General features: G+C 40.3%; 1 protein-coding gene across 2 annotated transcripts; it reads left to right on the top strand.

Annotated features, from left to right (window-relative positions):
* The first annotated feature begins 49,430 nt into the window (after positions 1–49,430).
* On the top strand, positions 49,431–275,700 carry LOC126299570 (dynamin-binding protein-like). 2 transcript variants are annotated; one of them, XM_049991569.1, is made up of 23 exons: positions 49,431–49,911; positions 58,073–58,250; positions 58,733–58,851; positions 65,254–65,390; positions 75,530–76,803; positions 79,414–79,446; positions 81,483–81,617; positions 100,561–100,616; positions 102,832–102,979; positions 103,092–103,242; positions 109,943–110,111; positions 120,327–120,497; positions 157,331–157,480; positions 158,268–158,373; positions 165,327–165,457; positions 180,285–180,515; positions 191,547–191,699; positions 197,575–197,757; positions 198,810–199,001; positions 225,068–225,263; positions 225,482–225,753; positions 239,401–239,454; positions 273,067–275,700. In XM_049991569.1, exons 1-23 carry the CDS (start codon positions 49,822–49,824, stop codon positions 273,259–273,261), a joined length of 4,524 nt encoding a protein of 1,507 aa, XP_049847526.1. In that variant the 5' UTR covers positions 49,431–49,821; the 3' UTR covers positions 273,262–275,700. The 2 variants fall into 2 exon arrangements, with proteins under 2 accessions (XP_049847526.1, XP_049847527.1); XM_049991570.1 differs by lacking the exon at positions 79,414–79,446 and having other exon boundaries at positions 49,432–49,911.
* The last annotated feature ends 12,658 nt before the right edge of the window (positions 275,701–288,358 follow it).

Genomic DNA, 288,358 nt, shown 5'->3' with positions numbered 1-288,358 from the left:
TTTTTGTATATATATATATATATATATATATATATATATATATATATATATATATATATATATATATATATATTAGTGTACAATTAGCTCAAATAAAAATTATTTTCATACAAACTTCGATTATTTCAATGCTTGGTCGTTACCAAGTACTACGATCAGCAAGTCCAAGTAGTTGCAGCCAGATATAAGTTTTTTGCAGAGAAGCTGGCACAGACGTACAGTCAGTGGTACACAGAACTAACGGGCATGACTAGGAAGTGTAAATTGAAGTGTATTTGAGGCAACTTTTACAGTGATTTAATGATTAGGGATGCAATAACATTTAATGTCACAGCATACAAGAACAGCTCTTAAAGTACTCGAATCCATCAATTCCCCAAGTATTGCAAATCTTTCAGCAATATGATTGGGATGCAATAGTGGCAGATAGGTTTGACCCTGCCCGATTTGTCGGGTCGAGTCGCCCCAAGCTGCCACAACAACGAGCGCGTACACAGCCTCGCGGACAGCGACGTAGACATGTAAACGGCTCTGTGAACTTCGTGAAGTCCTGCCCTAGATGTTCTGCTCGCCATAAAAGACAGGATTGCACAACACGTAACGCAACGATTTCGCGTGTGGAAAGGGAGGCCATGTCCAAGCAGTTCGTTCGCAACTGCACAAAAACGCAAATTGTGCCAGATCCCAGAAAAAAACAGGCTCTTGCACATGAAGTATGTTTCCCAAACGTACAACAGGTTCTGGCAAAAGTAACGTTAAGATTGTGACTCATTCTCGCCCTAATGCTGTGCAACGCCGTTCTAACAAACTATTTGACTCATTACAAATTGCTAGCCATCGTGCCAACATTCAGTTAGACACAGCTGCCTCAGTAGGTTTACTTAACCGTACCATGTACGAACAGTTAGGCTCACCACGCCTTACTAAATCTAGCAAGCACCTCACTGCTTACAACGGACTTGAAATTCCAGTGCTTGGACAGTGTAGTTCCCATGCCACTTACAGATCTCAAACTAGGACAGTGAATTTTACTGTGTTGAAATCAAGAAACAGTGAGAACATATTCTGTTTAGATACCTTTGATTTGTTTGGGCTTGGCATCCACGACATTGTACTTTCAATGTCTGTTTTTGCACCAAAAGAGAGTGTTGCTAGCTTGTTCAAAGAATTTCCTGCATTCTTTTCAGAAGGAATAAGACAAGCTAATAACTTTGTAGCGCATGTTACATTCAAAGACAATGCACAGCCTAAGTTTTTCCAGCCCCCCCCCCAGTCCAATTACTTACTTTAAGAGATAAAGTAGCCAGTGAATTGAAAGAATGGTGTAATTGCTCCAATTCAAGCTAGTCAATGGGCAAGTCTTCTTGTTTTGTTGCCTAAGCTTTATGGCTGCATTCTCATTTGTGTTTACTTCAAGTCTACAGTAAATCCACAGACAATAGTTGGCACTTATCCGTTACCTCGCCCTGAGAAACTCATAGACTTTTGTAAGATAGGATTTCGCGTGATGCCTACTTGCAAATTCCATTGGATGAATAGTCTAGAGAGCGTTTGTTGTAAATACACACCTAGCAGGACTGTTCAAGTATTTGCATTTCCGCATTCGCCATTTTTCAACGTTACTTGGAAGAGCTGACCGTAAAAGTACCATTTTGTTTAAACTCCTTGACGATATTGTCGTCTCAGGTTGTACACAGAGGAACACATTGCTAGTTTGTGTATTCTTTTTCGAGTGTTGTCATAATCAGGACTCAAGTGTAGTCTCGAAAAGTGTGAGTTTTTTCAAACTTAGGTCATGTGAGTGTGCACCCCCCCCCCCCCCCCCCAGTCTCATTTGCCTGCAATCCGTGACTTGCCTCTTCCTCGCAATGTGTCTCAACTGCAGTCAGTACTAGGCAAGCTGACATACTACATTCGGTTCATACCGAATGCCGCTCAGGTCGCGTCTCCATTGCATCGCTTGCGTCGGAAAAATGAGCCTTTCGTGTGGACTGAAGCGTATCAAGACGCTGTGCAGAGACTCAAAAATGCTTTACTTAGTGACAAATGTTTAGCGCATTTTGACTGTGCCAAGCCAGTAGTTTTGCAAATCGACGCTTCTTCTCACGGAATCTGCGCTGTGCTTTCGCACAGACATATCCATGGCACTTGCCTCAAAGTTGTTAACTCAAACTCAGTGCAATTATTCTCAAATTGAAAAAGGAGCTCTTTCTATTGCGTATGGCGTGACCAAATTCCATCACTATTTGTACTGTCGCAAATTCTAGTTAGTGACAGATCGCAAGCCTTTGCAGTCCTTGTTTCATCCATCACTACCGGTTCCTGCACGTATTGCTGAAAATTGCAACGATGGGCTTCGTTTTTTTCGCAGTATGATTATGAAATTTTGTACAGACCTATGACAAAGCATGGCAATGTAGACGTCCTATCTCGCCTTCCGATTGGCCCAGACTATGATTTTGATGCATCTGCTGCATATCGTTGCCAAATGGATGCTCAAGACTTTGAATTGCTGCAATATTTTCCCTTGCACTACAGAAAACTTGCACAGGCCACGGAAGCAGGCCCATATCTCAAGACTTTGTTTCATTACATTCGCAAGTCTTGGTCTCGTTCATTGAACAGTATATAGAACTGAGTTGTGAGCCGATATTTTGCTCGTCAGCATAACTTTCAGTTCAACAGGGTGTGATTCTAGTTCAAAATGACAGTGGACGATCGCGTGTATTTATTTCCAAAGTGTTACACAAGGATGTGTTGTGATTGCTCCACCAAGGACATTGGGAAATTGTTCGCATTAAACATTTAGCGTAATGTTACTTTACTTGGTAGTTTATGGACGCCTACATTGAACAGATGACATCATAGTGCCGCGCATGCGCGGAAAACCTGCCTGCTCCGCCACAGACATTTTCAGCTTGGTATAAGACTCAGTCCCCTTGGCAACGAGTGCCCATGGACTTTGCAGGACCATTATGGAACACTCGTTGCCTCATACTAGTACACTCTCTTAGCAAGTTCCCATTTGCAGTGTGTATGGCTCCTATCACATCACATAGCACCATTCAAACGCTGTCCTCCATATTTTGCATAGAAGGTTTGCCAGAACTACTTGTTTCTCACAGCGGATCTCAGCTAGTTTTGTGTCAAACCAAGGGTCTCAGTTAATTTCATATGATTTTAACCAGTTTTGTGAACGAAATGGCATTCGTCGTCTAATAAGTGATCTGTTTCACCCCTTGTCCAACAAAGAAACAGAACGCTTTGTACCCACTTTTAAACAATAGATGGCTAAGCTTCGCACCACGCACACACGGGAACAGGCGGTACAACTCTTTCTCGCCTCTTATCGCTCCCACCCACGAGACGGACCGTCACCGGCAGAACTTAAGTATGGTCGCCGACATCGGACGCTGCTACATCCACCGCAGAATCTGGTCTGCCAATGGTCCGCAAGTGTCGCATTGCGCCGTGTGATCTTTTTCATTTCAGGGTTTATGGCAACCGTGGGCGCTGGGAAAAAGGCGTGAACCAGGAACGCATTGGCTCTTTTATGTACTTGATTGTAGGTCCCGATGGTTTGCAGTGCCGTCATCAGAACCAAATTCGTGCGTGCCATTTGCCCTGTGATTCTGTTGCTGTTCTTCCCCCAGATTCACTGCGTCATGGGACCACGCGGCCTTCATTACCGCCTGCTCGTACCACCAGGGCAGCCCAGCAGGAGTCGATGGACGATGTGTCCTCGCCCCTCCGACCTGATGGACATGGACCCGTCGTCGCCGTCGCTGCCATCGGCCCAGAACACGCTCCCAGGCCTGGATATGTGCACCTGCAGCAGTTTTCTGAAGTATGTTCTTGTTGCCTCGCAAGCCAAATGGCGGAGTTCTGTCGGGAGTATAACGTCCTACACAGTCATGTCTCCCATCTCATCCCTAGAAATGTGCTGGCATAAGCTATCGCCAGCACAACAGTAGGTAAACATGAAGCGAAGATCGATTAGTAGGCGATGGATTAAGCACGCCTGTCATAAGAGATGCCAGAGACACACTGACAAGCAACACATTGCCATCGCCCTCTTGACAGCACGTATTTAGATCACTGCCACTGACTGGAGGGACTCACACACTCAATCGCTCTGCCTCCACTCTATTTGCAGAGTAGGCTTGTTTCACATCACAGCTTACTACAGTACATAGCGACCAGATTTGTGACCATAGCAGGACTTGTACTTCACCAGAAGTGAGACTAAAGATTGTAATAGCAAGATTATCGATATTGTCTGAAAGAGGACTATTACTAATGAGATAGTACCACAACACATGGACTCTATTCAAGGTAAGTTTCCAATTCATGTAAATAAAGAACTGTATTAGTCCATGTGTGCATTTGTGTTGTAGAAAGAGGATTCCAGCCACCTGTAACGAGATCTTCTCCCTTGCTTCCTTGAGGTACAAGATTCTACAGAAACAGTCACACAAGGTGTACTCCGTAGCCCAGTTTTGAACCTTTTCCTCTACCTTGAGTAGATAAATGACTTACTGGGTGCCCTTCTTAGAGTCATCAGGTGCAATTTCTTTCTTCTTTCGGCAGATATCTGCAATTTCGTTCTCGCATTGTATAGCAGTAATCAGTCCAGCTCATTACGACTTTCATGCAACGTCCAGTGTCATCATTAAGCGTTGATTTGTTTCCTATAACAAAGAAATTATTTTTAAATTGGAATTTTACATTCCCATTCAGCATAGTGCTCCCAAATTACATTAGTCCGATATTCGTTTTATCGATATGCATTAACGGGGTCAGTAAAACATGAATAATATATAGCAATCCAACAGCAACGCTGTAACAGTGCATGCATGACAGTAGCAATCAGCAGAGATGGCAGTGCTACTGCTGCTGGGGTACTGTTTGTTCTTCGAGTTTTGCTGCCCCTGTTAACATTTATCGATAAAATAAAAATCGCACTAGATTAATCTGGAACGAGTCTCTGAAATGAACACATAAAATTTCACTTGAAAAACCACTTTGTTTGTAACAGGAAACAAACCGACACCTTCTGACGACACTATGCATCACATGGAAGACATGTTGAGTACTATTTGTTTGGGCTGGCGCCAGCTACACAATGCAAAAACGAAATTGCAAGCATTTGCTGAAAAACCAAAGAAAATATGTCTGATGACTCTTACGAGAGACACTGTGTTGAGCCAACACCCATCTTGCAGTGGATAACCTTTACAGATGATACCTCACTGTTATCTGTTGCCAAACAAAATGATGAATTAACACTGGTTGCAGCTGAGGGCCTATGTCAAGTAACTTCTTATTTGCAGGATAGAGGTTTGAAGGTAAATATCAGCAAATCATGGTTACTGCCATTTAAACTTGCAAATTCACTCCAAACTTCTGTTAGTAATCTAGCTGGAACTGAAGCAGTACACACAGAAGACTGTAGATTTCTCGGTATTTACCTATATGAAAATCTACAATAGGTAAACCATATCGGTTTTATTTCATATTATTTATTATGTATTTCGTTACATTTAATTACCCAGGTATCAAAAGTCATTTCCAATCAGACATTAAACGCATTAGCACAGATTGATTATGGGCTAGAGATATGAGGCTGTGCTGCTGACATACATATGAACAGAATATTAACACAGCAATAAAGAGCAATCAGGATTATCCATGTAACAGGTTACAGAGATTCCTTCACAGAAATCTTAGTACACCTTAAATACATCACTGTCTACTCACTGTATCTTTACAAATTAATTACATTTTTGTGACACATCAAAACAAATCAACAAAGTTCTCTGCTACACGTCTGTAATAGAAAAAAGAAATACTGCTACTATACAGGGTCAAAAGTATTTAAACCGACAAACTCTAGGAGGTTGTAGGGGACATCAAAACAAATAATTTTCTCTAATGTAATTTTTTCCTATGAGGAGTATTTAAATCGGTAGAGGAAGATTTCTCTGGCGGCAAATTAATTAAACCGACAACCATTTTTCATTTTTTATGGTCAAAACACAACACATTAACAAACCCAATTTCATTTACAGTATATTTTCAAAAAGGCCTCCATTGATACTTAAACAAACTTTACACTGTCGGATCATGTTCTGTCTGACACGGGCAAAAACCCCAGGAGTATCCTGAATTGTTCCAGCTGCTGCTATTATCCAGGCAACCAGATCCTCTTCTGATGCTACAGGAGGTTGCGCATCTCTCCCCTCACAAAAAAGTCCAGAGAGGACATATCTGGAGATCGAGCAGGCAATGGTACAGAACCACCTCTGCCAATCCACGTTTCTGGGAACCGTCGGTCCAGGAATCGCCGCACACGACGACTGAAATATGCTGATGCCCCGTCATGTTGGAACCACATGCGTTGTCTTGTAGGGAGTGGGACGTCTTCCAGCAATTCTGGCAATACTCTGGCGAGAAAATTGTAATAGTGCCTGCCACTCAATGGCCTAGGTAGCAGATACAACCCAATTAAACAGTCCCCAAATCGTTCAAATGGCTCTGAGCACTATGGGACGTAACTGCTGTGGTCATCAGTCCCCTAGAACTTAGAACTACTTAAATCTAACTAACCTAATGACATCACACACATCCATGCCCGAGGCAGGATTCGAACCTGCGACCGTAGCGGTCTTGCGGTTCCAGACTGTAGCACCTAGAACTGCTCAGCCACTCCAGCCAGCAACAGTCCCCAACAACACCGCACTTCATGAGCGCTAGTAACTGTGGCATGTGGGTTATCCTCACTCCAAACATGCAAACTGTGCATGTTGAAGACTCAACCACGCCCGAACGTTGCTTGACTGGTAAACAACCAACAAAGAGGATGGAAATGTAGGATGCATTTCACACTGTTCCAGGTACCACTGCGAAAACTGTGCTCTGGGTGGATAATCCACTGATTCCAGGTTGTAGACACGCAGTAAGTGAAATGAACGTAACAATTGCTCTCGAAGGCCTGTTGTTACATTTGTCTGATTTGTCTCCATGTTATGTGCAGTTGCATGAGTGCTGATTGAAGGATCCCGCTTCACAAATGCAGCAACATAGCTCCCTCAAATTGCAGCGTTCTTGGCGTGTGATGGCGTCCCTGTCAAGGTAATTTGCTAAATGACCCGGTCTCACACAGACATTAGTACACAGCAACAAAGTTGATATGGCGATATGGCGATTAGGATAATGTTGTTGATAAACCCGTTGTGCAGGTCGTCCGTTGTGGAGCGCTACATAGTATGCACCAGCCATATCAGTGTACTCTCTCTAGGTCTATCGCTCCATTAGTAAACAGAGACAATGCAATACTACACTGGTGGACAGCATTTGCCTACAGCTGAAGAGTGTAATACGCCCTCTAACCACTGAAGATCGTAATACGGCCTCGTAACAACTGAAGAGTGTAATACAGCCTCCACAGGTTTAAATAATCCTCATAGGAAAAAATGATATTAGGGAAAAATATTTGTTTTGATGTCCCCTACAACCTCCCAGAGTTTGTCAGTTTAAATACTTTTCACCCTGTATAGAGAGAACTAAAATAAAAACAATGGACATTAGTCCATTCACTGATGACCAGATAAACTGCTGAATTCTATAAGGAATAACAAAGGGAACGTATCCAAAGCAAAACTTAAATCCTTTTTTGATTAATATGTGTTTATAATCTTTGCATGAATCTTAATACTAAACTAAACTGAAGTCTTAGCATATTATCATATTATAACCTGATTATTTCTAATAATTATGATGTGACATCCAGTTGCGTTGTCTTGCTAAGAACACTGATATTTGTAACATGTGGATGTCATGACATATGCATACATAAAATGTAACTGCTCTCTGTGTGTAGAAAACCAGACATTCTGTTGTCTTACTAAGTACACTCATCTTTGTTTAATGTATACTCATAAATAATCACTTCTCTATACATAAAAAGCATCTACTCTGTTCCTACAAAATTTATAAAAAATTGTTATGACGTTTGTAAAAGTCATTATTTGGTGACACCAAGCAAAAGAATCTGATAAGTAAACAAATATTTCCTCTACTTGAACAAAGACATCATTACTACAAATTTGTGTCATCTCTAACCATTCACATGTGGATACCTGCGTCATCCTTACACACACTCTACTGCAACAACCACTTGTCTCACCTCTTCACATTTACTTAAAAAACCTCTAAAATATTTGCAGTATCTGTGCAAATAAATTATAAACATAACGAGTAGATGATATTTGGAGGTAGTGTCCTACTTTTTATCATAGATTTTTACTGATCATGATAAAGTGGGGTGACCCCAAGTATTGCCAGCTACCAGAAAAAATTTAACCGATTCCATGAACAAACCTGATGAAAAAAATCTGTTAAATTACGAATTTAACTAAATACAATATGATTTGAAAAACAGTTAATTATAAATTTTAACCAAATTTGAAAATTATATGTTTTTAAAATGTTATAAATTAGTTCCCCAAATCCAAATATTCACAACATACATGATAAATATAAACATGTTTTTTTCATTTTAGGAATGTAATAAACTACTTATCTTATACGTTAGAACAAAAAAACATGGCTGTAGGGTGGGAAGAATTTAAATCTGACAAAAATGTTTTTGTTGAATGAAAAATACATATTTTCAAATATTATATTAAACCAACTTTAATTCTAGAACATTTGAGCAGTTTAAAACATAAAAATGGTACTGATTATTTTAAATATCATCAATATTTATATTAATTTCAATATCTTTATAAGTAATATTCAAATTATTTATACTAGTCTCATTTACTGGAAAAAAATAGAATTTATAGCTCTCAAACTCGTTCAGTTATAATGATTAAAATTTATGAAAATTAAGATAATTAATTCTAAATTATCTGCTATATCAGCACCATTAATACCTAACAAATTATAAATTAAGTTTAAAAGAAGTAACAATATTAGTTTCTTGATGAAAATATTTATCTATTCCTACAAAAACATCCCATCGTCTGAATTAAAATTTATTATTAATGCAAGTGGTATTGTTTGTGGCATATTATTATTAACAGATTTTTCCTTAGCTTCTCCAATACAGTCTTTTATATGCATTTTCCAAGTAGAGGTATTAGATATAATTATTTGATAAGAGAAATTTTTGATGTCTATTTCCCAAAATTATCAACAGATTCACACTCATGTATAGATGAAAATACTGGTCAAAGCAAAACAAATTAAATTCAGAAAAACCAACTGAATGTACACTGAGGATCCAAAGAAACTAGTTCACCTGTGTAATATCGTGTAGAGGCCCAGCGAGCATGCTGAAGTGCCACAACACAATGTGCCATGCACTCGACTAATGCCTGAAGTGGTGCTTTAAGGAATTAATACCATGAATCCCGTAGGGCTGTTCATAAATTCGTAAGAGTATGAGGGGGTAGAGCTTTCCTCTGAGTAGCACTCTACTAGCTATCACAGATACGCTCAATAATGTTCATGACTGTGGAGTTTGTTGGTCAGCAGAACTGTTTAAACTCAGAAGAGTGTTCCTGGAGTCACTCTGTAGCAATTCTGGATGTGTGGAGTGTCGCATTGTCCTGTCAGAGTTGCCCAAGTCCACTGGAATGCACAATGGACATGAATGGATGCAGATGATTAGACAGGATGCTTACATATGTGTCACCTGTCAGAGTTGTACCTAAACGTATCAGGGGTCCCATATCACTCCATCTGCACAAGCCCCACACCATTACAGAGCCTCCACCAGCTTGAAGAGTCCCCTGCTGACGTGTAGGCCCATGGAATCATGAGGTTGTCTCCATACCCATACTCATCCATCACCTTGATAAAATTTGAAACAAGATTTTTCAAACCAGGCAACACATTTCCAGTCATGAACAGTCCAATGTTGGTGTCGTAGGCCCAGGCAAGGTATAAGGCTTTGTCTCATGGAATCATCAAGGGTACACGAGTGGCCCTTCAGCTCACAACGAACATATCGGTGATGTTTCGTTGAATGGTAGCATGCTGGCACTTGTTGATGGCCCAACATTGAAATCTCTGGCAATTTGCGGAAGGGTTGCACTTCTGACATGCTGAACGATTCTCTTCAGTTTTTTTTTGGTCCCATTCTTGCAGGTTCTTTTTCCAGCCTCAGAAATGTCGAAGATTTGAGGTTTTAGCAGATTCCTGATATTCACTGTACACACGTGAATTTGTCGTATGGGAAAATTCGCGCTTTTTTGGTATCTTGGAGTTGCTGCAGCATCAGTAGCCGCCACTTGGTGTCTTATACAGGCGTGCCTGGCAGTACTCTGCCTGTTGAAATATGTCTGTATTTGGATACATATGTCTGTACATCTGTTTTTCACGCTTCATTGTATATGAATGAATGAAGCTAAAATTTTGATTGATATATTAACTATTGTTCATTGAGAAAATTAGCTAAAAATAAAAATTATTGTAATGAAAAAGTTGAAATAACTGAAGTGTTAACAAAAAATTTAATGATTTTTATTATTAATAATTCAAAAGGTATAACTTTTTAATAATTTACCTCAGATATGGAAATCAGAAAAACACATAAAAGGAATAGCAACATATTAATAGTTATTCTGCTCTAAGAACAAAAATAGAAAGCAGATGGGCTAGAGATGATCAAGGAATAAATAAATTAGGTGAAGCTTGTACATACTTGATGTCCTTATAGGGATAATAAAGACTTAAACAACGATATGATGCAGATAAAGAACGTCAAAAAATCGCAAAAAGGAATTATCTATTCTAAACATTCGCCATGAGATGAAAAATTAGCGCAGGCTGTGTGGCCGTGCGGTTCTAGGCATTTCAGTCTGGAACAGCACGACTGCTATGGTCGCAGGTTCGAATCCTGCCTTAGGCATGGATGTGTGTGATGACCTTAGGTTAGTTAGGTTTAAGTAATTCTAAGTTCTAGGGGACTGATGACCTCAGATGTTAAGTCCCATAGTGCTCAGAGTCATTTGAACCATTTGAAAAATTAGCAGAAAAAACGTTATAGGGCTAATGTTTGTTAATAGGAAATTATGTGTGGACCTCAATGAAAATGGTTGGTGGTTAAAATTACTTTATAATTTTTTTACAATTTTCATTAATATTCATTTTATTAAATCATTATAAATATTTAATCTACATAAATACATAACATTAGTAGCAAATATTCTTTGCTGCAAAAACTAAATCTAAAGCAACTCTTCAGGCTTTCCCGGCGATCTAATGACATCTTGGGTTGTCGGGTGTTCTGCTGGATATCAGCGTCGTACTTGCACGATATTTCGGTCACGTAGCTCGTAACCTTCATCAGGTGCGACCTGAGACTGCTCCTCGATTGGACCTGGTCCAGTATTTATGCCTATGGCCTTCCCCCTCCACCAACGGCTGCAGGCGCTTCCTCTGTTGTCCGTGCCCATTCCCTCCGACCTGCTGGAGCGTTGCTGCTCCGTTTTCCGTCCGCTGCGGTTCTAGGTGTTCCCTCTGCGGTCCGCGCCCATCAAACCCGCTCCTGGGGGTTTCATCTACGGAAGCGCCTGCAGCCGTTGGTGGAGGGGGAAGGCCATAGGCATAAATACTGGACCAGGTCCAATCGAGGAGCAGTCTCAGGTCGCACCTGATGAAGGTTACGAGCTACGTGACCGAAATATCGTGCAAGTACGATGCTGATATCTGGCAGAACAGCCGACAACCCAAGATGTAAATCTAAAGCAATTAAAATTAAACTAAGTGATGAGCAATTAAATACTAATGATAATTTTTAACAGATGCTCAGAAGGAAAAATTGGCTGAAATTTTCTTATGACAATAAGTATACCTGTTGTAAAAGAAATTATTGAACATTTACCAAAAATAATCATGAAGGACGATTTTTTCGTTGGCTGCATTAAGATACTTAGCTGCTGCTGGTTATTAGCTGACAGAGCAGCTGCTGTTGAAAATACAATAATAAATAAGAAACAAAGCTGATACAGCATTGGAAGGAAAAAATACATAATTTAGCATTACAGAAGAAAGGATCTCCAGTAAAAAAAATGTGAACAATAAATTTCCAAAAAATAATAAAAAACATAGTAGGCCTTTATCAGACTTTAATATCGGATATCTTGCTAAGCAGAATACAAATTAAACATTTTACATGGTTTTTATTATTGACAAATTACCTAATAAATAAAAAATTGAATGTGGCACAATTAATTTATACATTTCTTATACATAGATTTGTTATACAATTTCCTAATTGCAAAATTAAAAGATAAAGATAAAACAGTTCCAGTAGATGCAAAATAAATTTATCTGGTGAAATTTAATCTTATATGAATGAATAACCCTAACCATATCAAGTGTTTGAAATGAAAAAAAATTTACTGACTCACATTAGAGAACAACACAAAAAATTGGAAGACAAGGAACAGAAGGTATTTGCACATTTTGTAAAGGTAAAAAAAGTAAATTTCTGAAAACCATTTGTACCTGCTGGGGTGGAGCCTGATAATAACTATCACGAAATAGTTAACAAATTATATAAAACCGAAGAGAGTAATTTTTAAAAGAAGAAATATTTTTCTTTTGGTAGAGATGATTTCTAGCAAGCAGATTTAGAACAAATGGAATCTGGGAATAAGTAATTTTTGAGAACATTTCTCTTCGAAAACAGTGGTTTTATTATCATTTTAAAAATGAACATGAACAGTCACAATAGCAAGAAACTTCTTTTTTATTTACTGTAGATGTTCCCATCTGTTTGAGTCATCATCAAACCTCACACAATGATGGCAGATGGTGGCTGTCAACAGAGCAGGCACTACGAATCCATGAATGCTAATTGCAGCTGAAGATGGTCTAAAACAGACCCAAATCTGTAACCTCATAAAAAAAAGAAGTTTGTTGTGGTTGAGGCAGTTCACATTCATTTCTATTGATTCTGGGAACTTGATAGTTATCTCAAAAATAAATGAGGGATATAAATATTTATTAATTATAATTGATGTTTTTTTAAATTTACTTGAGCTCTCCTAGTTAGACATAAAACTGGTAAAAATATTTCATAAGCATTTTAAAACTAATATACCGAACAAATTTATAAACAGATAATGATAAAGAATTTTATAATATAGATTTTCAAGACTCATTAAAAAATCTTAACTATTTCATTACTAAACTGGTTTTAGAATTAAAGGCTTCAGTTGTTGGAAGTTTTAATAGAACATTTAAAGAAATTATTTGAAAAACTTGATCTTCAAGGTAATTATAAATGGGTTACTTTAGGTAAAAAAACTAGTTGATGGATATAATTGTTGTGTCTAGGAATCCTGCATACTCGTTTTGCTAGACAAACAGTCAAAAAACTCGTATTAATGAGTTTTATTGCAATAAGACAAGATTACTTAACTGTGATAGATGTGTTGCAAGCAAAGGCCAACAAAGAAAGTAATCAGTCTTTGTCAGAATAGACAAACACAAGCCCTTTCTACATAGAGGAGATTGCTAAGTGGTTATCGAAGTGGACTGCTACCAGTTGGGCACATCGCTTACGTCGTCTTCACTTAGGGATCGCTGCTTTCGCGTTGTCTTCCTGGAGGGAAGTCGGTCAGCATGCAAGATCTCTTCTCACAGCCATCTCTTCTCTATTGCTCCTGACTGGCGAGTCGGCCATGTCTTTACGCCATCACATCCCCCCCCCCCCCAGCGACAGATCATTGTTGTACATGGAGCACGACAATAGGTGGTAGTGGGGGGGGGCGGGGGGAGGCAGGATCATGAACGCTCTGATAGACCAGAAGCTGTGGCTGCATGGAACGCCAGACTTCCAGTCGTACCCCATGATCCGACCATCCCGCAGGTGGAATCGTTCCCTGGAAAACACCAGAAGGGTATGCATCCACTGTCTGACGCCCATACCGAGATGTAGATGGTGTCGGCAGCTGCGGCGTGGGCAGGTACATCTCCATCGTTAGAACGAGAGGAGGCGGAGGAGGTGAAGGCTCCTTCTCCATAGGGTCGACTCACTGTGTGGTGATGACGCCCTCCGGCACCTGCTGTGGCCATGCTGACCTTGGGATCTGTGAATCTGGGGGAAGAGATACAGAAGGATCATCGTGCATATGACAGTGGTGAATTTGATAGTGACGTCGACACCGCAATCCGTCTGGACCTGAAATGAGATACATGCATGCGCCAAGTCGACGAAATATCTCGCCTCACGACTGCCATCTGCTGACACTAAAAACCCCGAAAAACACAATATCAACAAGCGCGAAGCCATACTTAATGTCTTTGTTTGGCGCCAGGTGCTGAGGAGGGTGGAGCAGTGTTCAATGGCAGCAACCGTGAAGCAACTCCGAGGGCAATGGTAGATCTCGTGGATGCGAATGATAGGAAGTGAGAAACAATTGCAATGCTTGATCTCTGGTGTGTGCATTGCGAAGTTTGTACATGCTGCTTGAAGGTTCTGACAAAACGTTTCTCAGACCACAGAAAAGACGAGTTTCGATTCCAAAGAAATGTAGGAACACGTCAGCCAATACTAACCCTATGAGTTATCTTATAAAATAGGTTACATTTATAGCATTTGTAGAGTTAGAGAAAGCTTTTGACAGTCTTGAATGATGTACTCTCTTTGAACATCTGAAAGTAGCAGGGGTAAAATACAAGGAGCAAAAGGTTGTTTACAATTTGTACAGAAACCAGACAGCAGTAATAAGAGTTGAAGGGCATGAAAGGGAACCAGTGGTTGAGAAGGGAATGAGACAGGATTGTAACCTATCCACAACGTTATTCAATTTGCACATTGAACAAGCACTAAAGGAAACCAAAGAATAATTTGGAGTAGAGAGAAGAAATAAAAATTTAGATGTTTGCTTTAATTCTGTCAGAGACAGCAAATGACTTGGAAGACCAGTTGAATGGAATGGAAAGTATTCTGAAAACAGGATATAAGATGAACATCAACAAAATCAAACAAGGATAATGGAATGTAGTCGAATTAAGTCAAGTGATGCTAATGGAATGAGATTAGGAAACAACATATTTAAAGTACTAAATGAGTTTTTCTATTTGGGCAGGAAACAACTAATTTTGGCCAAAGTAGAGATGATATAAAATGTAGACTGCCAATGGCAAGAAAAGGATTTCTGAAAAAGAGAAATCTGCTAGAGTCGAATGTAGACTTAAGTGTTAGGAAGTCCTTTTTAAAGGTGTTTCTCTGGAGTGCAGCCATGTATGGAAGCGACACATTGACAATTAACAGTTTAGATAAAAAAGAATAGAAGCTTTCAAAATGTCATGCTTCAGAAGAATGCTGAAGATTAGAAGGGTCTATCATGTAACTAATCAGGAAGTACTGAATAGAATTTGGGAGACAAGGAATTTGTGGCACAACTTGACGAAAAGAAGGGATTTGTTAACAGGACACATTCCGAGACATCAAGGAACCACAATTTTATCAGTTGAGGGAAGTGTCGGGGATAAAAGTCATAGAGGGAGGCCAAAAGATGAATGCAGAAACAAGATACAGAAATATGTAGGTTACAGTAGTTATTCGGAGATAAAGAAGCTTGCACAGAATAGAGTAGCATGGAGAGCTGAATCAAACAGTCTTCAGACTGAAGGCACAACAATGACAAACTTATCAGATAGTCAGGAATTGTCTTAATTTATCATTTGTTCCTTTTTTCATTTGAAGAATGTTTATCTAGGCTTGACACCACACATTTTAATTTAACAATAAATTTTATTTTCAGATTTTCTGTTTTTTTCCTAGAACTAATATATCTATTTTGATTTTTTGCTATTAAGTTCATCTCTTTTTCTCATAATACACTTCTTTTACAAATAAATGGGACTCATATCCTGTTAGGTTTTGTTAAGAAAGTGGCACAAAAGTTAGTTTTTTTTAATTGCAAATTACAATCATTACAAAAGTGGATATATAATTTTTTCTGTTAAATGGTCATGATGAAGATCTTTTTTTATTATTTTTTGTATAATGTTTTCTACACGAAGGACAAATTTTATATGTATTATCTCTTGACTGTCCTTCAGAGTTAAAGGGTTCAGCTCTTTCTTTCGAATAAATGTTTCCTATTTCTTCAACTTCTTCATTCACACATTCTACAATTTTTCTGGCAATTTGATCCTATATACACCACAGGATTTTCTGTAGTTGAAAATTTATATATTTTATGTAGTTACAAACATTGCTTTATTCATGTTTTCGATATTTTATAGTGCAAGGTTGGTTATTAATTTTTAATTCAGTTTGATTTATTAGCTCATTGTTAAGTTTATATAAAGTTTTGTCCATAGATACCATTAATATGTTAATATAAGATATTTGTAAAAATCTTTTATTAACAAACTTTAAAAATCTGCATAAATAAATCTATGAACCTTTTGAGTACACTTGCATTTTTTAAAACTTATATGTGAGCCTTTCTTTGGTAATCTACTTTTAATGATTTACTAATTAAACAACTTTTTATGTGATTGTTCAATTTTTCTTTATTATTGAAAAGCAATAAACACAAATCACAAATACATTTTCCTTGCTCATGTTTTCTTATCTGAGTTGCAGCAAGTCTAGAAATATTTTATCCAACAGTAGTGTGAGTTATTTTCTACTTTAAAATACAGTAAGTTAATATGTTTTCTCTTTTAGATTTTGTTATTTTAAATGGGTATACATGATATTTTTGATTAACATTAATAGGTGTATTATTTTCAGTCTGATTTTTTTAATATCATCAATTGAAACAGGAAAAGAAATTTTAGATATTTTTTGTCCAATCTCTATATCAATTTCTTTATAATTACTTGTTCTATCTAGACTTTCAAATTTTTTTCTCTACTGGATTTAAAGCTGAAGCTGTAGACCACAGAAATCATGTTCGATTGTTATTTTTTAAACCAATACAAGCTTCTATTAATTGTTCACTGTATTCCAATAATTCTACTTAATCTTCATCACAGTCCACATATTTGAAAATTAGACACTTATGTTAAAATTTTTTGTTTCCTTTTCTTAAATTTTTAGATAAATATTTTTCTGTAGTAATCCTATAATTTTGAGTTCTATGCCCAGTTTCCACAATTTTGTTACTGGCGTGCATTCTGTACTCACAAAAACATAAAACTTTATTTTTATTAAATCATTACAGAATTTTAAATTGTCTTTCACTATTTTAATAACTTTTGGTTTTGATGCATTTAAGAAATGATTAGACACAACTACGTTTATATTATTTTACAAAGTTATAGTTTGTAATCTCTTTCTATATGCTTCAGTAACTAAATAATGATCAACTGTTTTTCAATATTTTTGTTTTCCAAAATATATATCAGTAGAAAAAGGAAGTATTTGTATTAACTGACAAGTTTTATCATTTTCAAATATTTCATATTTATTTGCAATATTAAAATAAGTTAATTTTTTCCAATATTTTCTTTTGTTTATTTTCTGATTGATGATGATATGTTTAATCGTAAAATTAATTAATTCATCTCTTCTTAATTAATAATATTCCCTTAAAATTATTTCTTTGATGATTGTCACAAAACTGATCCCCTGTGAAGTTGTTTAGTGCCTGATTCATTTATAAGGAAAAATTAGTAGATTTTAAAAATGAAAAGTAACAAATTTAACAGATTTTAAAAATGTAAAATAAAAAATTTAATACACCTTTAAAAATTTAAAAATTAGTTTAATTTTTATATTAGTTGTGTATGTTTGAATACTAAATTTGGGCAGCTAATTTATGAGATAAAAATTTTTGTGGATTTTTAGAAATGAAAAATAAGAAATTTGCTATATTTTTTTAAAAAAGGAAACACGAGTTTACATTTTTTTAATATTGGTTTTGAAAATCTGAATACTATATTTGGTGTGCTAATTTATAAGATAAAACTTTATTAGATTTTTAAACTAATGAAAAACTGAGTTTCCAGTTTACTTTGTAGATTGTGGATACTTGGATGTTAGATTTGGTAATCTCAAAAACAAAAAAAAATATTAGATTTATTAAAAATAAGAAAAATTAGTATGTATTTAATCAGGTTTATATTATTAAAATTTGTATTTTAAAATTTTTTCACTTGCAAGATTTTTTTTATTCAGTTAAAAATTTATAAAATTGATTTCAATCATTTCCATATTCAGTTAAAAGTTATAATTAACTGATTTTCAAATCATTTCATGCTCAGTTCAATTTATAATCAGTTAAAATCTTAAATTTTAACTGATTATGATTAGAAGTGGAGCTGTGTTGCCAAATACCACCTACTATAATGGTAATTATTATAACCAGTGGCAGATCATGGTCCTAAATTATGTGGAAGTCGCGTAACATATTGGAAAATCCTCTTTCCTTCCATTTTAACATATGCATACCTACTGTTCCTAACGATCACACCCACCACCTGCCCCACTACCACCACCACTACTATTACTATTACTACTACAGCAATGATGATGTTTACCACCGCCACCACTACCATTGCTGCTACTGCTTCTACTACTGCCACTGCTAATAATTATTAGTAAGGGCACTGACTTTTATTTACAAACGTACAGATAGAGTGAACATTTAGATGTTTTTACTTGTTAAACAAATTATCTCCATGACACATGTTCTTCACGACTCTTTCGATGACATAGTCAAGTATTTACAGTACTAGTTTCTCAGTTGAGGTACAAGAAAGAGCAGATAAGCGATCCTGAGCCATACTGTCCCTAAAATACGTTTTTACTCGTTTTAAACAAGAAAAACTCCTTTAAGCTGAATTACTTGTTGCAGGAATGGTATCAGTTGTGCAAAATCGTTTGAACCCATCTGGGAGAATAGGGTCTGTTTCATTTGTAATCATTCTGTTGATGTTTCCCAAAATGGCAGTGATATGTTTGTTTATGCTGGGAAGAAAGTACAGTCTCAATGTCCACACGAAATGGCGAGCGACTGAAGGATGCACCATACATTTGTAACAATGAATCGTCTCCATCTATAGCGAAATGCTGACTATAACAATCCAACTGAGTAGTATCATTTAATTTAAGGAATTTGAAAATCATGTTTTCAATTGTGTTACAATATTATCTGAAGTACATCTGTTTCTATGTTAACTTCAATGGCTTGCCAATGTATTCATATGTCATTTCAACTCTATTCATGGAAACTTCAGCTTGCGAATTTGTTGAGTGTTTCATGAAATTTACAAAGTCGACAAGTTTATCTTCATTTTTTAAGATTTTCATGTAAGGCATGCATTCTGAGCCAGCACTTTTGCAAAGCTGCCCATCATTGGTTTTTTCTAAAGAATACTGAAAAGTAGTTCAGTCTTTAAAAATGTAGTTTGAAAACTAGAGAGAAGAAAAACGAGTCAAAGTCTAGGAGGTTATTTTGGAAACCACAAGCTTCTCTTGTACTCATTGCACTAGAGCCAGTGTTTGACATCCTTTTTCAAAATTTCATGTCTTTCTGTTTCACATCTCCCTGAAAACACAATTCCTGCAAGGAAGTAATGATTTCCTCACTCGAAAGCGTTACATCAGTACTTGTACTAGGTTGGGCTTCATCCATATACAGTACATTGCACAGGAGACATCTAACGTAAGAGAAACCTACAGTTACTGGCCTCCTTTGCCACCAAAGCACATGGCAACACGACTACCACACCCTGTACTCCCTCTTCTGCTATTAGTAGTTATTTCATGGTTACCACAGTAACCGAGCGTCCATAAGCGGCCTGGCATGTGACTGGCCTACTCATCCGGCCTCCACTTGGCAGCCCACACTCCGTCAGAGTACGCAGGTAGTGTCTTCCAAGCAGTCGCCGTTGCCCACATACAGTCAAACGGGACGGCGAGCAAGTTCTTCCAGGCTGACGACCTGTGAGGACCTGAGTGTGGGGGCTGTCTTGCTGACGAAACGCTGTTATCACGCAGCATTATAAACGCGCAGTGAGCCAACTCTCTATGAACAAAAACTCACAGTGCTGAATACACATGAGAGGGAGGGGCGTGTACCTTGGCAATGTGTGATCTAAGGTGCTCAAGCAGAGTGGGAAGCTCATTTGGGTGTGTAAGTGCGGAATTCTAGGAATTCCGCAAGGACCACAATGTGTTCGCTGTAAATCACCTCTGTGAGTGAAGGCTTTAAATCTTCTTTGAATGTTAAACGAATACTGAGCAAAACCAAGGGTAACGCCTTGGTCCAGGATGTCTCAAGGTGCAAGAAGGCTGCTTTGCATTTGAGTTGTTAACGTCCGACTAAGACGTAGCTCTGGTCGTGGTAAGCGATGGTGCATAACTTGTCAATACAGCACAGGGTGAACAGTTTCGAAAAAACTGTGACTCAAATTGACAGCTATAGTCAGTCATAAGCAAAGAGGAGCAGCCGAATCGTGCAATACACGTGCGCCGTATCGGCAGTAATGTCCGTGCATGATACAGTTTCAATCCATCTAGCCACTTTATCTAAAGTCAAAAGTATGTAGTGGTATCCCTCAGACGATAGGAGAGGGCTGGCCAGTGTGGTCGAGCGGTTCTAGGCGCTTCAGTCTGGAACTACAGGACCGCTATGGTCACAGGTTCAAATCCTGCCTCGGGCATGGATGTGTGTGCTGTCGTTAGGCTCTGAGTACTAAGGGACTTAACATCTGAGGTCATCAGTTCCCTAGAACTTAGAACTACTTAAACCTCACTAACCTAAGGACAGCACTCACATCCATGCCCGAGGCAGGATTAGAACCTGCGACCGTAGCAGTCGCGCGGTTCCAGACTGAAGTGCCTAGAACCGCTCGGCCACACTGCCGGCTGTCCTTAGGTTAGTTAGGTTTAAGTAGTTCTTAGTTCTAGGGGACTGATGACCTCAGATATTAAGTCCCATAGTGCTCAGAGCCATTTGAACCATTTTTGATAGGAGAGGTCCGTGGACGTGACGCGGTTGCCCTTTTGATACCTCAAACTTGTCTCTTTTTGGATGGATATGTATGGCCGAAAACACCTTTCACCAAGGGACAGCCAGTAAAATCGGTGGCAGGCAACCCACATGGAGATGACACACATGGTCAGGGTAGTCGAGCCTGGTAGATGATGAGGAACCACTGTAAAGTTCATAGACATATCCTGTTGCAGTGCCTGTATTCCTGCGTCCTCTGCCTGCAGTCAATCTAACTCTTCGAAGTCCAAAGGAGAAGTAATCGCTGCCACTCTGGACAGGTACTCCACGATTGCATTGTCCACTCTCCTAATGTGTCATAAGTGCAAGACTGCTAATCGCGTTCACCAGGGGTTTATGGTCATTAAATATGGTGACTTCAGGACCCTTGATATCATCATAGAAGTATTTAACTGCCTCATAAACTGTGAGCAGTTCGCAATCGATGTAGATCACTATCACTGCAAACCTGACAGTTTTTTGGAAAAGAATTGTAATGGCAGATTGGAATCACCTACATGTTGTTGCAGTACTGCACCTATCAAAGAATCGCTCACATCCTTCGTGATGGAGATATATGCACCCAGAATTGGGTGTTTGAATGTAACAGTGTTAGCTAAGGCAACTTTCAATGCCTCTAATGACAGGATCATGCTGTCTGATCTCTGCACCTGACATTTACCAGATGATTCCTTCCCAGCCAATGCATCTGTGAGGGGTGCCTGGATGAGGGCGGCCTTGGGAAGAAGTTGCCGATAGAAATTAATAGTGCCGAGGAATCAGCATAATTCCAAAAAAAGTGGACCGACTAGTGAGGTTGCAAATAAAGTACACCTGATCTCCTGGTTGTTGAATGCCATTTACGTCCACTGTATGTCCGAGAAAACTGATGGACTCAGTTCAGTTGAGATTCGTCATGGTTGACCTACATGCCATTGTTTAGTAAAGCCATGCTGACTTGTTGCAGGTAGATTTCATGTTCCTTGACCAGAGAGGAAGAACAGTCTTAATCGCATTTACTATTGTAATAATATCGCCAACCAGTTTCAACCCGACGTAGGGGCCATCTTCTGGGCATTTACACCATTGGTCGAATGCTGGTGGTGTCATTCCTGTCTACATAACGGCAGGAAACTATAGTATTATTACAACAATAAAAATGCGATTAAGACTGTTCTTGAATTATTGATTAATCATACTAGTCACTGCTTCTCTCCACAACCATGTTGTCAAAACAAAGGAAGATATTAAATTATCGTCTAAGCATAGCAATTCGGCATCTTGAATAAGACTGAGTCGATGAGTTGTTGCCTTGTCTGAGCCGCATTTTTTAGGTCATAGGGAGTGGAACAAAACTAAAACAGGTCAAACAGAGTAATGAGTGCAGTCTTGCAATGTCATCCGAGAACATAGGGATCTGCAGACATGCTGTATGGTAATCAAGGATCCTGAAAACATGTGCACCATTAAGAAGTTGTTCAAAATCATGAATGTGGGGGATTGGGCAGTTGTCAACGATAGTGTGAGCGTTTAGGCACCTGCAGTCACATCACAGCAAAAAATCACTGTCTTCCTTAAATATCAAGTGTATTGGGAAGACGAGTCAGAAGAGCACACGATGCCATCCTGAAAGAGTTCTTGGACCACAGTTTTCAGATGATGAAGGGCTTATGGGGTTGCAGACAATGTGCCTTGTGACACTGTGGGGTGGTCTGTAATACTGATCCTATGGCACCTTCCATTCGTTAATGTGTCTACTTTATCATCACATAAGAGTAGGGGTGGGAGATGGGGTAGCTTCCTGAAGATAATGCCGTCACTAGGCACTAACCTGAGATACTGAAAGCTGCAGGCCGGGCTAATGTGGAACAGTTGCCAAGGTAAGTTCCACATTGGATGATGGCTGTGAATATTTGAGGTGATGGAGTAGGCATTACTTGTGTACCAGTTCTTCTGAAGCAGCATCTATTAAGCGTTGTCTCTCCATTCCACACATGGTGGGTATCAACCTAGGAGTGTTCAGCAGTGAGGTCGACACACGAGGAGGCCACGTATGCGAATACAGAGGTTCACTTGGAGACAGCCGATCGGTGTAGCCAGCAAATGCAAGTCAAGTGTTCGTGTTATGATGAAGTAAAGACATTGTTCACAGTTTGGGGTAGAGGCTCAAAAATCATAGGAAGTTAGTACCGAGGACAGGGTCATCAATGTCGATAACGTGTGAGATCCATTTAAAACACTCAAGGAACCAGTTTGATCGGTTGTTCGACTGTGTCATGTATCGGGATGTTAGTCTTGTTCACTGCACATAAAGGCGAGTTTTGCTGGCAAAGTGTATGCGGTGGTGACGGACATTGGTATGATGCTTGTGTACGCACCTGTGCCCACTAAAACCTGGTGCTGAGATGAGGTGTCCTTTACAAATAGTCATCCAAGTGAGAATGTAGAGCATTGTGTGGCGCCAATCCTTGTCTTGTACCTAAACCGGCCCGCGTGAGTCATTTGGGTATGTGGAGGGTGGTCTGCAGTTCCTCAGCACGTATCTAGATGTGCTGTGAAACCAGCAAGGCGGGTTAGCTGGGTGTGGCGTGCGTTGAGTGCTGGCTACACCAGCTGCTGTAGCACAGAACGGTCTAGTGATGCATCAGAAGAAGGCAGAAGGGCTTGGGGAGTGGGTAGAGAGAGATTTTGGCATTCCCCACGAGGTGACTGCAGGTCACCTCTGCCACTGAGTGGTGGAAGAAAGAAATCACTGTTGCCCCCCTGAGAATCTTCGGCGCATTCATTGCTGAAATCATATGATGATGTAAGATAATATTGTATACCTCGTCAGCCAGCCATAATTTAACGTTCAAGGCGTCAGCTGCATGTGATAAAAGTTCTGATTGTAGGTCCTGTAGCAGCTTCACCGACCAAAGTGTGTAAAGGCGAGGTCCAGGACGTATTCGGGTCCCACCAGTGCACACAGAAGACACCACAGTTTTAATGGAGATCTGTTTTTCAAATGTTCATCAAGGATTATGTACTGAATGGCATCAACAATCTGCAAGGGGGAGGGGGCAGCAGAGACGTTCAATTATGGTGGCTTTGGCAGTGTTGTATTTACAAAATGTTGGTGGACTCAGGAGAAGATCACTAATTAAGGTCTGTGTAGTCCTGTAAGTGACTAATCAGGCATATGAATTGCACGTCATCAACTGTGATTCCAAGGACATCCAGAAGGCTGTTCACAAGTACAAATCATGTTGTCGTCCTATCTTTCTATAGCAGGGCAATGTTGGGAACTGGCCAGCTCGTTTATGTTGTGGGATGATAGGTAGAAGTGGAGAATGGGACGATGTGAGACAAGGAGAAGGGGCTTCCAATGCAGTGAAGACGAAATTTCGATTGAAATAGCTCGATGTAGTGCTGTCCTGCTGTGGAACGTTGTCATAGTTTCGTGTAGAGGCAACGAAACGATCCCACGACACGTTATCTGTGTGTGGGAGGTTGGCACAGTAGGTACGACCGTGGTCACTGAGACACGATGCGGAACTTGTTTGAGAAACGAAAAGTACTGTTGAGAAACCCCATGTGGCACTAACAGGGGTACATTTTCAGTTTGATACTGGTAGTATGGATCCGCCGTGTTAGTGTGACAAACATTCATGAAACGTTGAGGTGAACGCTCGAATTTTGTGAACGGAATGCCGTTGTTTGGAGCAGCTGGCTTGGTTCTATACACGGTGTGCTTGGGTATGCTCGTATGTGTCGTCTTGTATGGTTCCCACCACTTCGGCCATGGGAGGTTCTGTCGACTGCATGATGTACACAACTGGCCGGACGAACTGAATCACTTGCGAAAGTGTCATTAGACGTAATCAGCTGTTGTCCTCGCAATCGAAACGTTTGGAGGGTAATGAAAACACTGGGTTGAGTGCACAAAATGCTGACTGTCCACGGTCAGTGTTGACCTACTGTGGTATCGATAGCTACGATGCCACGGCGTAAATACGACAGACACCGACGACAGCGCACTCTAGCCGGAGCTGGAGAGCTCTACGAGGTCCGCTCCACATTCTGCCCATTTGATCAAGGGCAGACGGCTGGGATACTTCGCTTCAGCTTCGCACCTACGCACTAAGTTATGTATGCTTCTGAAAATATTCATGCACCAGTAAACCACTTTTACTCACTCGCAGTACCGACGTGTATTACCCTTTCCTGCTCCTACTCCCTTCCTTCATTCGGGCAACCTTTCAGTTTTCAGGGGCAGACCCACGCGTCGCCTTCCAGGCGGGATACAAAAAGTGGCGACGATCAGGGATTAAATTTTTTTACGCTTCGCTGTCCCTTCTTGTACGTTTACAGGCTCAGCAAATGACGCAGCTGCTTGGTGCCATAAATGGACTGATCACACTACAAACTGCAGCTACTTTGGCGCCTCCGACGCCACCGCCTGTACCGACGCCATTTCGTTCCTTCAATCCTGACGTTGAACGCTGGCCAGAATACATCGCCCAGCTCGAGGCACACTTCGCATCATACAACATACCAGGTACAGTGCGGCTTGCCTTTTTCATTGCCAAATGGCTCTGAGCACTATGGGACTCAACTGCTGTGGTCATCAGTCCCCTAGAACTTAGAACTATTTAAACCTAACTAACCTAAGGACATCACACACATCCACGCCCGAGGCAGGATTCGAACCTGCGACCGTAGCTTTTCATTGCCAACGTGGGTGTTGTGTTGTACCGTGTGCTTGTAAAGTTGTTTCCCACCACCCGCCCAGAAACTAAAACTAACGACGAACTGATTGATGCATTGAACTCCCAGTTCCGTGACAGTGTAAATGTGGTAGCTGCACGCTACAGATTCTTTCGCCTCCGGCGTGGCCGTACTCAGTCGAATTAATCTTGGTTACCGGACCTTCGACTCACTTCTGATTGTGACTTTAATTGCTCGTGTGGACGCTCGTATGCGGGTATAATGATTAGAGACGCTATTGCGCAGAATGTGGCCGAGCACTGCATCCGCGAGCATATCCTCAGATTTAAAAAGCCATCTTTGCAGGAAGTAGTAGACTTGCTAGACAGACAAGATACGTTAGACATGGCTACTTCAGCGTTCGACGTGACCCCGGCTGTGTGTGCTGTTAGTGCGGCACAACACGTGCCCTGCAGCCCGGTCCCAGCACGGCCAGCCACGCCGCTCAAGCCAAGCACCTACTCACAAACTGAAATCATGTCTGAACTGCTTTCGTGCCCACCCACGGGACAGTTGCTCATCCCGTCAAGCACAGTGTTATTTTTGCAATAAGAAAGGACATGTGCAAGCTGTGTGTAGTAAGCGAAACTCTAATTCACAACATGTCTCCCGTTCGCGTGACTCGCGTGGGCGTCACCACAACGGCGACCGCCATGCTCATGTTTCACATCAGCCTATGGACGTTAATGCCATTTATTCAAAGCCTTCTGCTTCACATGCTTCTACAGCTCGTCGTGTGCATCGCGTTTTGCCAGACATTCCCTCTCGCATTCAGCACGATGCGAGGAAACTTTTTGTGACTTGGCACATTTGTGGACGTTCGGTTCGCATGCAGCTGGACACTGGTGCGTCTGTTTCTTTACTGAACAAACCAACGTATGACTTGCTTGGTTCGCCCCCGCTTCATCGTTCACATTCCACACTGACTGCATTTGCTGGACAGGAAATCTCAGTGCTTGGCATGTGCAGTTTGCAGGCCACGTATGGTGCAACGACCCTTACAGTGTCTTTCCATGTGCTCCGCTCTAGTGATGCTACGAACATTTTTGGCATGGACGCATTTGAACTTTTTGGCCTCGCAATTCTGGACAATGTACTTTGCATCAACGCTAGTGACCGTGCAGACAGTGTTGTCGCACTATGCGGTGATTTTGCTGAACTCTTATCTGATGGCCTTGGTTGTGCCACAGACTTTGCAGCGCATGTTGTAGTTAAAGACAATGCCACGCCTATTTTCCGTCGCACACGCCCGGTACCGCACGCACTGCGCAACGCCATAGATGCTGAACTTGACGCATTTGCAAGACAGTGGTGTCATTGACCCTGTTTCTGCTTCGCCATGGGCTTCGTCTATAGTGTGTGTGAAGAAACCAAACGTCGTCTCCGTATTTGTGCTGACTTTAAGTCTACAGTAAATTCCCAGTCAGTCGTAGCTACATTTCCCTTACCGCGTCCTGAAGACATTTTTGATAAGCGTAGTGCGGGAAAATTCTTTTCGACGATTGACTTGACACATACTTTCAGATTCCGCTCGACGAACAGTCGCAGCGCTATTTTGCGATAAACACCCACCTTGGATTGTTCAAGTTTCGCCGCCTTCCGTTCGGTTGTGCTCCGGATCCTGCTATTTTTCAATCTTATTTGTAGCAGTTGTGTGCCACTGTCCCTAGCTGTTCCAATTATGTGGACGATATAGTTGTATCAAGTTGCACACCTGACGAACATTTGCAAAATTGGCGTGCTTTATTTACTGTACTTTTGCAGGCAGGACTAAACTTGAACAGAGACAAGTGCAAATTATTTCAAACTGAGATTCAGTATTTAGGACATATGATTAACGGACAGGGTATCCACACCTCGCCGTAACATCCCAGTGTGATTAGAGACTTGCCAGCCCCCAGGAACGTGAAACAACTTCAGTTAGTGTTGGGAAAAATCACTTATTATATTCGGTTTATAACAAATGCAGTGCAGATTGCAGCGCCTTTGCATCTTCTTCAGCGTAAGAACATTCTTTTTGTTTGGTCATTGGAATGTGACGTTACTTTCCACAAGCTCAAATCTGCTTTGTTGAGTGATCGCTGTTTGATTCCTTTTGATCCCTCCAAACCAGTTGTTTTGGTTGTCGATGCATCTTCTCACGGCATCGGAGTGGTTCTCTCGCACCGCGTTAATTCTGTCGATCGCCCGATCGCTTTTGCGTCTAAGTTGCTCAGTTCTGCCAAGCAAAACTAGCCTCAAATCGAGAAACAAGCTTTAGCTATTGTCTACGGAGTGACAAAGTTTCATGATTTTTTGTACGGTCGCAAGTCCTCTTTGGTCACCAACTATAAGCCTTTCACGTCGTCGTTCCACCCGTCAAAGCCAGTTCCGGCCCACACTGCACAAAAGTTGCTACGTTGGTCTTTGTTTTTATCTAACTACAATTACGAAATCTTGTTCCGGCCTATGACCCAGCATGGCAATACTGATACTTTATCTCGGCTGCCTATCGGTCCTGATGAAATGTTTGATTCTTCCGAATTGTTACGCATTTTCATTGATTCGTAGGATAAGGAATTAGCTGATGGTTTTCCAGTGGATTTTCGTCGCATTGCTTCCGCGATAGCCGCCAATTCTTCTTTGCAGATTCTTTTGCGGTATCTTCGTACTTAATGGCCTCAATCTGCTACTTAGATTCGTGATCCACTTGTTCGACGTTTCTTTGCGCAATATCGCAACTTGTCTGTACAGCACGGTGTTATCTTGTTACGAACTGACAATGATCAGTCTCGTGTGGCTGTACCTCGTTCGTTGCAGTCGGAAATCCTCCAATTACTGCATGCTGGTCATTGGGGTTTAGTGCGGAAGAAGCAATTAGCGCGTCGTCACTACACTTGGGTTGGCATCGATAAACATATTCAGAATTTGCTTGCACCAATCTGCTCCCCGCCAATGCTTCTTTGTGTGGCCAACCCCTATTGTGCATTGGCAGGGCGTTCATATTGATTTTGCGGGTCCTTTCTGGGACACCCGCTGGTTGATAGTTATTGATGCGTACAGCAACTTCCCTTTTGTTGTTCCTATGTGTTCTACTACATCCACCAGCACCATTCGGGCTTTGACATCTATTTTTTGCATTGAGGGCCTTCGTGAAGTTATTGTCTCCGACAATGGCCCCCAACTCGTGTCCTCAGAGTTTGCAGCGGTCTGTGCTGCTACTGGCATTCGCCATCTGACCTCAGGCCGAACGCTTTGTGCGTACGTTTAAGTGGCAGATGAGCAAGTTGCGCGCCACGTACTCTCACGAGCGCGCGCTCTGGACTTCCCTTGCTTCATATCGCTCCCACCCGTCCCCCAGCGGAACTGGTACACGGCCGCGCCCACCGGTCGCCCCGGCAGCTTTTGCACCCGCCGCCGCGCGCTCCCACTGCTTCGCGTCGTTCTGCCTCGGCGCCGCACGATTTGGTGTTCTATCGCGTTTTCTCTGGCGGGCAGCGCTGGGAGCAGGGGCCCATTGACACCGGAACTAGATCAGTTTGCGCCGTCCTCGGTTTTCCGGCAGAATTGGAGGCCTCGCGGCTTCCGTCGCCTCAGCCCACGACTCCACCGACGGCGACCCGCCGAGAGAGCGCCTGCCGTCGTCGCCGCCGCCGGTCCAGTCCCCTGCACCTGACGGACGCCTCTCGCCGCCGCCACAGCCCCACCTACGGCCGCTGCTTTTCAGCGTTCCTCCGCGCTGACGGAACCGGTGGACGCTGAGGCTGCCTGCTCGCCGCTGCCGCGCCCATCGCCCATGAAGATCGTTGGTCCGCCTCCTCATCCGAGCATACCCAGTGGCGGTCCGCGGCTTGGGCAGGTTTTCCACGGGGCGTTTCCCTCGCAGCTCGCGAGCAGTTCAGGGTCGCGGGTGGACAGCGCGCCCTGGCAGTTCCGCTGTCCACCCCCTCAGCTGCGCCGCCCCCGATTCCCTCCACCCGCCGTCGGAAGCCGTACTCGACGACGGTGCTTCGATTCGGGGGGGAGGGATGTGGTATCGATAGCTACGATGCCACGGCGTAAATATAAGTTCTAAAGTTGGCACTAGGACGGACGACGACGACGACAGCGCACTCTAGCCGGAGTGGGAGAGCTCTACGAGCTCCGCTCCAGATTCTGCCCATTTGATCGAGGCCAGACGGCCGGGATACTTTGCTTCAGCTTCGCACCTGCGTACTAAGTTATGTATGCCTCTGTAAATACTCGTGCACCTATAAACCACTTTTACTCACTTGCAGTACCGACGTGTATTACCTTTTCCTGCTCCTACGCACTTCCTTCGTTCGGCCAACCTTTCAGTTTTCAGGAGCAAACCCACGCACCGCCTTCCAGGTGGGATACAAAGCCTATGTTGCACTATAACCACACACAGTGTAAATACGTGCAATAAACTTCACTCAGAGTCTTGACTGTGGAAATTCACTATCCTAACAGTAAAAGAACAAACAGGAATACTCCAACACTTGATTACAACCGACTTTATTCACCGAACTACAGGGTGTACATAAAGTCCAGGACACTTACAATTACTTGTTGCACAAGAACTACACGTTGTACAGATGTCATACATATTGCATTTTGAAGAGAAACTCTGAAAGTTTTTTTTTACAAACATTCGATATGCGAACCATGAGTGACCTAGCAGACGTAAATATGATAATCGAATTCTTGCCATACCCATCCCAGCATGGCATTGTCTCCTCTGGCACTCGTTTCCTGTATTCTCTCTCGGAGCTGTGCTACATCATGTTGTAGAGGCGGTACATACACCAGATCTTTAATGTGTCCCCACAGAAAAATGTCACACGGAGTGAGATCTGGTGATTGGGGAGGCCATTTCATGAAACAACTGTCCCCTTCTGTAGCATGGCCGATCAATCGATGCGGCAGCTCCGTGTTCAGGTACCCATGAACTTCATGGTGAAAATGGGGTGGAGCCCATCCTGCTGAATGGTAAATGGAGAGTCCTATTGCATTTGAGGCATCAGCCATTGCTGCAACATGCCCAAGTAGGAATATCCAGTGACAGTGCTCTCGGCGAAGTGCTCTCGCACCTGAACTCTCCATGTTTGCGACTACTGATGACTGTTGGCAGATTAACAAACTATGCTGTCGCGGTATACATGAAAAACTCTTTCAGGGTTTCTCTTCAAAATGACATATGTATGATATCTGTAAAATGTTTGGGTCTTGTGCAATAAATAATTGAAAGTGTTCCCGTACTTTATGTACACCCTGTATGTCGTTAACACAAACAATAACAAGCATGCATACCATCCACCCAGGAAACATCAGGCACATTGTTCATGTAGACTAGAGCAACACAATTCACCAATCGACCATGACTTCGTTGCTATCGATAGTAGCCACAAGTGCTTGGTAACCATGGCTTCATACTAAGCTAAAGTATATCCTCATATTCTAGCTAACCTGCTAAACTCCAGCAGCTATTGGAGCTATAACGAAAATTTGAGTGCCATTTATGGTTAAGACAGGGAGCACGATTACAGTATTTGAAACTGTAATTATAGTATCTAAAATACTGCGATTGCGCTGCATTCTGGTTAAATCATACATTAATCTACATTAAACTACATTTAACAGGGAAGGACAACATTATCAAAAAAACAGTGACCTCCTCAAATGCTAGCTATTGTACCAACTAGCACGAGCTTGTATTAAATTGAATCACATTCAGAGACGTACATTCAAAATGGGAAGAACAAATGCAATCAATTCCTTGACAACAGAAAATTTAATTTAAAACATAGATCTAAAATTAACAAAATATCAGTTTGCCAGTACAGTAGGCAGAAACATGGCATTAAGTTCGTAGACATGTTAGGCTTATCAGAAATCGTCTTGCCAGGTGTCCTTACCATCAGAAGAGCTAAAATATTCAGCAACTTCTTGTGCAATTCCTATACATTTCTTGGAAGATTTTCGTGGCCCAGCCCTCAAAGGCAAAAATGATGACGTGTTCTGGTTGCCTTGCTGCCAGTATCAGAAACCAAATTTCCATGTTCATTCTCTTCATGCAGTGTTTCCCTTGTGTGTACAGGTATCTCAAACATTTGCTTCGATGTAGTAAATTGTACAGATAGCTACGATGCCACAGCATAAATACAAATTATAAAGTTGCACAACAACTACACATTTGTCAACATTATGTAACGTTGGCTTTCGTGATCTCCCAGTTGGTGCACATCGACAGCGCAGAAAGATACGTATATAGCTTCTTTGCTGTGTTTACTTCGTAGATTCTTACTTAAATTGCGTGTGAGTCTCGCATAGGAGGTGTAATTTCGAGTTTCAGTTACTGTAATCGTAAATTCAGGCAGGTTATAGCGCAGTCGTTAGGCATTTGTTTTGTTTTGGTACGTCAGTGGCACTTGTCTGTCTAGTAGGCTCTCAGAGACCAGTGTGGCCTGAGCTCCTAGTTGGTGCACATCGACAATGCAGAAAGATACGTATATAGCTTCTTTTCTGTGTTTATTTCGTAGATTCTTACTGAAATTGCGTGTGAGTTTCGTATAGGAGGTGTAATTTCGAGTTTTAGTTACTGTAATCGTATTTTCAGGCAGATTGTAGCTCAGTCGTTAGGCATTTGTACAGGTTAGTTCATACACTCTTTGCGTGTTTTCCTTGTGTTATCTAGGGACGGACTCGTGTTTCAGTAACTGTTGTTCAACATCGATTAGAATGTACAGGGACTGTGATTGCTGTGTTCGGATGAGGGCTGAGTTGGCATCCCTTCGCTCACAGCTGCAGGCGGCGCTGACTTCGGTCCAGCAACTTGAGGCTGTTGCCAATGGGCACCACTGTGGGGAGCCGGACTTGGGTATCACGGGGATGTCTACCTCGTCCCATCTGTCCCCAGATCGGTCTGCCGTTGTGGTTGCCCCAGTTGCTGCCTACAGTGGGGCTGAGCCCTGTCCTGTGGTTGATTGGGAGGTCATTCCAAGGCGTGGCAGGCAGCGAAAGACGTCCCCGGAGGCTGATCAGAAACCCTCCCCAGCGCGTCTGACAAACAGGTTTCAGGTACTGTCTCTGGCTGAGCCAGATGCAGCTGCCTGCCCTGTTTCAGAAGATGATTCTCAGCCTTCAAGGACTGGGCAATCGGAGAGGGTGGGCTTATTGATAGTTGGGAGCTCCAATGTTAGGCGTGTAATGGAGCCCCTTAGCGACATGGCGGCTAAGGAGGGGAAGAAATCCAGTGTGCACTCCATGTGCATTCAGGGTGGAGTCATTCCTGATGTGGAAAGGGTCCTTCCAGATGCCATGAAGAGCACAGGGTGCAGCCAGCTGTAGGTGGTGGCACATGTCGGCAATAATGACGTGTGTCGCTTTGGATCTGAGGAAATTCTCTCTGGATTCCAGCAGCTATCTGATTTGGTGAAGGCTGCCGGTCTTGCTTACGAGATGAAGGCAGAGCTCACCATCTGCAGCATCGTTGACAGAACCGACTGCGGAACTTTGGTGCAGAGCCGGGTGGAGGGTCTGAATCAGAGGCTCAGACGGTTTTACGACCGTGTTGGCTGCAGATTCCTTGACTTGCGCCATTAGGTGGTGTAGTTTCGGGTTCCGCTGAATAGGTCAGGAGCTCACTACACTCAGCTGGCGACTATACGGGTAGCGAAGGCTGTGTGGCGTGGACTGGGAGATTTTTTAGGTTAGAAGGCCTAGGGAAAGTACGGGATGGGCTGCAATCTCAAAGGGTGCATGGCAAATACAGGACGTGCTTGGATCAAGGAATAGTCGGAATTGTAGTTTTAAATTGTTGTAGTTGTGCAGGGAAAGTCCCTGAGCTTCAAGCGCTAATAGAAAGCACAGATGCTGAAATCGTTATAGGTTCAGAAAACTGGCTAAAGCCTGAAATAAGTTCTGCAGAAATTTTTACGAAGCCTCAGACGGTGTTCAGGAAAGATAGATTAGGCAGAATTGGTGGTGGAGTGTTTGTGTCTGTCGGTACTGGTTTATCTGGTAGTGAAGTCGAAGTAGATACTCCGTGCGAATTGGTATGGGTGGAGGTTATACTTAACAGCCGAATTAAGTTAATAATTGGCTCCTTCTACCGACCCCCAGACTCCGATGATATAGTTGCTGAACAGTTCAGAGAAAATTTGAGTCTCGTAACAAATAAATACCCCACTCATACGGTTATAGTGGGTGGGGACTTCAACCTTCCCCCGACATGTTGGCAAAAATACTTGCTCAAAACCGGTGGTAGGCAGGAAACATCTTCCGATATTGTCCTGAATGCTTTCTCCGAAAATTATTTCGAGCAGTTAGTCCACGAACCGACGCGAATTGTAAATGGTTGCGAAAATACATTTGACCTCTTAGCCACAAACAATCCAGAGCTAATAGAGAGCACCATGAATGATACAGGGATTAGTGATCACAAGGTCCTTGTAGCTAGGCTCAATACCGTTTCTTCCAAATTCACCAGAAACAAACGCAAAATAATTTTATTTAAGAAAACGGATAAAGTGACACTAGAAGCCTTCCTAAGAGACAATCTCCATTCCTTCCGAATTGACTATGCAAATGTAGACGAGATGTGGCTCAAATTCAGAGATATAGTAGCAACAGCAATTGAGAGATTCATACCTCATGAATTGGTAAGAGATGGAACTGATCCACCATGGTACACAAAACAGGTACGAACACTGTTGCAGAGGCAACGGAAAAAGCATGCGAAGTTCAGAAGAACGCAAAATCCCGAAGATTGGCTAAAATTTACAGACGCGCGAAATTTGGCACGGACTTCAATGCGAGTTGCCTTTAATAGGTTCCACAAAGAAACATTGTCTCGAAATTTGGTAGAAAACGCGAAGAAATTCTGGTCGTATGTAAAGTACACAAGCGCCAAGACGCAGTCAATATTTTCGCTGCACAGTGCCGATGGTACTGTTACCGACGACTGTGCCGCTAAAGCGGAGTTATTGAACGCAGTTTTTCGAAATTCCTTCACCAGGGAAGACGAATGAAATATACCAGAATTTGAAACACGAACAGCTGCCAGCATGACTTTCATAGAAGTAGATACCTTAGGGGTTGCGAAGCAACTCAAATCGCTTGATACAGGCAAGTCTTCAGGTCCAGATTGTATACCGATTAGGTTCCTTTCTGATTACGCTGACACAATAGCTCCCTACTTAGCAATCATATAAAACCGCTCGCTCACCGATAGATCTGTACCTACAGATTGGAAAGTTGCGCAGGTCGCACCAGTGTTTAAGAAGGGTAGTAGGAGTAATCCATCGAACTACACACCTATATCATTGATGTCGGTTTGCAGTAGAGTTTTGGAGCATATACTGTATTCAAACATTATGAATCACTTCGAAGGGAACGATCTATTGATACGTAATCAGCACGGTTTCAGAAAACATCGTTCTTGTGCAACGCAGCTAGCTCTTTATTCGCACGAAGTAATGGCCGCTATCGACAGGGGATCTCAAGTTGATTCCGTATTTCTAGATTTCCGAAAAGCTTTTGACACCGTTCCACACAAGCGACTTCTAATCAAGCTGTGGGCCTATGGGGTATCATCTCAGTTGTGCGACTGGATTCGTGATTTCCTGTCAGGAAGTTCGCAGTTCGTAGTAATAGACGGCATATCATCGAGTAAAACTGAAGTGATATCAGGTGTTCCCAAAGGAAGCGTCCTGGGACTTCTGCTGTTCCTGATCTATATAAATAACCTGGGTGACAATCTGAGCAGTTCTCTTAGGTTGTTCACAGATGATGCTGTAATTTACCGTCTAGTAAGGTCATCCGAAGACGAGTATCAGTTGCAACGCGATTTAGAACAGATTGCTGTATGGTGTGGCAGATGGCAGTTGACGCTAAATAACGAAAAGTGTGAGGTGATCCACGTGAGTTTCAAAAGAGAACCGTTGGAATTCGATTACTCGATAAATAGCACAATTCTCAAGGCTGTCAATTCAACTAAGTACCTGGGTGTTAAAATTACGAACAACTTCAGTTGGAAAGACCACATAGATAATATTGCGGGGAAGGCAAGCCAAAGGTTGCGTTTCATTGGCAGGACACTTAGAAGATACAACAAGTCCACTAAAGAGACAGATTACACTACACTCGTTCGTCCCCTGTTAAAATATTGCTGCGCGGTGTGGGATCCTTACCAGGTGGGATTGACGGAGGACATCGAAAGGGTGCAAAAAAGGGCAGCTCGTTTTGTATTATCACGTAATAGGGGAGAGAGTGTGGCAGATATGACACGTGAGTTGGGATGGAAGTCATTAAAGCAAAGACATTCTTCGTCGCGGCGGCTGTTCTGGAGAGCAATGGTAGAGAGATAGTATGATTGTGGTTCGATGAATCCTCTGCCAAACACTTAAATGTGAATTGCAGAGTAATCATGTAGATGTAGATGTAGAAGACGTGATGCCAAATGTATTCACGGCTACTGCCCTCCCTCTGCTCAGCCTGCAGTTGAATATGCGTTCATTCCAACACTGTGCAGGGTCACAGGACAAAAGAATTATCCAATCTGACATGTCGAAACCTGTCTTTAAATTTTTATATGGGATGAATCCATTGAAAGAAACATAATACAAAAAATTTAGCTTCTACGACTCAATGCAAATATTTTTTTTAAATGTTGAAAATTGCCAAATTCGTAGCTCGACAGGTAGCTAGGAAAATGTATACTCTGGCCGCAGCTGCGGACAGTCAGTGTACGAGTATGCACATTACGGCAGGTGCATAGCCTTGCCTGACAGAAAATTAATAAACAGATAAAACGCCACTACAGGGTCGTAATTTGTAAAGCAAATTTTAGTTTCTGTTGATAGTTTCTCTGACACAGTCTTTCGCAGTTACTTTTCGCTTAAATGTTCAACTTATTTAATATCCAGTACCACTTGCAGTTGCCTTTGCGGTACAGCTAAGTGTTAAAATGGAGATAAAACTGAATTAATTTTCTTTGTGTTCTTTTCGTGTATGCTGGCTAAGAGCATTTGCCTATGCGCAGATTCCGCAGTTTCGCCCAGTTCATGTTTTCAACCTTCCAAAGATGGAACATCAAGAAAGCGGTAAGCAGTCGAAATCATCTTTTTCTTCTGAAGACCTACATATGCATTATTTATTAGTTAATTTCTTGGATGTTCATTCTAATGTTGACATTTCGTTAGATGTTGTGGAAACATTAGAAGGAATAGGAAGTAACTGACGATTCTGTGACTTGTTGTTCGAACGATGATTGTTGTGCTAATTAAATTCCCGAACGAAAACACAATACCTTCCTAGCCTGAAGAATATTTGTACGGTAATAATTTTCAGTGTCGAAGAAAAACAAGTTAATTTTTTGGTTAAATGAAGGAGGGAGGAAGCGCTTGAGGTTAAGCAATGTGCAAAGCCGATTCCATTTCTTAAACTCTAAGATTGAATTTATAAATGGAACAAAGATTTACACAAAGTACGAAACACATGATAAAATGAAACTCGCAAAACTGTGAAAGAAAAACTGCTCGAAAGCCTTAGGACTGGTCGTGAGAGTCAGTGCATCGTTACCCATGGAGATCTATGTGGCTGTGCCCTCTGAATTGCAAGTGAGATTAACATTACAGATTTCCACGTTTATTCGACCTACACTCCTGGAAATGGAAAAAAGAACACATTGACACCGGTGTGTCAGACCCACCATACTTGCTCCGGACACTGCGAGAGGGCTGTACAAGCAATGATCACACGCACGGCACAGTGGACACACCAGGAACCGCGGTGTTGGCCGTCGAATGGGGCTAGCTGCGCAGCATTTGTGCACCGCCGCCGTCAGTGTCAGCCAGTTTGCCGTGGCATACGGAGCTCCATCGCAGTCTTTAACACTGGTAGCATGCCGCGACAGCGTGGACGTGAACCGTATGTGCAGTTGACGGACTTTGAGCGAGGGCGTATACTGGGCATGCGGGAGGCCGGGTGTACGAACCGCCGAATTGCTCAACACGTGGGGCGTGAGGTCTCCACAGTACATCGATGTTGTCGCCAGTGGTCGGCGGAAGTTGTAGGTGCCCGTCGACCTGCGACCGGACCGCAGCGACTCACGGATGCACGCCAAGACCGTAGGATCCTACGCAGTGCCGTAGGGGACCGCACCGCCACTTCCCAGCAAATTAGGGACACTGTTGCTCGTGGGGTATCGGCGAGGACCATTCGCAACCGTCTCCATGAAGCTGGGCTACCGTCCCGCACACCGTTAGGCCGTCTTCCACTCACGCCCCAACATCGTGCAGCCCGCCTCCAGTAGTGTCGCGACAGGCGTGAATGGAGGGACGAATGGAGACGTGTCGTCTTCAGCGAAGAGAGTCGCTTCTGCCTTGGTGCCGATGATGGTCGTATGCGTGTTTGGCGCCGTGCAGGTGAGCGCCACAATCAGGACTGCATACGACCGAGGCACACAGGCCCAACACCCGGCATCATGGTGTGGGGAGCGATCTCCTACACTGGCCGTACACCTCTGGTGATCGTCGAGGTGACACTGAATAGTGCATGGTACATCCAAACCGTCATCGAACCCATCGTTCTACCATTCCTAGACCGGCAAGGGAACTTGCTGTTCCAACAGGACAATGCACGTCCGCATGTATCCTGTGCCACCCAACGTGCTCTAGAAGGTGTAAGTCAACTACCCTGGCCAGCAAGATCTCCGGATCTGTCCCCCATTGAGCATGTTTGGGACTGGATGAAGCGTCGTCTCACGCGGTCTGCACGTCCAGCACGAACGCTGGTCCAACTGAGGCGCCAGGTGGAAATGGCATGGCAAGCCGTTCCACAGGACTACATCCAGCATCTCTACGATCGTCTCCATGGGAGAATAGCAGCCTGCATTGCTGCGAAATGTGGATATACACTGTACTAGTGCCGACATTGTGCATGCTCTGTTGCCTGTGTCTATGTGCCTGTGGTTCTGTCAGTGTGATCATGTGATGTATCTGACCCCAGGAATGTGTCAATAAAGTTTCCCCTTCCTGGGACAATGAATTCACGGTGTTCTTATTTCAATTTCCAGGAGTGTAGTTAAACAGATTCGGGAAATTACACAGAAAAGTAAGTCGAAAAATAACGGAGTTTACTTCAAGTAAACTTGTAAATGAGAGGTTGTTAATATCTAATACTACAGAAAAATCCGTAGCTGTGGTGACCACGAAGGTTCTTGTTATCCCTTAAACTGTCGTGTATGAAGCCAATAAGTCAGGTTTCGTGCAAGAACTGCATGCAAAGCGCTTTTTATCATTTTGGGCAAAAAGAAAGACAAAGCCCTTTGTGCAGTTGGTAAATACCAGGACATATTTGTATATGACAATACTAGTGAGAAGTATTAGTGGATTACTGTTTCCTCAGCACTATACCTGTCTTCAGGGACCTCAAAGGAATTTAGAACCAAAAATGAAACTAAGGACTGTTTAGTTGCAAAATCTTGTAATCGACGTAGCAAAACCTGGGAAAATGCGAGAGAATAATTTGCAATATTACATCCGAAATGTCTTCTCATCTGTTACAGCAAATAATTCACTTCATTTGTTGGACTCTTGGCCTGGGCTTAACATCATGTCTGTTTTTAGGACGACGAGGAAAAGGTACAGCCTCTCGATGAAGAAATTTTTCGACACTATGAAACATTTTTCAGGAAATTGTTGGAGAATATGATTTCTGGTAGCTCTTTGTCGTTTCAGGTTTACCACCGAAATTGTATTGTTAAACTTCAGTCGTTTGTGCAATGTCAGTTTGCATCACCATATTTTACGAAATTGATCTTATATGCTACGTGCAGAACCACAGCCACAGTCATTTCTTACTCCATCCCAATTCTGTCTAAATAAAACTATTACTTATTGGGGCGTGCCTAAACGCTAAAAGTTTTATCACCTGTGCTGGTTTAAACAAAATGTTTGTTTTCGTCATTCACAGACATTCGCATTTTGTTAATGACTACTGGAAATAATCAAGGAACTGTTTCATTGTTAGTAAGATATGCATTATACAAAAATTATCATAAGAAGTGTGATACAGAAATTATAATAAAATATTTCACATCAACATATTATGGTGGAAGTCCTCTGTATTGTAGGATCATATGCTGCCTTGCTTTTCTTTCCTCTGCTCGTCACTTGTGTAACAGTTACATCTGCAACAGTTTATCTGACAATATGAACTGCAAGATGTTAAAAAACTAAGAGGCTGAGACATTTTTGATGTGGTTTAAGTGCTTAAAGTTCGCGTGTGTGCACCTTAGACTTCCCGCAACGGGGCGCTAGGATTTCTGATTATTCGCGGTTCTTCGTGTGGCAAAAAAAAGAGTATCTTTAACATTAAAAAAATACTTGTAGAACGCCTTGACAGCTAAAATGTTGACAGTGCAATACTTTCGGTGTATTCTTATCGCATAAAAAATTTCAGGTTACATTTCGACATGTCGAATTGGACCATACCCTTGTTACTCCAGCCACATTAACACTTAGAATCGTTGCAAACCTGAGGGAGAGACAAATCAAGAAGTTAACATATTTTGTATATTTTCAATCAATAATCTCATATAGGATGATGTTCACAGGTAATCACCTTCAAGAAAGAAAGACTTCATTGCTCAAACATGTTCTGCAGCAATAATATGTGGTACTCACCCACGATCATTGCTTTACAGAATACTTATTCCCTCATGAATTTTGTTGAAAATAATCCACACCAGTTCAAAAGGAACAATGATGTACACAATTACAATACCAGAGGGTAAAAAGGCATTCATTATTCCATATTAATGTTGCCTTTAGCACAAAAAGGGGTATTGTATGGAACTGGGGAACTAGAAATGACGGAGAGGTTTCGTCCCCGCCGTAGCCTACAGTGGTTCACAACCCTACAACAGGCTACGGCAGTCCACTCACCACACCGCCGCCCCACACCGAAACCAGGGTTATTGTGCGGTTCGGCCCCCAGTGGCCCCCCCGGGAACGTCTCACATCAGCCGAGTGTAACCCAATGTTTGCGTGGTAGAGTAGTTTGCACAGCAATCGCCAACATAGTGTAACTGAGGCGGAATAAGGGGAATCAGCCCGCATTCGGCGAGGTTGATGGAAAACCGCCTTAAAACCTGTACTCAGACTGGCTGGCACACCGGACCACGACACTAATCCACCGGGCACATTCGTGCCAGATACTGGCACGCCTTCCCACTCAGAAAGCAGTGTGTTAGATCGCACGGCTAACCAGACAGGCTGAACAGGAGTTACTGACTCACATCTGTGTATTTAACATAAAAAAACTGATAAACGTTCAGCATGTAGCCATATTTGCAAATAAATTTGGAATGTGAATGTAAAATGATTTATCGTGTAAATGATCCATGGAATTTGAAACTAAGTAACCTTCAGACGTGGCTGAGTACTGCTTTACCATTCATTTACAACACGTGTGGCAGGACAGTCTTGTAGTTGCCCCGGCCTGACTTGCTTCTTGTGACGTAGCTGGGTTGGCGGAGTGAGGACTTGCCTTCTCGCTCTTCAGTTAACCAATAGTTGTCAGACAGTGTGGTCGAAAACAGTCTGAAAAGCTTGTTTATTTGTTTATTTTTTCCATAAAGTCAACAAAAATGATGACTATTGCAAACGTCTGTGTTGTTTACATAATTATGAAGATGTTAAAATACAAAGAAAGCAAATAGTTGACATAAATTAGAAAGACTATAAAACAAGTACAAAAAGGGAATGTGGTGTCACAGAAGTAGGTATTCAACTAAAATATTTCTAATTTCTAATACAAACTATAAGATCACGTGTTTTCAACTTAGAATTCAGACAGAGAGTGTGTTTTCCATAATACAGCAGTTAATGAGATTGGTAATAGGTTCAACTAATTCTTTGTGGCACTTTTTAATTAGGGCACTAGATATCTCATCCCATCCAGCTGAATGCTTGGTCTGTAATGTGCAGATTATTCGATTTATTTCTTGTTCACTCACAATTTTGGTCAACACGTTGAGTTGGAATGCTGCATGGAGTGATGAAATATTTATTAAAAATGTCACAGGTTGTTCTTGGATCTTCTGTTAATTTCCCCTCATGCAAAAGCTTGTTTCTTTTGTATTCACATTTGATGTTGCTTCCTGGTATTGACTGATGAGCTTACAAGATGCTTTATGCACATTGTCAGAGTTAATGATTGTATCACTGTGCACCTTTCTCCTGAAATTCGAAAGCTCTGCCTTAAACATTTTCTTGGCTTTACATTACTTTTCCTTAAGGATGATATCCTCTTTTGATTTATAAAGAAAGAAGAGGTCATGAACATCCTGCTTGAGTTTAATCAAAATACTTGGTAGTTTCAGCTTTGGTTTCTTTCTATGTATTAGAGTCCTTTTTACATCATTAAATGAGCAACAATGATTAACATGTCTCAAAATTGTTTTATAGAATTGATCCCATTTCTTGTTTGAGCCTTTTACCTTATTAACACAGTTTCATTCCTCCTGGGCTAGTTTATGTTTAAGGCGATTTGTATTGTGATTGTTCAAGATTCGTTCCTGTTTAGTGACAATTGTTGCTTCTACTGCTTCTACACCCGTGTACTCAACAGACTGACAATAGTGGTCCGACTAGTGAAATTCTATATCTCTATGACTAACACTGTTAGTAGCAAGTTTACTGATTATCACATACTCTATTCTGCTGGAAGTGTAGTTTGTCAGTCTTGTATCAGTGTCTATTATGTTTACAAGGTTATATAAATTCAGTATGTCTGTTAGCCTCAAGCTAGGCATGTCGTGAGAGTTTGCATTAATATTCAAATCCCCAAGTATAGTAAGATTACAAGGGCCACTTAAACTAATTACTGGTCTGAAACTATTAAAAAAGTGAGACACGTCTGCATTTGGCGGATGATACATTCCTACTACTTTGCGCTTTGTATAATTCCTACCCTCTCCCTTCAATTTAAGAGTAAGTCCAGTAATTTCTGGATTTATTTCACTACTGTGTTTATCCAGGAATTACATTTTACTCGTAATTAGTGTTTCTTGGACAAAAATAGCCATCCCACCACCTTTATGTAGCTGTCTACAGTAGCTGTTAGCGAGAATATAACCCTGTAATTTACAAAATATTAATTCCTCAGCTTTAAGATCATGATCAGTAATCACAATGGCATGGGGGCCATGTTCTCTCACAAAAACTTGTAGAACGTCTAGTTTATTTCTGAGGTACTGAATTGTTATGTGTATTAGTTTCAGGGCGTTTCCTATCTGCTACACTACTATATTGTACCGACCAGCTTGGCTCTCGCGAAAAACCTTGTGTTCAGTAACAAGCACATTATTCCTTCCGTTCCATACTAGTTCTTTGGCTGGGGTGAGAGACTGAGGGCTAATTTGTTCATTTACTAGGTGTGCTAATTTGGATCTTCCCTTTTTGTCCATGTGAAGACCGTGGGTTGTAAAACATGACCTATCAAACATGCTTACAGCAACTAATTTAACATCAGAGAAATTTGAACAAAAACTTTTTAAATCGTGTCACTTGCTATAATTAATTACAATAACATTTGTGCTGATTAGAAGAAGTAATACTCTTACATAATTCTTTAACATTGTGACTGCATTATTGCAGTATATGTCGTTAGATCCAGCACAAATCACAACTGAATCATTTCTAACATGTTTATTACTTACGACAGGTTCAGTAAAAAAAAAAAAAAAATGTTGTGTGACGACGGCCTCCCGTCGGGTAGATCGTTCGCTTGGTGCAAGTCTTTCGATTTGACGCCACTTCGGCGACTTGCGCGTCGATGGGGATGAAATGATTATGATTAGAACAATACAATACCCAGTCCCTGAGCGGAGAAAATCTTCGACCCAGCCGGGAATCGAAACCGGGCCTTTAGGATGGACAGTCCGTCGCACTGACCACGCAGCTACCGGGGCGGACGACAGGTTCAGTAACGTCCTTGAAATGTGCACCAGGTTTTACGATGCCCATGCTGCACTAGTGTCAGTCGAGGGAAAGGGAAATTTTATCAAAATTCAATGAAGGCGCGGTTGGGCGATGAAATCTGGGTCGCTGGCAGAGAGCGTAACAGTCGACAGCAAGCGGGCCATGCAAGGTAAACGTGGCACTCGCGGGCTCCGAGCACTATGGGACTTAACATCTGAGGTCATCAGTATCCCCCAGAACTTAGAACTACTTAAACCTAACTAACTTAAGGACGTCACACACATCCATGCCCGAGGCAGGATTCAAACCTGCGACCGCAGCCGTCGCGCGGTTCCAGACTGTAGTGCCTAGAACCGCTCGGCCACAACGACCGGCGACACACCTGTGCTGGTTTATGCTTAAAGGGGCCAGTCTGGCAGCAATGTTATAATTATTCTGCATAAACTTGTACTTTGTTTCTGTGTACTTGTTTGGGCTATATTCCACCTCCAGGGACACAACACCGGGGCAGGACGGAATGGCAGCCTGGAACTTGGAGATTGCATCGGATGCCTGAAGGAGGGCAGTGACAGCGGTCTACAGCGGGTCCAGCAGGGGCTCGGTTCCACTCGAGTCTACGGGCCACGTTCGCTTTCCACCTGGCGTACTGGGCTATGGGCGAGGGGTACCCTGCGAGAGGCGCAGCAGCGCTGTGACAGTGACAGAGATGGTGGCGGGTGTAGCCATCTGGCAAGCACCACTATCGGCAATTTCCGGCACCGCGTCCAGGAAGGTGCGGGTTCGAGTCCTGTCCTATCCTAGGAGCAGTGGCGGCTCGAACCCACTGGTGACCAGTACACCCACCTTCGTCCCATAATTGGGCAGAGCAGGCTAAACGGGGTGGAGGGTGGCGTTGTCGAGGGACTTTAGCAGTCTTCAGAATCGCGGGCAGCTGAGCGGCGCCAGTTGCAACGCCCGGCGACCAGGAGAGGGCGGCCGACGTCCATTGGCGGGCGACGTTGATGATGGCGGCAGCAGCGTTGGCATACCAGAGTTTGATGAGCCGGCTGGACTCGCGGGACAGCAAGCTGTATCACTCTACACTACCCCTCGATGCTCTTGAACTCCTGACAAAATACGGCGCGTTGGGTCCGGGCTTCAGCTCTTCCAACCGGAGTCTCGGGTTCGACTCACTGACCCCGCAACACCCATTACATTGTGTGTCGGATTTGTCGGATTTATTTTCAATAATTCTTGGGCCAGTCCCTTGCTGTGGCTATTACCAAAGATTTCTATTTTCCTTCTGATCACTTTATTTAGTTTACAATCACTGATTACACTAGGCACTTCACTTACGTTTATTAAACGAGAATGTGCATATGGCTTGGAATCAATTTGGTTATTTGAAAAGTGAGTTTGTTTGCCATTTTGGGCGTAGTTATTAGATAGGTCGGCGAATTTGTTCATGTGCACTGGTATTGAGGAGGAAGCACCGGTTTTCACATCTTTGCACATTGTCTTATCCCGCCATTGCTGTGCAGACCAATCAGAAGTACCGGTACTGTTAGAGACAACTAAATTTTCTGCTTTCACAATACAAGAATAACTGGTGTCCGACTTACACGGATTTATTTCGTATTTCGCTTGCAGTTTTTTCACTTCATTCTGCAAGAGTCCAATAATTGCAACACACGAAAGGTTTTCCTTTTTGATACCTCGATCGTCCTTGATGCCTCACAAGTACACGTTTCTTGAGCATTAACGGATGCTGCTTTCTGTTTACAGTCTACACAGTTCCACGTGGTCGCGTAGTTATCGTCATTTCTCACTGAGGGGTCGATCTTTCCGCAGCGGAAATGAAATTTTAATTACACTGAAGACCGACGAAGCCACTTTTCACAATTTTCGCGCACTTTTTGCAATACTGACACGTCATAACACTATTTTCGAGGACCTCTACATTCAAAACTTCCGCAGCTGACGTCATCTTGAATGGGTGCTTGGTTACCCAAAGCTGAACAGGATAGCGATACACAAATTTGGCGTGGTCGGCAATAAGGATCGAACCCGAACCAAAAGCTGAGTAGTTTCGTGCTCTGACATTCACGCTGAGACAACAACTTATACTAATTACATCTACCTGGCCGCTTGAATTTGCACGCTTGTCTGACTTCAATGCTACACTACTGGCCATTAAAATTGCTACACCAAGAAGAAATGGAGATGATGAACGGGTATTCATTGGACAAATATATTATACTAGAACTGACATGTCATTACATTTTCACGCAATTTGCGTGCATAGATCCTGAGAAATCAGTACTCAGAACAACCGACTCTGGCCGTAATAATGGCCTTGATACGCCTGCGCATTGAGTCAAACAGAGCTTGGATAACGTGTGCAGGTACAGCTGCCCATGCACCTTCAACGCAATACCACAGTTCATCAAGAGTAGTGACCGGCGTATTGTCACGAGCCAGTTGCTCGGCCACCATTGACCAAACGTTTTCAATTGGTGACAGATCTGGAGACTGTGCTGGCCAGGGCAGCAGTCGAACATTTTCTGTATCCAGAAAGGCCCGTACAGGACCTGCAACATGCGGTCGTGCATTATCCTGCTGAACTGTAGGGTTTCGTAGGGATCGAATGGAACGTAGAGCCACGGGTCGTAACACATCTGAAATGTAACGTCCACTGTTCAACGTGTCGTCAATGCGAACAAGAGGTGGCCGAGACGTGTAACCAATGGCATCCCATACCATAACGCCGGGTGATACCCCAGTATGACGATACGAATACACGCTTCCAATGTGCGTTCACCGCGATGTCGCAAAACACGGATGCGACCACCATGATGCTGTAAACAGAACCTGTATTCATCCGAAAAAATGACGTTTTGCCATTCGTGCACCCAGGTTCGTCGTTGAGTACACCATCGCAGGCGCTCCTGTCTGTGATGCAGCGTCAAGGGTAACCGCAGCCATGGTCTCCGAGCTGATGGCCCATGCTGCTGCAAACGTCGTCGAACTGTTCGTGCAGGTGGTTGTTGTCTGCGGACGTCCCCATGGATTAACTCAGGGATCGAGACGTGGCTGCACGGTCCGTTACAGCCATGCGGATAAGATGCCTGTCATCTCGACTGCCAGTGATACGAAGCCGTTGGGATCCAACACGGCGTTCCGAATTACCCTCCTGAACCCACCGATTTCATATTCTGCTAACAGTCATTGGATCTCTACCAACGCGAGCAGCAATGTCGCGATACGTTAAACCGCAATCGCTATAGGCTACAATCCGACCTTTATCAAAGTCGGAAACGTGGTGGTACGCATTTCTCCTCCTTACATGAGGCATCACAACAACGTTTCACCAGGCAACGCCGGTCAACTGCTGTTTGTGTATGAGAAATCGGTTGGAAACTTTCCTCATGTCAGCACCTAATCATTTGCATATCACAGCATCTTCTCCCTGTCGGCTAAATTTCGCGTCTGTAGCAGGTCATCTTCGTGGTGTAGCAATTTTAATGGCCAGCAGTGAATTAACTCGGAAGCTACGCAGCGTGTCGAATTTTTTTCGTGACAATTACTTTGCAGCACAACCTAACCTGCAACACTCTTACAAGCCTTTCAGATTGTTTTTGAGCACCATGTGTAGTTCCGGCCACGATACAAAACTTTGATGTTCAGAAAGGATTCTTTTACATGGCGAGCGTGCCGTTTTTGGCGAAGTAAGCAAAATGGAATAGGAAAGGGAGAATTTGAATGTCCCAACTTGTACTTAAACGTGAAAGTAGTGCACTTAATACTGAATTACAGCTCCAGCTTTCCTTGCAGCATTAGTCCAAAACTTTTCGTTGGCTTCTATTTTAATTAAAAAGAAAATTTAAATGGAGAACATTATGTACTGATGACCTACATAATCTGAAGAAAGGTTAGTATTTACATTGTAGTTATTAGCAACCGGAGATTTTGTATTTACTTTTGTGATTATTTCGCGTTTCAGCAGCTGCTATATATCAGACAGAACTTTACTGATATCTGTAGTGATATATGCTAAGCTCTTCAAGAATTTTGTTTAAGTATATAAAGGAAGATGTCAATAAAATATTATTAGTGAAATACATTCGACATGTCAAATAGACTACTTGTTAAAATCTGCTATATAGTTCATTATAGGAGAGATAGCGCGATCCCAAGCCATTCTTGTTTATTATAGAAAATCTCTGACAACAGTGGTACATCGGCCATCTAATTGCAGATATCATGTACGTAAGCAACGATAATGATGAAGTCTTTCGTATATATTTTAATTTTAATGAGCGTAATGAATACATATTCACACTTGTATACTTTCAAGAAAATTAACTGTGCTGTTCTTTTTTAACAAAAAAATTACAAAGCTTGTGTTTATTCACTTCGCTCTCACCTGCCGCAAGCATCTAATAAATTTATTGTCTTCCTCGCGCGCCCAGTACGACCTTCGATTGCTACGGCAGTTTTATAATAATCATATTTCTTTTCGTTTGGCATTTGTGCTGTGGGTCATGTGAATCCCAGAAGGATATATGGTGTCTATAATACCGCACGTCTCTTCGGACCACTCCGCCGCTCACGCAAATCGTGTCACCGACGAACGTAGATAAAACAGTAAACGAAAGCCTTCCGTTCTACGCGCAGAGAACGCGAGTTTCCTTTCGTGGTTCGCTAAACTCACACGTATCAGTCATTTTAGAATTCGGTGTGCACGTAAAGACGTCAAATACTACACTGAACAGATTGCGTGAGTCAGAGTTGTAATGATTTTCAGTCTACACGCTACGAATTGTCTGTGTCCACAGATTCGAACAACGTTGCTCAAACCACTAGTTCCAACTTGCACGTTTGCGCACATCTTCTATCTACCCAAATTTCCGGTCCAGTTGCAAGTTAGTCCACATGCTACAATCTGTGTAGATGTAATGTGCTCAGACAGATTGTTACATATGGATCGGTCTTAAATCAGGCCATGCACGTGAACTACAATAAATCAACAAACACTATATATTTACTTTAAGTAAAAAAAATATTGTCCTAGAAAAATTATTTTTTCAGTCTAATAACGCTTCATAAGGAGAAGAGTCGGATCGTTAAACTGATTATGTGAGGCAGGCACTACGTCGAATCTTCGAAGGGATTGTGTAGGGCACTACACTACAAAAGAATTTTTTCTGTATTTCCTTCGTATCTGCGAGGAGGCTACTATACATTGAACATAGCCTTCAACTGTGCTAGTAGAAAATCTATCGTTATAGTTAATAACAATGTTTTCGAACATGTAAAACATTAAGGAAACTGCAGTAAGCAATTAAACGTTTCTCATTCGGTACGGAGTAATTCAGCAAAGATGCAGTCAAGAACAAGTATGTTATAAAATAAAAATTTGCAACAACAATTCTTAATGTAACCTGCAAATATGGAATATAATCTCTTAACATCATAGTAGAATGCACGCTATAGGGAGAAGTTAAAATTCGTATTCCATTTGTAGTTAGCGCGCTGTGTTCAGGAGTTTGCGCTATTTAATCACTACCCATAAAATGCGCAGAATGGTCCTAGCTTCAATGTACACAATTATCAACTATCGTGAATGTTCACTAGAGCATAAAGAGATATCTATCTCTCTTTGTTAGTGCTGTTAAAAGTTGAATTCTGTGACTGCATGTTCTAGACGGGAGACAGGTGCCTGCCTCAAGCAAGGTTCTTTACATCCGAGATCACTGGTTACATACTGCTATTAAAACTGATGAACTCGAAGCCAGAAAATATATAAAAAGCTTGTTTCAATCTATAGCAGGAGAAAATAAAGTAGAAATATTTTTTCGATTTTATAGGAATATAAAGCATCATACCACTGTTTTCGTGTTGCAATAAACGTCAATTTTTGACAATTTTGCTCATCGTCGTAATGTTGGCATTATGACAGTCCTAAATAGCAAATGAAAACAACAAGCAATGGTAGAGGTGTGAGGTTATGCAATGTGATTATATACTTCGCGTGACGGTAGTGTTGATGGATAGTTTTGACAGAATTGTCAGATCCCAAAGTTTATAGGGATTTGTTGTCTACGTTAGCAGAGTGGCATACTGTTTTGAAATGAGCTGACAACATGGAAAAGGGGACAGTCGCAAAGGTGATAAATGACTTTCTCACGACGACTGCAGGAGAACTTTCACTGTGTAAAGGAGACATTGTGCAGGTAATTATAGGTCACAGACAGATGTACTTTACGAACTTCGTCACTTTTAGCAGAGGCGACTGCTTTGCCAGATCAAAAGTGTTCTTAATGATAGATTGTTTCTGAATGTTAATAATGTTTTTCGTTTAAAGTTCACCATGGAAGACTATAGTGAGACAGAACAGCATGCACTGGCTTCATTTATGGCCTGTGTTAGACTTTTACAAACAAATGATTTCATTCACAGATGCATATTATTAACTTTTGTACATATGACAGAGGCATAAAAGCCTCATGCTGGGAACAGGGAAACTGAGATCCTTTATTGATTAAAAAATATATATAGTATATGAATGCAATATTGTAATTTGAACTGTCATACTAAAATTAATACTGTAAAACAAAATAATACGAGGGTCAGTATTAGAACAAATTGCTATTAATAAGTCAACATTGTTCACTGGCCATGGTCAGACAGATTGCATCACATCGTAGCGACTATATATCAAAACCACTTCTAAAACTAAGATAACAGACAAGAGGCATTACACAGCACTGATGTTCTAAACAGTGGTTATAAACAATTTTTAAATGATGGGAGCGGCAATGACCATGCAAGCTCGCTTGGTCATTGCCGCTCCCATCATTTAAAATTTTTATTACAGAAGATTTTTAAATTTCAGCTCTCACCAGATGACGATGTATTGGATGTGAATGGTGGGGAGTGGCTACAGGGCAATGTTCAATGTTACAATGTTGTAAATTGCGTGTATTGCCTGTGGATGCACCGATAAGTGGTGCGGAACCGGTCTGAGATTTAATAAAAATCATTGATACAGCCAGTGTAGAATTTTCTTAGGAAAAACTATTAATTTGGTTTTTATTTGATGCTGTTGACAGAACAAATGGAAGTCATCGCTTAAAAATGTATCAACTGCATTGTGTGGTCATGATTGGTAGAGCAGGCATGTTTGCTTTGCGCCTGTAGGCCTTTTTTTGCAGGCAGACGTGGTAAAATCTTGTATCCACCACTGTGGTTCATAGTGATTGGTTGTTTAACAATTTCATTCACCTGTCATTCTGTACTCTTGATTGTAAGTGGCTTCTTAACGAGCATGCAGACCTTTGGGAACTGTATGGCCTTGCCACTTTAATTTTGACATTTATAACCCACTAATTTGTACAGTATTTGAATCATATGTGATACATTTGCTGTCTTAGGTACATATTAAAATATCTTCCCCTTACTGTCCCACCATGTCATGCTATGAACATCACTGCTATGAGTGGTATTGAGAATCATGCTTTATTATGACTGTGACTCCCCACTGACTTGTTGATATTGTCTAGTAAAAAGTAAAGTTGAAATTAGGCTTGTTTGTTGTAGTCCCCCACGCCGCATAAAATCTCAGTTATGGTGACAGACTGATCTGTAGAATAGCACAATGTCTAGGATAGATTGGAAGGTAACAGTTTAGTAGTAAGTTGTGATAGCCAACAAATGTGGGCATTACAGAAGTGTTGTATTCCACTCATCTGCTTTGACCCATGACGTCATCTAGATGACGGACACCACTACTTCCAGCATGTACAATATGGTGACCATTATGTCACTACATGCACAGGCAAACAAATATAAAAATGATGCCAGAATATTTCACTGCAGCAATAAAATGAAACTAATGGGACAACTGCGGGAAGTAGGGACTTTAAGATGGGGGCAGGCTATACATGTGACAATATGAAAAACAGCACCATCCCAAAACAAATATTTCCCACAAAACACACACACAAAATTCTCAACATATGACATATCACAACAAACATGGAAAAACACAGCAATTTTACATTTCACGTGACCTATATAGCTCAAACAGAACCTTTGATATCAAGAAACCAACACATGCAAGTCCAATATGTGGTATTGCAAAATTCTCATAATCTATATAGCTCAAACAAAGCCAACATCCAAACAACCCCAACCTCTTAACACCGCTTTTAACCAACCCCAACCCACCTAATACCACTCCTAAACACAACACGCACAAAGAAATTAAAAGAAAGAAAAAAAAAAGAAAATGAATCCTCAAAGATGTAAAGATGAACAATAACAAGAATAATATGTAAGTAAAACAATCTTCCCAAGCTCTCTTGAACAAGGTCCCTGTTGAATAGATCACTAAATATTTTCATGGCTACACAGCCACATATACAGGTCCCCGGTCCAAGAAGATGGGACTAATCAACTTCATGCTTTCATTACATGGGACACCTCACATAATTGGTAATCAAGCCGAACTACTGTAAAAACTTTATGGTTGTTGTCATGTCATTGCCCATCACAACCCGGAATGAATAACTGTTAAATTTTTCTATCATATCGATCTCTAACAAAAAAAAAAAAAAACAAGAAAAAACTATTACATTTTGGTCTGTAAAAAACGTACAGCACTAATCATACTGTCACAAATACGTATGCACAAACCCCCATAACAGTAGGCCTAAATCATTGTAACTCATTAGTGAAACAGCTGACTTTTCCAACTACGGAAATACGGAAGCGTCTGATCCCACCCATCTGCTTTGACCCATGACGTCATAATTATTGCGGAAACGACCATAAACTAAGATTCCAATATGGCACATATAAAGTCGTTACATACACATTGAGGACGAAAATACATTGGAAACAAACACACACACATTCCACAAAAAGCCTAATGACGCTAACGGGTCAAGCACGGGAAATAGGGGGTTTTTGGGTGGGGACAAACTAAATATAAACAAATTTAGGCACCCACCCCCATACAAAACCACACAAAATGACGAAAAAAACAGACATTACAAAACTCCCCAAATACCACTTAACACAATATCATCTGGAATCTGACACTTCCTTTGGCCTATATAGCTCAACAGCAGCTCCTGATCCCATAAATTGGGATCGAACACTTCCCTTGACCGTGCCGTCGTGACGTCACACACCACAACCACATTACGTCACAGGTCAAAGCCAACGGGTGTGATCAGGCACTTCGGTCAACCCCCAACTACTTCACAGAATGATTACACAAAGTCAAATGTCCCAACAGCTCAACAGCAGCTCCCGATCTCATAAATTGGGATCGAACACTTCCCTTGACCTGTTATCCTTACGACAACTCCACATACAGCCGTCCCTGGTCCGAGACGCCGGAACATTAAGTAAGCCTCATTTCTTCACGACATACTGAACAGTTCACGACTTCATCCAAAAATCCGAGTAGTTGAAGAAATTTTACTAGAGACAATACACTGTCCCCCATCATAGACGACAACCGAAAACTGTTGACCCTGTGAGTCATATCCATACCTACCAAAGACATAAAAAAAAAGCAATTTACCAAAATTCACACACGATGCCACACTCGCAAACTAAACCAAAAACATCACCTAACACACTACCAGAGAGCACCACCGATCACATCAAAACGACACCTAGAAACACGCCTCTCTCACAAACTAAATTCCACGCCGCCGTGACGTCACACACCACAACAGCCTTACGTCACGGATCAAAGCCAACGGGTGGGATCGGACGCTTCGGTTGACCCCCAACTACTTCACAGAATGATTACACAAAGTCAAATGACCCAATACCACACATAACGCAAACATCTTCAAATGTGAACATCCACCATGAGGCCACACCACCAAATACAACAACGCTACATCTGAAAATGTGACCCGACTTGGAAACAGTGTGCCACAGTGACATCGCACAACACAACACTCTTACGTCAGGGGTCCGAGCAAATGGGTGAATCTGATGCTTCCTTTGACCCGATATGCTAATGTGGAATAAGGGTTTTAACTGATGGACCTATGAAGATATGCATTCACTCTGTATTTAATGTGGTTTTTTGTATGAATAACAAACTGGAAGATAATTTCAGAAAAGCTGTATTATACAGCAAACAAATATTATATGAGTAATTTGGTGTATATAATGTAAACATATCAACTACAAAGTACGCAGAGTGTGGGGCAGTGTGTAGCTCTTATCAAAAATTATAATCAATAGAGCACCTCAGCCTCTCTTTTGCCGCCTCCTGTCACACACTGATGCCCAGTGAGCTATTGTCCCATCTGATGTTGATAATATTTGTCAACCTGATAATGATTTAAGATCAGAACTATTTAAAAATAATAAAAATTATTAATATAACTGCTTTTAGGGGTCTTTAGACATCTTTTCTGAACCCATTTTGTAAAATGAAGAAATCACATGACATTTCCTTAATCCACAATCTTTTATTTTGTACATGATTGGTTTCAGAACACTTAAAATTCCATTATCTGGTACATAAAATAAAATCACTTGACCATCTGAGGTCAGCATCACCCCATTATTGTCATAGAACAAAGAAACCATGTCAAAAGGACCACAGATTACTTAAAAATGTTTCCCCCGTCCTGTGCTGTGCAACCAGGAACACAAACATAACACTGTGTAATGATTATGTAGTTTTCCTGTTAGTGTTCCTGGTTGCACAGCACGGTAGAATAGTTTTTATGGAATTTGTGATCCTTTCATCCCATTGATGAAGAATCTTTGTTCCATGTCAACAGCAGGGTGAGGATGACCACAGATGGTTAAGTGATTTCATTTTTGACACAAGATGGTGGAATCTTAAATTTCCAATACTGGTTGTGTACACAATAAAAAATTGTGGATTAAGCACCTGATGCGCAGGTTCACCATATTACAAAATGGACTTATGCAGCTGTTGCTGCCCCATAAGAACAACTTTTTTCTGAATCATTTAAGAGCTCTGGAACACTGCCTGCAGAAAATGTTTTGAGCACTTTCTTTTTATTATTAAACTAAAATTTGATGTAGAAAATTAATTTTAGAGTAAGTTGATGTAAGTTTGTTGCCAGCTGGAGGCAACCATCAAGTTCAGTTAGATGCCATATGAGCAACAACTTGTAATTTTCAGCTTTTATAAAAGCAATATCTTACACTGTAGAGCCTGTGAAAACAGTAAGACAAAACAAAAAGTTCCTCCTGTCCCCGTTCTTGTAATGCCTACATATGAACAGCAACACATTCCCTGCAAACATCTAGTTGTATGTATTGGTATGAATCTCCCCCCCCCCCCCCCCCCCCCCTCCTCTCTCTCTCTCTCTCTCTCTCTCTCTCTCTCTCTCTCTCTCTCTCTCTCTCTCTCTCCTGCAGGCCTTATATGTATACAAAATATTTGTGACTCAGTATCAATGAAGCTTCTCCTCCTCAACATAATTCACAATAAACATTTAAGAATACTTTCCTGGTGCAATTGCATGAATATAATCCAAAGAAATCCTGATCATTTGTAAAGGTGTAGTGGCACAAAGTTAGAGTCCAGTCACTAATGGATGAGTCAGGAATTGAAACTGAGACTAGCAAACCTAAAGCAGAAATGCTTAACTCTATTTTCAAATGTTCCTTTACTGGGGAAAATCCAGGAGTATTGCCACAATTTAATTCTTGTAGCACTGAAAAGATGAGTGAAATAGATATTAGTGTCAATGGAATTGAGAACAGGTGAAATTGTTAAAATTGAACAAAGTCCCAGGGCATCATGCAATCTCTATAAGACTCTATACTGAATTCGTGGCTGAGTTAGCCCCTCTGCTAACTATAATGTATTCTAGATCCCTCAAACATAAAAACTGTGCCTAGTAGCTGGAAGAAAGCAAAGGTTACACCTGTCTACAAGAAGGGAAACAGAAGTGTCCACATAACTATTGTCCAGTATCCTTGGTACTGTCTGCAGCTCGTGGTCTTGCGGTAGCCTTCTCGCTTTCCGTGCATGGGGTCCTGGGTTCGATTCCCAGTGGGGTCAGAAATTTTTTGTGCCTAGAGATGACTGGGTGTTGTTGTGTTGTCTTCATCATCATCATTGATCCCCGTTATGATCGGAGGAAGGCAATGGCAAACCACCTCCACTAGGACCTTGCCTAGTACAGTTGTGTGGGTCTCCTGCATCGTCCCCTACACTCCTTGGAGTATGGGACCTCATCATCATCATCATCATCATCATCATCATCATCCTCTTGGTATTGATTTGTTGTAGAGAACATTTTTGTAGCTCAAACATAATAAGGTATCTTGAACACTAAGACCTCCTCCATGCCAACCAGCATGAATTTCAAAAACGTAGATAATTTGAAACCCATCTCACACTGTTCTCACATGACATTCTGAAAGCCATGGATCAAGGCTATTAGGAAGATGCAGTATTTCTTGATGTGTGAAAAGCATTTGAGTCATTAGCACACTTACGCTTATTATCGAAAGTATGATCATATAGTATAAGACACAATATCTGAATGGATTGAGAATTTCGTGGTAGGGAGGATGCAGCATGTTATCTCAGATGATGAGTCATCGGCAGATGTGGAAGTAACTTCAGGTGTGCCCCAGTGAAGTATGTTGGGTCCATTGCTGTTGTATATTAATGATATTGCAGACAATATTAATAGTAACCTCAGACTTTTCAGAGATGATGCAGTTATCTACAAAGAAGTATAGCCTGAACGATCTTGATAAGATTTCAAAGCTGTGCAATGATTGGCAACTTGCTTCAAATGATCAAAAACATAAAATTGTGCACTTCGCAAAAAAAAGTGTAGCATCCTATGAATATAAAATTAGTCAGTCACAATTGAGATCTGTAAACTCTCACAAATACTTGGGTGTAACGCTTAGTGGCGATGAAGAGGAATGATCACATAGGCTCAGTCATGGGTAAAGCAAGAAGCAGACTTTAGTTTCCTTGTAGAATACTAGGGAAATGCAATCAATTTACAAAGGAGATTGCTTATAAATCACTCATGTGACTCATCCTAGAATATTGCTCAAGTACTTGGGACCCATGCCAAGTAGGATTAGCAGGGGTATTGAACCATATACAGAGAAGGGCAGCATGAATGGTCACAGGTTTGTTTGACCTGTGGAAGAGTGTCACTGAGATGTTGAAAGAACTGAACTGGCAGACTCTTGACGATAGAAGAAAACTATCCCAAGAAAGTACTGCTGACAAAATTTCAAGAACCATCCTCAAATGATGACTCTAAGAATGTAATGCAACCCCATACATGTCGCTCCCACAGGACTCGTGAGAATAAGATCATATTAATTACAGCACACACAGAGGCACTTAAACAATCATTTTTCCCATGCTCCATACATGAATAGAACGCGGAAAGCTCCAATGACTGGTACAGTGGAACGTACCCTCTGTCAAGCACTTCACAGGCGTAGCTGGAGATATATGAAAGCCAGAAAAACAAAGGAGAGGCCTTTGTCTTGAGAAACCAAAGCATGTACTGTAAACAATTGAAGATGTTACTTAGGTGGAGAGAATTCTGAGCAGTATAATCTTGAGCTCAAATGAAATATATTTCTAAAAGTATGTTCCATCTCTAATTCCTTTTTATTTCTGTAAGTTTCTGGTGGCCCGTCTAATTTTTTGATGAGTATCCACTATTCATTGGTTTAACTCGTATAGAGTTTGTCCAGGAAATAAATCATCCACATCTACAGTTAATTTATGTATTCTGTCGTAACTGGGTTTGAGGTTGAAGCCTCATTATGAATATGGGGCAACATATGGTATGATTTCAATAAAAATATGTAATTTTGGCCTTCCTTTCCAATTTTTGTGGACTGTTTACAATTGTTAAAGCTATGTTATTATTATTATTATTATTATTATTATTATTATTATTATTATTATTATTATTATTCTGAGGAGGCCATAGCTTTGAAGTTCAATATGACAGAATAAATGAATAAAGAATTTAACTGTGGCTGTGGACGCTTTGTTTCGTGAAATAATATAATCAGCGGCAAAGATGTCTGCAGTCTGAAGAACCTGAGCTTGTGTTTAGCTGCCATTTGACAGTGAAATCTTCAACTTTTTTCCCCCAGATAGCAGTGGAACTGTTACTTTAGTGGCTATGAATCTTCACATAAAATACGCCACCTAAAATAATGGAGATCATGAAAAATTCAATCTGATTGTGTGAGATCATTATATTTCTTTGTTGTTCTGTTATGTAGTCCCCCTCCCCCCTCTCCATCACGTTTGTGTTTTGGTATACACTTCAATGTGCAATAAACGCATTTGAATGTAGCTTATGTAATTTCCAGATTCTGGAGAAAATAGATCGTCACTGGTGTAATGGTATTGTTAATGGTACATGTGGAAAAGTACCATTGAACTACTTGATAGAAGTGGACCCACCTGATCTGCAAAATGATTATGAACTCTTTGCCACAATTGCTGATTTTCCTGGACAACAACCTGGTGATCTTTCATTCAGGAAAGGTTGGTTCATTTTCATTCTAGAGAAAGTGATTTATATTTTCTATGTATGTGTGTCACATTCTGAGTAATATAAAAACAAATCACTTTGTGTTGAATCTGTGTTTAATTTATGTAATAAACTAATGCTAAATAATCTTTTCTCTCTCTCTCTCTCTCTCTCTCTCTCTCTCTCTCTCTCTCTCTCTCTCTCCTTTTTTTTAAAAAATCGGTATCCAGTCCACCTATATGCAATAATGTAAATCTTTCATTCAATTCAGAATGTGTTGACTGACAATGGAAAAAAAACAATAGATTGATACTAATATCAGTTTTACTTGTTGAATTCTGTTCTGTTCCTGGTCTTAATATTTTTGAAGGTAACTTTGTTACGATTTTTGTGAAATAATTGTGTCTAAGATTTTAATAACACACTTAGCATATTCAATGGATATTGTAAACAAAGAGGGAAAATTGAGGAGAAATGTGTTTCTTTAATTTTTCAGGTGAGCTGATTATTGGCATAAAAAAGATTGATGATAATTGGTGGGAGGGAAGTATTGGAAGTAGGAAGGGTATGTTCCCTACAACATACACATGGAAGCTGGACTCATCGTACATAAAGGTATTTCTACTATTGATTCAACACAGAATTTAATTAAAATACTACTTACTTAGTTTACAGGTATTAGTTTACCCTTAAAAGTATGGTATATTGTTGGGGAAAGAGAGAAAAAAGTAGCGGATGTGAAAGATATTATGTTCCTTTATCACTGGAGTCATGAAAGATGGCGGTAGAGTTTAGGCTTGTTCTGCACACCTATATATCACACATTCTCCAACACCCAATGAATGTTCAGCAGTGCTCTGAGTTCTCTGCTGTGAATATTGTAGCCAATGTGAGCATTAAACATAATCATAACAAATTATTTAGTGAATTTTTATTCCGTTTGTTGAGAGTTGTCACCTCTGAATGTGTTGGTACGCAACACATTCCATTTCTTCAAGCACAAAGCACGTGTATGTGTGTACTGCAACTGTCACTTGCAGGAACTCTGCAGTACCCATCCGTGCTTCGACCTGAAAGAACTGCCATCGTTCGTGAATCGGACTATGATAGTGCTACTTTGATTTTTAGACTTTTGCTTAGGTGAATGATATCGTAATTTTCAATACTTCTAGCCCATATGTATTACGTTTCACTGAAATTAACTAGGTCTCTGAGGCAAACAATTTTAGCATTCTGGCTGGAGTGAAATTTTGAATTTAATTAGTTAAGATATTTTTATTTCTGTATCAGTATTAAATTAATGCTAATGTTTATTTTATATGAGTTCTTCATAAGACCTGACTTAGGTTTGAAACTTACATCCTTCCAGAGGACAAAGTCAGAATTGGCATGAGGAATCCAGAATTCAGGATTGGGGATTATAATGGCCACCAGTGCCCCATTACTGTAGAACCTGTGTTCACTACAGTAACCACCATTAAGTGTGATACATTAAAAATATGGTAGTCCTCGTTTAACCCTGTGCATTGTGGATGGACCACTTTTATAAACTAAGACCTATATGAACAAGATAGTGTAGGTGGCAAGTCTTCCTTGTGAAGTTTCATCTAAACAGAAATTGTAAGCAGTATCTACACCTATGTACACTATCTTATCAAAAGTATCTAGACACCTATTAGTGAACATTAATATGGGGTGTGTCCACCCTTCACCCTTATGACAGCTTGAACTCTGCTGAGGACACTTCCAGTGAGGTGTCTGAATATCTGTGGATGAATGGCAGCCCATTCTTTCTCAAGAGCCAAAAAAAGACAGTACTGGTTTTTGATGTTGGAGTCTGGAGCAGAGTTTGTTGTAACTCAGCCCAAAGGTGCTCCAGTGGGTGTAGGTTGAGACTCTGAGCAGGCCAGTCCATTTCAGGAATGTTGTATACCACAAATCATTGTTTCATAGGTGCTGCTTTATGACAAAGTGCATTGTCATGCTTATAAGTCAGTCATCATCTCTAAACTGTACCTCTACTGTATGCAGTATGCATTGCTATAAAATGTGTTCAAATCCTTCAAACCTTAGAGTTTTCTTAAGCGCATTAAGGGGACCACAACCTAACCACTAAAAACACCCTAATACCATAACACCACCTCCTGCGTACTTCATTGTTGACACCACACATGATGGCAGGTAACATTTTCCAGGCATTCGCCAAACCTAGACTCTAACATCAGATAGTCACATGGTGGTGTGTGATTAATCACTCGAAATTACTCGTTTGTCATCCACTGTCCAGTGGGGTCGCTCTTTATGCCATCTTGTAGGATTGACTACAGAAATGTTTGGCGTGTGAGGAGCTGCTTTACCATTCAATACTCCATGCCTTCTTTCATACTGATGGATTTGCCTGTCATGATACTTAGTGCTCAGTTCTGCATTACGTAGGGGCACCGCGATGCTTTTGATCAGATAGTGTATACACTCCAAAAACCACTGTAAAGAGCATAGCAGAGGGTACATTGTACCGTTGTTATCAGTTCCCCCCCCCCCCCTCCCCCCTTTTTCTGATTGCATAATGAGCAAAAGAAAATGACTGTCTATATTCTTCTGGATGCACTGTGATTTCTCTTATGTTATTCCTATCAAGTTCACTAAATTTACTCAACAAGGATTCATGAGACCTAAGTAGTCTTCCTTCCAAAGTTCCCATTTAACATCAATGGCTCTGAGCACTATGGGACTTAACTGCTGTGGTCATCAGTCCATTTCACATCCTTGGACATTTTTGTTGCAACTGAAGTATACTGTACAGACCTGGCACAGTACTAATCTCTGAATTTTCTCAATGTGTGTTGCACTTCCTACTTGACAAGGATTCCAAACAGTGGCACAGTACTATAGATTTGGCCACACTAACTGTGTTTACAATTCCTCCTTCACATAAAATTTCGTTTTTCCAATACCATTTGAACAAATATAAGCCTTCCAGTTGCCTTCCCTAATACTTATTTTACATGATTGTGCCATTTCATATCACTTCTTGGTATTGACCCTACAATTAGTATTTATCCCAAAATTAGTGGTGAACATCTGGAGTATGTCACATTTATGAGTACAATACAGTGTGACATACTCGATATGTTCGCCCCTAATTTAATAATCTAATACTACGGATTTCATTCTCTGTGTTATAGGCATTGTCTTACATTTAGCCAAATTTAATGAGAGGTATCATTCATTACACCAAATGGAAATTTTGTACAAGCCTTCCCCTACATTCATCCAGTGACAGCAGTCTCCTTTAGACAACAGCATCAACAGTGAACAATACCGTTTATATATGGTAATAACATTGGAGACCCTACTACTCTTCCTTGGGGTCCACATGGTGATACTTCTGTTTCAGTGCAGCATTTCCTCTATAGTGTACTGGGTTATATTAGTCAAATATTGATCTATCCTATTATGCGCAAAGATACTCTTTATGATCATATCTTGGTTTGTAGATAACAGTGTAGTAGAGTGTCAAAAGATAGTCAGAAATCTGGGAAGGTGGAATCAACCTGTTCACCTTCGTCTCGTTTTTGCAATCTGTCATGTATCAGTAAAGCAAGTTGTGGTTTTTCCTGAATCCATCTTGATTTTTTAAGGGAATTTTATTTTTGCTCCAAGAATGCAAAAATGTTTGAGCTCTAGGATCCTTCATGATTGGTATTGGTCTTTTTTAAATTTGACCCCATCTGGAACCTATAAGTGCTCAGTGACCCTACATATTTAAATTGGTGAAAGAGGCCACAGCATTTAGTTGCAGTGTGTATGTATTGTAACAGATCTAGATTTTGATCCCCGAGTTACTGTCTTCAATGCAGCAGATAAAGTTAATATACACTCCTGGAAATGGAAAAAAGAACACATTGACACCGGTGTGTCAGACCCACCATACTTGCTCCGGACACTGCGAGAGGGCTGTACAAGCAATGATCACACGCACGGCACAGCGGACACACCAGGAACCGCGGTGTTGGGCGTCGAATGGCGCTAGCTGCGCAGCATTTGTGCACCGCCGCCGTCAGTGTCAGCCAGTTTGCCGTGGCATACGGAGCTCCATCGCAGTCTTTAACACTGGTAGCATGCCGCGACAGCGTGGACGTGAACCGTATGTGCAGTTGACAGACTTTGAGCGAGGGCGTATAGTGGGCATGCGGGAGGCCGGGTGGACGTACCGCTGAATTGCTCAACACGTGGGGCGTGAGGTCTCCACAGTACATCGAAGTTGTCGCTAGTGGTCAGCGGAAGGTGCACGTGCCCGTCGACCTGGGACCAGACAGCAGCGACGCACGGATGCACGCCAAGACCGTAGGATCCTACGCAGTGCCGTAGGGGACCGCACCGCCACTTCCCAGCAAATTAGGGACACTGTTGCTCCTGGGGTATCGGCAAGGACCATTCACAACCGTCTCCATGAAGCTGGGCTACGGTTCCGCACACCGTTTGGCCGTCTTCCGCTCACGCCCCAACATCGTGCATCCCGCCTCCAGTGGTGTCGCGACAGGCGTGAATGGAGGGACGAATGGAGACGTGTCGTCTTCAGCGATGAGAGTCGCTTCTGCCTTGGTGTCAATGATGGTCGTATGCGTGTTTGGCGCCGTGCAGGTGAGCGCCACAATCAGGACTGCATACGACCGAGGCACACAGGGCCAACACCCGGCATCATGGTGTGTGGAGCGATCTCCTACACTGGCCGTACACCTCTGATGATCGTCGAGGGGACACTGAATAGTGCACGGTACATCCAAACCGTCATCGAACCCATCGTTCTACCATTCCTAGACCGGCAAGGGAACTTGCTGTTCCAACAGGACAATGCACGTCCGCATGTATCCCGTGCCACCCAACGTGCTCTAGAAGGTGTAAGTCAACTACCCTGGCCAGCAAGATCTTCGGATCTGTCCCCCATTGAGCATGTTTGGGACTGGATGAAGCGTCGTCTCACACGGTCTGCACGTCCAGCACGAACGCTGGTCCAACTGAGGCCCCAGGTGGAAATGGCATGGCAAGCCGTTCCACAGGACTACATCCAGCATCTCTACGATCGTCTCCAAGGGAGAATAGCAGCCTGCATTGTTGCGAAAGGTGGATATACACTGTACTAGTGCCGACATTGTGCATGCTCTGTTGCCTGTGTCTATGTGCCTGTGGTTCTGTCAGTGTGATCATGTGATGTATCTGACCCCAGGAATGTGTCAATAAAGTTTCCCCTTCCTGGGACAATGAATTCACGGTGTTCTTATTTCAATTTCCAGGAGTGTATTTCAGCTGTTATTTGGCATAGTCCTTCTTCTGCTATACATGTCAAGAATTCAGTCAGTCAGTTTATCTGCTGCATTGAAGGTGGCCACTCAGTGATTGAAATCTAGATCTGCTACAAAAAATGTAAGAGGTGACTGACTGCTGTGCCTTCTTTCATCAGTCAATATTGGCCTAAAATTCTGTGCCTGTGATCTTCCACCCTTTTTGTAAATGACAGTGACCTGCACTCTTTTTCCAGTCACACAGGAATATTTGCAGCACAACAGAGTCCCAATAAATATGAGCAATGAAGAAGTCAGTTACGCAGCTTGTTCTGAAAAATCTATGTTAAGCTTGTTCTGGAAAATCTAATTGGAATTCAGTCAAGGCCTTGTTTGGTTCGAGTAGGCTTAATTATTTTTCAGTAGTGGGGGTGATAACATCAGTCTGTCTCATTTGTGGCTATTTTGGTGGACAAATGTCGGTATGGTAGTATCCTCTTGCATGAACACATTTTCAAATTCAAAATTCATATTTGTGCTTCTGTCTGGTGTCTTTAGTTTAAACACTACAAGCGGTTAACTGGGAGATTTGGACAGATTCATTGACTTTACGTATGACCAGAACTTCTTAGAATTTTCAGATAGATCTGTTACCAGGCTAAAAAATTATTGTTGACTTTATACAGTGCCTGTCTTACAGATACGAATTGTTGTTAACTTTTTTTCTATAGATTCCCTGGAGTTGCTGTAGTAGCTAGAGTATAGACACCTCTTTTTTTAGTAAACTTTCTTTTTTTCTGAATGGTATTGATAGTGACTATCAGTTTGACCAAATACTAATACTCTCCTAGCTTTATTGATGATTCCTTTGATGATGACCACTGTTCTTGTAATAGCATCATGGTCTCTGATGCCTCTCTCATTGGTGACATTCTCGAAGATATCGGGTCTGATTTGAGGTAGAAGATCTAGAATTTGTCTTTTGTGCATAGATTGTCAGACTAATTGTTCAAGGCAACATTTTTCAGTATTAACTTGTAAGACTTTCTTAACTTCAGATAATGTTTGCATAGTTTTCCTAGTTGATAGTGGGCAACTTAGTCACCACCTACTTCTACCATGTGCTTGTTTGTTGTATTTCTGTGCTATTTAGTTTAGGCTATCTTTGAATAACTCTTGTAACTGATATGTCTGAATCTCGTGGTCAACAGAAGCATCCAGTTATTAACAAAAGCCTGGTGATCTTGCCTAATTTTGTCCCTGTCAGTTTGCAGTCAGATTAATTCTGGACCATGCTAGACCTAATGCTTCTGCTCATCACTATAAACTCTCCTTCTCCTGAAAGTCAGACCTGTCTTTCTGATATATGTTCCACATTTGCTTTCTAGGAGAGACTTGAGCTCTGTGACTGTACTGCAAATAACAGGTAACAATTCATGTATGAAAATGTGTCCTGGTTATCAGATGGCAGGAAGGTAGATCTGAAGATTTTCCTTCTATTGTATTTAAAAACCTTTAGAACAAATTGTTGGATTTACAAAAACCCATAAATCTCTATGAAATGTCACATTTTTGGAGGAAAAATTACAATTTACCAAGTAGGTATTACTCTGTGTGTGTGTGTGTGTGTGTGTGTGTGTGTGTGTGTGTGTGTGTGTGTGTGTGTGTGCATACCCATATTTTATGTAAGTTGTTGTTGTTATGAATATTTCAGAAGCTGTCACTTTTTTTCTAGGTGAAATGTAAACCTAAAGTTTTAAATATGACAGCAAAAGTGAAGATGAGTATGAAAGCTCAGCTAGAGGAGGAGATAGATTTGTACGAAGGAGAAATATTGACTGTTACTGAAGTTATTGATAAGGATTGGTATAGGTAAGTATAAAATTAAAATACTCGGCAATTCTCAGATGAGAATACATTACACTGTTTAGTGTAATTATGGTAGAAATGAGAATATGGAGCCATGTTCTTGGTTTTCCATGATGTGTCCAAATCTCTAAAGGGAAAATGTTAATATACCTTTACAGCTAAGCTGGTACATAGTCATTTGGCAACCTTTCCACCTCTTTGCCAAGGTATTATTTTCTTGAAGACTCGATTCAAAACTGAACACACTTGGAGGGAAATAAAATAATTTAGATTAGAAAAGAGTGATTGAATATATTTATGGCATAGATAAATCATATGTTTTGTAGATCAAAATGTAACAGCATAGAAATATTCATCTTTACAATATTGAGACTTAACAAATTAGTGGGACTAGAAAACCCTTGTGGAACTGTAGCATCCAGAGAGATCTATGTCTGGGACAGGTGCTGCCAAAGGATAACCTGTAAGAGTTCACAACTGTTGTAAACAGGTGCTGCAGCAGTTACCACCCTACCTTCAGTTTTTATAGTTGGGGATGTGGCTGTGAGCACTCACTGGTGTGCTGACATGACAGCAACTGTTTCTTTTGCCATATCAGTTGATTTCCCACAGCCTTGACCATGAGGAATTTCTGATCTGGCCTTTGCTTCCAAAGCTGGGATACTGGATGTCCATAATTTTGTCCCTGAAACATGGCTACATGTGTGACGGACCTAAGTGTGACTTGTTGATAACCACACTGCAATGACTATAAATACATTTTTGTTAGGGCTCTGATTACAGTTGTGGCTGTTGTTAATACCATGTAGACCACAAAAAGGAAATTACATAAGACATCTACAACTGTAAGCCAGTTATTTCCCAGAAATGATCTAGTGGTGCCACTAACCTGCCTGGATAGTTATGTTAGCATACTGCTTTTGGGATTCAGGGAGACACACTAGCTCCTGATCGAATTTGCCCAGCAGATTAACAGTGAGGGCTGGTGTCCTGGCCGGCCTATATTTGGTTTTTAGGCAGTTTCCCACATCTGACTAGATGAAGACAGGGCTGGTATTCACGTCCCACCTTAGTTATACAATTCATAGACGTTTAGCAAACATAATCACAATTTAGTAGTGGATAACATTAGATACAGACACATGGGGTTAAAAATTTCTGTCCCATGGAGGGGGGAGGAGAAGGGGAAGGGGTGGAGGAAGGAAGGAAGGAAGGAAGGAAGGAAGGAAGGAAGGACAGACGGACGGACATCCGGCCACCCTCTACCAGTAACATTGGCAAATCCAAAGATAACATGCCAAACCCCTTGAGGGCATGGGACAAGGCCAGGAAGGAGGAGGAGGAGAAGGTGTAATGGCATAACTCTGTAGCTGGTCCAATGCTTGTTGCTGCTTCATTCTAGAGGAAAATAATTGGAGTGGGGCTTCAACAGTAAATGTAAGATGATCTCTCTGCTAATCTATTACACAATATGAAAGCTTTGACCTCAGCAGCAAGATTTTCATGTGCGAATGTAAGGTGACACTGTATATTTTGAATGAGGAATTTGGGGAAAAATCTCATCTTTTTATCAGGTAAATTGGTGTGTTGCCCATTATGTGTGATGCTAATACTAGTAAAGTTATAATGTTCCTCACTTCCATTTATATTGCTGTTAGGACTACATACCTGGGAATTTCTTGTTGGCACAATTAACTACCTTCTATGAGCTGGAAGCATAGGTGGAGAGTCTAGTTGAAAATACTTTCCGATGTTGCTGAGAGAAACTGATGCACCAGTAACCAGATTAAAACTTACTGAGGTATATGATATTACTAAAGAATAAACTGCAACCAGCCACAATTTCTGAATGAATGATTTATTTCATTGCTCTAATTTTGGCTGTACCAAAACATTAGATGGTACACTAGTGGTATATTTCTACAGCTATGATATATGTACTGCTGGTTTTTGTGCGTACGTCAGGTTTGAAATTCTTAAACGCCACATGATTATTAACAACAATATGATAATAATTTAAACCCTCCAATCCCCCGTAAGCAGCCTTCCAACCAAAATAAATATTCATGCAAAGTGTGATTCATGTCCAGCTGGTATGGTGGCTTGAGTCTCACAATTTACTAGCCACTGCACAGTGTGGATTTCAAATGCGCTGTTCTGCAGTTGGCCAGCTCATAACTTCGTCCACCCGTGTCATGAATGATTTGCTGTGGAAATACCAGACTGTGGCCATGTTTTTTGATTTGGAGGAAGCCTACGACACATGCTGGAGGACTAGTATCCTCTGTACTCTCTACATGTGGGGCTTCCGTGGCTGCATGCCCAATTTCCTTCAGGAATTTTTAAAAGACCGAGTTTTCAAGGTACATGTGGGTTCTGCCTTGTCGGACACTTTTATTCAGGAAAATGGCGAGCCTCAGGGTTCTGCCGTGAGCGTCGTCCTATTTGTTATCACCATTAACCCTATAATGGCCTGTATCTCACCAGGCCTCTCCGGCTCCCTTTTTGTTAACGATTTTGCAATCTATTGCAGTTGTTCATAGATTTGTCTCCTTCAGCAGCATCTTTAGCAATGCCTCGTCCATTTTTACTCAAGGAGCATTGACAATGGCTTTCGCTTTCCCACTGACAAAACCATTTGTATGAATTTCTGGTGGTGCAATTCGTTTCTTCTGCCATGTTTACATCTTGGGCCTACTGCTCTTCTGTCTGTTGAAACTACACAATTCCTGTGGCTCATACTCAATTTGAAACTTTCTTGGTCTTCCCATGTGCCTTACCTGGCCGCCCACTGTAAGCGGTCCCTCAGTGGTACTTCCTGGGTAGCAGATCGAACCACACTTCTCCATTTGTATCAGTCCCTTGTCCATTCAAAACCCGACTGAGGATGTTCCGTTTATGCATCTGTATCTCCGCCCCTCTTATGCCATCTCAATGCTATCCTCTATTGTGGCTTCTGTTTGGCCACTGGCACCTTTTACACTAGCCCAGTTGATAGTCTGTATGCAGAACCTGCCGAATTATCACTGTGACTTTCTCCTCAGCAAATACATATGCCATTTGTCCGCTATGCCTGGCCACTCATCCTACACCTCCTTCTTCGATGACTCATTTGATCACCAGTATGGGGCACATCTCTCCTTTGTTACCTCCTGAAGTTTGTTTTCGGCTCTTGCTCTGGTGGCTGAACTTCATGTTGCCTGCCTTTTCCTACATCTACATAGATACTCCACGAGCCACCAAAAGGTGTGTGGCGGAGGGTACCCTGTATCACTACTTGTAATTTCCCCTCCTGTTCCACCTGCAAATAGAGCGAGGGAAAAACAATTGTCTCTAGGCCTCTATGAGCCGTAATTTCTTGTATCTTATCTTCATGGTCCTTAAGAGTGATGTATGTTGGCAGCAGTAGAATCGTTCAACAGTCAGTTTCAAATGCCAGTTTTCTAAATTTTCTTAATAGTCTTTTCGAAAAAGAACACTGCCTTCCCTCCAGGAATTCCCATTTGAGTTCCCAAAGCATCTCCATAGCACATACATGTTGTTCGAACCTACCAGTAACAAATCTAACGGACCGCCTCTGAATTGCTTTGATGTCTTCCTTCAATCCCACCTGTTACTGGTCCCCAACACTCGAGCAGTACTCAAGAATAGATCGCTCCAGCATCCTGTATGCAGTCTCCTTCATAGGTGAACCACTCTTTCCTAAAATTCTACCAATAAACCAGAGTTGACATTTTCCTTCCCTACAACAGTTTTCACATGCTCACTTCACCTCATATCGCTGTGCAGCGTTATGCCTAGGTATGTAAATGACTTGGCTGTGTCTAGCTGGACACTAGTAATACTGTATCGGAACATTACAGGTTTGTTATTCCTACTCATCTGCATTAACGTACATTTTTTCCACATTTAGGGCTAGCTGCCATTCATCACACCAACTGGAAATTTTGTCGGAGTTGTCATGTATCTTCCTACATTACTCAACTTCGACATCTTACTGTACACCATGTCATCATCAGCAAACAACCCCAGATTGCTGCCCACCCTGTCTGCCAAATCATTCGTGTATATAGAGAACAACAATGGTCCAATCACACCTCCCTGGTTCACACCTGATGATACCCTTGTCTGATGAACTCTTGCTGTTGAGGACACCACACTGGGTTTTATTATTTAAGAAGTGTTCGAGCCACTTACATAGCTGAGGACTTATTTCATATGCTTGTATCTTTGTCAACAGCCTGCAAGTGGTCACCATGTTACATGCTTTCCAGAAATCTGGAAATATGGGATATGCCTGTTGCCCTGCACCCATAGTTCTCAGTGTATATGTGGGAAAAGGGCAAGCTGAGTTTCATATGAACAATGCTTTCTAAAACCATGCTGATTCATGGACAGAAGCTGCTTAGCCTCAAGAAAGTTTATTATATTTGAATTGAGAATGTGTTCAATGATTCTGCAGCAAACAAAAGTTACGGATATTGGTCTGTAATTTTGTGTGTCCATTTTTTTACCTTTCTTGTATACTGGAGTCACCTGCACTTTTTTCCAGTCACTTGACACTTTACACTGGGTGAGAGATTCATGATAAATGTAAGGTAGGTAAAGGGCCAATGCTGTAGAGTACTCTTTGTAAAATCAAACTGGGATTCCATCCGGACCTGTTGATTTATTTGTTTTCAAAGCTCTAAATTGCTTTTCTGTGCCAGATAGGTTTATTTCTATGTCGTCCATATGGGGGTCTGTCCAATGGTCAAATGGCAGTATGTTTGTATGTTTCTCCTGTGTGAACGATTTCTTGAATGTGAAATTTAAAACTTAGTTTTTTCATTTTGCTATCTTCAACTGCCACACCAGACTAGTCAGCAAGGAACTGAATGGAAGCCTTTGACCCGCTTAGCAATTTTACATATGACCAGAATTGTCTTGCATTCTCTGCCAGATCTTTTGCTAAGGTGTGACGGTGGTAATTGCTGCATGCTTCACGTGTAGATGTTTTCACAGATGCATGAATCTCTGTTTGCTTGTCATCATTTGTGCATCCCCTTTTGATCTTAGAGCGCAACAGCCTCTGCTTTCTCAGCATATTACAAATTTCGTTATTAAACCATGGTAGGTCTTTCCTATCCTCTATCCACTAACTAGGCACGTAACTCTCCAGACCATGATTTACTGTCTCCTTAAACTTTGCCCATAATTCCTCTACATCCATCTTACTGGTACTAAGTGATGCCAATTCACTGTCTAAGTAAGATATTGATAACTGCTTATCTGCTCTGTCTAGCAGAAACAGTCTCCTAGCCTTCTTGAGTGATTTATTAAGTTTCATAATCGTAGTTGCTATGATGACACCATGATCGCTAATCGCCATTTCTACACTGACGTTGTCGATAAGGTCCAACCTATTTGGAGCTACAAGGTCTAAGATATTTCAACTGCGTGTGGGCTGCCGAGCTAGCAGATGAAGGCAGTTTTCAGAAGACATTTTCAAAAGTATCTTGCATGACTGTCTGTCTGTCTGTACCCCCTTGCAATGAACCCATAGACGTCCCAGTCTATACTTGGTAGGTTGAAGTTGCCTCCAACTTATATTGCATGATCTGAGTATTTATACACTATTTACCATAGACTTTCTTTGAATGACTCTAGAACTGCCACAGCGAAATTGGTTGGCTGGTAAAAACATCCAGCAATTAACTTAGTTTCACGTACACCTGTTATATGCGATCAGACGACTTCACTATTACACTCAACTTCGACCTAAGTAGAGAGAATATTTTTGTCAACTGCAATGAACACTCCCCCTCCTATGGCCTCTAATCTGTCTTTCCGATATACGCTCCATGGCTTGCTAAATATCTCGGAGCTTTCCACATTGGGTTTTAGCCAGCTATCAGTCCCAAAGATAATTTGAGTGTGAGAATTTTCCAGGAGGGCTGCAAATTCGGCAACTTTATTACGAATACTTGGACAGTTTACTTATAAAATTGTGACAGTTGAAGTGTGTTTATTTTGAATGCTGTTTGACTTCCCTTGCTGTGAATTGACTGGCAAGTGTTCAACAGAGCACCTCAAACTACTGCCTAGCCTAAAAAACCCTCATGTGCACTCCACAAGTACTTTGCTACCCGAGTAGCTGCTTCCTTTGTGTAGTGCAACCCTGACCTAGCAAGGTAAGTTCTGCAAACTTCCACATGATAAAGTAGGTCAGAAACCTGCAGCCAAGACCATCACAGAGTTGGTGAAGCCTTTGGTTGAAACCCTCCACTCGGCTCCAAACCAAAAGACCTGATCAACTCTGGGAATGATGATGCAGATTGCGAACTTTGCTTGTATCCTGCGGGTGAGGCCAGCAGTCTTCACTACCACCTCCACCAGCCACCTGTAAGAACTGAGGATTGCCTCAGAACCCATGCAACAGGCATCATTGGTGCTGACATGAGCCACAACTTGCAGACGATTGCATCCTGCACACTTGATAGCTGCTGGCAAGGCCACCTTCACATCTCGGATGAGGCCCCTTGATAGACATACCTAATGCACTTTGGCTTTCTTTCCAGCCCTGAATGCTACCTGCCTAAGGGGCTCCATAATGCGCCTAACATTGGAGCTCCCAACAACCATTAAACCCCTTGCCCTCTGGGCCTGCTAGTACCCTGCTGAAGGAACGGCCACCTGTCCACTCATCCACTCACAAGGTGGATGGGCGAGCCCAGGTGGGCAGTCTCCACCATTGGCCCTCCACCTCGAGCGACATGAAAACGTTAATATGCTTCACTCACTTTGCTGTGAGAGCAGATCCACCGCATCAGCTGCACTAGGAGGTGCCTCAAAAGCAGAGCCTGTGGGCAAAACATGTGGCACCTGAGGTGTGTCCCATGTGACGCACCAGGTTCGCCACCACTGCTACACGCTGAGGCAGCAGCCTGAAGGTGACTGACTATAGCCACCAGTACAGTCAGCTGTTCATGAACTGCAGCCAGCTCCTCCTGCATCCGCACACAGCATGTTCATGTACTACCCAACCTAGCCAGACTAACTGAAAAAGTGAACTATAAAAGCAGACAATCCTTGCGACTTGCTACTCTCCTGACGTGTCACCAATGGATGCTGATGCATTAAAGAGCTATGTCACTGGCTGTTCAGTGAGCAGCAATTGCGCTAAAGACTGAATGAATATTTACATTTACAAAAACACAAGATTAACACTCTTAAACAGAGAAACACACACAAAATTTAAGAAATATACTATGTGGAAAACATAGAAAAGGAAAAAAACTTAACCTGCCACTCTGTAGATGCACTTGTATCACAGCCAAGTACTGGAGCTTCCAGATGGGTATGAACCCTTCACCATCTTGGTTTTGTGCAGTGGCCTGTGTTCACGTTGACCTTCATTTGCTTTCCAAGCACACTACCCCATCCTCTCTGTCCATAGTGTCCGGAGCACCTTCGTCATTGGCACTGACGTTTTTCAGCATCAGCTTTTGGAACACTGCTCAGTATTTGCAGCAGGCCTTTTCACCCTGTCAGGCCACGCATTACATCTGACAACACAGGCTTTTCAATTGCGTCATCTGCTCTGACACTCTGTGCCCTTCAGAGCCTCCGTGTACTGTACACCATCCATCCCTTAGTGCAACGGGTCCAGGAAAGCTGTCACTTGCTCACTCTTGTTGGAGCCACTGTGATGTTTACATGGGTTCCTGGTCACATCAGTCTGACAGGAAATGAGGCCATTGATGATGATGATGATGATGATGCTGCCAAGGCTGCAGTCCTTGTACTTCAGCCCGCTAGTTCTTCCATTCCCTCCGATGATCTCTGTGTTGCCGTCTGTCAACAGGTGTTCTCACTTTGGCATCACCACTGGTCCTCCGTTCATGGGAACAAGCTCTGTGTTATTAAGCCTCTCCCAGTGGCTTGGACAACCTCCCCTCGGCCCTCTCACCATGAGATCATTTTAGTTAGGTTGCTTATCAGACACTGTCTTTTTAGCCATCATCGTTTGTTAAGTGGTGCTCCCTCACCACTTTGTGCTCATTGTGGTCAACCTTTGATGGTCTGCCATTTCCTGATGGAATTCCCTTTTTTTTAACCACTTACATTCCTGTTTGTATTTGCTGTCCAAGTTATCAGCGTTTTAGTGAACGACGTGCGGGCTGTCAACCACGTTTTACTTTTGATCCATAGTAGCAATATGATGAAGGACATTTAATCCTTAGTTCAGGACCTCCATTTCTCTGTTGTGTATTTTATGGACCTTTCTTCAAGTCCTTGTTTTTAGCTGTCTCTCCTTCCATTGGTCAGGCTTAACATGTACTAATTTTTAACTACTTTTTTTCCTTCATGTTCTAAGGTTCTGACATGGGCATGTATGACGCTAGTTGTTCTTGCATCCTAAAAACCAAAACAGACCGAAAGAATGAATGTTTTTTCTCTCCTCTATGTATTCTTTAATAATGCCTGATGGAAGGGCAACATCCCTTTCCACCTTGAGTTTTAACACCATGGCCCCTTGACTGTTACCAGAAACAACAAAAGCAAAAATCCGAACCCAACTGCAAGTTTACCAGCATGATATTTAGTCTGATCAAAACAAGACTAATCAACTTCTGCAATCCCCCACCCCACAATTGTGCACCTATTATTACTGCAATTACAGCACTGCAAACCTCCACACAAAAAGAAAACCAGTCACTTGCAGACTTGGTACTGACGCTCACATCATGAGATGTAAACAATAAACTCTGCAGTAAACAAAATGAATAACACAAATATAAAATTTTATCAAACAATGTACATTTTCTAATTGATCATTACAAGTGATTGCACTGGCAATGCCACGTAAAAAACTTTGTGTTCTGCCTTGCGGCAGGTCCTGTCATGAGAGAAGCCTCGTCAGAGAGGTCCACCACGTGACCTTCTAGGGAAGTTATTCTAGCGGTGGTTTCCCGTTTCCTTCCACTTGTGATAATGAAATGATAATGAGAACAACACGACACCCAGTCCCTGAGCGGAGAAAATCTCTGATCCAACGGGGAATTGAACCCGGGCCCCTTGGTGTGACAGACCACTGTGCTGACCATTCAGCTATCGGGGCGGACAATGCCACATAAACACATCCCTAGTTATAGTGGTGGTCACAGGTGATAGTCCATTAAATAGCTACATTTATCTTGCCTCGCCTTTCCCCAATGAGCCTTTGTCATTTCAAAAGACAATATTAATTGTCTTTTGTCACTACATAAATTCAACAGAGAAACAATATTAATTGAGATTGGAACTCAACAATTTCCTCTTTCTCTGAATGTGTTTATGAGGAAGGGGAACAGGCATGATAAACTCCACCAATACTAGGAACAGTCTCCACAATGACAGTAATTCCTAACAAATACCATATGCCAATATATACAAAACTAACACATATGACAAATCAGATATCAACCAACCACAAAAATCAAACACCTCCACTGTGGCACGTACTAGAACTAGATATAATGTAAACGAACACCACAATGGCAGTTATAACTGAAAGAAACAAACAGAAACATCATGCATGCTGTCTGTGAGACATATGGTGTCACACTTGAGATAATGTACTAATTTCTCCTGACATTTAGTAGACCAAAATTTTGAAACGCTGTAGCACAAACAAAATAAACAAAAGCTTCTCATCAAAAAGAAGAGGTCACTAATAACACATGAATTGAAACACTTAATCATGAGTAATCAGTATGACATATTTCTTCTTTGTGTTTAATACAAAAGAAACTTCAGAGGGAAAAAGAACAAGTAATTCATAACTATCAGTCTGGGATTGAAACACTGAGCGGATTGGAAACAAAAATGTAAATGGGGTACGGTGTATAATTACATCTTGCTATTCTGTCTTTTTGCATTTAGTTGAATTAAGTTTCTCTCAATTATTGTAGTGCAAACCCTCATCTTTCCTTTTATTGTCTATGAGCTTTTATAAAAGTAATGTTTGGTTCTGACAGATAAGCATTCATTTTTTATTAGTAAATGTTTGTTATCCTATTACAGTTTTCTGATGATACTGTTGTCATTTTACCTGTAATATTTGCAGTCTCAAAGAGTTTATTCATTCATACTATGTATTTTTTTAAATTTCATTTTAGGGGTTGCTGCGGGGACAGAATTGGAATTTTTCCCGCAGCTTACGTCACTTTACTAAAAGATGCCACTGATGTGATGGATGGTGAACATACAAATATTCAGAACCAATCCCTTATTGTTAATAGTGCCACATTTAATTGCACGGATATTAGAAAACCAGCTGTTAACACTCTTGGAGCGCAATCGTCAAATGAAGGATCACAGAATGAATATGTAACTAGCACAGAACGTGTCAAAGCAGACCTAGACAACTTGGATGTGATGAACATTTTAGATGACGATTATTTTAGGAAAAATATGCCATCTGTATTTACCAGCAACAGTGCTCCAGTTACTCATACGTATAGTTCAGAAGTGTCATCGACTCGTGATGTTCAACACATGGAAGTTGATATTTGTCCTTATGGTGTAACACTGTACCCCTTTTATGCCCAATTTGACAATGAACTAAGTTTTCATGAAGGTGAAATAGTGAGTCTTGTCAGACATGTGAGCAAAGATTGGATAGAAGGAAAAATTGATGGTAGAAAGGGGATATTTCCATCCAGTTATGTGAATATCATTGTAGATTGTCAGCCCCAGTCTGAATTTTCAGTGAGTAATGACAGAACTGTACTTCATGAAGTTGAAAATGTGGAAATGAGGAAGAAACATGACATACTTCCACCAAATTCATTTGCTGTGGTATTGTTTAATTTTGATGCACAGATGGATAGTGATCTGACTGTAAAGCAAGGTGAAGTTGTTTGTGTTCTTCAGCAACCTAATCAAGACTGGTGTGAAGTAAAAAATTGTTATGGAAGTTCAGGCCTTTGCCCACGTACTTATTTAGCATCATACACAGTGCCAAATAAATTCACAGAAGGCAGTAATCGTAGACTGTCAGTTGCAGGTGACGCTGGCTTCAGAAAAAACTTAACTGATGTGCCATTTCCTGACAAAACAGACTTAAATAAGAGAAGAACTCTTGAAAGTTTTGGTTATCATGATAAGTGGAAGAATAACAGCATTGATGATCTAATTTCCAAAAATCTGGAAACTCTTCAAAATTCATACACATGGAGTTCAAAAATGAATTATAGTAATAGAAGTGTTGCAGATTCTGAGTGCCCGATAACTGAGAATATTGCAGTAGCTCAGGATGAGGCCATAAGGCACAGTCCAGTGTATTTAGCTGAAGAACCATCAGAAACGCAAACTACCATGCTCCAAGAACAAAGTGATTCTCGATTTGATGCGAGAAGAAGAGAAGTTACTTGGAACACGTACAATGATGGTGAGTTCTGATAATGTTTGTTACATTATTTATATTTACTGGTTGTGGCATTATGCAGTACTAACATAATTTATGTGAAAAAGTTGCACAAAATTGCCCTTTAAAACGATCTTGGAGTGTTACTCAAATTGGCTTTTCCCTGAATTTAACTAGATGCAATGAGAATGTCTTTATGAATATTATGTTTTTAGACAAATGATTTATTATGAAACATTCAGAAACCTTTGCCTACAGTGTGCTTACTAATATTCTGCAGTCAGTCCATCGAGCTGCACAAAAATTTAATGATGCTTATCTAGACAGAATGTGTTGATGTAGACATGAAATACTAATGCTCCATTCTTTCAAAATACAAGCAGAGTTGTCAATGTGGGCAGAACAGATGGCCGACATTTAAGGTGTAATATGTTTGAGGGACAAACTATGCATACAGATCAGGCCATTGCATACAGATTTATTGAGAAGTGATAACATGACAATCATCTTTGTGTAGGATGTTGAACTGCATGTGTACATAAAGGTTCCAAATAATAATCTGCTCTTGTTGATATACAAGTCTTGTTACTGATAAAGCTCCATTGAGTATTGACAGAAGGATTTATATACTCCTTTTTCTTCACTAAGATTATTGACAATAGCACAGGATTTAAAATACATCAAAAACAATGTGTCTTCTTTACTGACTGGCAACATTGAAGGAATGGTAAGTTTGGTTGTGTAGAATCTTGCCCAGTATGTATTTAATTTAACACTATGTGATGATGCAACTGTAGTTAATGATAGAGTCAAATAATGATGTATAAATAGTATAATCACGACTGGTTTTAAACGGTTATAAGCCCATCTCCAGGTGTACAAGAATAGTGAAACATGTGGCGACTGCACAGTTTGAACAATAGGCTGGGGGCAGGTGACCGCTGCACATGAAGGCAAGATACAGAATTCATGTATCTCTGCTTTATGTGTGCTGCCTGCAGCCTAGTGTTATCAGTGTGTGGCAGCCACACACCTCATGGTTCTTGTACATCTGAAGATGAGTGTACAATTGCCTGAAACCTCTTGTGACTCTGAACCAGTGAAACTATTTACAACTGAATCGGTTGGTGAAGTTCAGTTGTGGCTTTCCTCCTAACCAAAGCTTATACACTATGTGATCAAAGGTATCTGGACACCCCCCAAAACATACATTTTTCATATTAGGTGTATTGTGCTGCCACCTACTGCCAGGTACTCAATATCAGCAACCTCAGTAGTCATTAGACATTGTGAGAGAGCAGAATGGGGTGCTCTGCGGAACTCGTGAACTTCGAACGTGATTTGGTAATTGGGTGTCAGATGTTTGTACATGAGATTTACACACTCCTAAACATTCCTAGGTCCATTGTTTCCAATGTGACAGTGAAGTGGAAACTTGAAGGGACACATACAGCACAAAATTGTGTGGGCTGACCTTGTCTGTTGACTGACAGAGAACGCTGACAGTTGAAGAGGGTCGTAATGTGTAACAGGCAGACATCTATACAGACCATCACACAGGAATTCCAAAATGCATCAGGATCCACTGCAAGTACTATGACAGTTAATGGGATGTAAGAAAACTTGGATTTCATGGTCGAGCGGCTGCTCATAAGCCACACGTCACGCTGGCAAATGCCAAACAACACCTCTCTTTGTGTTAGGAGCGTAAAGATTTGATGATTGAACAGTGGAAAAATGTTGTGTGGAGTGACGAATCACGGTACACCATGTGGCGATCCGATGGCAGGGTGTGGGTATGGTGAATGCTCGGTGAACGTCATCTGCCAGCGTATGTAGTGCCAACTGTAAAATTCGGAGGTTGTGGTGTTATGGTGAGTTCATGTTTTTCATGAAGGGGGCTTGCACCCCTTGTTGTTTTGCATGTCACTATCACAGCACCAGCCTATATTGATGTTTAAAGCTGCTCCTTGCATCCCACTGTTGAAGAGGAATTTGGGGATGGTGATTGCATCTTTTAACACGATCAAGCACCTGTTCATAATGTACGGCCTGTGGCAGAGTGGTTACATGACAATAGCATCCCTGTAATGGACTGGCCTGCACAGTGTCAGGATCTGAATCCTGTAGAACACCTTTGGGATGTTTTGGAATGCTGACTTCGTGCCAGGCCTCACCGACCAACATTGATACCTCTCCTCAGTGCAGCACTCCATGAAGAATGGGCTGCCATTCCCCAAGAAACCTTCCAGCACCTGATTGAACATATGCCTGCAAGAGTGGAAGCTGTCATCAAGGCTAAAGATGGGCCAACACTATATTGAATTCCAGCATTACCAGTGGAGGGTGTCACATACTTGTAAGTCATTTTCAGCCAGGTGTCTGGACAATTTTGATCACATGGTGTATAATTAATGTGTTCCATGAATGCAAGTACTGAGCCAAGTGAACTCGTGTGTACTCTCTGAAAACTTAATTGTGATTGATAGCAGTGGTGATATATCTAAGAAGTTCTTATTAATTGATAATCTTAGTAAGAGGAGTACACAATACAAAAGTATAGATGTTTGTAGCAGAAATACCAACCAATTCTGCATTTAATAACATTTTGTTTATCTCTTTCATTCTTTTTAGTTTTCAAAGGAGGACATTTCAGTACAAAATGTGGTGAGTTAAAAAAAAGGTGTAGCCTTTCTTTTTATTCTTGGTGTATCATGGTGTCAATTTCGGTTTTATTTTTGTTCATAATTTTACAGTTGCACCAGTATGGTTTCTCTTTATTTTTCACTGGTTCTTAATTCACTTCATTTGCTAATGCTGCTCTTTAATACATCTTTTTTATTCCCTTTTACTTTCTGGGGTGTTTTTTTTTTCCTTCATAAAACCTTTTATAGTTTCTCACATTTCTGTCTTTATTTTTTAATTGCTCCCCCCATGTTTCTTGTTTTTTGCAGTCCAGTTTGGTGTAAATTTTTTTCACTTTGTTTTCAGTTTTACTTGTTTGTTAATTTCATTTTATTAATCAAAATTCCAATCTTCTTCTTCTTCTTCTTCTTTTTCTTCAGTGCTTTAGTGTTTAATTTGCGTAGCATATTGTGCGATCTGTTTTATCTCTGTTTGAACTGAACTACCTGGGCCAGTCCTCAGATCTCATGTTATTTTGCAGTACCACATGCTGTTTAGAATTTTATTGTCTTATGTTTCATATCCAAGTCTTAATACCAATTACTGTTATCTGAAAGATATAAACAAGTCATGTACAATACTGGCCCTGCACTGTCTTAGAAAGGTGCACATTTGTAAACATCACTCCCCTGCAGTAGAAGGGCCTCACAACAGTCCTAAGATTGAAGCATTGATTTCATGACTCTTATTTTTATATTATTCATGAAATTTGAGTATGTGTTATTCTTTTTCTTGTGTTTCTTTCTGTTTATGGCCAAATGCAGCAATAATGACGTCTCTAATTTTGTGTGAGAGTTTCTCAAATCAGTACTCTAACTTTCACCCCTTATTTCACATCAAAATTTTTGATGGATTCTCTGATGTGGAAGCAGTGGTAACAAAGCATTTATTGTGTATAGTTTTCAGTCTAGATTGCAAGCAATTAATATTTTACAACCCCAGGGATCAGGTGTCAGGGTGACCAACTTACTGTTTTCACTGTACTGTACGTAGGCCACACGACCACTATGAGAAATATGATCTTGTATCAGTTGGGCAGGTTGCCATTTGGATGTGTGGAAAATGGTGAGGTGTTTACAATATTAAATCACCTGTTCTTATGGTCATTTTGTTTTCGTTTAGCTATTTTTTCTGTATAGGTATGGAACTTCGTTTGAACCTGGGGTGGAGGTAGAGCTTTCTTTGGTTTCCTAACAGAAATTTTTGTGAATGCCAAGAGAACAATGTTGTTTTCAGCAGCTTATAAGATGTTGAAGTTGATAAGTTTTTGACCAGCTTTTCTACCTGAAGGCTTCTGCTCTTATTACCTTATCAACTAAGCACCATTTTGTGCTTAGTTGAGGAGGCAAATTATTATTTATTTATTTATTTACTTCTGCAAGACAATGTTAATTTTAGAGTTTGTTACCAACTTTCTTACATGACAATGTGATTTTCTTCAGGAAAAATATTTATTCATCTCACTACACAAAATATTTAAAATGGATATAAAATCTCAACATAGTTAAAGGGTGACCATAAATCAAATAAGACACTAGTCTGTAACTTGAAGTATTTTTCTGTTGTACCACGTAAGGTTGACACTTTATTTGATGTAATCTGTTGTAGACGAAACTGCAGTATCCAGAAGGAGCTGTCACTTTGCAGCAGTGTGTGCACTGATTTGAAACTTCCTGGTAGATTAAAACTGTGCCAGATCAGGACTCAAACCTGGGACCTTTGCCTTTTATTGGCAAGTGCTCTGTGGACTGAGCTATCAGTGTGTGACTCGTGACCCAGCGATTTGTGGTTTGTGCTCAGATAGCTAAGTCTGTAAATCACTTACCCACAAAAGGCAAAGGTTCCAGGTTCGAGTACTGGTCTGGCAAACAGTTTTAATTTTACAGGAAGTTTTAAAACTACAGTCCTTTGTAATGTGAATATAATTTTGCATGTTTTTTCATTAGGACAGTATCTTTTTTTTGTTCCTTACTGATTTCTAAATCTAGATTCTAATATTTGCTATTTGTATTAAACAGTGAACAATCAGTGCCGTGTATCACCTGTTCTGAAGAGGCAAGCTTCTGACAGAGTGCCCCACAGGCCAGCTCCACCAGTGCCATTGCCTGGCCACAAACCTGTCCATCGTTCAATAAGAAAACCAAACAAGAAAAGTAAGACACCTTTTCAATATCGTATTTAATTTCTTTGACTGGAAGTTCACTATTAACAGAAATGTGCAGCGACTTGGTTATATGCTGCCTGACAAACAAGTGAAGTACTCTCAAGAATTGATTGGATGTCAGTATGGCTTTGTGTGTGTGCGCGCGCGCGCGCGCACACACACACACACACACACACACACACACACACACACACACACACACACACACACACACACACACCATTGGAGGGTATGTAAATAATTGGAGGTTAAATTTTCTGTTACAGACAGAATGGTCACCAGAGGGCATTAATGTTGTGTCTTTAGTGTCATTACCAGTCCTGATAGGGTATATAAGGGGGCGTGAACAGCATCAGATGTTGAGTGATCACTGTGAAGGATATGGAGATGCCATGTACTCATGTGAGATGGCATTACCAGCACTTGACAAAGTTTGAATGGAGCATCAATATATGTCACCATTTACTCAGCTGGTAGAATTGTGCAATATCCAGATTTGTGATGGATTTGGACATGAGAGTGGCCCAGTGTTGGACTGCATGGGAGTGTGATGGCAGGCATACTCGTCATCCAGGTCCCAGTCAACCGTGTCTGACCGCCACTAGGAAAGAACACCGTATTGTGCACCGAGAACGTTGTAAACTCTTCACATCTGTGCCTTCCATATGTTACCTCAAACTGTTGATTGGAGACTAGCAGCAGCCGGACTATGGAATTATTGCCCTGTGTGTAGGCTACCATTAACTTAAATGCCTGTGTTTGGAGTGGTGCCATGACTGGGTAGCATATACTAATGAGTGGTATTGTGTTCAGCACTGGATTGTGGATCTATATTACCCTGGGCGAGCATCATTGGTGAGAATGGCAGTGACCCGGAGAGAGATCCCGTGCTTCCAATGTTTTGTAGACACAATGTGAGGAACCATTGGGTATGACTTCAGGTTGTGGCTGGTGGTGATTGAAGGAACTCTGATGGCACAACAGTACATCATGGACATCTTGTGTCCTTGTGTGTTACCTCTGTGGCTAGCAAGATGCCCAGAACTGTTTCCAGTAGACGATACATGGGATCAGCTGGATGTCAACTCTGTCCCAGTGCCAGTATCCAGGATATTGAGGACCAGTTGCAACAGTTGTTGACCAACCTGCCTCAGGAAGGCTACAACAGCATTATGACACCCTTCCCAAATGAATAATTGCATGCATCCAGGCCAGAGGGCATGCAACATCATATTGATATATCTGGTCACACTGCCAACGTCTTTGTAAATTTGACTCAGTTTTGTAATAAGTGAAATAACATTACATACTCTCTCAAACCATTCCATGAAATTTCATTTCTTACTTGCCTTCTGGGTGCTTCACATTTTTGTCAGGCAGTTCATAACATCTCGATATTGATTGCTTTTGTTCAAGATGACAATTTTTGAACTATATAAAGAAAATGTAAATTAGTTACAAACTATCATGTGAACACACTTTATTCAACATGTTAACATCACTACAGATATTCTGGTTTAGGTATGACATGTTCAATATGTCTGCCATTATTGGCGATGATGTAGTGCAGACAAATAGCGAAATTCTGCATGACGGGCTGAATGTCAGAACACAGATGCTGTCAATATCTTCACGAATGGCTGTTTTCAGCTCAGTGATGGTTTTGCCATTATTGCTGTAGACCTTGTCGTTAACATAGCCCCCTAAAAAGGAGTTGCGTGTGTTCAGATCCGGAGAATATGATGGCTAATCGAGGCCTATGCTCGTGGCCTCTTGGTACCCCAGAGCCAGAATGGGGCCCCAAAAGTGCTCCTCCAGGACGTCAAACATTCTCCTGCTTTGATGGGATCAAGCTCCGTCTTGCATAACCACATCTTGTCGAAATTAGTGTCACTTTGGATAATGGGAATGAAATCATCTTCCAAAACCTTTACGTACCATTTGGTAGTCACCGTGCCATCAAGAAATATCATGCCAATTATTCCGTGAGTGGACATTGCACACCACACAGTCACCCATTGAGGGTGAAGAGAATTCTCAATGACGCAATGTGGATTTTCAGTCCCCCAAATGTGCCAGTTTTGCTTATTGACAAAACCCATCCAAATGAAAGTGGGCTTCGTTGCTAAACCAAACCGTACATGCACATACTAATTCCCATCATGCCCCATGGCCAACCGTGCAGTTTGAATGTTCTAACTAAAACTGTTCAGAAGCTATGATTTTATTTCATATTGTTCAATAATTGTCATCCTGTATGAATACCTGTAATTATCACAGTATACTATGAAAAAAAGTCCCTTATTTGAGTCATTACTTATAAATTTGGTCTGTGCAGTTTGTTCCCTTCAATTTTTTGTAAATTACTCATTGTAGTCTCAGGTTGCCTCCTTGTAATGAAACTGAATTTTGTAAGTTATATTTTAGTCTAATGTAGCTATTGTACAAATGTGTTATCAGAATGGAATTTGTTCTATATGGAGTGTACACTGTTATGAAAATTATTGACAATTTAAACTGTGTGCTTTTGTGAAGTTTGTAAGATCAGAGAAAAGTTCTGTCACATAGAAACTGAGAGACAGATCACAATTTGCTTCTGGATTGCTCATTTGGTAAGAATGTTGTCTGCAAATAGGCAAGGATACAGTTTAAAGTCCAAAACAGGCACTCAATTTTGAATTCCAAACATTTGTTGTTGCATGACAAAAGTGCTTGTGTTGTTGTACCTAATTGTTGTAACACAGACTAGGAGCTTGAGAGGTATTCTGTTTATAAAAAAATTTGTCACCAACTAGATTCATCTCTGATGTTCTCAGATTGTTTTTAATATTTCATAGATGGTATTTTCATAATACACTTTTTGTAGAGCTGCAGATTTATATGGCTGAAAAGTATATTGTGTGGTATGGAAGAGCACATTTATTGCTCAAGGTAGAAATGAATGTCGACTCCAAATACAGGAGAAAATAGGAACCACACATATACTAGATAAATCTAGGAGAAACACACAACTGAGTGATTTGATCAGGTGAATATGCTGTAGATCATCCAGAAATTTGTCTCTCTTGACTATCAAAAAGTCGTTAGGTAGGTTTCAGAACAGTCAGCATTGTAAAAAAAGCAAATTTTATTATGCTGGTGTAAGCAAATAACTTTCTCTCACCTGCAAATGGTGGTGAACTGAGCGAAAAAAATTGCCTGGGTGGTATTAAATACTGAACATCTCAGGGATCTGTCTTCACTGGCTGAGTTTGGTGAATCCGAGATTCCCAATCTGAGGAATGGGTAGAGCCACCTGTCCTCTATAACTGTAAACCATGGAATTCTTTCAGTGACTGTTCAAATGTCGTGTGTTACAGAAAATTTAGAATCTTAAATTAACTTTCCAGATCACAAAGATTATTCAAACTCCATAAAAACAAAACAAAAAAAGGCTTCATTACTGTAAGATATACTATATTGCTGAGGGAGTGGATGTTGGTTGTGGAAAACAGTTTGTATGAGTTGCCAGAGAAGACCACCACTCACAAAGTTAAGAGGACTGGATCTAGCTTTAAAGTCTCTAAAAGAAAACTTGAATAACAGAACACATGGTGTGATACAGAATATGTTCATCCTCATAAACAGAGTGGAAGACAGTTTGAGGATTTGTCCATTTTATATGTGACACAATTTTAAACGTTACATGTCGTGACACACAGGAAGTTTGCATTATTGTGTTAAAAGAAGAATGGCATGATGAAAATGTGATCAATGTACGTGACATAATCAAGCTTGTGAATGTCATACTAGAGAAGATTGCTTTATTTTTTTGTGTTGTGCAGTGTACCCCTTGATAACGTCCACATGCATGAAACTGCAATAGTGAGTTATACAAATAAAATAATTTACAGTGAAAGGCAACTGTGATATCTTTTTGCAAAATTTTACATAACTATGAACCTCATGTACGGAAAGTTAATGCAATTTTACAGTTTCAGTTATCAAAGGACTTAGTCATTTCATAATTGAATGCATTGCTTTCATAATTGAATGCATTGCTTCATCATTAGCTGTTTTAAGCACTGATTAAAACTGTATTTTATTGCCATGTGTTTTGCTGTAAGTAATGCTCTAACTTACTCTCCCCTTTAGTTCAAATAATAATCATAAATGATTATTCATATAGAAAGGAGACGTGCATCTTGTAGGATTAGTAGCATGCATGCACTCTGTCCTGTCCATTAGACTACAGAATCACCCTAATTTTTCCTGTATCTGACAGTGTGTGTTGTCTGCTCATACTGGGGCAGGGCCAGAAGGATATGGTGTGGCAGTCTTTGTAACTAATAGAAACGGCCCTTCTGGTGCTCCTTTGTTACAGATCTCGAAGCAGTTGTTCCTACAGTCCACAGTCCATACAGGAAAATTGTATTCTCTTTCTGTGTACAGTACCACTGCAAGAGACTTTATACTATTTATCCCATATTGCTATTATAACACTTGCTCTGTCCATTCCTCTTCCTTGATGATGCAGATGTACACAGTGTGCTATGAGGTTCATCATTGACCTACTCCAGGGGTCATGCAGTAGAGAAACTTATGATGATTCAGGAGCCGTGTCCCTCAACACTGAGTCACATCCATCTCAGTATTGTTACAGGGTCATCCTCAACCATAGACTCCAGACTTTGCCATTCTGCTTGGTTGTAAGTTGCTGAGGATCTTCATTCCAGTGATCACTTCCTGTCCTATATCCCTCTACCAGACGGAGTAGTATTTGAAAGAAAGCCACTAAGATTGACAATCAGGAAAGTGGTCTAGACTTTGTATTGCCAGCTTGCTGTTCTTGAACATACAGATAACTTCCAGGACTGGGTGGACACATCGAAGTGTGATGCACCATGCTGCAGATTGATTCATCTCGGAGTCCTCAGGTCACTTACGAGGCAGCATATTCCTTGGTAGAACTAAGAGTGCTGCTCCACAACCTAGTTCAGGTGTGTGACTCGGAGACAGTTTACATGCTGACCCATTGAAGGAAACCTTGCAACCTTTTGAACTGTGAAGGCAAAAAGCACAGTGAATGATCAAAGAGAGCAGCAAAATGTTCTGTTGAGTGTTCCTTGATTCTATCAGCTGTTCAATTTATTTTTTTACAAGTATAAAAAAAACCATCAAGTGAATTTCTGGTAAATATAGTCAGCCATGTATAACAGCCGTACTGATAGATTGGTATCTCCAAACATCATCTGGAGAAAGGTAAGTTACATTTAAGACCCAACAATGCGAGTCCTACAACTGCCCCTTCTCCTAGTGGGCACTGGATTCAGCAACATCTAGGGCTTGTGATACTGCATCTATACCTCAAACCATGGAAGAATCAAACAAGCCCTAGTAGTTTCAGAACGATGATCTTAACAAGCTGTGTAGAAAAAAACATGAATGGTCCACCACCTACTGTGGTTATTATAGACAAGGAAACTTCCCAGGCGATCTCAGTGCAGGTTCTCTAGGTAGTGATACGCTGTTGACAATCTGATGCTGCTCAGGGCCCTATACAAGAGGCTCTCCCACAGAAATTACATTATATATAAAAAGGCCTGTGATGCTACTGGGGTCCACAGTGTTCTAGGACTTGTGAAGGCACTGCTAATTGTAAGTGTTATTTTTTTCTCTTCTTTTCACTTTATACATATCTTTTTTATTGTTTTGGGTATGCTATAATTTTAATTTTATGAAAAACTGTGTATTTAAAAATGTAATGTGTAAAAGGAAACAGCAATAAGAACAGGGAGATTGAGAGCCATATCAGTAGAGAGACTTCAATAGTGAAAGACAGTGCGGGTGTGTGTGCTCATGTGTGCAGTAACAGGTCAGGTTCCTATTGGATAGAAACATATGCCAGATACTGCTAAACATTTATGTTCTAAAAATGGCATGGTCATAATATTGACATAGGCATTGTGAAAAGAAAGTGTTAAACTGTTTTGTATAGTACGAATCTTGTGCAGTACTGTAAACTGAATTGACAATGCAACATTTGAGTGAGCAGTAATTTTTGTCTGTTGGACTGAATTGGTGTCTGTGGTGTGACTTGCAGAAACTAATGTGTTCAAAGATTTTTTGTTTGCAGCTTAATGAGGTTTCACACACATTAAATCATTAACAGTTCCTATAAAAACAGCTAAGAATGTCCAACTGTAACTAGGTGATCTGTGAGCTGAGCTCAATATTGCACTCTTTCAAAACCAATGTATTTAACTGTAAAAATGTATATTTACATATAAAACCTTCAATTTACATAGTAACATTTGCTTGTGACCAGCCTGTCCCCAAATGAATGTGACAGAGGAATAATATAACTGCCAAGTGGATCATGCGCCAGATGAGAGACTGTAAGAGTTGCATTTTACCACAGATGGGCCTACTATGATTTTGTTGCTGGCACCGCCTAGCTACTGACAACATTGCACTTTACTTCTCTCACACATATAAGCAACATACACTGCCAAAAACATCTCTCTCCATAAATACTTGAAAAGCAGTGTAATCATCTTAATGTAATTTCATTTATGATGAACTTCATGAAATGAGTGTTTCTTGAGTAGACATAGTTTTATAGTGTGTGGATTCAGAGTTTCATGTTGTCATTTGCTGCCATACTATTATTTCCCTACCACTACTGTTTGCTTACTTTGTTTCTTTCTTTATATTTTGGTTGCTATGGTATGTGTCTTCACATTTATCTTTTGGGGGATGTGCTTAGATGTATGTGTGGGTGAGCTGTGACTTTTTTATGTTGTATTTGGTAAAATGTGTTAGCTGTCGCATCTACCATTAGTTTACAACCTCCAACCAGTCAGAATAAGGCTGATTATATCTCATTGAGCAAGCTATAAAGACAGTGGAAATTTGAAATTTTGCAGCTGTACAATGACAGGAATGTATGTTTACATTCTGGAACTCTGAGTTTGGTTTACTAAATTCTTCCAGGTCTAAAATCATTAAATTTTATTTCTTTACATTTGTGAGAGAGATATTTAGGCACATTTGTGGTCAAAATTTGATAGTTAAATCTTTTCAGAGTTGGCTCTGTTAAATACGGCGACTATAAAACGAAAGTAGTCTATTCAGTGCTGGCTTGTTGAAATCTTGCATTGTTTTGGGTCTAATTTTGAACTTTAGTGGGTGGTATACTTTATTTTTGTCTGTTTTGGATCAGAAATATCACAACTATAGAGGATGAACATGTGGCAAGTTTCCAAAAATGGGGAAGCGAAGAAGTGGGAGAAAAAGAAATGGACCCTATTGAGAGAACTATGGAAAAAGGGCTAGTTATTAAATCAGAACTAGGTATTAAAAAAGAAATAATCCAAAAAGGGGAGCAGAAGGTATGTTTGAATTACTATTAATGAAATCGAGTGAGGGGAGAAGAAAGCAGCAAAAACTGTTAGAGAATCACAAAAAGAAGTGGGCAGAAAGATAGAACAAAAATGGAAAGAATTTAAACAGGACTGGGAAACTGAGTTAGAAAAATATCTGAGATGAAGTTGGAGGTAAATAAAGATTTTTGGAAATTAAAAAATAAAGTTTCACAAATAGTCAAAAAAGTTAAACTTGAAATACCCGTAAAACAAGGAAAATTATATAAATGCTATAAATAAAAAGGTAGGGTGCTTGGATAAGAACTTTGAAGCCCAAGCTGTTGAGTGTAAACAGGGGAAAGCTGAAATAAACAGTTATTGTGCTCAGTTTTTCCAGGAATGAAGTTTCAAGAATGAGGCAGAAGTGGAAGAAATTAAAGAAACCACTTCTGAGACTGTGAAAAGGATGAATGACTTAGAAAAGACAATTCAACATAAAAATTTTATACAGCACCACCCTTGTTAGTTCATGTAAGAGATGCTGTAGCTTTAGTAATATACATTGCCAGAAAAAATGCAATTGTAAGATAGATCAAAATCATGGAACAGAATTTTAAAACACAACAGTTTGTTTTAACTGTATTCAGGGATGGTGGAAGCATTGTAAGTAAAATTTATTTCGAGTTCATTGCCACCACTGGTTATTTCCTCTGAGCGATGTTGTAACTATGTAACTGACTAAAGAAAAGTTGTAAAACTGAAAATATATTAATAAGCAGAAGACACCAAATCAACCACTTTCTGAGCATCCACTAGAATAACATATGAAATTAAATAGCTTCAACTAACAAAAGTATAAAATTACAACAGCAATGCATGATGCTTCTCATTGCATTTGCATGTCTTATAAATAAATAATAAATCATTTGCAATAAACACCTCAAGGGTGATTCCTTGAACCCAAATTTATGTGATTGAAAAACCAAGATAATTAAGTTCAGTAAAACTCGACAGAAAGATTGTAAAAATAAGTCATGACAATAAAACAGTATCAAATGAACAAATAAAATCAACAGTTAATGGTAATCACAGTAACGAAAGTAAGCTTTTCAATAGGCAAATGCAAAATAGTAGTTTAATTAAAGAAAGCAGTCAATGACTGCAGAGAAATAGAAGTCATTAACTTTTACACTTCACATCACAATCCACTGTAACTTGACCAAGGCACGCGATCAGCTGGGATGGCTGTACACATCCTACTACATAACTTGTGTGTGAAACAGCTGAATATAGTCTAGCTCTAGTATCAGAACAGCAAGCAGTGCGGAAGTCACTTCGGGAACAATTATGTTAAGTAAAAGAGTGGGCCAGTGGAATGCTGTAAAATAGGTGGCAACGCTGTCTAGTAGTATGTTGGTGCTCCTGTGTCATAACCTAATCTGAGAACTTGAACAATTCATTGTTGTTACTATCAGGAAGAACTGGTAAGGTAGGATGTATACTGAGAGGGAACTTAAATTGTGGACTCAATAACAGGAATGGTTCAATAGTAGCATTCAGAGTTTCTTTCAGTTGCATGTAGAACCAAAATTCAGGTCCCAGGGTGTCGCAATGGGATGTATTGAATAGAAGTCTGCTATTAGGTTGGGGTATAATTTTGTAGCATTTTTTCGCAAGTTTAATAAACACAACATATGCATGTAACAGAGACTTTAGTCATCAATAATATATTCTCCTTCACTATTTGCAGCAGTCTGCCAATGCTGGGGTAACTTTACTGTTATGCGGCTGTAGAAATCGTGTTGTTCTGAGGCAAAAAGTCTTGAGCCATGTTTGGAGCACATTTTCATCTGAAAAGAAACTTCTTGGAAGATTAGCTAGAGAGTTGAAAAGATGAAAATTGTGGGTGGAAGATTAGGTGAATCAGGTGGGTGTGGAATGACTTCTCAATCCCACTCCTGCATAGAGTTTTCTGTCAGTCTAGTAGAATGGCGGCGGACATTATTGTGAAGTAGCATCACTTCATGCAGTCTTCCCAGTCATTCATGGATTGCGTCTGCAAGATGTCTCAGGTGTTAACATTAAATGTCAGCAGTGATGGTTACACCGCAGGGAAGCAATTCATACTACGCCACACCATGCTGTTCAACCAGATGCATAACATTATCTGTTGTGGAAGTGCACAGGGTCTTTGTACAGGGAGTTGCTGCATTGTTTTGGCTCAATCATCCCTTTCTTTTCCTTATGTTAGCATAAAGACACCATTCCTTATCACCAGTGTGGTGTTCGTGAGCCAATTGATGACCACCAAGAGAGTTCATCACATTTACCAGTTCTCAATTACACTGGTATGGATCATTGTGGATTAATGCATTTGAACGATCTTCATTAAATCTCAAAGGTCTTCCAGAACATGAAGAGTCACTAATGTCAAAATGTTCCTCCTTAACACGCGAAAAGCATTTTCTTCTTGTGCTCTGCTCAATGTCATTATCCCCATACATGACACAAATGTTTTTGGCTGCCTTCACAGCTGCCAATGGCTCAAAATAATGGCTCAAAATACAACTAACAGCGACGTTGCTAGCATCACACAACAAAAACAAGATAAAAGTTAGTGCAAAATCCAGATAAGCAAAGACTGATAAACTTGTAAGAATTTTTTCAGTTTTAACTTGTCACTCTCCCAGTTTTCTGTCCAGACGAGAGGAGTTCCCTTCTTCTGTAATTTTGTGAAAGGTTTTAGGGCGGCTGCATAGTTCTCTATGAAACAATGATAGTAATTTCTTAAACTGGGAAATGATCTGCAATTTTTAATGTTCCTCAGTGCTGGAAAATTGTACTCGGTGTCCTGTAATCACGAGTCTGGTCTTACACCATCTGCCAAAATTATGTAGCCTAGATAGTGCACCTGCAGTTGCGCTATACTGCAAATTTCTAATTTAGATTAGCACCACTAACACAAGTTAGTATGTTTCTTAGTCATGTTGCATACTTTCTCATCATACTTGCAAAGATAATTATGTCACCCTGGTGTACTAGACACATGTTTGGCTTTAAACTTTGTAAAAGTAAATCCGAAAACGTTGAAATGTAGCAGGAGTGTTCCAGAGGTCAAAGGGCATACTTAGGCATGTATAATGCCCAGAGGGCTGTCTTTTCGTGATCTTTGCTAACGATAAGAATTTGATATCAGCTGAAAAGAATATCTTAAGATGGTGATGAATTTGCAGTTGCCAAGGTGATCCAAAGTGTCATCAATCCTTTGAAGGGGATAAGTACCTGTTTCTGAGACCTTATTTACTGCTCTCATATTTACACAATTGTGATAAGCCTTTTTTTCCTTTACTGGTTTTCTTGGGGACTAACATTGTGGGTGAAGCCCAGGGACTGAAAGAATATTGAATAACAAAAAACAGAACATATGCAAGTACACAGAACTAAAATGCACAATAGCACTTAAGTTTACAGAGACAAGTTGAAGCCTGATGATTAGTTCTGGTAACTGGGATGGCTGTACAGTTGTAATCAAATACCTGTGGATGTAAATGAAAGAATATCTGGTGGCTCCAGATGTGTATATACCCTCAGAGAGATGTTTTCTAAAACCAAGTCACATTCTGCAAATATGTCGATTGTTATACACCTCATTGTCCTCTACAGTTCAGAAAGCTGGACACGCGCTAAAAGGAAGGCACAAAAGTACCTAACATTTGAACAGTGAGAAGATAATATTTTTGAAAACATTGTTAGCAATCTAAAAATTTATTAAAATTAAAATTTAAAACAGTCTTGATTGCAATCGTGTTAAAATATTTTTTTATTGGAGTGAGTGACTGCTGTTGTCTCTTTCATAGTCATCTTCAGACTCTGCAAAGATATATTGGCAAAGTAGTGTAGACATTACAATAAGTACATAAAAATATATATCAAATATATAAAAATAAGCTAAATAGTAACAAATTATACCCAGTGCGGTGGATGAACACTGCCAGACGAATTTCGTCGATGCTTGTGTAACTGCTGACTGTGCATGGAGGGAACGGGTATTAATAGGGCTGGACACACCTACCGTTCTGAGTATGACATCATAAGTAGCCAATCAGAAAACACGTTCATGATTAGATAACTTAATACATAACTATGAAGGAACAGTTACAGTTGGAATACATCATATTGTCAATTATTGATCATTAATCATCAGTGAATACAAATTATACTATTAAAATGGTTCATTGGTATGAAATAGGGCTTAGAGTATGCTACCCTCTAAACTCACAACTACAGTCTGCACCAAAGATTGGCATTGCCCGAGCGTTTACATGGATAATTGAGGGTTATGATGGAAATGGTGTCCTGTTCTGCTGTGGACGTTAGTGGTGCTGTCAAAGATGGTACTAGAGAGAGATACGTCGTATGTTACGGTTATGTGCCACAGAAATTCAGTTAATTTTGCTCTCTTCTGATGTCAGCGCAATGAAAATAACTGTACTATTGTGGAACCACACTAATATTTCTGTAATAGCAGCAGAACGATGTTAAAAAGTGCATCGATAGTTGCCGTAGAAACGGCATCCTAGACCGGTGAGGCAGGCATCAGATGATCAGAGATTATTGTGCACTGCGAAAGATATCTCGAGGGTTGACATTTCAACCACGAAAACAATGTTTGCATAAATATATCAGCAGTTGTTATAGAAATAGCATCTTATTCTCACTGCGACAATCTACAGTTTTACACCACCATAGATTGTTGCAGTGAGAATAACCGTAACATACGATGTATCTCCCCATAGTACAATCTTTGACAGCACCACTAATGTCCACAGTGGAACAGGACGCCATTTCCATGGTAACCCTAGTTTATTCACGTAAATGCTGGGGCAATGACAGTCTTTGGTGCAGACTGTAGTTGTGAGTTTAGAGGGCAGCATACTCTAAGCCCTATTTCATACCAATGAACCATTTTAATAGAATAATTTGTATTCATTGATGAATAATGATCAATAATTGACATTATGATGTATTCCAACTGTAACTGCTCCTTCATAGTTATGTATTAAGTTATCTAATCATGAACATGTTTTCTGATTGGCTACTTATGATGTCATACACAGAACGGTGGGTGTGTCCAGCCCTATTAATACCCGTTCCCTCCATGCACAGTCAGCGGTTACACGAGCGTCGACGAAACTCATCTGGCAGTGTCCATCCACCGCTCTGGGTATAATTTGTTACTATTTAGCTTATTTTTATAAATTTGATGTATATTTTTATATGCTTATTATAATGTCTACACTACTTTGGCAATATATCTTTGCAGAGTCTGAAGATGACTCTATGAAAGGGTCAACAGCAGTCACTCACTCCAATAAAAAAAAAAAAAATATTTTAACAAGATTGCAATGAAGACTGTTTTAAATTTTAATTTTAAGAGTGAGAAGAATCTGGGGCCTGGTAAGAGAAGGAAAGCAAGAGAGAATAATGAAATTTATGAGAGATCATGAACCAGCCCAACATTTTACAATATCAAATGAGCAAACGACACCAATGAGCAGCTTATTTAATCGATATGCCAGAGACCTGACTTTCTCAGCAAGCTGGCATTGCCTGCATTACAACAAAAATACTCCTGGACAGGCCAAGAAACAATGGCAAGGTGATGTAATGAGAGATGCAGAAGCTATGAATGTATACAATTTGGAGAAAACAGCAAAAGACAGAATGCAGTGCAGACCATGTGTTGATGCAGCACATGGTCTACAGGGCTGGTGACCACTGGATTAGTAAGAAAGATTGTCTGCCTTCGATTTTATCTTGTGAAGCTACATTTACCACTTGAGAGAGTCCTACCCGTCCTCCTGGATTTGCTTCTCAGAAAGGGAGTGAGGGCAGGTTTCCCGTATTCGTATTCTTTCACACACCTTGGTAACCTATTTGATTAGCCAAGCGATGCCGTAAAGATGGAAAATTAGTGCTCTCATGTCTAATCTTTTGAAGTAGGCATGTGCAGGTGCCAAATACTCAGAGGCATTGTGACATGGACATTTCCAGCAAATGCAGTGCTCTTTGGCAATGGCTGCACACCTATTGGAGTTTACTCTGGTGGAAGACTGGATGAATGCATGGCCTCTCTTAATGTGGTTTGCAAAGCCCACTTCCCCTAAGCACCCACCTCTGGTGGATCAATCCTGTGAACAAATATACACAGGGAGCTTCTCCTTCTCTGATTAGTTCTTCATTCCTTACATTCCACCGAGCGAGGTGGCGCAGTGGTTAGCCCACTGGGCACGCATTTGGGAGGACGACAGTTCAATCCCGCGTCCGGCCATACCGACTTAGGTTTTCCATGATTTTCCTAGATCACTTTAGGCAAATGCTGGGATGGTTCCTTTGAAAAGGTATGGCCAATTTCCTTCCCTCATCCGAGCTTTTGTTCCATGTCTAATGACCTCGTAGTTGATGGGACGTTAAACACTAATCTCCTCCTCCTCACATTACTTCCCCTAGTACATGTGTAAGACATGACACAGTTCTTATTCAATCAGTAAAGTGCTCTAAATCCTCTCTGCAATTTTGGCATATGGTGAAAAGTTTGTCCCTATAGTAGCTAATGCTATGCTTTATCTCCAGATCTATCCACTATCCTTTTTGCAAGGATGTCAAATGCCTTGGTATTTCTCAGCCCTTCCACAGAATTTACATAAGCACAAGCCTTTCCTTGCAACTTCAGGTTGGCAACTTCTGTCAAATCTTCATCACCCAATGTGGACAGTTTCCTTCCTCCCATTAAATTTTGAATGTAAGTGTGGACTTTTCATGTGTTTTATCCACAAAAGTGGGAACCAGTGAATCCATTAGAACATCAATCACAGGTATGGACAGAATTGTGTATGGAAATCCCAGAAATATGGAAGCAAATCTAACTGCAGGTAGAGTGCTGTTTTGCGGTTGCATTTGCAAATGCCTGTTTATGGCATCTTCAGAGGTCTTCATACTCTACCTGGAGCTGCTCCAGCCTTGTTTCCATTTCTCAATCCATCTCCAGATTTTCCTGTGACCTGGTGGTTGGTATCCCTTTAAGGTACACACATCGAAAGAAACAAAAAGTCTTCAGCAGCAGCTCTCAGTGACATCTCTACCAGCATCAAACTCCAGCGGTGTCTTCTCCAAACAACCAAACTGACATCTTGCATCTGTCAGTTGACGAACAGCATGGAACTGTCGAGCTGTGGTGTGGTGGCACACAGTGTCAGGATGACAGTGAGTTATTGTACCCACGAGCTGGCTTGTGCAGAGGCAGTAGAGGAGATGGTAGAGGTCACAAGATGTCGCGCAGCAGCAGCACCGATGGCTCCAGCTCTGGGTAGACTGCAGTGGGCAGCTCGGATGGACTGTGCTAAGCACTTGGCCATTACGTCACAGTACAAAGCTGAACGATAGTTTCACACATTCCCTCATGGCTTAGTAATTTGTATGTGGCATGTCAAACTAAAAACAAAACAAATTCAGCATCCCAATTCTGAAACCAGTTTGTACTCTCCTTCAGGGATGTAGCCAGGAATGGAAAGCAGTGTGGGCTTGTAATTAATGTGAGGTACTCAAGTTTACTCATGAGGAATACATGGTGGGGGTTGCTAGGGGGACAAGAAGGTAACTCCAATAACCCTAGACACACCTCGGAGGATGAGGGAAAATGTAAAGGTAAAGAAACTAAGCCATTTAGTGTCTGCTGTAGGAGGCAACTGGAAACAGAAGAGAGAGACGTTTTTCAGCTGTGGCTCCAAGAGCGCTCAGTGTGTCAGTCAGGTGATCCTGCAGTGTGGTTTGATTGACTGGGCAGCTTTGGTGATGACGATTTGCCCTGTTCTGGTGTGAGCTTGTTGATTGTTGTCGTATCAGCTGGAAGGTGATGGATGAAAAGGCAACCTCTTTGTAAAGTTTAAATAATAAAGATTACTCATGTCTGGGAGCTGGTTGTACCTCCAAGGTACAGTGTCTAATATGTACAAATTTTGATATGCTAAATTTTCATTGATTGTACTTTATACTTAGGAAAGAGAACAGACGCTAGTTCACCTCCTGATCTGCCCTCAATTGTAGCACACAATTAAACAAATGTTGTACAATTATTAAGAATCTGTGAAATGTCCGAGCAGCTCCCTAAATTATAAGGAAGGAGTTTTTAATGTCTGGTGAAGGTTGCTGGCTCATATGGCTGTAAGTGACCAAGCAGCCAAACGTTCTTAAGTCATTTTAGCATTAATTCTTCTTTCTGTCCTGATTTTAGAATAATGACTGCTTGTGAGACCTGAGACCTGGCATCATATGTTGAAGGAGATGAAGTAATCTAGATTTTTTTCCCTCTAAAGCCAACAAAGTTATCATTCATTTTTGTGTGCCTGCCAGTGACTTAACATTTCTACTGTTTGGTGAGTGGTCTTCATTGCTTATAAAGTACTTACATTCTGCCAGAAATTTCCGTACTACAGTTTATAATGTAAGTGTACTTACATTCTGCCAGAAATTTCCATACCACAGTGTGTAAAGTAAGCTGCAATGACTATGACTGGTATTACATTAGCCAGAAGGGATGCTCTTTTTTAACACAATTTAGGGAGCACACATCTTCCCAGAATAAGACAGCTTTGGGGGTGCATGTCACTGCAGAAAAGCATTCTGTAAAACAGATAAACAACAATATGGAAGTATTGCACACCACACTGAAGAATAGGTTGCCTGATGAATTCTCCCAAGCTAATACTCAAAGAGAGTTCAAGCAGAACTGTTACTGTAGTATGTTTGATCTGCTTTAAGTAGTGCAAATTTAGTGTTTTAAAATCATTAACATGCCAATAGATGATAAAATCCCTATCTTGAAACTCTACATGGAAGACAGTCAACACAGACTGACCATCTTCTTTCCCCATACCCTATTGCAAATGTGCTTCATTGTCAGCTGTGCTAAGCACAGCTGCATACATGTGGTGCCTTAGCCATGGTGGATGACTTTTGGCAGTTATCACTAATTTTAATGTTAGATTCAGGCACTGTCCCTATCAGTTTACATTTATACAAAATATAGATATTGCATTTCTAGATTTACCCTTTGTTTTAAATAGCTACAGCTTGATAACGAGTTCTGTTCTTATGTAATCTTGACACAGGTTTTGTGAATTTTATATTTATATTGGGATTACCAGCTTTATGTATGTTTTTATACTGGTTTTCATAACTTTTTAAGTGTCATCAAAATGTTAGTTCCTTCTGTCTCTGTTTCTCAGAATTGTAACTATGTGGTGGTGTGTAAGAACACACAGTGATTAAACTCCTACGGGTTTTATATGCCAATATTCATGCTTGGGAATTGACAAGTTACTCCAAGTAACAACGTTATGGTGGTTAACACTTTATTTAGGTACCAGTTACAGTGTAAGCAAGGTAGGTTTTTACTGTTTTCAATGTTTTAATGCATTATAAAAATTACATTTTTTTAAAGTTGAAAGGAGTTTTACACATTAACTGAAAGTCTATTTTTTTTTGTTTGTTTCTATAGACCTGATGAGGGATGTTAACCAATTATTATCTAGTTATTATTGTTTTATATTGTGATCAAGACCAATAAAATTTATAATAAATAGTCAACAATGTAGGAAAAGACAGACTGATACTTACCATAAAGGAGACACATCAATTTGCAGACTGCCACAATTAAAGACACTTACATAAAGCTTTCGGCCACCGCTTTCAGCAGTAAAAGAGAGACACACCATTCACACACACAAGAAAGCACACCTCGTGCACACACAACCACCAACTCCAGCATCTCGAGCCCAGGTATCCTAGTCCCTGCACATTCCACCAGACAGCGTTCATCTCCCTCTCCACCCATACACCACCCCTTCCCCTTCCTCGCCCCCTACAAATTGTTGCTTGCATCCCATGTGATGTCACATTCTGGCCCAAGATGCTGGAATTGGCAGCTGTGTGTGCGTGAGGTGTGCTTGCTGTGTGTGTGAATGGTGCGTGTCTCTCTTTTACTGCTGAAGGTGGTGGTCAAAAGCTTTATGTAAGTGTCTTTTAATTGTACCTGTCTAAAACTTGATGTGTCTCCCTTATGGTAAGTGGCAATCTGTCTTTTCCTACATTGTTGAGATATTCCCACTGCAGTTTCCATTGTTTGATGATAAATAGTCGCTGTGTTTAAAATTTCTATAGCTTACAGAATAGTGCGAATTCGCAACACAGAGAGAGAGAGAGAGAGAGAGAGAGAGAGAGAGAGAGAGAGAGGGAGAGAGAGATCTGCACCTGCACCTGCTGGAGATGCAACACATTATTGAAATGAATGAGACTAATCATAGGGCATAATTACATGTCTCGGAAAATTCTCAAACTGGAATAGTTACATTTAGTTGGACTGGGATTCAAACCTGGAATCTTTGCCTTTGGTAAGCTCTAGCAACTGAGCTCTCCAAGCATGACTCCCGACCCTCCCTCACAGCTTTACTTCCATCAGTACCTCATCTCCTACCTTCCAAGGCAAAGGTCCCAGGTTTGAGTTTTCCTTGAGGCTTGATTATTCTTATATCATCTATTCCTTCCCTATAATTTGTCAGATAAAAGAGCCCCTTGATTAAAAACCTTCCTTCAGCTTTAGTTTGTGTGTACTAATGTGCTACTAACAGTTTGAAATTGGAATGTAGGTACATTCCAAAATTTAGGCCCAATGTCTAATTACTGTGACTCCTTGCTTAGAATTTGTGAGTCTGGTGAACTGATTGATTAATGTCACTTGTATCTTTATGTTGTCTTTTCCTACCAGATTTTGATGCTTCTTAATTCTCCGTGTTATTGTAAACATAAGCACACTGACCATTCAGTGGTCTTGCTTTGTCAGGGGTAAAATGTTTTTCTTCTTTTCTCAGTCTTGATTTGTGGTTGGTTTTTTCAGCACTTTGTGGTGTGTTTCTGTTGCTACTGACATAACATGATCCAATCACATTGTATTTGTTTATTGCTCTTCACCGTATTTCGTTAAATACTTGGTCGTATTTCGTTTTACATCTACCACTTCCTCAGTTGTGAGAATCAATTTGCCTTTTATGCAAATCCTGTTTCGGTGATGAATAAGATAGCTATGTTAGCCACATGTTTTACATAATGTATTTTATGCATAATCAGCATTAACTTTGTGTGACCCTTTGACATGCCTGTGCTGCATTGAATTCTTTTTATATAGTACAGGCTGTTTTTGGTGAATTTACATTCACATTTTAATTTTACAGCTGTATCTGTTGTACGAGTGCTCCAACAACAGCCTACGGGATAATAAACCAGGAACAGATCCAATGCAACACAGTTGTGAGAGAAGTTCACAAAAAAAAAAAAAAAAAATGCCATTGAGAATCCTTCGGGTCTTTGGGGTGAGGGGTGGGGGGTCTCTAGCTAAATTTAAGTCTTTTATATAAATCATAGAGATGGACAGTACATAGAAGTAAAAGCTCAGTCAGTGATATCCAGAACATATGAGAACAGTGTAATATTTCTTGCAAATATCTTTTAAATGCATATTTATTTGTTTTTCAGGTGTCCATCTTGGTAAACTGGGATCTCTCATCAGTGCAAAAGAAAAACAATTACATGTAAGGATAAACTATACTGTATCAGTAAATGCAAAAGTTTTTCATAGATTTCAATTTGTTGCTTTCATGAAGGTGTGCGCCATTGATATTTTCTATGTATTTTTACATGGTTCATATAATGCCTATTGCTGACATAGTGATTTTGAGTTTAATGTATGATTTAAAAGGATGATAAGTGTAAATAATTTAAGTAACTGAGTCACAGAATTGTCATTAATTGTACCTGTGTTAATTGAATTGTTTTGTGGTGTAAGATTAACTCTATTATGCTGTCTGGTTTAGTGTCCTCATCATGGCATTTAATTATAGTGATGGTGGTGTGTTTGCACATACACAGATCATGCAGGTTTGCAGTGTATGAAGCACCTTTTGATGCTCATTTTGTTGATATGTGGTCTAATACAAAGTCCACTTCCTTTCAATGAGTCTAACTTACTGGGCAACGGGAAAAGCCAAAGTAGAATGCCAAGAATTGATATAGGGCACAAGAGATGTGTGAGGCTGGTGATTCCAATTGATGATACCACTGTTGAGTCATGGACACTGTTAACAGCCTGTAGATTCTGATGTGGACTCTAAATGTAATATCAAAGGGAGCAGCTTTGTCGTGTATACATGCATTTGGTGACAGTGGCAGTGCTGCTTCTGTCACTTGTGTTAATGAGAATCAGAGTTTCCACAGCTCACATCAGTTTGTTATATTTCTGGATGTCAAGCTAACTGAATTTTCTGGAAGAACTTCATTAAAGATGATTGTCCTGGGTATCATTAGAGGATACCTAAAAGCACATGTTGTCACTATAGTGATTGGAAGATGAAGTAGTGGGAAATATATCATTCATGTTAAAGACAATATGGCACCTAGCTCTTGTTTCCATTCACAGTCAAGGGCAAAATGTCTTTTTTGTTTCGTATCTACAGATGAAACTACATTCTGTCTACCAGTTTTTATTGCAGGTGCAGCTCATATTTTACACTTTTTGTAAAAAAAAAAAAAAAAATTATAAGTTTTCTAAGACTAGCCTCTGCTTTGTTTCCATTCTGTATAAAAATGAAATTGTGAAAACTGGACTCAGTAGGATAAGGGAAGGAGTGCCCTTGCGCCCTCAAAATTGGCAAATCCATAAAAATAAACCATCAACTTTGCAAAATATTACTTCTGCATGACAAATACACTCATTACCAAATGTACGCAGTTCTTTTACTTCAGTCTCCTTAACTGAATGCATTCCCATGTAGCAGATCAGTAGGGTGACATTACAGATCGTGATCCCGAGGTAGGTGGAGAGGGGCATAGTGAGCTGAGCTGTTCCCTTTTAGAACACAAGATGGACCACCCTGATAGTCTCATTTTTATGAGAAGTTAAGTTGTAGCCAGGAAAGGCATTCATCATCAGCTTGTTTATGGAAGAAATTTATTGACTCTGGTATCACTCCCGTGAACCAACTGGAAGCAAACTGCACTGTACAAAATAAACATTACAGGCTTTCTTCTACAATTTGTGGGTGTGTAAATTGTTTGACAAAGTGCCACACTATCTGCACAAAAAGTAACAATTTATTTGGAAAAAGCATGAGGTCCGACACAATAGCTGGGAAACTGCCTACCAAAATTAGAAGTTTCATGTCAGCAATGAAGGTAACTACAAGAACACACTCTACTACTTCTTGCCCATCCTGTAATCAAGATGGAAAAATAAAAAGTTCAACCAGCCTATTTGCTGCATTCCTCACTTGCTCATGTCTTCATTTGCTAACTGAGTGCTTAGTAATTTGTATCTAATCTTCTACAGACAGAAAATTTGGCCTAATAAGCCAAAATTGTGTTGATTGAATTGATTTTTGTATGTCAACTGGCAGATTCAAACATCATTGAGTGAGGTATAAATTTATCCATCATGTATGTAAGCCAGGTCTTCAAAAGAAGGGTAACTGCCTTTGTTGCAGTTTACATGTTTATAAATGGAATTTTCATAAATTATTGAATATGTTAGCTGATTCATTTTTTTTATGTACTTTGTGGGAGGTTTCAGATGAAGTATATTATTAAATGTGGATTAATGATGTTATGTTAGGTTGAGTAACATTTTAGGCAGCAAGTTGTTTGCTGCCACTTTATCATATTTTAGTGTAGTATTGTATTTTACTGTGTTTTCAGTTTACTTAGGAGTCACAGAAGTCTTACATTGAGCAATTTGATCTTTCTTCTTCTTAGGAAATAAAGAAAGAAAAAAAGGAAATTGAAAACAAGCTCAGCAACAATCCACACGAGAATGAAGACAGTGTGCAAGAAATGAAATACAGGATAAGAGAGTGTGAAGAAAAGATTCTCTTCATTGAAGCTGATTTAAATCGTATACAAGGTGAAGTAGTTACTGTGTGGTGGTGCGAAACTTATAAATGCTCTTTGCATAAACTTCCATACACTATTGAGAGTAAAACAGCACAATATTTCTGTATTTCTATTTTTTGCAGGAAATGTGTCACAAAATAGTGTGGATGATTTGAGCAAACAAGACTGTGTGCTGCAGCAGAAACCACCTAGTGATGTAAACTCCAGTGGCCAGGAAATTAATACTAACCTTGAAGTTATGCAGACTACTTCTGTTACAGAAGAGGACCTAAGGTTACATTCAGAAACTTTTGTTTTTTTTAAGTAGTTGTTCTGATTGACAGTTTACTGCCCAGTGTAAAAGGAGTATTGCTAATACAGTTTGACATTTCTCATACAACATTGTATTTCATTTAAGGGGGTCAGGTACCTTCACGAAATTGCTTTTTCAAAATTATTTTTTTCTTATGCTCCAAATGATAGAAATATTTTGCTCAAAAAATTATTGCAATAGCTCTAATAGTTTCCGAATTATCAATTAAATACTAAACCAATACCCTCTGATCTGTTCCTTGACAGCCATGCTCCCTGAGAGTAACTTTTAATTTTCCTTGAGCCTAATGTAGCATTTTGCAAAATTTATCATATTGTTTATATAAAGTTTCAAAATTAAATTTGTCATGCTTGTAATGATCAGTCCAGAAGTTAAATTTCTCCTGCTTGCAGTCATCTTTTGTGAAGTAAATTAAACATTTGATTATGATTTTTAAACAGATCATGTGTTAACTTTATTCTAAGCATTTTATGAATGATCATGGGGAAGAAGAAAGTATGCTATAAGGTGAAGAAATTGCCTTTAAATGGGAATCAATATAAGAATATACACTCTGCCAAAGAAATCTATGAAAATAATAACAATGTAAGTGTTTCAAAACAAATCATTTCTTCAACAAGTGACAGTTCTAACAGACATGCATCAGACATTACTGGTGCTCCAGGTAATGTTATTGTGTGCATAAACATAATGTCTGCTGAAATTACAGATGCCTCCACTGCATATTTGGTGGACATACAAATTTTACTATAAACAATGTGTCAGGGCTAGGTTGCAAAATTTTTATAACATGTGCTAACTGTGCAATGTAAGCTCATTTTATAACTGCCCAATGTCAGAGAAAACCATAAATGTCTACACTATTAATAGAAGGGCGGAGTATGGAATGAAACGTGTAGGACGGGTCTGACAAGTCTCAAAATATTTTGTGGTACAATGAATATGAGGCCCAAAGTTAGGAATACTACATATAACCTTATCAGCAGTTAAATCAACGTTGTGTCAAAAAGTATGAAGAAATTTTGTGCAAGTAAAGCTGCAGCAGAAGAAATTAGATTCTACAAAAGCACCAAGGTAGGTTTCATGTGGTGATACGTGGCTTACAAGGGGACATTCATCATTATATGGGGTATGCACAGTAGTAGCAAGGGAATCGTGGAATGTTTTGAATACCAAAGTGTCCATTTCTTATTGTAAGCATAGGAAAGGGTGGAAAGATAATAAAAAGAATATGACTCATTGACTCATGCAGAATGGATGGAAAGTTGTGATCCAAATGGTTCAGTTAATCATAGGAGTACAGCAGGTACTATGGGAATTGAAGGATGAAGAAAACTTTTCTGCAATCAGAGATTAGACTTGTATTGTATTGTATGGATCTGGGGACCTAGAGACGACAGAGAGGCTTCGTCGCCACCATAGCCCTCAGTGGTTCACAACCCCACAACGGGCTACAGTAGTATACTCATGCCACTGCCACGCCACACCGAACCCAGGGTTAGGACCTCCCTCCCCCCTCTGGGAACATCTCACTCCAGATGAGTGTATCCCCAAAAATTTGCATGGTAGAGTAATTATGGTGTAAGCGTGCGCGGAGACAGCATTTGCGCAGCAATCATCAACATAGTGTAACTGTGGCGGAATAAGGGGAACCAGCCTGCATTCACTGAGGCAGATGGAAAACCGCTCTAAAATCCATCCACAGACTGGCCGGCACACTGACCCTTGACACTAATTAGCCGGGTGCATTCGAGCCGGGGACCGACACACCTATCCGCTCGGAAAGCAGTGCGTTAGACCGCATGGCTAACCGGCAGGGTGAGATTAGACTTAGTGCACAGTATGTTAATTACATTGGTGATGGTGATACCAGATCCTTCAAGACTGTTTCAGAATTAAAGCCATATGAAATTAATAACCGTATCACTACATCTCTGTATGGTAAAAAGAGATTGACAAATGCTACCATAAATAAGGTAACCTCCTATTATGGAAATGCAATTGGAGAAAATTCTCTGTTATTAACATAACAGAAGCTATATGGTATCGCAAATGCTCTTCTGATTCCAACCTGATGCATAATTTTTGCCCCAAGGGAAATGAATCATGTTATCCATACCAATGTGCAGTCTCTGAAGAAACAGTTAATAGCTGTAGGCACAAAAAATACTTTACCATCTGTTTATAAACTTAGTTGCCAAAGAACTCTTAGAAAGATGTGTTGAATCTAATACATGAAGTATTAATGAATCAAGGAACAGCAAAACTTGGAAATTTTGTCACAATACTGGATTTTGCAGGAAAATTATTATTAAAATTGCAACAAATGATACAGTAATTACATTCAAAGAAGGCATGAAAGGTAGGCTGGAAGTAATTAAGCAATTAGGAATTGAGCCTAGAAATGGTTCAAATGGCTCTGAGCACTATGGGACTTAACATCTGAGGTCATCAGTCCCCTAGAACTTAGAACTACTTGAACCTAACTAACCTAAGGACATCACACACATCCATGCATGAGGCAGGATTCGAACCTGTGAATGTAGCAGAAGCGCCTAGAATGGCATGGCCACCGTGGCCGGCTGAGCCTAGAAAGTTTTATAAATTTGCACTGGATGATGTGGGTGTAGTGCAAATAAAGTCAGCAGAGAAAGCAAGCTAGAAACGAGAAAAGAAGCAGTAAAAAGAAAGAGCAACCTCAGATTAGAGAAGACAGTCCACCAGTCACCATTAGAAAACAAACATTTGAAAAATGCATTAGCAACGTTGAACACTCACTTCCCACATTTCATGTTTTCTTGATCATTTTCACTCATAACTCATAAACTAAATAACATAAAGCTTTGACTAAAGCTTTTTGACTATATGTAGCTATATAATATCGACATGATGAAGCAAAATTAGGTCAATGTATTGAATAGCTCCTCCATTAAACATATATTACTATGTTCAAAAAGTTTAAAAAAGTGAAGTCATAATTTGAAACCTAATTAAAACTGTTATTTATTGTGGTGTGTAACTAAAATATCTCTGTTTTGTAAATATGTATTTTGCCAATAAAGTAAACTAAACACAACATTAAAACACTTAAAACTACTCCAGATGTGAGGGAAATGCTGTAGTATTACTGTTGAACAGCTGCCATTTTGAAACAATTTAAAAGGTAGTAAAAATAGTTTCTTTATGATATATTATTTTTATTTTCATCCTGTGTAAAAAGACGAGTTGTTTGAGTGTGTCTACTTTTATTCTTGTAAGTTTACTGTTGTAGGAGAAGAAAATTGTTGAATGTTGTCAAATTTTTGCTCTTATAAGCTGTAGCTGCCCCCCTTATTATAGTTCTTGTGTTTTTCTCATATCTTTTGTGCTTCAATATTATGCGATGTTCAGGATTTTTTTGGGGGCTCTCTGTGGCTGTTTTTTCTTGTAAGGGAAGTATTGTGGCAGAGAGTACCAGAGTGACATAAACAATGTATAATGAAGAGAAATCAGAAAAGATTTGCAGAGAAAATGGGAAGAGACAAGTGAATAAAAACTAATAAGGAAAAGATCAAAAAACAAAATAACCTTGTATGAAAATCTGTGTGGTAACAAAGGCAGAGGAAGTTTTAAGGTGCTCTAATGTTGTTTCTTGGTGGAGGGGTGGGCAAGGTGGTCCCCTTAAGATTCTTATCTCATTTCCTGGCCATCTTCTAGACATGTCTTTCAATTTAATTTATTGTTAAGCTGTATGATGTTCAGTAGATCAGATATTATTGAGACTTTATGGGAAGACCACTGTGAAAGTCTTAAGAAAGTAATGCAAATTCTTTAAGTTATTAAAAATTATCTTTAAATCTTTTTCATGTGTGAAGCAATGCAGCCTCTCAAAGCTCTTTGTGAAAATTCCATGCTGTGGCTCTTGAAGATTTTTCATGAATACTTCTTATGAATACAGCTGCTAATAAGGACCCAGGATAATGCTTAGCGAAAGTCTCTTTCCAGTGCATTTAAGTTTCACATTAACCCAGATTTAGACTCAAGTATGAGTGAAAAAATATCTGGACTTTGGGCTCCTCGAGAAATGCTTGTATTCTGACTGAATAGTTGGTACAGTGGCACAAGAGTCCTTGCAGACTTTCCTGTGGTAATCTCATTTTGATGCTTTCAAGATGCAAAGGAAGGTGTGATGTAGCATAGCAGTCTGCAATCACTCATCTACCTTTTTTTAATCAAGTATGATTATTAATCTGTGCCCACAATGACTATTTATTCTAGTTCAGAATAAGTGCACAATTTGATTCATTTTTCAGTATTGTAGATGTGATCCTTATAAACCACTAAGTCCTTTGTGCTTACTCAGGACTGAAGTTTAAGTAGATACAGCCTTTTCTGGGGACTCAAATGATGATGCAGATAGTTTCATTTGCTTTAAAGAAATTGCATGGTTGCCCCATTTGGGTTAATTGAAGCACCAAGGTAATGGTAAATAATACACAAATGCTGAACTTAAATTTTTGTAGGTGCCAATTCACTCCAGAATTGACTTGTAAATTGTATATTATTATTAACAGGCATGAGGCACAGGGATAGAATGACCTATTATTATTTAAATGTTTTGGAGAAAGTGGTGCAAGAATGATGACAAAGTAAAAAAGTGGGGATAAATAAAATGAAACTTTGAAGAAAGAGAGAAAATCTTGAAACTGACTGCTTAGCTTTTGTTGTTTTAGCTGTCTTAGCAAAGAAACAGGAAGATGCATTGAAAAAGACAAAACTGTCTCGAAGCAGTAGCAAAAAAACTGAAATACAAATTTAGTATGAAAAAACTGTATAGATGACTAGTATTAAAGATGCCCCCAAATAGGTGGAATCACAATATGGAAAAATAAAGCAAATTTCAGAATTTAAATACTTGAGAGAAATAATCCAGGCAATGTTCTGGACAAAGCAACTAACATAAAGAGAGCCACAAAAAATCATAATGTTATTCCACTTAACAAAGAATGTATACAAAAAATTCTTATATATAAATACAAGATTGAGGCATTCCAATTTGGTGATTAAAACCAGGTATCTGTACACCCCAGGTTGCCTCACCATAAAGAGAGCCAAAAAGTTAAATAATGTAGAGAAGAAAGAGAAGAAAGAAGAACAGGTAGAAAAATTTTGGATTCCAGAGTCTATTGCTTTTCAATGTTGTGCCTGATCGTGACTGAATATTATGTGGAACATTATAACGGAAACCTTTTCAGCACTACCAGTACTTACCAATTCTCTGAAGCTGCAACATTTTTTTATATTTGAAAATGGTATTGCATATCTGTCTTGCAACAGAAATGGAAACTAGTGATTTTCAAAACTTTCCAAATGACTTGCATACAAGCCTTTACTGTATAACCTATGATTCACAGTAGATGAATTTAGGCAGAAGTAGACAGCATATATTTTAAGAGATTTTTTAAAATCATGATGCTCATTTAGTGGGCCCAAATCACATGCACGCATTTGAATTACAGGTGTGTTGTTTAAATTTGTCACTACACTGATTACTACAAAAGCTCCAGCTAAGGAAAAATGTTAAGCTAAGCTTGAAAAACAGTATATTGTAAGACTAAACAGCATTCAGATTATTTTTGAAATATTGCAAGAGAATTTAGAAGCAAGCACTGACGGACATTACTTGTGGGGTTACAAAACTAGAACAAATGCAGCTTACTAGCCTGCATGTTGAAATCAGGAGTTACAAAAGTACTGCTGACTGTTTACTTGACAAGATCTGCCATTGTTGAATTGGTATCAGAACTATAATGACAGATGAAGTTTGCTTATGTATTAGTGAATAGTTGTTTGGGAAACAGTGCCAGTCTGACTGGGCATGTCTTCTCTAGTTTCCTAAACATATTCTACAAATGAGAATGAACCACAAATTTGAGGTGCCATTCCATAAGAAAATGAGATTATGAATTTGCTGCTGGAAGTTACGACCGTTCAGAATGTACACATTCATGCTATCTATGTAAGGTTCACATGATCATACCTCATTCTAACTGGTTAAACACATCAGAAGCACAGTGCTTTTCATGTTGCCTGTTATTGTCAGAACCACACATGGAGGTTATTGAATATGATTAGTCACATATAAACCAGAAAGCATTATAAACTGTCTGTTACAGAAGTATGGACTAATTATTTGCAGGATTCTAAATGTTAAAAAAAGTTGTGAAACTTGACAATATTCTATTGTTTGTATCATTTAGTATTTTAGTGCTTGTAACTGTTACTGTTCTCTGCAGACTTGTATTTTTTATGTTAGGGGACATTAAAATTGAGCCTAGGTCAGTTGTGTATGTGGAGCAGTATTTCCTCTGTTACTATTGATAAATGAATAGTTTCTACTTGCCCTTTATTTAGCAGATGTCTCGTGTCTTTTGTTTATAAATGACCATTTCACTGCAGTTATATAGTATTATTTGTTGCAAGGTCACTTAACAAACTGATCCTACAAAAAGTAAAGTTAAAGATCTAAGAATTTTAATTGAAAATGCACAGTTCTACTGTAGTGTGAAAGTGAAAAAAAATTTAAACAGTCAGACTGCATGCCATGAACACTAACTATCTAATACAGCTTTAGGTCCTGCCTTGCATGTTCAATCAATGAAATTTAATTTTGAATTCTAGGAAGAAGAAACAGGAACAGAGACAAAATGTAATATCAGAACTTGTCTTCACAGAGAAAGAATTTGTCCGTGACCTGAAAATTACCTATGAAACTTTCAATCTGCACAACCCTGAATTTCTTGAGAACAGGGGCATTAATGTTGAAATTGTTTTTGGGAACATACTGGATGTAAGTAACTTCTCGGTTCTGTGTAACATAAAACCTACACTTTTATAAGTTGAATTTTGAATATTGCCAGCCATCTATTACTTAACCATGTGTGGCTATATTATATTTTGTTGTGCTCACATTGTATTGTGTTAGCTTTATATTATATATAATTCTAGAAAAGGCCAAAAATTAATTTAAAAATGAAAAAGAATTAAAAGTTCCCCAAACTACTTTTGTATTGAGCAAACCGTGGATAATTGTTTCTTGTGCACTCAATGGATAATCAAAAAACTGTGTTAAACAAATCAGCAAAACTGAGGACTCCTGTTAGCTGTAGGTAATGAATGGAATTGCTTTTGGTAAGATAAATAGTGTTAATCCTTCTAGATATATGCCACTGCTGATGATGGGGTTAATTCTTACAACAGTTGGTCAAGTTGACATAGTGTCTAAAATTGAGAAATGTAGAAAATCAGCAGATTCTAAAACTGCATTAAAGCTACATAGTTTGGGGGAAAAATATGCATATTTGTAGCAATGAGAGAGGATATGAAATGATTGTGGGGGGAAAATACCAAGCCAAAACGGTAGGGGAACCTAGCATGAGTAGGAGCTGATGAATTGAGAATGTCAGATGCAGACAGCTGTATTGGAGTGGAAGAGTAACTTGAAGCTCTGTCTCTAATCTGTCATTGAATTTAATGCAGTTAAAATGTGTGTAACTTTTTATCCTGTTGGTGGAACTCCATTAACAGAATGACTAAAATTGCTACTCTTATTTTTTTACTTTCATTATGGTTGACCAGATAACTTCATGCACGTAAAAGCCAGTTGTAACAAGACTGGGATAGCACTGAGACAGGTAGCACTTAATGCAGGCATGATAAATACTAAAAGCGCACCAAAAGTAATATTGTGGCTTGTAAAGGTGTTTAGAACATTATGTGCAGTTATGTAAAAGAGAAAATGTTTTAGGCAACTGAGAGAAAATAATGGTGAGAGTCAACTTTGATCTAATTATATTGCTTTGGTAATGCTCTTCTGGAGTTGTACTTTTAATTTTGTAAGCTTTTTTCAAATCATGTACTGAAACCACCATTTTCACCCACCAGTCCAGTAGTATGTACAAGGCGTATTTTTTTAATTACCGTTTTGAAATTAAAAAACGACGTGCTAAGATATCTCAATAATTTTATTTTTACATGAAAGCCTGTACCTTAATTATGAACTGATGTCATTACAGTCTGATTCTTCCTTGTTTATGTTGTGTACTGAGTGTTTAAGATGCCTCTGATAATCGTGAGTCCTGCCGTCTGTGAAGTACGGGATGTTATAAGATTTCATAGTGCTAAAGGACTAAAAGCGATTGATATTCATCATGAGATCTGTGCAGTTTACAAAGAAAACATTATGAGTGATGGAATGGTAAGAAAGTGGGTGAGATCATTTAAAGATGGCCACACAAATGTGCATGATGAACAAAGGAGTGGGCACCTTGGGTTGTTAATGAAAGTTTGGTGCAGAAAGTGGACAATAAGGTGAGAGAAAACAGATGCTTTACGATTTCCTCCTTGTGGGATGACTTTCCTAATGTTTCTCATAGTGTTTTGTATGGGGTTGTGACCGAGCACTTGAATTACCAAAAATTGTGCACAAGTTCGTAACTGAAAATGTTGACGGGTGTGCACAAAACCACACGTTTACAGTGCATCGACTTTCCTTGAGCAGTACCACAATGACGGTGATGATTTCTTAAGCCAAATTGTTATGAACAATGAAACATGGGTGGCCTACATCACACCAAAATCAAAGCAACAGTCCATGGAAGTTGAGCAAGGGCATTGTTTTGCTGCAAGACCATTCCCGTCCGCATGTGGCGAATCAGACCAAAGATCTCCACATCTCTTCAATCGGAAACTCTAGATCATCCTCCATACAGCCCTGATCTTGCACCCAGTGACTACAATCTGTGCCTGCACTTTAAGAAACACCTGGGCGGTCAGCATCTTCAAGACGATGACCAAGTCAAAACAGTGGTGATGCAGTGGTTAACAAGTCAGGCGGCAGAGTTCTATGAAGAGGATATTCAAAACCTGGTACAACATTATGACAAGTGCCTCAATATTGATGGAAATTATGTAGAAAAGTAGATTAAGATAGAGGCTTTCATGTTAAAATAAAATTATTGAAATATCTTAGCACATCTTTTTTTAATTTCAAAACTGTACTTACTTAAAAAACACGCCTCGGAAGATACTTGATGGCGTAATAGCTGTTGGGGTTACTAAAAGGAGCTTAGATCACTTGATGCACAAAATGTTGCATGGTATGTCAGTCGTGATGAACAGAAGTGGAGAGTGCCAGTGCCAAAGATACTTTTCTCATTTTATTTAGAATAATGAATTTGATTATGTGTGAAAATGTAATGAAAGATGGAGATAGTAAATGTTTTCCCTATGGTGTTATCAATTATATTCTGTTTTGTTGAATCATAATAAGCCTAATTATCGAAAATAATTTCATTCTAGATGTGTTACTGTTGTTGTTGAAGATTTTATCTCTTGTTGTTCAGGAGAGCATGTGGGTCAACAAGATTTTTAATAACCCACTTCAACATTTTTTCCCCATGAACAGCTAAACAATAAATACTGCCATAATTGAATTGGAAGTGGAGGTCATGTCCCATGGCCAGTGCCATTGCTGGATTTCACCCTGTGTATATTATCCTGTGCAATTATACGAAGTCAGTGGTGCCTGCCGTATAAGCTTGCTGATAGTGTCGTAGATGTCTGTCTCGTTGTAAAAAAGACAGCCGAGATATTTGAGAGAGTATTCATGTCCATTGTAATACTTGCATTGAGAATAACTACCATCACTTTGAACAGCTAATATAGGCTCAAGTTTTTGTACAAAAAAGGGAGCAGAGAGAGAGAGAGAGAGAGAGAGAGAGTTTTTTTTTATACAATGTTCTTTTACAGCCAAGTTGAAAAACCACCATGAAAAACTTCAGTGCCCTTTAGCTGACTTTATTACACAATGAAGACAATGCAGAAAGTGACCAAAAATGTGGACATACTGAAAACCCAACGCACTACCCTACGTAATGTGATATAGGAAAACTGTTGACATTCTCATCTTGGAATGGATAAGAGGGATAAGTACATATCCTGTTTGGTTTTCAGGGGAATTTTATTCCATTCTTCCTGCAAAATAGCGTCAAGTGGAGGCAGATAGTGATCATCCACCCTTCCTTCCAAAGTAGGCCACAAAGGCTCAATAATACTGAGATCTGGTGACTGTGGTGGCCAGGGGAGATGCAAAAATTTATCCCCGTGCTGACATGCTCATAAAACCAGTCCCGGAACATACTAGCTTTGTGCACTGGGGCCCTGTCTTCTTGGAACACACCACTACCACCATTCGGAACAAACATTGTATCATATGTGGACTTTGTCAGCCAAAAGGTCACAGTCAATGGTAGGAATGTGACCTTGCAGAGTAACCGTGGAATACTCGATATGGCTGCTCGTATCATCACTAAACCCGTGCTGTGTTCCCCTCTTGGGATGTGAACTCACCCAGAGCTTGGAAACAGTATGGAACAAGGCTCATCTGACCAAATGACATTCTTCTTTTGCTCTGTAATCCAGGTTTTATGGCTTTGGCACCACATTTTTGTGTTATGGGCTTGCCTTGCAATTTCTTGCTTGAGGAACTCACTTTATGTTGTTTTGGTACTGACAGGATTTGCAAGAGTAACATTCAGTTCTACAGTGACTTTTGCAGCTGTTGTCCTTTTATTTTTCATCACAGTTCTCTTCTGTAATTGTCTGTCTCAGTAACTCTGCACACACTTTTACCTGCGAAGTGACTTAACAAATGATATTTTTCTGCTTCCTCTGTATGTGATATAAATCTTCAGCATTTTACCTCTTGGAACACCAAACACTTCAACTTCTTTGGCTACAGGAGCACCCACCATACAGGCACCAACCGTATGCCCATGTTCTAATTCACTTTGTTCCGATGTCATGCGCCCACAGCTACACGGAACACAGTTCTGAACGTGACTGAAACTTGCAATGTATTGAGGGCACTGCACAGGTTCCCTTTGTGGTCAAATATAATAGCACAACCTGCAGGCTTTGCTAACATTTGCCTTTATGTTCAAGCATGCATTTTCGCAGTGTTCACGTATTTTTGTCCAGGTATTGTGAAATGAAGATGGTACTACAACATGCAAGATGTTCATTTTAATTGAATACATTGAGATATCTCGAAAACTACACATTGAATTAAAAAAAAGTTATACAGTGAAACCCAGCTTTTACACTTTTCAAGGGACTTCAAAATAATGGTGTAAAGGGGGGGGGGGGGGAATGTAAAATGTGGGAAATAACGTATAAAAACCACTGATGTAAGTGGAACTGATAATTGTCTGGGAAGTCGGAACGTTTGACTCAATTTCATACATAATAATTGATGTTTTTGAAAGCCTGTGCTGTCATTCATTATTTAAATAATTAAATACCACACTAGTTATGTACTTTTTCATGCTTAGAATAGTGCGTTTTGAGAATTTTTTCTCATTGTCGAGTGCAAATATATGCATAAGTATTTTGTGTGTGAATGTGTGTTGTTCTGCGTCTCTTGCACTGTAGTCATCTTTTTGAAGTTATCAGGTATTGTGCCTCCTCAGTCATGTGTAAAACCACACACACATGCAAACTATCACTCACATTGTTTGTTTGTGTAAAATCAAAAAAAAAAAAAATACATACGGAAATACTGCACTTGACAATGAGAAGAAATTCTTGAAACGCGTTTTGCACAGCTTCAAGGGGGAGGGGGGTGGGGGGGAGTAAATGGCACTGTGTTGAAACTAAAAATATTTGGGCAATGCAAAGTGAATGATGGTGTCGACTAGCACTATAAGTGGTCAAACGCTGAAACATGCAAAATCTAGTTTGATAAATGTGTCACAATGATCACAGCAATTACAAAACTGCGTTTGTGCAGTAAAGAGAGTTGGCAAATGGCTGTGATTGGTCATGGAATCTTTATTCAAATGAACCTTGTTACTCCCATCAACCACCATGCCAATTAGAGCTTGGCAGCAGCGGGAATACGGCACGAACTGTTCCAACTTTTACACTTTACCGGTTTAGATCCTCTAAGTAGAGTGCCCTGGTATCAAGAAACTACCACATACTATTTGTATAATATTTGTAAACACTACTGGATGGACAACATCATGTCAGTGTCATTTTTTTCTCCACAAACATTTTTTTGTAATGTGTAAATCGCAGGAAAATTATAAATGTGTTGACGCAAAATCGGGTGCAAATTAACACTACGGACATAGGAAATTTGATGGAAATGATAAAAAAAAGTTGTAAACAGTGAGAAAACATAAAAGTGGGGTTATACTGTAATTCCAATTTGTTTGTCTCTGGGGGACAACCAACGATAGCACACTCGACCTCCCACCCCACCCTGTGCATGGGTGGCAGACAGGGGCAGAGGGGAGCAACTTTGAAATCTTCAATGGTAACCCCCTCCTTTTTTGATTGCAGATTTTTTTCGCCACAGATTGTAGGAATAGAAATGGGTAATTAATCATAATTTATGACATGCTACTCAGTGGCCCAGGAATATCCAATGCCACATGGGATCCCACCGCCATGCTGCGAGGATAGGACAGGCTAATATTTCACAACTTCTAACTGGAAACTGCATTCACAATGTTGTATTCCTCTGACATATCAAACAGGGGACTGCTTGACGTGCACTATGGCCGTGTAGCAAACTGAGACATACCAAACAGGTAGTACACTGTGTTATGAGCTCATGTACCGTGCAGACATAGAACAGATAGAATCTCTAAATATTGCAATACTTGCACAGTGTTTATCTCCTTCACACCTTCATACCATTCTGAGAACGGATGTGCATGTGGGTGTTGAATGTTGCAACCACACAAAAAAAAGAAATGATACTGATTTATGGAGAATGTAGGAGAAATGTCAAGGCCTTGTATGCCAAGCATTTTCCAGAGAAAGATCACTCCCATTCGTTCTTTTACAAGGTTGTGAATGCCTTCATATCTGATGGCAATGTACAGACCGGCAAAAGGAAATTGAGCAAATCTGTTACAGGAGAAGCTAATGAAATGCTGTACTAGCAGCAGTGCACTACAACCCATGGATAAGCACCTGGCAACTAAGCCACGATTCCAGTATGTCCGTAGATAGTATTGTTACAATACCGCATTTTCATAAGCGTCATTCATACCATGTGTCACTGCATCAAGAACTTCATGGCACCGATTTCCGTAACTGGATAGTGTTTTGTGTGTAGGCACATCAACAAATGCAAACGGTCCACATGTTCTTTGCCAAGGTACTATTTTCTGATGAATCTACATTCACAAACCATGGCAGAGTTAACTGATATAACATGCAGTACTGGAATGTAGACAATCCCCACTGGTTACAGCTAGTTGACCATCAGTGTCCTTGGTCGGTTAACATATAGTGTGGCATCATTGGGGAACAAACTCATTGGTCTGTATTTTGTTGACGGCACATTAAATGTATGCAAATATTAAACATTTTTGGAACAGGAACTACTGGTACTAATGCAGGATGTCAATGTATGTGCTTTCAGCATGACGGTTGCCCAACACATTATGCAGTTGTGATTAAAGCAGTTTTCTTGTGGTGTATAATGAAACTTTTCTACTTAGGTCCACATGTAACAAAATCACTGGTAAAGTTAAATGGATAACTCTGGGTATAAAAATTTCTAGTGCTAGGAAGAGGCAACTACATAATGAACTGAAATATAATAAAAACAGTTATTTTACTGAATATGTTAGACTTTATAAAGCTAGCTTCAAAAAAGTTGTGAAAGCAGCCAAACAAATGGCAAACAATAAGTTCATTTCACAACATAAAGTAAAACAAAGGCAGTGTGATCTGTTGTCAAATGAGAGTTAGGTGTTAGAATTAATAGAAATGGAAATATCTAGGATTAAAGTAAATGATAGCTTTATTGTAAATCCAGCTCAAATATTGGTGTGTTTAAATGAATTCTTCATAAATGTGGCAAAGTCGGATGTTGATATAGTAGAATATCAGAGTAAAGTGAACCCTTTTGGACTCCAGCAAGGAGCTGAGTATCTCACAGATTTTAAAAAAATTGCAATAAAGCGTGTGGAAAATATTATAATTAAAAAATATAATCTCAGCTGGGTGGGACAGGATACTGACTAAAGTGCTTAAAGCAGTCTATCACATAATAACACTTCCAATAATTAAAATAATTAATAAATTTTTGGAGCAGGGATGCTTTCCTGATGTGCTGAAGTATGCTGAAGTCAGACCTCTGTTCAAGAAAGGGTCGAGGGAAGACATGGGAAACTATCATCCTATTTCTATTCTTCCAATCTTGTCGAAAGTGTTTGAAAAAGTAGCTGCAAACCAGATAAAAAATTCTATTGTAAAAAATGATATTATAAATAACCATTTTGCATTCCAACCAGGAGAAAACACCCTGGATGTAGTAAATCACTTTATTGAAAAGATATGCGAAGCACTGGACCAGAGGAGCAAAGTTGCTGGTTTTTTCGACTGTAAACCTAACTATCACTTCAAATGCGGTGAATTATTTTTCGAAGTGGAGTACTGTATCACAAGGCATGCCTCAAGGCTCCATTTTGGGGCCAATCTTGTTCCTATTCTATGTAAATGACTTACCTACAAATATCAGTTCCCCATCAGTTCAGTTTGCAGATGATATTTCTGTTTTAATTGAAGATGGTGATGCAGAAAAAATTCCAAGCTTCATTGTGAGCACACTGGATATCCTAGAAAACTGGTTTCAGTTAAATGGGTTGAAACTGAACATTGCAAAAACCCATATGGTACATTTCCAAACCAAACACTCAAAATGTGCAGTGCTTAAAATATGACACGATAATCAACTTATGGAAGAAGTTAACACTGTCAAATTCCTAGGACTAAATGTGGACAAGAACTTGAAACGGAACAAACATATTGACTCCTTATCTAATAAACTAAGCATTTTGCATTTGCAATGCAAATACTTGAAAATTCTACCGACATGAGAACACGAAAAGTGGCATCCAATAGTTATTTTGAATCTGTCATTAGGTATGGTATAATTTTCTGGGGAAGTTGAAGTAGAGTATCTCTTATAATGAAACTTCAGAAAAAAAAAAACTTATCAGATACATGTATACTGCACAGAAAACAGAATCTTGTTGACATTATTTCGACAACTGCAAATCCTAACTGTACCTTCCATATAAATTTATTATATTCCTACACAGCAGGCAAAAATTATTTGAGGAAAATAATTTTAACCACATATATAAAACAAGAAATAAAAATAATTTTATGCTTCCCACACACAAATTGAAATTATATTAACGAGCACAACCGTGTATGGGGTGGACCAACAAGTGCCAACAGGCCGTTTAGACATGGTCAAGTGCATCAGAAAGGCCTGTGCTGACATCCCCGCAGATATGCTTCTGTCCTGTGTATGGTCATTTGAAAAGCGAATCACTAATGGTATTGAAATTGGTGGTACTACATTTGAACACTTACCATAATTGGAAATGTAGAGTAGCGTTTACCTCGAGCCGAGCCCACAGTGGTACTGTTGTGACTGACAATTTGCAATTGTTCACAAACACAACTTTTATTCATGTAAGTTCACAAGGTTGATGACTGAACATACCAACAAAAGGTAATAATAATGGAAAAAAAGTCTCCTGATTGAGGCTTTCCACAAAGGTTCGTGGTAAACCACACACACACACACACACACACACACACACACACACACACACACACACACACACACACACTAGTAAAGTCCAATTCCGAGACGAAGATGTAATCTTAAACGGTCGCAGTACATGAGGTCAACATCCGGTGTGAACTGAACTTCAGGCCTGGTTCTAGGCCCTAAATAGCGGTCTCCAGCGAATCAAGTTTTGGTGTAGTGATACTTCCTGTAGGCCGTGGCTTGGGCTCCCCCTGCAGGAAGTAGTGCCCTGAATGATTGTTTCAATTATCTTTTTTAATAAGTAGCCAGTGTTTACCATGGTGCTTTTGGGTACGCCTTGGGCATAGACAACCTCATCCTCTGTGGTGGTATGTGGGTTGCAGGCCCTCAGGGCCTACTTTGGCTCTGGTATAACAGGTACATTAAGTCATCCATGTTCAATATGTCAGGAATACAACCTTGCGAATGGGGTTTCCAATTAGTAGTTAAGAAATAATGGCCTGTCCTACCCTCGCAGCGTGGAGGTGAGGGTCTCATGTGCCACTGGATATTCAAGGACCATTGAGTAGCATAATTTAAATTACAATTGTGTATCCATTTCTGTTCCTCTGATAACAGCGCAACCTGTGGTGAAGAAAATGCTTTAGACGAAACGTATGTAGGTTTTGCAATAGAATCGTAATCTGCAATAAAAGATGGGAATTCCCATTGAAGATTTCAAAGTTTCCTGCGCCACTCATGCACGGGGTGGAGTGGGAAGGGAGGGGGGGGGGGGGGGCGGCAACTATGATATCGTTGGGTGTCCCACTTTGAGACCTAAAAATTAGAATAACAACTTTTTTTGATCCAGTGTGTAGTTTTCGAAGTATTTCAATGCCCTCAGCTAAAATGAACACTCTGAAGACAAGAAAAGTTTCAGTGGTAATATACACAAGGACACACTTTTCCTTGGGATTGAAAGCAGTCTTTTTTACCAGTATTAATATTTGTATCCTACAACCCATTCTAATGGTCACATTTGCAAAGATCATAGCATTTAGATTATAGTGTGCTTCTAATGTTTTAAGATGGTTATGGTAATGAACAGCTGTGGGTTATAATGATTAAGGGTAACAGAGGAGGAGAGCCCCTTGTTCAATGGATTATTTTGTTTGACTTGTTGCCTTCTTGTTTTTTAAATACAATGTCATGTATGCTTTATTGAGTATTAAGCTGCTGCTTCAATCATTCCAGCATCTTTCTTGTTATTTATTCTTTTATTCTTTTTTTGTTTCTGTGTTTTTCCCCCCACCGGTTGTTAGCTGTTAGAAATGATTTTGCGGCCTTGTTTATTTAATTACTGTAATATTTCCTAGCATACATTTGTTAACATTGTGGGATAAATAAGTGTGTTTTTATTCAACAACTGTGTAGGTAATGCATCTGGCTGAAGACTTGCTGGACAAACTTCAGCTGGCAATGAAGGGTAAAAATGATGATGAGCAGTGTGTTGGCCCATGCTTTTTAGAGCTCGCTGAAAGAATGAAGACAGTTTATGGTCAGTACTGCATGAACCATGATGAAGCCCTTCTGTTACTAGAAAAGGTGAGCAGTTTATGTTTGTTGTATTTAAAACAAAATTTTTGTACTGTTGTCATGGAAACTATCTCTTAGAAGAGCACTGTGTAAATATATCAGTTTGTCATATTAGTAGAACCTGAATGATCAGTTACTTTCTGTTAAGTCTTGTTAATGCAGAATTGATTAAAATATACCTTACCTCCAATAAAGATGATAATGGATAGAGTTGGGTCATGTCTGTACATTGATGTTTTGTAAGTATTTTTGTTTCCATTTAGACAAATTCAGATATTTTTCCAGTTACATCTGGTGCATGTACATCACAATTATGGATAAATACACTGAGAAATAATTTTATCACCAACACATAGGACCCATTTCTTCTCATTATTAAGTTTCGTCTACTGTTAAAGAAATATCACATACACATCCAGAGAGCTAGTTGTTTGCTGCAAACAGGACAAATGATTTAGAAATCATAGTGCATCCAGAACATTTTATCACCACGTGAATAGTAGAAGAAAGAGAGGAGTTTTTTGCCTCACAAATAGTTTCAGATTGATAAGGCAGTACAGAAATTTGCATTGTCATGTGTAGTAGTAGAAGTCCCTTAGGAACATTCAGTTTGGAAAAGTGTGAATAGGACTTAACATTCTCTTTATGTGAATTTAGTCTGATATTGATTTGTTTTATTGCCAGGTTTATAAAGCTGTGTGAGTGTTAATTCCCCACACTTAACACTTTAGTGACCAAGCCCGAGTGTAGCACAGGCAACAGCATTGTGTTCAAAATACCACACTCGAGTATAGTGGTATGGAATAATCTTCTGGGCAGTTCACCACTGTTGAAAACAATCTTTGCAAGTCAGAAAAAGGTTGTCTGAATTTTGTATGGGGTGTCTCCAAGAACCTCTGTCATAATTTGTTTAAGCAAATTGGGATAGTAACCACTCTTTCACAACATCTATTTTCGATCATGACATTCATGCTTCACAATCCTTCTCAATATGAAACAAATCAATCAAACCATCATTACAACACAAGAAGGGAACACGACACACTGTGACCTTAAAAATTTGTCTCTGGTGCAAAAAGGCATAAAATACACATGGACAAAAATCTGCAATGGATTTCCAATTAATATTAAGTGTCTACGACATAATAATATACTATTTAAAGCTAAGCTAAAGGAATTCTTGCTTGAAAAAAGTTTCTATTCTCAAGATGAATACTTAAGTAGAGGTGGAAAAGATTATTTCCCATGTATTTGTGTATTCAGGCTTTACTGTATCTTGCTGCTTTAATTACATTAATTTGTGTTCTCAGCCACAGTCTTCATCAGTGAAACAGAGACACACACCATTCACACACAAGCAAGCACACCTTACGCACAGACGGCAGCCAACTCCAGCATCTTGGGCTGGCATGTAACATCATGTGGGATGCAAGCAGCAATCTGGAGGGGGCAGGGAAGGTGAAGGAATGGTGTATGAGTGGGGAGAGAGAGAAACACTGTCTGGTGGAGTGTGCAGGTATTAGAATGCAAAAAGGTGTAGTGTCAGGAGGTTGTGGGGCAGGGAGGTGAGGGAAAAAGGAGCAAATCAGGATAGGAGCAGGGAAAGATATGCGGATGCATTGGCAGAGGCTGGATGTAAACAACAGGGTAGGAGGGGAAAATGAGGAGGAGATGATAGTACAGAGAGGGTGTAAACTGTTTGGTGGAGAGTGTGGGGACAGTATGTTACTGTAGGTTGAAGCCGGGATAATTACGGAAGCGGAGACTGTGTTGAGAGGATAACTTCCACATGCGCAGTTCAGAAAAGCTGATGGTGGAGGGGAGGATCCAGATGGCTCAGGTAGCGAACCAGCCATTGAAATCAAGTTTTTTGTGGTCAGCTGCATGTTGTGCCACAGGGTGGGCTTCTTTGCTCTTGGATTGAGTTTGGCAGTGACCCTTCATGCTGGTGGACAGCTGGTTGGTAGACATACCAATATAAAAAGCTGTGCAGTGATTGCAGCAGAGCTGGTAAATGACATATTTGGTTTCACAGGTGACCCGGCCTCTGATGGAGCACAATAAACCTGTGACAGGACAGTAATAGGAAGTGCTGGGTGGGTGGATTGGGCATGTTTTGCCCCTGGGTCTTCCACAAGGATATTGTCGCAGAAGAAGCTGAGTAGCACAGTCACCATGGTGCCATGCCTGAACCCATGGATCTTTTAGTGGAATGTATACCACTGCATACCACTGAAGAATAACTTGGTTATCCCAGCCTCTGTCTCGTTTAAGAATGGATTCGATGAATTGTGGATAGTTAACTGTCACCGAGAACCGCAGATCCTTACAAGATGCATGTGCGTAGCAAATGCTGAGCTGTTAATTGCCAGACAGCTGAGCATAATAGAAACCTCCCATGCCGAGTCTGTGGGCGAAATTGGCACTACCACTAAGAGACAACATCTTCTAGCTCGACTATCACCAGAGCTCACCAAGAAACAACAGAAGAAGCTACTTGCCATTCTTCAAGAGTTCTCTGATTGCTTTAATCCATAGGTGAAGAGCAAATTAGACAAATTGACGGTGAAGCACCGGATTAGCACTGGAGACCATAAACTAGTAAGCCAGAGAGCATACCGTGTGTCAGCAACGGAACGTTGAATAATTCGCGATGAGGTAGAGAAAATGATGAAGGATGACATCATTCAGCCTTCGCAGAGCCCATGGTCATCACCTGTGGTTCTCGTCAGGAAGAAGGATGGCTGTTGGCACTTTTGTGTTGATACAGAAAGCTTAATAAGATAACTAAAAGGGACGTTTACCCCCTTCCACGAATTGACAATACACTAGATTGTCTGAAGGGGGATAAGTTTTTCTCAACAATGGACATGTACTAAGGATACTGGTAAATCGAAATAGATGAGGCTGATCATGAGAAAATTGCATTCATCACGCCTAAGGGCCTGTATGAGTTTAAGGTAATGCTGTTTGGTTTGTGTAATGCACCAGCAACTTTTGAACGGATGGTGGATAATCTTCTAAGTCACCTAAAGTGGACGATGTGTCTTTGTTATTTAGATGACATTATAGTGTTCTCAGAGACATTTGATGAACATGTAAAAAGACTGAGGGCTGTTCTTAAGCATCTCCAACAAGGTGGACTGAAACTTAATCCAAGAAAGTTCCTCTTTGGAGCAAAAGAAATCAAAATACGTGGACACCTCATGTCAAACCGAAGGTGTGTGGCCAGACCCAGAAAATGCGAGATCTAAAATGGAATTTCCTATTCCTAAAGGTATTAGAGATGTGAGAAGCTCCCTCAGATTATGTTCTTATTACCGCCGTTTAATCAAAGACTTTTGTATCAAAGCCAGGCCACTCCAAACGTTGTTAAAAGCCGATGCTAATTTTATCTGGGGTGGTAATCAACAAGATTCTTTAGAGTACTGCAAAAGGCACAGACAACTGACCCTGTACTTGGTCTGTATGATGAGAGAGCACCTATAGAACTACACACAGATGCCAATGGGTATGGGATCGGTGCTGCTCTGGTGAAAATTTCAGATGGAAAAGAGAAGGTTATAGCCTATGCTTCTAGGACACTTGCAAAAGCTGAGAGAAACTACTCAACTACAGAAAGAGACTGTCTTGCTGTGATCTGGGCCATGTGCAGATTTCAACAGTATCTCTAAGGAAGGCCATTCAAAGTTATTACAGACAATCATTCACTTTCTTGGTTGACAAGTCTTAAGGAACCAACAGGACAGCTCACCAGATGGGCACTACATCTTCATGAGTATGAAATTACCATAATGTACAAAAGTGGAAGAAAACACCAAGATGCCGCCTGTCTCTCAAGAAACCTTGTGCAAGACCATCAAGACTTTGATGAAGATAGTGACTGTCTCACTGCACTCCAGGATCCCTCTGCTGAGCAGGAGGAGGATGCCAAGATATGTCAAATCAATTTAAGGTAGTTAATGGATCACTGTGCAAGAAAAACTTTGATCCTTTTGGAAAGAGGTGGCTACCAGTGATTCCTAAACACATGCGCTTAAATGTTCATCAGAAATTCCATGACACATCTGAGAATTTATTAAGATGTACGGTAGGATCCACAAGAGATTTTTCTGGCCAAGTTTATTTAGGACTGTCCGTCACTATGTGTCCCACTGTTGAGAGTGCCAGAGGAGAAAGGCAGTTCCTCAAAAATCACCTGGCCGACTCATACCAATTCCACCAGCCGAAACGCCTTTCCAGCATGTTTGGATTGACCTCCTCGGATGATATCCAATGTCTGCTAGTGGCAATAGATGGATTATTGTTTGCACTGATTTTCTGACACGCTATGTCATTACAAAAACCATGAAAACAGCCAAAGTATTCGAGGTCATCAAATTCATCGCGGAAGACATTGTATTAAAACACCGTTCCCCAAGGTCATTAATTATGGATCAAGGAAAAGTTTTTCATTCGAATCTTGTGACACAGGTAAACCGTCGATGCAGCATTACCCAATTACTCATCACATGAAGACTGTCTACCATCCACAAACTAACGGGCTTACTGAATGCCTTAATAAGACCTTGGCCGACATGCTATCAGTGTTTGTCAATGTTGAACAGAGCAACTGGGATGAGGTGCTACCCTTTGTGACGTTTGCCTACAGCACCGCCAAACAAGACATCATGGGATTTACCCCATTTTTCTTGGTGCATTGATGTGAGGTGACTAAGACGATGGACACTGCTTTTCCATTACATCCTGATGACATGAATGATGACTACATCAGCCAGGTGTTAACCAGAGCTGAGGAAGCTCGGCAGTTAGCTCAACTCCACATGCTGCAGGCTCAAGAAAATGTTCGCCGAAGGTATGACTTGAGCCACCGCCCTGTTGTCTACCAGCCTGGTGACCTCGTCTGGATCTTCACTCCTGTTTGGAAGGTTGGTCTCTCTGAGAAGCTCCTCAGGCGCTACTTTGGACCTTATAAGGTTGTAAAACAGTTGTCTGATGTTACTTATGAAGTTGAAGATTTCGACCCCGACACAAGACAATGAAAGATCAGAGATGCGGTCCATGTCCTTCGAATGAAGCCCTATAAGGATCCTACAACCCAGGATAAATTCAAAGCTGTCCATATGGATGCCCAAGAATTTCAAACAATGTACCCCCTGTATCTGTTGGCTCCATGTGCAGTTTTTATTTCCTGTGGGCTTTAGTACTGAGAATGGAAATGAATATAATTGGTTTTCCTGAGATTTGTTGACACAGAATTTACTACGAACCATTTCAGAACATCTACAAATAAGTGGTTGGCATTTAACTCTAGGTCAGTGGAAGTATATCAAAAGTGTTAAGTCAATTATTATCCACAAAGTAGTTACAAAATTTTATTGTAATCAAATAGGAAACTTAAAGAACATCATTTTTTGACATAGTCTCCTTGAATTTCAACGCACTTGGTCCATCATTGTACAAGCTTCCTGATGCCCTCATAAAAGAAGGTTCTCAGTTGAGCTGCGAGCCAGGAATGTACCACTTCTTTCACTGCTTTGTCAGAGGCAAGTCGACGGCCCCTTAATGTCTGTTTGCATGGACCAAACAAGTGATAAAAGGGGCAAGATCGGTATTGTATGGAGGATGATCCAGTACTTCAAATTTGAGTTTCTGGAGCATTTCAGCAGTGTGGGCAGCAGTATGCGGACAGGCATTGTCGTGCACCAAGACCACACCTTTGGACAGCAATCCTTGGCGTTTGCTTTGAATTGCAGGCTTTAGCCTGTCTGTAAACATCTCACTGTAATGTAGACTGTTTATTGTTGTGCCCCCTTTCCCGACAATTTTCTGGTACTGGACCTAGCACAACACAAAAAACCATAAGCATCAGTTTTCCTGCGGACACTTGGGTCTTGAACATTTTCTTGCATGGCGAATTTTGATGTTTCCATTCCATACTGTGCCGTTTACTCTCCAGCTCGTAATGATGGATCCATGTTTCATCACCAGTAATGATCCTATCTAAGTAGTTGTCCCCTTCATTACCATAGCAATCCTCTCTTTCTTTTTTTTTTTCCCCCAAATATCCAAGCGTATTTGTTTATGCAACTGTGTGAGTTGATTTGGGACCCATCTTGCACAAACTTTATGAAATCCAAGTCTGTTGTGGATGACTTTGTAGGCAGAACCATGACTGATTTGCAGACAATGTGCCACTTTGTCAGTGGTTAATCATCTGTCTAAGAGAATCATTTCACGTGAACACTCAATGGTATCTTCATTTGTGGTGGTAAACGGTCGTCCGGCTCTTTCATTGTGCTAACACTTGTGTGACCATTTCATAATTTTCAAGCCATTTGTAGACACTCTGTTGTGGCAAAACACTGTTCCCGTACTGTACCAAAAGTCTTTGATGAATTTTGGCCCCTGATATGTGTTCTGACCACAAAAAACAGGTCACTGAATGTTGCTCTTCTTTGGGGCAAATAGACAGCGGAGCAGCAATGATCAACAGCATGGCAGTGATAACAAAACTAACCTAGCAGCTTGAAAATTGCAAAGATATAATAACAAATAAACAAAGCATGCATCATCAACGTAAAATTACCAAAATAAACAAAAATATAACTAAATTGTGGATAATAATTGACTTACCCTCGTACAATACTTTAGTCATCTGCAAACATTGTAGAGTTAGTTACTTTGTCTGAGAACAGAAGTAGGTCATTAATACATATGAGAAATAGCAGGGAACTGAGGACAAAACCTCTTGGAAGTCCATAATGTAGTGTTCCCCTATTGGACTCTGCCCCTCCTACCTGCATGTGTTACCATCTAACACTATTTTCTGTTGCCGTAGAATTTGAGCCAGTTGTCCATTTGCCCTCGGATGCCGTAGTGGCATGTTTTTTTCTGTAAGTATACTATGAGTGACACAGTCAAAGGCCTTAGACAGGTTACAAAATATGCCAGCAGGCCATGTTTTCTTGTCAGGGGATTCCAGAACATTATTGATAAATGAAAATATAGCTTTGGTTGTGCAGATACTTTCCTCTGAATCCAAACTGGTTTTTACTAATTATTGCAAAGTTGACAGTGGCCGTCCTGGCTCATATTGATTTTTTGAGGACTTTAGAAATTGTGGTAGTAGTAGTAGTAGTAGTAGTAGTAGAAGTAGAAGGGGGGGGGAGAGAGAGAGAGAGAGAGAGAGAGAGAGAGAGAGAGAGAGAGAGAGAGAGAGAGAGAGGGGGGGGGGGGGGAGGGGGGGGGGGGGAGGCAATAGTTTGTAACATTCGAGGCATCATTTTTGTTGTTGAGGCTCTTTAAAATGGCATATTTCATCCTGTTGCGGAAGATACCTTGTTTGAGAGAGCCATTGAATATATGAGCTAGGACTTTACTGAATTGATTACTTCAAGCTTTTAGCAATTTGCTGGAAATATTGTTGACACCAGTCAAATTTTTACTTCTTAAAGAAGTTATGTTTTTTCTTTCTTCCTGTACTGTTATACCTATCTCCTCTAAAGAATTTGGGGAATTATCTTTCAATGTTCTTATGACATGTTATAAGGAGGCTTTATGTCATGTTTTTTCAGCAGCACTTACAGTGCTCATTAAAATGTTCTGCCACATTCTTGTTCTTGTACCTGTCTACCTCCATTGTTGCAAACAATGTTTTTGGTCATATTGGGGCATTTGCACCCCTAATCACCTCCCATACAGTTTTGATTTTTTTTACTAGAGTTATTAATTTTGGAGCTTAGATATAAACTTTTTGACTTTTGAATAACTTCACTTAATACTTTGCAATGTTTTTGTAGTGAATTAATTGGTTGGGATTGTCTGCATTTTTTTATGCAATTTACAGTTCTCATTTCTTTTCAAGTGAAATCTTAATACCAGTGGTTATCCAGGGATTTTTGGTGAGTTTCTGAGCTTTGGTCTTAGATATCCTTTTTGGGAAGCTACTTACAAACGTTAGTGCCACTTCATTACTGAAAAGATTGTACTTGGAACTGACATTATCTAAATTATACACCGATCTCCGGTCTAAGTCTTGGAGATGTGATGTAAAAATTTGGATATTTTCATCATTAATTATCCTAGCTATTTTCCAGTGGGGCCACTTTCATTCTTGTGGCTATTTGCATTGTTAATTGCGAGTCTTTGTTCGTCATGGTCAGAGAGACCATTCAGGACTTGTCTGGTAGTTGTATCACCTATTATGTTCTGATTTATGAATATATTATCAATTAGTGTGCTTGTAAATGATGTTATTCTAGTAGAGAAACTAACTACAGAAGCAAAATTATATGTGGACATCAAATTTTCTAGGTCTTCTTGTCTCTGGAATGTGTTAGGTTTGCTCTGAAATCCCCAAGCACTGCCACATGTCTTCTCTATTCGAATATGTATATTAGGAGACCATTTAACTGCTTGAAAAAGAGACTGGAGTTCACTGAAGGTGCTGTGTATGCTGCTGCTACTACTGATGTATGAGAATTATTTAAAGGCAATTCCATCTCTCACACTTCCAGATGTCATTTTAAACAATAATTCTGCACATCAATTGCTCTACATATGACATTGTTTTTAACATAGATGGCAACACCACCTTTTTCTTTATGTTTTGTACAGAATTCCATTGCTAAGTAATAATTATTTATCACAAGTTTTTCTATACTAAAATTACTATCGTGCTCACTGAAGCACAGAACATGGGCATAGTCTACACTTTGTGGCTAATGGACATTGATCTTACTGCAGATGTGTCTAATGTTTTGGTGATAAATTTCAAGTTTTTGTTTTGCAGAAGCAGTTATACAGTTTGCCCTAAAAAAGAAGTTTGTCCAGTGCAGTCTGTCTACACTCATTCCTCAAGCTTTGTTGTGTTATGATGCACAAATATGATTGTCCTGAGCTCTCGTTCCTTGTATTTGTAATAATGTCACAAAATACTGTATCCCCCACAGACAATACCTGAATTTGTTGTTACATAATTATATCAAAAAGTTGTTAATGTGGCAGTAATATGCCATTTTGAGTATGTTCCAACATCCTTTCAGAAATGATCATGATTCCCTTTGTGCACCATGCAACACGTTGCTTCCATAAATAACCCCCTTGTCTTCATCCCTGCATGTCTTACATTGACAAAGTGATTTATGGAGCAACTTTTAATTACATTCTAACTTTAAACAGGTGTATTAGTAAATTTCATATACTCAAAACACATTATGCAGTTCTCCTTAGTATTTACATTCTATTTTCCTCCCTGATCTGAAGATGTCCATACAAGGATGGAACCAGTCTCTTTTTATTAAAATTTCATAAGATGATCAGTGTTGAGAATCAAATAGTTTTTACATATTGTTTTAGATGATGAAACGAAAAGACAATTGAATGAGCTCACTACGCATGTAATTTATGTCTTTGCCCAACTATTTATGTACAGTAATTCCTGAGATTAGTCATAATATATAGACACAAAAATCCAGTGAGGGAGTTTAATTTATAATAAACAGCATAGTGAACGCATTATTGTGGCCAAGATAGACACAAAGCCCATGCCTACTACAGTAGTACAAGTTTATATGCCAACTAGCTCTGCAGATGATGAAGAAATTGATGAAATGTATGATGAGATAAAAGAAATTATTCAGGTAGTGAAGGGAGATGAAAATTTAATAGTCATGGGTGACTGGAATTCATCAGTAGGAAAAGGGAGAGAAGGAAACGTAGTAGGTGATTATGGATTGGGGCTAAGAAATGAAAGAGGAAGCCATCTGGTAGAATTTTGCACAGAGCATAACTTAATCATAGCTAACACTTGGTTCAAGAATCATAAAAGAAGGTTGTATACATGGAAGAATCCTGGAGATACTAAAAGGTATCAAATAGATTATATAATGGTAAGGCAGAGATTTAGGAACCAGGTTTTAAATTGTAGGACATTTCCAGGGGCAGATGTGGACCCTGCCACAATCTATTGGTTATGAACTGTAGGTTAAAACTGAAGAAACTGCAAAAAGGTGGAAATTTAAGGACATGGGATCTGGATAAGCTGAAAGAACCAGAGGTTGTACAGAGTTTCAAGGAGAGCATAAGGGAACAATTGACAGGAATGGGGGAAAGAAACACAGTAGAAGAAGAATGGGTAGCTCTGAGGGATGAAGTCGTGAAGGCAGCAGAGGATAAAGTAGGTAAAAAGACGAGGGCTGCTAGAAATCCTTCGGTAACAGAAGAAATATTGAATTTAATTGATGAAAGGAGAAAATATAAAAATGCAGTAAATGAAGCAGGCAAAAAGGAATACAAATGTCTCAAAAATGAGATCGACAGGAAGTGCAAAATGGCTAAGCAGGGATGGGTAGAGGACAAATGTAACGATGTAGAAGCTTATCTCACTGGGAGTAAGATAGATCCTGCCTACAGGAAAATTAAAGAGACCTATGGAGAAAAGAGAACCACTTGTATGAATATCAAGAGCTCAGATGGAAACCCAGTTCTAAGCAAAGAAGGGAAGGCAGAAAGGTGGAAGGAGTATATAGAAGGTTTATACAAGGGCGATGTACTTGAGGACAATATTATGGAAATGGAAGAGGATGTAGATGAAGACGAAATGGGAGGTAAGATACTGCGTGAAGAGTTTGACAGAGCACTGAAAGACCTGAGTCGAAACAAGGCCCCCGGAGTAGACAACATTCCATTAGAACTACTGACGGCCTTGGGAGAGCCAGTCATGACAAAACTCTACCAGCTGGTGAGCAAGATGTATGAGACAGGCGAAATACCCTCAGACTTCAAGAAGAATATAATAATTCCAATCCCAAAGAAAGCAGGTGCTGACAGATGTGAAAATTACCGAACTATCAGTTTAATAAGTCACAGCTGCAAAATACTAACGCGAATTCTTTACAGACGAATGGAAAAACTGGTAGATGCGGACCTCGGGGAGGATCAGTTTGGATTCCGTAGAAATGTTGGAACACGTGAGGCGATACTGACCTTAAGACTTATCTTAGAAGAAAGATTAAGAAAAGGCAAACCTACGTTTCTAGCATTTGCAGACTTAGAGAAAGCTTTTGACAATGTTGACTGGAATACTCTCTTTCAAATTCTATAGGTGGCAGGGGTAAAATACAGGGAGCGAAAGGCTATTTACAATTTGTACAGAAACCAGATGGCAGTTATAGGAGTCGAGGGGCATGAAAGGGAAGCAGTGGTTGGGACAGGAGTGAGACATGGTTGTAGCCTCTCCCCGATGTTATTCAATCTGTATATTGGGCAAGCAGTAAAGGAAACAAAAGAAAAATTTGGAGTAGGTATTAAAATCCTTGGAGAAGAAGTAAAAACTTTGAGGTTCGCGGATGACATTGTAATTCTGTCAGAGACGGCAAAGGACTTGGAAGAGCAGTTGAACGGAATGGACAGTGTCTTGAAAGGAGGATATAAGATGAACATCAACAAAAGCAAAACGAGGATAATGGAATGCAGTCAAATTAAATCGGGTGATGCTGAGGGAATTAGATTAGGAAATGAGACACTTAAAGTAGTAAAGGAGTTTTGCTATGTGGGGAGCAAAATAACTGATGATGGTCGAAGTAGAGAGGATATAAAAGGTAGACTGGCAATGGAAAGGAAAGCGTTTATGAAGAAGAGAAAGTTGTTAACATCGACTATAGATTTAAGTGTCAGGAAGTCATTTCTGAAAGTATTTGTATGGAGTGTAGCCATGTATGAAAGTGAAACATGGACGATAAATAGTTTGGACAAGAAGAGAATAGAAGCTTTCGAAATGTGGAGCTACAGAAGAATGCTGAAGATTAGATGGGTAGATAACATAACTAATGAGGAAGTATTGAATAGGATTGGGGAGAAGAGAAGTTTGTGGCATAACTTGACCAGAAGAAGGGATCGGTTGGTAGGACATGTTCTGAGGCATCAAGGGATCACCAATTTCGTATTGGAGGGCAGCGTGGAGGGTAAAAATCGTAGAGGGAGACCAAGAGATGAATACACTAAGCAGATTCAGAAGGATGTAGGTTGCAGTAGGTACTGTGAGATGAAGAAGCTTGCACAGGATAGAGTAGCATGGAGAGCTGCATCAAACCAGTCTCAGGACTGAAGACAACAACAACATGTTGATTTATGTCATTTTTGTAAGCTAGCATACAACTCCAAGACTTGAGTCATACCAGGAAAGAGGTGACTGAAAAAGATTTGCAGGATTCTTAACAATTAAAACCTTCCTTCACATTAATGTAGTGTGGACTGTTGCATTGTGCATTGTGATGATGGATACAAGCATTGTCCATTTCTGGGTGGACACAAATGATTTTTTATTTTGATTGTACAGCTACCTGGACATAGAAAGCTATGTTTACTGGTTGTCTGCTCTGAACAGACTCTGTTAATGAGTTCAGCATAGTTAAAAAAATAGTTTTTTACTTGTGATTTGTTCATTCACTTCTGCTGAGTTGCAGCAGAACTGGAGTGTGCCTCTCCGAACTCTGCCTTCCCTCATTTCAGTTTTTATCATCAATTTTTACTAACTGAAGAAAATTGTTTGTTTATGTAATGTGTGTCCAGTTTGCATGACAACTCAGATGTGCATGTTCTTCTAGTCAGTAGTTGAAACTTTGGAAAAAAGCATTTCACAATTATTTTTCAGGTGCAGATGTTCAAATATAATGCAACACACAATAGTCACAGGCAGTTCAACAATAGTAACAATCATCCTCAAATTGATCAAATTACACTTCTTTTACTTGCCATATTCATAGGACCAATGACTATTTTGAGATATATGCAGTCTGTTGTTAGTCTTAAATTTGTTGTCATCGATTCACGAAGACATTATACTAGTGCAAAACCAGAGCAAATGGCAGATCTTACTTTGTTCAGGGGTTGCTATAACATTTCATATGTTTATGTGGCAATTATTCCAAATTCCATGTAAGACATCATATAACATCGACAAATAGTGCATTGCAGTTTCACACTGGAATAGCCCCTTATTTAAATAGCGATCTTCACTGTGAGAAAACTTTGAGATTACTCTAGTTTCACAGCATGCTTCACATCCCTCAGCACTTGTCCAAACCAATAAATTTGTCCACCAAATTCCTGGTGATCAAAATAAAATACATTGTTATTGCTTGTTTAACACATGGCGTGTGTCATTGTATGCTGTCCTTCCAAAGATTTTCGAGAAGATTGATGACAGTATTGCTATTAACTTCTCATTTAATCTTGCTCAGCCTTTCTTTGTTTGCAGGAAAGATGGTACATGCATACAAAGATTCAGCTTATTGCCCTTCAGAAAAATCATGTCCCAAGGTTATTTATTTATGACAATACAGATAGAGGTGTCTCATACTTTGGGTGTGGGCAGCCTGTGGGACATGTTTTTCAGCATCCACTGTGCATTGAATGTTAACAGTGTCTGAAAGTCATTCTTTAAAGTGTTTCTTTAAGATGAGGAAAAAGAAATAATTGGCAAGGGCAAGGTTTAGTGAATAGAAATTAATACACAGTTAAAATTGTATGGGTCATCATCATGCAACAGTCACAAAGATCCATTTGCCAATAGTGTGGGTCCACATGTCTGATTTTCAGGAGGTGATCAAACGTGTTAACGTAGATGACTGCATACAGTGGTTTGCATTTTGGTAGTTATTGTTTATGCATGATCGTTTCAGCATGAAAGAAGGTAATCAACAGTGTCTTGTATTTCTGGGTTTAGGTGACTCTTATCTGCAGTTCTATACAGAACCTCTTCCATTCTGTTATGTACCTCAGGCACCACAACTTGTTGCTCACAACAATTTTTACAAGGAAGATGGGGCCATTATCCACTGTGTGAGTAAAGACTCATGTCAGCTGCAGATCTGCACTAAATGTCATGGATGGAATCTTTTGTGTCACTGATTCACTTTGTGCAACCCTCCCCCCTCCCGATAGTCCATCTCATGGATGTGAACAATATGAAGAGACAAACAGGTGCAATGCTTAATCCATGGTGTGTGCAGTGTGAAGTATGGCCATCGGCTGCTTGAAGGTTCTGACAAAACGTTCTGCTTTGCCATTTGACTGGGGATAGAACGGAGCACAAGTTAGGTGCTGCATGCCATTGCGCTCACAGATTGTTTCAGATTCATTTGACATGAACTGAGGGCCGTTGTCTGACATTATGACTTCAGGTAAACCTTTGAGGCAAAAAACATAGGACAACACCTGAACTGTGATAAGTGACGTCGAGTTAATTGGCACAGCAAAAGGAAACTTGCCGTAAGAGTCTACCACAATAAACCAACAAATGTTCCAAAAAGAACCCACAAAGTCTGTGCACATATTGCCATGGTGATTGTGACTTAGGCCAAAGAGAGAATTTCTGTGGTGGAGTGGACTGATTTTCCACTCGTGCATGACACTGTGACATCATCTGTTCTATTTGGATGTCCATGCCCTACCAGTTACAGTGTCGGCGTGCTAACAGTTTTATACTAACAATCCCCAAGTGTCCTTGGTGAAGTAAAGTGCAACACTGCTTTTTGCAAAGCTTTGGGGATCAACACACGTGACTGTCCACTGTCATTTTGAACAAGAATCACACTTTGCTGTATAGTGAGGTTATGCCAATGTGCAAAGTATCAGTGCACTACAGAGTTCTTCATGCTAAGCAATGAGTAAGTCCAAGATGTGCGAAAGTATTTTAGCAAAATGTTCAAATCTGAATCAGCTTCTGTGGCCTGTAGAATTTTCCTATAGTTCAGAGGAAAGGATTGAAGCAATTCAGAATCGTGAGCATCGATGTGACAAGTCTGTATCAGGGCCAGTTAGAAGATGTGAAAGTGTGTTCACATTACCATACTGAGCTGTTGGACGATATACAATTTCATGTTGGTATTGAGACAACAACAAAGCCCATCTTTGCAATTTTTGGGCAGTTCTTACAAGAACCGTCTTCATCGGATGAAACGAGGACTGCAATGGTTTGTGATCTGTTACTAAATAGAATTTTCTGCCATACAAATAGTGGTGGAATTTTGTGAAACCATACTTAATAGCCAATGCCTCTTTCTCTATTTGTGAATAGTTACACTGAGCTTTGGACAACACTTTTTATGTGAAAACAGTAGGCCTGCCTGTATCACCAAATCTCTTTAAAAGCACTGCACTCTTTTCGAAATAGGGAGTGTCAACTTGGAACACAACTGGTTTGTCATGATCAAAGTGAGCCCAGCATTGGTTCAATGCATCGTTGTTGTTGTTGTTGTTGTTGTTGTTGTGGTCTTCAGTCCTGAGACTGGTTTGATGCAGCTCTCCATGCTACTCTATCCTGTGCAAGCTTCTTCATCTCCCAGTACCTACTGCAACCTACATCCTTCTGAATCTGTTTAGCGTAGTCATCTCTTGGTCTCCCTCTACGATTTTTACCCTCCACGCTGCCCTCCAATACGAAATTGGTGATCCCTTGATGCCTCAGAACATGTCCTACCAACCGATCCCTTCTTCTGGTCAAGTTATGCCACAAACTTCTCTTCTCCCCAATCCTATTCAATACTTCCTCATTAGTTATGTTATCTACCCATCTAATCTTCAGCATTCTTCTGTAGCTCCACATTTCGAAAGCTTCTATTCTCTTCTTGTCCAAACTATTTATCGTCCATGTTTCACTTTCATACATGGCTACACTCCATACAAATACTTTCAGAAATGACTTCCTGACACTTAAATCTATAGTCGATGTTAACAACTTTCTCTTCTTCATAAACGCTTTCCTTTCCATTGCCAGTCTACCTTTTATATCCTCTCTACTTCGACCATCATCAGTTATTTTGCTCCCCACATAGCAAAACTCCTTTACTACTTTAAGTGTCTCATTTCCTAATCTAATTCCCTGAGCATCACCAGACTTAATTCGACTACATTCCATTATCCTCGGTTTACTTTTGTTGATGTTCATCTTATACCCTCCTTTCAAGACACTGTCCATTCCGTTCAACTGCTCTTCCAAGTCCTTTGCCGTCTCTGACAGAATTACAATGTCATCAGCGAACCTCAAAGTTTTTACTTCTTCTCCATGAATTTTAATACCTACTCCAAATTTTTCTTTTGTTTCCTTTACTGCTTGCCCAATATACAGATTGAATAACATTGGGGAGAGACTACAACCCTGTCTCACTCCCTTCCCAACCACTGCTTCCCTTTCATGCCCCTCGACTCCTATAACTGCCATCTGGTTTCTGTACAAATTGTAAATAGCCTTTCGCTCCCTATATTTTACCCCTGCCACCTTTAGAATTTGAAAGAGAGTATTCCAGTCAACATTGTCAAAAGGTTTCTCTAAGTCTACAAATGCTAGAAACATAGGTTTGCCCTTCCTTAATCTAGCTTGTAAGATAAGTTGTAGGGTCAGTATTGCCTCACATGATCCAACATTTCTACGGAATCCAAACTGATCTTCCTCGAGGTCGGCTTCTACTAGTTTTTCCATTCGTCTGTAAAGAATTCGTGTTAGTATTTTGCAGCTGTGACTTATTAAACTGATAGTTCGGTAATTTTCACATCTGTCGACACCTGCTTTCTTTGGGATTGGAATTATTATATTCTTCTTGAAGTCTGAGGGTATTTCGCCTGTCTCATGCATCTTGCAATGCATCTTTAAGTATTTGAAAAACTTCTTGGCACTCTTCTACCCAAACAAAGGGGATGTTCTTGTGACACAAGTGATGCAATGGAGCTGCAATTTGTGCAGCATTCGGTAAGAGTATAATCGTTCATTTTTCCATAAGACTGACTGCAATTCTGTGACATTGCAACGAAGTGGCAGGTCACATATGCCTAGTAAATGTGACTGAAGAGGATGTACATCTTGACTATTTATGACATGACCAAGATACTGCAACTCAGGTTTAAGAAAATCACCCTTGTCCAAACTACACTTTAGTACTGCATTAGATAACACACAAAACAAAGCACACAAATTTTAAATGTGTTCTTCAGGTGTACGATCTGCTATGACAATATCGCCCAAATAATTTGAACAGTTTGGTACTTGAGCAGTCAGCTGTTCCAAATACCATCAGAAAATGGCAGGTGCAGAAGCACTACTGAAAGGCAAGCACAAACGTTTAAATAAGCCCAAATCATTGTTCACAACACACACAGTTTGAGATTCTTCATCTAATGGCATTTGAAGATATGTGTCGCACAAACCAGTTTTTGAAAAGTAGTGACTAGTGCCTAATCTGCCCATGAGATCCTCTGGTCGTGGTAATGGATAAGTATAAATTACCTTTTGTGGGTTGATTGTAGACTTAGTCAACACAGAAGTGAATGCAACTTGAAGGTTTGGGGAGCAAAATCAGTGGACTTAACCGTTGACTAGCTAGTATGGGCACAACAGCTCCACTATCTTTCAATTCTTTATGTTCAGCAGCTACTTTGTCCCATAATGCAATGGGAACAGTTCTGGCCCGACAAAATTTCGTTTGAGCATTGTCTTTCAGTATAAGATGTGCAACAAAATTTTTAGCCTCTCTTAAACCTTGAGAAAAAGAGTTCAGGGAATTCATTCAACAAGCTAGCTACACTTTCTTTGGCACTGAATGCAGTCACTAACAACAAATTGTGCTGAATTTGAAAGCCAAACAAATAAAATGAATCAAATATGTTCTACAGTCCCAGATTGTAGCATGGTGAAAGTCACAGTTCGCATATGTGAGAGATACATGGCAGGCAAAATACATTTTCCGAGAACGCGATTGTCTTGGCCGTTATAAGCCATCAGGTGCTTGCTAGTTTTAGACAGGCATGGGGAGCCTAACAGTCGATATGTGTTACTGTCCAGCAGTATAACAATGGCAACTGAGATTTCACATGTCTTCCAGCTAGATGCAAATGAACAAAGGTTTGTTGGACTGGCATAGCACTGAAGAAACATTTTGCTTGCTAGTTTTGCTAATGCGTGTAGCGGGCTTTGAATACACTGCATTGATTACATGGGCCTTGTGAGTAGATTTTTGTGAGTGGTCAGAATTGTTATGTTTGTTCCGTTGCAAACATACAGATTGTGCGTGACCGTTCTTGCCACAAGCGTAACACTGTGCTTGTCTAGATGGGCAATCTTGGCGTTCATGTCGTGGATAACACCTATGGCATGACTTAATTCTATTCACTGATGGAGGTGCCTGTTTAGAGAACTGTTTATGTGGCTTTGGGCATGCGTGCTGCTGCTGCTTACTGGGCCAGTTGTGAGCAAAGGATGACTCAACCTGACAAATTAGTGACTCCTCAAATTTATTGGCCGTGCAGCATGTGAATCATACTGATTTAGAATTTGCATTACATGATAAAATGATGAATCTGACTGTTTCACAATCTGTTCTCTTAAGTTTGACATCAGTTACATTGTACACAATCACATCATGCAATATACCTCCTGAATATAAAGAACCGCAAGCACATCTGAATTTGCATTATGTCATCATACCACGCAAATCTGTTACCCACTCATGATAAGTTTGTTCTGGCCTTCTCTTCCAATGAAAGAATTGGTATCTAGCTGCCACCAGATTCACTTGTTGGTCATAATAGTTAGAGAACCTACAACCAGAACATAGGAAAGCTCACTCAGTGTGGCATTTGGGAACAATTTCTGAATAAGAGAGAAGATTGCACTTCCTGCTGTTGACAAAAAGTAATGTAGTTTCACAGTAACTGATACTTTGTGAGCAATGATGTGGGCTTCAGACTGTTGCAACCACTCAAGCCATTCCTCTTCTTTTTTGCTAAACTGGCGAAAAGGTGGTATGGCACTTGGAGTTACAGTTGTTGCATGTTGGTCGGGTGGTCGCATTGCATTTATTGCTTGGTTGTCCAATAACTGCTGTACTGTGTTTAGAAGGGTTGCAATCCTCTGTGTCTGAAACTGAAACATCTGTGTTAGCTGCACTGCATCTATCACTTGCAGTTCAGGTGTCTGAGCAGCAGGTGGGAGAGGTGGGTTGCACATTTTGGAGTAGACAATACAAGCAATAAAAATAAACACACAAAAAGAAAATATCTTCAATGTCCACATGATGGTTCATGGTGTGGGTTCCTGTAGTCATGTCCTAGTTCATGAACCACGGACAACGTATGAGTGGCCAATAAGTGGTCCTGACAATCGGGATACCAGTTACTTTGGAATAAGGCTGGGCATCTCGGACATATTCTGAGTCGTAGTCACCTTTTGTGCTCAGATGGCAAAGACTACCAAATCCACTGGTTAGTCCCTCAACCGTTAGGGGTAAAACTCAATGGAACTCGGGGCAAGTAAGGCTAGCAACCTGCCTCCCCGACACTTTAAATATGATGCTGGCAACAATCAGAGCAAAGTGCCTCTGACCTTTGGAGGTGACATAGTCCCACCTCTAACTGACAAACCAGAGACTCCTAAGATACGACTTGGCAAACAAATGGTAATGACATGGGGAGCTATTAATATCAATGGGGGCTACCCTGGGAAGAAGGTAGTGCTGGCAGAGGCTGCGAGTAAGATGGGGCTGGACGTTTTAGCTGTTAGTGACATTCGGGTAAGGGGTGAGAAAGAAGAGGAAGTGGGAGAATACACGGTCTACCTGTCAGGATTCAAAGCAGGAATAGCACAATGGGTGTAGGGCTTTACATCAGGAAAGAAATGGAACCCAACGTAGTTGCAGTAAGGTATGTAAACGAGCGACTGATGTGGATAGATTTGACACTGTCTAGCAAGAAAATTAGGATTGTGTCAGTATATTCGCATTGTGAAGGGACGGATCAAGATAAGATGGATAGTTTTTATGAGGCACTCAGTGATGTAGTTTTTAGAGTAAAGGACAAGGACAGTGTTCTGCTCATGGGTGATTTTAATGCCAGGATTGGAAATCGAACAGAAGGGTATGAAAAGGTTATGGGTAAATTTGGAGAGGATATGGAGGCCAACAGGAACGGGAAACAACTCTTGGATTTCTGTGCCAGAATGGGCTTAGTAATCACAAACTCCTTTTTTAAACATAAGAACATTCACCGGTATACTTGGGAAGGCAGGGGAACCAGATCTGTCATTGACTATATAATAACAGATCAGGAAGGCTGTGAGGGACACACGTGTATTCAGGGGATTCTTTGATGACACTGATCATTATTTAATCTGCAGTGAAATTGGGATTGTGAGGCCGAAAGTGCAGGAGGTCAGGTCCATATGTAAGAGGATAAGAGTGGAGAAACTTCAGGATAAGGAAATCAGGCTCTAGTACATAACAGCGATCTCAGAAAGGTACCAGTTAGTTGAATGTAGTCAATTACAGTCATTGGAAAAGGAATGGACAAGGTACAGGGACGCAGTACTAGAAGTTGCTAAAGAATGTCTTGAAACAGTAATGTGTAAAAGTAGGATGAAGCAAACAGCTTGGTGGAATGACACAGTCAAGGCAGCCTGTAAAAGGAAAAAGAAGGCGTATCAAAAATGGCTACATGCTAGAACTCAGGTAGACAGAGAAAGTTACGTTGAAGAAAGAAACAAAGCCAAACAGATAATTGCAGCATCCAAGAAGAAATCTTGGGAAGACTTTGGAAACAGGTTGGAGACTATGGGTCAAGCTGCTGGAAAACCATTCTGGAGTGTAATTAGCAGTCTTCGAAAGGAAGGTAAGAAGGAAATGACAAGTATTTTGGACAGGTCAGGCAAACTGCTGGTGAATCCTGTGGATGCCTTGGGCAGATGGAGGGAATATTTTGAAGAGTTGCTCAATGTAGGTGAAAATACGATCAGTAATGTTTCAGATTTCGAGGTAGAATGGGATAGGAATGATGATGGAAATAGGATCATGTTTGAGGAAGTGGAGAAAATGGTCAATAGATTGCAGTGCAATAAAGCAGCTGGGGTGGGTGAAATTGAGTCGGAATTCATCAAATACAGTGGAATGTCAGGTCTTAAATGGCTACACAGGATAATTGAAATGGCCTGGGAGTCAGGACAGGTTCCATCAGACTGGACAAAAGCAGTAATCACACCAATCTTTAAACATGGAAACAGAAAAGATTGTAACAACTACAGAGGTATTTCTTTAATCAGCGTTGTGGGTAAAATCTTCTCAGGTATTGTTGAAAGGAAAGTGCGAGTATTAGTTGAGGACCAATTGGATGAAAATCAGTGTGGGTTTAGGCCTCTTAGAGGTTGTCAGGACCAGATCTTTAGCTTATGGCAATTAATGGAGAAGTGTTACGAGTGGAACAGGGAATTGTATCTATGCTTTATAGATCTAGAAAAGGCATATGACCGGGTTCCTAGGAGGAAGTTATTGTCTGGTCTACGAGATTATGGAATAGGAGGCAAACTTTTGCAAGCAATTAAAGGTCTTTACATGGATAGTCATGCAGCAGTTACAGTTGAAGGTAAATTGAGTTCATGGTTCAGAGTAGTTTTAGGGGTAAGACAAGGCTGCAACCTGTCTCCACTGTTGTTCATATTATTTATGGATCATATGTTGAAAACAATAGACTGTCTGGGTGAGATCAAGATATGTGAACACAAAATAAGCAGTCTTGTGTATGCGGATGACTTAGTTGTGATGGAAGATTCGATTGAAAGTTTGCAAAGTAATATTTCAGAGCTAGATCAGAAATGTAAGGACTATGGTATGATGATTAGCATATCCAAAACGAAAGTAATGTCAGTAGGAAAGAAATATAAACGGATTGAGTGCCAAATAGGAGGAACAAAGTTAGAACAGGTGTACAGTTTCAAGTACTTAGGATGCATACTCACACAGGATGGCAACATAGTGAAAGAACTGGAAGCAAGGTGTAGCAAAGCTAATGCAGTGAGCACTCAGCTACGATCTACTCTCTTCTGCAAGAAGGAAGTCTGTACCAAGACTAAGTTATCTGTGCACCGTTCAATCTTTCGACCAACTTTGTTGTATGGGAGCGAAAGCTGGGTGGATTCAGGTTACCTTATCAACAAGGTTGAGGTTACGGATATGAAAGTAGCTAGGATGATTGCAGGTACTAGTAGATGGGAACAATGTCAGGAGGGTGTCCACAATGAGGAAATCAAAGAAAAACTGGGAATGAACTCTATAGATGTAGCAGTCAGGATGGACAGGCTCAGATGGTGGGGTCATGTTACACACATGGGAGAAGCAAGGTTACCCAAGAGACTCATGGGTTCAGCAGCAGAGGATAGGAGGAGTCGGGGCAGACTAAGGAGAAGGTACCTGGATTCAGTTAAGAATGATTTTGGAGTAATAGGTTTAACATCAGAAGAGGCACCAATGTTAGCACTGAATAGGGGATCATGGAGGAATTTTATAAGGGGGGTATGCTCCAGACTGAACGCTGAAAGGCGTAATCAGTCTTAAATGATGATGATGATGATGATGATGATGATGATGATGATGATGATGATTCCCACCTGAGAACACTGAATAGAAAAAACACTATAAGACACACTGTTAAAATATGTAAACACACACTTGCAAAGAAAAGACAAGGTAGAATTAAGGTGCCAGCAAAACACACAAGCCCATGACAAAACAAAACAGAGACAATCTGTGGCCACTGTTTCTCTGGGTTCGAAACTTTCCTAACAGGTTGTCGCTATGTTATTCCTCCTGTATCGTCAATGTCATGTTATTTGTACATCTTGTTGCCATGTTGTTGTGGCTAGGAATCCTGCATACTCAGTTCACTGCACAATCAATCAAACAACTCATATTAATGAGTTTTATTACAACAAGACAAGTACAAATACTTAACTTAAATCTGAGAATTCTTCTTGTCCTTTATACATGACCATCCACAAGTGAAATTACACAGATGTGCCGGAAGCAAGAGTCTGTCAACTGAACTGCAGTGACTGCTGATCTCTAACTGTGCTACAGAGAGAATGCTAATGAAGAGGCTACGATGCGTTGCCTAATGAAGTGGCTAACGTTGAAGCTGCTATTGAAGTGGTTACCACCAGGCGGGTGTGGCGCTTATGTTGTCTTCACCTAGGATCCGCTGCTGTCACGTTGTTGTCCTGGAGGGAAGGTCAGTCAGCATGCGCATGGCTGACCTCTTTTTCATGGCCTTCTCTTCTGTCATTCCCAACTGGCATACTGGCGCTGACTGTACACTGTAACATCAAGAATGATAAAAAGAATAACACAGACTGAAAATGAGATAAGAGGTGGTATGCCATGAGTTACAGTCACAAATACGCATAAATAACAACACCTTTTCAGAAGATAAAGCTTAAAATTGCTCAGCTGATAAACAATTTCATTCCAAAGTGGTTCCCTAAAATAACAGAAAACCACATATGGAGTGGTACAAAATAGGTTTTAGAAATTATTTGTGTACCGTGGTTTAATTGTAGGCCATAAATGATTCTGCTCATGATATAGTTGTATTGCAGCTTTGAAAATTCTATAACTCACTCACCAATATCTTGGTTCACATTTAAGACTGGAATTAGGTGTGTGTTGTTCATAGAGACATTTTACACAAATCCTGACTGCATCAGTGTGGTGAGACATGCATTCAAGAGCACACTGCTCCAAGAACAGCCCCACCCGAAATGACCACTGCTCAGTGAGATTAAGGTAAAGAATGGAAGTAAAATTGTGATGAAAAAAATTAAGCATTCTCCAATACAGATTTTGTATAATGTTTTCCCTGGTTTTTTTTTAAACAGGTTGATAAATTGTTTTGAAAAGACCAGACCCCCCCACATTATTCCAGGAAGGGTCATTCAAGATGACCACCCTTGGTTTTAGCACTGGATGATGTGGAACTAGTGCAAACCTTATTCAATGAGGAGCCCACTGCATCAACAAGACATGCAGTTCAGCAACTCAAGTTTTCACAACAGTCTCTCCAGAGGATAATGGAAAGGAAACTTTATCTTTTCCCTAACAGAATTCAATGGTACCAATCTTTGAAGGACAGGGATATGGAGCTTTGATACTCTTTCGGAAATGAGATGATTCAGGCCTTTGAAAATGGGACAGTTGATACAGGTCAGATCTGTTGTAGTGATAAGGAATTCTTCCATCTCCATGGGTACTTCAACAAATAGAACTGGCACTACTGGGCTGTTGCAAGCCACATCTTCAAACTGCTACTCTACATCATCAACAAAAAGTCACTATTTGGTGCACAACCAGTACACAGTGTATTATTGTGTCCATTTTTATTGATGGACCTGTCACAGAAGACAAATACAGACAGGTACTGGAACATAAATTTGTACGAGCTGCACAACACAACCAAATGCTCCAAAACTAATGGTTTATGCAGGATGGAACACATCCAAGCTGTAAAGCAGATGTGTCAGATTTCTTGTAGAGTCAAAGATCAGATCATTGCCCAGGACACCTTAGCATTCACTGGAGTGGCCCCCTTATAGTCCTCATCTCAAATTATGTAATTATTTTTAATGGGGTTATATGAATGACAATCTTCAAAGATGCAGCTGCAATACTCAGAGAGAATTGGTTCTGCAGTGTCAAAAAAGATTGATGCAGTCTAAAATAATGTTCTTCAGAGAGTCATCACAGAATTTAGTTCAAGGCTCTACTCGCTCATTGCTGCAGAAGGAAAGCCCTTTGAAGACCTTCTGTATTGAATTTCAGATTGTCTGCTATAGCATTAATACAATAATAAGAATCTGTCACCCCATGTTTTGTTATAGTAGAGAAAAACTTACTGAGACCTATTTTATGCCCCCTGAATGCACCAGAAAGCAGGAATTAAACAGTTATGTACAGCACACATGGCAGGAGATATGGGGGACAAATTAAGAGAAGATGGAACATCGGATATAAAAAGCCCACAAGAGCATGGATATATTTTTCCAAGGCAACTAGGAACTGGCGAAGGCAACTAGGAACTGACTACAGGGAATGTAGGTATGGAAAGCATAATGATGTACATCTAGAATCAGTTTTTCACCTCTTAGCCCTCCAAGAAAATTATCATATTTGTAAGAGGGAAACAAAACAGAAACAGTAAATGTTAAGAAGTGAATGGCAGACAATATATTTTCAAAATTATTAGAGGTTACAGTATAAAATCAAATGTAATGCTGGAGTGTACTCTTCTGTCCTGCATTCATCCTCTCTTTCTTCCTCTCCCATGCCCAACCTCTTATTTTTCCTATCTCATAACCCATTACGGAGAGGGAGAGGAGAGTGGAGGTGACCCCATCCGTGTGTGTGCATGCCCACTCACGCCCCCCCACCCCCCCACGCACACACACACACACACACACACACACACACAAACAAACAGTGGACATATAAGTAGTACATGCACTGTCTGATCAAAAGGACCCAGACACCCCGTGCAATGTGGAACTGACCACTAGATGTCAAGAGAGGCAGACATGCCAGTATAAAAGGAGGGGGGGAGAGTATTGTGTTGTCAGTAGAGAAGCAGTAAAAGCAAAACAGATTTTTTGGAACTCAGTGACTTTGAACATGGACTAGCCATTGGATGTCACTTTAGTGACAAATCCATCGGTCATTTGAGCTGTTCTAAAGCTGTGCAAGTCAGCTGTTAGTGATGTGGTTATGATGTGGAAATGCAAAGGAACGGGCACAGCTGAACCAAGACCAGACAGACCACATGTACTGACAGACAGGGACTGTCAACTATTATGTAGGGGGATTGTAAAAATGTGCACGAAATTGTTGGAAAGAAGTACTTGTGAGTTTCAAAGTGCTACCGGCAGTGCAGCTAGGATAATGGCTGTGCATAGGGTGTTAAAAAAAATTGGGGTACAGTGATTGAGCAACTCCTTGTAAGCCATACATTTCTGTAATCAGTGCTAAGTGATGCTCAAGGTGGTGTAAAGAGCGATGCATCTGGGCAGTGGCTGAGCAATTTGTGAAGAATCGTGCCACTGTCTGTGGCAATCCAATGGAAGGGTTTGGGTTTGGCAAATGTCTGGAGAATGTTACCTACCATCGTGTGTCATGCCAATAGTGAAGTACAGTTGGAGGTGGTGATGTGGTGTGGAGGAACACAATGGAACACCTTAGAGATGAGTTAGGATGTCAGTTTTGCTCCAGACTTAAGTGTCCGACATCACCACCACCACTGATCCCAGCTCTTGAGGAAGAATGGGCACCCATTCCCCCAAAGACATTCAGGCACCTCATTGAAAGTGTCCCCAGCATAGTTCGAGCCATCATAAAGGTGAAGGTTTGATACCCCCTTATTAATGTCCACTAACAGGTGTCCAGAGACTTCTGATCAGGTAGTGTACAAGGCATTGGCAGTACCCACTAAACAAAACAAAATCAAATGAGTAACAACAAAGCACTGAGTGGAAATCACAATAAGCCACAGAGGAATTTCGTGAGTTCTGGGTAATATAGAGATTTCAAATTTTTTAAAAAATGAAATGTCCAGAGAAATAACATGCAATTCACAAAAAGTGAACTTCTGAAATCCGAGATGAAACAACCACTAAAGTTTGCAGCATAGATTTGACTCCATCCTCAACTGATGAGTAAAAGCAGTTGTGACGAAAACTTCTGGAAAGGATCAATACATCCTTTAAGAAATTTGTGTAAATTAAAAATGTAAACATTCATCTGTCCAAAATCTTAAATTCCTGAAAATTCTTCACCAGATACTTTGAATTTTGACACAACATTGCATTCACATAACAATGTGTGTTTTTTTTATACAGGGTGGTCCATTGATAATGACTGGGCTAAATATCTCAAGAAATAAGTGTTAAAACAAAAAAAAAAACTACAAAGAACGAAACTTGTCTAGCTTTAAGGAGGAAACCAGATGGCACTATGCTTGGCCCACGAGGTGGGGCGCTGCCATAGGTCAAATGGATATCAACTGAGTTTTTTAAAAATAGGAACCCCCATTTTTTATTACATATTCATGTAGTATGTAAATAAATATGAATGTTTTAGTTGGACCACTTTTTTCACTTTGTGATAGATTGCGCTGTTATAGTCACAAACATATGGCTCACAATTTTAAATGAGCAGTTGGTAACAAGTAGGTTTGTTAAATTAAAATACAGAACATATGTATGTTTGAACATTTTATTTTGGTTGTTCTAATGTAATACATGTACCTTTGTGAACTTATCATTTCTGAGAATTCATGCTGTTACAGCGTGATTACCTGTAAATACCACATTAATACAGTAGATGCTCAAAATGATGTCTGTCAACCTCAATGCATTTGGCAATACGTGCAACGACATTCCTCTCAACAGTGAGTAGTTCGCCTTCCTTAATGTTCGCACATGCATTGACCATGTGCTGACGCATGTTGTCAGGCATTGTTGGTGGATCACGATAGCAAATATCCTTCAACTTTCCCCACAGAAAGAAATCTGGGGACATCAGAGCTGGTGAACATGCGGGCCATGGTATGGTGCTTCAACAACCAATTCACGTGTCATAAAATATGCTGTTAAATACTGCTACAACCACACGCGAGCTGTGTGCTGGACAGCCATCATGTTGGAAGTACATTGCCATTCTGTCATGCAGTGAAACATCTTGTAGTAACATCGGTAGAACATTACGTAAGAAATCGGCATACATTGCACCATTTAGATTGCCGTCGATAAAATGGGGGCCAGTTATCCTTCCTCCCATAATGCCTCACCATACATTAACCCGCCAAGGTAGTTAATGTTCCACTTGTCACAGCCATAGTGGATTTTCTGTTGCCCAATAGTGCATATTATGCCTGTTTCCGTTACCGCTGTTGGTGAATGACGCTTCATTGCTAAATAGAACCCATGCAAAAAATCTGTCATCATCCCGTAATTTTTCTTGTGCCCAGTGGCAGAACTGTACACGACATTCAAAGTCGTCGCCATGCAATTCCTGGTGCATAGAAATATGGTAGGGTGCAATAGATGTTGATGTAGCATTCTCAACACCGACATTTTTGAGATTCCCGATTCTCGCACAATTTGTCTGCTACTCATGTGCGGATTAGCCACAACAGCATCTAAAACACCTAGTTGGGCATCATCATTTATTGCAGGTTGTGGTCGACGTTTCACATGTGGCTGAACAATTCCTGTTTCCTTAAATAACGTAACTATCTGGTGAATGGTCCAAACACTTGGATGATGTCATCCAGGATACCGAGCAGCAAACATAGCACACACCCATTGGGCATTTCGATCACAATAGCCGTACATCAACACGATATCGACCTTTTCCACAATTGGTAAACGGTCCATTTTAACAAGGGTAATGTATCACGAAGCAAATACCGTCCGCACTGGCGGAATGCTACGTGATACCACGTACTTATACGTTTGTGGCTATTACAACGCCATCTATCACAAAGCCAAAAAGTTGTTCAGCTAGAACATTCATATTTCTTTATGTACTACACGAATATGTAATGAAAAATGGGGGTTCAAAAAAAAAAAAAACACCACATTCGATATCCGTTTGACCTATGGCAGTGCCATCTAGTGGGCCAACCATAGCGCCATCAGGTTTCCCCCTTCAAGCTAGACTAGTTTCGTTCTTTGCAGTTTTTTCATTTGATGCTTATTTCTTGAAATATTTGGCCCGCTCACTATCAATGGACCACCCTGTGTAATTACTATATACACACATATCATGTTTTTGCGTGATACTCTAAAGAATATTTATATGTATACAGGTTATATATTTTTTAAACAACAACATATGGCTTTTCTGTTAAAACCTTGCAAGAAAGAGGCTACTGTGCTTTTCAGTTGTTTGAATTAGTGTGGTTTTGTTTTCTTTCTCACAACTCTGATTGTTGAGTATTTAAACCATTAGAAAAATTGTTTCTCCCATACATATTCTTTCTCATTAAATATATTTTTAAACAGAAACTGTGTATACAGCAATGTGCCATTTTGTTTTCTTCATTGCAGTCTGTTTTCACAGAAAACAGAAAATTTGTATTTGTGGCTTATCAGCTTATGATTACAATAGTGCTACAGAGTCTGAATTTGCAATAATAATAAACAAGGCTCAAGATCAGAGGGAGGGAGAGGAGTAGATAAACAGAGAGGGGGGAGGGAGAAAATGGACATAGAGAGGGGGGGAAGGAGGAGATGAACAGAGATGTAATTAGAGTAAATTTTTTTGTCATAAATGTGTAACTGATAAGAAATGAAAATCTAATTTGAAGAATCTCCTGGTGTTACACATATCAGATACATGCTACCCAAACGTTTAGAAGAAACATTCTCAAACTTGAACACGAGATTTACTGTAGACACAGCCAGATGTGGTATATGAGTTCCATTGTGGCAGGAAAGGTGGTGTCAAGAAGGGCATACAACCGCCAGTTACCACTTATGTTCTCACAACTCATATAACAATGCTGATACCATAGTGAAATGGGAAAAAGTGAAGAAGAAACCTTAGTGTAACAGTGTCGTCTCTCCCCCCCCCCCCCCCCCTTCCCCCCAGATAAAGTTACGCACACTTAAATTATATGTGTAACACCAGTAGATGTTAAAAATTAGATTTTCACTTCTTATTAATTATGAAAAAAAATTTACATTAATTACATAATGCAGGGTTACCGATGTCCTTGATATGTGAAATCATATGCTTCCCAAAGATAGTGCACTGCATGGCATTTGGGATGCATTCTCTGTACCCTAGGACTGAAGCAATTATGTCAGCCATACTACTTACACATTCAAAGAATGTTGCGCAGAACACATTAAAAGAAATTGCTCATATCAGCAAATTGTTTCGAGAATTCTAGATGTATGAAAATTGACTGTTTACTTAGCTCTGTGATTTGCAGAATATATCTTGCAAAGGCTTTGGGCCATATTTTCACATAAATGACGACTTATAAAGCCACCTGTATTTTTGGGGAGATTTTCTTTGTCAGGGCTCATCATGTTTGAACGTGTGGTTTGTTTCTGGACCCTGTGACAGATATTGCTCTACAATGTTCTATATATGTTATTTATTCTGTCTTATTACTGGAACTGACTTGTGTTCTTTTGTGCTATCTTGGTACTGGAAGATTTGTGGTAAATGCAGACTGATAATGAGGAGTATCCTCATTTGCAATTGATTTAGGTTCTTAAATTACTAAAAGTACTTATGTGCCTGTATTGTTGCTCTACAGCATGACCCTAACTGAAAGATCTGTTGAACAGTTTCAATTACTTTAAGCTTTGCAAAGTCACTTTAATCATGAAAGTATGTTTTTTGCTGGTGCATATTGGCAAAAACATCATGTTTCATGTATTACCTATTCTCTATTGATATGGTTTCCTCTCACTCATCACAACCTAAGATAACGTGCATTGTGTTCTTCACTCACACTTAAGCAAATTATCAGTACCTATAACTATTAATGCAATTAGTTATCACAAATGTTTTTCTTCCCATTGATCTGTCATTAATTTGCTATCATTTCCCTCTGTTGTTGACTGTTGACTCGGGAGTCTTTTCCCATACTGATTGCTGTATGTGCACAGTTCAGTTGTGTTGACCTGTAACAGAAGTCTGAAAACTTGTTGTTTCCCATTGCCAATGCCAGAAGTTGTATAGTGATTGATTGATTTGAAATGAGGGAACATTTTGGCCACTATTTATAAAAATGTTCAGTATGGCCGAAATCAGAAGCAATATTTTTTAAAACCACTGCTGTACCAAGACACTCTGTAAACACACCATAAGGAAATCTACATCTACGTCTACATCTACATCCAAACTCCGCAAGCCACCTGATGATGTGTGGCGGAGGGTACTTTGAGTACCTCTATCGGTTCCCCCTTCTATTTCAGTCTCGTATTGTTCGTAGAAAGAAAGATTGTCGGTATGCCTGCGTGTGGGCTCTAATTGCTCTGATTTTATCCTCATGGTCTCTTTGCGAGATGTACGTAGGAGGGAGCAATATACTGCTTGACTCCTCGGTGAAGGTATGTTCTTGAAACTTCAACAAAAGCCCATACCGAGCTACTGAGCGTCTCTCCTGCAGAGTCTTCCACAGCAGTTTTTCTATCATATCCCCATAATGCTTTCATGATTACTAAATGATCCTGTAACGAAGTGCACTGTTCTTCGTTGGATCTTCTCTCTCTCTCTCTCTCTCTCTCTCTCTCTCTCTCTCTCTCTCTCTCTCTCTCTCTCTCTCTCTCTCTCTCTCTCTCTCTCTCCTATCAACCCTATCTGGTGCGGATCCCATACTAGTGAGCAATATTCAAGCAGTGGGCGAACAAGTGTACTGTAACCTACTTCCTTTGTTTTCAGATTGCATTTCCTTAGGATTCTTCCAATGAGTCTCAGTCTGGCATCTGCTTTACCGATGATCAACTTTATATGATCATTCCATTTTCAATCACTCCTAATGCGTACTCCCAGATAATTTATGGAATTAACTGCTTCCAGTTGCTGACCTGCTACATTGTAGCTAAATGATAAAGGATCTTTCTTTCTGTGTATTCACAGCTCATTACACTTGTCTACTTTGAGATTCAATTGCCATTCCCTGCACCAAGCGTCAATTTGTTGCAGATCCTCCTGCATTTCAGTACAATTTTCCATTGTTACAAACTCTTGATATACTACAGCATCAGCCACAAAAAGCCTCAGTGAACTTCCGATGTTATCCACAAGGTCATTTATGTATATTGTGAATAGCAACGGTCCTATGACACTCCTCTGCGGCACACTTGAAATAAGTCTTACTTCGGAAGACTTCTCTCCATTGAGAATGACATGCTGCATTCTGTTATCTAGGAACTCTTCAATCCAATCACACAGTTTGTCTGATAGTCCATATGCTCTTACTTTGTTCATTAAACGACTGTGGGAAACTGTATTGAACACCTTGAGGAAGTCAAGAAACACAGCATCTACCTGGGAACCCGTGGCTATGGCCCTCCGAGTCGCGTCGACGAATAGCGCGAGCTGGGTTTCACACGATCGTCTTTTTCGAAACCCATGCTGATTCCTGCAGAGTAGATTTCTAGTATCCAGAAAAGTCATTATACTTGAACATAATACGTTTCCCAAAATTCTACAACTGATCGACGTTTGAGATATAGGCCTATAGTTCTGCACAACTGTTCGACGTCCCTTCTTGAAAACTGGGATGACCTGTGCCCTTTTCCAATCCTTTGGAATGCTATGCTCTTCTAGAGACCTATAGTACACCGCTGCAGGAAGGGGAGCAAGTTCCTTCACGTACTCAGTGTAAAATTGAACTGGTATCCCATCAGGTCCAGCGGTCTTTCCTGTTTTGAGCGATTTTAATTGTTTTTCTATCCTGTCTTCTATTTTGATATCTACCATTTTGTCATCTGTGCGACAATCTAGAGAAGGAACTACAGTGCAGTCTTCCTCTGTGAAATAAGTTTGGAAAAAGACATTTAGTATTTTGGCCTTTAGTTTGTCATCCTCTGTCTGTCTGCTGAAAATACTTCCATCAGTTACCCTACGGGTACTTCCTTCAAGCATTTTATGGACTTGGGGAATCCACTTTAAAGTCATGACTACTAATGCTAATGCCATTCGCGCTAATCATTTAAGGCTTTTTGGATGTATTCCTGACCAGTTAAAAAAAAAAAAAAAAAGCCTCCCAATGAAATCCATGTAAGACATTTCTACCTCTAAATTACATTTTCAAAGAAGCATATGTGAAGTTACATAAAGTGGTGGTTATGTCATGCCATTTGCATGGCTGCCAATTATTACAGATTGTCCATTATTGTTATGGATTTATCACCCTACTTAGAGAGTTATGGGATGTTACTAAAAATTATGGAAACAAACATATTACAATTTGATGTTTTTAAAAAAAAAACTTGGAAAAGGTGCTGTGTACATTTTGCCAATCATGTACTACTACTACTACTACTACTACTACTATTAAAATGTTGTAAGGGTTTCCTTCATGAGTATGTAGGAAGCCTGTCTACGAATAATTTTGTCGCCACGACTTACTAAGATAGGTGACACCAAAAAATTTTTGTTCCCTGTGTCAGGTTAAAGGGTAGGAATGAAACTGCTTTCATACCAGGCTACGTCACAAGCTTCCAGGCATTCGTCTGTCAGCTGGTGTGGCTTTTGTAACCAGGTAATATTTTTAATCTCTTGAGTGAAGAGCTTCTAAGAAAAGTAATTCCCTGGAAAAACTGCATTTTATTTGCATGTGATGATGCAAATACACTGGGGGTCATATAAAAGGAGTTGCTTCTTCTTCTTCTTCTTCTTCTTCTTCTTCTTTTTTTTTTAAAGAAAGTTCAACTGCACATAAGAATACAAACTTATTTCTGCCACTTGCTTCACTTAGCTGAACAAATAGGTGTGAAAAGCCTCAAATATTTTGGTACTGAAGATTTTGTAATCGATCTTCATTACATTCTCCTAAAAGTTGAAACAGACAGTCTACTTTTAAGCTTTGTCAAAATATATATGTCCCTAAACCCCATAAAGTACTGAAGTACATCTGCACAAGATGGCTCTCTTTGCTCCAATCAATACACAGAATAATTGAACAGTGGGAACCTTAGGTAAAATCTTTTGGTGATGAAGCTTCAAAAAATATAAACAACCCTCAGTTAAGTTGAATACACTCTATTCTGAATGATCCAGTTGTGAATCTATATCTTCTTTTTTTTGCATAATACACTTTTGTTACTTACCAAAGTAGATGTATTCCTTCTGAAACAAGAGCCAGGAATTCATAAATTTCGTAGCATCCTAAATACCTTATTTACAGAATTGATTGTAAGATTTATCAAACCGGCTGTCTGGAAGAATTGAAATGCACATACACACTCACACAAAGTAGGTGAAGATGTCATTGGTGTCGACATTAGAAGCTACATTCATCATGTGAGGTTTGAAAAATCGTTTGCTATAAAATTCTATGAAGATATCACAAGGTTTTTGTCAACTCATGTAGTTACATGAGAGAAAAATTTCCATGAGATGATGACTTCTTAAAAATATTAGTAAAGTTGAATGAGTCATTTTCTGGCGTCCTGAGTGGATATGAAAAAAGCACAGTAGAATTTCAATTTTTCAAGATACCAGTTTGGTGATTTTCCACTTTTAACCTGATTTTTTTTTTTTCATTTACAATTTCAGAGTGTCTGAAATATAAAATTTAAAGGCCCGAATCAAGCTTCTAACTTCTAAAATTTCTGGGAAAGCCCCCTCCCAAAACCTGCTTCCATGTTTGCCATGTGATTACCAACAGACTGGTCTGAAAGTTGGCAGCCATGCATTTGCTACATGTGAAAACAGAAAAGAGTAATTTTATACAATCATAGAGTTGTTTGCTAGTTTTAACTGCTTTGAAGCACAAACATTTCTGCATTTATAATATACAGCTTTTAAAATAATTGCATTCTCTGTTTGGTTTGGATAAAAGGTTGAAAGCAGAAAAGCAGAGACAAATGGATGTTTATTTTGGAAGCCATGTCTCTTTGTGGTCCCTTTCACAGTGTCTTAATTGAATGACATCAGCACTGTAGTATCCAAATTAGATTGTGCAAGCTGATTGCTTGTGAAGGGAAATGAGAACTTTGAGTTGTTCTCAGGACAAATTGTAATACTGAGACATTCAGTCATTGTGTACTTGTGCTTGTAGCCTAACTATTTTGCTAAGAACTTACAGGAACACCTTCTTTTAATGCTGGCATTAAAATACAAGGCAAACATTTTATCTTTTTAAAACAATTGTATAGTGAAAACTGTGTTTTCATATAAGAGAAGAGGATGTTACTTTATCACTACTAAGAAAAGTTAATGTTTCATTGTGAATAATCGTTGCATACTGAATAATTGACATGGAGTTCACTCCTTTAAGAAAAACAGGCAAAAAATTGTTGATTTATTGTAAACACTTTATTTGGAAATATCATGGCATACTATATGTTGAAACCTCCTGCAGTTGCAGAAAAAAAAATCCTTGAAATTCGTCTGATTCCTACTTATGAATGTGTTACACGATAAATTCAGTAGTGCCAATAATGTAAAGGAGGGCCATATATTGGGCACCAAATATTCAGACAACATTGAAAGTAAAATCTCTAGGTTGTTATGTCGTGTCATGTTCCTCTTCAATTATGTCTACACAATTAAAGTTTTGAACACTCTGCTGAGATTTTCTGATGTTCATGTTTAGCTGAGTGCTGTCAAAAACCAATGATATGTTCACGTATAAAAGGGAGCTTTCCCCCACATATTCTAAAGAAGTGAGGTTATTCGGTAAAACTCTTTCAGTAACTACTGGCAGGCCATTTTCATTGGAAAGAAATATATGTTAATCTATAGAAGATCTGACAACACTTTTGTATAGAAAGTCTACAAACACAAATGGGTATCTAAATTCCCTTGTGCACCACCATCCATCCCAGAAGCAAGCAGTGCTCAACACACTATCTTCATGTGCCTTTCACATTGGTGAATGGCTTGGAATCAGAGATGGATTTCATAAAGAAGACAAGACTATGTGGCTTATCCATAGAAAGATTTTTCAAACAAAATATTATTAGTTATGCTAAAAAGGAGGACAAGGAATCATCATCTCTCACTGTTATGGAACCTAACAATACGAGAGAAGGAAAGTTGCTACTCAACATATAGCAGAGATGTTGAGTCACAATAGGCACAATAAAAATATTCTCACAATCATAGCTTTTGGCCATTTGCACGCACGCCTGTGTGTGTATGTATGTGTGTGTAATGCTGAGAAAGGCCTTAATGGCTGAAAACTATGTTTGTGTGAATATTTTTATTGTGCCTATTGCGACTCAACATCTCCGCTATATGGTGAGTAGCAGCTTTCCTTCTCTCGTATTGTTACATTCTATCCTGGATTTTCCATTGTCTGTTAGGGAACCATTAGTTTCTAGAGTTACTGAGTGCATCAGCAAAATTCTATGGAAAAATGGCATACAGACAACATTTTTCAATCAGGACAAAATAAGAGACTTTCTCTGAAACAAAGTGACTGCACCTGATTACCTCTGCACTGTGGTAATCTATGAAGCCATGTGTCGCTGTGACGTAGTATGTATAGGTAAAATGGGAAGGACAGAACAACCACCTCACATGCCGTTGGAAGTATGAAATCTGCAGAAGCAGAACATCGTGAACTGTGGGCAAGACAACAACTTGTGTGTGCTGGCCAAGAAAACCAACATTTATTGAAAGAAAGTCTGAGAAGCAGTTGATATTTCCTAGTAAAAAGGTAACTTCAATAGAGAAGGCAGCCATAGGCTTCCAGCTTCATAGCTTCCTGCCATGAAAGAGCACCATGATGAGCACAAACAAACAGGAAGCTTCCTCTGCAGCACGATAATAATACTTTGATAAACATGTCTCCTTTCTTGCTCTGATTGTTTCACTTTCTTTCCGATGACGATAGCTCACCAATAGTAGCTGGAAGAATTTTACCCAATAACTCCACTTCTTCAGAATAAGTGTGGGAAAACTCCTTTCTATAAGTGAACAGGTCACTATTTTTTTGACAGGGTTTAGTTAAACCTAAGCACCAGAAGATCCTGAAGAAGATCACAGCAGAGGGGTCCAAGTGTCAGTCATGTAGAAGAAATTAAAGAGTACCAAGATGCAGCCTAACAACCTAGAAGATCTTACCTTCAATGACAATGGCCATGAAAATCTGCAGTTTTGCAATTGTGATAAGATCTAAGGGTGTCACAGATGTTGTGCATAAAAAAGATAACATGAAGTTCTTCTTGATCGGTTGTTCCTGCAGTCACAATCTATTCTTTATGTGATGCACTTAGTTTCAGTTTATAATTATTGTTCAGTATTCCTTTGTTAATTTGAAATTCTTGTTCATATTTACAGTATGAATCAGATGAAGGTATACAGAAGATCTTTAACAAAGGCTTGGAGACACTACGATACCAAATTGCATGTTTTGATATGGGATCAATTCTGATCAAGCCTGTTCAGAGGATATTGAAGTATCCTCTTATTCTCAATGAACTTATAAAGGTAATATGGTTATTTTGAAACTTATCTTCAAAAGTTGACAACATGATTTTTCATAATAATGTGTAGATTTTACAAATTTCTTATTTTAATAAAATACTGACACAGTTGTTAATTGTTTTTAGTGATATTCATAAATTTTCATATATTCAAGGGTAGCTTATCATAAACTTTCGGTGCATTTTCATTAATTTTTCTAGTGACAATCTGTTACATCTTGTTTGTAGCATTTGTGAGCAGTAGCAGCAACAATAATAATACTTACAGGCTTAAGTTATGTTAGTACTGAGGGTGATAATATTCCACAATACAACTTTCACTGGCCATTAATTTTCAAAATAGTGTAAAAGATGAGATGCTCCAGCTTCTCAAATGGATGAAAAGATGAATAGATAATTATATTCATAATGGACTTATTTAAAGTCTGTGTGCAGAGAGGTGGAGAGCAGCTCATGCTTAGTCTTCAAAAGAACACGCCTCCCCCCCCCCCTCCCCCCCACCCCCTTTCCCACACCACCTGCACCCACTAAGATTTAGCGCAAATGTAAAAAGGAGATCTTTCCTGATATTTAAGTAATTAATTCACCAAATCATGAAACTATTATAAGAGAAATGCAAAATCTACTGCAATTCAAAACATGGTAATACTGTTATTTTAAATGCTGGTTAATATTATATAATTCCATCTAATCAAACTTTTTGCCAGCTCAAGAAATTTTTATATATATTATTTTGCTTTCTGAAGTGAGATCTGTGTAGTGTAATTCTGGCATTTGTAAGTTATTTCCAGTGCACAGAGGATGATCACAAGGACAAACCTGCTCTCCTGGATGCTGTAAGAACAATAACAGATGTGGCAACATACATCAATGAATACAAGAGGAGGAAAGATATAGGTACAGTTGTGTCACCTCACAATAATAAATAAATATACGTAATGAATGATTCACTCATTTTCATCATCTGATCACTCATTGCCTTAATATTTATGTTGGAATATTTATGCATGAAAAGTGAAAGAAAACTGATGTAAGGACAATTTGTACCCATTTACAACTACTTAAATATTACAGCCTATGTTTATGAAAATGTGCAAAAATTCATGATTTACACTATGTGTAACAGAAATACATATAACAGTCAATTTAACTTTCTAGACAAAAACCCAAGTTGCAGAAGGAGAAATGATTTACACTAACCATCATTCAGTTTTAGTTTGGAACAAAGGAAGCAAGATAGCTATTCAGCCATAAAAATCTTTGACCTCCTCCACGGTGTTGTGAGGAATTAAATAGCTAACAAAATTAACTGTAAACCCAAATTTAAGTCATATCTGCTTGATAGCTTTTTTCGTATCCCTCCTTTTACAGCCTGTAGTATTCCTGTCCCAAGAGAAGAATTACAAAAGAGTGGGGGACAAAGTTGCTCACATTATACAGCATTTCATGTATCCAGTGCATCATTGCCCTCTCAGGCAGCCACATTACTCGGTCATGGTATAATGCCATATATCCCCCCTGCGGGTCCGGGGGTTAGAATAGGCCCAAGGTATTCCTGCCTGTCGTAAGAGGTGACTAAAAGGAGTCCCTCCCACTCAAGGGGGTAGTTAGCGCCTGCGTCCAGAGACGGACGGTTTCACGACCTATATTGGCGTTCATTTTGGTTTTTCACTTCTTCTGGTTTCTTCCTTCCTTTGGTTGGTTCCTTTCTTTGTTCTTCTCCATCTCACTGTATTACTTACTCTTCTCATTGCCTTCTTCTCCTTCTCTGGTCTCTGCTTTGGCGTTTGAGACAGTCTGTCCTTTCTTTCCCTCTCTCCTTTCTTTCCCTCTCTCCTTTCTTTTTCCTCTTCTTCCTTCCTCCCTGTGCGTGCTTGAAGGCCGACCCACGCGTTCGCACGCGTAGCCGGTGACGGGGTAACGCTTAATTCCCCGCCCTGGGTAGACAAGTAAGGCACGCACGTACCCCCCGGTAAAGGCCAGGCCCAGGGAGGGGTGATTGCCTGAGCTGACACCTTCCGACCATGCCGATTGGTCCCTCCGACCGTTTCTCGGGAGGTGTGACCTGAGGTGTGAACAATCACCTAAGGCGGGAGTGCCCTCTGAGAGGATCCCCAGAAAGAAGGAGCGCACCATCGGAGACGCTGGCAATCATGGGGGATTCCTCCGCAATGGATTTCTCTTCTTCTTCTCCTCTCTCGACTTCTGCCCACAAACGGAAACTTGACCAGCCACCAGTGACAAAAGTACTACCGCCTGCCCCACAGTTCCTCGTAGTTTCTCGATCTGAGGACGGAAAGGATTTTTCCTGTGTCAACCCTTTCGTTATCCAGAAGGGCATAGATGCCATAGCTGGATCTGTCAAGTCTTGTACCAGGTTGCGTAATGGTACCTTGTTACTAGAAACTGAGAGCGCCTTTCAGGCACAAAAACTGCTTCGGGCCACACTCCTGTACACGTTCCCTGTCCGGGTGGAGGCTCACCGCACTTTGAATTCGTCTCGTGGTGTGGTCTATACTAGATCACTCGACGGATTGACTGATGAGGAGATTCAGTCTTTCCTCGCTGAGCAGGGCATGACGGCTGTCCATAGGGTCATGAAAAAGGTCAACAATGACCTTGTACCGACCCGGACACTTTTCTTGACCTTTGATAGTGTTCAGCTGCCATCGCGCATCAAGGTGGGCTACGAGGTTATTTCTGTTCGCCCCTATGTCCCGACACCTACACGCTGCTACCAGTGTCAGTGTTTTAATCACACTCGCCATTCTTGTTCCAATGCGGCTACATGTGTGACTTGTGGCAGGGATGCCCATGAGGGTGACTGTCCACCTCCGTCTCCTCGTGTGAACTGTCGCGGTGACCATGCAGCGTCCTCCCGCGACTGTCCCGTCTACAAGGAAGAACGCTGTATCCAAGAAATTTGGGTCAAAGAGAAAGTGTCCACCTCGGCTGCTCGCAAGCTATTCGCTAGTAGGAAGCCCTCGTTGCCCCCAGCGGGGAAGTACAGTACTGTCCTCGCCTCGCCTCGCCTCGCCTCGTCTCTCCTCTCCTCGGACTACCAGGGAGGTGGCGACGCAGACATGCGATCTGACCTTCAGAACTACGATCGTCCGTTCGGCCAGTGCTAAGATCATCCGGTCGACGTCTCCTCTTCTTCCCGTCGCCCCTCCGACACAACCACCTTTATCAGCTTCTGCCAGGACGAAGACCCAGAAGTCAGAAGCACGGGCCTTCAAGAAAGAACCGTCTCGTGCAGACCTTCTACGTACCTTGAACCCTCAGCCATCGACCAATCCTTCCACAAAACGACCTTCCAAGAAGGCTCATAGGAAGCACAGTTCTCCTTCCCCGCCACAGCGCATTTCTCCTCTTGCGCCCCCCAGTGGTTGCCGCCCCAGGCCATCATCCGTTTCGCCTGGCCGCACCGCTGGTAGCCAAACATCTGGCCATTAACCAGCGGAGGAAGCTCCCCCTCCCGGCCATCTTCACAAGATGGCCGATGAACCTATAGAACAAATGGACGATGACTGTCCGCCTCCTGCTAGCGGCGGCAGTTCTCGCTCGAAGCCGGGCCCTCAGCGGCCTTCGAGATGACCTCTTCTTGCACCTTCTTTCTCTCACGATGGCACTTATTCACTGGAATATTCGCAGCATTCGCTCCAACCGAGAGGACTTGAAATTGCTGCTCCACTTGCACCGTCCGCTCCTCGTAGCCCTCCAGGAAACGAAGCTACGCCCATGCAATCAAATTGCCTTGGCACACTACACTTCTGTGCGTTTTGACTTACCCCTTGTGGCAGGTATTCCGGCTCATGGAGGGGTTATGTTGCTGGTCCGGGATGATATCTACTATGATCCCATCACATTGCACACCGGCCTGCAGGCAGTTGCCGTCCGCATTACTCTCCCCACTTTTACATTTTCCATTTGTACCGTTTACACTCCATCGTCGTCTGCCGTTACCAGGGCAGACATGCTGCAAATTATTGCTCAGCTCCCTGCACCATTTTTGTTAACTGGAGACTTCAATGCTCACCATCCTCTTTGGGGCTCTCCAGCATCCTGTCCGAGGGGCTCTCTGTTAGCAGACGTTTTCAACAAGCTCAATCTTATCTGCCTCAATACTGGCACCTTTCAGACACCTCTCACACCTATTCCCATTTAGACCTCTCTGTATGTACTGCCCAACTTGCACGCCGGTTTGAGTGGTATGCGCTTTCTGATACATATTCGAGCGACCACTTCCCGTGTGTTATCCATCTCCTGCATCATACCCCCTCTCCATGCTCAACTAGTTGGAACATCTCCAAAGCAGACTGGGGGCTCTTCTCTTCCAGGGCAACCTTTCAGGATAAAACCTTCACAAGCTGCGATAGTCAGGCCGCACACCTCATGGAAGTCATTCTCACTGCTGCTGAATTTTCCATCCCTCACACTACTTCTTCTCCACACCGCGTACCGGTCCCCTGGTGGACTGCAGCATGTAGAGACGCCTTACGTGCTCGTCGACGTGCTTTACGCACGTTTAAACGCCACCCTACAGTGGTGAATTGTATCAATTATAAACCATTACGTGCGCAGTGTCGTCGTATTTTGAAAGAAAGCAAGAAAGCCAGCTGGGCTGCTTTCACAAGCACCTTCAACAATTTTACTCCTTCTTCTGTTGTCTGGGGTAGCCTGCGCCGGCTATCTGGCACTAAGGTCCACTCACCAGTTTCTGGCTTGACGGTCGCAAATGACGTCCTTGTGGCCCCTGAGGATGTCTCCAATGCCTTCGGCCGCTTTTTTGCAGAGGTTTCGAGCTCCACTCATTACCCCCCTGCCTTCCTCCCCCGAAAACAGGCAGAGGAGGCTCGGCCACCTAAGTTCCACTCCTCGAATTGTGAAAACTACAATGCCCCATTCACCATGCGGGAACTCGAAAATGCACTTGCCCGGTCACGGTCCTCCGCTCCGGGGCCTGATTCTATTCATATTCAGATGCTGAAAAACCTTTCTCCTGCCGGTAAAGGTTTCCTTCTTCGTACTTACAATCGCATCTGGATTGAGGGACATGTTCCAGCATGCTGGTGCGAGTCTATTGTTGTACCGATTCCTAAGCCGGGGAAGGAAAAGCACTTGCCTTCCAGTTATCGACCCATCTTGCTTACCAGCTGTGTCTGTAAGGTGATGGAGCGTTATGGTTAACTCTCGTTTGGTTTGGCTGCTTGAATCTCGACACCTACTTACCAATGTACAATGTGGATTTCGTTGGCGCCGCTCTGCTGTTGACCATCTGGTTACCTTGTCGACCTTCATTATGAATAACTTCTTGCGGAAGCGCCCGACCGCGGCTGTGTTCTTTGATTTGGAGAAGGCTTACGACACCTGTTGGAGGGCAGGCATTCTCCGCACCATGCATACATGGGGCTTTTGCGGTCGTCTCCCTCTTTTTATTCGTTCCTTTTTAATGGATCGACAGTTCAGGGTATGTGTGGGTTCTGTCCTGTCAGAAACCATTCGCCAGGAGAATGGGGTGCCACAGGACTCCGTTTTGAGCGTCACTCTCTTCGCCATAGCGATCAATCCAATAATGGATTGCCTCCCAGATGATGTATCAGGCTCCCTTTTCGTGGACGATTTTGCCATCTATTGCAGTGCACAGCGTACATGTTTCCTGGAGCGCTGTCTTCAGCATTCTCTTGACCGTCTTTACTCCTGTAGTGTCGCCAATGGCTTCCATTTTTCTTCCGAGAAAACAGTCTGTATTAATTTCTGGCGCTACAAATAGTTTCTCCCACTGTCCTTAAGACTCGGCTCCGTTGCTCTCCCATTCGTGGAGACAACAAAATTTTTAGGTCTTACATTTGACAGGCATCTCACGTCGCCTCAACTCCATACAACATCGGGGTTTACGGCTTGCTAGTCCCGTCGAGAGTCTTCATGCTGAAGCCGGTGAATTGCCACTCACCTACCGGCGCGATATACTGCTTTGTCGTTACGCCTGTCGGCTACTGTCAATGCCCGACCACCCATCATATCGTTCCTTTTTTGACGACTCTCTCGACCGTCAATACGGGTTGTATGTCTCTGCCCTGCTACCCCCTGGAGTTCGCTTTCGCCGCCTCCTTCAACTCCTTGATTTTTCACTTCCTGCAACCTTTAGAGTGGGCGAGAGCCACACGCCACCTTGGCTACAGGCTACAGGCTCAGGTTCGCGTTCACCTTGACCTCCGCTCGCTCCAAAAGGTGGTTACCCCCTGTTCAGTATACCACTCCCGTTTTGTCGAACTTCGTTCGAAGTTCATTAATATGACCTTCATTTATACAGATGGCTCTAAGACCAATGACGGGGTCGGGTGTTCTTTTATTGTCGGTGCACAAAGTTTCAAATACTGGCTACATGGCGATTGTTCGGTCTTCACAGCTGAGCTCTTTGCCCTCTACCAGGCTGTTCTTTACGTCTGCCGCCACCGACATTCTGCTTATGTCATCTGCTCCGATTCTCTGAGCGCCATCCAGAGCCTCAGTGATCCGTATCCGGTTCACCCTTTCGTGCACCGGATCCAACGCTCTCTTCAGCAGCTGGTGGACGACGGGTCTCCAGTTAGCTTTATGTGGGTTCCTGGTCATGTCGGTATCCCTGGGAACGAAGCTGCAGATGCCGCGGCCAAGGCTGCGGTCCTCCAGCCTCGGACGGCTTCTTGTTGTTTCCCTTCATCAGATTGTAGCACGGTCATTTGTCGGCGCATTTTATCGCTGTGGCATACCGATTGGGCTGCACTTACGGACAACAAGCTTCGGGCCTTGAAACCTCTTCCCGCAGCTTGGACGTCCTCCTCACGTCCTTCTCGGCGGGAGGAGGTCGTTTTGGCCCGGCTATGAATTGGACACTGCCAGTTCAGCCATCGCCATATGCTGACGGCAGTGCCGGCGCTGTTCTGTCCATGTGGGCAATTGCTGACGGTCCGCCACATTTTAACGTCCTGTCTGGATTTTACTACGCTGCGTCTTGATCTTGGCCTGCCATGTACTCTGGATGCCATTTTAGCGGATGACCCAGGAGCTGCTGCTCGTGTACTTCGTTTTATCAACTTGACACACCTGTCTAAGGACGTTTGATTATGCTGTAGTTTTTTAATCTTATGCCTGTTAATACGTCTTTTATAGTGTTGACCCTTCTAGTTGCTGTTTTAACCTTGTGCCTCGCGGTACATTCCTAAATTAGTCAGGGCGCTAATGACCATTGTAGTTGTGCGCCCTAAAACCACAAAAAAAAGCCATATATATAATAAAAAAGAAGCACTATTGATACCAAACATTATCAAATATCATACTTTGCTGCCTTGAAATTAGTGTACTATCTCTATTGATGTAACTCCATATGAAAATTTGTTGCACAGAACTTAGAATCTTATGATTCTTTATGAAATTTGCCATTCTTTCTTTGCTGCTGATTTCAGCAGTTCTATGCAGTAGCTTACTTTTATGTTCAGGAACTGCTTTACTTCATTTCTGTAGTACAAAATTCATAAAAAAATTTAACATGTTTTATTACTTAGCTACAAAAGTACTTTATTTCAGCAGTTTTGTATTTTAGTGGTAAAATTATTTTCATGACATCTAAATTAAAATTGAGCAAAAAGATGTGAAACATATATTGCAATTTGTAAAACAAATGGAAGATTGAATTGAAGGTGAACATTGATAAAATGTGAAGAATGTGTCAAAAGTGATTATCTTGGTTTTTCAATAATGAGATGAATGAAGGCACATGTCTTTGCTCTTACAATCTTTCATTGATAACATAATATAAATCAGTTGTTCCCTTTTTAACTTTTCATTATCTATGTTTCAAATTCCATTAGTGCTGAAATATCTGGAAGATGGCAATTCTACCATATCACAAAAGATGGCCAGATTATCTTTACATTCAGTAGCAAAGAAGTCTTCACGATTGGGAGCAATGTTTACATCAAGCTTAGGACTCAGCTCTGCGGTAAGAAATGTTTCTACATTCCTCTCCAAAGTACTTTTGTCTAGATGAGGCTATTAATGCTGGAAGAAGTTAACTACATACAGTGCCTGACAAAGAAAGCGAATCACCTAGAAGGGAAGAGAAAACAAAATGAAACTTAAAGGGTTGAGGGTATGTGTGATGTCATATTTCAGTGCTTATGATTCTGGGTCAAATTTACAAAGAACGTGGCCCATTTGGTAGTGTGTGACTACACCCTCTTTGGTCTGGATGCTTGCACAGATTTTTTTTTTTTTTTTTTTTTTTTTTTTTTAGCAAGGGTGTCATAAAGCTATTCTATCCTCTTCCAAGGAAAGCTGGCTCACAGCTGTTGTAATTGTTCCTTTATATCGTGGATACAGGCACTGAGGTGGAGTTGATTTCCAAACTGGTACTACATATGTTCTTTCAGGGATAGATCTGGGGATCTTTCAAGCTGTGTGAGTATCTCAACATCATGCAGACAGTTCATAGAGACATGTTTCCTGTTGAAAAATGACACCACAATTCTGTGGTTGGAGAGGTAATGCTTGAGGATGCTGGATTTCCCTGATGTACTATTGTGCATCAGAGCTCCCTCAGTCACTACCAGCCATAAACTGAAGTCATCCGCAATGGATACCTGCACAGTGATATGAGGAGTAACACCTATGTGGCCCTTCAAAACATTGGAAGCAAGGGACCTCCCCCCCAAATTGCCACCATGCTCGCCAGTGCTGGTGATCTGGGGTAGTGCAGAACTCGGGTTCATCACTGAACACGATGTGATGCCATTCATTGGCAGTCCCAGCTTCTCAGTCACGGAACCACTACAGATGCAGCCATTTGTGATAGGGTGTTAACAGCAGCGTATGCACGAGTGATAATTCCCAAGTCCAGCCACTGCTAGTCTCCACCCAGTGGTGCAGGCTGACACACAATGTTTCAGGGCATCTGTTACTTGTTCTCAAATAGTAGGCAGAGATGTGAATGGATTACGATGTACTTAGTGGAAAATACGGTGATGCTCCCATGTGGTGGTCAGATGTGATCAATTATAATATTTACATTGAGTATTCCTGAAAGATAATACAAGTCACTGTTTTCAATTAACAGACTGAGTGAGTCACATTTACACTATGTGATCAAAAGTATCCAGACACACCCCAAAACATAAGTTTTACATATAGGGTGCATTATGCTGCCACCTACTGCCATGTACTCCATATCAGTGACCTCAGTAGTCATTAGACATCATGAGAGAGCAGAATGGGGCACTCCGTGGAACTCATGTACTTTGAACATGGTCAGGTGACTGGATGTCTCTTATATCATACGTCAGTATGCGAGAATTCTGCACTTCTAAACATCCCTAGGTCCACTGTTTCCGGTGTGATAGTGAAGTGTAAACGTGAAGGGACTCATACAGCACAAAAGCGTACAGGTCAACCTCGTCTGTTGACTGACAGAGACCGCCGACTGTTGAAGAGGGTCATAATGTATAATAGGCAGACATCTATTCAGACCATCGCACAGAAATTCCAATTGCATCAGGATCCACTGTGAGAACTAGGACAGTTAGGCGGGAGGTGAGAAAACTTGGATTTCATGGTCGAGTGGCTGCTCATAAGCCACACATCCCACCAGTAAATGCCAAACGATGCATTGCGTGGTTTCAAGAATGTAAACATTGAATGATTGAACACTGGAAAAATGTTGGGTGGAGTGACAAATCATGGTACACAATGTGGCAATCCAATGGCAGGGTGTGAGTCTGGTGAATGCACGGTGAACGTCATCTGCCAGTGGGCGTAGTGCCAACAGTAAAATTTGTGGGCGGTGGTGTTATGGTTTGGTCGTGTTTTTCATGGAGGGGGCTTGCACCCCTTGTTGTTTTGAATGGCCCTATCACAGCACAGGCCTACATTGATGTTTTAAGCACCTTCTTGCTTCCCACTGCTGAAGAGCAATTCAAGGATGGTGATTGCATCTTTCAACATTATCAAGCACCTGTTCGTAATGCACAGCCCGTAGAGGAGTGTTTGCACGACAATAACATCCCTATAATGGACAGGCCTGCACAGAGTCCTGACCTGTATCCTATAGAACACCTTTGGAATGTTGACTTCATGCCAGGCCTCACTGACTGATATTGAGATCTCTCCTGCTTGAGGATGCTGGATGTCCCTGATGTACTATTGTGCATCATAGCTCCCTCAGTCACTACCAGCCATAAACTGAAGTCATACGTGATGGATACCTGCACAATGATATGAGGAGTAACACTCTGTGACGAATTGGCTGCCATTCCCCAATAAATCTTCCAGCACCTGACTGAACGTATGCCTACGAGAGTGGAAGCTGTCATCAAGGCTATGGGTGGGTCAACACCATATTGAATTCCAGCATTACCAATGGAGGGTGACATGAACTTGTAATTCATTTTCAGCCAGGTGTATGAATACTTTTGATCACATAATGTATATGTAGACTGCACAAACGTTTGTTTACATTTTTAACTGATGTCTGATATGTGGGATTATCAATTAAGTTAGTGAACAATACTCAGTATTTACATTTATTAGTGTCATTTAGACTTGATACATTGAAGGTAGCAGTTTTTATAGTTTTATTAGGTCATTTTTGCGTGTACGTAAATGTTTGCTTATATTATAGATATGAGGGATAATCAGTAGGTGTAGATTACTGTAGGTTAATGTTTAATTCTTTAATAATATTCACTAGATAACCTCTAGCACATTACTGTAGGTCGCTATTTTTTTCTTTTTTAGAATTCACTAGATAGCCCCCTAGCAGGAAAATAAGCGCCAGATCTAGCTTCCAACATACATTTTTATTGTTTTTCATCGTTGAGTGTCCTTTTTGCCAACTAGAGTGTAGCTGTTAACCTTGTGTGGCAGTAGGCTTCCTTAAGTTTCTTATAGTAAACCACATATTAGCTAGATGGATATGGACTGTGTCTGTTGTGTGCAGATCAGGAGGAGTTAGACACAGCCGCAACACAGCTGGAAGCTTTGTTGGCCACAGTCAACAGGCTCCAGAGTGCCACCTTGATGTGTGGTGGGTATGGGGTGCCTGGGGCAGCCTCTGCTGTACTAGATATGCATGGGGGGGGGGGGGGGGGATGGATGTCACAGCTCTGTCACTGAGCCGACCTCAGATGCGATTGAGCCATTCCACCCACTCTCACCTCAGTGTGGGTGGCGGACTGTGTCGAGGTCTCGAGCCTCAAGGCAAAGGCTGCATGGGGGGTGCAGGCTCATGCCAAATCCCATGCACTTTGCTAATAGATTCAGTGCGCAATCTGTTCAGGGGGTGGGGGGTGAGGCTGAGCTGGTTGAGAATCCACCTTCTGCCAGGATAGTGGCCACTCCTTTAGCAAGTTCGGGACAGGCACGTGGGATAGGGATTAGTTAGTTATTGGGAGCTCCAATGTTGGGCAGGTCATGGAGCCCCTAAGGAACATAATGGCTAGGGCGGGGAAGAAGTCCAAAGTTCACTCGGTGTGCTTGTTGGGGGGGGCCTTGTCCAGGATGTGGAAGAGGCTCTTCCGGTGTCTATCGAGTGTGCAGGTTGCAGCCAGCTGCAGATTGTTGCACATGTCGGCACCAACGATGCCAATCGTCAAGGTTCGGAGGAAATCCTTAGGTCCTTTCGACAGCTGGCTAAATTGGCGTAGAGGGCCTCCACCTCTTGAGGAGTGGAAGCCAAGCTGACGATTTACAGCATCGTACTCAGGGTAGACTGGGGTCCTCTGGTTTGGAGTCCAGTGGAGAATCTAAACCTGAGGCTATGTCGACTGTGATGAAAATGGTTGTAGATTCCTCAACCTACATTATGGGGTTGTAGGATGCCCCTTGATAGATTCGTGGTGGACTACACATAGGAAGCAGCTACATGGGTAGCACAGTTATTGTGGCGTGCACATAAGTTTTTTTAGATTAGGTTCCTCCTTACGGGAAACAAACCATTAGCCTGAAAAAATTAAAATTTCATGACAATGATGTGGGTGTGCCAACTGTAAAAATTGGTAGTTCACCTTAACAGGTCATTCCAAAGTATTTAAATATGCTTAATCTCATGTTAGTAAATTGTTTAAGTGTCTGTAGCAAGATCCCCAAGTTGCTCTCCGAAATAAACGGTAGTATTGCCAATATTGTATTAGGTACCAAAAGCTGGTGGAAACCAGACATAGATAGCAGTGTAATTTTGAACTCAGATTCGACAATGTTTAGGAAGGATAGGACTGATGCTATGGGAACTGGTGTGTTCATTGCAGTTAAAAGATGTTTAAACGCAGTTGAGATCAATACTGGACCGGACTGTGAAATAGTCTGGATAAAGCTGTCAATCACAGGAGGAGTGTCCATTGTATTAGGATGTTTTTATAGACCACCAGCATCTGCAACAAATGTCACAGAATGTTTCAGGGAAAGTCTTGAGTACATAGGAAATAAATATCTAAATTATCCATTAGTTATAGGTGGAGAGTTTAATCTGGTGTCCATTGACTGGGAAAATTACACATTTATCACAGGGGGCAGAAGCAAAACTCGTGTGAAGTTATTCTACGAGCAGTTGGTTAGAAAACCAACTCGAGATGGCAACATATTAGATATCTTGGCAACAAACAGACCTGATCTTTTTGAGGAAGTTAATCTAGAAGAAGGTATTAGTGACCATAATGTCATTGTGGCTTCTATGTCAGTGGAAGTTGCAAAAAAAGAAAGAAAAGAAAAGAAAAAGAAACTGCGTACAGTTTTCTTGTTTGGGAAAGTAAATAAAAGTGTCATTAATGAATATCTTCACAGTCAGCTCCAAGCATTCACTATGGGACACAAAGGTACTGAGCATCTTTGGTTGGAATTTAAAGGTATTGTCCACCACATGCTGGAGAAATATGTGCCTAGCAAAAATATAGGGGAGGGAAAGGATCCTCCTTGATTTAACAAACATTAGGAAGTTACCGAGAAAGCAGAGAATTTTGTACAGTTGTTTTAAACGTAGTCACTGCCCTGCTGACAAACAGAAATCATGCAAAATGAAAGTATCTGTCAAAAGGTCAATGAGAGATTCTTTTAATAAATTTGAAAGCAATATTTTATCTGCAGATTCTAAAAACAGCCCCAAAAAATGTTGGTGGTACGTAAAATCTATGAACGCTACAAATAATTCAATACCTTTGCTTGCTGACAGTACGGGTAATGTAACAGATGATGATAAACAGAATGCCGAAATTTTAAACCTAGCTTTCAAAAACTCATTTACAGTAGAGGACTGCAGCACCATTCCCTATTTCAATTATTGAACAAATGCAAAGATGGCTGACATAGTGTTTAGTGTATGTGGGACTGTAAAACTGTAAAGGCAGGGGTCATAGATTTGTGGTGATATGCATCAATATGTTCAACATGACTGACCAGCTCACTTTAAATTGTAATCAGCATGTAAATAATTGTTGTCTGAGTAATGAATTTACATGAAGCACCATCTGATTAATGTTCTGAAGGATTCAAATGTATGTTACATACACAGTACGTAAAATACTATATTTGAAGTGGAAAATGAGCAGAAAAAAATTAATGACTGCTAGGATAGTAGGTTTGGTGGTCCCAGCTCACTGTTCCATAGCATCCAACCATGTATTCTGGGTGCTTGACTTTTTTGTCAGGCAGTGTATTTTCCATGCTGGTGATTATGTCTGTACACCTCACATTTCCCAGCAGTAGCATTTACTGCTTTATAATATGGGTTAACAGCACTGTGCCCAGTCAAAGAACCAACACCTACATGCATTGCTGGAGGAACACAAGGCAGTACAAGCAAAATTATAATCTAGGTAATGTTCATCAAGTGTTTTTTGAGACTATTTCTTCCAATAGGGGACACTCCTGAGAATGAAATCTTTCTGTACACACAGAAGTGTCCACAAATGTCTCTTATAGCAGGGTCATTACTTGAAGCACTTCCATGATCCCCAAATTTAGTTAATTTTGCAACAATTCAGCTTCTGTGCAATTACCTAGATCATCACATTCACCATGTGAATCACAAGTCATGCACGACTCATCTGTGAAAAACAGTTTCCTGTCTGGTACTACCAGCACTTAAGTGATTCACAGTCATATGACCTAGTTGCCGTATGTGCTGATCTCTCTTGTACTAATATGCATGCGTAATGTTGTTCAAATGTGTGTACTTATTCAGTCGATAGTGCTAATTTATTATCAGAATATCTCAGAAGTTTACCGAAAGCTCTTATGGTGCTAGAGGGAATAAGGTTTCCATCGGTTATTTCCTAGACTGAAAGTTGCTGTGAAAATGTTTCTGCTAATGAACTTCTTGAGAAGATACTTATCTCGTGTGTCATTTGTGAATACCATGAAGTGATCAACTTTTGGGCTGTATGATGGCAGGGTAGAAAGTCATGAAATATCTTGAATGTAACTTTAAAGTTGCAGAGAGACTGAGTGGCTCTCCAGTTCTTACCTTCAGTGTGCGAAATTCCAGTACCATTGATAAGCTTATTTAGGTATTATTGGAGGAGGCGGGGTGGTTAGTATTCCAAGCCTTCAGAACTATTCAGGGAAAAAAAGAGAGAGATTGCAGATTAAGGTGAGGGTAAAATCCTCAACCCCAAGATGAAAAGGACCCACCTGTTGTGAGGATGGAAGGGAGAGGTGTCTGAGAGAGTAAGACGCACAAGGGAGTATATTGGTAAGCATTGAGCCAGCATCAGCCCAAAGATGGTATAGGGGCAGAGTAAGAAATAAAAAGAGATAGAGGAAGAGAAGCAAGAAGTAAAATGAAGAGTGCTACTAAAAACTGAAAAGGAGATGGGGAGGAAAACAGAGAGAAAGAGGGGGGAGATGGGTGGGGGAGGGGGGGGGGGGTGATTGGGATAAAAAATTATTAAAAATAACTGAGTAAATAAATAATACAGGGTGTACATAAAGTCTTGAAACACTTTCAATTATTTATTGCACAAGAACCAAACAGTGTGCAGATATCATACATATGTCATTTTGAAGAGAAATCCTAAAAGTTTTTTTTGTGTATACCGCCACAGCATAGTTTAGTAATTTTGCCAATAGTCAGACCTAATCACAAACATGACGAGTTCAGGTATGGAGAGAGCTTTCTGTGTGTTGGAATTCAACAAAAACAAGTGCACTACAGCTGTTCAGCCGATGTTTAGAACTAAGGAACTAAGTATAGTAAGAAACCACCATCAAGGAAGGCCATTTACCACTGGCACAACAAATTTGTTATGACAGGTTGCTTATGCCCAGCAAAGAGAAGCAGATGTCCCAGTGTGAGTGGAGTGAGTGTGGAGCGCGTATAAGAGACATTCATAGGGAGTCCAAAGAAATCGGTGTGTCGTACATCCAGTGAACTCGAAATGGCTCCAATGACAGTGTGGAAAGTCCTGCAACAGAAGCTGTCAATGAAACCATTCAAATTGGGCCAGTGCAGAAGCTGAATGACAATGACAAAGACAAGTGTCTTGAGTTTTGTTTGCAGTTGCAACAATTGAATGAGGATGGTGGTGGCATTGTTGATCGCTTAATTTTTGGCAACGAAGCCACTTTTCACACTAATGGGAAAGTGAACAGGCATAATTGTTGAATTTGGGGTACAAAGCATCCACACGAGTGCATTGAATTTGAGCATGATTCCCCAAAGGTAAATGGTTTTTTGTACCTTGTCACATTGAAAACTGTATGTGTGCCATTCTTCTTCGCCAAGAGCACTGTCACTGGATATTCCTACTTGGACATGTTGCAGCAATCGCTGATGCCTCAAATGCAATTGGACTCTCCATTCATCTTTTAGCAGGATGGGGCTCCACCCCATTTTCATTGTGAAGTTTGTTTGTACCTGAACACGGAGCTGCCACATCGATGAATCAGCCGTGCTAGAGAAAGTGACAGCTGTTTCATTAAATGGCCTTCCCGATCACCAGATCTCACAGAGTGGGACTTTTTTCTGTGGGGACACATTAAAGATCTCATGTATGTACCACATCTACCACGTGATGTAGCAGAGCTCCGGGAGAGAATACGGGAAGTGACAGCCACAGTCGATCGTGTCATGCTGGCATGGGTATGGCAAGAATTCGATTACCATATTGACATCTGCCAGGTCACTCATGGTTTGCATATTGAATGTTTGCAAAAACTTTCAGAGTTTCTCTTCAAAGTGCAATATGTATGACATCTGTACAATGTTTAGTCCGTGTGCAATAAGTAATTGAGAGTATTCCTGGACTTTATGTACATACATCCTGTATATATAAAATAAAAATAATAATAATAATAATAATAATAATGAAAAGAAGCAGAAATTACAAGCATTGGCCAAACAACTTAGAAGATACAAAAAAAGTGAAAGTAGAAGGAAATAGAACCAAACATTCAACACAAACCAAAAGAAATTTTACCAGACAATAGATAACACACATTAAAATAGACAATCCACCAAACATAACAGACATGGAACACTTCTGGAGCAACATATGGTCAAACCCGGTACAACATAAGACATGCACGGTGGATACAAGCAGAAACACACATATACAAGATGGTACCACGAATGCCTGAAGTGATAATTTTGCAACATGAAGTCACCCGAGCAATTAATTCTGCGCACAATTGGAAAGCCCGTGGAAAAGATAAAATAGCACATTTCTGGCTAAAGTAGTTCACCTCAACACATTCACATCTAACTAAATTATTTAACAGTTACATTGCAGACCCGTACACAGTCCCTGATACACTTACACAAGGAATAACTTAATCTGAAACCTAAAGATCAAGCAGACACAGCAAACCCAGCAAAATAACATGCCTACCAAGAATATACAAAATATTAACTTCAGTCATTACACAGAAATTAATGACACATACAACACAGAACAAAATTATAAAGGAAGAACAAAAAGGCTGCTGCAAAGGAGTACGAGGATGTAAAGAGCAACTGATAATAGATGCAGAGGTGATGTATCAAGCTAAAACTAAACAAAGGTCGCTACACTATGCATACATTGATTACCAAAAAGCTTTTGATAGTGTACCCCACTCATGGTTACTACAAATATTGGAAATATACAAAGTAGATCCTAAATTGATTCAGTTCCTGAACATAGTAATGAAAAATTGGAAAACCACACTTAATATCCAAATAAATTCATATAATATCACATCACAGCCAATACAGACTAAGTGTGGAATATACCAAGGAGACTCATTAAGTCCTTTCTGGTTCTGCCTTACTCTGAACCCACTATCCAACATGCTAAATAATACAAAATATGGATATAATATTACTGGAACATACCAACACAAAATCACACATTTGCTATACATGGATGATCTAAAACCATTGGCAGCAACAACTCAACAACTCAACCAATTACTAAAGATAACAGAAGTATTCAGCAATTATATAAATATGGCTTTTGTAACAGACAAATGTAAGAAAAAGAGCATAGTCAAGGGAAAACACACTAAACAAGAAGATTACATATTGGATAACCACAGAGACTGCATAGAAGCAATGGAAAAAACAGATGCCTATAAATATCTAGGATACAGACAAAAAATAGGAATAGATAATACAAATATCAAAGAAGAACTAAAAGAAAAATATAGACAAAGACTAACAAAAATAATGAAAACAGAATTGACAGCAAGAAACAAGACAAAAGCTATAAATACTTACGCTATACCAATATTGACCTACTCATTTGGAGTAGTGAAGTGGAGTAACACAGACCTAGAACCACTCAATACACTTACATGATCACAATGCCACAAATATAGAATACATCACATACATTCAGAAACGGAAAGATTCACATTAAGCAGAAAGGAAGGAGGAAGGGGATTTATTGACATAAAAAACCTGCATTATGGACAGGTAGAAAATTTAAGAAAATTCTTTATAGAATGAGCAGAAACTAGCAAAACATACAAAGCAATCACTCATATAAATATATTGGCTACATCATTGCAATTTCATAACCACTTCTACAATCCTTTAGCTCATATAACATCAACAGATACGAAGAAAGTAAATTGGAAAAAGAAAACACTACATGGCAAACACCCGTATCATCTAACACAGCCACACATTGATCAAGACGCATCCAACACATGGCTAAGAAAAGGCAATATATACAGTGAGACAGAAGGATTCATGATTGCAATACAGGATCAAACAATAAACACCAGATATTACAGCAAGCATATTATTAAAGACCCCAATACCACAACAGATAAATGCAGACTTTTCAAACAAATAGAAACAGTACATCACATCACAAGCGGATGTACAATACTAGCAAATACAGAATACACCAGAAGACATGACAATGTAACAAAAATAATACATCAGCAACTTGCCATACAACATAAACTAATAAAACAACACGCTCCCACATACAAGTATGCACCACAAGATGTACTGGAGAATGATGAATACAAATTATACTGGAACAGAACCACTATAAGAGATAAAACAACACCACATAACAAACCTGACATCATACTCACCAATAAAAAGAAGAAATGAACACAACTGTTAGAAATATCCATACCCAATACAACAAATATACAGAAGATAACAGGAGAAAAAATTGAAAAATACATCCAACAGGCTGAGGAAGTCAAGGACATGTGGCATGAGGATAAAGTTGACATTATACCAATTATACTATCAACTACAGGAGTCATACCACACAATATCCACCAGCACATCAACACAATACAGCTACATCCAAATGTATATATACAACTACAGAAATCTGTAATTAATGACGATGTAAATAAAACAGAAAGAAACTTCCACATGGGAAAAATATATTAAAAATAAAGATTCCAAGACTTACCAAGCGGGAAAGCGCCGGCAGACAGGCACATGAACAAAACACACAAACACACACACAAAATTACGAGCTTTCGCAACTGGCAGTTGCTTCGTCAGGAAGTTGCCAGTTGCGAAAGCTCGTAATTTTGTGTGTGTGTTTGTGTGTTTTGTTCATGTGCCTGTCTGCCGGCGCTTTCCCGCTTGGTAAGTCTTGGAATCTTTATTTGAAATCTGTAATTATTGATACATGTTAAATTACCCAAAAGTTTCTAAATGCAATGTAACATATACCGTACAGTTAAAAGGAAGTCATGCTTGATCAAGGTCCGTGTCACTTTCCATTTTTAACCAGACATAACATCTGAGAAAGGAAAGTAATAATAATGATAATAATAAAATAATAAATAATAATAATGAAAGATGGGTGGGGGATGTATGTTACCAGAAGTTAAGTCCAGGATTCTGGTCGGATGCAGGAACATGTTAGAAAGCAAATTCTCCTCTCTGGAGCTCAGAAAAACAAAAACAATTACTCAGGTAGGAAGATCCAAATACCCATGGGTGTAGCAGGCACACAGGTCCCTCACACTGAAGGGACCTAATTGCCAGCTACATCACTTGGGATATTTGGTGCTGACAAGATTATCTGGGCACACAATATAGAGGTCTTTTGCACCCAGGTTTTTGGACTGTAGCAGTTGCTCATTTACACATTTACAGTATGTTTTATGACTTCTTTGGAATTTCATAGCAACAAACCTAGTTTCCTTGGCTTTTAATAGACCTAATCAAATGCCAGGAGGTCACACTTTAAAACTTTTCTTTACATCATGAGGCACTGTGCTGATTTTGTTTTTCTGTAAGGCGGTGTAGCAGCTTTGCTGCAATGTAGTTTTTCAGAGTGTAATGAATTTCAGGTACAGGCAGTGGAATGGATTTCAGATACAGGCAGACCCAAAGAATTATCTGCCTTACAGTATGACTCGCACTGGTCATCATCTACACTAGCTTCTGAACTTTAAAGTAATTCAATGGCTGTCCCTCTGAAAAAATTGTATTACTTAACTGTTCACTGCTCTTCTTTATTTCAATTGGATGATCATGTGATCTTAAGTGATCAACATTACTTGATAACAGTAATCTGCAGGATTAAACAAGCACAGGAGGAGGTTGTGGCTTTTCATGTGGAGTACAATCTATTACAACATTCTCATTGCTCCTTGTACAATGGCTGTAGGTTTTCAGTAGCTTTGGATTTTCAGTGTCAAGTTTACCGTATACATTGACAACTGAACTTGACAAGTTTTGTAAATTACCCACTTATTGGGAAGCGATGTAGTCAGAATTTAAAAACAGAGTGGGCTTACAACATACACGTGTTCAGTAAAAGAAACAATATCTCTTTATTTTCTTATTACCACGTTAAGGACTGCCGGCAGGTGGGGGGATGTAACTCTTGTACCTGCAGACCCATAGACCCATCTCAGAGGAGAAGGGAAGTGAAAAGGTAAAGAAGACTAAGTCATTTAGTGTGTTCTCATGGTGGCAACTCACAACACCAGAGCTCCATTTTGTGGCCACGGTTCCAAGAGCCCTCCATCTCAGAAGTACAGTGAACCTGTGGCATGATTTAATTAGCAGAGTAGCTTTGCTGATGATGATTTAGCCTAGAAATTTGGCACGTACTTCGATGCGAGATGCCTTTAATAGGTTCCACAACGAAACATTGTCTCGAAATTTGGTAGAAAATCCGAAGAAATTCTGGTCGTATGTAAAGTACACAAGCGGCAAGACGCAGTCAATACCTTCGCTGCGCAGTGCCGATGGTACTGTTATCGACGACTGTGCCGCTAAAGCGGAGTTATTGAACGCAGTTTTCCGAAATTCCTTCACCAGGGAAGACGAATGGAATATTCCAGAATTTGAAACACGAACATCTGCTAGCATGAGTTTCTTAGAAGTAGATACCTTAGGGGTTGCGAAGCAACTCAAATCGCTTGATACGGGCAAGTCTTCAGGTCCAGATTGTATACCGATTAGGTTCCTTTCAGATTACGCTGATACTATAGCTCCCTACTTAGCACTCATATACAACCGCTCGCTCACCGATAGATCTGTACCTACAGATTGGAAAATTGCGCAGGTCGCACCAGTGTTCAAGAAGGGTAGTAGGAGTAATCCATTTCACTACAGACCTATATCATTGACGTCGGTTTGCAGTAGGGTTTTGGAGCATATACTGTATTCAAACATTATGAATCACCTCGAAGGGAACGATCTATTGACACGTAATCAGCATGGCTTCAGAAAACATCGCTCTTGTGCAACGCAGCTAGCTCTATATTCGCACGAAGTAATGGCCGCTATCGACAGGGGATCTCAAGTTGATTCCGTATTTCTAGATTTCCGGAAAGCTTTTGACACCGTTCCTCACAAGAGACTTCTAATCAAGCTGCGGAGCTATGGGGTATCGTCTCAGTTGTGCGACTGGATTTGTGATTTCCTGTCAGGAAGGTCGCAGTTCGTAGTAATAGACGGCAAATCATCGAGTAAAACTGAAGTGATATCAGGTGTTCCCCAGGGAAGCGTCCTGGGACCTCTACTGTTCCTGATCTATATAAATGACCTGGGTGACAATCTGAGCAGTTCTCTTAGACTGTTCGCAGATGATACTGTAATTTACCGTCTAGTAAGGTCATCCGAAGACCAGTATCAGCTGCAAAGCGATTTAGAAAAGATTGCTGTATGGTGTGTCAGGTGGCAGTTGACGCTAAATAACGAAAAGTGTGAGATGATCCACATGAGTTCCAAAAGAAATCCGTTGGAATTCGATTACTCGATAAATAGTACAATTCTCAAGGCTGTCAATTCAACTAAGTACCTGGGTGTTAAAATTACTAACAACTTCAGTTGGAAGGACCACATAGATAATATTGTCGGGAAGGCGAGCCAAAGGTTGCGTTTCATTGGCAGGACACTTAGAAGATGCAACAAGTCCACTAAAGAGACAGCTTACACTACACTCGTTCGTCCTCTGTTAGAATATTGCTGCGCGGTGTGGGATCCTTACCAGGTGGGATTGACGGAGGACATCGAGAGGGTGCAAAGAAGGGCAGCTCGTTTTGTATTATCGCGTTATAGAGGAGAGAGTGTGGCAGATATGATACACGAGTTGGGATGGAAGTCATTACAGCATAGACGTTTTTCGTCGCGGCGAGACCTTTTTACGAAATTTCAGTCACCAACTTTCTCTTCCGAATGCGAAAATATTTTGTTGAGCCCAACCTACATAGGTAGGAATGATCATCAAAATAAAATAAGAGAAATCAGAGCTCGAACAGAAAGGTTTAGGTGTTCGTTTTTCCCGCTTGCTGTTCGGGAGTGGAATAGTAGAGAGATAGTATGATTGTGGTTCGATGAACCCTCTGCCAAGCACTTAAATGTGAATTGCAGAGTAGTCATGTAGATGTAGATGTAGATGTAGTCTGGTGTGAATCAAAGGGCATAATGTTAACAGTTTATATTTCCGGGAAACAAACAACCTTTGCTGAAGTGATAATTTTACTTGACAAGTAAATCACAATGAATTATACTTGAACAATATAGGAAAATATTTTAAAGAGAAATTTTAGATAATTGTTAGACTGGCTTGATGACCATGACAGGGATAACAACATTGGTTTTTAATGCAGCAAATAAACTTTATCTGAATATAATAGATTCTTAGCAACATTTGTGCCATATATTCAAGGTGAGACTAGGAGAACACAGAATAGCTCAGAAGCCTGAAAAGGTTTTGAAACAGTTTGCTACTTATGTACAACTTTATCTGGTACAAACTAGCCTTGTTGCTTACTGCCTCATGTTCTGTGCTGCAGTAAATTTTCTCACTTCACTCATCTTTGTTCCATGCCTGACATGATTAATTTTCTTTTCGCAGACAAAAGATCCTATTTTTCAAGAATATGAAACACAATTCCATCTACTGGAAAAAACTATTAGACTGTTTATGAAAAATGTAGAGATTTTTATGAATCATATTCATGAAATGGTAACAGCACATAGCAATTTGGGTGAATCAGTGAGTTACTTCTATCAAGAAAGACATTCAGAAGTTGAAGACTTCAGCCGAATTCAAAGGCTTATAAGTCGGCAGTTCTGGAAGGAGTTTGTGAGTATTATTATTTCTCTAAGTTGTTACATTTTATTTGTGCTATTTAAAACCATTGTGTGTGTGTGTGTGTGTGTGTGTGTGTGTGTGTGTGTTCAATCTCATTTTAAAATGTTACGTAAAAGTGGAGTTTTAGTAGTTGGGTTAAGCTATTGTAAATAATATAGTAGACATGTTTGCACAGATATCGGTATGACCCTCAAATCCATGAGATGGAAACATATAAATGTGCATGACTTACAAACCAAAATCATACTCAAGCAAAATCTTGAAATATGTCTGCACATGAGGGGATGTTAGGTGCAAAAGCACGTATAAGTGTCTGCTGCATTAAAATAACATTTTAAATCAATCAATGCCTTCTCTGTGTGATAGCAATGGAGATACTATCAAAGACAGTGCTGCCAAATCAGAGTTACTAAACACAGCCTTCGGAAATGTCTTCACAAAAGAAGACAAAGTAAATTATGGGAGTAGTGAAGCAACTTAAATCACTTAATAAAAGCAAGTTTTCTAGTCTACACTGTATACCAGTTAGGTTCCTTTCAGAGTATGCTGATGCAAAAACTCCATACTTAACAATCATATTCAACCATTCGCTCGACAAAGACTGGAAAGTTGCACAGGTCACACCAATATTCAAGAAAGGTAGTAGGAACAATCCACCAAATTACATGCCCATATTATTAACACTGATGTGCAGCAGGATTTTTTAACATATATCGTATCTGAACATTATGAATTACCTCGAAGAAAACAGTGTATTGACACACAGTCAACACGGATGTAGAAAACATCGTTCTTGTTAAACACAACTAGCTTTTTACTCACATGAAGCATTGAGTACTACTGACAAGGGAGTTCACATTGATTCCATATTTTTAGATTTCCAGAGGGCCTTTGACACAATACCACACAAGCGGCTTGTAGTGAAATTCTGTGCTTATGGACTACTGTCTCAGTTATGTGACTGGATTCGTGAGTTCTTGTCAGAGAGGTCACAGTTCCTAGTAATTGATGGAAAGTCATCGAGTAAAACAGAAGTGATTTCTGGTGTTCCTCAAGGTAGTGTTGTAGGCTCTTTGCTGTTCCTTATCTATATAAATGATTTTGGAGACAATCTGAGGAGGTGTCTTAGGTTGTTTGCAGATAACGCTGCCGTTTATTGACTAATAAAGTCATTGGAACATCAAAACAAATTGCCGGACCAAGACTCGAACTCAGGACCGTTGTCTTTTGCGAGCAAGTGCTCTAACACAGTTTTAATCTTTCAGGAAGTTTCATACCAATGCACACTTCGCTGCAGAGTGAAAATTTCATTCTGGAAATTGTAAAATGATTTGAAAAGCTATCTGTATGGTGCAGAAGTTGCCAATTGACCCTAAATAAAGAAAAGTGTGAGGTCATTCACACGAGTGCTAAAAGGAATCTGTTCAACTTTGGTTACACGATAAATCAGTCAAATGTAAAGGCTGAAAATTGAACTAAATAACTAGGAATTACAATTATGAACAACTTAAATTGGAAGGAACACACAGAAAATGTTTTGGGGAAGGCTAACCAAAGATTGCATTTTACCGGCAGGACACTTAGGAAATGTAACAGATCTACTAAGGAGACTGCCTACATTACACTTGACCATCCTCTTTTAGAATACTGCTGCATGGTGTGGGACCCTTACCAGATAGGATTGATGGAGTACATCAAAAAAGTTCAAAGAAAGGTAGCACATTTTGTATTATCACAAAATAGGAGAGAGAGTATCACTGAAATGATACAGGACCTGGGGTGGACATCATTAAAACAAAGGCATTTTTCGTTGTAGCAGAATCTGCTCACGAAGTTTCAATTACCAACTTTCTCCTCCAAATGTGAAAATATTTTATTAAATGAAACAACAAGTTTACTTTTACCAGTCACTGTTTATTTATCACCACAACACGTTTCAAAGATTTAAACCTCCATCACCAGGTGGATTTACATTTGTTATATGACATTTGTGTGTGTTGTGTTAAGATTTTTTTGAGGAACGTGTGGCACTGCCTCCAGTGGTCACAGGTTCCTTTCACTGTCGTAACACAACGCATGTACAGTGTCATTTTCTGTAAACAATTTTGCAAAATAGCTTGAGTATTTTGCAAATGGGCATCACTATGGGGTGGCTGTATGTGGGGATCCAAGCTATATTCATGACCCTCAATTAGTCCTGAGATTGCTGATGTTGCTGCCTGCATTGAGGTTAGGAAAACGAATGAAGTGCTACCCCAATTTGTCTGGCACAGGTTTCAGTCACTGCCTATTGCTGATAATGATCCTGAGCCATCTGTCATCGTGTGCCCTGTTTCAGCCTGCAGGGTCTAGGTATTCACAGAGGGTGCAATTGTTATTGGTCGGGAGCTCCATTGTTAGGCAAGTGATGCAGCCCATTATGGATATGGCTGACAAGTGTGATAAAGAGTAAGTGTGCACTTTATGTGCCTCTTGGGGGGGGGGGGGGGGGGGGCGGCAACACAGATGTGGAATGGGTCCTTCCGGATGACGTGAAAAGCACAGGGTGCAGCCAACTGCAGGTGGTGGCTCATGGCACGAAGGATGTGTTTCATTTCAGATCAGACTAGATTCTTTCTCCTTTCTGGCAGCTATCGGAGGTGGTGGTAAAGACAGCCAGTCTTGCCTGCAAGATAAAGGCAGAGCTTACGATCTGCAGCATTGTTGAGAGGATCAAATGTGAATCTTTGGTATAGAGTTTAGTGGAGGTCTGAATTGGAGTCTCAGCCGATTCTTCAACTTTGTGAGGATGCTTTGTTTTGTTTCATAGAGTGTAGAGATGTTGGGATCTACTTAATTGACCGGCAGTCCGTTACACTTAGAATGTGGCTACATCGGCTGTGGAGTGGTGTGTGTGTGTGTGTGTGTGTGTGTGTGTGTGTGTGTGTGTGTGTGTGTGTGTGTGTCTTCGAAGTTAGCCAATAAGAAGACCATTGCGAGTGCCAATTCAAGTGACCCGCCAGAGACGGTGTCACCAAATATGTTCTTCATTTCGTTTTCTAATGGATAAAGGTATAGGAGAACTTGGAGTGGAAGTCGTAGCCCAGGACTCCAATGAGGCCACATCCAGAAAGCAGCATGATCAGCTCCTGTATCATCAGGCCACAGCTGGCCATTGCCCATGCCTAATCAGCACCACTCAGCAGCAGCAAGACTTGTTGTGAGGATTGAAGCCAAGCCAAAGGCTGGGCAGCCTCATTTGCTATCATCTGTGCTGGAAGAACAACTGACACCAATTGTATCTGGTGGGCTGCTTAAATTTGTGTATGCAATGACCTGATTCGTTAACCTCAATGCTGATTAACTCGGAAATACCACAACATATCAAGTTTATACTAAACACTCTTACAATCTTTCCAGACTGTTTATGACCATCATATATATAAATCAGAGTGAATGTATGTATGTCCAGGATCTCCTCCAAAAGCTCCTGATTGATTTCAACAAAATTTGGCACAGAAGCAGCAGGACTCTCAAGTATCAACCTTTTACCTCCAATAGGAACAGAGATATGGACAAAAATGTGTTTCTTTTGGCCCCTGCCATATAGGCTGCCTTGCGCAACAGGCAGATTGTATGGGGGTAGAATTGGTTGCCTTACTGCCCTGCTTTGCAAGCCATCCAACATGTCAGGGGCAAGAAATGTTTTTCCAACCTCTGACTTGCAGGCTATCATGTGTGATAGGCATGTTGTATTGTCATATCAACTTGCCTTCCAAACTTGGTATGCAGGAGAGCCTACACAACAGAGGCAGAAAACTGAAAGGGAAATGAAGAGATAAGAAGGGTGGATTGGGGAGGAGAGATGTAGGAAGAAGAGACAGGAGTAGATTGATAGGGGTGGGGGCCAACAGGAGATAGAGATTGAGGCAGGAGGAGATTGACAGAGAGGGAAAGAGAGAGAGAGAGAGAGAGAGAGAGAGAGAGAATGCCGAGGAGGAGATGGACAGGGAGAAGGAGGAGTAAGGGGTGATGCAGGGGTCAGGGATGTAGAGAGTAGGGGGCAGATGGAAAAGGAAGAGAGGTAGGATGTGATGGACAGAGAGAGTGGTTTAGGATATGAACAGGAGGAGGGGTAGGACAATATCTTCCAAGAGAGAGGAAGGAGAAGAAGGACCTAAAGATGGGGAGGAGGAGTGGACAGATAGAGGTGGGAGGATATGGTGGACTGAGAGATGGGGGGAGGAAGAGGTGGATACAGAGATGGGAGAGGAGGAGGTATATATAAAGCAGAGTGTATGTCTATATTGTCCAGGACCTGCTCCCTAACCGCTGGATCAATTTCAACCAGCTTTGGTAAAAAGAAAGCAGGCCTCACAAGTATCAGTGCTGTGGGATTTGTAAGCTCCTACCTACAATAGGACAGAAGATACAGACAAAAACCTGTTTTTCCCAGCCCCTGGCATATAGGTTGCCATGCATGACAGGAATGTTGTGTGGGAACACTATTGGCCTGCCAAATCAACCTATCTTGCAGGACAGCCTACATGTCAGCAGCAGAAACAGTTTTCCAGCCCTTGACATGTAGGCTGCCCTGCAAGACATGTGCCAATAAGTATGGCTGAAATCTGGCTAAAGCTGAAGATAACTTCAACTGAAGTTCTTAACAAGACCTAATGGTGTTTAGAAGTGATAGATGAAATTTAGTTGGTGGTGGTATGTTTGTAGCTGTTAGAAGTGGTTTGTCTTGTAGTGAAATTGAAGTGTGTCTCTCTCTCTCTCTCTCTCTCTCTCTCTCTCTCTCTCTCTCTCTCTCTGTGTGTGTGTGTGTCGCCCTTCCCTCTCCCCCTTTCCCTTCTCCTCCTCCCACCATTCTCCCCCTTCTCCCTTTAACTTAGATGAGATAGTTGCTGAAAGGAACGATGGCAACTGGAGTCTCCTCATGAATAGGTACCCAACTCATAGTTGATTATGATGTCAATCTATCCTCGAAATGATAATGAAAATAAATGTTCAGATTTTGTGGTAGGCATAAAACTTTGTCCAAATTTGTAGTAAATGCTTTCTGTGAAAATTATTTTGATCAGTTAGTTCAAGAGCACATGAAGTTTTAGCAACAAATAATTCTGAACGAATAGTGTGTCTCATGATGGCTACAATAAGTAGTGACTTCAAGTTTGCTAGAGCAAGATTGAGTACCTAATATCTGCATCTATTTTTTAAAAAAGCTAAAATGTATCTATTTAAAAAGGCAGATAAAAATTCACTTCACACCTGTAAGAAACAATCTCCACTCTTTTCATACCAACTATATAAGCATCGAAAAAAAGGTGGCTCAGATCCAAAGAAACAATGTTGACAGCAGTTCAGAGGTTTATACCAAGTACATTAATATGAGATGAAACAGATGGTACTCACAACAGGTTAGGACAAAGTTGCAGAAGCAGTGCAAAAAGCCTACCAGATTTTAAAAAACAAAAAATTTGGACTGTTTATAGAAGCTGAAAACTTGGCTCGAGCTTCAATGCAAGGTACTCTTAATAGTTTCCACAGTAAATACTCTTTTTTTTTTAAATGTGACAGAAAAGCCAAAGAGGTTTTGATGATATGTAAAATAAACTAGTGTCTAGATACAGTCAGTACCTTCACTGCATATCAGGGACAACAGTGCTAGTAAACACTATTTTGTTGAAAATTGACATTTTGAGAACTGTGGCTGTAGTACTATTAGGTTTGGCCGTGAGTATGGTTTCAGTGAATTGAATAGCAGTCGCATAGTGCACGTCCACAAATATGTTGATTTTAAAATTAACTACATAAACAGAGGGTGATTTTCTCACAAAGAACCATACAGCACGTTCATCACATTGCAGGTTTTAATGACTTTCAAACCTTTTCATAAATGCTTTGGTAGAGGTCATAAAAACTAAATCACTTCTAAACTTTACTAGACAGTGAACAAAAAACTTTGTCTATCCTAGTGCATCAAACCCATAATGAATACAAACAAGTCCCAGCACCGAGCGAGGTGGCGCAGTGGTTAGCACACTGGACTCGCATTCGGGAGGACGACGGTTCAATCCCGTCTCCGGCCATCCTGATTTAGGTTTTCCGTGATTTCCCTAAATCGCTTCAGGCAAATGCCGGGATGGTTCCTTTGAAAGGGCACGGCCAATTTCCTTCCCAATCCTTCCTTCACCCGAGCTTGCACTCCGTCTCTAATGACCTAGTTGTCGACGGGACGTTAAACACTAATCTCCTCCTCCAAGTCCCAGCAAGAAAACAACGAAATATGTAACAACCATCTGCAGATGAATTTGTAGGAAATCCGAAATTGGCCATGGTTTATTCAAATAAACCTTATTAAACTGTACTTGTGGCTGGTTACTGTTTCAATTATAAACCTCTTAGTGTTACTAAAAGCCAAGTCACTAAACACAGAATTACAAAACATGATTTTCTGTAATTCTTTCACCAAAGAAGATGCAGTAAATGTTCCATAATTTGAATCAAGAAGAGTAACATGGAGGTAGATACCTTAGGTACCCTAAGTGTAGTGAAGCAACTTATGCCACTTAATAAAGGCAAATCTTCTGGTCCAGATTGTATGTCAGTCATGTTCCTTTGGGAAATAATTCCATTTTCATCAGTCATATACAACCAAAGGAAGATCAATACCTAAAGACTCAAAAGTTGCACATGTCACATCAGTGTGAAAAAAAGGAAGTAAAACTGATTCGCCAAGTTATAGACCCATATTACGTTGGTTTTAATACAGAGGGGTCCAAAAAATTTATCCGCTGTTTAAAAGTCCATAACTGGCAAACTAATTGACGGAGTTGTCTTATCTTTGGTAGTGTAATAGTTTGTAGTTCCGGCAATCACCACACAAGCGTTGTATTGTGTTGTTTCGTTTTGTCAGATGACAGTCACCAGATAGTCAGTGTTTTGTTCTTAGTTGCACTTAGTTACTCGAGTAAACATGGCTGGCGCAAGGCTTACATTCGATGAAAGGAAGTCAGTTTTTAAGTTGTATGAAAACATTAATGAGGTTCAACAGCAATGGCAAAATGAGTATCAAACAGACCCACCAACACGTTTAACAATTTGTTCCATTTGAGACAAATTTGAAGCTGAAGACTATGTTAAAGATTTACACAAACAACAATCTGGGCGACCTGTAACAGTAACAAGTCCAGCTAACTCCCATCGTGTTTTACAACAATTCACTCGCTCACAACAGAAGTCTGTGAGACAGTGTGCCCATGAAACTGGAGTGATTCGCTCAAGTTTTTAGCGAATTTTGAAGACAGCAAAGTGGGAGTGCTATATCCCACGATTGCAACATACAATGAATGAGGATGACCCAGATAGAGAATGGAGTACTGCGAGTGCTTTACTAACATGGTGCGCAATGATGAAGAGTTTGCAGAGATGATTGTGTGGTCTGATAAGGCACAGTTCAAACTCAATGATACAGTAAATCACCACAATTGGATCTACTGGGCCACCAAAACTCCAAACGTCCATATAGACAAAGCCGTTAATTTGCCAGGAATAAATGTGTGGCGTGAGTTATCTTACTGGGGCTTGATTGGCCATTCTTCTTGGATGGCACAGTTACCGCTTGAGTGTACCATCACAAGCTTCAGACACCCATTTTACCTGCCATCTGAGACTTGTATGGAGAAGGAAAAGTTTACTTTCAACAATATGGTGCTCCAGCCCCCTACCAAAACCGTGTTAGGGCGTATCTCAACGAAAATCTACCAGGAAGATGCCATAGAGGTACTGTGGAGTATCCACCACATTCCCCAGACCTAACTCCTCTGGACTTTTACCTGTGGGGAACACTAAAGGATGTCGCTTATCGACAAAAGCCATGCACATTGGATGAACTTCGAAAATCCATCATACATTCATGTGCAAATAGCCAACTGAACACGTTGCAGTCAGTAGTTCGTGCTGCAGTTCGGTGGCATCGTTTGTATGTTGATGTTAATGGTGACCATTTCAAACAGCTACAGTGATATCTTTAAGTTTGACTTTAAGCTACACTTTCACCAAAAATGAGTTGAATTTTGGAACATGTACTGTGCCGCAACATAGTGAAGTACCCAAAAAAAAAAAAACAATCTGTTGACACACAACCACCATGGATTTGGAAAATATTGTTCTTATGATATACAGCTGTCTCTCTATTCAAAATAATGAGTGGTATCAACAGGGGACCTCAAGTTAGATTTTCAATTGGCTTTTGACACCATTCCTCACAAGCGGCTTCTGTTTGGAAGCTTCCTGGCCAATTAAAACTGTGTGCTGGACCAGGACTTGAACCTGGGACTTTTGCTTTTCATGGGAAAGTGCTCTAATGACTCAGCTATACAAGCACAACTCAAGACCCCCACCCTTTTAACTTTACTTGCACCAGTACTTCATCTTCAAGGACACTGTGGGGATATGGCTATTATCCTTTCTTTCAGGATTGCTAGATCTGTAAGATATGCAGGAGAATTTGTGGGGAGTTTCGAAGATAAAAGATGATGTACTGGTAGAAGTAGATCTATGAGGACAAATTTTGAGTCGTACTTGGCTAGCTCGGTCATTTTAGCACTTGCTCACAAAAGGCAGTGGACCCAGTTTTGAGTCCCGGTTTGGCCCTCTGTTTTAATCTTCCAAGAAGTTTAAAGTCAATGTATACTCTCCTGCAGAGAGAAAATTCTCTCTGGCTTCTAATCAGATTGCAGACCCATGGAGTATTGTCTCAGCTGTGTGACTAGATTCTTTATATCCTATCAGAAAGGTACAGTTCATAGTAACTAATGAGAAGTCATCTACTGAAACCAAAAGTTTACCTGGGTCCTCATGGAAGCATGATAGGCTCTCTGTTTGTGATGTAAATAAATGATTAGAGGACGATCTCATGATCCCCCTTAAATTGTGTGAAGGCGATGCTCTTGTTTACAAAATGATGCTTGGGGGAAAAAGTGGCAGTTGATCCTGTAAAATAAAAAGTGTGTGGTCCTCCATATAAGTACTAAAAAAAAAATCCGTTACATTTTGATTACATAATAAAGCACACAAATTTAAAGTTGTCGATTAAACTATATATTTAGAATTACAAACAACTTAAATTGTTTCCATCACATATAAAATGTTCTGAGGACATTGTTGTTGTTGTGGTCTTCAGTCCTGAGACTGGTTTGATGCAGCTGTCCATGCTACTCTATCCTGTGCAAGCTCCTACATCTCCCAGTACCTACTGCAACCTACATCCTTCTGAATCTGCTTAGTGTATTCATCTCTTGGTCTCCCTCTATGATTTTTACCCTCCACGCTGCCCTCCAATGCTAAATTGGTGATCCCTTGATGCCTCAGGACATGTCCTACCAACCGATCGCTTCTTCTAGTCAAGTTGTGCCACAAACTTTTCTCCTCCCGAATCCTATACAATACCTCCTCATTAGTTACGTGATATACCCACCTAATCTTCAACATTCTTCTGAAGCACCACATTTCAAAAGCTTCTATTCTCTTTTTGTCCAAACTATTTATTGTCCAATTTTCACTTCCATACATGGCTACACTCCATACAAATACTTTCAGAAAACCGAGCGAGGTGGCGCAGTGGTTAGCACACTGGACTCGCATTCGGGAGGACGATGGTTCAATCCCGTCTCCAGCCCTCCTGATTTAGGTTTTCCGTTATTTCCCTAAATCGTTTCAGGCAAATGCCGGGATGGTTCCTTTGAAAGGGCATGGCCGATTTCCTTCCCAATCCTTCCCTAACCCGAGCTTGTGCTCCGTCTCTAGTGACCTCGTTGTCGACGGGACGTTAAAAACTAACCACCACCGCCACCACTTTCAGAAATGACTTCCTGACATTTAAATCTATACTCGATGTTAACAAATTTCTCTTCTTCAGAAACGCTTTCCTTGCCATTGCCAGTCTACATTTTATATCCTCTCTACTTCGACCACCATCAGTTATTTTGCTCCCCAAATAGAAAAACTCCTTTACTACTTTAAGTGTCTCATTTCCTAATCTAATTCCCTCAGCATCACCCGACTTAATTCGACTACATTCCATTATCCTCGTTTTACTTTTGTTGATGTTCATCTTATACCCTCCTTTCAAGACACTGTCCATTCCGTTCAACTGCTCTGCTGCTCAACTGCTGTTCTGAGGACAGCAAAACAAAAACAGTATTTTATTGGCAGAACACTTCGAAGGTGCATCAAATCTACTAAAGAGACTGTCTACACTACACTTGTCTGTCCTCTTCTGGAATATTATTTTACAGTATGGAATCCTTACCAAATAGTATTGACAGAGCACAATGAAATGTTCAAAGAAGGGCAGCTCATTTTGTATCACTACAAAATAAGAGAGAGAGCGTCATGATTATAATGATCAGTTTGGTATGGCAATCATTAAAACAAAGGCGTTTTGATTGTGTTGAGATCTTTTCAATAAATGTCAATCACCATCTTCCTCTGACAGATGTTGAAATATTTCGTTGAGAGAGAAATGACCATTGTGATAAAATAAGAAAAATCTGTGCTCATAAGGAAAGATTTAGGTGTTCATTTTTCCCACAGGCTATTGAAGAGTGGAATGGTTGAGAAGTAGAACTAACATCTAAATGTGAGTTGCTGAGAAATCATGTAGATCTAGAGTGAGTGTAGATGTAGAGAGTGCTCATATTAATTGTATTAATTATTCAATACCTTTATCATTGTCATTTAAATGGTTATAAATGATTGATTCATAACATACTTTCATATGTCCACCACATGACCAAAGGATACTTCATGTATCATGTACCATCACCCATTTCAGTTGCCATAATATGTTGTAAGAACAGCTATCTGAAAAAGGCATATTTTAATCGGCACAAATAATTTCTGTTTGTATTGAAAGGTAATTGCTTGAGAGCTTTTTGTATTAGCTGGTAACAAACACTATCTGAGTTGACAATATGAGAAGACAGTAGTTATAGGTGTATATTATTATAAAGTTTTTGTTTTGTTTATTTCCAGGAAAGTATGATACAAAGGCAAACATTTATGCCCCTCAGTTCACTATTGGAATTATTTGAAGGACCATCAATATTGATACAGAAGTGCAATGATAAGTTTCTTGACTATGCAGCATGTTCTGCAAAGGCTGAAAAATATAAAGACTCACGATTGGTAAGTATAAAACAGAAATATGGAGTTGTATTTATGAAGAAATTTAAAATTAAATTCTCAAACAAATGTCTTGAAGATACTTTATTTCATTTTAATAGCCATCTCAAAGTAGATGTGTTTTGTAACTACATTTCTCTTAAGAATGTGATTTCTTATCTGAGACTTGTCCCCCCCCCCCCCTCCCCCGCCCTCTCCTCCTCTATCTGCATCATTTCTGAATGTAAGTGAGGACAGTACAGGTCTCATGCTGATTTCGGTCAAATATATGCCTGATTTCTACATCAGGCCATGTGCTGATGTTACTAAGTTCAAAATTACTACTCCTTTCCTGGCATTCAGTTGACATGGTGACTCTATTAGGTTCCAAATAAACACTATACTCTGTCCAAAATAGCTTTAGGATTGACACTTCGTGGAGGCGAGGAGCAGAATTATCACATACCACATGGGACACAGACAAAGTCTTACATTTTGTTTAACTCTCTCAAACTCCACTATTCAGTGTGCAAAGATTGAACTGGCATAATTGTGTTCTGGAAGAGCTGTAGTGTTTTTTGATTTTAATTTTATTTAGAATAAAAAAAATGACTATATACAGAAAGCATGTGAAACTGCATTTCCTAATGGCATCACTGAATTTTTCACATGTGGGAACTTACTGAATTTAGGTAAACATGTCACACAGAGTAAATCTTAAGAATTAATCCAATTTTAATCTGTTCAAAGATGGAACTCTGTTAGAGGTGTATAACACACGATGATTTAACATAAATGTGACATCTAATACTCCGCTTCCATGTCAACAGCTAAGCTATTACCAATTTGGTTTCATTATGAGGTACAGAATGCTAGGTTTATAATTAACCTATTATTATATTTTCTGATCAGCCTGCACATTTTCATCATAACAAAGGAAAATTAAAATTATGCATGTTAATCAGTATGAGAAAACTTATCTTATGTAAGCCCGGCAGTACTGGGAGGAAGACGACATGATATGAAATTAAACTACCTCAGTATTGAAGCAATAATACTGCACACAGTGAGGGCTATGTCTTTTGTTTGGTAAGATCAAGATTTCTGAGGTGAACTTCATTTGGTCTCAGTTACTGACAATAGCCTTCCTATTAAAATGTCAAAACTTGTTAAATTATAAATATGCTAGTCAGCTTCTTACCATTTTTAAACGGCCAGCTGAGGTGGTCTTGCGGTTAAGGCGCTCAGTCCGGAACCGCGCGCCTGCTACGGTCGCAGGTTCGAATCCTGCCTTGGGCATGGATGTGTGTGATGTCCTTAGGTTAGTTAGGTTTAAGTAGTTCTAAGTTCTAGGGGACTGATGACCTAAGATGTTAAGTCCCACAGTGCTCAGAGCCAATTGAACCATTGTAAACATCACACTTCAAATATTCAGCTGACATCACTATTGTATCATTTCTGCTGTGACAGTGAAAAATTCCTCTGACATGACCCTCGTCACTATCCCAGATTCTTGAAGTGCCACTGTCACTGTCATTATTAATTAAATGATAAGTTTCCCCACTTAGTTTTTGGAAATCTTCATTCTGTCATGATTTTGTATCAGGGGAACTGTGAGTCATGTAGAGAGATTAGTGCCATAAGCTGTACCTTGTTAAGATTACCACTTATTTTAATGATGTAAAGCTGAATGCAATCAGTTATCACCTCCTTTTGCTATGCCAGAGTAGACCCCTTCTCAACAATAACAGAATGAGAGTATCATCGAAAACAATTATTGACAGTTTTCACATATTTGGTATTAAAGAACCTATGGACCACTTAGTAAATTTATCATGATTTATTTATTTATGACTGTCTCTTATATTTGTTGATTTAAAAAGCAAGAGACAATTTGAATAAAACCTGCTGTTGGTCCAGCATTCAAAAGGGTAAGTCTGCTGGAAGACATTACCATTGATCCTGTAGTTGTGTCGTCATATAGCTATATTTTCTCTCCCGATCAACAACTTATGGCCACAGAAATGTCCATACTGACAGCCCAGGTTATGAGAACCATGAATAATGTTATGTGATGGCCTCAAAACAGCATTGCTATCTTAAAGGTGACCTCCAATTTCCTACTGTCACATGTTCCTTCTGTAATAATAACTGTAATTGTGAGGTATTTGAGCAAAATCTTTTTCTCTGGAGTTTCCAACTTTATTTGGTGAACAAAATGGTTTATATATAATTTTTATTCAACTGTAATAATTGGCGTCAACCAGATTAGGCCATCGTCAGGTGGTGATGCCATCTCCAGAAACAGATGCCCCCCGTATGCCAATATCGATAATTTTTGAGAGCTGCATACCGTGCCTGAAGATGGTGTATTGAATTGCCAAAACTGGTAGTGAAAATAAAATAAAATGACTTCTTAATCTGCACGGCTGTTTGGCAAATTTCTTTGTTAAATGTTTAAAATGTATCTGCTGTACATGAATGTCATTCTCTGGTCAGCAAACTATTGTCAACCAATAGTGCATTGGAGTGCGGTTAACTCTGTGTATTGCAATGGAAGGTGGCCTATAGATGTAAAGAAGTTTTCTACATAGTCATGGTGAGTAATGTCATTGTCATATACTCTCACTCTCGTCAACAAGCAGAAGTGTTTTTATACCTCGCTACTAGTCTGTTCATATACATTTGGTGCAACGAAAGACAAAATAACACCCCCAAATTTTTTGAAGTATGAGATGGATATACATCTTGAATTAGTCTGTGTGAATGCATCAGTTCTTGAAAATAAAAGAACTGATGGCTGCAGTATAAAAGAAGAAATGTACAGTGTTTCTGGTCGCTATTTTTTTTTTTCTTGCAGTTTAAGTACCTACGTAACTTCAACATAAAATTCATTAAATATATGCTAATTAACACATTCAATTGTAATTTTTATGAAAAATGCATGTTGTCTTATTTTTTACAGTATACTGCATGCAAAAATTCAATTTTCATTGCAAACAAAAATTTGTAGATACTGATCTTTATATGAATGATTGTTAATGAAGATTGTCTAATTAAAAAACTACAAATTAATTTTTTTCCATCTTATTGTATTTTCTGCCTCATGAAAGCTCATAGAACATGTGCCTTTGATAAAAAATTTGAACCCACCAGAAACTGAACCCATCCTTCCCCCCCCCCCCCGACCACACACACGCACACACACACACACACACACACACACACACACACACACACGCACACGCACACACACACACACACACACACACACACACACACACACACACACACACACACACACACACAGTGAGCGAGCACGTATACTCACATGGCCACACTGCCTATGTTAGTACATTAAATGTGGTCAGAAAACTTAGAAATTGATATTCTCAAGAATTTTTCAATAAATATAAAAAATTACAAAAATCAGATTGTCATGTAGTCTGCTTGACAGAGAAAAACAGGCAATATGGTCATATGTGGAGGCACACTGCTGGTAAGTTTCATTCATAAATTAATACACTTTCTGGTCTCATTTCAAGTATAGGGTATGAAATATGATGCCTTGAGCCTGTCTCAGGCCATCAAAATGCATCGCCATCTTAATACTGTATGCTTATAAAACTGTAGTCATCTTGCAAAAACTGGGCATGAGCTACAGTCAACGTCCTCATTTAACGTTAATCAGTGTCGGTGCACTGGAATTTTATGCAGAATGGAGTTAAGTTCTGACTTTACCACAGTTAACTTTTAATAGAGTTTGATGCAATTGGCCTTCTGTCAGGAGATATACAGACACCTATGTCACACACAAAAGACTGTGGATAGGACAATTGATATATAGGATGTACACATTTGAAAATGTGAATATGGCTTCACCTATCCAGGTCAGTGATTGGGCTCAAAATGACTCCCCTGGATTCCTAAGTACCTGGAAAAATTTTAAATTCTTGTGTCACAGTGATGACACAGTTCCACTTGTGGTAATTCAAACTGAAAAACAAAAACATTTTGTCAAAAGCCAATGCAGGAGGGTTCATTAACAAAGCTAAATTTTTCATACATTTTCGAGTGTAGCTGAGGTCAGACAAATGATCTCCATGCATATAAATGCTGTTCATAGTTATCCTTGATGTGTGAGGGTAGCCTTTTAAGTTTTACCAAGAAGTACGAGATGGTGCTAATGAGATGTGACAACATTAATGTTGCTTTTCATTTGTTGTTTGTTGTTGTTAAAATAATGTCAGCTCAGGAAATGGCCATGTGGTTGCTTACAGTGAGCATTTAAGCAAACAGTGCCACGAAAATATGAAAATTTCATGCAAGTTTTCATTGGATGGCTTTTTTGATTTTCATAATGGCCCAACTCAACAATCGTACCTCGAGCACTTGGTTCAGCTTTTGGTCATCTACCACTTTTACAAAAGGCTGTTTGCAATTGTTTTGCAGAATTTCATTGTGGTTGTGCGTCTGTCAGGGATCAATTTCATGAACATCAGCCAAGATCAATTGTTGTTTTTTTTTAAAAAAAAAAAGACACTATTATTCTCTGCACACTGAGACTGAAGAGGGTTGAGCATGTGACTGACCGTGAGCCGTGAGGCAGAGGCAACCTTGAGCATGTCGAAGAACGCATGAATATTTAACTAAAGAGATCTGTTCCTGATGGTTTCCCTGAAGCTAAAGAACAGACTTGTGACAATTGATGTATGGAAATTCTAAAAACATTTGGCTAATGAAATGTAAAATCCATATACATAATCATAAAAGGAGCTGAAAAGTTTGTACAAGTTGTCATTTGAGTGGCACTCTGCATTGAAATAGATTGATAAGGTTATGACCAGAAGTCACAAAGAATGAGAAATGTTCCACGTGGGAGGAAATACAGGATCCTCACATCCTCTTCCTCTGGTTTCCAAAACTTTTCTACACTTTCTGGTTTGCCTTTATATTCGGAGTTCAGTTTTTAATCTGTGAAATTGGTTCCTTGTAATACAATCATTTTAATTTTTCTGTGAATGAAGTGTTTCTCTTAGATTGGGTTTGCCAATTTTTATCATTTTATACTTTGTTTCAAGTCAGTACTTTTGTTTGAGTTTGGATTTTAAGGTTTGGTGTACGAGCTGCTCCCACTTGTCACTGAGTGTATGTTTAGGCTTCCCAGAATGCAAATACCCATGTGTGTTACTTGTTGTGACAACAGTTTCACCTTGTAGTTTACTACATAGGATACTACTACCTTTTCAAAGAGACACTATGGTATTTGTTTCAAGTGTAAAGATTATTGAGAAGACACTGGTATAACTTCAAAGGTTAGAACCAAGTTTCATAACCCCCAAACTTCTTATTCACATGCCACTAAGAGATGGTACAGACCCTATTAAACTCGGTCACTGAAATGAAATACAGATGTGATCTGCGATTGTTTGTTTTGATCTATCCAAAAATTTTATTTCCTCACTACCCACCACACATGACGATTCCCCTATCTGTTTCTTACCTGGACAGGTGTCTAACTGGAGACTGGCATGAATTGTAATTTGTTTTGTTTTTGTTATTTGGTATTTTCAGTTTCTAAAGTATCATTACCTGTACTTTGCTTAGCAATGAAATAATTTTTTGGCGAGATTGTAAAAGCATGTGTCATTTGCACAGAAAGCAAATGCCATGATGTTTCCTTTGACAAGGCCGCAGCTGCATACTTTTTCCAATCCAAGCTTATGTTCCATCCCTGGTGCTTTAATATTGATGGAATGTAAAGCTCAACTCTTTGGTTTGTTTTTTGTAACTGGATTCTTTCTCATGGGAGGAAAACAATATTAATTGTGTCATTTAGAAGTTTTCAAGACTTATGATAATTTGTAACAAATTTTGTGAAGCCGTTCTTGGGTTTCAGGTGCAAGAAGAACTTTTGGCAGCAAAAAACAATTATGAAGCATTAAACTCACATCTACTTGATGAACTCCCAACCTTAATTAGGACTGCTTTAGATCTCTTTCTGGAATGCTTAACAGCATTTGTAACAGCAAGAAAGTTGTTTTCAGGAAAGATTACAAAACAGTACCTTTCTTTGATGGACGTAAGTAAATCTCTGTATATTTGCATTGTAAGTGAAATGGGTTGTGAGCAGATAGTGTGCGATTTTCATGATTCTCTGTCTGTAATAAGATCACTGTGAGACTATTAAGTGTAAGAATAATTCTTGTCTATTTGTGATTCCATTTATTTAAGTCTTCTCTTTGTAGATAATTTTAACTAAAGTGGCTGTACAAAATTCCACGGTTGATGTCTATAATCTTCATGCACAATTTTAACCTAAGTATCGACTTATTGCCTGTAATTATAGTATGTAAAAATTTTACCCTTGTCCCTGGAAATTTCTTTTATTTACATGCATCTGAAGTTATGGCATTCAGAAAGATTGACCCAAATTTGCAAAAATTGTAGAAAGCTCTATTAGCAGTAAGTGATTCATGCTGCTGAAAAATGACATTACACATAAGCCAGTGAACATTACAAATCTTGCACTAAGTAAGAATCCTGTAGAAACTGAATTCCCTGGAAGATAATCAACATGTAATATGTCCTAAAATAGTGCAGATGGAAGCACCTAAAAAGTTCACACAATTGATGTTGGATGTACTGAACAGTCTGCTGATTTCTTAGTCACATATCATATACAGGTCTATAATCAAAATTGTTTGTGTATGGTGGCGTCTCTAGTTTTTATGAAATGCATTTCAGTCACATCTATCCTTTTCGCTGTTATGACTTCCACAAGTAGTGTACTCTGCTTAACTCTGCATAAATAAATTGTGGCAACGTATTTTCAATTCTTTAGTCATTCTTGTATCATAATATGAGAGTAGCTTATTAATTTTTGTGACCTATCCCATTTGCTATACAGACTTTGGTTAAGTATCAGAAGGAAAAGTCATACAATAAGTTATAGTTAGTTTTTGATTCCACCCACCAGCAATTATTGAGTGGTATCTGGGATTGCATTACTGTTCGTTGAAGAATGGCAGAAGTCTGCTGTAGTCTTCTGACTTATTTCTGAATTATCTCCAGAAAAGATTATAAAAGAATATCTCTCAAGACTATACAGCAATGTAAAATCTTCTTTTACAGCTTCCTCTAATGCAGTCTGCTCAAGCTGATGCTTTGGAAAACTTTGCTGTTAAACATAGCCTTGTCCTAAATCAACTGGCACGTTTAACATGTCTCATGAAGAATACAAGACTGGATGTAACTGTGAAAAAGCCTGCAAAATCATCTCCTACACCATCACCAAGAGTGTCTCATGTGGAAGCATCTGATCAGGTATGGACTGCAGTGAAATACAAAGTGATGTATTTTGCCAAGCTTGCTGCTCATTATACTGTTACACAAGGTCTGACTTATTGCATGAGAGATCTTCAGTAGTACACATCTACACTAATTGAATGGCTTTTATGTCCTCAAAATTGCCATCTGTTGATGGATAGTATGAGTGTTGTCTCTGGAGTGTAACTTTTCATAGACAATGATTTTGTTGAATGTTTGTAGAGTGTAATGATGTAAATTCATTCATATTATTGAGGAATAGACCTTTTGTCACAAATCGCCTAGCATCCAGCACACGTTGGTCTATCGATTACTTGTATGATTTTGAATGCATCCTGTTGGTTTTTGAACATTCTTTAACAAATTCTAAGTTGATTTTTGAGTGAATCATAAGTTGATTTTTGAATACATGCATAGTGTATGTGATGTCTCTGCCAGGGGAATCCCTGTCACATCTAGAAATAAACTTTCCTGCAGACCTCCAGACAAAAGGGGACAGGTCTATATGAGCTGAGCGGAATAAAGCTGAACGGTTGAATGCCAGTCGTTTATGTGGTTGACTGGGTTTGCAAATGATCAGCATTCTTATAATTACTAGCGAATTCCACAGATTTAGACTACCAGAGTGGAAATAAATGACTAACAGGAATAACAGGCAACAAAGAGTACATATTGTCTTCTAAGTGTATCGAAGAAAATGAAATTTTGACAGAAAATTTTTGGGCAGACTGCTACACTACTAAGGGCCAGTTACACAGCCCCCGGCTAGCAGCCACTAAAGTTCTATTCTGGGAGTAGTGCGGAAACTCTGTTGTACGAACAGGTAATAACGCCTAATCAGAGAATAAATGCAGGATAACTAAACCGGTGATTGTGGCAAGGTTAGTTAAGTTAATCGGATAATAAGTTTTGACACTGGCAGGAATAGTTACTGAATTAGTGATGACAAGGTTGTTTGTTAGAACGAGGAAGGAGAAGAAACGGGAACTCTCACAAATTACGGAAGAATATGATGATTCCAAATTTGTATAAAAATTTTGTACTACTACTTTTTGATCTCATTCTTCAGAAGCTAGAGTGTATGAATGAAACGTGAAACTATTTCCTAACATAAAACTTTTTGCTTGTAGTAGGCCTATTAGGCATTTGGATTGGCACTTCGGGAATTCTATTCTGCCGTGTTATAAAAATGACCATTTGTGCCAAAACAGTCTCGTTTATTTGGTGTATGTAACAATTGCTGCAATATTAGGCAGGCCTATTTCATTTTATCTTGCAGACAGTGACAAAATACACATAATCAAATCGAGAAACCACACCAGTCTTGGGTACTGTTTGTATTAACAGCTTTTCTAGTATTAGACGACAACATTTGGTTTTTTCATGTAGCTAAACGTTGGTGAACTTTGATGAGGTAATAGATTCTTTCCCAGAAAGGAAAGTATGCTATATAAAGCTTGTGGCAATATTAGAGAGGGAAAAAAGATAGGACTTACAGATTGAAGAAACAAGTACTGTCTTGCTTGGCTCTTGTCTTTACTCGTTTTACGTATCCCATGTTTAATTTTATGCCACACAAAACAGCAAGTTATTAGCTAATAGGCAGTAAATACTGCAAATTTTCTGAAGAGTTCTTGTTCTGCAGGTTACAAATAATCCCATCCAGTATTAATTGCGAATTTTTTTTTAAAGAGGGACAGGATGTCAAACCACTCGATTGGGAGCAGGAGAGGCACCACAGGAGATTTTAATTTCCACTGGCCTGAATATGGTTTGATGGCACCCATTACAATTACACGTTTGAGTTCCACAGAGCGAAATTCAGAGATGTGCGGTGGAAGAATGGTGTGTGAAGAGGCGTGGCACTGCACTTTGGCACACTTAAGACCAAATAACATGTCTTTTGTTGCCTCGAACATATATGTTTTATGTATCAGACTCTTAAGAAAGATGTGCACTACAAAATGAATATATTTTTTAAACATCAATTTTTTTTTAAATTTTTGGCATCCTACCTCAAACGCTCAAGGGAGGGGGAGTGCCACTATCTAATATTGCCGCAGTTCAGAAATATCATAGATCCAGACCTGAAGCACAGAGCATTTTGAGTTGTAGTGGGGAGGTGGTAGTCTCCACGTGACCCATGTTTACATTAAGTGATTTTGCTTATTTCCTCTTAATTTGTTGCTCTCACGTCAAATGAAAACGAAATGGATTTCTGTGGCTGGGAGCTACCAAGTGAATTAAAATACGTTCACATAATTACGAAAGGGTCTCCTGCATCATCCCCTACTCTCCTTGGAGTGTGGGACCTCATGATCATCATCATCATCATCAAACAACTATGTTATTAGTTTCAGATTTTATTTTGTTTCCATCTTTCTGGCAATCAAGCGTTAATCACCTTGCAGAACAATGAAGTTATTTTTGTCAGTTTTTTTTAAGAAACTTGACTCTTATTAATCTTTTATGCTCAGGCAGTCAATTTATTTGAAAAGAAGTGTTTAATTCCACACTATTGGCTAGTGTCGACTTTATTCCAGAATAAAGAACCAAACATGAGATAATGCAGTACTGGTACTCCAAGAAAATTTACATCTTAATCTGGACATAGAATGTGCACTTTAAGCCGAATTATGCATTTTAGTATGCTTCACAAAATTCCCATGCTCTTGGAGTATCCTCTAATGTCTTGTTCCTTTTATGACATAATGTAGATTCTTTTAATGTTTACACGTATGAACGTACGGGCTTCCTGTGCGATCGTAACTGCACAAGCACGGCGTCGCCTGTTCTCTGGCGCTCTCTAGCAACTGCTGAAACGAATCTATTTCTAACAGGTCACGGGAAAATATTCCAACTGGTTGTTTGAAAAGCGTTACTTTCAAAGTAAATTTCCTTTTACACAGGATGAACTCTGTGCGCGAATGTCTGATGAATTACTTAAATCACAGAGTGTTTGACTCTCATTCAAAAATCAAATCCTTGAGGACTACCATTTAGAATATTTTTGATCCCAGAAGATCAGACATTTATGTCATTGTTAAATATTTTACCGGCGCATTTGTGTGATGTATCTTAAAGTGTAGCACGTGCAAAACAAAATCAGCACTATATGTGAAAGCTTAGCTTGTCTTGCAGCTTATTAATCTTAGAGACCAATAATATACGTGAAAGCTATTCTTTTCTTTTCTTTTCTTTTCGTTTCTTGTAGCAACACTGTGTATATTAATTTAGACCATTACCTTTCCCTGTGTGTGTGTTCGTGCTACATAACAGTGATGTTGCTATTGGCTGACTACATCACGTGTCCTATGCTCTGAATATCATCTGTCATGAGCTGGCGAGATTGCTTGAAATGAGCTACGACTGGCTTACTAAAGCGGATCGCAATCTCGATTACAATCTGTCGGAAAGTAGCATGCGGTGTTTGGTGGAATTCAAATTTATACTTTCACAATATGAAAATATCCAGTGTACATGTTGCTGCACATCAGACATCTTTCCAAAACATGTTTTTTCCCCTGAGTTTCTTTTTCTAACGTGCTGGGAATTTCTATGCCAGTGTATAAAACCACAACCATGAAATGATTGATAAGCTTTACAGTTCCGAGGAAAAATATAGTGTTACTTAACACAGAAAAAGTGTATTTTCGTCCGGGAGAAAGGATTGATAAGTTTTACAGTTTCGAGGAAAAGTATACTGTTACCTAACATAGAAGAAGTGTATTTTAATCTGGGAGAAAGTGTATTTTTAACTGGGAAATCCGAGAAATTTTTTCTTTCACGTCCAGTCCATGTATAAACCCTGCATAGGGTTAGTATTGCCTTGTGTGTTCCAGTCTTTCTCCAGAATGTAAACTGATCCTTCCCAAGGTTGGTTTCTACCAGTTTTTCCATTCTCCTGTAAATAATTTGTCAGTATTCACCAACCAAGATTTATTAAACTGATAATTCAGTACTATTTATACCTATCATCACCTGCCTTCTTTGGGATTGGAATTATAACATTCTTCTTAAAGTCTGAGATATTTCCCACATCTCATACATCTAGGACACCAGGTGAAATAGCTCACACATGGCTGGCTCTCCCAAGGATATTAGCAGTCCTGAGGGGATGTCGTGTACTCCAGGGGCCTTCTTTCGGTTAGCCATTTCAGTGCTCTGTCTAATTCTTCTCACAGTATCAATTTCCCATCTTGTCTTCATCTGTGAGAGTGTAATGCTTCTGAATTTTTAATGTGAAAAGTCTTAAAGCTTTTTAAGTAAAACAAATGTTATTTGCATTCTACATCTTTATTCTTCATTTCTACATACTTGTTTCTCAATTATTTCTCAATGTAGTCACCCTGACAACAAACATATTTCTTCCAAGAGACCAGATTGTTGATACTGTCACTACAGAGTGTTTGACTTTATTGATGGAACCACAACTTCATCTCTGTGTGAAAAGTTTTGGAAACAGATGAAACATGTATGGGGCCAAGCTTGGACTGTATGGAGCATTATCAATGACAGTGAACCCAAGACATTGGATAGTTGCAGAACTCATGTGTTCTGGCATTGTTGTGCTGAAGGAGGGGTGCTCCATGTATGTACAAACTCTTCGAATTTGAAACTCAATTACAGCACATTGTTTATCATGTACTGACATAGTTATATTTCACAGTGCTGTGTTCCACACAATTCGGAGCCTTGAGTGAGTGGCATAGGGCTGCAAATATGTAGACATGAAGAATAAAGATGCAGAATGTTGATAGCATTTGTTTTATTTAAAAAGCTTTAAGAGTTTTTATGTAAAAAATTTGGAGGCAGTTCTTTTCACCATGACTGCATATTTTCCCTTCCCTGTTTGTAAGATTGCCTTAAAGTTCATTTCCCTTGTATAGCCCCTCTGTACATTCCTTCCACCTCACCTTTCCCTTCTTTGCTTAAAACTGGTTTTCCATCTGCACTCTTGATACTCATATAGCTGGTTCACTTTTCTCCAAAGGCATCTCTAACATTCCTGTATGCAGTATCTACCTGTCCCCTAATTATACGCACTTCTAGAGACCTGCGTTTGTCCTCAAGCTGCTCATGCTTAGCCTTTTTGCACTTCGTGTCAGTCTCATTTTTTAGACATCTGAATTCCCATGCACCTGCTTCATGTGCTACACTTTTATATTTTCTCCTTTCATCAGTTAAGTTCAGTATCTCTTGTAATATCCAAGGATTACTGCTAGGCCTTGTCTTTTGACCTATTTGATCATCTGCTGCTGTCACTGTCTCTTCTCTGAAAGCTACCCATTCGTCTTCAACTGTATTCCTTTCCCAAGTTTCCATGAATCATTGCCTAATGCTCCCATTGAAACATGCAACCAGCTCTGGTCCTTTCAACTTAGCCAGGTCCCATCTCCATAATTTCTTATGTTTTGCAAATTTTTTAGTTTTAATCTACACCTCATAACTAATAAATTATGATCCTGTCCTATAAATGTCTTAAAGTGTAAAATCTGGTTCCTGAATCTCTGCATTACCATTATATAACAGTCTGAAACCTTTTATTGTCTCCAGGTGTCTTCCACATATACAACCTTCTTTCAAGATTCTTAAACCAAGTGTTAGTGACGATTTAAGTTATGCAGTGTGCAAAATTCTACCAAGTGGCTTCCTCTTTTATTTCCCCCAGTCCATGTTCTCCTACCATTTTGTCCTTCTTTTTCTCTTCCTACTACTGAATTCCAGTCACCCATCATAGTAAAGTTTTCCTCTCCCTTAACTATCTGAATAATTTCTTTTATCTCATCATACATTGTTTCAATCTGTTCATCTGCAGAGCTAGTTGGCATATAAACTTGTACTATTGCAGTGGGTGTTGTGTTTGTGTCTATCTTGGCTATGGTAATGCATTCACTATGTTGCCCATAGTAGCTTACTTGCATTCCTAGTTTCGTATTCATTATTAGATCTACTCCTGCAGTACCTATATTTGATTTTATATTTATAACCATGTACTCACCTGACCCAAAATTCTGCTCATCCTGCTATCAAACTTCACTCATTCCCACTAAATCTGACTTCAACTAATCCATTTCCCTTTTCAAATTTTCTAATCTACCCACCTATTTCAGGGATCTTACATTCAATGCATGATCACAGAATGGCAATTTCGTTTTCCTGATAACATCCTCCTGAGTCGTCACCACTCAGAGACCTTGCATGGGACTGTTTTACCTCGAGAACATTATACACAAGAAGATGCCATCATTATTTAACCATACAGTAGAGTTGCATGTCCTTGGGGAAAGTAATTGCTGTAGTTTCCCCTCGGCTTCAGCTGTTTGCAAAACCAGTACAGCAAGTACTTGGCTAATGTTATAATGCCAGATTGTCAATCACCTAGACTGTTGCCCGTGCAACTAGTGAAAAGGCTGCGGACCACCTTCAGGAACCACATGTTTGTCTGGTCTATCCAATTTCACTTCTGCAGTGTAAAAAATGTGAATTACTCAGTTGATTTGAATGTCAGTGACCATCCCCTTTAGCAAAATTGAAAACTTCCTTCATTTACTCATGAATCGGTGAAGGAAATGCAACAGGCACCCCGTCTCCTTATGTACGTACTTTGTTAATACGTGCATCATATGGCATATTCTGTGATCTACAGAACATAGTAAGGGTGTCATAATGATCTGACTTGAGAATGTATATTTTGACAGACTAAATAAATAGAAAAATATATACAATGTGAACATAAGCAGAGGACTCATATAAGAGAAGGTAACCAAAAATTCTATGAATGAAACGTTCCAGATAATGGTATACACTGATGTTGATTTTGCACTATCCTTTTAACAACTGCTGTCTACTATCATGGACACAAAGCACACAGGAATTTAATTCTTTGACTGAAATTTCTGTATTCTCTGCAATATCTTTGAGTATTTGTAGCTACAACAAAATACTTCCTTATCAAAAGGGTGAAGTTGAGGACAAGAACATTAAAGTTCCTGCAGTTTATGGCAAACAAACCGGAGTAATTTAGAATGTCAAACCTCTTATGCTAGACAGATAAAAAAACTCTAATTTCCAAATATCAACTTTCAGTTACACCAAGGAAATCTTAAAAAAAGGCAAAATAGTGAGCACTGCAGTGTAGAATGAACTCATTCAGTAGTTAGTGAGGAATTTTTTGCTTTGGATAGTTCTTATCATAACTTAAATGATAAAAAAAATGTGTACCAGTGAATAATGCTCTCTTCTATTTTACTGATGCTTTGCCAATTACAGAATGATGTATGTAATTTCACAAGTTGTTCATATGCACCATTGAACCTGCTAGATCATTTTCTGTAGCCCATTATGTTCACAACATATGTAGTACTATCATTGTAAACCTCACAAGGAAAGTATCGAAGAGTTAAGTACTGCATAAGAGATAGCTATTGTGGCAAGTATTCATGAATATTTCATAAGCTCTTTGATATGACTTTTTCCTTGTTATTAATGAGCATGCTTTGATCAAACCTTTTATTAACAACAGCATTTCCTAGCAATATACAGAATGTTCAGGAATCAAAACATGCAAAACAAGGACTCATACATGTGACACAGCTTTGTTGCTGTGTTGGATTTTTTTTCCCCCTAATGTCTGTTCTAAAATGCCTTCTGACATTGTCCGATGACCAATCTCTCTGACACTCTGCTGTCTCAAGGATCTTTTCTTAAATCTCTTGATCTCATTACTTTTACAATTCCCTCTTTCCAAATCTTCCTTAGTCTTCCACATTTTCTGTCATACAAATGTATCCGTAGCATAGTCTCCTTGGGCAACCTGGATTCATCTATCAATTGGCCGTTATCATGCCATATTAACTGTTTCCATTTTACGTCAGTTGTTAAACCCATTTGTAATTGAACCTCTTCATTACGTGTTTTCTATCTTCTGCTTATCCCCAGTGACTGTCAGAACATATCTGTTTCAGTGGTGTCGAACTTTCTCTTTTTGTCCTCTGTAACTCTGTGTCTCCACCATATACAACAAGGAACCTTAAATTAATTTAATAGATAATGTATTCCAGTTTCTTTCCTATTTTGCTACCCCAAGGGATTCCATTTAAAAAAGAAGTCAATCTTCTAGTCTGAGGTATTTGTTTTGTAATCTCGTGATCATCTTTATATAATTTTATTCCTAGATATGTGTAACTACTGAAAGCTGCAATTTCCTCCATATCATGATGGATGCTTGATAGTTCTGTTCCTGTTGTAAGATATTTTGTTTTCTGGGTGTTAAGTTCTAAATTTCACCATTTATACTCTTCCTGTAGTAGTGCCATCAGAGGTGTGATAAAAAAGTAATGGCAATTTTTGTTTTTCTTAAAGAATGTTTCTTTATTTGTCAACATCAACTTTTTCCCCTGCATAGTAATCCCCTCACATGTAATACACCTGTGCCAGCACTTTTTCCAGTCTTGGAAGCACTTCTGAAACTCATTTTACATTATGGTGTTCAGCTCCTTCAACAATTCTGTTTTATCTTCTCACTGGTGACAGATCATCATCCTGTCATGGTTATCTTCAGCTTCAGGAGTGGAAAGTTGTTGTAGGGGGCCATGTCCAGTGAATATGGTGGCTGAGCCAACATCACAGTTTTGTTTTTTGCCTAAACAATCATCAACAAGTGTTGAGGTGTGAGCAGGAACATTATCATGATGCAGTTTCCATGAGTTGTTTTGCCACAATTCTGATTGTTTTCTTACAGTTGCTTCATGCAAACAGGACATACCTTCCAGATAGTTTCCATATTGACGGTATATGAGCATAAGTCAGGAACTTGTGGGGTATTATCACATTGTAATCAAGAAAACAGTGAGAAGAACCTTCATGTGTGATTGAATGTGTCAATTTTTTTTCAGCCTTGGCTCTTTAGGCAGTTTTCATTGGGATTATAGGGCCTTGGTTGTGATGTCATACCCATATACCCATGTTTTGTCACCAATTATAACCTTCTTCAGACGTTCCTCAGTGATGCCTACACAATCTCGTTTTTGATCGAAATTAAACACTTTTGGAACGAACTTTGCTGCTACATGTACCTGCCCAACACATCTGAAAAAATTGCTTGGCGTGAGCCACATGATATGCCGACAACATTAGAAACCTTTCTGATGGTGATTCAGTAATTTTCCAGAACCATGTTCTGTACTTCTTCCACATTATCATCAGTAATTGATGTGCTAGGACGTCCAGGGTGGCTGTCGCCTTCATCGTCTTCTCAACCCTCTTTGAAATGTTTATACCACTCATAAACTCATATCTTACTCATTATAGATTATCCAGAAGCCACAGTCAACATTTTGAATGCGGTGCTGCACTTAATTCCATTTTCAACCAAAATTTAATGCAATTTTTTGGCCTATCTTTTCCAAAAATAAAATTTTGCCAAGTGCTCAGAAACATAACCTTTTCAACTCTCAGTAATAAACTAAACATTCAAAACAGCTGAAAATGCAAACATACATCAGGAATATGTATACCAACACGAATAAAAATTTAAAATTGGATGTATAAAGCCTACAAAATTTAAAAAAATCCTATTACTTTTTGATGACACCTCTTACATTCCAGATCATCTTTTTTCTTGGCAAGCAGGACCTAATTGTGTACAAGTTGCAGTTTATACGGGTAGGCCTAACCCATGTCTATACCCATTCCTCTGCATTTCTGTTTTCATTGATTCACAGCTTTTGCTGTGTACAGTAGAGCGCCGATTATCCGAAGTTATTGGGGGACATGGGTGTTCGGAAAACTGGTTTGTTCGGATAATCGAACTGTACATGTTTATTTGCCATAAAGAAGTACTGTACAGTAAATTTATTCATAAAAACAGGCATCTCTTTTAGTATTACAAAGTAACATAGAAAGGCAACTTCAGTAGGAATATATAGTAATAATCTCGTAATTGTCCCTCATAGAAAGGAAAACACGTTTACTTTAAGCATTTTGTATCATCAAGTTCACTTCTTCACGCAGCAGCACACAAGTGGTCATAACAGAGAACAGAAGGTGACTGTTTGCACCGTGAGAAGCTCTTCTTGGAGGCGCGCAATCCTTCAAACTGCTCAGAGCAGCATACCTGAACTCTAAGCTGGCCCAGCTGTTGTTGTGAACAGCTTTGATACTGCTGCTACTTCTGCTAACAGCACCAAGCCGACAGAAGTGTGCTTATTGTTGAAACACAGCAACGGGCGGCTTGGCCGGTCAGTAACGCCTTGTGAAGGCCCCATTAAAAGCAGCGTTCCGCCAGCGGTGTCCCAACGTAGCGACTGCTGTGCGAAGCTTGGTTTGGGAGTGAGGTGAATGATGGACGGTAGGGTGGAGAGTAACAGGTGCGAGCGAGTACACCGTTCGGTTAAGTGGTCGTTCGGTTGACCGACGTTCGGATAATCGATGCTCTTCTGTATGTTTTAAACAGGGTAGGTGATATATACCAGTCTTGATGCAAATCCTTTTTGACACAAAACTTTCGAGATAGTCTATTACCAAGTTTTATTCTTGATGTTGGACCATTATACAAATTTTGGAGAGTCATTGTTAAAGTTTAATTAATGTTTGAATCCTACACTACTTTCCACAGCCTTTGTACCGTATCGTATGCCTCATGAACATCTACAAACATAAGATGGATTTCTTGGTTGGTGTTTGACCTTTTCTCTATTACTTGTTTCTAATAAAACACATTGTCAGTAAAAGTTCTACTAGCTCTGAACCTTGATAGCTCTTCTTCCTCTGCCTTCTGAGTCCACAATTCTGTGATATGGTATTGGAATTTACGTAATTGAAAAGAGGAACATAAAAGTTTTGGTATCGGGTTGCATTGGTACTGTGTACTCGTATTTGTGAAAGAATAACAAGAAAGATAGCAGTTATTTCTAGCTGAGTAGGAGCAGATGGAGAGCAAAAATATTTTCCACCAAAAACAAGTTTCGTGGATATGGAGAATTGCCAAAATTAAGTTACTGTTCAACTGAATAAGCCAAAATCTACCATTCATGCAGTTGTACAAAATGTGTGGTTCTATGGGGGTACAAAGAATAACTGTTTCGTGTGGAGGGGAAAAGAGGTGGGGGGGGGGGGGGGGAGTGCGTGGTGTGGCCCTTACGCTACTTTGTTTGTGGCAATAGAATTGTTCCATAGTCTGCTTCAAATGCCAGTTCCCTAAATTTTCTCAGTACTGTTCCTGGAAAAGAACGTCACTTTCCTTCCAGGGATTTCCATTAGAGTTCTCAAAGCATCACCATAATAATTGCATGTTGTTTGAACCTACCTGTAACAAATCAAGCAGCCTGCTTCTGAAATGCTTCAGTGTCTTCATTTAATCCACCTGGTGCAGATCCCAAACACTAGAGCAGTACTCAAGAATAGGTCACACTAGTGTCCTGTATGTGGTTTCCTTTACAGGTGAACCAGTTTCCCAAAAGTCTGCCAATGGATTGAAGTTGGCCATTCACCTTCTTGACTACAGTCCTCACATGCTCATTCCATTTCATATTGCTTTGCAGTGTTATGTCCAGATATTTAAATGAGGTGATCGTGTCAAGTAGGACACTACTAATGCTGTATATGAACATTACAGGTTTGTTGTCCCTTGTCATCCACAATAACTTACATTTTTTTTAACATTTGGAGCTAGATGTCATTCCTCACACCAACTAGAAATTTGTATCCTCGTACAGTCACTCAACTTTGACACCTTCCTGTACACCATAGCATCGTCAGCAAATAACCACAGATTGCTACCTCTCTGTCTGCCTGATCATTTATGTATATAGAAAATGACAGCTGTCCTATCACACTTCCCTGGGGCACTCCTGATGATACCCTTGCTGAACACTCACTATAGAGGACAGCGTACTGGATTCTATTACTTAAGAAGTCTTCGAGCCGCTGACATGGCCTGGAACCTATACCATCTTCATTAACATTGTGCAGTAGGGCACTATGTCAAATGCTTTTAGGAAATCTAGAAATATGGAACCTGCCTGTCACCCTTTGTCCATAGTTCACAATATATCAAGGGAGGGAAGGCAAGCAGAGTTTCAGATGAGCAATGCTTTTTAAAACTGTGATGATTCGTGGACTTAAGCTTTTTGTCCTCAAGGAAGTTCATTTTATTCGAAGTCAGAATATTTTCAAGAACTCTGGAGCAAATCGATATATTGGTCTGTAAATTTGCAAGTCCATTCTTTAACCCTTCTCAGATACAGAAATCACCTGCGTTTTTTCCAGTCACTTGGGACTTGGTGCTGGGTGAGAGATTTGTGATATATGCAAGCTAAGCAAGAGGCCAGTGCTGTAGAGTTCTCTTTGTACAACTAAATTGGGATTCCATCCAAATGTGCAGACTTACATGTATTAATTTCTTTCAGTTGTTTCTCTCTGCCAGGGATGCTTGTTATTATGTCACCCTTATGGGACTCTGTGCGGTGGTCCAATGACAGTACGATTGTTTGATTCTCCTCCACTACCCATTTCTTAAACACAAAATTTAAAACCTCAGGTTTTGTTTTACTATCTTATAATGCCACACCAGACTGGTCAAAGAGTGACTGGGTGAAGGCCTCAGACCCACTTAGCAATTTTACATAGGACCAGAATTTTCTTGGGATCTTGGCCAGACCTTTTGCTAAGGTACAAAGTGACTGTAATTTTAATAAAATAATATCGAATGGCAGCTACAACCATATGTGTGTAGGTTGGAAAGAGGTTTTACAGATGAGACTGTTGGATTTTAGTTGAAACAGTGTAGAAAAAATATAACTACCACTTTTTCAATGTGAATATTGTACACAGTCAAGTCAGCGACTACCTGCCAGAATTGTGAGTAAGCACCATTTGCAGTGTGGACATGCAGGAAGAGAGTCAGTGAGTTTTTGGAAGATATTAACAGGGATGTGGGGCCGCGCCGAGACCAGTGCTGTGGTCGGCTGCACTAGGTTCCGTGGTTGAGGATCCATGGCACGAATAGCCCAATCGAGATGGTCCACAATTTCTCAATTCTGTTTAAATCCAGGGAGTTTGGTGGCCAGGGAAGTATAGTAAACTCATCCTAGTGCTCTTTGAACCACGCATGTACACTTTGAGCTGTGCGACACATTGCATTGTCCTGCTGGTCAATGCCATCGTGCCAAGGAAAAACAAACTGCATGTAGGAGTGGACGTGGTCCCCAAGGATAGATGCATACTTGTGTTGATCGATTGTGTCATCCAGAATGATGAGATCACTCCGGGAATGCCACAGAAACATTCTCCTCTGGCCTGGGTGCTTCCAACAATTGTTACTGGGTGTTTGTTTTCAGACAATTCATGCCAATGAGCATAAAACAACATTCATATACAAAAGCCACCTGTCACTATTCAGTGGACACCCAGTTGTGGTATTGGCATGCAAATTCCAGCCTACGTTGCTGATGAACAGTGGTCAGCATGGATGCATGAACCAGGCACCTGTTGCAGAGCCCCATACACAGTAACATTTGCTGGATGGGGGCCGAGACATTGTTGGTACCCCTTGGTTCATCTGGAAGGTCAATTGCTCAACAGTTGCATGTCTCTTTGCCCGTACATGTCTTCGCAGCCGTTGCTCACCCATGTCATCTATGGCCCATGGTGCACCACAGTTGCCTCGCCACCAGTGCAACAGTGCTGAGTACCTGTGATGAAACCAGAACAAGACATAAACCAGTTCTTGCTTATCATGATGTGCTAGAGTCTTTCTTGGGTGTTGTAGGGTTGGCATGTGGGGAATCAGAAAGACAGGGGGTGATCATAAAGCAGTTCTTTATAGATTTATTTAATTTAGTCTTCTGAGAGTGCCTTGTTCTCTGGTATGGCCCAGTGTTCTCTCATTATATGTCCTGGACATGCCTCTCTACTGGACACATTCTCCTGATTATCTGCAGAGCAATCTATGAGTTGTAACAGCTGAGGAAAGTAACTGCATTGACATATCTCATCTGGTTTAGAGACATTAGGATAGGAAAAAAAAACCAAAGATGTTTACTTCAGCCGGTAGGTGGATTATCAGCACATTGTATCTGAAGACAAGAGAATAGTCAACTAAGTCTGCTAGCTTGGAACCGTAAGTGTACTCTATACTGTCTACGTAGTGTTTGTTTGTAATGCATTGTAATGTATGCTTATTGTAATAGCCTAAGCCACAGCCCTTATCTCACTAGTGAGTATGTTCTCATTTACTCTCTCTTCTCTTAAAATCACTTTTAGCCCTGCTAGCTGCTACAGCATTTCATTTTGTGGGGAAGGAATGCTGTGCAGGCAGGTACCCTATCAGCTAGTCTTTCCATTTAATATTTACATGCTAAAATGTGCATCTCCCACATCATCCCATTACATGCATCAAATATTTCTAGTAACTACAAGAAAAACGTCGAAGATTGTCATACATCACATTAAGATATGTCCCATGTCAACAAAAACAATACCTTTCTCTTTCTGGTGCTGATACAAAAAAAGAGGGGCATCCCTTGATTTGTATAACTCGTTTACATGGATGCGTATTCATACTATCCTGTTGCCTTATCATTATGATCTAAACAAATAGTGAAAACTATTTACAAAGGGAAGAACACATGGGTAACATTTCCATTGTCATGTTATTAATTGTATTGACCAAGAAGGACTCTTTATGATGAACACAATTCACAGATTTCATCCTCACAATACACATGTAACACTTTCTCGTCATATTCCTCCTGTGTCTTCATAATGAACCTCATATCTCGACACACAGATATCTCTCATTCCAAGAGAATACAAGTAGTTCACTGGCCCCCACTTTGAGCTCTCTGATACCACCAGATCTACTTCCTGTGTCACAGTCACTTTCCAGCTGCCCTATCATCATCTAATTCTTTCTTACCTCTTTACCCCGAGAGACTATTTCCTGGGCTACCCTTCTGACCATAATAAACCTCAGAAAAAATATATAAATCTTTCTCGTCGTGTTCTTCCATAATAATGAATTTATACAGACACCATTGGCAGATTTACTTCTGTGGTTTATGCGATGTCCTGATCTCTAACAATCATTTTGCATCTATGTGATGTCTCAGCATATTGCTGCTTTGTGCTATTCATGTACAATGTAAATACATGAAATCTGAACCATTTGATTCCAGTGTGGCTGTTGGATCATGCTCTAGTTGGCCAGTGCTGATCTACCTCTGGTTATGTCTCTTATCTTAAACATGCTAGGTTCCAAATTTGAATATTCCACATAATTTAAGTCTAACCTAAAAGCTCCTCTAACCTGTCACATAACCTTTAAATATTTACACTTCTCATTCTGCTGCATAAAATTTGTATTTGCAAGAAAAACTTATGGCTGCTTTGGCCTTTTCCTGAGTACTCTCAGCACCCACGATTTCCCATTTTTAAGCTAGGTGCACTCACATCAGTGGTTTGTGTAATGACCCTCTGGCAAACACAACAAACCTGTTCATCTTACTTGGTGCATAGGGCTGAATGCCTTCGTAAATTATGTTGTGTTCACATAACTGACATTAGGGATTCGACCCTCAGGCCTTTGCCAAATGTGACTCGAGTTATGCTGTTCATACTGAATAACACAGATATGAGATACAGGGCTTCAAGGATACAAAGATAACTGCATATACAGATCCCACGAGTAAAAATAAAAGTCTGTGCCACTACTCTCATATGTTGCCGCCCCAGTTGAATCACCACTTGCAGTCTACTGTCATCAAAACTATGTGTACCTTCTTTGCTGTCATTGATCCATCAGTCTCAAACCATCCTGTCCCTGTCAGCAAAATTTGATGGTGCAGAAGAAGCAAGATTTTCAGGTGGCTGTGGAAAAACAAGAGTGACATGTAGACCAGTTCTTGCTCGTCAGGATGTGCTCGAATCCACCTTGGGTGTTGCAGGGATCATAGATAGTTTGGGAGACAGGTGTTACATGTGGGGAAGTTTCAGATAAACCAGCAGTGATCATAAAACAATTATTTATTAATTTATTCAACTTACACAGTCTTTGGAGTGTGCCCTCCAGTATGGAATTCTCTCATAATATTTTGGAGTTGTAGCAGCAGGCAAGGAAGACGCGGTACACGGACATACTGTGCTGCTCAGGTGGTAGCGTGTAACTTGGTGTCGTGGGCACTCTGGAGCTGAGTTCACAGTGGCATCCATAGTACTGCACATGACTGTGGTGCAGCGCAGCATGGGGCGTCCAGCAGCACCTTCTGCCATTGTGGTAGGTTTCATTGCTGCCCAGAGTCAAACTCTGAACAATTGGCTGGCAGTGGGTGGCTGGCTGGGGGACTCCAGAGATGGCGAGAGGCTCTGCAGTGGTTGTGGTATGGTATTGGGTGCCAAGTCCAAGGCTGTGGCTGACAGTTTGGGTGCAGCTACATTGCCCAGCGGGTTACACATATTGGGCTGCCTACATACAGGTTTAAATGCAGCCACTTGACACTAACTTCACACAAATGTGGTGTTTGTGTGTCACCGTGAAAAGGCCTGGAGTTGGATCGGTGAATGGCATCTGTCTGTTGTCAGGCAGCACTGTATCAAACTGCAGAAGCTTCCTGATGTTCCTGTTCATTGACATATGGAAGTTGGGGTATGGAAGCAGGCACATGTGGTGGTATGGAAGTAGGCACACGGCGAGGGATGCTTTTGTCAATAGAATGTTGATTGTGACTTCTGGCAGTCCAGATATTGCTGGTGGCTGTGGCTTAGGCTATTACAATAAGCATACATTGCAATGCATTACAAACAAACACTACGTAGACAGTATAGTGTACACTTATGGTTCCAAGCTAGCAGACTTAGTTGACTATTCTCTTGGCTTCAGATACAATGTGCTGATAATCCACCTACCGACTGAAGTAAACATCTTTGGTTTTTTTGCTATCCTAATGTCTCTAAACCAGATGAGATACGTCAATGCAGTTACTTTCCTCAGCTGTTACAGCTCGTAGATTGCTCTGCAGATAATCAGGAGAATGTGTCTAGTAGAGAGGCATGTCCAGCACATCCTCCTCTGCCTTCAAATACAAAGTGAAGTAATGAAATTCTGTTGCATACTGAGGCATATCAGAATCCATATCAAAAACTATAGGAGTAGCCAAATAAGTTTTCTGAAGAAAGCACAGTGACATTGTGCAACAATCCCATGGAGTCAGTGATTTAATTGGTGAGAAAGACTGTTACAGTTATATGGCGAAGGGATTGGCTGGGTAAGAATGAGAATAAACTCTGAATGATTCAACTGACCATTCGTCGTCATGTGAAACACAATGAGGTTATTCTAGCTTGTCTTTGTCTAGGGAATTGCTCTTTAACCAGTGTTTCCCTATTGCATTATTAACATCTAGCGTGTGGCACACATGGTATTACCATAACAGAGCACCATATTTCACCAGAATGTTATTTGTATGTGGCATTGAGTGGCCTGGCTAGATGCAATCTCTATTGTAGGTAACAATTAAATTAGTGTAATGTAACTTCTAAATGACTGACTAGTTCTTCTCCCTTTGCGCAGCTTTATGAATCTGATGAACTGTTTTTAAGTTCAAAATTGTTAAGACTTTCGTGGCCACTTGTTGACAAACTGCTTATTTGCTTCTGTCTCGGGTTCTTCGGCCGACGTTCGTGTGATGATTTTGCTGATGTTTTGCCAGCACGAGTGGCTGGCATTGTCAAAGCTTCACCCTCCATTGCCGGAGGTGAACTGGAGCCGAGACAGAAGCAAATAAGCAGTTTGTCAACAAGTGGCCACGAAAGTCTTAACAATTTTGTATTGCGCCTCTACGGGGAGGAAATTTGCAGATTGTACCGACGCCTTGACCAACAACGGAAGAAGAAAGCGCGATTGATGTCCTCTCTCGCCTTCCTTTCGTGGTGCAGAGATGAAGATGCTACACCGAAGTTCTTGAAATGTAAGCGCCTATTCACCACCGCCCAAGCTCATCGTATCTACAACAGAATGGAACGAGCTTTTCTTCGTGAGCGAATTCACACAATACGGAGAAACTTGGCAAAAACGGATCAGGAACTTTTGGACATGTTCTACCAACTAAGTAGCAGAATGCATTGAGACGACTGGGACAAGATCGACAGCATCACTTACAGGAGCATGCAGAATGAACTCGAGCACTGCACAGAGCGACAGAAGAAAAAGTTTGAAGGATTCCGGAAGAAGACTGACAAGGCGATTCCCGACATGTCACGCACTGTGGTCAACCTCACTGAACGACAATTGACCGAAGAGGAAGTATCCGTTCTTCAAAAAGGAGGGAATTTCGCTGTCATCCCAAGAACTATACCTGTGGAGGACATCATTGCTAACACCGAAGCGGCCATTCGGACCCTTCCTTGTGAAAGGGCAGAGGAAATACGCACTGAAACAGCCAGGATACTGCGCCGAGCTAAACCACCAGCATGCAATCTGAAGAAAGAAGAAGTACAAGCTATTAAGAATCTTAACGCTGACAAGAGTATATTGGTACTGCCTGCCGATAAGGGGAATGCGACCGTCGTAATGAAGACCGAAGATTATGAACAAAAGATCCGAGACCTATTAGATCCGACGACGTACCGAAAACTAAGCGCAGATCCGACGCAGCGTATCACACGGAGTACGAATCGGTTAATCAAGGCATCTTCTGTTCCGGAGGACATACAGAGATACCTGCGCAACACAGAAGCTCTACCACCTCGCCTGTATGGATTACCTAAGATCCATAAGAACAACGTTCCATTAAGACCGATTGTTAGCGCTCCTGGCTCACCGACATATAAACTGGCAAAACACTTGGCCTCTCTGCTCCAGCCGCACGTGGGGAAGACCGACACGTACGTAAAGGACTCAGGACATTTCATCGAGAAGCTGAAGAAACTAAAACTTGCACCAAACGACATCCTGGTCAGCTTTGATATTGTGTCTTTGTTTACGAAAGTGCCACTCAGGGACGCTCTGGAGCACATCGGTTCCATTTTCCCGCAAGACATCATGAAGCTCTTCCATGACTGTCTCACCACGAGCTATTTCACGTGGAATGGCAATTTCTACGAACAGCTGGAAGGCGTTGCCATGGGTAGTCCTCTTAGTCCAGTGGTGGCCAACTTCTTCATGGAACATTTCGAAGCACAGGCACTGGACTCGGCGACTTGTAAACCTAAGGTGTGGTACAGGTACGTCGATGACACTTTCGTCGTGTGGAGCCATGGTGAAGAACAGCTCGGTGACTTCCTAAGACACTTGAACAACCTCCATGCCAACATAAAATTTACCATGGAAGTGGAAAAGGACAAGAAACTACCATTTCTAGATGTGCTGGTCACAAGGGATGGCCAAAACCTGGGACATAGCGTGTACCGAAAACCGACGCACACGGACCGATATCTGCACAAACTGTCAAACCACCACCCGAGCCAGAAAAGAGGCATGATTCAGACGCTCGTAACGCGAGCAGCACGAATATGTGAGCCGCAGCACCTTAAACGCGAAATGCAACACCTGGAAAGTGTTCTGAGGAGCAATGGGTACTCCACAAATGATATTAGAAGTGTAACAGAGCCAAACCACCGGCGAAGTAAGAAACCAGAAAAAGAAATGTCGGGTATGGCCTTTCTGCCATACATTCCCAGAGTGACGGACAGAATCGGCCGTATATTACACAAGCACGGCGTAAAGACAATTTTCAAACCGACAAGGAAAATCAAAGAATGTCTTAGATCGGCAAAGGATAAAAGGGACCCACTTGCAATGTCAGGAATATACCGCTTACGATGCACATGCGGGAAAGTTTATGTCGGAATGACTGGAAGATCAATCAACACCAGGATCAAAGAACATAAGCGACATTGCAGGTTGGGACAGGTGGAAAAATCGGCCGTGGCAGAACACGCACTAAGTGAGACCGACCAGGTACATGTAATAAAATTCACCGACACGGAAGTTCTGGCTGTAGAGAAGCACTATCACACCCGCTTGTACAGAGAAGCTGTAGAAATACACAAACACGCGAACAGCTTCAACAAGAAAGAAGAAAGCCTTAAGGTAAACGGCTCCTGGCTTCCCGTACTGCAGAGAACGACCGTAGCAGGTAGCAAGAGGAGAAACGCACCGGAAATGACCGCGGAAATGACCGCGGAGAAGCCCTCGGACGTTGGCGCGCAAGGTACATATAGTCTGTGGCCGCGAGCCCGGCTCCAGTTCACCTCCGGCAATGGAGGGTGAAGCTTTGACAATGCCAGCCACTCGTGCTGGCGAAACGTCAGCAAAATCATCACACGAACGTCGGCCGAAGAACCCGAGACAGAAGCAAATAAGCAGTTTGTTTTTAAGTTATTTTTGCATATTTATTTGATAAAAAAATTTCAAATGATTATCACTATGATTTCATCAGTTTCAATGCAATTCTTTGTATAAATTCTAAGTTTGCTTGTGGAGTAAGCAGAATGATGGCAACCACAGTGTCGGATGCCCTAAAACTGATCAATTGGCTGTTTTGTAGTTTTCTATCAGATGATCCACCAATGGAAAAAGGTTGCTGCTATGTTCCAAAAATTAGTTGTGTATTATAACCTTTTCCGACATAGCCATGTATCATATATGTGGTGAAAATGAGCAGGCATAGTTGAAGACTTTGGGAGACTGAAAAGTTGCACAACATGATCTTTAAATTTGTATTATTGTGGAGATGGCCACGTGCTTGAAGGAGTTCAGAAATATTTTATTTCAAATTTTGGGCTGGAAATTTTTCTCTCTCCAGCCAAGAGTTGTTGCGTGGCGAAGGAACTGCTCTCGTGGCTAACTCTCCATAACCAGCCCATGTTTATCGGCAAGCATATTTCACACCATTGAGGACTCCTGATGAGATGCCTTGTGAACATCACCTACAGCCCTTGGTGACTAGAAAGTGGTTAAATCGGGTCACGGTAGATGAGAGCAGAATGGTGGGTCCAGAAGAGACTTGCTCTTTGTGACATTCTTCCAAACTGACAATACACCTTCTCCCTGCACTCTCCTGTTCCACTCCATAAAATAGACATAATGGCCCCTTCAATCAATTGGAAGTTTCCCCAGGTTGACCTTGTGTAACCTCAACATGAAATATAGTTGAGATTCTATTTAACAGAGCTCTGTTCTTAATGCAAACACTCCCCTCAGATGTCCTTCCTTTGCTCCTACCATCACCACCTGTTAGTTGTTTAAAAGAGTCTCTTTAGTACTCAAATGGAGGACCTCACTTCTTACTGTTCAGGGTCAGTTGCCACTTTTTGCACCACACAGATATTTTTCTAACATATTGATGACTTTACTATATGGTATCAACAAGCAAGCTAAGAGGGCGGTTCACATTGTTGTCCAAATGGTTTATATAGATTAGAAACAGCGAAGAACGTGTAACACTTCCTTGGGAAACGCCAGACATCATTTCAGTTTTGCTTGATGACTTCCCATCAGTTACTAAGAATTGTGTCCTTTCTGACAGGAAATCGTGACTCCAATTACACAACTGAGATGTTACTCCATAGACACACAATTTGATTAGTAACTGGTTGTGAGGAATAGTGTCAAAAGCCTTCTGGAAATCCAGAAATATGGAATCAGCTTGAGATCCCCTGTCTATACCACTCATTACTTTGAGTGAACAAAGTGTCAGTTGTGTTTCACAAGAGCGATATGTTCTGAATCCATTCTGACAATGTGTCAATAGATCATTTTCTTCAATGTTTCATAACACTCAAATGCAGTGTATGATCCAAAATCTCACTGAAAATTCTTGTCAGTGATATTGGTCTGTAATTCCATGGATTACTTCAATTTACTTCGTTGTGTATTAGTGTGACTGTGCAACTTTCCAGTCCTTAGGTATGGATATTTTGTCAAGTGAGTAATTATATATTATCATTAAATATGGAGTTATTACATCAACATACTCTGAAAGGAATCTAATTGGTATACAATCTGTACCAGAAGACTTGGCTCTATCAAGTAACAAGTTGCTTTGATTCACCGAAGGTATCTACTTCTAAGTTACTCATGTTGGCTATCTCTGGATTTTCAGTCAGAGTATCACTGTAGAAACTATTAAAAACATTTCACATTGAAGTCCATGCTAAATTTCAAGTTTCTTTAAAACATTGCCAATCTTGGAGGTGGTTTATTTTTTAAAAATCTGGCACACTTCTTTTGTTATATTTGCAGTAGTATCCTGACCTGTTTTGTGTATGATGAGGGATGTGTTCCATTTTGGTTTGCCTCTCTCAGTTGCCCGCAATAATATTTGTACAAATTTAAGCTACATTTGGTTTCACGTACATAGTTAGTTTGGAAGAAATGGTGATTGTCTCTCAGGAAATAATGAAGTGAATTTTTATCTGCTTTTGTAAGTAGATATATTCTGCATTTATTTTTGGTGGCTTTGGGTGTTATGGTATTCAGTCTCTCTACAACCACTCCATGGTATCTATCATGATGCTCTCTGTTTGCTCAGGATGGTTTGTTGTAAGAGTTGTGGTATGTTATCGCAACCATTTCATGATGGTATCCATCACGATGCTCTCTATTTGCTCAGGATGGTTTGTTGTAAGAGGTGTAGTATGTTATCGCAACCATTTACAATTTCTGTGGGCTCCGGAACTAATTTTCAGTTAGTGCATTTAGTACAGTTTCAAATGGTGTTTTATGCCTACCACTGACTTTAAACATGTCAAGGGCAGAGTAAAGTTACCTATAACTAGAATTGTGTGTGTCAAGTACCTATTAGAAATGACTCGGTTTTTCCTTGAACCCGCAGCAACTATATCATCTGAATGTTGATAAAAGGAGCCAGTTACTAATTTATTCACTTTGTTGAGTATAGCCTCTGCCCACATTAACTTGCAGTGTCACTGCAGACACACAGTCCATAGATGGTCAGGTTAATGGGAATGATTTTTCTGGTGTAGAAGATATAACATCTGCCTAAATGAAGGTAGTGTTGGTGGTTAGTGGGTTTGATATGGATGGAACCATTAGAAAGCTGGAGTATTGGCCCTGGGTCCAGATAATGAAGATATCATCTATGAATATGAACCAGGCAAGGTGTTTGGGAGGCTAGAAAGGTTTCCTGTATATGATCCATAAACAGGTTGGCTGAGGAGGGTGCCATACGGGTGCCCATGACTGTGCCATTAGTTTGTTTATATGTCTTCCCCTCAAAGTAGTAGTATTTGCATGTGAGGCTGCCATTGGTAAGCAGTATAAGTCCTGAGGTTGTAGGTTGAAGGTATTGGGCGACAAGAGCTGAGATTCTTTTTTAGTTGGAGCATGGTAACCAGCCACAATGGAGGATCCACGAGTGTTAGGTTCATGGATTAGGGTAAACATGTAGAAGGCGAATGATTGATGGTACATTGGTGTGAGGAGGGAGATAGATTCTAGGATAGGCGTAAATATGTGAGTAGTGATTGGAAGTTATGCTAGATTTCTGGGATTAGATCACTACAGTAGAGCTTGTAGGGGGGGGGGGGGGGGGGGGAACAGTTTGCAGAAGCATTCTGTTAGATAGAGCAGTTCATCAAGGCAGTGGTGGACCCTTTGTCTGGAGAGAGGATGATTAAATCATGGCCTGTCTTGAAGTTGTGAGTGGCTGTTCTTTCTTCTGTTTAGAGATTTGTATGCTTGGGAAGGCACGTGGGCAAGGATGATGAGGCCAATTGGCAGTTAAGGAATTCCTGTGGAAGGCAACCAGTTAGTAGTTAGGTGGGAGGGGAGGAGGATTCCTGTTGGATATTGGTTTAAACTGCTATGGGCAAGGTTCACTGTTGGGATTAAGTTGACTTTAGTTGGAGGGATTGGTAGGAAAGAAGTGTTCCCTCTGTAATGCTCCCAACAAAAAGAGTAGGTCTCTGACAAGCCCATCGTGGTTGACCTTGAATGTGGTGCTGAAGGTGAGACCTTTCGATGGGACTGAAACTTCTATAAAATTGAGTTTTTTGGTGGATGGGCTGACAACAGTGTTTAGGGTTTGTTAAGGTTCTGGGTTTCATGAATGTTGGGAGGAAGTTTTAGAGGCTATGGCAAACAAAAAAGATCAGCACGGCAGGGTGTGGGTGCTATGGTGGATTGATGAGGGGGTTTGCTGGGGGAAGATAGTGTAAATGGATAGTAGTGTGATGAGGTGGGAGTAGGATATCAATAAGTCAGATAATAATTTATGGAGGTGGTGCCTGGATTGCTCTTATAGATGTTGCAGGCCTGGATTTCAGTTTGTGAGGTGTTGAATGTGTAATACTACTCCATGAATTCTGATGTCATTGTACTTTTCATCATCATCAGATTTCTATGACCTGTACCTCTTAACCAGATATGCTGGAAGGTAATGCCCTTTGTGATTCCACAGTCTTTATTGACAACTATCCTTTTGCAAGATGTGTCCCTGCACATTACACCAGCATAGTGCACACCTTTTGTGATGAGACATTTCCTGATTGTTAGTTTGAGTGAGTGGATCTGTGACATAGTCACTACACTTGCTGGATTATATCCCATTACATTTCACTCTGTAAGTGATTTGTAAAGAAAATATCACTGTTCTTTTCTTTTTTATTGCTTATTTGGTGCTGAGTAACAATGTTATTAGCAAGTGCTGTTTTTGAACACGCACTCAGTGTCAGTCTCATAGAGGTCTAGTGAAACTCTGCAAGCCCCTCTCCTGATCTCTGTGAACACTGGTGTAATAAAAGACTGTGACTTCAGAGATAACAGATCCTATCTTCTTCAATTCATTGTCGAACATCCTTTAGAAAGCATGGTTGAGGCTTGTAGACCTGCCTTTCTTAAAGTGCTTTTGTGATAAAATATACTGGGGATGATCATGTTCCTCAGGTACTCAAACAGTTGTAACACCAAGCGATACGGAGAAATTGTACAAGGACTCTTCAGGGCATAAAGTGAAGTTACAAAATTTCGATTCAATTGAAAGTTTGCAAAGTAATATTTCAGAGCTAGATCAGAAATGTAAGGACTATGGTATGAAGATTAGCTTCTCCAAAACGAAAGTAATGTCAGTGGGAAAGAAATATAAATGGATTGAGTGCCAAATAGGAGGAACAAAGTTAGAACAGGTGGACGGTTTCAAGTACTTAGGATGCATATTCTCACAGGATGGCAACATAGTGAAAGAACTGGAAGCGAGGTGTAGCAAAGCTAATGTAGTGAGCGCTCAGCTACGATATACTCTCTTCTGCAAGAAGTAAGTCAGTACCAAGACTAAGTTATCTGTTCATGTTGTATGGGAGCGAAAGCTGGGTGGATTCAGGTTACCTTATCAACAAGGTTGAGGTCACGGATATGAAAGTAGCTAGGATGATTGCGGGTACTAGTAGAAGGGACCAATGGCAGGAGGGTGTCCACAATGAGGAAATCAAAGAAAAACTGGGAATGAACTCTATAGATGTACAGGCAGGGCGAACAGGCGTAGATGGTGGGGTCATGTTACACATGTGGAAGAAGCAAGGTTACCCAAGAGACTCATGGGTTCAGCAGTAGAGGGTAGGAGGAGTCAGGACAGACCAAGGAGAAGATACCTGGATTTGGTTAAGAATGATTTTGAAGTAATAGGTTTAACATCAGAAGAGGCACGAATGTTAGCACTGAATAGGGGATCATGGAGGAATTTTATAAGGGGGCTATGCTCCAGACTGAACGCTTAAAGGCATAATCAGTCTTAAATGATGAAGATGATGATGATGACAAAATTTCAAAGTTATTGTATTGTAATAATTGTATTTACTAAAGACATAGAAAATAATTAGCTCATTTTGACAGTTAGTTTCATAGCAGTTACAGCTTTATTTTTTCACTCAAAATCACATGTTTAATAGTTTGTCATGTGTATCATAAGAGTCTCCTAATGGTTTTTTGGTTGGTTGGGATTATTGCGTATTTCCTATTTTGAATAAGCTTAAGCTCTATATGTAAGAATTTTAAAAATATTTGCGAATATATCTATGTATATGTGATTATGTTCCCATGCTTTCAGGTTGCATTGACTCAGAGTGACAGTCAGAAGACATATCTGAAAAATCGTTATGGAGTTGATACACTATTTTATACAACCAAATCATACACAAGTAAACAGCCGTTAGAATTGTCAGTTTCCACTGGGCATTTAGTGGCAGTTATAAAGAAACAAAATCCCATGGGAGATAGTTCAGTGTGGTTTGTAGATGATGGAGGTAAGTTACATTTTTTTCATATTTGTAATAGTCTTATTTTAAATTACAATAAAGAAATTTGTCTAGAAATTGTATAGATTTGGTGAACCATTTTTGAAGGATTGTAGGTAAAGTGACAGAATAAAAAATTAGAGTTGCCTGTCATCAGGCAGTAATGTTTTAAGACCATTTAAAAAGTTCATATTTCCATTATTTAACAACTTTGCATTCTGTTGCAGCCAATCAAGGTTTTCTTCCAAGTAGCATCTTAATTCCAAACAGAGGTGAATCACCAGTTATGGACACAGAACAAGGTACAAAATCAAAACGAAGTCAGCAACAAGACATCACTGATTCAACTAAACAGTTTCCGTCTCCACCATCATATGATGATGCCCTGGCTACATCTGTACTGATCCCTAAGCAGTCTGATATTACAAACAGTCAGACTCCTGTCCTAGAAGCTGAAGATCTCAAAGAAGACAACTATGAAGAAATTTCTGATCCAAGTGTAAGAGCAGCTTAATTTTAAATAACTTTTGTATGACTGATAATTTAACAAATGCATAAATCAGTCCTGTTTATAATGAGCCAAGTAGCAGGCTTTTTATAGTTACAGAGACATTTATGCTGTCATGTGATGATTTTATTTTTGAGAGAGGTGTAAAAAGGGGATAATGTAGACATAGATTTTTTACTTAAGAATACACTCTAGTTTGACTTTGCAGATTATCTGCTGGTGTTGATTTAGTGTTGAGTTAGTTAAGACAATCAATAATAAGAGCTCAAATAACTGAGCAAAAATGCAGTTTATTTGCTTACTATTTTTGTTACACTTCATAGCTTTGTAAGGCCCAGAATAAGGAGGTTGTACTGGCAAGTGGACAACTTCTGTTCTCAACATAATGTACACACACTTCTTCAAATCCTTAAGAATGAAAATGTTTGTGTTTCCATGGTGGGATGCTGGTGTAGGGAAAAGCATTTAAATTAGTCTGTTGTTACAGTAGGAATGGCGATTTGTGTGTGGAGAGGGACTGTTGTGATATGGAAATTGCAGTGTCTCTCCATAGAACATTTCAGCTACTGACAAGCTGATGTCTTGCTTGATGGCAGTGCAGAGGCCCAGTAGCACTAGCATTAATGCTGCTGTCCAGGCCATGTCACAGAAAATAGGTACGGCTTTGAGTGTCATGTGCCAGCACTCTACCATCCCATTGCTACTTGGGTGGTAACTAGTGGTGTTTAGTGAGTTCAAGAAGTAGGGCAAATTTGAACTGGTGCCTTCAGTATGTTGCGACATGTACCGAGCAGCCAAACTAGTCAGTTCTTGATGTGAGAAATGTCCTGTTTGTTGTTTCTGCAGAAAAATCTATGATAGGACTAGCTTCTGGTGTACTTCTCAGTGCTGTAAGATTATATTTCAGTCCTTCAGATGGAGGCAATGGACCTACCAGGTCATTGTGGATCTGTGAGAAATAATGTCATTTCAGAAAATTGGTGTGTTATTTTAAAAAACGGACCTTTTCGTTTCTGGGTCAGACACTTGCTTGTGAAAAACAGCAGTTATGAATGGCTTAAGAGCATGCTTAGAGACATAGTGCAACAGTGGATTGTTTTAAAAAATCCCACAAGAGGCACTTTTTTAAACTGCATATCCTTGTCTTGCACAAGTTTTTGTAGCTGTATATCAGCTACTTGTGTTGCAGTGAATTTATCAAAATCAGTAGTATGTGAAATTGTGCTTAGCCTCAGAAAATAGTCTGAAACAGTTTTACCTGTCCCTTTTACATGTCTTGGATCTGTAGTAAAGTAACTGATAAAATCTATTTGCCATGGGGAAACATTTACTTAAATTTTTTTAAGGCAAAAGTGATGAGTTTGTGGTCCATGTATATTGCAAACACCCCCGTGCTTCCATGTACAAGTGGAAGTGACAAATAGCCTCATATATTGCAAGCAACTTATGATCATAAGCACTCCACCTGGTCTTAAGCGTAAGCCAGGAAAAAAATCCAGGGGTGCCATACACCATTAACTTATTACTGGAGTGCCATTCTAATTGCCAGCTGACTAGCATCCACACTTACAGCAAGGCTGATCTTTACCTGTTTGAAGGTGCACTGCATTTCCATGGTCCAAATCAGTGGGTGGCAACCAGCGGTGTTGTGGCCTGCAGCTGTTCTTGGCATGTGTCATCGATAAAAACTGACCATTCCTAAAAATATTTGCAGCTGCTGGAAGTCTCTGAGACAGGGCATGTATTGTATGGCATCAACTTTCTCCCTAAGGGAATAGATGCTTACTGCAGAAACTATGACCTAAGAATTGCACTTGTTATTTCCAGAGCACAAACTACTTGTTGTCATTCAATATCAAACTGTTGTCTGCTAGCCTATTAAATGCAATTTGTAAATGGTTATCATGTTTAGCTGATGTTCGTACGTGTAGTACATCATTAAGGTAGATGATACAGAAAAGTAGTTCACGCAGCACTTTGTCTGCAAATTGTCTCCAGGACTGTGCAGCATGTTTCAGCCTTGTAGATATTCAAACAGACTGAAAGACTTTATTGCTGTCTTCAGAACATCCTGTCGTGCTACCGTAATTTGGTTGTAAGCATTTCTGAAGTTTATAACACTGAATATGGTTGCTGCAGGTAGTGCACTTTTTAAAGTCTTCGATATGGGGAAAAGGATAGCAGTCTGGTAAGGTGCAAACATTTAGTGCATGGTAATCCTGCACGGCCTCCATGTTACATCTTTCCTTTTATTGAGATGCAGTAGAAACGTCCAGGATCTGTTCAATCTGCAGATTATTCCTGCTTGAAGCAGTTCTTTGATTGCTGTTTTTGTTGTGGCATATTTTACTGGAGCTAATCATCAAAGTTTCTGGCCAATTGGTAGACAAGGTATGATCCTAGTGTGGTGCAATATGTTGTGCTTCACATCTTGCAAACGTGTGCTCAGTCTAGAGCATGAGTTTGTGTGGAAAATGCCACTGTTTCTGAAAGCCTTGCCTAATTTCTGTGTAACCATTTCTGTCACCATTTGAAGCCATGTTGCGCATACGGTGATTTCCTACCTGTAACAGTGTAGGAAACTGGCACTTAATATAAACTCAGATACATCAGCCAGCACAGAATTCCATTCCACCATAGTTTTGAATTCATTTTAAGTCAAAACAGGTTAACTATTAGCTTCAGTAAGTCGTACATGTGTGTGAGACCTTCTCTTTAGATGCAGCATTGCCATTAAGGTGCTCATGTCAGATCCAGAGTCCACCAAATATGTATGAGACTATTGCTTGTCTTTTATGTACATTCATTAGTATTCATTAAAAACATTTGCCTGGTCTGTATGTGTTGGTGGCCACAATGCCATTGTTTCTAGTTGTTTGATAGTAGCCACTTGTCAAGAAACTGTATGTGGGTGCCACTTTGTTTTGGCAGCTGGTGAAGAGGTATGTTAGTGTGTGGCGAATTTGGCAGTGTTGTGTTCATTGACAGACAGGTGCTTATAACTGTTCTTGCAGCCTGATGCGCCTAGTAATAGGTCACTGTTTGCTTTTGGATAAATGCAAGGTGCAATGTACTTTGTATCCTGTGCATGTGAAGTGGTGTGAAACCAGCATTCGGGTGAGCATTGCTTCACTTGCCTTTCTTTTTTTTTATCATTGCAGGGTATGGAGCAGTGGAATTGTAGAATGGTAATGTCTGCTTGTTTAGCACAGAGTTGTCTCATCTTGCTTCTCAGCAATCTGTTATTTGAGTGTGTCCAGGATGTGTTGGAAAGCTCAGCATCATTTGTTTTGTTATGACATGGTTTTAATAAAATCTGACACTAGAAGCAATTTCTGAGAGTTGAAGACTGTCAGTATAAATTGCAATTCATCACTTTAAACACCATATGCAGCACATAAAATATCCAGTATACAAAACAATAATTATGGTTGCTGTGGTAAATATCATGGAATTTCCTTTTCACTTCACAGCATAGTTGGAACATTGCAGCGATAGGTAGAATGTTTGTCACTGCTATGGGAAATCCAAAACTTTGCAGAAATTGGGCCTTCACTATTAGAAGTTGCTTTAAATGTTACCTGAAGTGGTGTTACTTTAAATGTTGCCTGCGTCAGTCATTGGAGGCATTGTTGGTTAACTTTTAATTTCTTGTTCTTTAGTGTCCATTTTTATTCTCAGTGTCATCAGTGTGTCTTGAAGTTAACTGCAATAAATAATATTAGCTCACAATTGCTAAGTAAGGGCTCAATTTATTTACATCTTCCAAATAATTACACAGCATTGATGTGCCTGTATAACATGAGTGATTCAAGTAGTACCAGAGAGGAACTAAACCGCAATCTGCTTTATCGACCAAAGAGAACATACTATACTCAAACAATTGTCATACTTCTACTCCCACAGTGCTATTAAGTGTTGAATGGTTGTTATATCTACCCAAGAAGTTGAAAACTCATTCTAATCCACTGTATGCAGTAAATGTTAAAGTGGGTTCACGTTTGATCCATCCTTTGATGTATAAGATTTGCTTTATGGCTATCATGGTTTTACCATGACAAAACCATCAATAAAAGCTTACTGTCTATACAATGTACCAATGCAACATATATAGAAAGTAAGATCATGTATAACATAACACTAAGAGAAATTAAAAAGATGTGACCTATTTTTCACCTACTTACTGACCTGCCCAAATCCAACAAACCACAATTCGAAAAAAGATAAAAATAGTATATTTGTATGAAAATTGATGACATTATAACTGACTAAAGGGAGTGTTTTGTTAAAATCTCAAATGAAGAATGTTGGTCACAAAGTGTAAGTAAATTTCAGTTGTGAAAGATGCAGTGGTGTGTCATAACTTTGATTACAATATTTTCCAAGAAATTGACATGCACAGTGCTGCTGCTGAATGACAGGAACACCACCCTTACCATCACCTTGTGCGTGCCATTCAGCAGTTGCACCATATGTGTCAGTTCACTGGAAAATACTGTGAGGAGGACACCACTGTTGTTTCTTACAGAATGCAAGATATGCATATTATAAAACAATTATCAAATGAGAACTCTGCAGGCATACATCTCACATGTGGTCTGGCTGAGGACAGTACTAAAAAATCAAATCATCTTCACAGTTAGTCATATAGGATGCTCTTAAATGCCATTGGTAGTTGCTCAAGAGAAGCATCATACTTTGCACCATGTTGCAAAAATGCCATTTGAGCCAAGTAATTTTAGGAATGAGTAACAGTGCGAATGCTGTTTCTTCATCCATACTCCGTAAGCCACCTGATGGTGTGTGGCGGAGGGTACCCTGAGTACTTCTATCGGTTCTCCCTTCTATTCCAGTCTCGTATTGTTTGGGGAAAGAAGGATTGTCGGTATGCTTCTGTATGGGCTCTAATCTCTCTGATTTTATCCACATGGTCTCTCCGCGAGATATACAAAGGAGGGAGCAATATACTGCTTGACTCTTCGGTGAAGGTATGTTCTCGAAACTTTAACAAAAGCCCGTACCGAGCTACTGAGCGTCTCTCCTGCAGAGTCTTCCACTGGAGTTTATCTATCATCTCCGTAACGCTTTCGCGATTACTAAATGATGCTGTAACAAAGCGCACTGCTCTCCATTGGATCTTCTCTATTTCTTCTATTAACCCTATCTGGTGCAGATCCCACACTGCTGAGCAGTATTCAAGCAGTGGGCGAACAAGCATACTGTAACCTACTTCCTTTGTTTACCGATTGCATTTCCTTAGGATTCTTCCAATGAATCTCAGTCTGGCATCTGCTTTACCGACGATCAACTTTATATGATCATTCCATTTTAAATCACTCCTAATGCGTACTCTCAGATAATTTATGGAATTAACTGCTTCCAGTTGCTGACCTGCTATTTGGTAGCTAAATGATAAGGGATCTATCTTTCTATGTATTCTCAGCACATTACACTTGTCTACACTGAGATTCAATTGCCATTCCGTGCACCATGCGTCAATTCGCTGCAGATCCTCCTGCATTTCAGTACAATTTTCCATTGTTGCAACCTCTCGATACACCACAGCATCATCTGCAAAAAGCCTCAGTGAACTTCCGATGTCATCCATCAGGTCATTTATGTATAATGTGAATAGCAACAGTCATATGACACTCCCCTGCGGCACACCTGAAATCACTCTTACTTCGGAAGACTTCTCTCCATTGAGAATGACATGCTGCGTTCTGTTATCTAGGAACTCCTCAATCCAATCACACAATTGGTCTGATAGTCCGTATGCTCTTACTTTGTTCATTAAACGATTGTGGGGAACTGTGTCAAACACCTTGCGGAAGTCAAGAAACACGGCATCTACCTGTGAACCCGTGTCTATGGCGCTGAGTCTCGTGGATGAATAGCGCGAGCTGGGTTTCACACGACCGTCTTTTTCGAAACCCATGCTGATTCCTACAGAGTAGATTTCTAGTCTCCAGAAAAGACATTATACTCAAACATAATACGTGTTCCAAAATTCTACAACTGATTGACGTTAGAGATAAAGGTCTATAGTTCTGCACATCTGTTCGACGTCCCTTCTTGAAAACGAGGATGACCTGTGCCTTTACCAATCCTTTGGAACTCATCGCTCTTCTAGAGACCTACGGTACACAGCTGCAAGAAGGGGGGCAAGTTCCTTCACGTACTCTGTGTAAAATCGAACTGGTATCCCATCAGGTCCAGTGGCCTTTCCTCTTTTGAGCGATTTTAATTGTTTCTCTATCCCTCTGTCATCTATTTCGATATCTACCATTTTGTCAACTGTGCGATAATCTAGGGAAGGAAGTACAGTGCAGTCTTCCTCTGTGAAACAGCTTTGGAAGAAGACATTTAGTATTTTGGCCTTTAGTCTGTCATCCTCTGTTTCAGTACCATTTTGGTCACAGAGTGTCTGGACATTTTGTTTTGATCCACCTACCGCTTTGACATAGGACCAAAATTTCTTAGGATTTTCTGCCAAGTCAGTACATAGAACTTTACTTTCGAATTCATTGAATGCCTCTCGCATAGCCCTCCTCACACTACATTTCGCTTTGCGTAATTTTTGTTTTTCTGCGAGGCTTTGGCTATGTTTATGTGTGCTGTGAAGTTCCCTTTGCTTCTGCAGCAGTTTTCTAACTCGGTTGTTGTACCACGGTGGCTCTTTTCCATCTCTTACGATCTTGCTTGGCACATAGTCATCTAACGCATATTGTACGATGGTTTTGAACTTTGTCGACTGATCCTCAACACTAACTGTACTTGAGACAAAACTTTTATGTTGAGCCATCAGGTACTTTGTAATCTGCTTTTTGTCACTTTTGCTAAACAGAAAAATCTTCCTACCTTTTTTAATATTTCTATTTATGGCTGAAATCATCGATGCAGTAACCACTTTATGATCGCTGATTCCCTGTTGTGCATTAACTGCTTCAAATAGTTCAGATCTGTTTGTCACTAGAAGGTCTAATATATTATCGCCACGAGTCAGTTCTCTGTTTAACTGCTCAAGGTAGTTTTCAGATAAAGCATTTAAAAATATTTCACTGGATTCCTTGTCCCTGCCACCCGTTATGAACGTTTGAGTCTCCCAGTCTATATCCGGCAAATTAAAATCTCCACCCAGAACTATAACATGGTGGGGAAATCTACTCAAAATATTTTCCAAATTATTCTTTAGGTGCTGAGCCACAACAGCTGCTGAGCCCGGGGGCCTATAGAGACATCCAGTTACCATGTCTGAGCCTGCTTTAACCGTGACCTTCACCCAAATCATTTCACAATTCGGATCTCTGTCAATTTCCTTCGATACTATTGCACTTCTTATCGCTATAAACACGCCTCCCCCTTCACTGTCCAGTCTGTCTCTGCGGTATACATTCCAATGTGAGTTTAGGATTTCATTACGTCTGGTTTCAGCCAACTTTCTGTCCCTAGTACTACATGGGCGTTGTGACCGTTTATTAATGAGAGCAGTTCTGGGACCTTTCTATAGACGCTCCTGCAGTTTACTATTAGCACATTAATATTGTTATTCCCTGTTGCATTTTGCCTGCTCCTACCTTGCTGCGTCTCAGGAGGCGTCTTGTCGGGCCTAGGGAGGGAATTCTCTAACCTAAAAACCTACATGTGCACTCCACACATACTCCACTACCCTTGTAGCCGCTTCCGGCGTGTAGTGCACGCCTGACCTATTCAGGGGGACCCTACATTTCTCCACCCAATAGTGGAGGTCGAGAAATTTGCACCCCAGCTCCCCGCAGAATCGTCTGAACCTCTGGTTTAAGCCTTCCACTCGGCTCCAAACCAGAGGCCCGCGATCGGTTCTGGGAACGATACTACAAATAGTTAGCTCTGATTCCACCCAGCGAGTGAGGCTTTCCGCCTTCACCAATTCCGCCACAGCAGGAGTCATTCGTGCCGACATGAGCAACAATTTGCAGTCGGGTGCACCCAGTGCTCTCTATCGCCGCTGGCAGGGCCTCCTCCACATCTCGGATGAGACCCCCCCGGCAAGCAGACAGAGTGAACACTGGCCTTCTTCCCCAATCTTTCCACTATTTTCCTAAGGGGCTCCATCACCCGCCTAACATTGGAGCTCCCAATAACTAATAAACCCCTCCCCCCATGTGCCTGCTCGGACCTTGCTGAAGGAGCAGCCACATGTCCACTCACAGGCAGAGCAAGCGATGCCACACGGCCAGCCTCCACATTTACTCTCCACCTCATGCGCTGCGAACACCGCTGAACCCGCCACTCCCCTTGGGGAGAAGGTGGCCCAACCGCGCCCAGTACCCGTGAAGATGTCTCGACAGCAGGGACAGTGGGTGAAGCATGTAACACCTGGGGTGTACCTTGCGACGCACCAGACTTCCCACTGCCGCTACACTCAGAGGCAGCAGCCTGAAGACGGCTGACCGCGGCCATCAACACGCTCAGCTGTTTGCGAAGAGTGGCCAGCTCCTCCTGCGTCCGTACACAGCAGTCATACATCCTATCCATCCTAAGGAATCAATTTACTGAAGAGTGTTAATTAACTTTTAACTAGATTGCTAATTCACTAAAGGTGGCTGATTATTGACTAAACTGTGATTGCTAACCACTTCTTGTAGAAAACAATGAAAATAGCACTACCTGTCTCTGGACTGTATTCAAAACAAACACTAGCACTACTGGCACTATGGCTGACTAAAGGGACTCTCTCTGACTGTATTCAAAACAAACACGAAATCTATGGAACGCTATTACTAGCACTCGACAATTGAAGCTTCCTAAAAGCAAAAACACACGGAAGAAGAAGTGACAAGTAAGAAAAATACAGTTAATACTTAAATTAACGTAGCTCGCTGCACAGCAGACGTGAAGCAGGTGGGCTGGTTGTGGTGGGGTAGTGTCAGGTAGGGTGGGTGAGGGAGGTGGGAGGCACAGAGAGGGGCTGCAGATTATGGCTAGCCGCTCAAAGGGTGCCTGGTTTGCTGGCTAGGAATGCAGGAGGGAGGGATAGCAGATATATTTGTAGCAGATCGTGGGAACTGGCACATACTGAAGTTGACACGGAGACATGAATTGGGAGACGGTGACAGGGCAGAGGAATATGAAACCATTTGGGTGGAGAATGAAGAGACAGTGGGTTACCTGATGTTGAGGCCAGGAAAATTATGGGAGAGGAAGATGTCTCGTAAGGATAACGCCCATCTGTGTAGTTCAGAGAAAGTTGGTGGTGGATGGAAGAATCCAGATGACTCAGTTCATGAAGTAGCCATTGAAATTGAGCATGTTATGCTCAGCCGCATGTTGTGCCACTGGATGGTTAACGTTGTTCTTGACAACAGCTGGTTGGTAGTCACACCAACATAAAAGTTTGTGCAGTGTTTGCCACAGAGTTGGTATATGACACTTTGATGGGGTAGGCTAAGCTGTGGGTGGATTGGGCAGGCCTTGCAACTGGTCTTCCACAGAGAAATGGTCCCTGTCGAAAGGGGTTGGGGTTAGGATTGGGAGTGGCATGGGGGTGGACTAGGATGTTGTGGAAGTTGACTAGGCAACAGAACACCGAATTAGGAGGCGTGGGAAGGATCTTGGCAAGGATGTCCCTCATTTCAAGACACGATGATGGGTAATTAAAGTCCTGACGAAGGATGTTGTTCAGTTGTTCCAGTCGAGGGTAGTATCGGTTGATGAAGGGGCACTCTTTTGTAGCTGATTTTTGGGGGCGGTGGGAGGATTGGGATGTGTGTGGGAAATGGTGTAAGAGATACATTTGCGATGCAGGTCTGCGGAATAGTGCCTGTGTGTGAAGGCCTTGGTGAGACCTTCAGCATACTGGGCAAGGGGGTTCTTGTCACTGCAGATATACCATACCCAGATGGCCAATCGGTATGGGAGGGATTTTTTGGTGTGAAAGGACTGACAGCTGTCGAAATGTAGGTACTGTTGGCGGTTGGTGGTTTTAATGTGGACAGAGGTAAAGATGGAGCTATCAGGGACTAGGAGGTCAACATCCAGGAAAGCAGCCTGCTGGGTTGAGGAGAACCAGGTGAAGTGGATGGGAGAGAAGGTTTGATGTTGTAAATAAACTAGGATAGACTGTCTTTGCCCTGAGTCCACCTCATGGAGATATCAACAAATCTAAAACAGACTAGGGGTTTGGGGGTTTTGGAAGGCTAGAAATGTTTTCTCTAGATGGCTCATAAACAGTTTGGCATAGGAGAGTGCTGTGCCAGTGCCTATGGCTTTGCCCCAGACTTGTTTGTATACCTTCCCTTCAAAGGAGAAGTAGTTGCATGTCAGGATAAAGTTAGTGAGGTGTATGATGAATGAGGTAGTGGGTTTAAAGTGTGAAGGACATTGGGAAAGATAATGTTCAATAGCAGCAAGACCATGGGCATGAGGGATGTTGGCGTTTCAAGGATCTGGCATCAACAGTGATGAGTAGGGTTCATGAGGTAAAGGGGTGGTTGGTATCATAGTGGGAAGTTAGGTTTTGGGCAATTGGTTGGAGATGTTGGTCACTGGCAGCTTCAATGGTGTATCCAGGATTGCTGGGTTTGTAGATTTTGGGGAGCATGTAGCAGGTAGGGTATGGTGTTTCATAGGACTGAGAAAGGAAGGGCCAAAGGCTTTAAGCTGGGATTGGAGGTTATGTTGGGCTTTTGGAATGGGATCACTCTGGCTGAGTTCATAGGTGGGGAGTCAGATAATTGGCAGAGGCCTTTTGCCAGGTAGTCACTGCGATTCATAAAATAAGCGGTGGAATTTTTATCTGCAGGTAGAATGATCAGGTCAGAATTTGTTTTGATGTTGTCTATGGCTGTTCTTCCTTATACTGAAAGGTTGATAGTATTAGTAAGCGATCTGGGCAAGGATGGTGTGGCCAAGATGGAAGTAAGGGATTCCTGGAAGGTAACTGGGGGGAGGAAAGGGGGGGGGGCACATGGTTAGATGGTGATGTGAACTGGGAGAGGGAGCTTGCAATTTTGGGATTAGGTTAGCTTTGGTTGGAGGTATTGGTGGCAAAGAAATGTTTCCATTGCAGGAATTGGGAGAAGGAGAGTAGATCTTTGCCATGTTAAACATAGTTAAATTTGTGTGTAGGGTTAAAGATGAGGCCTTTGGTTTTGGTGGAGAGGTTAACAACAGTGTTCTGGGAATCTTTTGGCTCTGGATTTAGTGGAGTGTTGTAGGGAGTTTTTGGGAATGTGGTAGGCTGAAAAGGTCAGGTAGGCAGGGTCTGGGTGCTATGAGGTTGACATCGTCAGGTTGGATAACGTATGGAGATGGTGTATGGAATGCTCTTCCAGGTGCTAGAGAGCAAGGAATTCAATTTCAGAGATGTGATGTGTGTAATAGAGATTTTACAGTAGCAGTTTCTTGCAGAGAGAGCAGAGGTTGTTCTTACATATTTCTGCATGTTTTTTTATGTCTGTACATATTTTTACATGTCTTTTCTGTTATCCAGATCCCCTCTCAACCATCTAACACCTTCATTTGCCCATTTCCACATCATTTCCATTTTCCAAACACCTTCCCTGTCGCAGTGGACTCCTGCTCCATCTTTCTGCACCGGTTCAGTATCCCTTTCGCTGGTGAAAACTCAGTCCCACTTTCTGTTCTTAAATACTATCTAAACCAATAAATCCCTCCCCCCCCCCCCCCCCCACCCCACCCCCCCACCCCCAAAAAACCAGTCTAACCATAACAATTCCTTTCTCTGAGTCACATCTCTCCTTTCACAGTGACCTTCACCTTTTCAGATTCCGCAAGTCTCTGTCCCTTAGAAACCTGGTACTGCAACCTCTGCTCCTTCCACAAGATACTGCTACTGTACAATCCCTACTACTTACAGCACACCTCTGAAATTGAATCCCTTCCTCTCTAGCACCTGGAGGAGCATTCCAGCCACCAGCTACATAAGTTATCCTATGTGCTGATATCCTACTGCTCCCTTGGGGAACCACTATCCAACTTATTCCATCCACCAACTCCCGTTGCTCTGATTCCTGCAATGAAAACACTTCTGTGCTATCAATCCCTCCAACCAAAGCGAACCTAATCCCAACATTGAATGCTGCTTCTCCCAGTTCAGTTCATACCACCGTCCAACAGTGATCATCACCCTTCTCCCATCTTATCACCCCCTGGTTACCTTCCATGATTCTTTAAATCCAACTTGGCCTCACCATCCTCCTCAGGTCCCTTCCTAAGAACATCACCCTTTCAGTAGATAAGGACAGCCATAAACCACCTCAAAACAAATCCTGACCTGATTATCCTACCTGCAGACAAAGGTTTCACCACTTTGTTATGAATTGCAGTGACTACCGAGCAGGAGGCCTCTGCCAATTATGTGACTCCTCCACCTAGAAACTGCCAGAGTGATCCTATTCCAGAAGTCCAACATAACCTCAAATCACTGCTTAAAACCTCAGGCCCTTTCCAGAAATTCTCGCCTGAATCCATTTACCTCCTCACTCCTATGACACCTTGCACACCCACCTTCTACATGCTCTCCAAAATCCACAAAACATGGACATCTCATTGTAGCTGGTTATTGGGCCACCACTGGTAGAATTTCAGCTCTCATTTACCAATACCTCTACCCAAATTACCCAGAATCTAGCCGCCCATGTCAATGATATCAACTACTTCTTTTACTGACTCTCCATCATCTCCATCCCTTTACGTTCTGGATCCCTACTCATCACTGTAGCTGCCACATGCTTATACATCAACATCCCTCATGCCCATGGTCTTTTCCGACTCACTAACTTTATTCTAACATACAACTACTTCTCCTTTGAAGGAAAAATATACAAACGAAGCCACAGCGCAGCCATAGGCACTTACACGGAAAGCTCCTATGCCAAACTGTTTATGGGCCATCTAGAGGAAACATTCCTTGAGGCCCAAAACCTCAAACCTCTGATATGATTCAGGTTCATTGATAATATCTTCATGATCTGGACTCGGACCAAGACTCCCTCTCACCACTCCATCACCTTCTCTCCCATCTGCTTCACCTGTCCTCAATCAAGCAAGCCACCATCCTGGATGTTGACCACCTCCTTTCTGAATGCTCCATTGACACCTCCGACCACATTAAACTCACCAGCCACCAACAGTACCTGAATTTCGACAGCTACCATCCCTTCCATCCAAAAAAATCCCTCCCATACAGAATGGCCACCCAGGGACGGTGTGTCTGCAGTGCCTTGCCCAGTATGCTGTTCACAGCCAGACACTATTCCCCAACCTACTCCCCAAACAGATCTTCTCCATTTCCCCACATGCCCCAGTCCTCTCACCGCCCCATACTGGAACAAGTGAACCACATCCTTCATCAGGTCTTTCATTACCCATCATATAGCTCGAAATCAGGGACATCCTATGATACAGTATGAAAGTCATTTTATGCAGTAAAGCAAGGTGTATACTCAAGGGATAGCATCTGACCAGAATGCGTCGGCAACGTGATTTCAGTCTTCAGATTAAGTGTATTTAGAATTCCTCTGGAGTAGAGTTGATTTCAGAATGTTGCATGAATACATAGTTTTCTTCTTTAATAATTTAAATTGCTTTTAATAATTTTTTCCAGTTGTAATAAAGCTATTTTGTTTTTCACAGCAGGAGCATTTGTATTCAGAGCTTGTATTTGAGCCAGACCAGCGAACAAGAGAGGTAAGAACACGCTTTAGGAAAAAAAAATTTACAAACAAACCAGTGACATATTTAGTGTGTGTGTGTGTGTGTGTGTGCTTCTATTAAACTCTCTTTTATTTTTTGTGCAAAAGTTATGGCATTATGTTGGCTATGGCATCATCTGAAAAACTGTAAATTGTAACATGAGTGAAAAGCATTTGAAATTTAAGAATTAATCTTCTGTGGATGCTCGGAGTCCTGAGACTAGCGGGCATCGTGGTGGACTTTAAGAACTATGTGGTACCATAAACAATAAGAATTAGTATTGTCACATGTAATAAAGCTGTTGTGTCCTCTCCTGAGGTAAGTTGGCTTGCAACTGTTGTGACTGGTCCTTGATATCATGGATACTGACACTGGGACAGGGTAGTTCCCATACATGTTCTATCATGAATATATCTGCAGAGCTTGCTGGCCATGGGTGTACGTCAGCAACATGCAGACAGTTCATAGACACACATGCTGTGCATGGACAAGTATTATCCTGTTGAAAAGTGACATCATGGTACTGTCACATGAGAAGGAATGCAAGAGGATGCAAAACGTATGTGACATATCATTGTGCCTTCATAGTTTCTGCCGTCACTACTAGCCATGTCTTGAAGTCATACCCGATGGCTCCCCACACCATGAACCAGCAGTAACACCACTGTTGCCTCTCTGAAACATCAGAAGAATGTCTTCTCTTCCCAAACCACCACCATACTCATCAGTGGTGGTCATCTGGGGTAATACAGAACTGTGATTCATTCAATGAACACAGCACCATACCAAACACAGATGTTTCTGTTGTTAACAGCAGCCTATCAGGGGACAGTAATTTCATAGTCCAGCTACAGCTAGTCTCCAAGTAAGGGTGTAAGGTATCACAGAATGTTGCAGTGTGTCCACTACTTGTTCTCGGACGACACACACCATTGCAAATGCGTTAAGATGTGCTCAACTGGAAACTTGACGGTGAGTATTTCTGCCTTCATGTTCACACCCAGTTCGACATTGGGCCACTGTCGCATCTGAATGCTGGCCAAATGCAGACCTGTAATAAAGCCCCTTTCAAAGTCTGTCTTGTGCTGATAAAGCTGTCTCACATGAGTACGCAGCACCTCTGTGTCCTTCCCAGTGAGCACTCAGTATCTGATGCTGTTCATGCCTGTTTTATACCCTACTAGGGCTGATAACAACGTGAAACATGAGAAGCCCTAATACAATCTGATGATCATTGTACCTGTCACAGAGAATTGCTACTTTTTATAATCATTTAGAGACCCACCAATTGTGTGTACATGTACAAAGTTACATTAACATCTGATAATATCTCTTGGGTGCTTCCATTTTTTGGTATGGCAGTGTATTTTCATTCATTACTCCATAGAAATTCATGCTTTTAGCAGTTGCTGGAATCACTGAAAGATGTCCGAATTTTTGATATTGTAAATATTCTAGTACTTCTTTCTTGTAAGCTAATAAATAGGACAGCAAATTTTTAAATAATTAAAAGCAGTTTATGGTGCCTTGTGCTTAAGAGAAGCTGTAAACATATTTTGCCATGTATATAATAGTTTTACTTGTTCATGTGACAATATTGATTCAGAACCAAAAGAATAGGTGCTTTTCATAATTTTTCCCCAAGTAAAATAAGAATTATTGCTAAATCTGATTATATAGTTTTATTCCTTACATTTTTGTCTTTAAGGAATCATCTTTTTGTTCACATTGGATGCTCCCTGTAACCTCTGCACCAGGTGGAATGACCTCATGCAGCCAGTACACCAGCCATCAGTCAGAATTCACAAAGCCCTCCAATTGGACTTGTAACAAAGTAATTTGGCATAACTCATTTTAAATATATTTTCTGTCAGCACATATAAGATAATTGGAAAATATTGTGTTCTAACAAAATGGTAATGTGTTTAAAAAAGACTTTGTTTTTGCCCAAAAAGTTGAAACAAAAATGTGCACTGAACATATACTTTTGAGGATATCACAAAATGGCCACATACGGATAGAGAATTCAGTTAGAATGCAGACATCAAATTCTAATAAAATCATATTTACCATCCTAAACTTATGTTTCACACCAATTTGAAAAATACTGTTTCAAGAAAAACACATTTCGATCCCTGGGTCATTCAGCAATCCTTTAAATTCAAAAGGAGGTGGTCCTCCTCCATCTTCTTCTTGGCCGTGGTTGTCCTGTGGGCCTCTGTACTAGTTTGTCATCCATTGCTCTGCTCGCTCTGTACACTTTTTGCGTGCTTTTGTGCAGAAGTTGTGACAGGTTGGTCCAATCTCAAATTGATGCACTTTCAAAATTTCCATAATGCATTTTAGCCTGTCATTGAAATTGCATGGTGCCACATTGGCCATTATGACGACACTCTTTTTTTTTCCCCCCACTATGAATAGTTTTTGGAGACACTTTTTTACAAATCACGTAGTAACTTGACACTTTTTCACAAATCACACAGTAACTTGATAAAGGAGTTTCTGACAAACTTGGGATGAATACCCCAATGTAGTAGACATCCCAGAGAACATTTTCAACCAAAAAAACTTTTTTTTTTTTTAATTTTCCAAGAGTACTTACTTCTGACGTAGTCCCGTTCCCTCCCCCTCCCATCCCCCTGACCCCCCCACCCCCTCAAAAAAATGCCTCAAATGTTATGGAATACAAGGTAGAAGTTCCAGTATGTAATCAGTAGTCAAATTTACAAAGAAAGTAATTGTTTTAGTTAACATCAAAAATAAATTCTTATTGTTAGGCTGGAGTCTCGCTAATGCAGAATTAACAAGTTACTCATCTAACCTTCACTGTTATTTGTCAATAACAGTAGAAAACAATTCACTTAATAATAATCATCACAATAGCATTTACATCTCTCATAGATTGCATAAATACACATCACCCTAGCATATGGTAATGGAGGCATGGTCCTCAGCAAATACTGTATTCCAACTAAACATATATTTCTCTATAACGTTCAGAGCTGCTTCTTGCTTTGGAGGCTCAGCATTAGCTTCTGATGTGGCTCAGATAGCAATCAGCACAATTTTTTCTGCCATACGAGCACTACGCTGACTCATCATGTGGCAACGTCGACTCTTACCTACAGCAATCTCAGTACACGTCAAATTATTAACCTTCTACAAGATACAGTATAACTGCAAGCATTCAGTTCACCAGTTCAATATTCCTCATAATGAAAAGGAAGGTATGAGGAAAATGAAGGAAAGGGGAGTGGGGAAAAAGCAAGTCCTTTTGTTCTGCTATCCAGCATAACACACAGCATCCTAGCGGTTTCAGCAACACAAGTTATTATAGTGTAAATACAACTCTGTGTGCACTTGTGGCCTAAAGTTGCCTAGTCCCACAAGTAACCTGATAAACACTACCAAGATTATCAGAATCCAGTTGTGTTTTGAATCTGTGTCTGGTCGTGCAGTAAAAACTTTCTACCATCAAGCCTTATGGTTTGTCTCATCCTGTGATGCACCAATGTAGATGCAGTTTTTTTTGCATAAAAGAGGTTTGCACGGTCTCTAATTCTCTTACGTCTGGTAACATCAAGGTGCCCACAACGCAGCACACTAGTTCCATCGACTGTAGGGAGTGTTGATAGGAAAGAGGAAAGAAGTAGCATGTATCGCGACACAAAAATGAAACAGAAAGAAATGTCATGCAGAGCTATGAGCAGAAAACTATACCTTGGAGTTATCTTGGCACATAACATTCAAAAATATACATCTACAAACTTCCCATCGTATTTCCATATCTCACCCATCAACTAAACGTGAAAAGTGGACATCAGAAATCAACCTAAATGTAAAACTCCAACAACAATGATGCTTAAAACTGCGATAAGAAACTCACTGCAGCACACTGTTTAAATGGAAATATTTGTGTAAATTACACAGGAATTAATCGTCACACCAATATACATTTGAAGTGCTTGTCTGGAAACAAATATGCATTCATCATACCTCATTGTAACTATACTGAAACAAAAGTTTAAATTTCATTTGTTCCACTAAGTAAAAACACCTCCAAACATGAATGTAAAAACCGAGTAACATGCAAAATTTAACACTATGCAATATGATTGTCCATTTAAAACTATAATTTCAGGGTCTGAGAGTCCCTGTTCACTCTCAACATTACAATGCCCTAGTACATAGCAACACTTACCACACCTCTGGTGCGCAGAGGGCAGTGGTAGGTGGGGGTGGCTGTGGGCCGTACACAGACGGTACTCGTGTGGTAGCTGCACAGGCGGTGGGGATGGCTGGCTGCACGATGACAAAGATGGAGCCACCGGTGTCTAAGATAGACCTCAGGCTGTGCAGATAGGCTGCTTCGATGAATGGGTAGCAGGCAGGCCATGTGGACACAGAAAGCAGCAGAACAGTGCTGCTGATGTGAGGGCAACACAATGCTGATCCTTACGGGAGCCACGGCATAACCGATGGTGAACAGCCTGGCACACAGTACTTGCAGCTTGGCTGACAGACCCAGCTGTGGCGCGATGTGGCTCCAGTGATGCTCTCTGGCAGGGCTGGCAGTGTGTGGCCAGTGATGTGCCCCTCCGCTGATGGGCAATACCTCTGGGCAGCAGCAGCAGCGGCTGCAGGTGAGTCGCACCAACCATAGATAGCGTCTGTGTGCTTGGCGAGGCCTCAGGAGTGGCACAAATACACTGTGTATTTTTACATGCCCCGTGCGTGTGGATGGCTTGGTGACAGCACAGTGCACAGTTTTGCAGCAGTCAAATACACCCGACATGGTGCAAGCTGGAACACCACCTGCATGTGGCTGCACTGGCTGGTAAAAAGTCTGTGAGCAGCATGCTACATTTTACTCCAGGAATGGCAGGAATGTGCTGACGTGACTCACTTTGGATTACTCTGCAGTGCCCGGGTCATGATGAAATAACAGTGGTGAATATTTCTGATGGGCCACACAACAACCATGCGAGGTGGCGCAGTGGTTAGCACATTGGACTCACATTCGTGAGGGAAACAGTTCAAACCTGCATCCTGCCATCCTGATTTAGGTTTTGCGTGATTTCCCTAAATTGCTTCAGGCAAATGCTGGGATGATTCCTTTGAAACAACACAGTCGACTTCCTTCCCCAATCTGATGGGGCTCACGAACTCGCTGTTTGGTCCCCTCCCCTAAATCACATCACCCACCCCACCCCACCACACAACATTTAACATTAACTGGAAATTTTACAACCTCCTTTCAGACCAAATGTGGGTTAGGATGCCACTTCTGACACCAATTTGTACAGGGTACAGAGTGGAATAGGTGGATGTTGGGAGATTTGGCAAATTAAGAGTTACTTAAAGAAAACTATGAATATATTGTCAGTGACAGTATACAGAAAGGGGCTTGCTGTGGGGGCAGAGATCAGAGGGTGATTGCCAGTTTATGAGTTGGGCCTAACTACTTGGAGAAAGGGAGCAAACGAGGTGTTGATTCACATTCATGAGGTTGGTTACTGGTCCTGGTAAACAGAGCCAGGTGTAGAGGGCAAGAGCCATCTGCCCTGTACAGAGACTTGAGCAGAAGAGAGTTTGCTCTGTTCAACCACAGGAACTGAAGAGTAAGTCACAACTGTCCTCTGTGATGCGGGACCCTCTAGCAAACTCACAAGTGATCCATCTCCCACGGTGTGTGTTGGCTAAATGGTGGCGCAGAATCTCCAGTTCATTCAGCGGACATGCCGGAAAAGTGATGTGATGTCCAGTTCAACAACTTATTCTGGATTCCATCAGTCCTTTCCTGAAAGGCGGGCAGGGACTGACTGAAGCTGTATTGGGAGAGTGTTTGTAAAGACTTGGTTGAGGCCTTTGCAATTTTTTTACTAAATTCCCAAATATTCTCAGACTGACTAGCCTCTCTGCGCACGTGCATCAGGTTCATTCACAAGGATGTCATCAAACATGCTGTACACAAATTAAAGTTTGATGTATTTCCAACTATTTAAGTACTCTTTGAGTTTGTGATTCAGTTGTGAATATGTGGTTCAGCAGTCAATTGTTATTCGGCATTTACTGACAGATAAGCAAATTTTAAGGCAGCAAGTGCACAGGATAGGAAAGTGACTGCAGTAGGATATGCTGGGTGGCTACATAGACATGTTTTGCATCTTGGTCTTCCACAGGGACATGACCCATCTGACAAGAGGATTGGAAATAGATGTGATGTAGGGATGGAACACTATATTTCATATATTGGACGGGCACTGGAGTGAGGTGGGAAGGATGTTTCTCATTTCTAAGTGCAATAATAAATAGTCAAAGCACTGTTGAAGAATACGCTTGATTTATTTATGTTCAGGATGGTATTGCGTGATGAGGAGGATGCTCCTTTGCAGCTTGTTCCTGAGGGTGGTTGGAGGATTAGGGGTGTGTATGAGGACATGGCACAGGAATTCTGTTTCCAGACTAGATTTTGAGGGTTAAGCCTGTCGGTGAATGTGTTAGTTACCTCTTCAGCATACAGAGCAGAGGATTCCTCATTCCTGTAGATGTGCCATCCACAGGTTGCCAGATTGTATGGGAGACACTTATTGGTGTGGCATGAATGTATGGTTGGTAATTACTGGGCTTCATTTTTTCATCCTAATCCTAATCCTCATCCTCATCCTAATCCTGCATGGGTCTTAGCTGCTCAAAAAATTTCCTCCATGCTGCCTCCCCCCCCCCCCCCCCTCCCATCCCTCCAGTGCAGCTCTGCAACATCCTCTAAGAGATTTTATATCCTCTTTCACATTATTTGTCCACCACTTTCTGGGGCTTCCTCATTGTTTTGTCTCAGCTGACCTCCATTCATAAAAAAGTTTGTTATTCTTTCAGCATTCTTCCCAAGAAAATGTCCAAGCCAGGCCATTTTCCTGTGTTTTATAGTGTCAGCTTCTTGTATTAACATTTGTTCAAGTCCTGCATGTACTGTTATTGATCTGAACTGCTCCATGGATCTTGCATTGCACCTTGTGTTCAAATATTCTGAGCTACGGCTCATCAGTACTTTTTTTTGTGTGTTGTGTCTGTTTTTTCGGTCATGTCCAAAAGAAGAGTTACATTTTGATTCTATGGTAATTGTGAATCAACACAGAAAGGAATTATTAACATTAGCTGCTGGTGGACATTGATTTAAATCAATGAGGAAAGTTGAAAATTTGTGCCGGACCGGGATTCGAACCTGGGTTTCCTGCTTATTAGATTATGCACTGATCACTGCACCACCTGTACATGGTGGTCATTGCAGCTGGAGCTGCATTCCATACCGAAGTGCCTCTTCAGCAACACTGTTCGTGACTCGTATCTGTAATAATCATCCACATATTCCAAATTTAGGTATGGTTATATTCACATCCATGTTTCTTGGCATAGTTTCTCTTCTTGAGGGCTGTTTGTGATGATAGGCTTTTACAAGCCAGTGATATTAACAATGTGCTCAACTTCCAACCTGCAAGACAAGGCTTCCATTCAGGGTTAGCTGCACCCGTGAGATTGTGGACCACACTGATGGTAGTGTGACCTAGTCATCAGCTACTCTACTGCAGGTATTGTCCCCAGCTTCTTTGGAGCACACAAGCCTCCCCCCCCCCCCCCCCCCCCCCCCGAACTGAAATGACTTCAAGGCAGTATCCCATGAGGGAAGTGGAGGAGCCAGATATGAAGTGAGGGTGTTTTTTTAATCCATTGGACAGATAGAATGCACTCTCCTGTACCAACCTGTTTATAGTCCATCCAAGAGAAACCTTACTAGCCACTTACAGTCTCAAACCATGTCTGGTTCATGTCCATTGATGGTACCTTAATGATCTGGACCCACAACCAAAACACTACCCTTATCTCTCCACATTGTCAACAACTTTTGTCCCATCTACTTCAGCTGGTACTCCTTAGCCAAGTGTGTCACCTTCCTGCACAACAGTGCCTCCATTTTGGTAGTTGTTATCCCTTCCTCACCAAAATCTCTCCCTGTTTTGTATCACTGTTGTAGACCCAGCTACAAGACATGTCCTATAGACTCATCCACAGCACATTCTGTCACAGCCATATCTATTGTATCATATCCTCTTCTTATCCTGTGCTATCAGAGGCAGGGCTACCTGTGAAAGCAGTTATGTCTTGTTCCAGCTCTGCTTTAACTTACACACATACCCATATGTGTGGGTATCTGGTGATAACTAAAACCAGTTTGTTGTGTCCCAACAATCTTCCATGGGTAATGCACTTTCTGTCTTTGTGACTCATGGGGTGGCAAATTCCTGTTCTTGCAACTTGATGGCTCACCTCTTATTACTTGTACAGTCTCCATTGAGCTGGTATTTTTACTTCAATAAGTACAGTTTGCAAGTCATTGTTCCAAACTATGTGACTCATGAAATTGTCAGTTATACATCCAGAGACAGCCATGTTACATACTGGCTGTGAAATTTGACTCAACCAGTTTATCATTTTGTGCTGTTTATTTGAGTAGCATTAATTTTATTTATGTTTATCATCTTCAAATAGGTGTGCTTGCTGAAATTATGTACTCTCCTTCTCCTCTTCTTCTCTCTTCCTCTGAAAATGTTTTGGTTTCTTTAAATACTACATATTTTTCTATAACTAAATTGTGTTATTTCTTTTAGGTAATTATTCATTGTCAAAATTCTTAGTAATCAGGTGTAACATTAGTAAACATTGTCTTCTATTTCCAGTTTTAATCTCTCTGACATTATTCCTGTTGCTCTTCTTATAAAATTTACAAATTCAAAAAATCAGTTTCAGGGGCTGTAGTTTAGAGCCTTGCATCTACATCTACACATGTACTCCACAAGCTACCATTATGGTGCACGGTGGAGGGTACTGTGTACCACTACTAGTCATTTCCTTTTCTGTTCTACTCGCAAACAGAGCGAGGGAAAAATGACTTTCTATATGCTTTAGTAAGAGGCTTAGTCTCTCTGATCTTATCTCCATGGTTCTTTTTCTTTGAACAGTACTGCATTAGTCTTCTTGCAGCTACAGACTGTTCAGTGGAGCCACAAAATACTGATAGCTTTCTGTGATCTTTTAAAAGTGGTACAGATTTTTAATAAAAATGATTTTGTATACACTTGTGTGAAAGTGAATGCTATTTCATATTTGATGGGAACCAATGTTTTCATAATAAGATAGGAACTCATAGTTTCATTTGGGGAGTCATGAGCAAGTTTTCAACTATATTAGTGAAGTAATAAACCAGTCAATTCATTATTAGCACTGTACTGGTGGGCATGACTCACTGTAGTTGACATTTTCACCAACTTTTGTCTGAGTCATTTAATGCATATTTTTTGTCACACATGCAATCACTGCTTTGAATTTTTTATATGACCACACATTAATCGGCTTTCAAAAAAAAAAAAAAAAAGTGGATAAATATAGATTAAATTGGACATAGAAACGTATTTACATTTCAGCTGTAGAGATCTGTCTGGTTACTATTTACTTACTTCTTCCTGTTCCAGATGGCACAAACATTAAGCCAAGATGAAAAAGTTCATTCATGTCTTGACATGGACTACTAGTTTATTTTAAGTAGCAAATGCACATATTTTTTGACATTGTTCTCCTCTGTTTCAGTGTAATTAAGGCAACCTGTTCCTAGTCAATAGGCTGTATCACAGAAGTTCAGATATTGAAGGTCTGTAAAATATTCATGTATAGCTGTTGTAACCTCTTCGCCATAGAAGTCTGAAATTTTTAAAAAAAGAAAAAGAAATCTGACGAAGCAGGTGGATGCTCCAACAAATCACACACAAAAGCTCTAGTCTTCACACTGTCAAAGCACCTTTGCAAGCATGTAAATTTTCTTCATGGAACTTGATTTTTACTTTTGTCAGGCAATTGATTCAGTAGATTTGCATAGTATTAACCATGTATATAACTTTAATCAAGAAGAAGAACCACGGCACCCCAGGAAATATTGACCATAAAATTTCTGGCAAATGACATCAACTCCATCCCACTGCTCTGATTGCTGTTTTGTTTTGGACGTGCATGTTTTTCCAGCCTTTGTTCCTCCCAGTCTTTTTAAAATGGTGCAGTAGAACTGCCCTGTGACTGTCTGACCATATGGAAGAAATTCCTTATGGACAATTCCATGAATGTAGATGTAGTAGTAGTAGGAGTAGTTGTTGTTGTAGTTGTAGTGATAACATTGACTTGCTTGTGTGAACTTGCTTTTTTGGGCTGTGTATTTGTTGGAGTCTTCCATTTTTAGTACTGCTGTTTTGTTTCCATGCCATAATTGTACATCCACGATTCATAGGCTGTTATGACCTTGGACAGAAAATTTGGGTCATCTTTAACTGTTGTTTGAAGTTCGGTGCCAACCTCAGCCTGTCTCTGGCCGGCATTAAAAAGACAAGGAACAAACCGTGCTGCAATTCCTCTCATTCAGTTCATTGACTAGAATGCATTTTCACAAAATTTCAACAATTTCACAAACATCAAAGATTGTCTGCCTTTTGTTCTTGGGGATCACTTCATGCGCCTTCACACTTGTTTCTGTAGTTGTGCATGTTGATCCTCAACTTGAGTATTTTTCATCCTCCACAGACTCCTGGTCATCTTTCAGTTGCTTAAACCAGTCAAATATCGTATGCTTGGCTCAAAGCATGCTTACCAAAAGCTTGAACGTCAAGTGGTGGGTTTCAGGTGTCGTTTCATGGAGCTTAAAACTTACAGCAGATCCATTGTGCTTCAAGTCAGCCACATGTCAGACTGACAGTTGAAACACACAACTGGAGGTAGCTAGTGGCAGAAGTTTGTTTGGGTACAGTATTGAAATTCTCAGAAATTTTTGATCGCTCCTCATATCATGCATAGTAACAAACTGACACACAAAATCAGTTGAAGTCTGTTAAAACTGAGTCAGATGGTGCAGTAGTTAGCACACTGGGAGAACAACAGTCCAAACCCACGTCTGGCCGTCCTGATTTAGGTTTTCTGCGATTTCCCTAAGTCGCTTCAGGCAAATGCCAGGATGGTTCCTTTGAAAGGGCACGGCTGACTTCCTTCCCTAAACCAATGGGACCGATGATCTCACTATTTGGTCCCCTCCCTCAAATAAACCTACCAACTGAATTCTGTTAAAGCAATCCCAAGATCGCTCTTAAATTAATTTTCACTTTTGACTTTGTCAGCAATCAAGAAATGCTGTACTTGCTTTCATATTCTTAATTATTCATTTAAAATAGATCATACCCTTCTCTATGTGGTTCTGTAACTTTTTCTGACTTATTGAATATTCAATCATCTGACTCAATGTGATTCTTGAAGTTTTTCCAGTGTACTGAATATTCTATGAGGTTTCGGAATTGCAGCGAGATCATGTTGACTTTTTGCCACAATATTTTGGGGCAACTATCCAGTCATCTTCAGATGAGTGTCCACCATTGGAGACTGCAAGTTCCTGGCGTTGGATTTATAGCAAAAATTGGTGAGGAAATGCAAGCATGCACATTGGCAGCCATCACAGGAGCATCCTCTATCGAAATCCATGCCCTCTGCAAATACTGTTCTATCTGCTGAGTGCAGACACATGTGTAAAGGTGTAACTACATGTCTGCCCTCTGTCAGAATGCGTGCTCGTGTCACCAAATCGAGAGGTCAGATGCCGCCGAACGTATCATTATGAATAAAACGTTTTCTCTCAGAAGAAATTAGAAAAATCACCTGGTCACAAGCCTTGTCCAGTTGAAAGCCCCCATCAGGATTTATAATATTTTGTGCTAGACATATTTCCACAGATTCTTTAATTACTGAATCCCAAAAAGTTCTCACTGGGGCCAAGATTTTTGTGGCAGAATAATCCATAGGGCGTCCTGTGGAAATACAATGCTCAGCTATGGACAACTTACTGGGCTGTGAAAGGCAAGTGTGGTGCTCATGTTGTATACATATTTTGTGTACTGTGTGTATAGTCTGACCTATGTAAGCTTTGCCACACTGGCAAGGAATTTTGTAAATCCTGGCCCCCCCGCGGACCCAGATCATCTTTTGCCGAACTGAGAAGGGCACTAATCTTCGCCAGTAGCCAGAAGATTACTTTAACTTGATGTTTTCTTAGAATCCTGCCTACTTTAGACAAACAACGTACAGAAGGAACACCCTGGACATGAACAGCTCCTTATCTTCTTGATGTGGTGGCTGGTCATGTTTCTTCTGCCTTAGCACTGTGCTAATCTGATTTGGAGAGTAAGCATTATCTTTGAACACTGACTGTTGATGTTCTAGCTCCTTTGTAAGACTGTCTCGATCAGAAACAGCATGAGCCTGGTGAACCAACATTCTAAGGGTGCCAGGGTGATGGCAGCTCAAAGCTTGGAGATAAGGGTCAATATGTGTGGGCTTATGGTAGACAGAATACTCTAATGACCCATCCACTTTCCTAGTAACCAAGATGTCCAAAAATGGAAGCAACCATCCTTCTGTATTTCTCTCGTAAATTGGATCTTCTTGCGGACTGAGTTCAGATGTTGCAAGAAGCATGACAGTTCTCCTTTGCCATGGGGCAAGACTACAAAAGTGTCATCTACAGATCACCAGAGTACTCTTGGTTTAAGTTCTGCTGAATCAAGAGCCCTTTCCTCAGTCTTCCATTAAAAGTTTGTTGCCAATGCAGAGAGAGGACTGCCCAAGCCAACACCATCAGTCTGCTCAAAATATTTGTTGTTAAATAAAAAGTAGATTGGGGAAAGGACATGATGAAAAAGTGATGTTATATCGACCGTGAACTTGTTGCTGATGAGTGACAAAATGTGTCCATAAGAGGAACCTTAGTGAAAAGTGAGATGACATCAAAGTTCCCTCGTAAGTCAGTTTCACTGAGTTGAAGTGACTTCAGTCTACTGATAAAGGCAGCTGAGTTGCAAACATGATGTGTGCACTTCCCCCACAAAAGGTCTCAGTACATGAGAGGCATCTATATTACTGACGATCAGCCATAACAGAACTTCCTTTTTATGAATCTTCAGAAGACCATATAACCTGGTGGGTGGCACAGACCTATGAGGTCTCAGTCTTTTGACCACTTCTTTCAAAATAGAAGAAGAATTCAGCAGTGCTGATGTTTTCCTATCCACTTTCCCTTTGGGGTATTTATCAATCTTCCAATACATTGGTTCACTCAGCAATTTAGAAATCTTCTGTTCATAAAGCTCAAGTGGCAACAGCACAGTGGTGTTCCCCTTGTCCACTGGTAAGACCACCGTGGGAGGATCTTCTCATAGCTTTCGCAGTGCGGCCCTTTCCATTGCAGAAATGTTCCTGTTCCGAGGTGGAGCTTTCGTGAGCGCATGACATGTTTCACGTCTTATTTCTTCTGCAGCATCACTAGGAAGAGGCCTAACAGCTTCATTAACAGTGCTAATAAAATCAGTCGAAGGCAGGGTTCTCAGCGTGGGGGCGAAGTTCAAGCCTTTCCCAAGCACAGACAGTGTTATGTTGTCCAAAACCTTATCCGTTAAATTGACCATGGAGCGTCGAAAAGTATCTTCATGCAGTAACGTTGCAGACAGCCGGCGAACTTCGAAAACTGTCTAGTTGTAGACTCCTTATGGACCCAGTCCGATTTTGCCCAGGTCATGCTGTCAACCCATGCCCATGAAAGTGATGGCAGGCTGAATGCAATCTCCATTTGCAGATGAAACAGCTGTTTCGATATAGCATCCAGTTCACAGTCAGTAAAACCGATCCTCTCCTCCTCTAGTGCTAGGCTTGCCTTTCGTGTAATGAATTTTGCAGCAGCACTCTGGATGAAATGTCTCATTCTGGAAAACTTTGGAATAAGGCCATTGTCCTGATACTTCAGTAAAAAACACAGACAGCTTAACAATTTCACTCACTTAGTGCTTAGATTGTCCAACCTCTGGATTTGTAATGCCATCGCCTCCCCAAAGAGGTGTCTGATGTGATTCTTGAAGTTTTCCCAGAGTACTGAATATTCCATGAGGTTTCGGGAAACCTCGCATAGGCACACAAGTACTATTGATCTTTCCTTTGAAATACAGAGAGCGCTAAATTACTAATAGTACCAGAAAACTCGGTGTAGTTTATATAGCCATTTGTAAAAATGATTACTTCCAAAACCTGTGCAGAATTAATGAATATAAATCAAATACACTAACTGTGGTGGCTTCTGATGAGTAAACGTTGCTCTTGAGTACAGCTTCAATCTGTACACAACAGTGCTTTTCTTTCAATATAATGAGAGCACCATCATTTCACTGACAACGATACATAATACTCAGCCATAGTTTGTGTCTTCGGGAACCAAATTGAAATACACTCCTGGAAATGGAAAAAAGAACACATTGACACCGGTGTGTCAGACCCACCATACTTGCTCCGGACACTGCGAGAGGGCTGTACAAGCAATGATCACACGCACGGCACAGCGGACACACCAGGAACCGCGGTGTTGGCCGTCGAATGGTGCTAGCTGCGCAGCATTTGTGCACCGTCGCCGTCAGTGTCAGCCAGTTTGCCGTAGCATACGGAGCTCCATCGCAGTCTTTAACACTGGTAGCATGCCGCGACAGCGTGGACGTGAACCGTATGTGCAGTTGACGGACTTTGAGCGAGGGCGTATAGTGGGCATGCGGGAGGCCGGGTGGATGTACCGCCGAATTGCTCAACACATGGGGCGTGAGGTCTCCACAGTACATCGATGTTGTCGCCAGTGGTCGGCGGAAGGTGCACGTGCCCATCGACCTGGGACCGGAACGCAGCGACGCACAGATGCACGCCAAGACCGTAGGATCCTACGCAGTGCCGTAGGGGACCGCACCTCCACTTCCCAGCAAATTAGGGACACTGTTGCTCCTGGGGTATCGGCGAGGACCATTCGCAACCGTCTCCATGAAGCTGGGCTACGGTCCCGCACACCGTTAGGCCGTCTTCCGCTCACGCCCCAACATCGTGCAGCCCGCCTCCAGTGGTGTCGCGACAGGCGTGAATGGAGGGACGAATGGAGACGTGTCATCTTCAGCGATGAGAGTAGCTTCTGCCTTGGTGCCAATGATGGTCGTATGCGTGTTTGGCGCCGTGCAGGTGAGCGCCACAATCAGGACTGCATACAACCAAGGCACACAGGGCCAACACCCGGCATCATGGTGTGGGGAGCGATCTCCTACACTGGCCGTACACCTCTGGTGATTGTCTAGGGGACACTGAATAGTGCACGGTACGTCCAAACCATCATCGAACCCATTGTTCTACCATTCCTAGACCGGCAAAGGAACTTGCTGTTCCAACAGGACAATGCACGTCCGCATGTATCCCGTGCCACCCAACGTGCTCTAGAAGGTGTAAGTCAACTACCCTGGCCAGCAAGATCTCCGGATCTGTCCCCCATTGAGCATGTTTGGGACTGGATGAAGCGTTGTCTCACACGGTCTGCACGTCCAGCACGAACGCTGGTCCAACTGAGGCGCCAGGTGGAAATGGCATGGCAAGCCATTCCACAGGACTACATCCAGCATCTCTACGATCGTCTCCATGGGAGAACAGCAGCCTGCATTGCTGCGAAAGGTGGATATACACTGTACTAGTACCGACATTGTGCATGCTCTGTTGCCTGTGTCTATGTGCCTGTGGTTCTGTCAGTGTGATCATGTGATGTATCTGACCCCAGGAATGTGTCAATAAAGTTTCCCCTTTCTGGGACAATGAATTCACGGTGTTCTTATTTCAATTTCCAGGAGTGTATAAGGAAGACCAGAGATGAATTGAGAATTACATTCATAAGACGAAGGAATAAGAAAAGAGCTAGACATAATTTATGAAATACAGCCAGAGAAGACTGAAGTCTCGTACATGGGTGGGATAACACATAACAACAAGAGCACTCAAATCACAAGTGAGACATACTTTGGTGGCTAGAGCAAAAGTTATAGATGTAAATATCATTTGATCAAACTGTATGAGAGTTTTGAATGAAGATAAGGAAAATATCTGGAAGTGATCAGAGGATTAAAATATATTTACCAAAAAGGGTGAGGAGGCTGTTCTGGTGTGTACAAGGTCATGAGATGGAAAATGAACTTTGACAGGGTAAGGAAGTTAGCTGTATCATTTTCAGAGAAACCCTCCTCTTATTTGACTTAATTTATTTAAAGAAACCATTGAAAATCTAAGTCTGGATGGTCAGGAGAGTGTTTGCATTGCCATCCTCTTGAATCGAAGTCCAGTGTCTTACTATTTCTACACCATTATTAGTCCCATTATTTACAGGAATGAATAAAAATGGGACTAGCATTAGATATTTAAATGAGAATTTGTGGGTGGTGGATATGCACAGTGTTGAATAATCGGTGAAAGTGCAGTGTAAATTAAGAGCAAATGAAGGGAAACACGAGATGAAGAGCATTTGCTGGTGATCAAGTTTCCACCTCAAAAGTACTGAATCTATCGAGATAGGTGGCTTTGTGTGGACAAATAAGAAAATTGTTGAAATATGTTCACTGCATAAAAAAAGTTTTGGCCCACTCTCATGATTTGCATAGTTTGTGTTATGTAATGGAAACCTCTTTCTCAAACTTTTTTGACCACAGGAAATTGCTGTGAATAGCTTCTGGTATAATAGAGGTGTAAGGAAACCATCATTATCAGTGCAGTTTAGTAATGTTTGCCTTGTCTCCAGAATAGGACAGTGATTAGTCATTTCAAGCTTGCTTGTATTATGACTAAGGCAAGAAGGGTCATCAACATGGGGAGCTGCCTAGGAATTGATATACACCACAGTGATATCATTTGAACAAATAGCCACTATTGTGAGAAACATAATGGTGACGATATTCCTCAGAGTGGTCACTTAACAGCACCAGCTGATGAACACTACATACAAATTACGGCTTGTAGGTACCCTGAGAAGAATGAATCAGAAATGCATAATGCTTTCAAGGAGGCAATTGGGAAGACTCTGTGTGAAGACAGTTACTACTGTCTGCATTGACACTCAGTTTGGCCTCTAGGCTTCCATTACAAACCCCACAGCAGGAGGTGGGCAAGGGAACACTTGGAGCGTAACCTGGATCAGTGGCATCAAGTTCTCTTTCCGGGTGCAAGATTTCCATCCATCCATCTTCCAATAGACTGTGGGATGACAGCTGTTGCTATATCTTTGTGTAGTAATCATGTCACCTTCAGCTGTATTTGTAGATTGTATTGCATTTAAAATTTATTTCGGTGTTACATTACACCATCTCGAGTCACCCACCTGGATAGCTGCGTGTGTTTGTGCCACTTCTGGGACAGGGAGTTGTGCCAGCCCCAGATTGACTCTACGTGGTGGATTAACGTTGAGGATTGGTGTGCCGGCCAGCCTGGATGTGGTTTTTGGGCAGTTCTACATCTACATCCATACTCCGCAAGCCACCTGATGGTGTGTGGCGGAGGGTACCTTGAGTACCTCTATCGGTTCTCCCTTCTATTCGAGTATCATATTGTTCGTGGAAAGAAGGATTGTCGGTATGCCTCTGTGTGGGCTCTAATCTCTCTGATTTTATCCTCATGGTCTCTTTGCAAGATATATGCAGGAGGGAGCAATATACTGCTTGATTCCTTGGTGAAGGTACGTTCTCGAAACTTCAACAAAAGCCCGTACCGAGCTACTGAGCGTCTCTCCTGCAGAGTCTTCCACTGGAGTTTATCTATCATCTCCATAACGCTTTTGCGATTACTAAATGATCCTGTAACGAAGCGCGCTGCTCTCCGTTGGATCTTCTCTCTCTCTTCTAACAACCCTATCTGGTACGGATCCCACACTGCTGAGCAGTATTCAAGCAGTGGGCGAACAAGTGTACTGTAACCTACTTCCTTTGTTTTCGGATTGCATTTCCTTAGGATTCTTCCAATGAATCTCAGTCTGGCATTTGCTTTACCGACGATCAACTTTATATGATCATTCCATTTTAAATCTCTTCTAATGCGTACTCCTAGATAATTTATGGAAATAAATGCTTCCAGTTGCTGACCTGCTATATTGTAGCTAAATGATAAGGGATCTTTCTTTCTATTTATTTGCAGCACATTACACTTCTCTACATTGAGATTCAATTGCCATTCCCTGCACCATGCATCACTTCAGTGCAGATCCTTCTGCATTTCAGTACAATTTTCCACTGTTACAACCTCTCGAAATACCACAGCATCATCTGCAAAAAGCCTCAGTGAACTTCCGATGTCATCCACAAGGTTATTTATGCATATTGTGAATAGCAATGGTCCTACGACACTCCCCTGTGGCACACCTGAAATCACTCACTTCTCTCCATTGAGAATGACATTCTGCATTCTGTTATCTAGGAACTCTTCAATCCAATCACACAATTGGTCTGATAGTCAATATGCTCTTACTTTGTTCATTAAACAACTGTGGGGAACTGTATTGAATGCCTTGCGGAAGTCAAGAAACACGGCATCTACCTGGGAACCCGTGTCTATGGCCCTCCGAGTCTCGTGGACGAATAGCACGAGCTAGGTTTCACACGATCATCTCTTTTGAAATCCATGCTGATTCCTACAGAGTAGATTTCTAGTCTCCAGAAAATTCATTATACTCTAACATAATACATGTTCCAAACTTCTACAACTGTTAGACATTAGAGATATAGGTCTATAGTTCTGCACATCTGTGCGACGTCCCTTCTTGAAAACGGGGATGACCTGTGCCCTTTTCCAATCCTTTGAAACGCTATGCTCTTCTAGAGACCTACGGTACACCGCTGCAAGAAGGGGGGCAAGTTCCTTCGCGTACTCTGTGTAAAATCGAACTGGTATCCCATCAGGTCCACTTGTGAGCGATTTTAATCGTTTCTCTATCCCTCTGTCATCTATTTCAATAACTACCATTTTGTCATCTGTGCGACAATCTAGAGAAGGAACTACAGTGCAGTCTTCCTCTGTGAAACAGCTTTGGAAAAAGACATTTAGTATTTCGGCCTTCAGTCTATCATCCTCTGTTTCAGTAACATTTTTGTCACATTGTGTCTGGACATTTTGTTTTGATCCACCTATCACTTTGACATAAGACCAAAATTTCTTAAGATTTTCTGCCAAATCAGTACATAGAACTTTACTTTCGAATTCATTGAATGCCTCTCGCATAGCCCTCCTCACACTACATTTCGCTTCGCGTAATTTTTGTCTGCAAGGCTTTGGCTATGTTTATGTTTGCTGTGAAGTTCCCTTTGCTACCGCAGCAGTTTTCTAACTCGGTTGTTGTACTACGGTGGCTCTTTTCCATCTCTTACAATCTTGCTTGGCACATACTCTTCTAACACATATTGTATGATGGTTTTGAACTTTGTCCACTGATCCTCAACACTATCTGTACTGTTAATATTTCTATTTACGGTTGAATTCATCGATGCAGTAATCGCTTTATGATCGCTGATTCCCTGTTCTGCATTAACTGTATCAAATAGTTCGGGTCTGTTTGTCACCAGAAGGTCTAATACGTTATCGCCACGAGTCTGTTCTCTGTTTCACTGCTCAAGGTAGTTTTCAGATAAAGCACTTTAAAAAATTTCACTGGATTCTTTTTCCCTGCGACCCGTTATGAACGTTTGTGTCGCCCAGTCTATATCCGGCAAATTAAAATTTCCACCCAGAACTATAACATGGTGGGGAAATTATCCTTCAGGTGCTCAGCCACAACAGCTGCTGAGCCAGGGGGCCTATAGAGATATCCAATTACCATGTCTGAACCTGCTTTAACCATGACCTTCACCCAAATTATTTCACATTTCGGATCTCCATCAATTTCCTTCGATACTATTGCACTTCTTATCTCTATAAACATGCCTCCCCCTTCGCTGTCCAGCTTGTCTCTGCGGTATACATTCCAATCTGAGTTTAGAATTTCATTACTCTTTACATCTGGTTTCAGCCAACTTTCTGCCCCTATTACTATGTGGGCATTGTGACCATTTATTAATGAGAGCAGTTCTGGGACCTTTCTATAGACGCTCCTGCAGTTTACTATTAGCAGATTAATATTGTTATTCCCTATTGCATTTTGCCTACTTCTACCTTGCCGCATCTCAGGAGGCGTCTTGTCGGGCCTAGGGAGGGAATTCTCTAACCTAAAAACCTACATGTGCACTCCACACATACTCCGCTACCCTTGTAGCGGCTTCCTGTGTGTAGTTCACACCTGACCTACTCAGGGGGACCCTACATTTCTCCACCCAATAGCAGAGGTCGAGAAATTTGCACCCCAGGTCTCCGCAGAATCGTCTGAGCCTCTGGTTTAAGCCTTCCACTTGGCTGCAAACCAGAGGACTGTGATTGCTTCTGGGAATGATACTACAAATAGTTAGCTCTGATTCCACCCCACTAGCGAGGCTTTCCACCTTCACCAACTCCGCCAACCGCCTGCCTGTATGAACTGAGGATGACCTCTGAACCCAAACGGTAGGAGTCATTGGTGCCGACATGAGCAACAATTTGCAGTCGGGTGCACCCAGTGCTCTCTATTGGCGCTGGCAGGGCCTCCTCCACATCTCGGATGAGACCTCCCCTGCAAGCAGACAGAGTGAGCACTGGCCTTCTTCCCCGACCTTTCCGCTATTTCCCTAAAGGGCTCCATCACCCGCCTAACTTTGGAGCTCCCAATAACTAATAACCCCCCCCCTCCCGTGTGCCTGCTCGGACCTTGCTGAAGGAGGGGCCACATGTCCACTCACAGGCAGAGAGGGCGATGCCATACGGCCAGCCTCCACATTGACCCTCCACCTCGTGCGCCGCGAATGCCGCTGAACCTGCCACTCCCCTTGGGGAGAGGGTGGCCCAACTGTGCCCGGTACCCGCGAAGTTGTCTTGACAGCAGGGACAGTGGGTGAGTCATGTAACACCTGGGGTGTACCATGTGACACACCAGACTCCCCACTGCCACTACACTCAGAGGCAGCAGCCTGAAGACGGCTGACCGCGGCCATCAACACATTCAGCTGTTTGCGAACAGTAGCCAGCTCCTCCTGCGTCCGTACACAGCAGTCACACATTCTATCCATCGTAAGAAATCAGTTTACTATACAGAGTTGACTTTTAACAGAGTTGACTTTTAACTAGACTGCTAATTCACTAAAGGTAGCTGATAGTTGACTAAACTGTGGTTACTAGACACTTCTTGTTGAAAACAATGAAAATAAGCACTACCTGTCTCTCGACTGTATTCAAAACAAACACTAGCACTACTGGCACTGTGGCTGACTAAAGGGACTCTCCCTGACTGTATTCAAAACAAACACGAAATCTATGGAACACTATTACTAGCACTCGACAATTAAAGCTTCCTAAAAGCAAAACCACATGGAAGAAGTAGTGACAAGTAAGAAAAATACAGTTAATACTTAAATTAACGTAGCTCGCTGCACGGCAGGTGTGACACAGACGGCAGTTTCCCATATCCTGCGAGGAGAATACTGGGCAGGTATCCAAGTCCCACAGTTCACATGAATAACACTAAACACAGACAGTACACACATTCTGTCCCAGGTATAGGGTGGTTATAGGAAGGGCATCTGGCCACCCTTTAAAAAAACCTTTGCCAAATCCATTATTAATCGTGCCAATGCATGATAAAGGTGGAATAAAAGGAGGTTACACCAACTTCAGCCCCTTCTATGATACAAGATGATGATGTGGATACCGGGCAATCGTCATTATACATTTCATTCAGGGTACAAAAAAATCTATGTCAACAATACTGAACCTTCTTTCCTGGTCATGGTGTGAAAAATGGCAACACATCAACTAGACTGTAGGTAGAAGCCAGCACATTCACATGATGTGCTTCTATCAGTATTGATTTACAAATTTTTACTGGTCTTGAAGTTTGACATATATTTGGGGGAGCTATCTTCTCAAACTGAACATTTGAGAATAGCTTAAAATGCCAGCACTATAATGGAATGAAGAAATAGTCTCAATAAGTAGAGCCTAAGTGTAAAAATGCAACACTCATTTCATTAGTATAATTATTCCCAGAATGGTCCTGAGCTAAAACTTGATGACAGTTCCCTCAATAAATAAGAAATTTTTATTTTAGATGGTATTTTTTTTTTTTTTTTTTTAATGATGCTGCGACCTTTCGGCTGTAATATTGGTATTGTATTGTTATTTTGGCCTTAGGTCAGAACCCAGTCTGATGTCTTTTGACATATAAATAAGTTTTTGTATTTGAATATAGGCTAAGGCTGAAATGTGGATTGTATAACAATAAAACAGAATTGTTACAGTCAAATGGTGGCTTCATTATTAAAAATAAATAAGAAATGGTCCAAATTTTTCATTGAAATCAAAGGGCAGATTCTGAAAATCCTTTATTAAAATTTACTCTGCTTTCCAGTGTGTAATTTTTTAAAATTGCGACATCACATGATATTCCCAAATCATTTTTCAGCTTTGTGTAACGTAGACAACTTAAATATGACAACAAGTGAGAATTCTAACACAGCACTGTTCAGAAACTAGAATAGAGTGCCTAAGTTTATTTTAATACATTTGTTCGGAATGTTATAATATAGAATAAAGAAAACCTAGGACTGCCCAATAACATTGGCTTGGCCCCGTGTTTATCAAACATAAAATTAAACGATAAATAACTTGAAATCGTGCCAGCTGGAACCCTTGCACCCTACTCTGGGGTCTGCCCAGTGGAACACCCTCATTTATTGTCAGAGCACTGTAACAAACAGCAGTTGAGTGTCAACTAATCTGATGAGCTGCACAAGTACAGTAGTACAATGGAAACTCATAGATACACTGTGTCAGAAGTCTGTCATGGTTACTGCCCCATTGCACGAAGTCTAGAGTGACCAGCTCTAACTGTAGTTATTTGTAAATTCATTTAGTCACATTTATTACTCCTAATTTACTTACAACAGAGGTTTTCTTAAAGGACATCTACACTTGCCTTTGTGCTTCGATGAAATCTGAAGTAGTTAGAAACTCCGCTATATGTGTATCAAGGTAAATCATTTCTTATTAAATAGAGATGACACTGAGCATTGGAAATTTAGTTTCCAGGAGAGAGAGAGAGAGAGAGAGAGTGCCATCACTAAGTTCATAAAATCCAGACCAAATTAATTACAGCTGCTTCGGTAGTTTTGATACAAAACAGAAAAAACGTATGGGAAAGAAACTGCAAGCCGACAACTTTTCTTTGTTTTGCCCATAATTGTAACTGTACATTGTTCAGTGTCAGTCCATTGTGTATTTTACAGTCTAGCCTTACAAAATATAAATTGCATAACTTCTGCACTTTCATGTAACTAAAGCAATTACTTTTGATGCAAGTACAGTTCACATGCATAAACATCAAAAATCTATATAATTATTGTTATTTTGTACTCAATAGGACATTCTTATTGGTAAGTGGAGAAGTTCTTTATGAATAATAGAAACATGTTTTATATAGGGTTGACAAAGTACTAAAGCGATTTTTTGAGGAAGATGCATTTTATAGTGCTATATGATAAATCTGCATTGTTTCATTATTTTTTACAACATCCCTCTCTTTCACATTACAAATCAATGATTTTCAAATAAAATTGGAATTAAACATTGACAATTTCAGTTTAGCTATAAATACTGTTGAGGGACACGAAAGAGAGGCAGTGGTTGAGAAGGAAGTGAGAGGGGGTTGTAGCTTATCCCCGATGCTATTCAATTTGTATATTGAGCAAGCAGTAAAGGAAACAAAAGAAAAATTTGGAGTAGGAATTAAAATTAAGGGAAAATAAATAAAAACATTGAGCTTTGCCGATGACCTAATTCTGTCAGAGACAGCAAAGGCCTTGGAAGAACAGTCGAATGTAATGGACAGTGTTTTGAAAAGAGGATATTAGATGAACATCAACAAAAGCAAAACAAGGATAATGGAATGTAGTCAAATTAAATCAGCTGATGGTAACGAAATCAGATTAGGGAATTTGACACTAAAAGTAGTAGGTGAGTTTTGCTATGTGGGCAGCAAAATAACTGAAGGTGGACCAAGTTGAGAGGATATAAAATGTAGACTGGCAGTGACAAGAAAGGCATTTCTGAGGAAGAGAGCTCTGTTAACATTGAATATAGAATTTAAGTCTTAGGAAGTCTTTTCAGAAGGTATTTGTCTCTTTACAGAAGGTATTTGTCTGGAGTGTAGCCATGTATGGGAGAAAAACGTGGACAATAAACAGGGATCGGTTGGTAGGACACATTAAGGGATCACCAATTTAGTACTGGAGCGAAGCTTGTGGGGTAAAAATCATAGAGGGAGACCAAGAGATGAATACAGTAAGCAGATTAAGAGGGATGAAGGTTGCAGTAGTTACTCGAAGATGAAGAGGCTTGCACAGGATACAGTAGCATGGAGAGCTGCTTCAAGCCAGTCTTTGGACTGAAGACCATGACGATGACAACTGTTTATTTTGATGTAACAGACAGGAGGATAACTACATAAAAGAAAAATATTCTGTAAGTTACAAGGTGCTTTATACTGGGCGAATCACCTAAAACTTGCACTGGGAATGGAAAGTGCTGTTGATATATGGTATAGACTGGTAGTCAGGGGCTCATATTGGTAGTCAATAAATGATTGTAATAATACTTAGAAAATGTATTTTTAGTGCAAACATACTTTTTTTATGTGGAGCAATGTCTATTGACATTAACAAACTAATAGTAGATTAAATTAGAATGTCAGTTATGTTTGTTACAGGATTCTAGTGGAAGTTGTTTACGATATTTCATATTTTGAATAGTTCCCACGCTGTCATTTGTACAGTACCTGTGGTAGCAAACATCAAAGACAAATCCAATTGCATACACTAGTTATGTGGGTTTTGACCAGTAACTGACCATCAGAGGTTGTGTTGAGAATGAACATCGGCGGCAGCAGCAGTACACTCTGATATGGAATTACTCCTGCACACATGCTAGCATTTCAGTGGAGCAGGAATCATTGCATATCATCAGGTGTAGGTGGCATGTCTTTGTAGACAGCACTTTCAGCTTTCCTCGCAGAAAAAAAGAGTACAGGTATCAAATCTGGGTAATGGGTGGCCAAGGTACAGGACCTTTGTGGGCAGTCCAACAATTTAGTAAAGTTTGGAAGGTAGGAGACGAGGTACTGGCAGAAGTAAAGCTGTGAGTACCGGGCGTGAGTCGTGCTTCGGTAGCTCAGTTGATAGAGCACTTGCCCGCGAAAGGCAAAGGTCCCGAGTTCGAGTCTCGGTCGGGCACACAGTTTTAATCTGCCAGGAAGTTTCAATTTAGTAAAAAGTTTGTAAAGATGTGCTGTAGTACCTTGTACACCATGGGCCAGACAGCCACAGGTACCTCCTAGTCTTCAGAGAAACATCATCTAGCATCCGTGGAAGGTTGTCTGTCAGGAGGTTGTGATACTTGTCCATGTTCAGTGTTCAATCTATGAAAAATTGGCCTATGTGCAGATGGTTCACTACTCCAATCCACATGTTTCCACTCCACAGACACTGACACTTTACCTGACAAAACCGACGGGGATTTTCAGCAGATCAGTAGTGCATGTTTTGATGGCTTACGTGGCCATGGTTTGTAGAGAGATGTGATAGGGATGGGACCGATGTCAGTGGTGAATGTGTAGGACACATCCTCATGCAGTTGTGTGGGAACTAGAGATGGGCAAAGTCGCTCATCCTCAGGAACTAGTTCACTGGTGATTGTTCTGTTTTTTGGAACCATTCATTGTGCTTGGTATAGGGTTCTTACGAAAAATTGAAGATGGAAGGCGCCAAGAGGGGCACTTGCCTCCACTCTGGAGTACAGATTTTTTATTCATGACAGAATTCTCAAACACATGTAATTTTTGTGATTCTGCAAAACATCTCGTTTAAGCAACTGCTGCGTTATGTGGCTGATTGCAGTGAAATAATATAAGGTAGCGCACGAAAAACCGGCGCCGAGTACAGACTGCTTGCCAGTTACGCGTGATGAAGTAGTAACAAATAAGCTAATGCAAACAACTTGGAAGCAATAGATGACGATTGGTAAACAACAATGAGCAGTCTAGTACTTGGGGCCAATTTTCCATGCGCCACCCTGTACCACTGAAATAATATTGTAGACATTATCATATTCTCTTCATTCAGTTGTAAGTCGGTCTGCTTTCCATAACAATGAACATGCTCTTTTACCTTGGATCAAAAAAAGACAGAAAATGACCACTCCTGTGTGCTGTGCTGACGTCCTTATCATGTGTGTACTAACAAAAAACATTGCCTTTTTACAAGTATTTCTTCTGCTGTTTATCGAAATAGTGAAGTAAGATGATACGCCGTTTTGTTACCTGAAAAGATGTATGTGTTACATAACACACAATTTTTATGTAATTGATGTAATTATAAAAAAACATTTTAATTACCGGTCGTGGATGCTGAATACAATACAGAAAGAACCAGAAGTTCAAAGTTCAAAAGAGGTTTGAAATAGAACTAGAATGGGCATACAAAGCTAACGAAATCAACAACAACAACAACAACAACTCGATACTGAACTAACTATGAGACATCAGCAGTGGAACTGCGACGAGTGGCCATGCGAAGGAGGACGAGTCTGGCCGACCGAGACAGATGGGAATGGGATCAAGGCTGGAACGAGACCTGCTGACGTGTCATTCAGGAATGAGACCAACCATTTCCTGTTCCTGGGAACTATAAGTAGAAAGCTGTGATCAAAGTGAACTGTGAAAGACCGTTCCTTAGAATTCATTCTTCCCTCGTTCAGTTCATCTTGGTGAACCGTTCCTTTGGACGCATTAATTCACAAACGACCCATCTCTAGTGGGAACTAACTTGTGGATCAACTGCAACAGCAGAAAGAATGGTAGTTTCCCCCTCTTGTGTTATCACTTGTTTCCTTCTGTTATGTTGTCTCATAACTGTGAAGATGGTTGACATCTAATGGTATATCTTGTTGCATACACTGTACAAAAACCTCCTACACACTCCATACACCATGGGAATGTCAGCTTTTTCTGCATTGGTAAATCCCATTGTTCACTCACAATCTACTGCTTGGACTGTCACACATTAACTGACTAGCAATTTGAATGCACTCGAGGAACACACAAGCATACTGTAAGCAAACATAACAACATTGTATCTAGCAACTATGCAGATTGAATGGCACAAAAAAGTGTCGCTGTGGAAACTTTTCAAAATATGATCCCTCATAAATGACTCGAACTAGAATCTTGCAACAACCACCACAGACATTTTAATTTACCCTAATTTTAGTTGGTTAATGTCAATAGGTATTGTTCCATTTAAAACACGTTTGTTTGCACAATAAATACACTTTCCAAGTATTATTACCATCTGTTTATTGGCTAACAATACAAGCCCCTGATTACCAATCCATTCTGTGAAAACTGCACATCAGTAGCACTTCCCACCTCCGCAATATTTGCGATGAAAGTTTTAGGTTATTTACTTTGTATATCCTCCCTCAGTTTCTAGAAAAGTTTAGTATGAAACTGACTGCATATGCAAACAAACTTAAGGACCGAAATGAGGTAATTCCTGATAGGTATACAACAAACCTAAGGTACAGTTATGATACTGACTGACCAACGCTACTAAGAAAACCACCATAGTCTAAGCTTACTTATGATAGTCTGTGGTCTTTTTACAACTCTAATTACAGCAGAAATACAAAGATCTGAAGCTGAACGTAAAAATAATTGTGCATGAAGAAAAACAGAAAGCTTGGACTGATTTCACAGATAAACTACTGTACCAAACAATAAGAAAAATGATCAGGGTTTAATATCCTGTTGACATCAAGGTCATTAGAAATGGAGAACATGCTCGGAATGTTTCAAGGATAGGAAAGGAAATTGGCCAAGCCTTTTCAAAGGATCCATCTTGGCATTTGCCTGGAGTGATTTAGATAATCACGGAAAACCTAAATCTGGATGGTAAAATGCAGATTTGAACATTCGTCCTCCCAAATGTGACTCCAGTGTGCCACCTCACTTTGAACAATAAGGAATGTAAGAGGAGCCATAAATAAGGAAGACCATGGAATTCTATTTTGAAGACCCCCACTGATGTAACCACACAGGTTAGTTTCAGTTGTAATAGTATGACCAATCAAGAGAGTCCACCAACTTGGAAGGAAGTAGAAACAGCCCCCATTTTAAACCAAAAGAAAAATCGACAGATGTTGATGGAGTCAGTGCAGACAGGATCAAAGCACTTGGTCCACTAGAAATAAAGTGGTGTCACAGAGTAATAGGTGCAATATGGAAGGATGGGAAAATTCCTGATGATTAGAAAAAGGAAATAGCAACACCTCTCTTTAAAAAGGGAAGCTGTACAAATGTAGCTGTTATAGAGGAATGCCCTATCATATGGTCTGAAAATATTTGAGAAATTACTTGAGGAAAGGCAAATAGAACCACAACTACAGGAAAAGCATATGGATTAAGAGAACAGTGTGCTACTATAGGTCTTATACTTGCATTCAGAATGCTGGTAGTACAGAGACATAACACTCATGACTTTAGCACTTGAAAAAGTGTTTGATAGTGTTGCAAGGAACACCATATGGGAGAGCCTAAGAAAGAAAAAATGTACCCTCAAGGCTAATTCTGAAAGTTAAAATGCTTTACAAAAGCTACTGCAGTTGCATATGGATAGGAAATGGTAATTATGGTTGATTCTGAAGGAGTTCAGCAAAGGAGTGCCATTTCACCATAACTTTTTATCACTGTCATAGATGAAGTTGTGAAGAGAATGAAGCAGAACATGAGAAAACTTGCATCTGCAGATGATGTAGTAATTTGGGCTAATATATGAGGGGCCGACCATATAAAGGCATGTGGATTAACACTAAATAAATCCAAAATATTTGCAAAGTCTACCAACATGCAAAACGAGAAAGGAAAAATGAGGCTTGAAATGGTAGGCCAGTACATATGTCTTGGTTGCATAATTTCGGGCAACAAGAGGATACAGCACGAGATCAAAAACCAAACTCAAAAATTAGAATCCTGCACAATGACTATACTGGTCGACAACAATCTGCAAGCCACAGTAATGAAGTTGCTCGGATACAGTCCTGAAATTTTGGTAATGCTGGGGTTGGTGGTAGAGAAAGGAGTTCAACTTTCCCATTATCGTATATGCAACAGGAATGTATCGTAAGGATTATACGCTGCCTATGTCTTCAAAGAATTAGGCGTTCTAATAAAAGTTTCAGCATCTACATGACTAATCTGAAAATCACATTTAAGTGCCTGGCAGAGGGTTCATCAAACAAAGTACATTAGTAGATTTTGAGGTTTGTTATTACCAACTGTTTAGGACTTGAAAACAACATGAATAATGAGGTTGACAGCTTGCCTCTGGCAAAGAAAGGAGCAAATTATGCAGTCATAAAAATCCAGGGTTACCACCAGACCTGGAAATCAGGGAATTTCAAACATGTAAGGGAAATTTAAAAAAAAAGAAAAATAGAAAAATCTCGTTTTTTTTTTCTCATTGGATGAAATGGTTTGTTTACTGAGATGTAATGCTTCATCACTGGCTGGTTACAGCTGAGTATGTGTGCCACTTCCCTACTCCCTCATCTTCCTGCTTCTCCCCTTCCTACCATTCTCCTCGGTTTGCCATTAGTGCTGCCACTAGCTAGCAGCTGCCGATGAGAGGCAGGGAGGCATGAGGAGTGGTTTGTTTGGATCTGATTCTTAGAGATTGTTGAGTCAGCAGCCAGAGACAGTGTGAATGTGTGTATGCTCTTATTTTATGACAAAAGCTATGGCCGAAAATTGTTGTGAGAGTGCGATTTTCTTTTCTACGTGCCTGTCTGCAGCTCAGCGTTCATCTTTACAGTGAGTTGCTACCTGTCCTCATTAGTATTGGATTCTCAGAGTATTTGCGCAAGTTATCAATTTTGATCACCACGGTCTCATTTCATCAACGTGGTGTCTGTGAGATGCGGAAGCTGGCCACACAAGTGGACTTCCACAAAGGGCCAAAGCCGGAGGCCATTTCTGCAGGTATTTCTGACGGGTCGGGCGGGTCGGGCCTGCCAATCTGAAGCCCATTGTTTCCCGCTAATGTGCGAGCTCTATCCCATCGGATCTAGTCTCACCGATCTGCCTGCAGGTCGGGTCTGTTTGTGTGTGTGGCATAATGCGATGGATTTTCATGGTTCGTACACAGACTCGGGACTGCAGTGCTCCTTGGCAGGCCAGAGGCCACGAGTGATGGATTTCGTGAACTGTGACTGTCTCACCGCAAGTACGTTGTACAGTGCGGCATTTTATGGACATTTTATTTATTCTAGTACATTTTGACCCTTCAAAAATAATTTACATATTAGAAAGTATTGACAATAATAAGAAGAAAATTGTGGCAGTCACTGGCAGTTCATATATTATGTACTCATATATTTCCTGAAATAAAAATCACACAATACCTGTTAAATAATAGACATAAGGTAGTCTTCAATAACGAACATTGTAGAACCAACATTTTATTGGTGGTCACCTAAAGTGTTGGTTTACACAACTATTCCCTGTCTTATACCCTTCTTTCAAAAGGCCTACTGTTTTCTAGGGATATTTCTGAAATCAGTGAAGGTATTTTAAATCTGTCTTGCGACTCCAAGGAAATGGGTATTTTTGTCACCAAATGTGTTTTGTTTTATTGAAATAAAAAAGTGGTCCTAATGACATACATACCATTTGGCTTGCTTTCTCCAACTAAACACAGTTCATTACAAAAGATGATGATAGTACTTAAGATTTTGCTCCCACAGGGGAGAAATACAGAAGTCCTTACTTCTTTTTGTCAACTTATGTCTTTACTTACTCTTGGGATTTCAAATTTTGTCAGGGAGAAATGTTAAAACTTGTCTGAAATCAGGGAATTTCACCTAGGGAAACTTATGGCGATCCTGAAATCTTGTACTACATTCCTAATTAATTAAGGCGGGTGGGACGTCAAACGGGACGACTTATAGCAGGAGAAACACCACAAGAATTTTTTAACTTCCACTGCCTATGCTTTTACAAATAAATTCATAAAACTTTGTCAGGATGACCAGAAAGGATTCAGGATTTACACTTATAGTGGTGGAAGTTCAAAAATATAAGAAAATAATTTATTTTTTTACATTTGTATTTCACCTTTTCTCACTTACCATTGGCTGCATTTGTTGCTATAGGTACACTTTTCTTCATAAGTAAGGGAGATTCTTCAATTAATTTTGCACAGCATACAAACCATACTTACAGGTGTATGAAAATCAAGAATTTTCCAAATATATTAAAAACTGTGGTAAAAATTGAGGTAATTAACTATAGTATTTGAGTTTTTTCTAAACATAAAGTTTAAAATGTAACAGCACATTCATTTTACCATAAATTAAATAATTTCTAGTTTCATACACATGTAAGTATGGTTTGTATGCTGTGCAAAATTCATCAAAGAATCTCTCTTACTTATGAAGAGACGTGTACCTATAGCAACAAATGCAGCCAATAGAAGTGGAAAAAATGATGACCTTTCACATGTAATTTTTTTTTAACTTCCACTGCTATAATTGTGAATCCTGAATCCTTCCTGGTCACACTGACAAAGTTTTATGAATTTATTTGTAAAAGTATAGACAGAGGAAATTGAAATGTCCTGTGGCGTCTCTCCTGCTCCAAGACAGCCCGTTTGACTTCCTACCTGCCTTAATGGTGCTGCATAAGTCACTTGAGGCTGATTGTTCTTTGAACCAAATTAGAAAGAACTGTATAGGTTAGAGAGTACCTCCAAAGTAAATTATAACATGCTCCCCCTTCCTGATCCAGAACTCCATGCTGACTTCTTCCCACCCTACCAGCTATAGACCCAAGAGCCTCTACTCTCTCTCTCTCTCTCTCTCTCTCTTTACATTCCAACTCACCTCTGTTCCGAGCTCCAACATCACTCCATCCCACCTATTTTGTCCACCCCTTCCCTCACCCTCACTGTCTGCAGACACAATGCAGCAACACCACCTATGTTTTCTATGGAAATGTTATCAGTAGAAATTATCATTTATTATTATTAAACTCTATTCTATCAATTTAAAATTATAAAACTCTACTCACATCTGAAGTTATATTAGGCTGAGAATAGAAATAAACTAGTATTGCCATCTAAGCAGCTTTATTAAACTCTCCTCCCAAGTTGCTTTCCAGTGGCATATTAACTATGCCAACGTCTTAGAAAATGTATAATTAACCTATCTTGTCTACAGGTTTTGCTATTGACTTTTCCCCCTTGTGTATTCCCTATTATATCTCTTCATTTCATACGTTATCTCTGTGTTTAATTTTTACAATATTTTTGAAGTGTACCACATTCCAAATGTTTTGTCTCCTCTCCCTCCCATCCATGATTTACGTAAATCATTGTATGAAGTGTTGTATAGCAGTGTTATTAATGTGAAAAACATAACAGTTATTAATTTATGTTTCCTGCCACAGTTGCATACATATTCCTTACTAGAGACTAGTTTTGAACAAGTTCTTTGATTTTCAAACCATTGCTTTTGTCTTTATTATGTGATTGTAAAATAATTCCAGTGAAATTTATAAAAGCTTTAGTCTGTCATTGGCAAATTGACTTCCTAACATTAGGTCAGCTTAGCAAAAATGTAGTATATGGAAGTTAGTCGTGCCAAGGACAGACAGTTCAAAGATATACATACTTTAAGAACCGACCAACAATTTTACATGCAACACTGGAAATATTTTACAATCAAATGATGAAGATACAGACAATGGTTTGAAAATGAGTGGACTCATTCAAAACTAGCCATCATTAAAGAATATATATGCTAATGGGATAAGAAACTAAAACAATAAAAAAATATATATTAAAACCAAAGATTCCAAGACTTACCAAGCGGGAAAGCGCCGGTAGACAGGCACAATAAATAAAACACACAAACACACACACAGAATTTCTAGCTTTCGCAACTGACGGTTGCTTCTTCAGGAAAGAGGGAAGGAGAGGGAAAGACGAAAGGATGTGGGTTTTAAGGGAGAGGGTAAGAAGTCATTCCGATCCCGGGAGCGGAAAGACTTACCTTAGGGGGAAAAAAGGACAGGTGTACACTCTCGCTCGCGCGCGCGCACACACACACACACACACACACACACACACACACACACACACACACACACACACACACATACACAGACACAAGCAGTTGGAATGACTCCTTATCCTCTCCCTTAAAACCCACATCCTTTCGTCTTTTCCTCTCCTTCCCTCTTTCCTGAAGAAGCAACCGTCGGTTGCAAAAGCTAGAAATTCTGTGTGTGTGTTTGTGTGTTTTATTTATTGTGCCTGTCTACCGGCGCTTTCCCGCTTGGTAAGTCTTGGAATCTTTGGTTTTAATATATTTTTCCCATGTGGAAGTTTCTTTCTATTTTATTTACATCATATATATATATGCATGCTGGTCCTTTATGCCATCACATTGTGTAATTGGCTATAGTTGATTGTGTTTGTTTACTTGCAGTTCTACTATGCTGTCTACAGCTTTGAAGGCCAGGGACCTACTACATTGGCTATAAAGGCTGGGCAAGTTGTTAATGTTCTCCAACATGAAGATGCACAAGGAAATTCCGAATGGTGGCTAGTAGTTGACAGGTTTGGGAACAAAGGATATGTACCAGCAAATTACCTTGCTAAGTATAATGATTACAGTAATTAATGTATTGTATGATGACAGCAGTCAGTTTCTTTCTGTATACTGTATTCATTTTGTTAATTATGTGCAGACTGTAGTCTGTGTGAAAAACTGCAAATGTTTTTGTAAGTGCCAAAGCCAAACAGACTATGTGCAGCTAAGACCCACATATCATTTCATTATTGTATGCATTTAACTGACCAGAATATTCAGTTATTAATAATTTTAACTCCTCATTTTGTGTGCTTTTGTGGTTTCAGCTATATCACAATGCTCTGTGCTTGTAATAATGTTGTATTTTAAAGTGCTGAATGCATGTAATGTTTTTTGGAGGAAAACCTAATTATTTTACTTTATTTGAATAGCATCTGTTTGGGCATATGCTATAAACTCTAAGTTGTTTTCTCCCATGCAAATGAAACCATATCTGTGATATTCTGCCTGCTATGTAGTTTTGTGCTAACTAAGAATGAAAAGAAAATGTTTCCATTCAAGAGTCGCAAGATTTTCTGTGCTGTAAGTCTGCCAACAAAGCTGTTAATCATTCATCTGTATAAAGTGCATAGAATGCATGCCATTACATCGATGTTTTTGCCAGACTTTACAAGTGCAAGATATGAAATATTTGTTCCTGTACTGATGGCAGCTTAATATTTTTGTAAGTGGTGAGAATACTGGTGTGTGCAAGGTCTGAAAAAGAAGTGGAAAAAATGCCCACTCACCAATAATACTCAGTAAGGGGAAAAAAACTGTTTTTGGGCCTCAGATCCTTGTGTAATCTGCTGATAGACACTCTAGGGATAGAGGTACTCAGGGTACCCTCCGCCACACACCGTCAGGTGGCTTGCGGAGTACGGATGTAGATGTAGATGTAGATGAACAAATTGGTGCAGAAAAGGAACAGACTATCAAGATTACAAACTTCCCAAGAGAGAAATATTGTGTGTTGTGGGACTTAAACCCAGACCATTGCTTTTCAAGGGTGATGCTCTTACACACAGCCAGCCATCCATCCATCCAAGAATGAATCATTTCTGATCTTCACAGCTTCAATTATGTAACACAAGAGAGTAGCATTCCCTGCTGCCCAAGTAGAGAACTTGAGAAGTGGAGCTGCTGCTGCTGCTGCTGATGATGATGATGACGATGATCATATGTTCATTTTTGATCAGTTCATGACAAAATTTCAAATGCCAATCTGATACCTGCACAGGAATGTTTACTGACAAATTGGAACACTTGACCAGCTGGTCCCAACATGTGAGTCAGCAATAACTCTAAGGTAGTGAATTTGAGCAACTTAAAAGGGCAAAAGATAAATGATTTCTGAAGTTATATGCCATCCAGGCCTTTGTATTTTTCAAGATGGTTGGGGGTGGCACTGCATTACAAAATGACCAAAGTTTTAGTCTGACCTGCTGTGTTTTGGAAAGTGGTTATATCCAATAAATGACAGTTCTTGTACTTTTGAAATGAGAACAGAAAATACAAAGTACCTTGCTAACAGTCAAATAAGTTGATTCAATAACATATTTGGACATGTAACAAATATTAACTTTCAAAACATATAATAAAGGCCTTTGTTGTTGTATTTCAGTGGATTAGGCCCATATTTTGTTTTATTTCACAACACTGAGGAAACGAATTTGCACCTCTCAGAAATTTTATATTAAAATTTCTGGTGCAAGGCAGCTGGGTTTGTTATACCATCATCTCCAGTCTATTATAGGCTGCATTTGCAGCACATGCAGTGCTTTTAAAAATTGCATTATGATTTTGCTACCTAGACATTTATAGGTCACTTGAGAATCCTTGTGATGCATAGTAGCTACCATGGGTTGAAGATCTGATTAATTAATTAAAGAATTAAATGCTGTTAGTATTCATTCCCTCCTCTTCCCTAAACAAAAATTATGGATGCCAAGTCAATTAAATATTTCTTCTTTCTTGCAAACACAAAAAAATACTGGCTTGGAGCAATATTTATTAACATCAGTATTTTATGTAGAAATTGTATATTGTTTGTTCTGACAAATTAACTTATTCTAGCAGTAATTCAGTTCCTTATGTAATCTTCATTAGAATGATTTGCATTTTAAATGTGATCTTACTTTCGTTATTTTAAACATACTGTACAGAAATTATATTGTGAATTATATTTGTTGTGGAGTAATATGTTGTATATATTTTGTTGTATGTGAACAAATTTACCCACATTTTAATAAAAATGTTCTGAACATTACTGTAGTCTTGCTTGAATTGTATGTGCCTTGGGGGGGGGGGGGGGGGGGGAGGATTGGATTGAATACATTATGTGGTAAAACATATTGGCAAGGTCATTATACATAGAGAAATAGTTCAACTGAAGGAGAATGGCATCTAAGAGTATGTAGCCTGCTGAAGACCAGTGAAATCCATTTTATATGTAGAACGATATGCAATAAATAAAACATATTGAACAGATTGTTTGCCTGAGCTTTCTAAACTCTGCAACTGGAGAACCTTTGTAACCCACAACAGTTAGACAATACTTTTATCGGATATACATGTTTTATTATTATTTTTGCCTTCCATTGAATAATCAACTATTTTCAATTTTCTAGTGTTATCTTAGTTATTTAAATCACTAAAATGCAAAAGTATATGGTATTTACATTCCTCAGAGATAATGGAGTTTAACTTGAATTTCTGCAATGTTGACCTAAGACTAGATTTATGATAGCCAGACACTGCTTCATTTGTGGAAGAAGGTTCCAGTCTTGCTCCAGCCCATGGCTGATCTAGGCTGTGTCATATGAAAATGCACCCTTTTAACACTGCATGGGCAGGGGAATGACTGCTGCATTTCTTTGATAAGTGAAGCTGTGTTTGAAGATTACAAATATGGTCTTAAGTTGAAATTGCGAAAACTGGACTTTTACGTCTTTACAATGTTGTTGAAGTTTTTGTGGCCACTTGATGTATTGCCTGTTGGCTTCCATTTCTGAATATTTTGTAAACACAAGTGACTGACATTCGCAAAAATTCTCTCTGGTCTGCCACTAGCAATGGAGGGTAAACCTGAAAATGGTGGCGAATCATCATAAAAATCAGTAAACAAATATTGGCCAAAGAGACTGAGACAAACCAACAGGCATTACACACGTATCTCTCAGGTATGTATTTGAATGCTGAAAATCATTTAAAATGAGGAATACTTCTGCACAAGTGCTCTTCTTTTTTCAGATAAGTGGAAAGGCAAAAATAGCACGAATTCAGTTCTGCAAAAGTGAAGAGTTAAGTGCAATTTCCTACTCCAAAATGGATAGTACTGTATTGAGCACTTAATGTTTATGAAGTCCGCCTACTATTTATCCCAAGTAATTTAAACTGAGCAAGGTGGCACAGTGATTATACACTTGCATGTGGAACAACTGTTTTCTGTTGTTTCCTTAGGTCACGTGAGGCAAAAAATACTGAGATGTTTTTCTTGAATGAGAGAGAGCCTATTCCTTTGCTTATGCTTCACAAATCAGAGTTTGTGCTCAGATACTTATGACATGGTCTACTGAAAGTTAAACCTTAATGTTTCTAGATTCCATCGACATAATTAAAAGTGACACTGTTTTAAAACCATCGACTTCTTTATGTAATATCCTATGTTAGACAAACAAGGATTGATCACGTGGGGATTTGAACCACCGCTTCCCTCAGTATGAGTACAGTATCTTACAATTGCACAACCTTAAAACTCGAGAGGGTAAATAAAGTTAGTTTCTTGCATACCTCATTCCTTAAAAATACATATATTCCAGAAACAGTTCTAAATGAACATCTCATTTGTGTTATATGTATCTCAGAACAGGCTCCAAATAAAGTAAAAAGGTGTGCAGATAATCTCTTCAGTTACTGGGCACAAAGCTTTTTACCTTCAGACCATATTTTTATCTTGAGTGAAACCAATGAAGAAAGAAGATTTTATAATCAATCTGCACAATATTTAGTTCATCAGTAAACATGTTAAGGTGAAAAGAGGAACATGAAGGATGTGAAGATGTAGAGAAAATCTGAGAGAGGCATTCCATAACTGGAATTTCTTATGCTGAAAATTAGTAGAACAATTTATCTGGAACAAGTTGGGGTGAAAGTTCTAGTTCAAGGAGTATCATTCTACACAGTGGAAAATAATACATTGAAGAGTATAGTAAAATGTTAAATATCAGTGGCATGCATTCAGATAACATAGTGGAAGGGATTTCTGTTCAGAAAAGAAGAGAGTGCAAGTTTATTACACTTTTTAAGAAGCATTATGGTACTAACTAGAGAGATTGTCTCTCTTCAGGTTTTTACAGATACATAATTGATTCTGGGACTAGACGTGAAGCAGTAAGCTAACGTGCACTAACACTTGAGAGTCTAACATCTGCTTTAATTGTGCATATAATATGAACATTTGTATATTCTGCCAAGCAATATATTCACATACAGTATGCAATGCGAAACAGTGATGGGATGGCGAGGCGCGGCGACTCGAGCCTCTACGACAACATACGCCGCGCCGCTGTCGTTTTATGAATTGAATGCCGCCACTAGACAAACGCGGTCGCTGCTCGCAACTAGCATGTCTCAGGTTTCATTCGAGTAAAATTGTTATTCAAATCAATATGGACACTCGAAAACGAACATCATGGTGCTGGCAATACTTAAAGGGGGATGGAGATAACGGTACTTGCAACATTTGTCGTAAAAATGTCCGTAATGTATCAAAAAATACACCGGGCATTATTAGACATCTTAAACTGCCCAATTTACCGAGCAATAAAACAGCGACGTCCGTGGATACAGAGGCTCATTCTTCCAATAGTGCGAAGCAGACAAAATATCCAGGTACGTATGGTAGAAAAGGTGAATTCCGTGCAAAAGTTCGGATAGTGTCCGAAGCGGTCCGGCACGCTTAAAAAAACATTGATTTTTTAGTCGTACTCCGATAACATACAACATACCCAAAAATCAAACCTATACTATCCTAACTTTTGCACGATGCGATATGAAATTTTATTGGGCTAGTTGTCGAGCATAATGTATCCCCTTGCTGGAGCCCTGATCTAAATCTTACGTTTCTCTTCATAGAGGGAAGTAAACGGCAACAACAGCTAGATGAAGTACTAGTGGCCATGATAACAGACGATTTTCAACCGTCGAGGGCACTTGTTTTCGACGTTTTGTTTAACTGTTCGACCCACAATACTCGATACCAAATCGAAAAAAGTTGCGCCTCATGATTGAGGACGATTACTATAAACAGAAAGAGGCTGTAAACTTGGCAGTGGTCGACTCTACTTGTGTTTCCTTAACGACCGTTATTTGGACTTCACTCAGTAGTGAGGCATATTTTGCTGCAACTGGTCATTTCATTAACACTAATTGGTGCCTGAAAGCTTTAGCTCTCGAGACATTCCGTTTGCCGGAGAGGCATACAGCGCTAAATATTAGTGAGGCGTTAGATAACGTGATTTCAAAATGAACATTGAAAACAATGTTGTAAGCATCACAACTGACAACGCCATTAACATGACGGCAGCCGTACAACTTATTCACAGTGGCAACATAGAAAACAACGTGTGCCTTGTTTAGCACACACCATCAATTTAGTTGTGAAAAATTCTTTGAACAGCAACGGTGAGCTCTGCATAATGCGAGAAAAGGCCAGAAAAATTGTTAGCTCTTTTAAAACAAGTTGCAATGATAATGAAAACCTCCATGAGATCCAGGATCTAATGAAAAAACCTGTTCATAAATTGATTCAGGAAACCGAAACCCGATGGAACAGTACGTTTTATATGCTACAACGTCTATTGGAGCAAAAGGAATGCATTGCAGCCTGTTTATCATCTTTGTATCCAGATGTAGAGAACCTCACAGCTACGAGTGGCGAATTTTGAGTGAATGTTTGTGTACTGGAGCGATTAGAAGTGGTAACAAGTGAAATCTCAACCGAAAACTATACCTCTCTTTCGAAAGCTATTCCAATAATCATACAGCTAATCCTAACCGTATGCAATGGAAGTGGACTACCACGACAGCGCAAGAGCTACAGCAACATCTGCACAACTCACTAATAGCCCGGCTAGCATTAATAGAAACAAAGTACATGCCGTTGCCACAGTTGTCGACCCAAGATTCAAAACGTTACCATTTACGAATCCCATTGATTCAAAACATGCCGTTGCAAGCCTAATTGCAGAGTGCACAAACGTGGCAGAGACCGTACGATCTACTCATTCGGCTCCTAACGACACTAACCACGAGTACCATTTCGTACAAAACGCCAGTAGTTCCTTATGGGCTTCATTCGATGAAGAGGTTTCCAATAAAAATCTAATGAAAAGCGGTTGTGATAGCATAGACCTGGAAGTACAACGATATTTGAAAGAACCGTACCTACAACGCACGGATAATCCTTTACACTACTGGAAAAAAAGTGAAAACAGTTACCCAGGTCTAGCTGTCGTGGCAAAATAATAATAATAATAATAATAATAATAATAATAATAATCTTGCAATACCTGCAACTTCTGTTCCCAGTGAAAGAATATTTTCGAAAACAGGACTACTTATAAACAAACAAACAAAGAAGCCGACTAAAAGGCCAATTGGTTAATAAAATCATATCTCTAAACAAAAATCGACGCAGTGCAGCAATGAGATGTAAAAATGCCTTCTGCTGAACAACTTTTATGGCCTTTCTTTCTTCAGTAAGTAAACGCATGTACGCAGTTTCTGTATATAAAAGGCTATAACACTTTTAAGTTTAAGCATGCACGCATACATGCAGAATGTACAAGGTAATTTATTTTGTAAGAATAAAGCTTCTGTTTCATGCGAATTCTGTGCTTTTTTTTAAAAAAAAAAATTCTATGATTTTTGTCTTTGGGACATATACTAATACTTCAGTACACATTAATAACGGTAGTACAGTTGATATCAGTCACAGAATTTCAAAGTTTTCCGTGCACGTACTACGACGAGTACGACCACTGCGGCTCAGTGCTTCGTGTACTGAAGGTTTGCGCAATTTCTCAGAGAGCGCAGCACTATCAACTTCTCGAGCGTACCCAAGACATTTTCGAGAAATTGCCTTCGCGTCGCGCGTTTCTCGAGCGCGATCATAGCCCATCCCTAATTCGAAATCCTGTAAAAATCGTTTTCCAACAGACCACTGACTTTTTAAGTTCATCTTCGTCCCATATGTCGCATTATACTCTCAAGTTTAGATCAAAATTTTGACTCCATATTTATGTTAAAAAAGGACATTATGCACATTTCAATAATTGTTTCATATAGCATGATTAAATTCACATCTTTGGAGACTTGAAACCACCACAAAGCACATAGTAGCAAAATCCACAGTGTTTCAAATAAGCAGGAAACGCAAAATTTTCGACCATTTTTCCTAAAATTTAGTGAGTGAAGAATCTTAGTTTAACAACTAAACTCTTCGTATCTATTTAAAAAAATAATAAATAATTCATCTTCTAATTTTAAATAAGAATTTGTGGATATTGCACCTATTTAATGTACTTGAAATTCAATTTCCTGTGTACTATAGAATTTTAACTAAGAGTAAATACACATTGACTGTCAAAATTTTATCAGTAAACTGTCAAAGTATTCATAAGGAAGTTCCCGAATTTACTGACCTCCAGGAAATTTCTGATGCTCAAATTATTCTCAGAACTGAGAGCTGGCTTGGAGCCCTTTAACCTACTGAGTATACACTGGGGCATCTATGAATTCGTTGCAGTGGATATGCGCAGACCTTCTTGCGAAGTACTTTTGAACAACTTTTCGAAAAACTTGTCTTGAGCAGTTAATTCAACATCTCACACACAGTGGAAATGTTTGAGACCTTGTAACTACAAACAGGCTGGATCTTATCAATGGTGCCAGTATAGAGACAAGAATGAGTGATCATGATATCATAGCGACAATGGTTACTATGTTAATAAATTAATCAAGAAGACTAGGAAAGTAGTTTTTGCTAGAAAGGGCAGATAAGCATGTTGCAAGCATCCCGCTTAGACAATGAATGGCAACATTTAGTTTCAATATGATGGAGTTAGAGGAATTGTGGACAAAGTTTAATCACATCGCAAATCGTGCTTGGGAGTAAGTGAATTAAGGATGGGAAATTCCTATAATGGTTTAATAACAAAATCTGGAAAGTGCTGAGAAAGTAAAGACTACTGCACCCTCGGTTCAAAAGAGAATGAGCAAATTACTACAGCCAAAAGTTAGTAAAGATTCGCGCGTCTGTAAAAAGACTGATGTGCGAAGCATACAGCAACAACCACGATCGTACCGTAGCGAAGGAACCAAAAACCAAAGAAAATTCTGGTCCTAAGTGAAATTGCTAATAAAATCAAAGATTTCCATCCAGTCACTCATTGACCAATCTAGTGTGGCAATTGAAGATAGTAAAGTAATTGTTCACGCAGGAGGATCATACAAACTTATTGTCATTTGACCATCACACAGACTCCCATATGGAGGGTATGGTGGTAGGCATCTGAAACAATTGAAAACAAATGAGTCACCAGGTCTGGATGGAATCCAAATTCAGTTTTACAAAGAGTATTCTACAACATTGGCTCCTTAGCCTGCATTTATTGCAGATCCCTCACCCAGTGCAGTCCCAATGGACGGGGGGGGGGGGGGGGGGGGGGGGAGAAAGTGCAGGTGTCTCCAGCACATAAGAAGGGTGAAAGAATGGACCCGCAAAATCACAGACCAATATCCTTAACATCAGTTTACTGCAGAATTCTTGAACATATTTTCAGTTAAAAGATGAAGGGCAACAAGCAGATTGCATATTCCTAGATTTTCGAAAAGCATTTGATATGGTGCCTCACTGCAGACTATCGATGAAGATATGAGCATATGGAATAGACTTCCAGATATGTGAATGGCTTGAATAATTCTTAAGTAATCAGACCTACTACATTGTCCTCTCAATGTTGAGTGTTTATCAGAGACAAGAATATTGCCAGGAGCACCCCAGGGAAGTGTGATAGACCCACTATTATTGTCTATATACATAAATGATCTGACAGACAGGATGAGTAGTAACCTGCAGCTGTTTGCTGATGATCCTGTAGTGTACAGGATGGTGTTGTCCTTGAATGACTAGGAGGATACAAGATAACTTACAAGAAGAGGCCATGATGTTCGGATCATAAATTTACTTCAAACTTTGTACTTTCAGTAGTTCATTAGGAAAACACACGCTCGAGTAGTAAGGTGTAGTACTTAGGCAACTTCTAGAAAATCACAAAAGAAGTTTTACACGTCAGTGATGTATCGACGTGTTGTGGACCCTGAGCACGAGGTGGCGGCAATTGTGTGGTTAGGGCATGTCCGAAAGAACAGATACCATCTTCATATCAATAAATAATGGTGTAAATAACTTGATTCAATAAGACAACGAGTTACAATATGCCAGAACATTACGGCAATGTTCGATTAATTGTCAGATGTGCTTTTGACATTAAAAGTCACAGGATGACTTGTTCATACATAATTGGAAAACAAATTAAAATGGCATCTACTACACCGAAGAATGCACTTTTGTTCAGTTTCTAAGGAAAAACAAAGCTTGTTGACATTTTGCAAAATTTCTCTTTCTTCCGAAAATTTGGATGCAAACCATGCGTAACGCAATATTTTCGCAGATATCGGTGCAGCAAAAAATGGTTCAAATGGCTCTGAGCACTATGGGACTTAACATCTTAGGTCATCAGTCCCCTAGAACTTAGAACTACTTAAACCTAACTAACCGAAGGACATCACACAACACACAACCATCACGAGGCAGAGAAAAATCCCCGACCCCGTCGGGAATCGAACCCGGGAATCGGTGCCGAAAATTGGTGATGTATGAACATTTTAGTAGCATCTTCACGAGGAACAATTTCTTGTTCGCTGTCAATCAAATAAGAACAAGTTTGAAGGACCTTGATAATATTTTGAGTTTGACTATACAAATAAGTCACACAATATTTGTTATTATAATAAAAATTAGTGAACAATCTATTAACATTGGAAATTCAATTAAGTCCAGGCAAATACACACCTTTTCTCCGTATTACTGCCCAGATGTAATATGTACAAAATCATACGAAAAGTTTTTTTTTTAAAAAAAAGGGGGAAAAAGAATATGAGTTGGACCTGATCCAACCATTCACCTATTACAGAGCTTTAACACTAACCATATTACCACTGCCATCTCTCGCTTAGGGTTGCAATGCACCAGTACATCGCCGACACGTAAAACGTCTCTTGCAATTTTCTCGAAATTCTCTAAGCAGTATGCCTTACTACTTGCACATTATGTTTTAATAGTTCTTTAGAAAAGTGTGCAAATTTTGAGGTAAATCCATTATCCAAACATCGTGGCCACCCCTTGTTAAACAAAATTACTAGTTGGTGCGATGAATGGTAGCTGACTCTAAACATAAAAAAATGCAGATGCGTACCAAAAACAGTCCCATAATGTTTGAATACAGTTTTCGTATTGTGCAACTTGACCAAGTCTGGTCGATTAACTCTTGATCAGGCATGCCTATGTATAAATCGTGGAAAACTGTTTTCCACCATTCCATTGTTGTTTCACAACTGCGAGCCCATACCTATTCCTTCATTATTGCTTCCACTAACACAGCAATAAATTGTGTTGTCATACACCCAACTAAGCAGTAGTAATTGAAATAGACAGTGAGTGAGTTAAGTCAGAAAAAAAATTATGATCCATGCAAGAAAGTGACCCACATTATGAACTAGAAGCACTACGATACTACGCTGTTTGATGCTTTGAGTGGGTCATTACTATGGGGTAACATGTCTGTGGAAACAGAATAGTGTAACAAAGTTTATTTCATTGTTGTTTTATTAAACAGGGCTTTAGCTCATATTATGTAAGTTTATTTTATTTTGTTTCATTAAACTATGATTTTGCTCTTATATGTTTATCTTGGTAACATAAAGACAGCTAATTCTTTACACATGTACAAAGTATGCCACGCATCCACTCACGTTATGACAATCGGCGCACCCGCTCAAGGGTTACATATTCAGGCGTAGCACTACAAAGCAATCTGAAATGGAACAAGCATGTAAGGATTATAGAGTGGAAGACAAATGGTCTACTTTGGTTTATTGACATAACTTTAAGGGTTGGGTTGTTTGGGGAAGACCAGTCAGCGAGGTCATCGGTCTCATCGGATTGGGGAAGGAAGTCGGCCGTGCCCTTTCAAAGGAACCATCCCGGCATTTGCCCGGAGCGTTTTAGGGAAATCACGGAAAACCTAAATCAGGATGGCCAGAAGCGATAACTTTAGGAAAGTGTGGTCCATCTATAAGGCGAGTACATCTAGAACACAAATGTGCCTATTCTCAAGTATTGCTCGAATGTTTGGGATCCCCATCAGGTCAGATTAAAGGAAGGCACCTAAGCAATTCAGATTCGGGCTGCTAGATTTGTTACTGGTAGGTTCGGTCAATATGCTTCTATTCGAGAGATGTTTTGGGAAGCCAAATGGGAATCCCCAGAGGGGAGATGGTGTTCTTTTCAAGGAACACCATTGAGAAAATGTAGAAAACCGGCATTTGAAGCTGACTGCAGAACGGTCCTATTGCTGCCAATGTACATTTCGCATAAGGACCCCAAGGATAAAAGAGATCATGGCTTGTATGGAGGTAACCGTTTTTCCCCCGCTCTATTTGAGAGTGGAACAGGAAGTGAAATGGTAGTGGTACAACATACGGTGGCTTGCAGTGTACTTATGAATGTAGATGTAGAAGACATATCACCCTGTGTTATGTAGGCATTTCCTTAAACGTGATAGTTCATGTGGTGCAGTAAGATAAGTTTCCACATTTCACTGGACTTATTACAAAAGATAGGGAAGTTATGTTTGTGATTTCAAGTATGTACTGAATGTGTGAATACTTAACAGTACACACACACACACACACACACACACACACACACACACACACCGCGCGCGCACGAAAACACCAAGAGATTTTATTGGTTTTGTAGTCTGAGATATACGAAACAACAAGAATCTTGAACAAATACTGAAGTGATAATGCACTCTCCAGACTTCAATACTCTGGCATGCATATCTTTCATTGGCTACAGCATTGGCAACCTGTCTTCAAGAAAGAGCCGCACTTGAAAAATGAAACTCGAAATCAAGGAGAAAAAAAGATTCCCCAATCTAAGCCGCACCTGAAATTTGAGACTCGAAATTCAAGGGGAGACGGAAGGTTTTTTTTTTTTTTTTTTTTAGATCGCTCCTCCAAATCGAAACAAAGTTGGTCCATTATAACATGAGACAATTATAGGTCGAATGGATGAAGATACAGCTACAGTAGTTTAGTTCGAGTCGTACGCTCAGCAGTTAAGCTTTACCAGGTAGCCACTGCTATGCGTCAGGCGCTCCGCCTGTATTTGTAAGGGTACTCTTTTCCGCGCGCTTCATCCGGTTTGAATCAATTGCTTATTTTGCTTTGATCTGATCTGATAAGTGCCGTCCTCTTTCTTATAGGTGTTTACACCACTCTAGGCTGAAAACGAAGTATTGTATTGTCATGCATGGTTTGTTGCATTGTGATAATGACAGTTTACGACCTGTCTGTCGCTGGCCGCGGCATGGCTTGCTTTTGTGCGCGTTATCGCCGCTTGAAATAAAAAAAAGCGAGAGGAATTGTCTCATTAGCGAAACAATGACAAGAGACTTATTTGTTGCTACTTTCTTTGATAATGATCAACAAGAACCAAATAATAGACTGCGTATGATGGAAGATGTTCTGAACGAGAGTTTAGCGAAATTTTTTCTCCGTTTCAGAATCTTTGCAGACGCCTCTTTAGTACGTTACATTGTGCACAGAAATTAGTCATATTAGATTTAAAAAACTAGTCAGTTGCCGTGCTTCATTTCTGACTATCATATGTATATTCTTCCACGTTTGCTTTTGTCTCACTAGTTTCGTAGTTTAATAGGCAGACAGGATTTAAATGAGATAATAGCAAACAGGAAAGAATACATAGCATAATATTTACATTCGTATTATTCTTATGGTGAAGAAAATTATGAATTGTGAATCACATGCAGTATTAGCAACCACCTCTTGTCACAGGTAGGAAAAAATTCAGAACGTAGAGTTGGCTGTATTGACATAAATCCCAAACAGTCTTACCAGTCGGATTTTCGTAGCAGATTTTTAGTGAGTTCAAATGCTGAGTCTGTTGTCTTCAGTCCGTAGACTGGTTTGATGCAGCTCTCCACGCTTTTCTATCCTGTGCAGATTGCAACACTTATTTTATAAGAATGAAAATAACTTAGAAATTAAACGCCGAAATTTAAAACAAAATTTTATTAGATTTGTAATACATCTTATACGAAATGTTTAAAATGTCAGTCATGATTCTGAATCAATCACTATTCTGTGTTGCTCATTTCGTCATATAGAGCGTACAATCTAGTGCATTGGATTCGAACACTTTTTAAATGCTTGTTGCACAGTCTTATTTGGAACACACTTCTATGCATCATAAATCCATTGTCACACTTGCGACAAATTTGCGCATTTTAGACGTCCTGTTGGTGTCGGTTGTCTGTCGCTTTTCGAAAGCCAGTCTGTATCCATGCGTTTAAGGTTGTCCTTAAATGGTTTTTTCATATAGACTTCAAGTGGTTGCAGAATTGACGTCACCCCGCCTGGAATTACTGCCAAGTCGTTATGCTTTCCTGTAATTTTCGTTTTACTGCAGGTGTTGTTTAGCCTGCGTACGCATCTAATACCAACAGACTGCGAAAAACCAAGCATTGCGTCAGGACGACGATTCCGCACACACCCAATCCATTCCAGCACCATGTCCTCCGAAAACCACCCAGTTTTGTTTGCTCGTACAATTACAAATTTTAGAAACATTTCCGATTTCGGTAAAATCTTTCGCTTGAAAACTATGAATGGCGGTGAATTTATGTCCATCTGCGGTGCAAGCAAGCATGACGGGCATCCGCTGTTTTTCGCCCACTGATGTAAGAACACACAGGTCTTTCTTTCCTTTGGCGGCATGTCAAAATATACGGGAGTTTGGTCAGCATTCCCTATTTGACCAAGAAGATATTGCTTTTCTGTGCGCCGCCTAATTATGAAGCGCTGAAATTCCTCAAGTTTTTCGGCAGCTTCTGTGCAACTTAAATTCGCCTCAAAAGTGAAAAACTCCAGCGCTTCACTAACAGATCAGCCCAGCTCCGACTAGCCTTAAAATTTTCAATTTTTTTAATTTTTAAAATTTCGGCGTTCACAGGCAGGAATTTCTGACGCTGTTCCTTAACAAATTCATTTAGAATCACTTCTAGTGCATGATATCGGCCACATTTTTGCCAACTAAATGCGTTCCTGCCATCGCCTGACGTTGCTCTCATCAATCCCGTATCGCAAACCAGGAGCACGATTAGAACTTTGTTCCGCAAAAGAAATAACTCCCCTCTTGAATTTGGCACTATAATGAAAGTTCTTTACAACATTTCACGAAGCAATAGGTGCCGATACGTGAAATCTTAATGAGCCCCAGCGTATCAACTCGTGCAACAATCCTGAAGCCTTGTGCATCGATGGTATTTTTGTGTAACGAAATTTTTGTTGCTACGAATATTTGCAACGCTGCTACACTCGAAGATGTAGAATACCATATTTCTATTTACTTCGTTGGATATGTACGAAAATGCAGTAGGCGAAACTCGGGGCGTCTTCTAGCCTTTTTTTTTAAATTAATTTACTGACGCAAAGGTTTTGGCGCCAGTATTTATCTTTGTGCCTGCGCGCGCGCGCACACACACACACACACACACACACACACACACACAAACACACAAACACACACACACAAACACACACACACACACACCAGAATCTCAACACTCTTTCCCAACTGTATCACCTGTCCTCTCCTGATCGACAGCCACCTTCCTGGATCATATATCTTCACTGCAACCACTACACAGCAGTCTACATGGACAATTACTGTCAATTATCTGCCAGGATGATGGCTACTGTCTGAGGACAGGTC

Source organism: Schistocerca gregaria, chromosome X (genome assembly GCF_023897955.1).
Source record: "Schistocerca gregaria isolate iqSchGreg1 chromosome X, iqSchGreg1.2, whole genome shotgun sequence".
NCBI lineage: Eukaryota > Metazoa > Arthropoda > Insecta > Orthoptera > Acrididae > Schistocerca > Schistocerca gregaria.
This window is presented reverse-complemented; position numbering and strand designations above follow the sequence as displayed.

Coding starts and splice junctions, on each gene's coding strand:
- LOC126299570 (XM_049991569.1), top strand. CDS start 49,822: ATGGAAAAGGGGACAGTCGCAAAGGTGATAAATGACTTTCTCACGACG. Junction 65,391..75,529: donor ATTGATAAGGATTGGTATAG/GTAAGTATAAAA, acceptor ATTTCATTTTAG/GGGTTGCTGCGGGGACAGAA. Junction 76,804..79,413: donor TTGGAACACGTACAATGATG/GTGAGTTCTGAT, acceptor CATTCTTTTTAG/TTTTCAAAGGAGGACATTTC.